Genomic DNA, 246,757 nt, shown 5'->3' with positions numbered 1-246,757 from the left:
GGGTGTATGTCCGACTACAGAGGTAGATATATTTGGCTGGTCTGTAAACTTTCTGAGGCCAAAGTGGCCTTGTAAACTTGGCAGTGGCCTGGAGAGGCAGGTGGGAACTGTTGTGAGAAACACCAGCCCTGAGTCAGCGTTAACCTGGCCTTCTGCTGCGTGTCCACCCTGATCTGGCACACATGCATGAGATCCAGCTCTCTGTTTTCTTCTGTGGGTGGCCAAAGAGATGATCTGAGTGACTTAGTTTGAGGAAGAACGAGTGTGGCAAGGGTAGCAGGGACCAGCCATCTGAGTTTCAGAGAAGAGCGTTTTCTGAAGTTAGTGACTACCAGGTAGTAGTCATCTGAAGACAGAAATTAGCAAGATCATTGGGGGGGCAGGGAGGGGGGAGACTACTGGTGCAAATTTGGGGGGCGGGAGTAAGCTGTTTAAACAATGAACGTCTCCCAGGCTTTGCAAACTCCTCCCAAGGTCCTTAGTTTCCCAAGAGTCCCCTGAACCACCCTGCCTGTGAGCTGGGCACCAAATGCTGTGAACATGACAGCCATGGGTGCATGTCATACATAGTCTGCAGTTTTAGGAGCTGACTGCATAGACCCTCCTTGTCTGAGGATTCCAGTTTCCTTGCATGTCACCTGAGAGACTCTGAAACAACCAGGGAGTCCTCCGGTTCTCCTCTGGGTGGCCTGGAATTCACTGTGTAGGTAGGCTAGACTGGCCTTAGACCTCTGACTCTTCTGGCCTTCCAGTGTAGTGTTGGGATTATGTATGTGTGCCATCACACCGGTAGTTGCCAACAGGTGTCTTCAGAAGGGGCCTCCTAGCATATAGAACGTTTGCTGATGCTCCCATCCACGCGAAGGAAATAAGGGTGTGCAAGGGTGAGTGGGTACCAGGTAGTGCCATGAAATACTCTGCCTGCTACTCAATCCAGATCCTTCAACCTCCTTTGAGCTAGGAGGCATCTAGGGAACACCTTGTCTAAGGTTAGGTTCACATTAAATCCTTCATGAAGTTTCCCAACAAGACTATCAAACTCCACTCCTCCCTACCCAGCCCTGTATTGAGAACTTAGGACCCAGATGGAGATGAGGTCCCTGCCAGCGTGGAGCCAATTTGGTAGGCAAGGAGATGTGGAAACAGTCGTATTCGATGTGATCAGTGTTGTGGCAAAGGATTCTAGAGGGCGGAGTCTTGGGGATAACATTAAACAGTGGTCCCTTGGCCCCAAAAGTGTTGGAGTTGATACTCTCCAGGACAAGGCCAGCTGTGCCCATCAAAAGGATGATGAACATGGGTTGGGAAAGGAGTGGCTGCAGTTGAAGTTGGTAAGATGCAGAAGTCTTTTAAAGCTGTACTCTGTGGACTCTACTGGAGATCGGGAGGGTCCCTGAAGGGTTTTGACTGGCTGTATATTAAGGGCCTGTCCCACCATGTAGACACCCTAATATAACTTTGGCAAACCATTCTCTGTTATCCCCATCCATGTGGAATAGATAGTGCTGGGCTTTATCTCATTGTATACACACTGCACACAAATACATGTGACCTATGGAGGAGTGCTGGAGGTGTTGTGGGAAGGGGAGGATCTCTGAGTTCAAGGTCAGCCTGGTCTACAAAGTGAGTTCCAGCATGGCCATAGGTACACAAAGAAACCCTGTCTTGAAAAAAACAAAAACCATGGGAGGCTTGTGGGTGGAGCACAGTGTAGAAGTGCTTTTGTAGCGTGTCTGAGACGCCTGGGTTTGATCCCCCGAACTGTGAGAAAAAGACAAAACATCTCAGACAGAAGGGGCCCCTGCTCATTGCTAACTCCTCACATGAGAGTATGACTGTCAGAAATCAGTTCTCCAGTTGATTGTCTTGGCATCAGTGAGTCTTACTCTAGTGGCCAGATTAGAATCGTGTCCAGTGATCCTTGGAACAGAATTTTTGTTAGTGGCTAACCCTTGATGGCACCCATGAGTAGGTCTGGGCAATGATTATCCCCTTGAAACCTGGGTGTTGGTGTTCTAAGGAAGGGACTGAACACTGGGTGGCTGCCTGGAGTACAGATCCTTTCCATCCTAAGACAGGGTGGACATGCGTCCTAAATGTCACTTGTGATTTTTTGTTTTCTTGCTCACTTGTTTTAATGGAACTACTGGGAGAGACGTGGAGTTCTCTTTTCATTGGAGATGGGTAGCACAGCTTAAATTGAGCTGTGCAGACCATCCATACCTTCATTCTGGGGCAATGTGCTCGATGCCAAATCACACACACACACACACACACTCCCAACAGGGTTTCTCTGTGTAGCCTTGGAGCCTGTCCTGGAACGCGCTGTGTAGACCAGGCTGGCCTGGAACTCACAAAGATCCACCTGCCTCTGCCTCCTCAGTGCTGGGATCAAAGGTGTGCACCATCACCGCCCAGTATCTTAATCCCAACTTTTGAAATGCCTGGAACCAACTGTGACCAAAGCTAGTTTAGTTTTGGGTTCACTGGTATTATGAGCCCTTTTCCTATGGGGTAAGCTTATTTGATCCTGGCGCTCAAAGCCCTGACTGTCCCCTATTGATGAGATGGGAAGTACTTTTAGAAGATCATTCTTAATGCCGTAGAGAAGTTGAAGTAGAAAGGCCAGTACAGCCGGGGTCAAGCTTAAGATGGGGCCTGCTCTACACAATATTTGTTCCCTTGTGGTCAGCATAACCCTTGGAGCCTTGGGAGATTCAGCCCTCGGATGGGGTCTGTGTTGCTTCTCAGTAGGTATGTTGTCATGTATACCTTCTTGAACAGAGTGGGTGGGGTCCTGAGTTCAGAGAAGGCCACACTGGGGTGCTAACTTACATTAGCCCCTACCTCACTACATGTCTGGACATACACAGGTTGAACTGTGTGAGTATCTGGGTTCGTGAACTCGGCTGCTCCGCTAAGGATCCTGCGTGTATGGCTGCTTTGTGCCACGAAGCTGCCGGTGTGTGCCCTCTTTGGGTAGCCTGTTGCCTGGAGCTGTGCAGAGTGTACTTTCTCTGTGCTAGGATGCCCGTGGTAGTACGAGCCCACACCCTCGTGTGCCGTGTCTGGGTGCGGCAGGTGGGCACCCCTTCCCTCTCGCAGCAGCCTCGGCGGCGTGTGGCAGGGGGTGGGGGGGGTGCCTCTGTTGGCTGCGCGCGCGCGCACGCCAAACTCAGCACGCGCCCGTGCGCGCGCCCCGCGCCTCCAGCCCAGCGCTCGGAGCGGCTTTCGCTGCCACTGTCTGCTCCCCCGGGCGGCCGCCTGCTCCAAGCTGGGGCTTCTGTCCGCTGGGCCGCTCGCCCCGAGGCAGGAAGACGAGTTCGAAGAGGATGCCTGGGCCCGTGAGTACCGCGACGGCTGCGGGCCGGGCGGGAACAGGGCGCGGGCAAAAGATGGTCTTCAAGCTGATGACCCTCCCTGCGGGTGGCTCAGAGCCTTATCCTGGTCTCGCCACCCGGACCCCGACCGAGACGGCGGGCAGCCCCTCCCCCAGCCCACACCGGAGGGAAGGAAGGAGGGGAAGGAGAGCGCCAGTGAGCTAGGGAGCCCGAGCCGGGCGCGAGCCGCCACCAGTTCGCTTGGAAACCGTTGCCACAGCAACGGGGTTGCGCTCCCCAGCAACGCGACTGCGGGGTGGCGACGCCCCCTCCCCCACCACGGCCGGGGGCGCGCGGGGGGGGGGTAGCGAAGGGGGTGCACTGTGGAGAGAGCATCGCTCCTCTGGCCGGTCTGGGTGTGCCTGCCTGAGCACGTCGAGGGTGGGGGTGATGGCGAGCGGTTCTGTGGGCACGAGCCGGCTCCCACGTGGCTGCAGTCGTCGCAACAGGACTCCCAGGGTGGCTGCAAACGTGGAGGCGGCCCAGACCCTGGGCCTGCCCAGGGAGGAGGAGGCCTGGAGGTTGGGTCTGGGGTCTTTGCCGGGTGACTACCATTGTTAGTACTACCTCTAGAGTAGTCTCTTGCGACATGGCCTGGCCCACAATTGCATTCTTTAGAGGTGATTTTTCTTACTAGGGAAGAGAAAATAAGCTAGCCAGCATCTCCCCTCATGGCTAGGGTATGCGCCAAATCATGGGCCTGCAATGGGCCTCCACTTCATGTTCCTGGCCACCATTCTCCAGGGAGGGATAGAAGCAGAGCAAAGGACATTGCTGACCCGGGGAAGCTGAGTCTCAGGCCAGAAGGGAGCGACCCAGCTCATTGTCTGGACCACAGTGCCCCTTTCTTGTCTGTGCACAATGCCTTGACTGTGGTGTGGCATGGAGGCTGGCCTGCAAAGAGGCAGTGCCACATGGAGGTGCCCTGCCCAAGGGAGCCCCTCGAATGGCTGCTGAGTCAGAGGAAATGACCTCTGGCTTCCCTCCCAACCTCCTTTCAGCAGGAGAGAGAAATGGCCCCCTTGCCAGTAGGGCCTGACTCAGCAGATGCCAGCCCTGACCACAGGCTTCAGATACAGCGCCCTTGAGACCACAGCCACCCTACGTTTCTTTTACTATCCAGTGAACTATCTGGTGCCTAGGATCTGGGGCATTTGAGGCCTTGGCATAAGATGCCCTTAAATGGGTGCTACCTGGGAAGTCAGGCTTGAGCCTCCCGAAGGCAGGGACCTGGGGAATTAGTCACAGGTTGCTTTCATTTTTTGCCCACTCTGTGTGCAATCTGAGTGCTCTACATTCATAATCCCTAATCCTTTGGGCACTTGTGCAAGGTAAGTTTATTATCCCTGTTTTAGAGATGAAGTCTCAGGGCTCAGGAGGTGAAGAGACTTGTCCAAGGTCAAACAACCAGTAAGCCCCAGAGCTGGGTTTCTATTGCAGGTTCCTCTGCTGACACAGCCCCTCTTAGCCATGTGATCCAGGCAGGAAAGGATCCTAGAGCTTGCTAGAGGAACATTCTCAGCCTTCCTTTATGTTCCTCCAGCGAGGAAGTTCTGTTTCAAGCCTTGGTGCACCTTTGTGCCGACTGAATCAACCAGCTTCTTTCCCCTCCATTCAGTATAGAGTGTGCTATTGATAGGCTGCCTTCCTCTCTTCCTCCTCCATTTTCTCTCTAGCTGAGCCCAAGCTCAGTCTGGCTGCCGTAGCCCCCTGGGAAACCCCAGCCCCTAGTCTCTAAGTGCATAAGCTCTCTGGCTTTCACAGCTTGTAGTTCTGATTAGGAGAAAATCTGGCAAACACAGGCCTCAGTGCTGGGTCCTGTGTAAGCCAGTCAAGCTCAGAGGCAGGAAACCCAAATGCCTCCAGGGGTCACCGGGACAATGGGATGAGTGATGTAGCCAGGTACCTGCTCATCAATTAATGCCACCATACAATATGTGGACTTTGTGTATCTAGATCATCCAGTTTTTTTGGACCAAGCATAAAAACTGGCCTTAATGCAAATGTTGGGAACGAAATGAATACTGAAAAAAAAAAAATGTTCGTCATTGGCCAACAAAACACATCCATGAGTTGTGTTAAAGTTGAAAGTCTTAACTCTAGACTACACGCAGTCCATGGTAAAATGGGAGTGATTTCTGCTGGACCACCTCCACGATGCCGGGTGCTGGCCTCCAGTTGACCACATGCCCATGTGTACATTGGGCTTAAAGTGATTTTACATCAAGTTGTGCCCCCCCACCCCCGCCCACCTTAGGCCTTATTAGACAAGTCTTTTTTTTTTTATTTATTCACTTTATGTGTGAGTTTTGCCTATATGTATTTCTGTGTACCATGTGTGTGCTTGGTGCCTGTGGAGGTCAGAAGAGGGTGTTGTATCTCCTGGAACTGGAGTTTTAGATCATTGTGAACCACTGTGTGGGTGCTGGGAACTTAACCCAGGTCCTCTGCCAGAGCAAGTGCTCTTAACTGCTGAGCCATCTCTCCAGCCCTGAAGGCAGGTCTTATCATCCCTGTTGTACATGTAAAGAAGCCACCTTAGTTATGGGGCTAGGATGTGATCACATGGTTCAGCTAGGGCAGAAACAGGATTTGAATTCATGCCTCCTTTTAGTGCTTGATCTGTGACAACAGGCTGCTCCTTATGAGACATGAGCATTAGCTTTCCATGTCATGTGGCTTCCTCCCTTGCAAGAACAAATTATGTCCATGCTGAATGAGGGATAGAAACACAGGGAACCCTAGGAATAAGGTTTTCATGAGTATGGGCTTTTCTGTTTGGTAGGTTGGTTTTGTTTTGATTTTTCTAGACAAGAGTTCTATATAGTTCTGACTGTCCTGGATCTCACTCTGTAGACCCGGCTGGCCTTGAACTCACAGAGATCTGGCTGAGTATGGGCTTTCGGTGTTCTGCCCCATCCTTCTCACACTGCCCTTGACAGGGCCAGACTGGAGAAAGGAGCACATAAAGACATCCTTTGTGTCCGCAAATCCCCTGGGGCTCCATGTCCTGTTGCGGTTTCTTTGTGCCTTAGTCGGGTCACAGACCTAGGTCGGGACCCTAAAGGCTAGGGTCCCAGCCAATTCTGAGCCCTACTGGAAGTGAAGTTATGGCCAGCTCCATGCCAGTCTGACTATGGGAGCTGCTCTCTCTCTGGCCTCAGTACATCCGGGTTGGTGTAAGAAGGAGGTGTAGAAATGTCATCTGTGTCCTCCAATATTCCTTTCCTGCCAGGACTGGCCTTCGTAGTCTTCAAGGCTTTCCAATCAATAAGTCCATGGGCTCCATCTGCCTCTAGAGTATTGCTGAGATCACGGCTATAGAGGCTAGTGACACCAGCAAGGATAGGATGACAGCTGCTGTCCTCCATCCATCCATCCCCTTCAGGACCACGCTACACTGCCACCCTGTCTCCTGTCCTGGTCTCTTCTTCTTGGGCTTATGCCAGGGATTCATCTTGTCACTCAGAGTCCCTATGACTTGGACTTCTCTCCACTCCATGCCTCCATGTCATTCTCTCCTTTTATTCATAGATGACCAGAGTTTTGATTTGGTTGTAACCCCCTCCAAGGGCCAGGTGTAGTGGTGCACACCTTCAATCCCAGTACTAGGGAGGCAGAGGCAGGCAGACTCTTTGAGTTTGAGGCCAGCCTGGTCTACATTGGGAGGTCCAGGATAGCTGGAGCTAAATAGTGAGATCCTATCTTGAAAAAAAAAACAAAAACAAAAAAACACGAGGGCTAAGAGCTGGGCAATGGCTTCTCCAGTAATATTTCCCAGGAATGAACCATAAGCTGACCCAGCTCCTGAAGTGTTCCCCTCTCCTACAGCTAAAATATCAAACAGGTACCTAGACACCTCAGTCACTTCAACAAGTGGCTCTTAGCTCCTGTGTGCCAGTTGATCAAGCCTTCAGTAATACTCTGTAGCATTCCAGAGTCCTCATCCTGGGCTTCATCCTCATCCAGGGAGGTGAAGTGGCTCAGGGTAGACTTGTCCGGGAAATGGTGGAGGAGGCCAAGGGGCCCTGGCAGGAACTCATTCTGGAGGCCATGATCTAGGTCACAGAGTCTCTCTGGCTTCCCATCTGGGAAATTGTTAGAAATTTGAACTCTGAAGCCAGGTGTGGTGGCTTTTGCCTGTAATCCCACTTTTAGGAAGTGGAAGCAAATGGATTGTCATGAGTTTCAGGCCGCCCTGGGCTACTTAGTGAGACAGACTAGGAAACGTGGACCCACCCAGACCTCCTGAATCAAGTGATGGTGGGACTAGCCTTCTGGGTCTGGACAAGCCCCCGTCCGTGTATTCCAGACATTGTACACGTTTCAGAGGTACCAGTCCAAAACATTCACCCTCCGCCCAGAAAAAAACAATTCTGCCCTTTGCAGAGGCTAACTCAATCCTTCCCATGGTGATCCATGTGGAAGCAGGCAGCAAGGTGGGTAGGAAACACCTGGGGGTCTTGCTTTCGTCCCTGGGTGTAATCCCAGGATGGTCTAAGAAAACCCAGCAAAGCCATATGCCCAGAATGCTATACAAACCAAGATGGAGTCCTGAGCAATGTTTAGTAATCTGCAAGAATAGAGAGAAAGAGGAATACAGAAAATGAGTCCATCTGGAGGGCATGGTTCCCAACAGGGGAGGTGGGCAAGTGGCAGATGTGTGCTAATCAACAGTGTTTGCTATCAACAGTAAGACTCTGAGTCTGCAGGTTCCCTCAGCAAGGGCCAAAGCATGCCCAGAGGCAGGGAAGAGCCTTGGGGCAGGGGGCTTTGGAAAGTTTGGCCTGTTCAATAGAACAGTTCAAAAGATCTGAATGACCCTCTTGATGCTGAACAACTGTTGTGGATTAGATAATATGCAGGAGGGAGACTTCAGTGTGACTGGCCCTCTGTAGCCCCAGCAAGAGTGTGTTTAGCATTAGTTGGACACTAGAGCCAGACTATTATCAGAGGCTGGCTCAGTGGTGTGTTCTCAAGGAAGAGATTTCTCTGACCCCTAGCTGGCACACAGTGCAGTGAATGATGGTTCTTGGTCCTTGCAGATGACTTGGTGACAGCAGCATACAGATGTCTTTTGAGTCTGGCCTAATGCCCAGGCTGCTAGATACCCTCAGGGCATAGTTTCTGTGCTTTGTTTCCTGTTGAGCTGTGAGCTGCCAATCTCTCTCCATCTTGTAGTACTTCCCCTGAGCTACACCATAACAGGTGGTCCAAGGCCTTGACAGGAAGGAACAGGAACACACATTCTGGCTACTAGTTAACCTAACTACCAAGTTCTCATGCAGTGAGCGCTAACCAACACTGGAGTTTTCTTTCACAGCTCACCACATGGAAAGTGGACAGCGACTGTCTCAGACACAGACTAAACACCTCCTACTTATTAGCTGTGTGGGACGAAACAAGTTTCTTCTAAGCTTGTCACTTCATCTATCAAATGCTGGTGTGGCCAGAGGTGACAAGGTGATGTTAATATTCTGCATGGAACCAGATGTGGTGCATGCCTTTAGTCCCAGCAATGGGGAGGCAGAGGCAGGTGGATTGCTCTTGAGCTTGGGGCTAGCTTGTACTGTATAGTGACACCTATCTAAAAACAAAAACAAAAATGTAGATGGAAAGAGAGGACAAGTTCTGACGACCTTGACAGACATTTTAAAGCTTCCTTTTATTTGTATGCTCAGAACCATGATGCCATGTTGTCCATGGTGGCCAGTCTTTTGGGCTCAAGCTGTCTTCGTAGTTGCAGTCCCCTCCCCCCCCACCCCACCCCCCAGGCTCTTGACAAAGACTTCTAATTTAGCAACCACCATTACCTCCAACCACGGAAATACCTTTTCTGACCCGGGACTGTTTTTGCCCTTTTGGCTGAAACCTCCAGCTAGTGTCTGTTTCCTCAGAACATTCCTGTTCCTGAGGGCTCAAGGAAAGGAGAACAACGGATTTAATTAACTGCCGGTGACTGGCAGCATCGTGTTTTTATCTGGGCTGCGTCACCATGGCAGCCTCATGGTGGGGTTGTCGAGGGGGCGGGCAGAGCTATTGTTCGTACCCTTGTCTGCTCTGGAACGCAGGCCCAGGAGGATAGGACTGGCATGGGCACCGAGTGACACATGGCTGAAGGCAGCCAGAGTCAGACAGAAGCCATCTGGGGAAGATGGGGTGGCCAAGGCCTGGCATCCTTTCAGCCTGGGTCTTAAGCTGATTGTGGGCACCAAAGCTGAGTGAAGGTTGGTGTGCCAAGGGCAAGCAGTTCCTTAGAGCTCCTGGAAAACCATACTTCCCACGAGCTCAGGCCAGGGCTTTGCTGCTAGGCCTAGGTTCAAATTAGCACTGCCATCTGTGCAGTTAACTGCTCTTCCAGTTCTCAGCTGTGAGTTAGAAATAATTCGTTACCCGCTCCTGGTAGAAGGCATTGGAAAAGGGCCCTGGGGATGGTGACCCGTCGGTTGCTTGCTGGCCTTAACTAAGCAGTCGGGGCTCCTGAATTCTCTCCCGATGCAGAGATGTCCTCAGCCCCCTGCTGCAATAGGAGGTGGATCCGAAAGATAAATCTCATCTAATTTTCCACCCCTCTGCAAAGAGGGAAAGGAATTGGTGGAAGGGCTGGAAGTAAGAAAGATGTAGCCACGTGGGGTTTGCGCATGAGTAGGTGGTGAGGGAAGTCAAGTTGGGGCTGGAATCCGGCTGGCAGAGGCGCCTAGAGGAAGGAAAGAGCGCCTGGCCCACGCCCAGCACACCGCATCGGGAGCAGACAAAGCCGGGCCGGTGGCATGCAGTGGCAGCCGCTCGCCAGTCTCTTACAGGCGTGGCTAATATTTGGAAGCAGTGAAGGGCAGAAGCTGGGTGCCAGGCGAGCTGCTAGTGGACCTCCAGTTGGTGGACTGTCCTTTTCTCCACCCCAAATAACCGCGCCGAGACTACCCTAGTGCCCTAGTGTTCACAGCCTCGGAAACCACCTCGAAGCTGGACCCTGGCTGGGGTTGCGGGCGGACTCCGCGCGCCCCCTGCTGGCCGGTCTTGGGTCGTGTCGGCACGCGGTGGCCGGGTCTCGATTCGGGGAAACCCTATCAGGGGAACCTCGGGCGTGACGTCATCCCTCGGTGACGTCACCCGGCCCCCGGGGAGTGCGGGGGTTCCCACCGAGGAGGCATCCCCGGCCCTGCGCGGGACGCGGGTGCAGTCCGGGAGTCACCCAGGATCCCGGCGAGCCTCGCTGAGCCCTGTGTCTGCCCCACAGGTCGCTCGCGGCCCCGGGTGAAGCAGGCCCGCGCCGGCCGGCGCCATGGAAAGGAGCGGGAACCAAAGTTGCCCTCCGCCGGCATGCGCGCCCATTGAGCCCCGCCGCAGGCAGCCCCCGGCCGCAGGTCCCCAAGTGACGCTGGCGGCACCTGGGAGCGTGGCGCGGCCCCGGGGCCACGCCGAGGAACCCAGCGTCCAGTAAAGCTGCCGAGGACCTGCCTCTTGCGCCGCAGCCATGGTGATGTCCCAGGGCACCTACACGTTCCTCACGTGCTTCGCCGGCTTCTGGCTCATCTGGGGTCTCATCGTCCTGCTCTGCTGCTTCTGCAGCTTCCTGCGCCGCCGCCTCAAACGGCGCCAGGAGGAGCGACTGAGGGAGCAGAACCTGCGTGCCCTGGAGCTGGAGCCCCTCGAGCTTGAGGGCAGCCTAGCTGGAAGTCCTCCGGGCCTGGCGCCGCCGCCACCACCACACCGCAGCCGTCTGGAGGCGCCTGTGCACGCGCACTCGCACGTGCACGTGCACCCGCTACTGCACCACGGGCCCGCGCAGCCGCACGCGCACCCGCACCCACACCATCACGCACTGCCGCACCCACCGCCACCGCACCTCTCCGTGCCGCCTCGGCCCTGGAGCTACCCGCGCCAAGGTAAGGCCGCGCTTAGGCAGGCGAGCGCTCCCTGCCGATGCACCGGGAGAAGCGGGCTGGGGTGGTGGTGGCTGGGCGAGGCTTCTGCGGGAGGCTGGGCCGGCGGCTTCATCCTCACAGCCCGCTTCCCGTTCCGCAGCGGAATCGGACATGTCTAAGCCGCCGTGCTACGAGGAGGCGGTGCTGATGGCCGAGCCGCCGCCGCCCTACAGCGAGGTGCTCACGGACACTCGCGGCCTCTACCGCAAGATCGTCACGCCCTTTCTGAGCCGCCGCGACAGCGCGGAGAAGCAGGAGCAGCCGCCTCCGAGTTACAAGCCTCTCTTCCTGGACCGGGGCTATACTTCGGCGCTGCATCTTCCCAGCGCCCCGCGGCCCGCCGCCCCCTGCCCTGCCCTCTGTCTGCAGGCTGATCGCAGCCGCCGGGTCTTCCCCAGCTGGACCGACTCAGAGCTCAGCAGCCGGGAGCCCCTGGAGCACGGAGCTTGGCGCCTGCCCGTCTCCATCCCCTTGTTCGGGAGGACTACAGCCGTATAAAGGGGCGCCCGGCGTCCCGGGCCCCACGGGCGAACTCCTAGCCTGACTGCGGGGCTTTTTAAACGCTTCCCTTGGACTGCAGGGAGGGGTGGGGGGAGGGTGGGATTTCTTACCCCGTTTGTTACATTTTGAGGATAATAAAGGTGTGTGATCTGCTTTGGTACAAGCGGAGGGGAACACTAGCTGCTTTAAGCCCAAGGTGCTAGTGACCAGGCATGTCGGACCTTAGGGAAGGAGCCTGAGTGCTGGCCTAGTGTGTGTACAGATAAATTGGCCTTCGGAAACCAAAGGTTGTTTTTCAGGGGCGGGATGTTCATTTTCCATCTAGCCTGCTTTTGGTATCTCAGGGTAATAGAGAGGTGCGCCCCCTGTAGCCTCGGAGGTGACAGGAGTTGGGAAGCGGGTCATGAGGGCCGGCGCCCACGCCAGATCAACCCCTGGAGGCCCAGAGCAGCAGGCCCGAAGGGATCTGGATTTCTTTATTAACAGACATGAGCACGACCCATTACATAAGTTTGTGCTTTAAAAAAAAGAAGAAAAAGAAAAGGGGGGGGGAAGTTAATGTGAAAAAGAACCCAAGCAGAGAGGAAGGGATTGGGGAGGGGCCACCCAAACCCCTGGGTCCCATCTACAAGCCCTGACTTGAGTCACGCCTAGGACCTCCAGCCTGGGACCTGCCCGGCAGGAGAGGGCGGGAAGCCAAGGGGCCCCAGGTGGGCCTGATAATTCCTTTCGACCAAGCAGCGAGGGTGAAGAGAAGGGGAGGGGTCCCAGGGAGCCAGAGCCCACGAGCCATTTATTGCCATGTTTTAAAATTCGTGCAAAATATCTGAAGCCCTGGATAGAGAATACAAAGTGATATTTTTCCAAGAAACATAAAACTAGGAAAAGTGATGGGGGAACATTTTCCCACCAGAACCCCCAACCCCACCAGGTCCCAAGCAGGGTGAGGCCTCCACCCTGTCGGCCGAGCAGAGAGACTAAGCTACAATCTGGTCTGGGCAGGAAGGGGGTATAATCTGCAACATCATCTCAACTACCAACGGGAGGAAAACCAGTCAACTGTACAAGTCTATCAACTTTAAAAAAAAGAGAAAAGCTGTAAAAGTCGGGCCCTGTGGGTAGGGGAGCAGACAAATCCCCGGCCAGTGCCGGAGTCCAGAGTGGGTGCCAGGCGGGCCGCTGCTAATGCAGGAGCTGCAAGCCGTCTGGCCAGAGGCTACCGCAGATGGGAGCCTCAGCGAAGGCAGCCAGGGGGCAGTCGCCACTACTAATCACCACCCTCGAAGCCCTCTTCCTCTTCAGGTACTGGGTCTGCATCCCAGCAGGTGATGTCGATTTCTAGGATATATTAGGAGAGGAGAGGAAATGACTGGGCAGATCTATCAGTTGTGTCTCCCCAGCTTCTAAGGGCTGTGCCAACTGTGTTTAGTGGCACTGCTGGCCCTCACATCCCATTCTGTGGCCAGAATTCCCATCAGTCACCCAGGGAAGTACTACCTGGAGGCTTGTTGTAGAATACAGGAGGTGGAGCCTTTGCACACAGCTCTTCTGATTGGGCGAACTCTTCCTCTTGTGATTGACTGAAGTATCCTTCGCTGGCCTGTTGGATTAAAAAAAAAAAAAAAGCATAGGTTACTAGGACCCACCTGCCAGGACTACAGCTGATCTATCAGGCATGAGCCTGTTTCCCTGGCAACCAAGGATTCCAAGAGCGGTTGCTGGGGAAACACAGATGCCTGCCAGGGAACAAATGCAGAGATGGAAAGGGGAGTGGAATAGAGCTGCTTCTCAGTTTGGATCTACAAGCCATCAGCCCCCCCCCCTCAGCCCTGACCACTGGTCCCCCACCCCGGTCCCACCTGGGTCCCCTCCTTTTGAGTGGTCTCTCCATTGGTCAGCAGGTGAGGTTCTGGCTCCAGCTCCTGCTCCAGGACCTGGTCTACCTCCTCTAGCGCTGAGGGCATGGTTAGGACCTGGGAGGCAGCCAGCGGCTCCCCTTCTGCTTCCTCCTCTGGGTCACAGAAGGTGGCTGGAGGATCGGGCAGCTCATCAAAATTCAGAAGGTTGGCACAGCCTTCGCCCACTGCTGGCAGCGTCTCCCGAGCTGCCTCATCCAGCAGAGGTACCTCTGCCAGGGAGGCCTCAGCACCTGAGGGTGGTGTGGGCACCCTGGGCTCAGCCTGGGGTGCTGAGGCCTCTTCCCCATTGCCAGGCCATAGATCAACGAGGCCGGCGGCGGCAGGGGTGACATCGTTGGCAATAGTGGTGTCGGTAGTGGCAGTGGTGGTCTCAATGGTGTCAGCTGCATGGGCATCAGCTACTGAGGGGACGGAGGCAGCAGGCTCTGCGGGGGCAGCCAGGACAGCCTGCTCCGGGGCTTCTGTGCACATCAAGTCCTCCAAGGTGCTGCTTTGCACCCGGGGAGGTTCCTGTGCCTGAGGGGGCTCCTCCGCACACCCAGCCCAGGCCCGAGGGGCTGCTGCTGCTTTGGCCTCCTTGCTGGTCTCTTCACCATCCAGTCTGGGGGTAGGCTCCTGGGCCTCTGTCACAGTACACACGAAGGATACAATGCAGTCAGCCCCCTTGGAGAAGGACAGATGCCCTGGGCCAATCTATAGTGCCCTGCCCACCCACTGAAGAGTAAGGGAGTTAGCGACGTCTGAGGAAGAACTACCACGAGGGCATCTTTCAGCATCAGCTGCACCCCACTGTCCCTTCATCAATTCTTTTTAAACCACTGGGTAGCCCAGGGAGGAAGGCCACATGACCAGCGATGAGCCAGTGACGTTTAGAGAAGGCAGGTCGGATGGCAACACCACAGCTCTTCTCTGCTACAGCCACTTCCTTAGCAGTGTGGTGCTGGTGATGAGGAGTCCGGTTCCCCTTGAGTTATGTTACTGTGGCAACCAGAGACTGAGGGAAGGACGGATGCAGGTGGAACCCTTCTCTCACCTTGAGCTGGTGGGGGTGGTGGAGGTGGGGGTGGAGGCTGTGAGGATGTAACCTCATCCAGGGCCCTCTCAATCTGCTCAGTGACAGGGGTGGAGGCTGTGCTGCAGTCAGATGGGCTCCGGGTTGGAATGGGAGTAGGCGCCATCCTCCGGTGGCTGTCCAGGTGGCTGCCTGTGGAACAAATGCCCAGGCTAGTCAGTGAGGGGTGGGGAGCCAGGTGGGATCAGGACTGTCCACCTTGTCTTGAGTATGGGTGGGGGCTGTGAGCTCCCCAGGCCCCCCCAGGGGCCAGATTACTGCTCCAGACCCTGTAAACCAAGGCCCCTGGGGGCCAGTGCCCTGCAGGGCCAGGGACAGGTGGCAGGTAGTACCTGCTCTGGGGACAAACACCAGCAGTCAGCAGTCAGGCTGGGGGAGAGGGGCTGCTGGGAAGCGGGGCCCTCCTTACCCCACCCTGCCGAGGCCTGGGACTGCTACCTACATGGGAGGGAGGAAGAGAGGTTTGGGGTGCGGTGACAGGTGATATAGGGAAAGGGAGTCCGTGGAGGGGAAGAGGAGGAAGAGGAGGAGGAGGAAGGCCCACTGTCCGATGCCTTTATGAAAGGGCAGTACGGACGACCTGCCAAGAGAGACAGACAGAGAAAGAGACAGAGGACAAGAGAGGGTCAGTCTCCCCCACCCCTGCCCCAAGGCCTCACCCACCCCCAGGGCCAGCCCTAGATGTCCAAGCCACCTTCAGCCAGGGTCTACATTCAGCCAAGCTGGGCCACAGCCTCAAGCCATCTGATGCCCACCAGCCAGCACCAGATACGCACATGGGCACACACAGCCAGCCTCCGAGCAGCAGCACAAATGAGTACAGTCTGCCATGCTCCGGGGACCCCAGCACATGACCAAGCACACAGTGGATGCAAACACTCAGACCAGCAGACAAGAAAAAGAAGGGCACACGGGGAGGCAGAAGCTACACAAGGAGAAGCCAAGGGGACCCTAAAGACAGCTGCTCCAGGATGCTCAAACTAAAAGCCAGGGCAAGATCCCACCCTACATGCATCCACAGCCTTTAGGCCAGACGAGGCCAACCCTTCACCGAAGCACCCAACACCAGCAGTGTGTCTGCATCTACACCAAAGCTGCTCAACCGGCCTTGCGAATCAGCCATTGCTCAGCCAATGCCCAACAGTGACATGGCCCCCCAACCCAGCCCCTCTGTGAGTGCTACCACCTGGAGAGCTGTGGGTGGAAGCACATGGAAGGGGTCTTGCCTTCTCCAAGAAGTCCTTGGGCAAGGCTTGTTTTCCAAGAAGTCATCCCAAAGGGACTTAGGGCCATATTCTGAGGAGTATGGGTTGGACAAGGACAGGGCCAAGGACTACCTGGTCGGTGGTTGAAGGGTGAGGGCACATCACAGCTGCCAGCAGAGGCGGACGCAACGCGTTCCTGCTGTCTAAAGAACTCCCGTGGGTTATCAGGTCGCTGGGCGATAATGGCAGCTGCCTCCTGAGGGCACAAGGACAGAGTTAGAGTGCTGGACAGGGCCAGCTGGCGAGGCGGCCCTTGCCCATCTCACTTGTTATTCCCCAGCTCTCACCTCCACCTCAGATTCTGACTTCTTCATCTGGGACTCTTCCTCTTCATCTCGCTGGTCACCCTGGAAACCAAAGGGACAATGTCCTGAGCATCTCTTCTACAACCCAGAAGGATCGTGAAGGTGGCGCTTTGCTCCCTCAGCACCCAGCCTTCTCTTCTTCAGCCACCTCATCCCCAGACTGGCCAGGCCTTGGGAACCCGCTTCGCTTACTTCCACAGCTAACCAGGCACCCGGGACCATCTGGAGCGCCCCTTGTCTTTTAGCCAGCTTAAGCCACAGCAAGCACTGGCTGAATATGGCCTGTGGACTGGATATGGTTCTGATGCCATGTTTTAAATCTGGTTATGTGTGTCTGTTCACCACATGCATGCAGTGTCCTGAGAGGCCAGAAGAGGGCCTCAGGTCCCTAGAACTGGAGCCACAGATGGCTCCCAAAATGTGGGTCCTGGGAATTGAGCCTAGGTCCTCTAGAAGAGAAGCCGGTATTCTTTACTTGCTGAGCCATCTCTTCAGCCCCTGATGGCAAGTTTTTAAACCCACATAAATTAAGTTGCTGCCACTTAAAAGTTCAGTTTTGATCAGGGTGTGGTGGCACACACCTTTGATCCTAGCACTCCAGACACAGAGGTAGGCAGATCTCTGTGAGTTCAAGGCCAGCCTGGTCTACAGATTGAGTTCAGGGCTGTTACACAGAGAAACCCTGTCTTGAAAAACAAACAAAAAAACAAAAAGAAGGCTCAGTTTCATATTGACTGAAAATAAAACCTGGATTAGTCACTTTACCAGTGACTACACCTGTAGCCCTTTACGTTTTTTATTTTGAAATAGGATCTCATTAAACTGTTAGGCTGACTTTGAACTTACGATTCTCCTGCCTCACCTGGCTTTTGTGTCTTGAGATGGGGTCTCTCACAGGCCCCTGAGTATCTAGTCTGTATTCTCCTTATCTCTCTCTGTCTCTGTGTGTCCCCTACCCCGAACCCCGACACACACACACACACACCAAATCCGGGGCCTTGTAAATGCTGGGCATCTGCTCTATCACTGAGCTGCATACTCGGGTCCCTCAACACCGTGGTAGCCAGAGTTAAACAGAAGCTGCCTTGCCCTGAAGTGTGCCACTCTGCTCACTGTAGACCCCACTCTCTAATTCCCATTTGGCTATTTCATGACTTACGTTTTAAGACTGAAACCAGGGGCTGTAGGTGAGCAGGCCCCTGCTTGGCTACATTCCCCTCCCCCAATCTGATGAAGACTACTTCATCCTCCTCCAACCCCACCATCTATCCCAGCTCTAGCTCGCCCACATACTCTGCTGGATGTGGACATAAAGTCCTCTGCATGCTACAGTCACAGCGCCTAGAATAGTCATACCATTCCCAGTTCCATGCTTTGGCACGGGAGATCAGCCCATCCCTCCCAAATACCTGACCTATGATCACCCGAGTTCAGCCTTTCCAGTTTAAGGTTGCTTCTGCTTGGGCACTACTTCCAGAGCAAGAAGTCCCTGGCTCACTCAGGTCATTTCCTTCTCTGGGTCCCCAAGGGAACTCCCAGCAGATACCACAGATTGTACTACACTGTGTTTCCTGTTTCTGGGGTCACTTCCTTCATGCTCTGTGAGCAACACAGGATGAAGACCCAAGTCTATGTGAGTGGCCAGCACAAGCTCAGTATGTGTTTGTTCAATGGAACTCACTATACCAAAAGCCTCTTAATTCCCATCTCCTGCTGTTCATGGGGCAAACTGGGCAGAAGGGGCTGCTGGGGAAGGGAAAAAAGCAAGATGAAGAACAGAACTTTTTTCTGATATTTTGAAATAGCGTCTTACTTTGTAGCACTGGCTGGCCTGGAACTCATAATGTAGACCAGTCAAAGTCACAGAGAGGTATGTCTGCCTCTGCTTTCCTAGTGTGAGGATTACAGGCTCGAGCCACCACTCCAGGCTTTTAAGGATATAACCTAGAACTTAAAACTTGCCTGGTATAGTTTCACCAGGTTCCTTTACTCTTTCAATCAAAGAAAGGAGCAGAGGCAGGCTGGAGAGATGGCCCAGTGGGTAAAGCAGGACCATCTAAGTCCGGATTCTCAGCAGACACATATTAAGTAAGCCTAGTAGAGCAGCACACATCTCTAACACCAGCACTAGAAGGGTAGAGGCACACCTCTGGGGCTCGCTGGCCAGACAGTCTATCCAAAATGTTAAGTACCAGGTTCAACAAACAAGGTGGGCAGCAATAGAGGAATACACCAGAGGTTAACCTCTGGCCTCTCTCTACAAGTGCATGCATGGGTGAATGCACTGTCCATACCAGATACACACACACACACAGATACACACACACACACTCACACACACACACTAAATAAATAAACAAATGAATGAATAATAAAGGAACAGACCAGCTTATTGCAGAGGCTTTCACTATGAACAATGTGAACACCACTGAAACAAGTTAGAACTGTGGGCAGGAGAGAGAGCAAGACTCTAGCACTGTGGTGCCTAAGCGTTTTTGACACTTGAGAACTCCCTAGACCCCAAGGCAAAAGGAGAACCAAGGGGCTGCAGAAGTGGCTCAGAGTATCTGCTGCTCTTGCAGAGGCCCCAAGTTTGGTTCCCAGCTCCCACATGGTAGCTCACAGCCATCTGCAACTCTAGTTCCAGGGGATCCAATGTCTCTGGAACTCACAATGTAGACCAGTCAAAGTCATAGAGGTATGGTACATGGTACACAGGCATCCATGCAGGCTCAAACACTCACACACATAAAGTAAAATAAGTAAATCTAGACAAATAAACTCTTACTAGCAGGAGAGAAGGAAGCACAGCTCCCAAGAATCCCTAGGTTAAAAGAAAACACTACAAGGTGATACATTATTCCAATTTCACGTGGGACCTTCCTTAAAGAAACTAAAATTAAAAGACCACCCTAACAGCTGGTTACAGTGTTGCTACATAGTTACTTTGCCATGAGGTAACAAAGCAGTGGATGGACTAGACTCTGCAGCCACTGCTTAAGATGTTGACAACCCGCAGAGATACTGACTTGTTCAGAAGTCGCTAAAGTAGTCTACCTTTGTGTGTGCATGCACACCTTTGCACTTCTATAACACTAAGCTTTTCCAAAAGACCTTGTTATGAAAGGGTAAACACTATAGATTAGGACAGCATCAATGCAAGGGGGCTGCTCTAGAGACCCTGCGTATGTGAGTAGTCCCCAGAAGCACTGGTCTATATTCATTCAGGACCTCTGAGTTACCTTCATTACAGAACCCAACTGCAGAGCTCTTGACTAGTACATCCCCAGTCCCCCAGACCCCAAGGGGGAAGGGATGGAGGAACCAGGTCAGTGAGGGGCTGGGTCAAGGTGGATTTTCTCTTCCAGTTTGGAGATAAGCATCTAAAAGAAGTCACCAGCCCCTCACACACAAACACCAGGTCCCCTCCATGACAAGTGCTGGGTTTAACACACTCATGACGCTGATGTCCATGCATCCCAAAATATCCAGCACTAGTACTGTCAGAGGGTTGCTGATGTCCCCAGAGGCCCCCGGAACACATGGACCATCCTCACTTCCCTGGCCAGGCCCAGGAGCCCTGGGAAGTAACTTACAAAGATGGACTGTTCCTTCAGCCTCCTCTTGGCCTCCTCAGCCTCGAGCGTCTGCTGTTTCCTCCTGGAATGAGAGGCACAAGCTCACCCTTCGGGGTGGGCCGGGGTGGGGTGGGGGGCAGCCCTCGGCCTGGGCCACACCTCACCTGTGCTCCTCAATCTGCTGCTCCCGCTCCCGGTAGCGCCGCTCACGCTCCTCCTGCTCCTGCCGCTCCTGCTCCATCCGCTCCTGTTCAAACCTGAGCCTGGCGTCCAAGGCCTTCTTCCGTTCCTCCTCCTTCCTCAGCTCTTCCTCCTTCTGCACCCCACCCCCAAGAAGTACAAGCCCTGAGCCCAGGCTAGCCTTGGCCCTTCCACTCGGCCCCCACCCAGGCTGGGGAGATGGCCTTCTGGGAACTGGGGGAATGAGCCCTGTGTGCGGCAGACCAAAAGGGTTTGCACTTTCCGCTGAGAGGTCGGAGCGACCCTGAAGGCTCAGGTAGGGACACGTGGCCTGAAGTCTTGGGGTCAGCACTGCACACCTTGGCCTGCTCCCAAAACTGCTCCCGGTTAATCCGCTTCATTTCCACGGCTGCATCTGTCTTCTGGTAGGTAGTGCCCTGCAGAGTCAAGAGCCGGACATGAGCACCAGGAGCAGACACACTCCAGAGAGACTGGGGAGGCCCAACTCAGGGACCATGTCACACAGGTGACATCTGGGCAAGGCCAGCCTGTCCCAGGAGTACACTGACCACCGGCTCAGCATTCTCGTCCTCTCGAAGCCGGAGTCGATGCAATACTGGGCTGGAGAGCCGCGCCAGTCCATTGGAGAGCCGCTGCCCGATGGCACCAGCATCAATGTCTTCCACACTGCTGGCATTCACAATTACGTCAACCCCCTTCCATAAAAATAAAAAAAAAAAAGTGTTTAGGTGGCATCCAAACTCCCATCACCACCCCCAGCGTACAAACCTGGCCCTGGATGACTGGCCCTGCCCCCTTTGGACCCAGTCCCCACATACCTGGAAGAATTCAGCCACCTTTGCCACATGGCTGGCGCAAGCACACTTGCGGGCATCAGGCACGTCTTCACCAACCTGCAATGTACCCAGTGAAGAGGGGCTCAGTGACGGACAAGAGGAAGCCCAAGAGCCTGCAGGCCCAGGCTGTCTTCCCAGGAACCAGTGTGGGGTTTCCCCGGCGGTGGCTCTGGGTGGAATGTGACCACTCTGGGGCCTGCAGCTCCCAGCCCCATCCCACAGCTGCATACCCAGTTGATGAGCACATATTTTGGCAGGGCCGCCTGGGAGTCCTTGACGCTGCAGAAGCCGTACATCACTTTCTGGTTCTCGAAGTGGCCGGAAAGCTCCTGCAAACCCCCTTCTACGGGGAACCGGGAAGGCGTCAGGGCTCTCCATCTCCTACACCTTGACCCTACGAGGGGCCTAAAACCCCCAGGGGATTTCTGTCTGCAAGCTAGAGGCCCAGATCTCTGTGTAATGAGGTGAAGGGGCAGACAGGATTCTAGCTTTGCCTCTGAACCCTCCTGGGCCAGATTTGAGATGGGACTGAAGAGTTGTCTGTTCATACATCTTCATTTCTCAGTGATCACACCTCTCATGTCTTACCAGGAGCTGATGCGCAGCAAAGCAAAGGAAGCTTTCCTGAGGAAGTCTTCCAGCCTAGAGAAAGCAGCGCTCAGCCAGACCCCCCACTAGGCCCTTCCCTAACTGTGTGACGTTGGGCAAGTTGCTTTTCCTCACTGTGCCTTCCCAGAAGTCAAACAGGAAACAAGGCTCCCTCCCTCTCCTCTCAGAGGAATGCAGGGATGGGAAGAGGAAGGACACCATCAGACAAGTGTGGGTCTGCTGGACGGAGGCAGGAAAGTGGATTGTAGCCAGGGAGGGGAACAAAACAACCAGAGTAGGTGGTGAGAAGGAAGAGGAATGGCTGGAATTCTTACCTCCTGATGCTGCAAGCTTGAGGTCATCTGAGCCATCCTCATATGTGTACAGAGCCCTGGGGAGAGGGAGGAGTGGCTCACAGAATTGTCAGGTCCTAGACAGCCAGTTTTGGGTGGAGAAGGCATGAGGGAGGAAGAGTGATGGGGGGGGGGGGCAGGGCAGAAAGGACAAGGAGGGGGGAGCTTCGGTTGTTGGTTGGCTGAGACAACAGGCCAGGCATCATTTCCGCTGAGCCAGAGACCTGGGTCAGATGAGAATCAGGGAATGGTGGGGGAGAAATCTCTGCCTAGTCAGCTCAGCGTCCGGCCCTAGCCCTGGCAGCCCACAGCCCAGTGGAGCGGGTGTGCGATGGAGATTCCACGGCAACGGTTCCTTGGTTACCGTTCCCTGGCGACCATGATTCTCATCCCTCATTGGCCAGAGCCAGGAATCTACCTGGTGCGTGCCTTGGTATCCGCTGCCCCTCCCCCTATTGGGAGGGAGGAGGAGAAGAATCTGGTGCTCAATGCTGGGCATCCCCTGGTAACCATGGCAACCCAGCAATTGGCACAGAAACCAGCCCACCAGAGCTGTATTCTCCTCTAACACAAAGGACCCCGGGGACATCCTCAGACTCAATCTCTCCCTCTCTGAGATGGGGATGAGGTCACCGTGATCACTCCCAGACTCTAACCCTAAGATCTCCTGGTCTTCTAACCCCGAGTCTGTCTCTGCCCTAGCTGAAGCCTCCCAGAACTGCCATGTAGACTGAGGCTGGTCAGAAAGCTAAACTAACGGCTTCCTTCCCTCCTAGCCTTTTCTGCTCTGTAGTTGCTCTAGGCAGGCATACCACAGCATCCATTTCATGGAAGGTAATGTAGAGATTCTCCCCCCCCCCCCACAACCCATCCTGACACAGGCACAGGCTGGAGACGCGTGGAGAAGCTTGGCCTCTGAGATTGAGAGGGGTTCAGACCCTTCTCAACTCCCATTTTCCCATCTGCTAAGTCAGGAGGCTGGGGTGTGTGAGACAAGGAAAAAAGGGAGATGGAGGAAAGGGAGGAACAGAGGAGGACGAAGAGAAGAGGAGGAAGAGGACAGACAAGAGAAAGAAGGGAAGTAGAGAAGCAAGAAAATAAAAAATGGAGGAAGAGGGAGGGAGGGGAAGGGAGAGAAAAGGGAGGAGGGAGGGTCTGACCCACCCCAGAGGCTGTTAGCCCTAGCTGCTTAGTGGGCCCCCACAGCCCCTCCCTTTCCTGGACCCTCCCTGCGTTCTCCACAAAGAGACACAGGTGGGCTGTCGGTCCTGGGGCCCTTAGTGCAACTGCCGCCCCAGCCGCTGCCCGGCCAGCTGCTCCTCAGCACAGCTGTCCCACCACCTGTCAGGCTGCCCTAACCCACGGCCAGGAACAAAGAGCCCTCAAAGAAATAGGGTGTATCCCTCTCTAGTCACAGATGAAACACGGAGACAGCACCAGGAATCCTGGCTGCTTCCAAGACATGCTCTGGACATCACACCTCTCTGTGACAGGCTGCTTGTCTCAGCCTCAAGACTCTCCGAGGCCCCTTCCATCCTGCCCACCCACCTCCAAATAGCCCCTCTGCCCTGCTAGGGCCACAAGCCTTCCTTCTTCAGACACTAAGTCCCAACCCTTCCATCTCTCAGCTCTGCCCAGCCCACCTTCCCCAAATGACTGTTCTAGTCACCCCACGCTGGGGCCACACTGGCCCCCAAGTTCAGTTCTGAAGAATACTTTCTACCCTAGGGCTGCACTGTGCTTTTCTATACACGAAGACAACCCAGGAGGCCACTGCCAGCTCCAAGGGCAGCTGAGCCTGAGCTTCATGCCTAGAGCATGGAAACAGACATCTGGCCCAGCCCCAGCCCCAGCCCCTGTTGGACAGTGTTTCTCTGGCACACCATAAGACCCCAGTGACTGGCTGATGGGAGCTGGGAAACAAGCAGGGAAGTAGATGGGGACAAGGGGACTGTAGATGTGCTCGCCTCAGAAGCACCAAACCCTGCAGACAGTGACTGCCACAGACTGAGACCAGCCTCTCGACAGACTCAGCTAACACACACTGTTGGGTCCAGCACAAAGTAGCCCCTTAGGGATTTGTAATGTTGACACAAACTCTTATCAACCATCTAAGCCACAGAAACAAGACTTAGGCAAAGTGAGAGTGTGCCTTCAGTGCCTCCAGGCCTGCTAGGGGGGAAGGTTGGGGACCGACATGCTCTCAGGGTGCCAGAACTGGAAAGACCCTGGAAATCCTGGCGGGACTGGGCCCAGCCCCCTCTTTTCTCAGAATACTTAAGAAGAGCAGGAACTTCTTACACAATGAATCATATCATAACCAGGGTACTGCTGGCCTTTCCAACTACACAAGCTGACTTCCCCAGGACTTCCAGTACAAGGGCAGTGGTCCATTTAAGAGACCCTGCCACCTAGGGGTCAGCTACCCCAAGCTCCACCACACCCACATTCAAAGTCAAGGCAGAGGAGGAAGGCACCAAATATTCATGCCCCAACATCTGAGCCCAGGACACCCTCCCACTGGACTATTGAACGCAGGGTCTGCACTGAACCCTGGGATCTCACCCAACTCCTGGTTGTGTGATAAGAGCTGGGAAGAATCATGTCATCTTCTGTAAGATGCGATCCTCACACCCTTTTTACAACATGCTGTTTAGGCCCTTGGGAGTAAGCAAACATATATGCAGGGTGCATGTGTGCATCAGTGTGTGTCCCACACACCACCCAGATGGGGCTGACGCATGCCAGGGATGCATAACTAACTCCCTTTGGCCACATGGATGTTGCTGGTGGTGAAAGCCTAGGCCTGTGCTGAGCAGGAGGTGGAGCAGAGGTAATTGGGTAGTCCCAGCATTGGACCACCAGTGTTCTGCTTTTGAAGGGTTAAGAGCTGTGAGGTGCTGTCTACACCCCCTGGACTAGAGAAGAAGGCATCGTTCTAGCCAGTGTTTCTCAGGCAGGGCCATATCCTCAAACTGGCTCTTCCACCAGGCCAAGCAGGCCATTTGCCCAGATTGCCTCCCATGATCTCAGCCCCCCAGGGACAGGGCTGGGACAACAATGTGGGAATTGCCTGTTTGGCCTGTGCAGCCTCTTCTATAACTGACCTGCAAGACACAAGAACTTGTCTCCCGAGTCCATCCCTCTGGGCCTGGCTGCCAGCCAGTGCTGCAGTACCATGGCATGGAGGCCTGGCTATTTTGTTCCCTCCTCCAGTCCCCCTACCTGGCTGCCCTCCCGGGGTGAGAGTGAGGCCAGCCCAACTGGGGTCGGTCAGACCAGCCTCAACTCTGCCTCAGCATTCTCAAGAAGAGCCTACTTCCTGCCTGACAGGCGAAAAGAGACCTAAATATGAAATGGGGATTTGCCCCCTGAGAAGAACACTTGGGGGCTGTGTTCAGAATGGGGCATCGAACCCCTGGGTCTGCCTGACACCCTGGGGCTTCAGTCCAGAGCAGGTGGTTCACACACCCTCCTCCACCTCAGGGAAGATAACAGCTGGGAGCGGGGAGAGAAGCAGTCTACTCACACCACCCTAATGAGAGGCTGACAGCCCCTTGCTGCTGAGCGAAGAGGCTAGAGTCCCAGAGATCTACTCATCCCGGTATCCCTCAGCGGGGGCTCCCACCATGCTTCCTCCTAGCTGACCATCTAGACAAGCTACTTGAGTCCACCTCCTGGGTCTCTTCCTGCCTAGCTGCCTTGTCCTAGCGATCTCCTCCTTCAGAACGGGAGAGAAGGGCTCAGCCCTACCTCTCTTCCACTGCGACCCGTGAGGGATAAAGGAGTCACTTCGTGGTTGCCATGTGGCAGAGAACCTCCTTCTATCACACCCCAACCTAGATGTAGGGGGAGACAACCCTGAGAAGCCCCCGGTAGGCGGGGCACGCTGGCCCCCAGCCCTCTGCGCTCCTCCCCCGCCCTAGCTTTCCTTTGTGCTGTGGCCGGGCAGGCTGCTCCAGCTCCGCTAGCTCGGTCCCCGCCCCGTCCCTACCCGGTCCTCGCCCGCTCGAAGGTGGCGAAGGTGCCCTTGGCTGGCCCGTGCACACCTGTCCCCCGGGCCCGTAGAGGGAGGCTGGGGGTGGGGGGGTGGGAGGAGGATGGGCTCCGGCAGGACCGTAGGACCCCGGGCCCCACGTCTGAGCTCCACATCCGCGTGGCCGGCGTCCGGTTCCTGCGCCCCCAGTGCGCCTAGGGCGGCCTCAGAGCTCCCCAGCTCGCGCGCCCCGCCTGGCCCGACCGGCCCCTCCCCCGGCTCGCACAAAGGCAGCCCCTCCCCGGCTCTCCCGGGCCGTAGCACCATTTCAGGGTATCCCCCTCCCTTCCCGGTGGCAGAGCCTCCGAGAAACAAAGGCGCGGTGGCGGCCTGGGGACAAAGGGGCCGGGGGCGGGGGCGGGGGGCTCACCAGTCGGCCGCGCTTTCCTCCCGGATCACCTCCTCGTACGCCGCCAGCAGCTCCAGGCGGTGGCCGCTGAAGCTGACTCCGGCCATGCTGCGGGCCGGACCGAGGCCGAACGGACAGACGCACGCACGGACTGACCGACCGACACCGGAGGGAGGGGATGAGGGAGTCGCCGCCACCGCCTCAGAGCCTCTGCAGCGTTGAGAGCGAGCTAGCCAGCGGCCGGGGGAGGGGAGCCGGCCGGCGGGGGGCGGGGGGCGCTGGCTCCGCCCGGCTCACTCCCTGGGCTCGCTCGGTCCTAGCGCCGCCCCGGCCGGGCCCAGGGGGAGGTCCGCCCCCCCATCTCAGCTTGCCCCGGGGCGCCCCCATGCCCCTCGCCCTGCTAGTCTATACCCAGACTCTAAGCTTCCACTCTGCTCCCAGGGCCAGTCCCATGCACATGTCTTATCCAGGTCCCCAACCTGGTAGCACACCCTCTAACCCCAGCCCTAAACCCACCAAGATCTCAGGCCCTCCCCAGGCCCAGGTTCATCCCTCTGCCTCCCCAGAATAATTGGTCCATTGGACCCCTTGATTCATTTAACTCCATCTTAGCCTCACCCCATTCCCAGCTCCATCCCACCCTACATGAAGTCCATTTTGGTCCTTACCCTATCCCTGTCCCAATTCAGCTCCCTATGAAGCCAGGCCTGGGTTGTCAATAGCCCATTTCTTCTGCAAGGACCCTTCCTGGTCTACCACCATCACTTCCAGGGCCATCCAGGGCCAACTGCACATCCTGTCCCAGCTACAGACCCATGCTCAGCAGGGCACACCTCCACTTTCCTATTCACCACCTCCTCTAGCTTTACCAGCCTGCCTGAGTCCCACTGGAGTCCCTCTCCCTAACCATACCCCTCCCTCATCCCTGCCATTATGACCTTGTCTCGGCCATTCCCACCCCACCGCAGCTCATCACCTTGCCATTCCAATCATTTTCTTCCTGGATGGGGTATCCAGGAAATCATGTCTGCTTTTCCAAACACCATACCTCCTAAGGAACACCAAGTAGGGTCTCCAAAGCCACTCCAGGGTGAACCTTCTGGCACCTTTTATTTCCCAAAGCTCTGAGCACAGAAGTGCCTGGGCCTCAGAAAGGTTCCTAAGGGGAAGTGCCTCCAGGCATTCTTTCCTGTGGAATGGGGGACACTCCAGAAAACCTTTCCTTCACCATCAAGACTCCCAACCCACTTCCTAGGGAGATGACAGAACCCAGAGCCTCACCAAGCTTTACCGGGGCTAATCTGTGAAGAGGTGGTGGTTTTCAGTGGGTCTCCTGGTTCTGATTTGGTCAGTCATCTATGCCAAGAAGCCAGTATGTACATTCACTGCAATGCTTTGGAATGGGATGAAGGTGAGGGGAGGTTTTAAAAACTCTGTGTTTCACAGGCCCCTGCCTCAAGAGCTCTGGGTGCCCACTGTAGCCATGGACCCCTATCCCTGGCAGTTTCTCCACCACGCATACCTAGAGTGGGCCCCAGGCATGGTCAGTCCTAGAGCCTGGGCCCTGGATGCAGGTGGAATGCAAGGGTGATGGCAGAGGAAAATAGTGATGTCTCAAGAGGGGAAGGGAGGATGAGAAGGCAGGGTGAGGACAGAGCAGTTTGCTGTATCACTAGCCACGGGAAGAGTGCCCTCCTGGGGAGGGAGGAGGCTTGGAGGTTCAGGCACAGGACTAGGCATGGGCATCTCTGGCCCCAGCTCCTTCCTGTCTCCCCATCCTTCTGCTTAGCCCATTTCAGATCCCAAGAGCAGACCCACAGGCACTATGGAAGGCCCCTCCTCAGATCCCCACCTCCCCACCAGACTACCAACTGTCTCTAGCCACACCCACTTTGCCTCCCATCTGTATCCTTTTTTGTTCTGTTTAGTTTTTAAAAATATTTTATTTGGCTGGGTATGATGACACATGTCTTTAATGCCAGCACTGGGGAGGCAGAGGCAGGCAGATCTCTGCAAGTTCAGGGCAGCCAGGCCTATGTTATGAGACTCTGATTCAAAATAAATAACAAAACTCCAAGTTCTTTCTCCTTTTTGTCTTTAATTTTTAGGTTAGCATACAGAGTAACGAGCCCCATTACAATATGGGCCATTGTTTTCCTTGTCACTTGTTCCCCTCCCCCACCCCCTCTTTCCTTCTGGCTGGCTCCCCGCAACTTTTTGTTGTTGTTTTTTGTTTGTTTTGGTTTTTGGTTTTTAAGACAGGGTTTCTCTGTGTAGCTCTGGCTGTTCTGGAACTCACTAGCAGATTGGGCCGGCCTCGAATTCACAGAGATCCACCTGCCTCTGCCTCCCAAGTGCTGGGATCAAAGGCATGCACCAGCACCAGCCAGCTGCTTTCCCCAGTGTTTTAAAAAAATTTATCATTGCTGGGGTGGAGGTGGCACATGCCTTTAGTCCCATGCCTCCCTCTTGGGAGGCAGAGGCAGGCTGATCTCTGTGAGTCCGAGGCCAGCCTGGTCTACAGAGTGAGTTCCAGGACAGCCAGGGCTACACAGAGAAACCCTGTCTCGAAAAACAAGCAAAATTAACTTTGTGTATGTGTGTGAGTACAGGCACACACATGTGCCAAAGCCTTCCTGTGGAGGTCCAAAGATATCTTTCAGGAGTCCGTTCCAAGGATGTAACTCAGGTCATCTGGCTGGTGGCACTTGTACCTGCTGGGCCATCATCCCCCTGGGTTTGTTTAGTTTTTATTGTTATTTGAGACAGAGCTTACACTAACCCAAGCTAGCCTTGAACTCCGTGTAAGAATGCTGGGAGCACAGCATGAACCACATACTGGGCTTGTCATCTCGGGCCTGGTGGGCATGAGGTGACTGTAATCCCAGCATGGGTTGGCGAGGGGCAAGAAGAGCATTCTCCACTGCACAGGGAGCCCAAGGGCTACAAGAGCCCCTGTTTCAAAAACAAAAACAAAAAAACAAACAGCTGGCAGTGGTGGCGCAGGCCTCTAATCCCCGCACTTGGGAGGCAGAGGCAAGCAGATCTCTGTGCGTTCGGTTCGAGGCCAGCCTGGTGTATATCTCAAGCTCCAGGATTGCCAGACTACATAGAGAGACCTTGTCTCAAAAACAAACAAACAAACAAAAACCCAGAAATGAAACAGTTTTAGGACTGGAAAAACAGCTGAGCAAGCTGAAGAGTTCATTTCTAGCCAGTGTTAGATCCTTAGTATTGAAGGGGAAAAAGAAAAAAAAAAAACTATGCATAAATAGTGCATAAATCCCACAGCCCTACATGGGGTTTCTCTTACTTTCAAATGATGGAGCATTCCACTGCTTATAAGTCATGGAGTTTACTCCTTACCCCCAGCTACCAAGTTTCTTGGCGTTTTTCTAGCCAAGGTCATCATCTTTAAATTACCAAATTCAGTTGCTCTATTGCAGCTATTTCCTTGACTGTCTCTGAGGAGAGGGTGGCCACTGCTCACCCCTCAGAGACCCTGCCTCCTTGCAGCCCCTTAGTTGCCCCTGAAAACCACACCCAGTTTTGGTGGGTGGCTCCTTGGAGGTCCTCCCACTATGTTTCTCGTCTGCCACCCCTGGCATTGATCACCCTTCACATCACTGACATGTCGACTTCTCCCACCCCCAGAGCTCCCCACACACACTGGGGGGGCTGGTCTCATGGCTTTTGGGTCCCTAGAATAGAAAAGATGAAAAGAGACAGGGTTCTGGTTCAGAAACCAGCTCCTTGCTGTGTGCCTTTGGCTAATACACTTCTCCCTTCTGAGTTTCCTTTTGAGAACCTGTTAGAAGGATAAGATGAGCCTGGATGGCAACTTAGAACATGGGAACCCCCTTGCCCTCCTCTGGCAGCCCTACCCTCCTCCCCCACCTCCTAGCTCCCCCACACCTTGTGCTCCCCCACACCTTTCAAGGTTTCAACACCAACACGGAGGGGAGCATGTGGGCCGCAGGACTTCTCAGCATCAGCTGGCAGAGCCTTCCCTGGCCTCATCCTGCCCCTTCAGATCCTACCTAGCACACCTTCAAAAGTGGCCCCTCATCATTACCAAGCTCAGTGCTTCCCAGGCATCCGCCTTGGCACTGGGTCAAGCGTATTAGCTCTACTTCTCACAACACCAGTGTCCTCACCAACTGTGCCCTGCCATTGGTGTGACTGCAGGCAGATGTGAAGTACCTGTGTGTGGTTGGTTTTGCTTTGTTTTGAGGCAGGGTCTGTATCTCAAATTCCCATCTAGCAGGGATTACCATGGTACCTGGCTTCAGTGTGATGACCCCCAAACCCCCGTTCCCCACCTCCGCCCCCAAGCACTGGAGATGTCACAGTTTGCTTCCTGTTTCTGTGCTAAACCACCATGACCCAAAGCAACCTGGGGAGGAAAGGGTTGATTTCATCTCACAGGTTATATAGTCCATCATGGAGGGAAGTCAGAGCAGAAACCTAGAGGCTGGAACTGAAGGAGAGGCCATGGAGGAGTGCTGCTTACCAGCTTTCTCTCCCTGACTCTCTCTCTGCTTGCTTTCTTACTCAACCCAGGACTACCTACCAAGGGGTAGCACCTCATTAGTGGGCAGGGTCCTCCCACATCAATTATTAATCAAGAAAATGCCCTGCAGATTTGCCTGTTGATAATCTGATGCATCTGAGCTATATTTTTAGGACCCTTTTTATTTCAAGACAAGGTCTCCCTATGTTGTCCGAACTGGCTTGAAACTCACTCTGTAGCTCAGGTAAGCTTTGAATTTGTGATCGTCCTGCCTCAGTCTCTCATGCAGCTAGGATTAGAGGGCCTGGGACATCTGGTGTAGCTAGTTGATTTTTTCTTTTTTTTTTTTTAAGTATCTAGGAAGTGCTTGAAGTGCAAAAACACACAAGTAGGTGCTCTGGGCGTGTGCAGGTGCTCTGGGCGTGTGCAGGTGCTCTGGGCGTGTTGGCTGCTGGAGCAATGACTTGCCTAGAGGCACACAGCTGAGTGGCTAAGTCCACATCACTTCAGCAAAGCATATCACACACACACACACACACACACTCCCCAGCACAGGAATTTCCTTGATCATGGACTAAGCATCCTAAAATTTGCTTAGTCAGCAGTTCCAGAAGCTAGACCGAGGGGTCTGGGGATGGAGTCAAGGAGCAGAGGGTCCTGCTATGGAGGGGCTGCAGTGCCCTGGACATCTGTGCTCCAATCTCCTCACCTGCTTTTATCTTTTGATTCTTCCTGTACCCAGTAATCCAGGCCTTGTTGACCAGACCTGTGACCCAAGTCAGTCCAATGGAGCTTCTAAGTGCCATAACAGGGTGTGTTCCAGTGATGGACCCCATGAAGAAGCAGAGCCAAGGGAAAGAGGGTAAGCTACCATCAGCTGTATCCAGCACGTGATGGCTGAAGCCATCAACTAGTTCTGGAAAATTATCTTCATTTTTTTTTTCTTAAATGAGTTTGAAAAATTCTTCCTCATCTACATGGTCCCTAAGTTCTGGTCATTTTTTTCAGTGGCCAGGGATATGGCTGAAACCTGAGTTGACCTAATGGCCCCAGGACAGAGCAAAAGGTCCTGGACCTCCTCTTCAATCTCCCCAGCACTGGGTCTCCCGAGTTCTCTCCTGGCTCTGCGTTGGTAAGCATTTCTTCCTACTATGATGGCCCTGGAATCTGGCTTAAGCGTCTCTCCTCCCATTGGAAAGGGGCCCCTTCCAATATTCTCAAGGATGGCTGTGGATCTCTGTGTACCTGCTGCTCCCTGGGTGGGCAGCCACCAGGTCCTTTTAGCCTACCGCCTCCATTCTTTCCTGTAGCAAGGCTTGGAGAGGCGGATGTGTGCCTTCTGTGTGTACCCAGGCCATGTGGGGCTGAGCCCAGAAGAGGCAGCACAGAAGCGTCAGTCCTGGAGAAACAGTCCTCACCCTCCACCACCCCTCCCTGCTGACTGCAAATGAGTTCAAGTTGCTCAAAGCAGGAAAAAGCCCCTCTCTCACTGGCTGCCCACGCAGACCCCTACTATGGACTCTGCCCTGTTGGCTGGGGACACTGTACTCTCTCCAAGGGAGCTAATGGGCTCTCCTGCCAGGCATAAAGACATCCATTTCCAAGGGTAGGGCTCTAGCTGCACAGCCTCACACTCCAGCTTGGGAACAGGGTGATCTTAGCAGCCCTGGGGGGCGGGGGGGGGGGGGCCCCGCGGTGCTTGTTAGACTGAAAGGGTGGGGAGGGACAGGTCAGTAGGAAGTCCCTACACCTCTCCTCCATGAGATGGTAATTTCTGGTCATTCTGGCTGGGTGGCTCGGGTCATGTCACCTTTGCCTCTCTGAGCCTAGATTCCTGTGTCTTAGTTTTTAAAGATGGTCTTAATGTGCAGCTCTGGCCTGCCTAGCTCCCTCTGTGTAGCAGTCTGCCATTGAATTCCCACTCTCCCCCTGCCTCGGCCTCCCAGAGTGCTGGGATTACAGGCCTATGCCACCATGCCTGGCTTGAACCATCACTCTTAACAGGTGATGGAGTAGCCAGGTCCTAAGCACTTGCCTTATAGTCCCTAGGATCCAGACAGGTATGTGGTATTTCTCTCCCCTCCTCTAGCTTCCCTCCCATGCTGCCATGTGGCTCCCAGTGCTTCTCCTCACGCCCCTCTTGGGCCCTCTAGCTCCCTATCTTCAATCACACTCCCGCGGCCACTACCGGCTCCCTACCGGTATCTTGTTCTTAGCTGACTGTGGGCCTCTGTCTCCGCACCCCCGCCACAGGCAAGCCTCTTAAGAGCTGTCTGCAAGCACTCCACACATACACCTGTTCCTCTTCAATCCTGGCAGTGGCCCAGCTCTTTGCTAAACTGATCTGGCAAATGTCACCTTGTTTTGAAATACCATGGGGACTCCTTGGCCTTATCTGCCTGGTTGACATTGTTGGCAACTTCTGGAAATGCTCTTGGCCTGTGTGGAGGTCCTGCTGGAGTGCCTGCAGGCCGTCATGCTGTCCGTGGCGGCTCCCTCCGCTCGCTGTGCCCAGCTCTTTCTGTTCTGCGTCCCTTGTCAGTTTTCTGTACTGAGTCCCTAGCTATCCTCACACTGGATTTGGCCTGCATTTATTATTTTTTAAAACAGGATTAAAACAATAAAATGCAGCTGCCAATACTAAAAATCCAGCTCTCACACAAAGCACGTGAACCTGCACACATGGTTGCTGATCTGGCAAATCTGGCTTCACTGCCTGGAGGACACGGCAGCCCTGTGTTCAGGACAAGGGGTGGCTACCCCCAGAAGGGTGCCTGGCAGCAATTTCCACCCACCCTGTGCTCTTGCTCTTTGGTATCCATGGAAACTGAGGATGGACGGAGAGGGCTTCACAGTTCAAGAGAAGCAGGAGAATACTTTTCCCTGTGAACTAAAAGATGCTGCGTTTAATATGCTCAGCATGTCTATGTTGAAAGACAGACACATCCTACCTGATCCACTCCCGGTGCTACCTGCTGGGGCCTGTGCCTCGGCTCTCCCCAGGCGCTAATTACAAGCATTTATGTTGAGTGCCCTGCCCCTGGCCCAAGTTCACTCCTGAATTGAAGCTAAGGTGAAGAAGCTAGACTTGAATCTTCAGCTACTTCCTAGAACTGTCTCCTAAACATCCGTAACACTTCATTCATTAAACAAACATTTACTCTTTCTATGTACCAGATGTTCTAGGCTCTGCAGGATACCAAAGACTAGCCCTCTGAGACCCTTTTTTTTTTTTTTTTTTTTTTTTTTCATAAAAGGGATCAGCCTGACGGTACTTAAGACAGGGTCACCCAAAGAACACGTGGCCGTGAACACACCAGGCTGTTCTGACCCGAGTCCCCTCTTCAGTTCCTCCCCTGTTCAGGCTTGAGACAGATGGCAGTCCCTCTAGGATGGTAGAGGGGATCAGTGGGAAGTAGGAACCCTGGGAAATGAAGTGCCTCTACTAAATCCACCAAAACCTATCAAATACAGCAGGAAGGATGGCTCAGTGGTTAAGAGCACTTGCTACTCTTCCAGAGGACTGGCGTTCGATTCCCAGCACTCCAAGTGCTCACAACCATCTATAACCCCAGTTCCAGGGGACCCAATGCTCTCTTCTGGTCTCCATAGACACCAGGCATGAAAGTGATGTACACACATCTATGTAAGTAAAGTCCCCATACACACAAATTAAAAACCATGAATGGCACAAGGCAGAAGCAGGCTTCTTGGAGGGGTACTGGCTTACAAACACAACACAGTACCAGCCAGTCTTAGGGCAATACACGCAGCTTCACACCTGGCTCGGAGGCTATACTGGTTACCTTGGTTACATGTCTTGACATTTCTGAGCCTCATCTAGAAAATGAATAACCAAGGTTGGGAGTATAGCTCAGTTGGCAGAGTCCTTGCCTACAATGTACAAAGCCCTGGGTTCGATTCCCAGCATTGCATAAAGCCAGGTGTCATCCTAGCACTCAAGAGGTAGAGACAGGAATTTGAAGTTCAAGATCTTCCCTGGGCTACATAGTGAGTTCAAGGCCTGCCCTGGGATACATATAAACTTTGTTTCAAAAACAAAAACCAAACAAACAAAAGCAAGAGTCCCAAGATGTGACAGGCACCTCATGCTGCAGCCTCTGCAGTGGAGAGGCCAAGACAGGAGAGGCAACTGGCACTGGAGTCGGCCGGGTGACAGCGAGTTCCAGGCCAGCCTGGGGTGCAGAGTGAGTTCCAGGCCAGCCTGGGGTGCAGCGTAACAGCCTGCTTCCAAAAAACTAACAAGGCCTGGCGGTGGTGGCAAACGCCTTTAATCCCAGCACTGGGCAGGAGGCAGAGGCAGGCAGAGCTCAGTGAGTTCAAGGCCAGCCTGGTCTACAGAGCGAGTACTGGGCTGGGCCAGTCAGGGATACACAGAGAAACCCTGCCTCAAAAAAAAAAAAAAAAAAAAAAAAAGAATTGCAGTCTAGAGAGATGGCTCAGTGGTGAAGAACACTGGCTGTTCTCCAGAGCACCCAGGTTCAATTCCCAGCACACACATGGCAGCTCACACCAGGCTGTAACTCCAGTTCTAGGGGACCTGACACCCTCACACAGACATACATGCAGGCAAAACATCAATGCACATAAAATAAAAATAAATTACAAAAAAAAAAATTGCAGGCACCTGGCAAGGTGGGTGGGGAGATCACATGACGAGTAGGCAGGCTCTGGTACATATTAGATACTTAGCAACATCGTCCATGGATTCCTGGGGCTTGTCACTGGGTCTCCAACACTGCCTTTCCCTGGAACCTGTGTCTCCTCTGCCCTCAGACATTTCATATCCCCATCTAGGGCTTGAGCCTGGCACTCGGCTCCTGGCTCCAGCAGATGACAGGTGGGCTCACATGGAGGTCACTGTCCATGTCTCACATCTGCATAACCACCCCCAACTCCTACCTACTCTAACCTCCAAGGCAGGCCTGACCAGTGGCTTCCTTCACAACTGTGAGCACTGGGCCCAGCACATGGGGTCCGCACTGTACTTCTTCCCAGTGATCATGAAGCTTCCACATCCCCATGAGGACCTCTCTCCGCTCCAAGAACTGTCTTAACCCCCCCTCCTTCTGCCTCAAGTCCCACCATTCCAGATGCAAAGTGGGAGACACAGCACACAGCTAGTACAGGTTTATTGTGGCACTGGAACGAACGGGCCTAGTATGGCCAGCACCAGTGAGTGACGGTGGCGGAGGAAGTGCAGCTAAGGGGATGGTGAAGAAGGTGAAACAGGATTCAGGGAACCCCAGGATCCGGCCAGGAGTTGGGGGTGGGGACAACCACTGCCAGCCCTACCCAGAAATGTTGAGGGTGATCACTCTAGACTTTTCACCCTTCAGGCGGGGTGGGGCGGCCATGGTGTGTGGAAGGTGCTCACACGTGGGAGAAGGCGTGGCTCTTGCAGAGGGGCTTGTCCTTCTTGGAGTAGAAGGTCTTTCCTTCCAGGTTGATTTGACAAATCTGAGGACAAGGAGGGTCCAGTCCCATGAGGCTGGGGGAGTGGGAGAAGCCCGTTCCCAACCTCTCCTACATCCCTCAGGCAGGAGATGGGCGTGGGGCGGTGGGGAACAGAAGACAGACAGACGACACACGCACACACACATACGCGCACACACAGACACAGACACACAGACACACACACGGTGGGGGTGTGCTTACTGCGCAAACAAAGCATGTGTCATGCCAGCTGAAGCCCAGTGCTTCCAGGAAGCGGTCTCCAGCGTCAATCTTGAAGTCACAGCCTCGACATTTTGTGCCAAACATCTTCTCGTAGTCTGGTAATGGGGCCAGAAAAGTGGGTCTGTATTCACCCCGTCCCTTACCCAGCCCCGCCTTGCCTTCTCCAGGCCACCAGATACCTCGCTCGCAGTAGGGCGCCCCTTCTTCCATATAGAAGGCTCTGTTGCGGATCGGCGTTTTGCAGGCAGCACAGGTGAAGCATTGCACATGCCAGGTCATCTTCAGGGCATGCATGATCTCCTGGAAGAGGCCACGGGCACGGTCAGGTCCAGCCCATCCCCAGAACACAGGAAGGCTGGCACGAGCCCTCCCACTGCTATAAAATATTACATTTACATGTGTTCAGCGCCCAGAGCACCACTGCCAGCTCTCCAAGTCCCCATGTATTAGGTCTCAGTTGCATGTCTCCCACAGCTCCCAGACTCTCTATCCCAAACCTGCTCCTCCCACAGTAAATCCCTCCATCTGTTCAGGCCAAATTCCACCTCCTCTTTTTTTTTTTTTTTTTTTTTTAAAGTAGTCTCATATAACCCTGGCTGGCTTTGAACTCCTGATCCTCTGTCTCCACCTTCTGAGGGCTGGGTTTTCAGGTGTGTGCCACCATGTCTGACTCAAAATTCCCCTTTCTCACGCCCCCCCCCCCCCATCAGTGAGTATTGATGGGTCCACCTCCAAGACACACCCAGCCTGGTGAAAGTTAAAAGGCCTGCTGGATACAGAATTCAAATGCCCTGCACAACTTATTAAGATCCTGTCTTTAAAAAAAGCCAAGTCCTGTGCAGAATCCAGCAGTCAGGCCTGTCCTGTTCCCTCCCCTCACTCACACGTTGATCCTGCCACACCAGCCTTTGACCGCCACTAAAATGCCAAGCACACCAGGCTGGGGCTACATCCCAGCTACCTTCTGCCCAGACAGGTCCTCTCAAGTCTCCCCACCTCTGACTTTCACTTTCTGTACAACTGTCACTCACTCCACAGGGCCCACTCTGACGCCAGTGAGCACTCCAAGCCCCCTCTGCTACACCACGCTGGCAGGGCTTCTCACTCTACTATCCTGTACCACTGACCTCACTACCATCCTCCCAGACAGCGGGCTTGCTGCTTATGTCTCTTCTCCCGTCCTTAGATGTGGGAGACACGAAGCATCAACTGCACTAGGAACGGATCTGTTCCGACAGAGCCTAACCCACTGTGGGTCCTCAGTGTCCCCAGGGATAGCCTGGCCATCCTGAACTGTTAAGCCCACCACGGCCAGAGGCTGTGTAGGGGTGCCTGGCCGCTTTATCCTCTTGTAAAGCATGGCTACCTATCTTGGGAACTGAGTACCTGAACCCAGTCTTGTTGGACTGTTTAGAAAACAGTCCCAGTTTTGCAGCCAGTGACTCCAGGTCCTTGTAAGGGCCAGATGGGGTATTCAGTGGGCCCAAGTGGAGCCTGAATCACTTGGGGATTTTACTTGGACTGAAGCAAACAGTGGTTCTGACACGGTCACTCAGAATGACTTGAAACCTTGTTTTTCTTGGTGCCGCAGACAAAATCGAGGACCTCATGTACTAGGCAAATACTCTACCAGTGCACTATACCTAGCCCAGATTTGTAAAATGCTTCCTGACTCAGAAATACAAGTGTGCCAGATGTAACTTTGGGGGACATCTTAGCTCTGGGATGACTCTACATCTGTACTGTACCAAAACTACACTGACTAGGAATCTCTTTGTCTGGCACCCTACTACCCTGGTACAGACCCAGGTCCACTTCCTCCTCACCATCTGACCTGCCCTCAGTTCCAAACTCCTCCCGTTATCCCTCACCTTTTTCAAGTGCTGCCTGTGACACAAACTACTCTTCTGCTTGTGGCCTTCTCTGGGAATTCCGACTTGTGCTCCCTTCCTCTTTTTTTTTTTTTTTTTTCCGAGACAGGGTTTCTCTGTGTAGCTTTTGGTGCTTTTTCCTGGAACTCGCTTTATAGACCAGGCTGGCCTCGAACTCACGGAGATCCGCCTGTCTCTGCCTCTCGAGTGCTGGGATTAAAGGCATGCGCCATCACCCCCCCCCCACCCCCCCCCCCCGGCTTGTTCAAGTGTTTACTGACCATCTTCTACAATGGGGCCCAGTGCTTAAGTCAAATGGCTCTGCTCTTGGCTCCCAGAGTGCACAGCCAGGACACCAAGATGGGACAAAGGACACGTACAGTGAGGCAACTGTGGGGAGGGAGGCCTCGTGGGAAAAGTGGGCATTAAGTAGGGGAAGGGGCAGTGGTGGCACACACCTTTTAATCCCAGCACTGGGGAAGCAGAAACAGGTGGATCTCTGAGTTCGAGGCCAACCTGGTCCACAGTGGGGTAGAGTATGCTGCTTAGGGCCTTGCATGTAAGGTTTTGCATTTGAATCCAGAAGATACAAACTGGCTTCCATTATTGACTGGAAATGCTCTACCCCACTGAAAGAGTGCTATTTGCCTAGTCTCTCTCCTGCCTGGGCCTTAGCAGCCATCTAACAGGCACTCTATGCTATCAGGCCCCCGGAGCACCATTCTAGCCCAGGAATTCTTTTGACTGAAATAAATAACCCCATTTCTGGCAGTGCAATGGTCTTTTCTGTTACTGCAGCCAAATGCAGTCCCAGTTGGTACAACAGCTGTCTCACCATTTCCCTTCTTAGGGCACATGAGCCTGACTTTATTTCAGGGTACCACCCATCCCTTAGTCACCATGGTTCAGATGGAGCGCCAAGCTACCTGTCGACATTGACAGGATGGAGATTCACCTGACAGCTCCAGGGGTGGGTATATTCCAGTCCCTTCCAATCAGACACGTGGAACTTGACAAAAATGACTCCGTGACTCAAGCTGAGCCAAGGAGCGTCAGCATGGGAAGCTCCAGGCACCAGTGGGACTGAGGTTTTTTCTCTACGGGAGCTAATCTGGGGAAATGGAACCGTGGAGGCACTATCACACTGTTCTTGTCTTTCTCCAGAGAAAAGCATGCTGGGAATGAATGAAGCCAACAAAAGTAGAAACAGAGGCAAACTCAAGAGACCATGGTGCTTGGCTATGCCTGAAGTCAGCGCCTCCAGCTACTGGAGCAGACTCAATTCATTTTTTCTCTTTTTCTTTTGGTTCTTTGAGACAAGGTTTCTCTGTGTTACAGCTCTGGCTGTCCTGGAACTCACTCTGTAGACCAGGATGACCTGAACTCACAGCGATCTGCCTGCCTCTGCCTCCTGAGTGCTGGGATTAAAGGCATGCACCACCACCCGGCTCTTCTGCTTTTTTTTGAATGGAGTTTGGTCTTTTAGGTTGGAGAGGTTGCTTAGTGGTTATGAGTACTTATTGCTGCTCTTGTAGAGGACCCTGGTTTCTTTTCCAGCACTTACATGGTAGGTCACAACCATTTGTAACTCCAACTCCAGAGGACACTGTCTTTCTGATCTCTGAGAGCACCAGGTGTAAATGTGGTGCACATACATTCATGCAGGCAAAATACTCAATACATATAAAATAAATACACCAGCCGGGGGGTGGTGGCAGTGGCGGCGGCGGCGGCGGCGGCGGCGGCGGCGGCGGCGGCGGCGGCGGCGGCACACGCCTTTAATCCCAGCACTCGGGAGACAGAGCCAGGAGGATCTCTGTGAGTTCAAGGCCAGCCTGGTCTACAGAGTGAGATCCAGGTCAGGCACCAAAACTACACAGAGAAACCCAGTCTCGAAAAACAAAAACAACAACAACAACAAAAAATACACCAAAAAAAATTTTTTTTTAAAGGCTGATCTTTTAAGAGTATCTTGGCTAGCTGAGTGGTGGTGGCGCACACCTTTAATCCCAGCACTCAGGAGGCAGAGGTGGGTGAATCTATGAGTCTGAGGTCAGCCTAGTCTACGGAGCAAGTTCCAGGACAGCCAGGGGTGTTACACAGAGGAACCCCCATTTCAAACAAACAGAGTATCCTGGCTGTTATAAACTGAAGCCATTACTAGAATGTTTTTATTTTCTTCAGGGAGCGTCTCACTGTGTAACCCAGGCTGGCCTGTCACTCACAATCCTCTTGCCTCTGTTTCCCCAGTGCTGAGATTAGAAGCAAATGCCACCATGCCTGATGAGGCTTGTTTGTACATGGAATGGAACCAGGGCCTTGTACATGCTATGTATTCTCTACCACTAACAATTCATGCTGAGAGCTCCACATCTGGCAGTTTCTAAACACTACTGAACACTGCCGACAGGCTCAACATTTACTTCCTTGCCTGCCCGCCAGCCCGCCAGCCCGCAGGACCGCCAGCCCGCCTGCCCACCCTACTCACTCCAGTGATCTTCTTCTTGCACTTGGCACAGCTGGGTGCATAGCGCACATCATAGCAAGAAGGGCAAAAGATAGCCCCCTTCTCCTCGAAGAAGCCGCCCTCATCCAGGACCTTTCCACACTGGCTGCACACAAACTCTTCAGGGTGGTATGCGTGGCCCAGTGCTACCAGGTAGCGGCCCCTGCAGGGAGAGGGAATGCATGCAAATGAGGTAGACACTCTAGGAGGAAGACAGGAGTGGTTTCTCCAAGATCATACAGGCAGAGGGACCGAATGTCAAGGGAACCCCTATATACTCTCTTGATGATGGAGCAGTTTTGGTGCCCTGGTTTGGGAGGGAGTTGACGGCTTGAGACAACCAAGGCACTCCTGGGGGACTACTGCCCAGTGTGAGGATGAAACCTCAACAGACCCCAGTGAACACCCTGTCCTGCTTGCCTGTTCCATTTGGCCTGAGCAGGGGCCTGCAGGCCCTGGATAAACAGGGGTGTCAGGAGGGGATGTTTTACAAATCCTCTACCTAAGAGCTGATGGGAAACAGGAGCAGTCCACCAGGGCCAACTAGGAAGGTTCTAGAATCTGGCTCTGAGGGACTATGTGACTTGACTGGTTCCAGGGAGCAGCGTACAGAGGGAGGTACCTGTGGCCTATCGGCTCTGAGAGCAGACGCTTAGCAGAGACCAAGCATGAGGGGAAGCAGCAGACAGGGAGGCCTTCTTTATCCAGAGAGTGGCAAAGTGAGAGGCACAGCTTCAGGGTGCTGCTGGCACCTGCCAGCTCTCACTGCTACAGATTAGTGTGCGTATGGTAGGAAGTGTAGGATTAAGAACCTGAGGATCGGGGGCTGCAGAGATGGCTCAGCAGTTAAGAGCACTTGCTGCTCTTCCACAGGACCCAGGTTTGAGTCCCAGCACCCACAGGAAGGCTCACAGGCATCTACAACTCCATCCAGTTCCAGGGAAACACAACACCCTTTCCTAAAGGTTTCTGTGGGCACCAGGCATGCCAGGGGTGCCCAGACACACACACAAGCTAACTACCCATATACAAAAGGTAAAATAGATTTAAAAACATCTGAGGTTCCAGGCTAGATCCCTCTCTGCTTCAACCAAATCCTTAATTCTCTCTGAGTAGCAGCTGAGGCAGGACAAGCAGATGAAACAGGCCAGGGCCAGGCGGCAGGACAGAAAGAACAGGGTTGGAAGGGACACTCACCGGATGATCTTGTGGCACTGGTGGCATATGGGGGTCTTGCCATTACTGCCGCCCACTCCCGTGCCTCCTCCAGCTGCGGCCTGCACTATGGAGGTGCGGTTCTGTAGAGGTGTGGGTGTGGCTGGCTGGCTATGACGGGTCAACACCGTGCTGGTTTTGTCTGGGGCATAGCGCTCAGCAAACGCAGGGTCCACGGCCCAGGGTGGGCGGCTGGTGGGGCTGGGGGTGGTGGGGCCTGACAGCCAAGGAAAGGAGATCCAGAGGGGTATTCAGGGAGCCCAACGTGCACAGGGTAGAGCCCAGGGTAGCCTACAAAAGCCCACCACCCCTATGGCCATGGAGGCCACCCACCCTTCTTCAGACCCAAGCCCACTCTCTTACCGGGCCAGGGTTCCTGGGGTATAGTTGAGGCTGGGGCTTCTGTCCTGGGCACCTGGCTGCAAGATCTGCCATTCAAGGCCCTGCCTGGCTGAGGCTCTGGGCATGGTCCCACCCCCTAACTTCAGCTGTGCTGGCCCCATGGGGAAGCTCAAGGGTATGAGAGCTGCTGGGATGGGTTCCAGGTCCCTCTGGGGTACAGGTAGGAAGGGGTGCTTCCCCTGAGTCGGTTAGAGCTACCTGGTCTGCTGTGGAGTGTGGAAGCAGGGCGGGGCTCCTGCTCCTATGGCAGCCTTTGGGTCTCCTCTGATACGGGAGAACCACAGTAAGGCACATCCATCTTTGTTAGGTCCGTCCTCCCACTGAGAAGCAGACTGCAGGACCCACACCAAGTCTAAAGCATTTAACACCCCGTACCGTACCCCAAACATAACCAGACCCAAGAAGACAGAAGACAGAGGCGAAGGAAGCAGGGCTGAGAACGTTTATTTTCATGCTCAAGGCAGTGCAGACCTGGCAGACAGCAGTACCACAGGGCCAAGAGGGAAGGCAGTGTCAGGCGGGCTGCCAGGACCAGGCCAGGAGGAGGTTCAGGCCAGGGACGTGAGAGCAGTAGGCAGAAGCTGGGGGCACCGACGGGGTGCCCGGGAGGGAGTAACAGAGAAAGGAAAGCAGAGGGCAGCAGGCTGGAAAGGGCCAGGCTATGACTGCACGTTGAGCACGTGGGCAGAGCGCTGGTGGTGCCAGTCCCGGAGGCGTGTATAGCGTGGGCTCTGTAGCTCCAGGACATACTTTTCCCTGAGGGGCAGAGAGAGAGGAGGAGGACGTGAAAGGAAGGAGAGATGGAAGGGAGGCAGGGAGGACGGAGGGAAGGAGAAGAGGAAGGGAGAGAAGAGAGCCCCGGCAGGGGAGGGCCAGGAGCAGATGCGGGGCGGTGGCTGGAAAGGAAGAGCGGGAGGTTAGGAAGAGGGGCCAGTGCCCAGGCCTTTACCTTGACTTCTTCATGTACTCCTCATCCGGGTCTTGCACTGAGAGGACAGAGGCAGGCATTGACCAAGAGAAACAAGGGTCACCCCAGCCTTGAGTCCTGGCAAAGTCAGGCCTAGGCTAAGGCCCAGAGTCCGCCCTGGCCGGGGCCAGCACTTACTGAACTCTGTGCCCGTGAGGTGGGCAAGGATGCGGAAGGAGCGGGACTGGCCCGTGCCCGGCCGTGGCCGCCAGTCTTCGGTATTCTCCATCAGCCGCTGCTTGCTGGCATCGGGGACCAGCTGTCTGAGCAACTGTCTGTGGGGAGGGTGTGGCTCAGAACCTCTGTTCTGGGGAGCACCAGGGGCTGCCCCTCCCAGGACCTGATGTGCACGGGTGACAGGTGAGCGGGGAGGGGCAGGGGTGAGCAAAGGGCCCCGCTGGGTAAGTGGGCCGGTGGGTGAGAGAGAGATGGGAGGGGGCAGCCAGGGTCGGGAGGGACTACCACCCAGAGTGTCAAAAGGGAGGAAGAAAGTGACAGGAAGAGGGGGCTCACTGACTTGTCAGGGGTCTGCACCTGCGAAGGAAATGAGACAGAAGGACAAATAAAGGGACAGACTCGGGAGAAGGAAGATGGGGAAATCAGAGCAGTGGAGAGGGGGGCAGGGAGGCGATGAGGGTCTGAGACTCAGCTGGCCCAATACCACACCCCAACCCCAGGCTGCCAGGAGGGCAGAGCCCGTGCAGGAGCAACAGCCTTAGGTGGGGCCCTATGCCCAGGGCCCTATGCCCACAGCCCTACCCAGCCGCCAGGGATTGCTGCCACACGGTTAAGGGGCTGGGGTACAGCACAGACTGAGCAGCAGCGGGCAGCTTGTGTGTGCTTGTGAACAGACTAGACAGTGTGGACAACAGACAGGAGAGGGTGGGCAGGGCTGACATACCCATTCTGCTGCGGGGTGCTGTCAGCAGGTGGGGGTGCCCCAAAGGGCCGGGCCGTCTTGTTGAGGGAGGCGCTTGGTGCAAAAGTATACCTCGGGGGGTCGGCAGGAGGGGTCAGGGCCTGGGCAGAGACAGAGCCGGGCAGGGTGGGTGGGAGTGGGGGCTGAGGTAGGAGCAGAGTCACCACCACCAAGGACAGTGACGAGTCCAGCTCCACTTACACATCTGGCCAGAGGCTAAGGGTGAAGGGGTAACTATGATTTCAAGGGGCCAATTTGGAAGTGATGAACTTAACCCACTCTGGGCCAAGGGAGACCAAGGATGGGCAAGGCACACACAGCACAGGCTCGTGGGAAGAAGCAGACGGACAGACAGACAGGCAGGCACGTATGGCGCCCAGACCGTGCGGCAGCCCCTAGCTCCACTCTCAGTTCCCCAGAGACTGCCCATTCTGGCATCTGCCCTCTGCTCTTAGCCAGGAAGAGGGGTACCAGGCTGGGCCAGGGAGGGCAGGGCAGCCCAGAAGCCCCAGGCCCTCCCTTTCTCAGCCTAGATATCTCCTGGACTACCTACCTTCTGTGGTTTGCTCTGAACAGGCTGGGCTCTGGAGAGACAGAGAAAGCAGTGACGGCAGGTGGGTCAGACCAGAGACTGTCTTCACCCCCTCATCCTGTCGGCCCCTATACCTGCTAAGACCCAGGCTGAGGCGCTCCCCACAGGCACGGATCTTGTTCTGGGCCTCGATGTGTGTGAGGTTTCCTGCGTTCTCGCCATCGATGCTCAGTACCCAGTCTCCGACGGCCACACCAGCCTGTGCGGCTTTGCCTCCAGGAGTGAGCTGTGGAGAGGAATGGTCAGAGGCCCACGGGTGCACACCCAAGCTGCACAATTTACCACCCCACCGCTGAGGTGTCCATTCTTCTCTATGGCCCTCCCTCACAGTCCAGACACTACGGGCCAACAGCCACCTTCAGGCTAATGCCCACACTTGCAAGTCAGGACCACAGGCCTTGAGGTCGCTGCTGGTCTGCTCTAAAGGCTATTTCCACCCACCAGATTGCCCTCCACCGATGTCATCTACCTGTGTTGCTAAGACTGGGCTACAAAGGCCTAATAGGGTTGATCAGCGTTACCCACCTCAGGGTCCTGACAAGTGTCCCATCTGATATCTAAGAACAGCCACTTGCACCCCCATCCCCCGGTCCCTTCCCCAGGCACTGAATGCCTTCACAAATGTACTCTTGGTGCACTGTTGCATATTCTTTTGTTTGTTTGTTTATTGGTGACCAAAGCCCACCACTTCCCAGGAATCAGCCAGTGCTGGTGACCACCATTCTACCAGACCTACTATATTCCCTTATTTGCCAAACAAACTAGAAATTCCCAACTCAAAGTCAAAAGGATTGGAGACATGGTGGTCATCCACAGGTCTGAAATCACAGGGCCACTCACTCAACCATTGGACAAAGGGCCTGGCCCACACAAAGCAGGCTTAATTTATACTTTACAGGTAGTAAGGAAAGTGGAGTGCAGGCCGCCAAAGGCCCCAGCAGGCTCCTCAGGTGAGCTGATGCAGTGTGTACTGAAGCAGAGGGAAGGCTGAGATTCTGGAGATGCTAGGGACAGAGGAGCCTGACTCAGAGACTCCCAACAGTAGGACAGAAGGGGGAGCTGGACTTGACAGCTCTATTTTGTGTCTCAAGGGGAGGTTAGCAGAGGAGAGCACAGCTGAGTCAGAGCCCTTTCTTTACCTGCTAACGAACAGAACTCACAGAACACCTAGTACCGACACCGCATCTCCCAACATGCTTACAGGAGTCTGGGCTGCACCTTGCTCACACTCAGAAAACACTGCCAACACCTGAGCTCATATCATCCAGTCAGCAAGAGGTGCAGCCAGGGTCTGGTCCTGGCTGGAAGGCTCCACCACAACAGGGCACCTATGCTGCACAGGAGGTCCCAAGTGAGGGGTCAATAAAGACTACCTCACACATGTGAGAGCTCCCCATAGACTCTGGGGAGCTGGGCGGTGGTGGTGCACGCCTTTAATCCCAGCAGCGGCAAGTGGATTTTTGTGAGTTGGGGGCTAGCTTGGTCTACATAGTGATTCCAGAACAGTTATGATTATAGAGAGACTATCTCAAAATAAATTAAATTTTTAAGAAATTTAAAAAAGAGCCAGGCAGTGGGGACACACGCCTTTAATCCCATCATTCAGGAGGCAGAGGCAGGAGCAGGTGGATCTCTGTGAGTTCGAGGCTACAGAGTGAGATCCAGGACAGCACCAAAGCTACACAAGAGAAACCCTGTCTTGAAAAACAAACAAACAAAAAGACTGGGTACGAGGGATGGTACAGCAGACCTGCAATGCCAACACTCGGGCATGCTGAGCAGGAGGGCTAACAGTTCAATTCCAGACCTTATCTGAAAAGAGACTCCTCCTCCTCTGTGCCTTGGCTAAGTCTGGGGTCTCCATGCCCCTCTCACCCTTATTTCACTCCAATCAGCCCCTTATCATGGGGACGGGGAAGTGACACCCTAAAGGGGAAGTGACTTACTCTTGGTCATGATGAGTCAATAGAGGGAAACCTGGTTTAGCCACTCCTTCCTATACAGGCTGCTTCCTGAGAGGTGTGGGGTGAGGGGGGGTCTTGTGAGGGGCAGCAACTGGCTTCTAGAAAGGAGTGGAGAAGTGAGGAACTACTTCTTTATGGAGTGAGGAGGGCAGGAAGCATGTGAGGGGTAAGACAGGGCCGGAGTGGGAGAAGCGGCATCAGGGGGCCCTTTGGGAAAGGTGGCTAGCGAGATGAAGGAGGGAAGGGCCAGGGGGCTGGACAGTGTTATGGATGTGGGTGAGTCAGCCTGGGAGCTCCACTGAGCAGCCCAACCCCCAAATCCCAGACATTACCTCATTTTCCAGGCCTGGGCCCACAGCCAGCCTAGCCCCTCCTTCCTCCCTCCACTCTGGGGTCAGGGGAGGGATAGTGAGCGGGCAGAGCGGGCTGGCCTAACTTAAAAAAGACCACCCCACCCATCAGGGCCCCATTCCAGGGCAGGGCTCAGCTGGTGGCCCCACCCACATGTTAGGGCTGCTGACAAAGGAGCCCAGGGGCCAGAGTGCCCCCAACAGGCAACATCTGAGAGGCCACCATTACCAATGAAGAAACCAGGACCTACACCACACTGGCCAGCACTTTCCCAGAGGGGAGGAGGAAGATGAGATGTATGTGTGGGGGAAGGGTCCACAGCTCTTAGTCACCCTGCTGGTTGGGGCAGATTCCAAGACAGCCCCAGGGAAGGATCCTGGGAAGAGTGCAGTCTGTATGCCTGCCTGCTCTGGCCACCATGTCCAGCTCCCACAGAGATGCAGCCTTGACACCCCCTCTCTAGCTGAGCAGTGCTGGGAAATTCTCAGCCTCCTTTGGGCTAGGCTTGCCCTGGGCTTCCTGCCAGCAGCTGCCTGCCTACACCATTGGCTGGGTGGGCCTCTCTAGGCAGGCGGCTATCAGGGCAGGAAGTCCCTGCCCCTTTTTGACCCCCTAGGCCAGTCGGAGATACCAAGCTGGTGTGCTGGCCTCACCCACGCTGGCATCAAGTCTGCTCTGAGTCCTACTGACACCAATGACTGACGGCCAGGTGAGGGGTCCACCAATGCGGCGGAGGGGCCCAGGCCAACCCTTCTGGGTTCTGTTGACTGGCCACTGTTGGCCATCCCAGCTGGGCTGCATTCTTGGGCTTATAAGGCAATCCCCCTGCCACAGGGAGGAGTCAGCTTCCAGCCCCACCCCCCCATGGGGCAGACTGAGGAATGGGAACAAGAATCCTAGAGGCTAGCCTCACTCCACCTCTGCTTAGGGTCAAAGGCCACTCCAGCCGGACTAGAACCAGCAGACTGAGACTCGGGTCCTCACTCAGCTTGGGAAGATACTCCCCTTCCTTAAACTTACAGACAGAACAAGCCATTTTGTGCCTCAGTTTGTATCCTTGCTCTGGCAGGGGCTTGCTGAATGAGCTCCTCCATCCCTCCAAGTTCTGTCACTTGGCAAAGCAGGACGACAATTGCTATTCCTTGGATAGCAGTGAAATTAAAGTTAGGTCCTGCCTGGCACCTGGCTCCACACACTGCTCTTCAAGCTAAGACACTTCCTGGAGCCGTCACCATCCCAGACTGCAGAATAGGCTTCCCCTTGGCACTCACAGATGGCCAAGGGGGCTTGGTGGGAGAGCATCAAGTCCCATGTCGAAGTCGGGAAGCTGGGGTGGGGGGTTCGCCCCCTTTATCCATCTAGTTGGGAGTCCTTGCAATATGTGTCCGTTTGGACCTGGATACTCCTGTCCTGTTGGCTCCCATCATTTGCTGGAAACATGAGCACCCAAGGAGGCTTGGGGAGTGCATTCCCCAATCTAGGCTCACCCGAGAGATGGAGAGGGGCACGTTGAAGTCCTTGCCCCCTTGCAGCCGGAAGCCCCAAGGTGCTGGCCCCTCCAGCACTACCTTGAAGGAATCCATGGTGCCTACTCCTGTGAGGAAAGAGGAGAAAGAGAGTGGCCGCACTGCAAACTGGCAGGCAGGTCCTGATCTGGTCACTAGCGCTGGCCAGGTACCAGGAAGCACAGCAGACGCTCAGCACACACTGGGAGGCAGGTATCTTGTCGGGTTTGGGGGGCTCCTGGCAGGCAGACCTCACAGGCAACACACAAGTCAGTTCCCCACCCTGCCCCCTGCCACTGGGAGGGTGAGGAAAGTCCTCATCAGGCTGAACTGCTTTTCCCTTCCAGGGGTGGGCTGTGGGGCCAACTGGCACTGCTTCGCCCATGCTAACCTGGAATCTCAGGAGGGCGGCAGGGTGAGTCAGGGGCCAGCTCCCCCTCCTTCCCCGCGTCCCAGCAGGCCGCTGGAGCCTGCTCGGACTATATAAGGCGTGTAAGCTGACACTGTGGACGGCCCGTGGAGGGAGCACTTTAGGGGCTCGGGATGTGAGGGGGAGGGGTGGGAAGGAGGCCGCTGGAGCGGGTCCTAGCCATTTTGGGACAGGTCGAGGCAGCTGGCAGCCAGGGCGGGACCCCTGGGCACTACAAGGGAGGAAGAAACGGGGTACTGGCCCTGTGGAGAGTGACGGGGGCCATGTCCCTAACGCGTGGCCAGGGAAGGGATCTTTTCTGGAAGCCAGAGAAAGTGGTGCCACCCACGTACGAAGCTCCCTTTCCAACGTGACTCTGTTTCCCCTCGTCTCCCGCCCCAGCCGGCCCGGCGCTTGGCCGCGTCCTCACCGCACACGGCGGCGCAGGCGCCAATCAGCCCCACTTGGCCGCAGGAAGGCGGGGGCGGAGGCTGCGGCCGAAGCCAACCGAGGGAATCTGGCACAGGCCACGACCACCCACGCCCTCACCAGCGCCTCAGCAGGCCACAGGACCCCACGGGTTGCAGCCCATGAACCCCCTCGCGGTCGCCCGTACCTGTGTGCCCGGCTGGGCCGCTTCTCGGCCGCCTCCCGGAGCCGCGCTGGGATCCGCCGCTGCGCTCTGACCCCGCCTCCGCGGACGCCACGCAATTTGAGCCCGCGGAAGGGGGCGGAGTCCTAGGCCACGCCCTCCCCAGGCCACGCGAGTGGACATCCCGGGGTCGGTGGGAGGCCCCACCCAGCCCAGAAGCCCTGAGTCTGCGGGAGAGGGAAGGAGAAGTCGGGTATTTACCCGGGCACTTGCTCTCCCGAGCCTGATCGCTGCCCAGCCTGCGCCCTGCTCCAGGCTCTCACCCGAGTCCCTTGCGCCTCCCACTGGCGAAGTGGAAGAAAAAGCAGCCTTTTAAAACACCCAGGATTTAGTGGTCTTCTCTCACCTTATTCTCCCCTTGTGGGGGTAAATGTCATCATAACAGCCTTCTGTCAGGGACACTGAAGAGGTCAATATGGTCGGCACCATCAGAGATTTCAGATTTTCTGAATTCCAGGAGATGGAGAAGCGAGACAGGGTACTTTCAAGTGTGCTTTCCGGGGGTTAGGGATGTAGCTCAGTGGTAGAGCACGGGCTTAATTCGTTGGAGGCCCTTGGTTCAGTCCCCCAAACCAAAACTAACCAACCAAAGTTAGGCTTGGAGGACAATCTGGAAGCCAATAAATAAGTAAATAAATAATAGATAAACAAATAAATACTAAGAGCCAACAGAGTTGGAGGGGGCCGTTAGCGCCACTTGGGGCCTGACAGTGTGAGTGCCGTCTAGACACATCCAGCAGTCCACAGCTCTGAGACTTCTACCCAAGCTCCCAGCACCACTACTGGGATGGATTGTACCCCCTTTACACCCCCACCAGAGTACACAGTCCCTCCTATGGAGGTGGGGTGGAAGGGGCTGCCATGGCCTGTTCTCAGAGTCCCCACTTTACCCTCAGCTCTAGACACGGTGGCTATGACAGGCAGAAGGGCAAGCTGACTGCGTTCTCCCCACTTCCCCATCACTGTCCTGACTGGTCAGACTCCTTTGAAGGAATCCTCCTCAGGAGTCTGCGATCCTTCTGTCTCCATTGCTTTCCTCTGGTTACCCCTTGTCTCCTACAGTACTCTAGCAGCTTTCTCCAGGTCTCTGTGACCTCCATCGAGTCAGCTGTAGCCTTCAGGATTCATCCTGTCCTGCTGGAGGAATGCTGGTCAAGGCCAGGTTGGCCACTTCTTTTTACTTCTTCTCTTTCTTTCTTTTCTGTTCTGTTAAGATCCAGTGCCCTCTTCTGATCTCTTCAGTCACTGGGCACACATGTAGTGCACATAGTTACATGTTGGCAAAACACTCATACACATAAAGTAAAAGTAAAATAAAATAAGGTCTCCCGATGTAGACTGGCTGGCCCTGAACGTGCATGGATTCCAGATTCTTCTAGCCTCTACCTCCTGAGTGCTGAGATCACATCACCAAGCCCAGCTGCTTCTTCATCTAAAATCACCTTTCTCCCAGGCTTCTAAGGCTTTCTTCCCTCAATAGCTCCTCATCTGCCTCCTGTCTGGGCCATCTGATCCCTATACTCACATCTTAAGAGCCCATATTGCCTTTGGCTTTCAGGAACACCGAAAATGGCCAACCGGTACTTCTCCCTCAGGAACTGCAGACGTCAATAATTGATACCTTGTCTGGATGTCTGCTAGGCAACTATCCCAAACCCTATGTCCCAATCCAAATCCGTGCTTTCTTCTGGCTCCTTCCTGGTCCCAGTCGATGATGTCATTCACCCAATTGGCTCAGCAGAGCCTATGAAGTTATGTCTTTTCTCATCTCTATCCTCTCCCCAATTCTGCAGATTCCACCTTTAAGATGTTTTCACAGTTAATCATCGCTGCTGTTCCACTACCATCCAATGCTTCAACACCTAGCAGTCTCCTACTGGCCGCCCCGATTTCACCCTTGCCTCTTCCCGTCTTCAGGCAGTCGCCTATGTGATATTCTTAAAGCAGAGATCACACCTCATCTTTTAGCATTCCAGTGGGCTCACACTACATTTAAAATAAAACTAAAATCCTTAAGACCTACGCAAGACTAAAAAACTGGGTCAAGTGTTAAGCCTGGCGGCATAGGCCTGTGTAATTCCAGCTACTGGGGAAGCTGAGGGGGCGGGAGGGTTACATGTTCAAGGCCAGCCTGAACAATTTAGGGAGACCCTGTCTCTAAATAAATAAATAAAATATAAACGAAGGAGGAAGGACGTTGTGCTTGGCTTCCGCGGCAAGGGGCTAGGTCTAAATCTCTAGTACCGGAAAAGGAAGAGAAATGAACGGGGTCAACCTCCTTCCGTTCCTTCACACGGCACTTACACCTCCCTGGCCTTTTCTCTACACCTCCAAGCACATTCTTGCCTTAGGCCCCTTTGCATTTCGCAACTCCTTTTGCTTAAAACACTTTTTTTTTTTTCTGGAGACTTAAAAAGATTTTTTTTTCCTGTGTTTGAACACTGCCTTCTCCAGGGGGTCTTCTCTGACCATCCCATCTAAAACACTGGTCCCAGCTGGAGAGATGGCTCAGTGGTTAGCAGCACTGACTGCTTTTTCAAAGAACCCAGGTTTGCTTCCCAGCACCCACACGGTAGTTCATAAACATCTATAACTCCAGTTCTAGGGGATTTGGGCACCCTGTTCAGTCCTTCATGTGTACCAGGCATGTACATGGTGTGCAGATATACAAGCAGACACTTATACACACAAAAAATAATAAAAATAAATTTTAAAAAATTTATCCAGGTGGTAGTGGTGAATGCCTTTAGTCCCAGCACTTGGGAGGCAGAGGCAGGAGGATAGCTGAGTTCTAGACCAGCCTGGTTCAGGCCATCCAGGGCTACAAAGAGAAAACCTGTGAGGTTGGGGGGGGGGGGGAACGACACATGACATCAAAAAATTAAAACAGCAGTCTCAATACCCCACCTGTATCACAGCCTAGTCCCTTAACCTACTTTATTTCCCCCACAGCACTTTCCACCCTCTGACGTACTGTGTCTTTATTGTCCCATGAGATCTGGGACTTCTCTGTCCTGTCCACAGTGCCTGCACGGAGTTGATGTGAATGAACAGAAAGAAGGAAGGTTTGCAAAAGTGAAATAAGAAATGAGCAAAAAAGGGTCTGGCAGTCTGGTGGTTCCTGGCTATGTTCCAGCAACAGGGAAGACCTCCAGGCCCCTTTCTTGCTCCACACAAAGGCATGGGACTGGGTGCTATGTCCGGATCTGCCCAAGAACATACAGCCTTAGGATTGGAACAGGCACTGGACTAGAAAGGATACAGCGCCCCCTGGTGACTGGTGACCTGAATCCCTGCAGCTCTGTGGCCAGGGCCCCTCCCCGCCCCCAACCTCCTTATTTATTTATTTTCCTGACAGGGTTTCTCTATGTAGTCGACTGTCCTGGAATTCCCTCTGTAGACCAGGCTTGGCCTAGAACTCACAAAGATCCGCCTGCCTCTGCCTCCCCAGTGCTGGGATTAAAGGCCTAGGCCACCACTGTCCAGCATGGCCAGGTCTCTTAGTCCTAAAAGACCCAAAGACTATCTCTTCTAACCTGGTTGGAACATGATGGAAATATCCATAAAACAGAGGCCTTAATCTAACCTTTACTATCTGAACTACTACTTTGTAGCCCCGGCTGGCCCAGAACTCTTTAACATGTCTCAGCCTTTAGAGCTGAATTTACAATGGGCCATGACCCCCAGCTAAGGCTTAGATTTTTGACTCTTGTAGTGTTGGGGATCAATGCAGGGTCTTGTCCATTCTGGAACAATTCTCTACCACTGAGCCATATCCCCTGCCCTGAGGCTTAGATTTTCAATTAAGGAAAAGGTTACCAGACTGAGGATTCAAGAGTTCTGGATTCTAGTTTTGGTCATGACCATGGCTCCAGTGTGTCCCAGTATTTAATGAACTAACAAGTGCTCTAGCCACTGTGGGAGATGGTGTCCCTGCCACAGCAGTTCACACAGCAGCTTCCTGGACTCGTCTGCTCTGCGACATTGTGATCAGTTGTGGAAGACGTTACTTGTCAGTGCTTGGTGAGTGATGTGCAAACTTGCCTCTCACAGTTCTAACATCCTTCTAGATTTTCCTCTCTGTTCTCAAACATACCTGGAAACAGTACTGCACAGAGCCCCAATTTTCCAACTTCTCTTCACACATTGAGCTTGGAGATACTCTTTCTTTTGGCAGTGTTAGGGATCAAGGGCTTCAAGAATATTAGATAAGTGTTGTACCCCTGAGCTACAGCCCTAGACCTAGAAATGCCTTTTAGATATCCAGATGTGCATTGTGCAGTTGGATTCTTAAATCTGGAGTGTTGCGGCATAGACTACTTGTTTAACTAGGTAAAGATGTGTTGTTGTCTCACCTGGCCTGCCTAGGGCACCTAAATGGCCAATAGCTAGGCAGAGGAGGGATAGGCGGGGCTGGCAGGCAGAGGGAAAAGGGGAGCCAGCCTGTGGCCAGACAGACAGATGCAGAGGAAGCAGGAAAGCAGGAAGGACATTATATAGATGAGGTAAACAAGCCTCGGGGAAGCACGTAAATTAATAGAAATGTGTTGTGGGATATTTGTGCACTGTGTGAAGATATACTGCTGTGATTGGTTTAATAAAAAGCTGAATGGGGCCGGGCGGTGGTGGCGCACGCCTTTAATCCCAGCACTCGGGAGGCAGAGGCAGGAGGATCTCTGTGAGTTCGAGGCCAGCCTGGGCTACCAAGTGAGTCCCAGGAAAGGTGCAAAGCTACACAGAGAAACCCTGTCTCGAAAAACCAAAAAAAACAAACCAAAAAAACCAAAAAAAAAAGCTGAATGGCCAATAGCTAGGCAGGAGAGATAAGCAGGACTTGTGGGCAGAGAGGAAGCAGAAGACACCACCGAGCAGCAGAACAAGTTGGGCCCACAAAACGGGAGAGAGGTAAAAGCCACCTAGAACAAAGATTAATAAAAATATGGATTAATTTAAGTTATAAGTGGGACAAGCCTAAGCTAAGGCCAAACTTTCATAATTAATAAGTCTCCATGTTGTTATTTGGGGCTGGCAGACCAAAGGTAAGTCCAATTATAGAAATGAGTTATTTTAAGTTAAAAAAAAGGCTAGCTAGAAACAAGCCTAAGCTAAGGCCACCGAGTCTCTATGTCATGATTTGGGGGCTGGCAGCCCAAGAAAGCCTGCTGTACTGGAGTGAGTGGAAAGCATGTGTGTGTGTGTGTGTGTGTGTGTGTGTGTGTGTGTGGTGTGTGTGGTGTGTGTATGGGATGATGATGATGATGTGTGTGTGTGTGTGTGGTGTGTGTATGGGATGATGTGTGTGTGTGTGTGTGTGCGCGCGCGCGCGCGTGTGTGTGTGTGTGTGTGTGTGTGTGTGTGTGTGTGTGTGTGTGGTGTGTGTATGGGATGATGTGTGTGTGTGTGTGGTATGTGTGTGGGTGGATAGGGGTGATGTGTGTGGTGTGGGGGTGGGGGTGGGTAATGTGTGGTGTGTGTGTGTGTGTGTGTATGGGATGATGTGTGTGTGTGTGTGTGTGTGGTGTGTATGTGTGTGTGTGTGTGTGGTGTGTATGGGATGATGTGTGTGTGTGTGTGTGTGGTGTGTATGTGTGTGTATGTGTGTGTGTGTGTGTGTGTGGTGTGTGTATGGGATGCTGTGTGTGTGTGTGTGGTATGTGTGTGGGTGGATAGGGGTGATGTGTGTGGTGTGGGGGTGGGGGTGGGTAATGTGTGGTGTGTGTGTGTGTGTGTGTGTGTGTATGGGATGATGTGTGTGTGGTGTGTGTGTGTGTGTGTGTGTATGGGATGATGTGTGTGTGGTGTGTGTGTGTGTGTGTGTGTATGGGATGATGTGTGTGTGTGTGTGTGTGTGGTGTGTATGTGTGTGTATGTGTGTGTGTGTGTGTGGTGTGTGTATGGGATGCTGTGTGTGTGTGTGTGTGGTATGTGTGTGGGTGGATAGGGGTGATGTGTGTGGTGTGGGGGTGGGGGTGGGTAATGTGTGGTGTGTGTGTGTGTGTGTGTGTATGGGATGATGTGTGTGTGGTGTGTGTGTGTGTGTGTGTGTATGGGATGATGTGTGTGTGTGTGTGTGTGTGTGTATGGGATGATGTGTGTGTGTGTGTGGTGTGTGTATGGGATGATGTGTGTGTGTATGTGGTATGTGTGTGGGTGGATAGGGGTGATGTGTGTGGTGTGGGGGTGGGTGTGGGTAATGTGTGGTGTGTGTGTACGTGTGTGTGTGTGTGTGTGTGTGTGGTGTGTGTGTGTATGTGGGTAGATAGGGGTGATGTGTGTGGTGTGGGGGTAGGAGGTAATGTGTGGTGTGTGTAGAGATTCGTTAGAGATAGAGACCAGAGGAGAGTTGTATTATTCCATGGTGTTGCAGGCATCTGTGAGACACCTCATGTGGGTGCTGACATACAGACACTGGTCCTCTGCTAGAGCAGTAAGCACTCTTAACCATTAAACCATCTCTCCAACCCCGGAAAGTCTACGTTGAAGGTGGACATGCCTTTGGAAGTTATCAGCATTTACATGGCCTTTAAATTTTAGTGATGTGTGGGGTTGGAATGATGACTCAGCAGTTAAGAACACTTTTCGGTCTTGTGGAGGACAGGTTTGGTTCCTAGCACCCACAGGGTGACTAACATAACTGGAGTCTGTAACACCAGTTCCAGAGTGTCCATGCCCCTCACCCTCTTCCAGCTGTCATGGGCACTGCATATCTTTGGTGCACACATACACAAAGGCAAAACACACATGCACATAAAGGAAATATAAATCTTAAGAAAACTAACCTAGTGATTAACTCGCTTATACCAGTGGTTCAGCTCAGGATGCATGTTAGAATCATCCCAGAATTTGAGAGACCAAACACTGATGCCAAACTTCCATGTATCCAATCGATAAAAATCAGAGCTCTGTGTGTGAGCCTAGGCATGGGTATCCTTCAAAGGTCTCCAAGTGATTCCGCACAGAGCCAGACTGAACTACACTTTTAGCTGAAGAACTCTAAGAAGAACGGTAACAGAGAAGAGAGGAAAAGAGCTGTTTCTGCAGCTCAGTGGAACAACATGGGCAGCGTGGACAAAAGGCATTGGCTTCAATCCTGAGCACTGAAAAGTGACTCACTATGAAGGAGACACAGACACGGTACGGGAGCAGGAAAGCTCCGCGAAGCATCGGGAAGGGGCAAGGAATGCCAAGAAGCAGAGGGGTCCAGGGTCTCAATGTGCAGCCTGGTCTGGTAGGTAGCTGTTGACTTTGAAAGGTTATGTAATGGAACAGTAGACAAAGAGGAAACAAGTCAGGGAGAGAGTGGGGGGGTGGGAAACTGGAAATGAGAGTAATTCAACTCTTGAGGAGTTTCGCTGTGGAGCAGAACAGAGAAATGGGGGAAGTTGCAGATGGAGAGTGTGGGGTAAAGGCAGTTTCTTTTCAGATGTGGAATCAGAGAGCATCCTTCAGTTTCTGTACGGCCAGAGATGGTGATGGCGGGATGCTGATGCTGGGGACTGAATGAATGCATGAGGAAAGTCCAAGAGAAACTCACCTTCTTTGCATATGGATGTGTGTAATATGTGTACATGTGTGCTTTGCATATGCATGTGTGTAGTATGTGTACATGCGTGGGTTTCACATACATAGGTCTCTCTGTGTGTATGTTGTGTGTAAGCCAGAAGGTGACACGGAGTGTCTTTCTCTACTGCCTCCCACTTTGTTGAGAGCCTCTCACTGAAGCTGGAGCTCACTGACTGTCCAGTCTACCTAGCCCGTTTACCATGGTGATCTTGTCTCTGCCTCCCAGGAGCTGGGATGACAGGTAGCAACACACCTCAGCTTTTATGTGGATTCTGGGAATCCCAACTCCAGGGACACATTCTTTAGCCACTGAGCTATCTCCCCGCCCACATTCTCAATAAAACGCTTTTAAAAAATATTTGTGTGTACTGGATGTTTTAACTGCATGTATGTCTGAGCACTGCATGTGTGCATTGTCCGGGGAAGCCAGAAGAGGGCATTCATTGGGTTCCCTACAACTGGAGTTACAGATGGTTATGAGCTCAGATCCTCTGGAAGAGCAAGCAGCCAGTGCTCTTAACTGCTGAGTCACCTCTCTAGCGCCCCGCCCACCCCAAGTAAAAATTTAATGATTAAGTCTAATTTATACTTTAATCTTTGATGTTGTTGGTGGGTTTTTTGTTTGGTGTGTGTGTGTGTGTGTGTGTGTGTGTGTGTGTGTGTGTGTGTTTGGTTTGTTTTTTGTTTCGTTTTGAGGTATGCTCTCATTTGGCTGTCTTGGAACTCACTATGGAGATGAGGCTGGCCTCAAGCTCACAGAGATCCACCTGTCTCTGCCTCCTGGATATTGTAGTCTTTTTGTTTTACGTGTGTGTGTGTGTGTGTGTGTGTGTGTGTGTGTGTGTGTGTGTGTGTAAGATTGAACCCAGGGTCTACCTCATACTAGGTAGGTCTTGTACCACTGAGCTCCGCCTCTGGTCCCACAGGACTTTATTTTTTAATTTTTATTGCTTCTTTATAGTTGATAAAGCAGGCCAGAGGTTCTGCAGGTGTGTCTGCAGACTGGTTGAGCTCCATTAGGCCCGAGTGTTTTGAATGTGTGCCCTCTAGAGCCCTTCTTCCGGTCCTTCCCCACCACACCGCTCCCACCTCCGCCTGTCACCTCCTCCACAGCTTCACTGCCTTGCTTTCCTCTATCCCCCCAGATCCAGCCTTCTTTTCGTTCCCTGACAAGTCTGTTATCTCTTCAAGGACGACACCCAGTTTACTGCAGGGCAACAGGCAAGCACCTACTCTACCCCATGAATGGCCCTCCGGAGCCTGGAAATGCCAGGCTCACAGCCTCGTTGTGCTTGCCCTTCTAACGCAGTGCAGGGGCACTTCTGTCAGCAGATCTTGTGTCTCCATTTGGCTGCCACTCCTGCTGCACAGAACCGCACAGAGCCCAAACTACCTGTCTCCTGTCTGTCGGCTCAAGTGGATTTTAGCCCAGTGGTGACTGAAGTCAGGCTCAGAACACTCAGTCTCCGGGGGCCAGCATAAAGGCCTGGAGTTTGCTACAATGAACACAAGGGTCCTGTGTGCCAGTGGAGACCCAGGAGAAAGAGAGGCAGTGTGGACTGTGGGCCATAGGCAGAACCAAAGGGGGCTGGTAGGCAAGCTTTATTTTTTATTTTATTTTTTATTTTTTTTTGGTTTTTCGAGACAGGGTTCTCTGTGTAGCTTTGCGCCTCTCCTGGAACTCACTTGGTAGCCCAGGCTGGCCTTGAACTCACAGAGATCCGCCTGGCTCTGCCTCCCGAGTGCTGGGATTAAAGGCGTGCGCCACCACCGCCTGGCTAGGCAAGCTTTATTATTGGTCAATCTGTACACTGTCCGCTGGGAGGGGGTAGGGCAGCGTGCGGCTTCTTCCCAGGCTGCCTGTCTTGTCCCTGTAGGTCACAGTAGACAGGGGATATGTCTGAAGTTGCTCCCTCCAGTTCCCGAGAGATCACCTCTGTCCTGCTGCCACTGCACAGGCCTTCAGGGCCGGTCACAGGGAGGAGGACCCTTCTTCCGTTCCCGAGTCAGCAGAGTCACCAGCTTGGCCTTAATGCCTGTCTGTGCACCAGAGCGGACAGTTCCTCCAGCCTCATCTAGCTCCAGCTCTAGCAGCCTCCGGTACTGGGCTTCCAGGTTGCTGTCCTGGGCCGAGCCAGGCCAACTCAGGTCATCGCTGTTATGATAGATGGGGCTGGCCACGGGGCTGTGGCCACCAGGAGGGCCCTCTTGGGACTCAGGACCCCCATTGGACAGCCCAGGACTGGCCTCCAGCATGCACAGGTTCTCATAGAGGTGCTCCACAGTGGCTGTGGGCCTGCTGGTCTGCTTGCACACGGACGCATAGAGACTGGATACTGTTCCTTCTTGTGTGGGACTGAGCAGCAGCGGCAGGCTTTGGGGTCCAGGGTCAGTCACAGGCAGCTTTCTGGAAGTGGCCAGCTCAAATCCTGGGGCCACCTCCCGAAGCTCTCCAGGGGGCTCTAGGGAGGGCAGGGAGAGGGCCCGAGGCAATGGGCAGGGTGGGGATGTGGCCAGTTCTGGAAGCCGTTCCCGCTGGCGGGCAATGGCAGCAGCCACAGCTCCACATATGTCTGGGGCACGTGGACTACTGAAGGCAAAAAGGCCCTCACCCGAGTCACAACGGCGGCCGGCCTCAAAAGAGAACACTCCCTGCACACAAGTGGCACAGGCAGGGGTCAGTGGCTGGGGAGCCAGGACACTGACCACCTACCACCTTTCCCGACAGGCACCCGTCCCGTGGGTCAGCACCTCACCTTGTCAGAGCCGAACTTGCGCAGGAAACGGTAGGGCCAGCTGTAGCAGGCCTGGGGGCTGGAAGTCTCCAGAAGCTGAATGTCATCTTGGCCCAGCACCAGGAGGTAGGGTCCTTTCAGCTGGCAGCGGGTGGTGGCCTCTGTCCGCTGCACTACCACTGGGAACTCACTGACTGCACTCAGGAAGCAAGGACATTGCATCAGTTCTCAGAGACCACTGCTGGGTGGGTGGGAGGCTGCCCGAGGGTGTCCCCTGAGTCACCTTCCTGCCAGGAGGAGTAGATAGAGTTTTCCTCCATGGGAACAAAGCCCCTTTTTGGAGTCTCAGTCTGTCCTGATCCGGAACATTCTCCGGTGCCCTGAGGAGTAGATTTTAATCAGCAGTTAGAGCCCTGCCCGGGTCCTTCTCCCCGGTCCTCCTATGGGGTCAGCGGGCAATAGCTTCCATGCACCGGTCCCACTCTGCCTCCCACTCTGCAGGGGCAGCGATCCCCACTGGGTTCCCCGAGTGCTGGTCTTGGAGCAAAGCCATCTCTGTAGTGCTGGCTACTCCTAGTGCACCAAAGCACCAAGGAGTGCTTCTAAAGCTCATGTGTGCGGCCAGAGGCTGGGCTGGCTTCCATAGGGCTCTGACAGCGTGGAGCAATGAAGACGCATCTGCAGGTCACCCCTGACCTTCCCTGACTCCCATCCCACAGCCAGTCCCGAGGTTCTTTCCGTTTCTGATTGCCCACCATAACTACCTTGACCCGTGAGCACGGCCAAAGCCAAACCCCACTTCCTTTCAACCTGTGCATTTCTTTTTTTTTTTTTTTTTTTTTTTTGGTTTTTCGAGACAAGGTTTCTCTGTGTAGCTTTGCGCCTTCCCTGGGACTCACTTGGTAGCCCAGGCTGGCCTCGAACTCACAGAGATCCGCCTGGCTCTGCCTCCCGAGTGCTGGGATTAAAGGCGTGCGCCACCACCGCCCGGCCTGTGCATTTCTTAATTTAAAAACAAGTGGTACAAATCAACTTTACTGTTTTTTAAGTGGTTTATTTATTTTATTTTATATGTATTGGTGTTTTGCCTGTGTGAGGGTGTCAGATCCCCTGGAACTGGAGTTACAGACAGTTGTGAGCTGCCATGTGGGTGCTGGGAATTGAATTCAGGTCCTCTGGAAGAACAGCCAGTGCTCTTAACTGCTGAACCCATCTCTCCAGCCCCAACTTTACTATTTTAAGGTACCCAATTCACTGGTTTTTAGTATATTCACAAGGTTGTGTAGTCATAGCAGCACCTAATTCCAGAACTTGTCATCACCACAAACGGCAGTCCAGCACCCATCAGCCGTCGCGGCCCACTCCCCTCCCACGGCCCCGGCAACCATGCACCTGCATTCTGTCCATACGGATTTGTTTGTTCTGGATAGATCACACAAATTTAAAAGACCACATGTGCTACCTTTTGTGTTTAGCTTCTTTCACATTGTATTTCTTCAAGGCTCCTTGTTTTTTTATTGTTTGTTTTTTGAGACAGGGTCTCAAGTAGCCCAGGCTGGCCTGGAACTGGCCATGTAGCTAAGGATGACCTTGAATTGCTGAACCTTCTTCCTCCACCTTCCAAATGCTGGGGTTACAGGCCTGGGCCACTCTGTCCAACTTAAGGTTTTACTTACGTCTTCATCAGGGGATAGTCCTATGTTGTTTCATCTCTTGGCAATGGTGGCTGCCATGAGCACTGGTCTTTTCATTCTCTTGGTTATACATGAATCAGGAGAATTACAGCCATATTGTAACTCCATGATTGGTTTTAAAAAATGTTTATTACCTATTGCTATGTGTATGGGGGTTTTGCCTGTATGTGTTTGTGTACTATATGTGTATAGTTCTCAGGGAGGCCAGAAGAGGGTGTCTGATCCCGTGGGACTTACAATTGTGAGCTGCCAAGTGGGAATTGAACCTGGGTCCTCTGCAAGAGGAACCAGTGCTCTAACCACTGAGCCATCTCGCCAGCTGCTCCATGATTAACTTTGTGAGGATCTACCAGGCTTGTTTGTTTTTCTATCATGAACTCTGTGTCTTCACAATCATTATCCTCTGGCTTTACTACTCCAGGACCATCCTTTCTGATCAGTCTAAAACCTCCAACCCACACATGGCCCAAGGTGGTTTCAATAGGCTCTCACTGAACTTCCCAAATGTACTGACTTGTATGCCTCGGTGGCTGGCTGGCCCACTTTCTGCTCTTTAAACCACCGTGTTTCCCTGCCCCAGGACCTTTGCCCGTGATACCAGTGTTATCAATATTTGTCAGTGTGTCTTAGACACCTTTCTCAAACCTCTGCCTGATGAGTCCTCACTTGTCATTTCAGGGCTCAGGTCCACTGTCTCCTTAGAGAGATCTCCTGATCTACCGTTTGATTTTCTAGCATGCATGGGGATCTGGAATTCATGCTGTGGGTTCTGAGCTGTTGCCCCGATTTGCCAGGTTTTGGCATGCTTACCAAGTGGCAGGGTCTAACTAAGCAAGGACATGAGGAAGAGGGTTGAGGTGGTCCCCCAGGCCAGTTCACTTTACACTCACCGGGAAGGCCAGCTGGCAGATAGGGCCCATCCATGCCTGGCGGTGCTGGGCGGCCAGCAGGTGGCTTCGGTCAGTGGTGGTAATCAGGAAGGCACCAGTGTCCCTGGGACAACTCTCAGAGTCCACAGGCAGAACAGACACACAGTCAGCCAAGCGTATGACCCGACGTTCGCCTCGCCGGCCAGGCCCTGTGGCTCTGTCGCTTGCTGGCCCCAGGCCACCATCACGAACATCCCAGCTTTCCAGCCGAGCTACGCCTGATGGGCCTCCTGCATACAGCAGAGCCCACACTTTGCGCCAGTATTTCTGTAAAGAAGAAGACCCTTGGGAAGAAGGCTCCCCCTGCCACTTGGCTCTGTACAAGCTGCTGAGCAACTGGCCACCTGGCTTCTGCCTGCCTAAGACTGTGGAAGGAGGAGGCCTTGCTAGGGAAAAGGTAAGCAGGAAGAAGTCTGTATTTAGGGTTGGTCAGCCTTGAGTTCAAATCCCACCCTGCCCTTTTCTGAATGACCTCCATAGCAATAGTATGCTTCTCTCTCAAGGCCATGAGAGTATGAGCCTGGGACTTCTTCTGGGTTGTCTGTAAATCTAGTGGTTGGGGCAGGCCGACTGACACGGCTGTTATGCTATCTATCTACTGCCATCCCCCAACCAAAAAGGGCACTTAGGCCAGGGCTGGGTGGGGTGGGAAGGAGGCCTCAGCTTCATGCTGGTAAGGAAGGAAACATGCAAATGATATCTAGCAAAGGAAACAGTTTTTCTACCCAGGGAGCAGCTGCGGCTGAACTGTGGGTGTACAGTCTGATGCTCAAGAAGGAAAATGGACTCCAGCCCCTTTCCTCCCCAGCATCTGGATGGAGACCCAGTCTTTGCCTGCAGGTTGCTGCTCCATCCTTGGAAGGCTCCTGCCACTCAGGCCTCGACCTTCCCCAGGAGCGTTGGAACCACCACACACGTAGGTTTTGATTCTTAAGACCCTTCCATGGTCTTGGCATCTCTACCGCTCTATGGGGCAGTCTTAAGGGATGCTTCAGCCCTAATCTCAGGCCAAGAACCTCCACTCCCAAATCCCCAGGTCTCAGCCCACCCAGACTCCTTTCCCAGTTCTCTCAGATCTAGACAGGCTATCTAGCTGAGCAGAGGTTTCTCTCTGCCCATGGCTGGCAGCCTGAGGTCCCCACCTTGCCAAACTTCACGTGCTGCTGGTACAGGATGCCGTCCTTGACAGGGGTCTCCAGAGACTCCATGGCCACGGCTGTTGAGGAGACTGGTGACAGGCTGGACAGGAACTCCTCTCACTTCCCCTTCTGGCCACTTCCCCCTCCCTCTGTCCAGAGACAGCTGCAGGGCCAGGGGGAGGGGAGCCTGGTCTTCAGTGAAGGGACAGTAGTCAGGACCAATCTCTCCCTTAGGGTTCTGGCTGTTCCAGGACCACACCTGCCTACTGGGAGCTTGAGGCCACTGGGGGGCCACTGCCTCTTGCGCATGCACCTGGATCAGCTGGTCGTGAGTGTCTGACCACAGGATGGATGCCCTGAGTCACGAGCTCTGAACCCTCCCCCATCCCCAGGCGGCTGTGCACCCCAAGGATCGGAACTGTACAGCCCGGGCCCTATCCTTGGACCCTCCCCTCCTCTCTCCAGACTGCTAAACTCCTGGCTGCCATTCTGAGGCCTACACGCCTCTCTAGCAAAGTACTGGATCAATCCAGGGCCTTGGGTATGCTAAGGCAATTGCTCTGCCACTGAGCTACACTCCCAGCCCAACCAGAATTTCTAAAGTTCACATTCTCCTCTCCATCCTTACCCAACCTGGGCCCACCCTGACCGTCCACCAACCCCATTATTCCCTTTCAGTCTAGTCTGGGCCATTCCACCGTGTGTTCTTGCCTTTACCTCCCGAGTTGTGTTTCTTCAGATCAGTCCCTTCTGGGTACCCTTACCACTGCTCTTCCTGCCACAGGTGGCTGCTTCTTCCTGGAGGCCTTCCCTGACCACTCTTCAAGGTTAGAGACTGAAGCAGCCCCACAGCACGTCCATCAGGCAGCAGTCCACAAGGGCTCCAGCCAGGTTTACTGCTTGTCACATTGAGTGTGGGTGGCAGGCCCCCAGTGTGCTCCCCAGGGAGGTCACATGCTCCTTAAAGCTTTGCTTCCTGCCCGGTGTCTTCCCCCCACCCCACCTGCCTTGCTGGAGCCCTCTATTGGGGCTGTGCATGAGTATGAATTATGGGAAGTATCTTGTCACTCATGTAATGTCACGTTGGGAAAGAATGCTGTAACCAGGCTGAGAAATGCTCTCTAGGGGTCACACCATAGACATGGAAATACATTCAAGGGGCCTTTTGGCTCCTGGCTCCTTGCCCACTCTGGTCCAGGCGGCTCCAAGCTTACACAGCCTGATCCTATCCTTTGCATTCTCACTGACATTTCAACAATGAGGAAATTAAGGCTCAGATGTGTTAAGTAACTTGCTGGAGGCCACACACTAAGTGACAAACGGGTTGAGCAACTGCTATCTGCTGAATCAGCATATGTCTTACAATGTCCTGGCGCAGAGAAGCCGAGATGCCTGGCGACTGCTGTGCACACTTCTTTGCCCCCTCTTGCTGCAGGGTCAAGTTCTGGTTGGTGGGCTAGGCTACAACAGGCATCTGCATGTAAGACTCTTACCTGTGGCTCCCAGTCAGGGCAGCATCTGCCTGGCTCATTTCTCTCCTTACAGCCCAGAAGAGAGTGGGGCGGAGCAAGGCAGAGGTAGAGGGTGTCTGTGGCCGGAATGGCAGTTCTGTGGCATCTACCACTTCCTCAGCAGATGGAGCCAAGGATTTCTGACTGGGCGCCTGCACAGGCAGGGAGGGGTAGCCAAAGAGGCTTCAGAGGCCCTGGCGCAATCACGGGAAGAGGGAGACGAGCAGCAGGGTCAGACGGCAGGGAGACCAAGGACCCAGCCATTTCCCCGTGACCCCAACTGTGGCTCCTCTGAGCTATTGGGCATTCCTGACCAGATGCCCCGAGCCCCAGATGGGCACACCAGTCAGTCAGTCAGTCCCTTCTATAGCAGGCTGGCAACTCTGGGAGACGTTGATGTCTTGCCTCAGGGTGGTACTGGAGCAGAGGGTGAGGCTTGTCCAGGAACCAGGGGACAGGTGGGTTAGAAAGAGGAAGAGCTGGTCTGAGATAGAGGGGATTGTGCTTTAATGGCAGCTGGGGAAGGAGAACAAAAATAGTAATTCTGGGGGGCACTGGGATGGCCCAGGCCAGCTGGGCCAAGGGGGCTGGCTTCTTGTCTTGAGGGCTGGTGTATGCATGGCTGGAGTCTTGCGACTGATGCCTCTTGAGGAGAAGAGGGAAGACAGACGGCTCAGAAGTCCATGGAGCTGTGGGCCAGGTAGTCCTTGCGGCCAATATTGCTGACCTGCTTGGTCTGCATAGCTTCGAGTTTGGGGCAGTCAGTGATCCGATGGCCAAGGCCTCCACAGAAGGCACAGCCACGTTCTCCTGGGAGTGGAGAGAAGGGTCAGCAAGGTCATAGGACCAAGTTTCAGGCCTTAGATCTTGACCCCAGGCTGGCCCTACCAGCCTGGGCTGATTTCCTGGTATTTCAGTCTACTTGCCTTACCAGCCCCAAGCCACCCAGCTGTACACTGGAGGCCGGGGCTCCTGCTCCACACTCACCTCCGATGTCCAGCATGGACTCATCCCCACAGTGCAGCACTTGTAGAACAGGTGGGACCTTCTGCTTGGCCTCCAGCAGCAAGGCTTTGAGGTCCATGAGCACTGACTCATCTAAGGAAGAGGGATAGCGGGGACCATCAGGCTCCCTCCTGGAGCTACAACCTGGATAGCGACACGTGGGGGACCCAGGGGAGAGCCAAGGTAGCTATGGTGAAAGACTCACCACAGGCCTTGTTGATGAAGGTGGTAGCAATGCCCGTGTTTCCTGAACGCCCAGTGCGGCCAATTCGGTGCACTGCAATGAAAGGAACCCCTTCTAGCCCACTACCTGGACGCCTGGTCCCCCTCCTGTCCAGCCCATCAATCTCACAAGCTCCCTACCATAGTTCTCGATTTCTTCAGGCATGTCATAATTGATGACGTGCTGGATGGCAGGGAAGTCCAGGCCTTTGGAGGCCACATCTGTGGCCACTAAGACATCCTTTTTGCCTTCCCGGAATGCCTCAATGGCCTTGGTCCGCTCTTCCTGGTCTAGGGTAGATGACGTATGTGTCAGAACTATAGTAGGAATGTTGGGAGTAGCACAGGCTGGCCAGGCAATGGGAAGGCAGGGAGCTGTCACAGCAGCAGGTCTATGCCAACGTAGTAACTATCCTGACCTTTGCCCCCATGAATGGCCACAGCCTCGACCCCCTTGAGCAAGAGGTATTCATGAATGGCATCCACATCTGCTTTCTTCTCGGCAAAGATGAGCACCTGCCCGAAAAGGTCACCTCTAGTTAGAGGGCATCATACCATCACCTCATCCTGAGAACCCTGGGACCAGCTAGTCCAGCTGTACTCACAGGTGGGGGTGTCTTCTGCAAGCACTCGAGCAGGTACACCATCTTGGCTTCCTCCTTCACATATTCCACCTCCTGCCAACATAGGGGTCAAGTCAGGTGATCTCAAGGTTAGGCTGACCAGTCATAGCCCTGACACTGCAGCTGGGCCCCCAGTGTGGGGTAGCTGACCTGGAAGCCTCTTGCCACTGAGGGCTGGGCAGCCTAAGAATGGCCTTGGCTAAAGGTCACAAGGTGGACTCTTCAGTTAGCATCAGGGGAGCATGGCTAGCTTCAGCCTGTACTGGTAAGACTGCCCATTAGGAGTACCCACCTACCTGGATGACATCCAGGCTGGCTGCTCCAGCACGTCCCACATTGATGGTGACAGGCTTTACCAGGGCACTCTTAGCAAAGTTCTGAATCTTCTTCGGCATGGTGGCACTGAAGAGCAGAGTCTGTCGCTGGCCCTGAGAAAGGGTGAGGACTGGGGCTAAGGCAGGTGGTTCTCAACCTGTGGGTCGTGATCCCTTTGTGGGTCCCCTATCAGATATCCTACATATCAGATATTTACATTATAATTTGTAACAGTAGCAAACTTAGAGTTATGAAGTAGCAACAAAAATAACTTTTTGGTTGGGGGTCACCACAACACGAGGAACTGTATTAAGGGGTTGCAGAATTAGGAAGGTTGAGAACCACTGAGCTAAGGGCATGCAGGGCTAGATGGAGGATAAAGGGGGATGGGGTCTGAGGATGTTGAGTAGCTGAGACACAGACCCTGAAAAGCAGAGGACATGACAGTGCAGAGACCCTCTGCAGGTCAAGATGGAGTATGCGAGTATGTACACATCTGTGCAGGAGTGCCTGAGGGAGGCAGGGTCGGGCACCTTGAAGTAGGAGAAGATGGTACGGATGTCACCCTCAAAGCCCATGTCGATCATGCGGTCAGCCTCATCCAGGGCCAGGTAGCGACAGATGTCCAAACTGACCATTTTCTTCTGCAGCAAATCCATGAGGCGTCCAGGTGTGGCCACCATCATGTGCACACCACTGAGAACAAAGAGAAATCCTGAGGTCTGGGCTACCTGGCTCTCCCTATCACCTCCAAGAGGCTACCCCTCGCCTTCTGCTTTTGCCATTTCCTTCCCTGCCTCTCAGCACTTCCCTGTGCTACCCTATATACAGCACATGCTGCTTGTTTGGGAGGGACTGCACCTTTCTGGCCTGCACTTATCCTGACACACCTTCCTCAAGAGGGCTGTCCTGAGCCTCTCAAGAGAGCCCTGGTTCCTGTATCCCTTTGTTGGTCTTGCTGGGCTCCCTTTCCTGATAAGGTGACTTTATCTTCCCTGTGCCTGTGGACACCCCAGACACAAGGATGGGTTCTAGTATGACTATGATCTCAGGGCCTGGTCCAGAATGCTGAGGATTGCACTGGTCCAGAGATGTCGGCTGGGGACTGCACTACTACTACAGAGGTGCTGCTGGGGTCTGGCCCCACATCAGTACCTCAGTCTCCTGGTTAATCAGAGTGAATAGCTCTGATTTTTCTGGACACCCTAGGTTTCAATCTGTGCGCTTTCTGCCTGAACTGCCCCGCTGCAAAATTCAAATGGCACCTCCCCTGCAAAGTCTTGACTTCTTACATCCCAGAGAATGGGACATCCCATCTACCACATTCCCACAACACCCAGCCACATCCTTCCATCCCACCCCAACCTGTCTTCCCTCAAGGGCTGGATTCAAAGAGCTCTGTGAGGATTATGCAGAAGGTAAACTAAGAGTTCTTTTACTTCTCGGAGAACTTTGGGAATGCCTGTGGGACGGGGTGTTTGTACATACTGTCGGATGGTCTCCATCTGTTCTTTCACTGACATTCCCCCAATGCAGAGAGCACAGCGCAGTAGGGGTGAGCTGTCCTCCTGTAGCAGACGGCAGTAATACTCCAGGATGCCATGGGTCTGCCGGGCCAGCTCTCGCTACAGGCACAGAGACAAGGCTGGTACCAGAAGTTAGCCCCAGTCCTTATCCCGACCCCCAGGCTAGCCTATCTTACTGAGGGGCAGATGATGAGTCCATAAGGCCCTTCACGCTTGGAGAAAGGCAACCGCTTCTCTTGTTCCAGGCAGAACATGATGACGGGCAGTGTGAACACCAGTGTCTTGCCTGACCCCGTGAAGGCAATGCCAATCATGTCCCGACCGGATAGACTGTTGGGAGAGAAGAGCTTCAGGACTGGGCCCAGCAGAAGACAGTTGGACAAATGGGCACTGCTTCTCTGCTCTTCCCTTCCCTCAAGGACCCCATGCCCACAGCCCATACTCACATGGTAGGGATGCCCTGGATCTGAATAGGTGTTGGGTGGAGGATGCCCTTTTTTTTTAGGCCTCGAAGGATGGCTGTAAAAAATAATGGGTGTTTTATTAGAGTCCTGGATCCTGTAAAATTAGCTCTTCCCTGTAAGTTGCAAGTCATGAAACAGGCTTGAAGACATCAACAGTGGCTCCACTGTCCACTGGCTCACTGGGGCCACATCTATCCAAGCCTAACATAACGTTCTCACTGAAGCTCTACCTGAGCAGAAGACTGAACGTGTACAGCTGAGGCATCTGAAAACAGGCCAAAAGAAACCCTTTCTCTAGCCAGGACTGGTATACACATCTGTAACCCTGAAGCTAGGAGGCACAGCTAGGTAAATCTGAGTCTGAGGAAAGCCTGCCCGTATCAAGTTCTGGGACAATTACAACTCCATAATGACGCCTGGTTTCACACCTACCCACCTTCTCACCTCCACACAGGGCATGGGAGGTCATGCCTACAATGTTAGCACTAGCATTCAGTAGGGATAAAGTAGGACTGCTTTGAATCTGAGGTCAGCCTGGGCTGCAGAGTGAGATCCTGTCTCAAAAGAACTTCCCCCCCAAAACTAACCACCACCACCACCACCACCACCACCACCACCACCACCACCACCACCAGAGGGAAATCCCATCTCAAACCTTCCATCCCCACTGCTGAGCTCAGCTGGGGCTGAGACACAATCTCACAGAGGCATGATTATAAAAGCATGGCATCTCCCCTCTCCTCACATGCGTACCGGCAGGAAACTTCATTTCCTTGAAACTCTTGATGGGTGGTGGGATACCATCTCCTTCTACCAGGATGTGGTACTTCTTTCGAACTCGGTCATGACGCTCTTCAGACATGCTCAGGACATAACGTGGGGGTGTCCAACTATGGGTAGGCATCGTACAGGAGAGGTCAGCACAGGCTCTTAGTATGGCTGGGCATCAGGGTATCACTGCCAGTCTTCAGCCACATACGCTGACTGGCAAGACATACCTGGTTTTGATTGGATCATCATATGTGATGCCTTTGGCCATTTCCTTCACGGACATCAAGGCTGAGGAGACAGACATAGCTCAATGGGGTTCCTGCTTCCCAAAAGCCAGACCCCTTGGGACACAATCTGCTTGAGGTTGGGAGGAGGTGGCTCAGTCCACATCCTCTTTGCACCAGATATAATCATACCTCGGCCTTCAGCCACACTCTCCAGAATCTTTTCTTCTTCCTTCAGTTGCTTTTCCTTGGCCGACTCCTTGCGCGCTGACAAAAGAAGCCAAAGATGTCAGAGAGAGAGGAGCACTGTGCCCCAGGCTCAGCCTCTCTCCTCTCTGCTCAGCCCACCTTCAGCCTTCTCTTTGAGGTGCTGGTGCTGATCCAGGAGGCTGACATTGGACTGAGGGCCCAGGGGGATGTCGTCCTCATCTCCTCGGGGCTCACTACCACTGTCCTGCTGCTCTTCCTCCGCAGCTCCCTTGCGTCTTCGCTGCAGCAGCTTCTGGAGCTGAGGTCCCACCAGTGTCCCTCAGAGTCAAGCCCAAGACTCGGTAGGTAGGGGGCATAGCACCGGGATGGTCGGCGCCAGGACCCTGGCTTTTTCCGGGAAGGGGGTCGTGTGCACTGAAGCGCACGTCTGTCCGGACCTCAGCTAGGTCATCAGTCCCTCATCTGCCTCCGAACCACGCCCCAAGGTACTACTCCGGCTCCCCAGATCGCCCCTCCCGCTGGCGGCCGGGGACACGCCCCCGTTGCCTCCTGGAATGCCGCTCCTCACCAGTAGCTGCCGGCGCTGCCGCAACGGCACATAGGGTACGTAGTCCTCGTCGTCTTCATCCTCGTCCTCGGAGCGGCTCCCTCCCGCGGCCGCCTCGTCCGCGCGAGCCCGCTGCAGAGACCCAAGTCAGCCCGCGGCCCCTCCCCCTTCGCGCTCCCCCTCGCGTGGACCCAGCCTCACTCCCACCTTTCGCTCGGGTTCCGACTCCTCCATCTTTGGTCGCGCACATGCGCAATGCCAGGGCAAAAAAACCCCACGCCTCATCTGAGCTCCAATCAGACGGGGAAAAACTGTAGTCGTCGCCTAGCAACGCTTGAGCGCTGGATCGCGTATTGGGACAAACTTTCTTCAGCGCTTTTGTGGGCGGGCACCAGAGCTTATTGACTGTGTCTGGCAAAGCTTTGTGGGTAACGGAGGACTTGAGGCATGCGCAGAAGACTCAACTCGTGTGGTGAAAGGATGAACTCGTTGAGCAACGCCAACAGCAAGACGTTCTTCCCCGCACCCTGGGGGAGGGGGGGGGGGAGGGAATGCTGCGCCCTCTGGTGGCCAAAAGCCCCAGCCTTGCAAGAGGGTTTCCCGGGGCTGCCTAGGCCAGGAGTCGCCGGGAGTAGGAGACCCCTCATCTGCATGAGGTAACGCCTCTGCCCCAAGGGTTAGAAGTAAAGTAATGGTCACGGTGGGTTTTTGGGTTTTTTGTTTGTTTGTTTCTCTGTGTAGCTTTGGCGCCTGTCCTGGAACTCACTTTGTAGACCAGGCTGGCCTCGAACTCACAGAGATCTGCCCGACTCTGCGTCCTGAGCGCAGGGATTAAAGGTGTGTGCTACCACCGCCATGCAGTGTTTTTAACCGAGGCCCTCCCTGTATGTGTAAATGACATAAATCTGAGTGACCGCCTGGGAAACTAGAGATAGCTGAGAGGAGACGCCGCTCTGGGCTTCTGCGGAAGTGAAGGAATCACCACCAGGAGAACAGGAAGGAGGCTGAGAGTGTACAGCAAGTACAAATTCTTCAGGGCACAGAGATCTCCGTGGCTGGAGGGAGGGAGGGAGGGTGAAGAGAAGACTGGGCTTAGGTTGTCAGAGTCCAGATTCACTTTACGGAGGAATGATGGCAGTGGTATTGGCTGCCCCTTTGTAAGTCTGTATCTGTAACAGCAGCATTGGTCACCATGCAGTAGTGCCAAAGAGGGAGCGGAGGACAGGACACAGTGAAGACAGAACCTATTTACTTGTTTTGAGTAACTTGTGAACTTCCTGCCTCAACTCCAGGAGTGCTGGGATAGTGTGTGCCACAATACCTAGCATGGAATCATCACAAGGGCAATGCAAATCGATTTTCATGATATTCATAGCAAAAGGCTTCTCTTGTAAGATGCAAAGGATGAGCAGGAATTGAAAGAAAAAACCAAAGCCAAGTATGGCGGCACACACCTTTTTTTTTTCCTTTTCTTTTTTGGCTTTTTCGAGACAGGGTTTCTCTGTGTAGCTTTGGTGCCTGTCCTGGATCTCGCTTTGTTGACCAGGCTGGCTGGCCTCGAACTCACAGAGATCCGCCTGCCTCTGCCTCCTAAGTGCTGGGATTAAAGGCATGTGCCACCACCACCCGGCAAAATATGTAGCCCAGGCTGGCCTCAAACTCGTGATCCTCCTGCCTCCGCCTACCAGCGTGGGCCACCACAACTGGCATGCAGTGGCACACACCTTTAATCTCGACACTTAGCAAGGCAGAGCAGGAAGACCTCTAAGTTTGACTACATAGTGAGAACTTATCTTAGGGAAAACAAAACAAAACAACCTCCCCCACCCCAGAATTCATAAAGGAAGAGTAATTGTGGAAGAGGGGAATGTGAGCGAAAGCTAGAACTAAGGCCACAAACTTCACTGGTGACTGCATGTGCTTGGAGCTAGTGCCGAATGCCAAAGACAGACATCTTTGTAGGTACTTGACCAGACCTTCACTTACGGCACAACTGGAATTTTAGATAGCTGTTCAAAGTGTGAGAAACACAGCTAACAAATACAGAGAAAGGCTTCACTGTATCTTGCTGTGTCTGTATCTTGTTCCCTTTCTTTAGAAGGAAACCGACGACGACGACACCGACGACACCGAGTCCTCTGGTGGGGAGAGAGCAAGGGTCCGTCTGTGGAGGGCTCCTTGCCTACACAGTACACCTGTGCTACCCACAGAAGCTCACCTAAGAACAGCATTCAGGGAGCAATGGCTCAGGAGTTAAGAGCATTTGTTCTTGCAGAGGACCTAGGTTTGATTCCCAGCACCCACATGGTATCTCACAAACATTTGTAACTCTAGTTCCACAGAATCCAATGCCCTCTTCTGACCTTGGACACCAGGCTCATGGTGTAAGCAAAACACTCTACACATAAATCTTAAAAAAAAAAAAAAAAAAAAATTAGGCATGGTGTGGTGGTATACACCTTAATTACAGCTCTCCAGAGGCAGAGGCAGGAGGATCTCTCTATGAGTTTGAGGCCAGCTCTGTCCACATAGCAACTTCTAGGACAGCTGGAGCTACATAGACCCTGTCTCAAAAAACAAAAAAACAAAACAAAAATTGCATTTAATAGAAAATAACTACTCTAGGGCAGTTTGGACATAGTATATGTGAGGTATTTTTAGCAAACCTATTAAATTACTAATTGGGAAGATAGATGGAAGTGGATTCCTTGACTTTATAAATGTTCATTACTTGTTTTATTCTCAGGTCTATGGGTTCATGTTTCATTCTCACTAGGCAATCAGACCTAATTCATAAAAATTCAGTTTGCCCTTAACTGCTCCAATTGTGCTGGGTGTGGTGTGAGTGGTTCTCAATTGGCCATGGCTATAGGTGCGAGGTATGCAAAGGCCTCAGGGCCTTTCGTAGACCTGGTCTCATACAGATGTAGGAACACCATATTCAGCCTGCATCCACATGGCCATCTTGAAAGGGGAAAACTAAGTGTAAAGGTTAATATTGCAATCAACTAACAGACATACCTCTGGGTGGGTCTGTAAAGGCATTTCCAGGAAGGATTTACTGAGGGGTGAAGACCCTCCTCCAGAATGGGCAGCATTTTCCTAGGTGATAGCCTGGACAGAAGGAGATCCACGGGAAAAGCTTTTTGCCTGCCTGTTTTCACCTTACTGGTGAATGCATCTACTTTGTTACTGCTACCACCGCTGACATCAGAGCCTAGCTTCTTCTGCCTTCCAATATGGGCTAAAGACCAGGAACTCTCTTGGGGGCTGGAGAGATGGCTTAGCAGTTAAAAGCACTGTCTACTCTTTAGTGGACCCTGGTTCAATTCCCAGCACCCGCATGGCAGCTCACAACCATCTGTAACTCCAGTCCCAGGGAATTCGATGTCTTCCTCTGGTCTCCATGGCAGTGCATGCATGTGGCATACATGTGGACAAAACACCCATACACATAAATAAAAATGAGTAAAAAGAAATAAAGATCAGTGGCTCTCCAGGAATGCTCCAGGCCTTCAGCACTAGATTGGAATTGCTTCATGGACTGAGCAGTACTGGGTTCTCAGCTTCTCCAATGTCCAGAGAGGCAGCCACTGTTGAACTACTCAGCCCATATAATGTTCCAGGCTCATGTACCTGGGTCCTCCCAATGGAAGGAAGGGCTGGGACAGTGGAGTCCAGACTGTTCAGTAGTCACTTTACTGTCTTGCCTTAGGTTCCTCTTCTTTAAATTGGGCTATCAGTCCCATTTAGGATTGCTTGGAGGACTCTAAGGATTAAGTGAAACTATGACCAATTGTTTATACTTCTCCATAATGGTGACCAGGACAGATCCTCTGTTTGAGTACATATATGCCACCCACTCCCCATTCAGACCAGCAAATCACCATCACACTAACTCTGTGTCCAAATGTTTGCTTTATCTTTCTGCATGAAAGATATTCACAGTATCAAAAGTAAAGAATTAAAAAAACAAAACAAACAAAACAAAACACAAAGAGAGCAGTGTTGGGCCAGCAGTACCATCAGCCCTTGGCTCACAGGCCAGCCCATTCCCTGGGCTCTGAGTGTGGAGGCTGCGTAGCACCAGGAAGCGGCTCTGCTGAGGTCCTGTAAGGCCCCAGCACAGCATGGCATCCATTCAGCTTTTGGTTGGTCAGGGTGGTGGGAACAGGGAGGGTCAAGACAGGTAGAAGGGCACACGGAGAAGAAACTACATCTGCAGCTTGGGTTGGGGCCTTGAGATGACCTGGAGAAGTTGACCTGGGCAGGGCTGAGGGGGAAAAAAATGGCAGAATTATAGTAAGCATCAGCTCTGTCCCCACCCCCTCCTCACCCTGGCCCCAGCTGGCCCTGCTGGCTCTGGGTTAGGGATGGGTCACAGCACCAGTCTCTCCCCAGCACCCTGCTGGCTCTGGGTCCCTGTGGAGGTGGTAATAAGTTTTGTTTTTGTTTCTTGGCCTGAAGACAAGCAACAGACTTCCCGAATGAGAATTTGAAAATTTCCAGTGGAAAATGAAGCTTAAAACTGTTGAGGGACAGAGTTCCAGTCCTGAGGTTCTGTCAACATATGGGACAACATTCCTGTAGCACATCTGTCCAGGTCAGGGCTGAGTGAGAGCTTGGTTGCTGGTTCTCTCACTGACAGACACTGTTAGAGGCCAGTCCTGTATTCAGACTCCTATTCAGGTTCCAAGGAAACCACCTGGACTAGGTCCTGAGTCTGCCAGCACTGTAGCTTCTGATCCTGTCAGAAGAGACTCAAGGACACTCACTCATGAGGGTGGGGAGGAGGGTAGTAGCCTTCCTATTTTGGAAGAGATCAGCCAAGGCAGAAGATGGCTGGATTAGGTTTTCCAGAAAACCAGTGAAATTGGGCTTATATGAGGAGGTGTGACCCTTTTTCTTTCCACAGGGGCAACAGATAAATGCCTGGGGTCTTTGTTATTCCTTGCTCTTGTGGTGGTGAAGAAAGGTAAGAGGATGCCTTAGCCTTAGAAGATGCTTTTGGGGTGTGGTTATCTTGGTGTGGCAGAGGATCAGACTCCTCAAAGCACAGGAAGCCTGAGGGATTGTGAAGAAAACGGCCTTCACTGGAGGCATCATGTGCATAGCATGGGGGCCTCAGGCCTCTGTCCTGCCCCGGGGAGTTGTGCAGGGTTCAGGAAGCTCACTGCTTCACCCCAGAGGGGAATTTTTTTAAAGAGCAGAGGAGCAGAGAGACAGATGAGGACATCAAGAGTATGCATATAGAGATGAGGCCGCCTGTCCAAGCCTCCCACTGTTAATAAGGGCAGCTAAGTAGCTGTCAGACAGAAAGACCTGATCTGGGTACACAGCACAAGATTAATACACGCAACTGTGGGGATGGAAAGATGGTTCAGAGGTAAAGAGCATTGGCTGCTCTTCCAAAGGAACTGTGTTTAATTCCCAACATCCACACGGCAGCTTATAACTATCTGTAACTGGGACCCAACACCCTCTCATTGACATACACAAAGGCAAAACACCAATGCACATAAAAATAAATCACTAAAAAAAGAAGACATGGACCTGAATAGCCTTGGGCCCCAATAACTATGTACAAGCTGCCTATCTCTTCTTCAGTAAAGCTCCTAGCCTGGAGGCTTTCTCCAATTTTGGGCACCCAGCCCCAGAACATTATCTAATATGTCAACAGTTCAGATAAAAGGATTTGTGCAGGTGGCTGAAGGGAGGCCAGAGCTGCTTGTGGGCCAGTTTCTTCCTAAAAGGCAGCTTACCTACTAGTTCCTCAGGGAACTTGCCCTACTGGGGAAGAACCCTCACTAACACCTCCATGATTATCAATGACCTAGCTCACTTGCTCTAGCTCACTTGCCCTCCCTGTTCCTAGGGGCTGCTCTCTTATACTGCTTAAGGTGGATGGCATTCAGACAGTCTGCACTGAGGAAGCAAACGGGACTTAAGCCTGATGCCCAAGCATGGTGCAGCTCCATGAAGTCTACTGCTGTCTGGAGGCTTCGGGAGGGAGGTTGAAGGAGGCCCAGTGATGACACCCTAAGAGGCAGACCTTCAGGAGAAGCAGCAGCAAGATTCAGGGAGGGCCTAACCAGGGAGATGTGATGGAAGACCAGAGGCCTTGCGTGAGTAGACATACAGAAAAGGACAGGGTGCAGATCATCAGCAACTGTGCCTGGACAGATGTTTGCTACAGAGATGAAGAAGCAGGGACAGCAAGCCCTGAGCCCTACTCTCCAGACCCAGAATACAGAATGGTTTAGAGGGGCACAGAAGGTGGCAGGGCATGGGAAGAATGGGGTGCAAGTACCAGTTGAGGTCTCCACCTCACTGAGCTGTGCTAGGAGTGGTTTTCTTGAGGCTGAAGTTGGTCCAGTTGACAGCAACTTTCTGACGAGTTTGCTTTGCAGAATCCAAACAGAACCTATTGGGTTTAGGAAATATGGGTAAAACACAGTGATAGGTTCTCTCCTGTCCTCACTGGACCCCACCTCTAGATAAAACATGTCTCATTCACAGAAACCAACTGGAACCCAGAGTGGTGGTGTACACTGTAATCCCAGCACTCAGGACTGCTGTGAGTTTGAGGCCTGGGCTACAGCAAGACTCTTTAAAAAAACAAAAAGAAAGAAACAAGTTGGCTCTAAGTAGACACTGTGGCTTCCAAGTGTTTAACAGGCTGAGAACTGCCCATGAGGCCAGGGGACAATGCGAGACAACTGCTGTGAGACACAAACTGTCATCATCTCTGCCTTACCCTTGCTCTACTGACCTGGTTTTTACCCTCAGACTTCTGTAAACACTGACCCACCCACTGTTACCACTTGACCTGGTGAGCTCAGCTCAGTCTTATCCACCTTTCCCAGAAAGGACTCCTCCACTAACCTCCAGGTTGGTGTGATGGCCACCAGCATGCCTTTATGTCTCTACAAGCATGGATCAGTGGGCTGTGTATTTCTGAACCTCTCCCTGTCTAGACTGTTCCTAGATCTTGACTCACTAGAAACGAAGTACAAATAAAACCTAAGCACTTGGGAATCAGAAAAGGGGATCTCTGTGAGTTTGAGGCCAGTCTAGTTTACATAATGAGTTAGTTCTAGGGCAGCCAGGGCTACACTGAAACCCTGTCTAAAATGAGTAAGAAATACAAATGTATAAAGCTGGGAGAAGCCCTAGTTTTTCTGTCCTAACATGGCTCCTTCTCCTTATGCCTTGCACCTCAGATGCTCTGTCTTGCCAAGCGGCTCCATGGGTTCAGGCTACATAGGGGGCCTGGAAGGGTGGTGAGGAACCCCCAAGGACTTTTTCAGGCCTGAAACACAACATGGGGCTTGGGCATGGACATAATCTCCCCTCAGTCAGGGGGAAAGCAGGCAGTACACACCTACCTCTTGAAGTACTCCACTTCTCGGTCTGTCTCATCCATCTCCACCCCATCCATGTCCTTGGGCAGGAACACATCGTCTAGGAAGACACAGCCAGGAGGGCTCAGTGCCCATGGCCAGGCCTCTGGGGTCATGCTGGGAGCAGTGCTGCCCATACACGGGGACTGCCCTCCACCCCGTGGCTTGGTTGGGGTGGGGGTTCTGCCACTTGGTTCCTGGTGCACTCACCCAAGGAGGAGGCTGACTTCTCTTGTTTGCGGCTCCGGCGGCTGCGGCCCTTGCCCTGGGACAAGCTCTGTGGCCTTGCTAGGCCTGGGGTCTGCACAGATTCCTGCTCCAGAGTTCGAGCCTTGGCCTCACCCGGCCAATTCTGCCAGGAACTACCCTTCTTCTCAATTTTGGGGTTGTCAGCCCAACTTGGTCCTGGCCGGCTCCCCCGGCTGTCCTCTCCAGGTTCTGCACAGTTACCCACTTTGGCAGGATCTGGGCCCTTGCCTGGCTGCTTGGGGCTAGATATCTGGCTCTTGGCACTGGGAGCCTCTAGGTTGGCTGGAGGCCAGGGGCCTGGACCCGCCTCACTCTTCTTTGCTTGACTTCCCTGTCTCTTGCTCTTTCTTAGCTTCCCACCTGTGGCCACAGGCTCAGACAGCTCCTGTTTCTTACTGGGGACCTCCTTTGAACTTTCCTCAGAGCTAGGGTTGCCTGGCTTGGGCGTCTTGACCCAGATCACCCGGGACAGGTTGGGCACAGTGTTGAGTCTTCTCACGAGCCCATTCTCAGGGATACCAGGAGGGGGGCCCCTCACCTCTGTCCATGGTGGGTGAGGGTCTCTTCCTTCTGCCCATGGTACAACTGACTCACTTGGAGCTTGTAATGTGTGGCTGTGAAGGGAGCCCAAAGTCAAAGGGGACAGGTCAAGATTGATATCAGGCTGTTGCTCTGAGGAGCCGTTGAGGTCTGAAGGGGTTAGAGTCTGGGGCTGAGGTTCCACAGCCCCCTCCTTAAAGCCACTGCTATCCATGCTGAGCTCACACATGCTGAAACTGGCACAGAGGGAGTCTTTGACAGTACTCTTGATCTCTTGCAAGCGGCTGCTCAAGAAGCTGTTGACTCGGTCCAGCTCCTGGTCAGGCCAATCTAGGAGCTTCTCCCTGGCAGGCCTCAGCTCCTGGCTTCCAGAAACACGATTCACCTGCTTCAGAGCTTCCGTTGCCAACCGGGCCTTCTCTTTCTCCTGCCAATAGAAGAGGCAGTTTCAGCAGAGGTCTGCCAGTGACCAGGTACAATATGACACCTGACACATCAGCCTGGGACCTAGCTTTGCCACTCACTTGCTGAAGGCAGAGACTCGTGATCTCCACATGGCCCTCAACCCTGCGGGAATGAGGGGACAATGAAACCAGACAATATCAAGTCTTGGGGTACAAGTATAAATAAGCTCCCGAGGGTAGGGTTTTGACAGTTTACCCATCATGAGCCTGTGTCAGTTCTGGGTCTAAGAATGCTAGGATCTGCTTCCTAGGCATGAGTTAGCATGGGGAGCTTGAGTAATTCACCCACTCCCCAGTTAGGCACCAGTGGACTCATCTGCAAAGTAGACAATAACTCTGGAAAAAAGAACAAAGTGGGAGCCAGGCCGTGGTGGCACACACCTTTAATCCCAGCACTCAGGAGGCAGAGGCAGGTGGATCTCTGTGAGTTCAAGGCTAGCCTGGGATACAGAGTGAGTTCCAGGACAGGCACCAAAGCTACACAGAGAAACCCTGTCTCGAAAAACCAAAAAAAGAAGAAGAAGAAGGAAAAAAAAAAAAAAGAACAAAGTGGGAATGCATGGCTATGGAGAGGCAGTCTCTTCAATTCTGTGTGTAGCAGGGAAAATGTGTTATTATTATGCAGTCTTGTGTAAGAGCTGAGATGCTGAGTGGCTAACATGCAGGTGCCTTCCTAATGCTGAATTATTGAAGAGGGCTATCTCTTAAGGTCTCTCACTGCTCAGCAGCTCCATATATCCAAGCCCACGTCTAAAGTGTCCTATAGCATATCATGATCAGTGACAGAGCCCTCACAACAAGATGCAAAAGCAGCCTGAGCCCAGGTGAAGACTAGGAGGTCCCAAGAAGTTGGGTCCTGTAAATCACCTTTGGCAGACTTGAGTCAGGACAATGGAAATCAGTCTGTGGCTGAGCTATCCCTATTTGTCTGCCTAGATACAAGGTACTAGAGGCTAATGAGGCCTTTACAGGGACCTAGGAGTCAGATGGGAAGGATATGGCAGAGCACCACCTTACGTATTTCCAGCTGACTTGCAAACTGAGGAGGAGACAGGAAAATGAACCTGGGGAGAGAAGACTTGCCGTCACCTCAGAATTAGCATGAACACGGTGGGCAGGCTGTATTCTCGTCTCTTCTGAACAGTGACTACATACCTAAATGCAGCCTTCCTTAGAGTTCCTGGACAAATCACCTCCTCTCTTTGAACCCTAACTTCCAAGTTTGTAATTCAGGGAGAAAAAGTTGCTCTGAGGACAGCTATAAGGGTTGGTGCCAAGTCTCCTTCCCCACGTGCCAGGACTCTGCCTTCTCAGGTGAGCAGCAATGTGGCCTGGAGCAGTGTTTGCAGGTGAACTGGAGACCGTAGGTGGTCTCTCCCTGTATGCCTGAGTCAGCACAGCCTGGCTTCTGGATGTTATGGATAAGGAAGTTTTACTCACTTATAGAATGTTTGCTATGTGTCCAGAAACCCTGAAAAGCACTGGTATGGACAGCACCTCCTCATTACAAACACTGGCATCAAAAGGAGAAAGCACAAAAATGCACAGCGGCTCCTCACAAACCTGGCTCCGTGCAGCAGGTCACGTCTTAACCCTCACCACTGCCCTTGTTGCAGTATAACGCCTAGGTTCACAGGTGATGAACTTCAACTTCGGCAAGAATGTGAAACTGGCTCAACGTTAGGTGGCTAGTAAGTGGCCAAATCAGGACAAGGCACAGGGATGATTCAGAAGTTCCAGACTTCTCAGTTCCATTTGCTCACTGACTGTGAGGCAGTGGCTAAGCTTTGGGAGTGAAGCTGGACACAAGACAGTCTCTGTTTCCCAGCTTTAGTCAGCCAAGGAGGAGAGATATATATACATGGACTGCTTAATTCAGTGATAGTGTCAAATGCTACAGGGCAGAGAGTACAAGGTGCTTTTAACCCAGCCTGGGTTGTCTGAGGGCATTCCCAGAGGGGCACTGAAGGGTGAGTGGAATTATCCTGGAAAAAATGAGATAAGCACATTCTAGGTTGAAGGAACAAGTGTAAAATAACGGGAAAATGAAAAATCACATCAATAGGAAGCAAAAATTATGCAGAGGTACAGCTAGAGCCTCAAGTTTTGTTTTGCTTTTGCCAGGGGAGGTGTGGTGTCTAGAGGTCTTAGGAGGCCGGAAGATAGGCTAAAAAGTAAGAGGCTGAAAGATGGAGCTAGTATGCTAAGCAGCAGCTGGATCCTAAGGAGCTCTGCAGGCTGTGCAGACGTCTGGGTTTGAGCCTGAGGCAATCAGTGCTTACCAACTGAAGGCTTGAAAAACAGATGTTGTGGGTGGAGAAAAGTGGACTGGTTTGAGTTGGGGGTATGGGGTTATCATGGATAGGGATTTTTGGGGTTAGGCAAGAAGGTAAAATGACACATGTCCAGAAAACATTACCAACTACTACAGCTGCCACAGTGGCCCCCATGAACCGAGCACTCAGGTGCCAGGCATTCTGCCCAACGCTCCATACATCATTTCATTTCATCCTCACAACCATCTATGGCTTAGGTTCCTGTTATTCTCATTTTATAGATAGAAAAATTGAGGCTGAGAGATTAAGTGATTTGCCCAAGGTCATACAGCGAAGTGTGATCAAGCTGAGCTTCAAACTGAAGTCAATTCCAAGGCTCACTGCTTTCAGTCACAGTGCACTTTCCCATGACAGTGCCTAGGGCTAGGGTCAAGCAACAGAGTGAAGTGGTCCCTTTTACTAAACAGATAATATAGACGAGAAGGTAGGCCTCTTTCATGATATACTGAGTGTGAGGTACCTGCAGGATGTCCCCAAAGAGGACCAATAGTTAGCAGAGATACCAATGTCAAGTACAGGGTAAAATACTACCTAGATGGCTTTTCTTTCCAGAGATGTGCTCTACAAAGTCTAGGTGAGGGACAAGAACTCAAAAAGGAGAAAGAGGTCAGAGAGGCAGGTGAGAAATATGGAGAAGACGGTGACCCCACTGCCCCTTCCTAGGCCCTGCTTGCCTGAAAGCCAAGGAGCCAAGGACAAGGTTTAAAGGGGCGCACAAATAAAATGTCAAAGGTTGCTTAGTGGACAACTCTGACAGGCACATAACCAAGACATAACTTGGATTTGGCAATAAACTGGTGCCTGAAGGGTGTGGACAGCAGTCTTTGGTGAGGTGATGAGTGGGAAGTGAGAACAATGGACATGGATGTAAGGCTGGCAAAAATTACAGCTATGATGAAGGAAGCAAATAGGGAGAGCAGGAAAGGCTCCAGCTTCCAGAAACTGTCTGCCTTTGAAATTCAACAGTGGGCACAAAGACATGTGATGGGACCTAGGCCAGAGGAAAGACTGCAGATCTCTTTGCTAGAGTATGGGTTTGAGCCTCAGACCATGTTTACCAATCAAAGGCTTTGAAAATAGAGCAAGCAGCCTAAGCTGGGGAAGCAAAAAGGGGCTATAGGGGCTGGGGTGGGAGAAGGACAGCCCTTCCTTTAGATGAGGAGGTATGTCCAATGGCTTTTTCCTTGATGAAAACAGAAGTGAAGTTATTTGCTAAAACACAAGGGAGGGTCTGACGAAAGGGCCATGTGAATGGGCATGACAAGGAATGAAGGATAGGGAACAGGCCAGCCAGGCAACATGAGAGCTAAGCAAGTGGGAAAGCACCTAGCTGAGTGTCACATAAACAGTCACAAGCTATCCTCTGGGTGTAGAAGGGGAGAAGGATAGGATGGGAGGCGATTTTCTGAGCAGGTGTGACAGAAGGGAACGGCAAGGAGTGAAGAGAGCCAGTAAGGAGTGAGGATGATGTCGGTTCACTTGCTCTTTACCACTGCTTCTCACCTCAAGTGAGCGAGTGCTAGACTGGCCTGGGAAGAAGACAAAGAGAGGGTCAGATGGCAACACGAAGAGGACAGAGAAGACTGGCTGTGAGGTTGCAGACGGCAAAGGAAAGGGTGCAGCTTCAAAGGATCAGGGACTCGTGCCTAAAGGCAAGAAAAAGGAAGTGGGGTGAGGGAACGGGAAGACCCTGCTTTACCCATCTCCTAAGGTGGTAGAGAGTAAGCAGTCATCACTACATGCCTACCAGGGAAGCTGGACCTCAGAGGGGAGGCTGATCTAATACCGAGACCACCTATGTATGTTTGTCCTAGCCTACAAGGCTGGGTCTAGTAGATAGTGAGCTAGAGAGCAGAAGGGTGTGATGAACGGCAGCCTAGAGATATGCAAGGTGAAGGAGAAGTACAGCAGGAGACTTCCCTGAGGGTGTCTGCAAAGGAGGAAACACCTGAAGTGTTTCACCTGGAGTGACAGTCATTCAGGAAAGGTCCATGGGTTTATAAAAAGCACACCAGACCTGGGAACTACTGAGCAAGCCCTCTGGGGACTGCTCAAAGAGGCCAGAGACCACTGTAACCTACTGAACACCTCAGGAGAGCAACTTTGGGCGGAAGCAAAAGAAGGTTGACCATTCTCTGAAGGTAACAAACAGCAGGACCTTTCGGCTCACTACTTCAGGCTGCAGAAGGATCTTGGTTGTCCTTGGGCTGGGAAGATGGAGAATCACTTCTGCCTTCTAGAGCTTTAAGGTTGTTTGACCACCCAAGAAATGGAACTGGCTGGCTACCAAACCAAATCTCTTCAGATGGTGGCTCCTGTGTATGGCACCGTGCAAGACACAGCTGGGGGTAGGCAGGCGAAGTAAGGAAGCCGCAGGTGGCAAGCCATCAAGCTCAGGGCTCATCTAGCAGCAGGGCTGTCCAGGAACAGCACCGAGGACTGGTTCGTTCCCATGGCTTCAGTTACATCTCTGCTCTGACAACTCTAGTCTCATACCTGCACTTGCACTTGACTGTCTCACGGGAACCTGAGTCAATGAACCCAACTGCATCCAGTCTTCCTTCTCAAACTGCCATGTTGGCTCCGGCACAAGCACCATCAGCATACTGGGAGACACCCAACTGTGTCGTCATACTGTCATCAGAATACCCAAGCCTGTCACTTCTGCTGCCCTCAAATCTCTCCAGTCCCACTCTCAGTCACCTCCCCCTTGGTCTCGTACTTCCCTGCCTGGGGTATCAAACTCAAAGTTTTCTTGCCCTCATCTTCCCACATGCCTTCTGTACCACCCCACTGCAATCAAAATACAGCCTTGACAAGTGCACTATCTGATGTCACCCATCCGCTGACACGCTCTCATCTGCAGGCTAAAGTCAAAGCTGATCTTCAGCAGGGCCTCTGAGACTGTCTTCTACCTCCACTACCTGCCCCACTTCTCTGCCACTTTCAGCTTTGGCTTTACCACACTGCCTGTGAGATGTGCTGTGCCTGCTGCCAGGAGAAGGGACCTCCTGATGAATCTGTCCTTACTCCCCAGGACTCAGACGGTGAGTCAACCTCTAGTAAAGCCACTTCTGGGCAACAATGGGCACTTCCCTCCCTCTGGTACTTGTCACACCCTAATGTGCTTGTCCAGTTTTGTGTCAGTCTCCTCACTAGACTAAGCTTCTTTCTGGTGGGAACTTAACTGTTACATTTTGGCTCTCAGTATTTGTGGAAGTACTTGCTGAATGAATAAATGACCAACTGTAGCAAGTCCTCAGCTTGGAGGACTTGAGCAAGCAGCTTGCACCTAAGACATTTCCTTCTCCAAAACTTGCCCCCAGGTTTTCCCTGACCTTGATGCCTCCCAGATTCATCCAGACTTTCCCATAGCAGTTGAGCCATACCAACATTTTTTTGGGCAGCCAGCACCAATCACGCCCCAGAGGTGTTAGGGCTTGGGGTGAGGGATTCCTCGGGGAGGAGAGGCAGTAGAGTTGAGCTCCCCCCACACCCACCTTCTTTTTCAGCTTGTGCCGGGCCCGCTTGGCGGCCCTGGCGCTGTTGGGGACTTTGGGCTCCGTGCTGTTGATGAATTGCAGCAGCTCATCCACATCTCGGTGGTCCACCGCTGGCTCCCCAGGGATCCCGCCCAGGGTGCCCCCCTTCATGGGCAGCTCCTCTTTCCGCCTGGTCAGCCTCGAGCGGAGCTTCTCCCGGATCTCAGTATAATTCCGACTCGTCGGGGCAGCGGGTGGCTGGGGGAGGGGAGGTGCTGACATTACACCCTAGGCCTGGGAGGCCCATAGCACTCCCACCCGCTGGCACCATGTATGTGGTGAGAAGCCAGATGATTATTCTCTCTAGCATCAGCAACCAAGGCCAAATGACTTCATCCTCAGTAGGCTCTGAGCTGAAGCAGTGGTAGGTGTGAAGACGGCTCGGTGACCAAGGACTGGGGAGCCAGGAAAGCAGATTTGAGCCCGGGCTTCATCACTTGGAAGCTGTATGACCTTGGGTGAGCCACTGAGTCTTTGTGAACCTCAATTTTGTCACCTCTAAAATGAAGATAACAATTCCTAGCTCAAAGGTGACTAGTAATTTTGAATTATTTCCACGTTTCCTATCCTCACCTGCTCTGCCCTGGCCAGCAGCCTTTCCCTTCTCTCCTTCCGAGACTTCTGAACTGCTCCTCTGTCTAGAGACAGCATGTACCCTGATCTGAGCCTCCTTCTTGGTGCCATTTGTGCTCAGGGCCTGTACCTCAGCTGGCTGCCACACTTGGGGAACTTTTTGCTCCCACCCTGCCTTCATCATGCACAAGCATTCACTTCTCTGGGATTACACACGTATATATACTCATCAGAATCATACATAGCTTTTTCTCTGCTACTTCCTTTTCTTTTGCCTAAAGAAAAAAAGTCAATCTTAAGAGAAACCACAGAACACAGCCAACAAAATGTTAAGAAAACCCAATCTCACAAATGTGCCTTGAGGTTGAAGCAAGCAGATGTAGGTACAAGGACTCTCAGTCCCAGTGTGGCAATCACTGCCATGAGCAAGGGGTCTCTCCTCTGCCCTCTGGCTGCCCAGCCCTCTCTGCCCAGGCAGGCTCACTCACCGCATTGTGGCCGAAGAACTCACAGTAGCAGCAGTCACAGAACTTCCCATCGCGTGGGTGGGTGGAGGACGAGGTGCAAGAGCTGCGCTCAGAGCTGCTATCCTCTTCCTCGCCCAGACCCTCATCTGCCTCACAGGCCAGGCCACTGTGTGCAAATTTGTGCCCTTTGCACCCAGGGTCCCTGCTGCAATGGAGAAGGGCCCAGAGGTGAGAGTAAGTGGTGCAGGCACAGAATATAGCAGGAGCCAGAAAAGTGTCCCAATCCCCAGTCACCATTCCAACTGCCTTTCACCTGCCACACCAGTGCCTCTGGTAAAGAGCAGAGCCTGATAAGCGTCTCCACTGCCTCATAGGCCATCACAAATGCAAAGTTTGACTGTGGAAGTTTCCTGCATATACCTCTTTGAGGGCACTGTGTGGGTACCTCTCTAGCTTGCTGTTTTATCAAGCCTTGTGATAATGGGCTGTTCATCATTTCCTTTAAACTAGGTAAATAGACAGTATGTACTTAAATTCTGGAGGAGTCCCATTACACAGCACGGCAACCTTGCACAGCAAGTGCTTGGCAAGCAGGAATCTGAACTGACTTGTGGGTTGATGGGTCCTCTGATACAGCCCCAAATGATCAATGAAAACTTTCTACTTTCCCAGGGTCCTCACAACACATCTGTCTGGCATCTGTATCAGCAGGTAGAGCTTCCTTAATCAAGAGCTCTGTGATGAGAAAAAGCAGATTTGTCTCCTGGGAGCTATAAACTACAAGAGCTACTGCTTGGACCCAGAAACGTCCTCAGTATGTTATCTAGCCATCCTTGAAGTCCTAAAAAAATCAGCACCACTATCCCCTTTTAACAGTTGCAGAGACTGAGGCTCAGGGCACAGTCCAACAGATAGTAAAACATAAACCTGTGTTTCCCTGTGTACAGAGTTCATGCTTTCTCCACTTACATTCTGCCTCCAGACTCTGGCAATAAGTTGGGGCAACTTATATTATATATAATTTCTTCCTAAGGTAAAGATGAAACAGGCTGAGAGGTCCCAGAATCAGAGCTGGGAAGAACCAGAGCCCTATGATGGGTCAGCAACAGCTGGAATACTGCAGAAGCTGGACCCGTGTTTCAGAGGAAATAAGAGTAAGGTGACAGTCTAGGACAGGCCTGTGTAGCCCATGTCTGCTGTTGGAAAGGTCGGCAAACACATGCTAGGGTTTAGAAAAGGCAGCAGAAGTTGGTATCAATGGTGCCTATAGTTTATTCCAAGCTCACATTTCTTCTATTACATTAAGCAAAATTCCTTTTAGGAAAATTAAAATATTCAGTTTCTGAAGATACATACAGACCACTACTCTTTATTGGTGGATACATGGATTCAGAGAACCCTATAAAAAGCAGTTTCCCCACCTATTCTCAGGGCCTTCTGCATCTACCACAGAGGGAACCCCCAGCACTCATATGCACTTGGGTGCTCTCTCCTCTTGTTGCCTTCACTCACACTTCACAGTATATCTTTCTACAAAATTGAGGCTGGCCTTGAACTCTAGATCCTCCTGCCTCCGCTTCCCAATTGCTACGATTATAGATGTGCAGCACTGTGCATGGGAGAAAGCATTTTGCCAATGTGTGTTAAGAACTCTCCCAAGAAACAGTGATGAAAAAGTCTAAAAGAGGAAAAAGCTTTAAGCCAAGACATCTTTAGATGTTGGTTATGTTAAAATGATGATAATGTTCTGCAACTGGAGACCAGCAAAATGAATTATAGTTAATATTCTCCAGCCCCAAATACTGAACATTAAGAACAGAACACAGGAACACACTACTACTACGTGAAAACTGCAAGATCCAAGTCTGTACTGACATCATTAGCACCACGTGAAAGACATGTGAGTTGACAAGTCAAGAGTAGTGGCTGTAGGGCAGTGAGATCTCAGACTGTGGAAGACAGATAAATAGCCAGGGTCAACCTAGAAAACATCTGCCTTCAATACATTCACATTCAAATAAAGCCAACAGAACCACAGAGCTTCCTTTGGGGCTATAAAGGGCCCAGATCTATTCAAACAGACTTAGGACGCTTATCACAACAGTATTTTTCTTGGTTAAAATCTGGAAATGAAAGCCAGGCTGTAGTGGTGCATACCTTTAATCCCTGCACTCAGGAGCAGAGGCAGGAGGATCTCTGTGAGTTTGAGGCCAGCCTGGTCTACAGAGTGAATTCCAGGACAGCCAGGGCTACACAGAGAAACCCTGTTTCGGGAGGAAAAGTTTGGAAATAAGCCAGGCATGGTGGCGCACACCTTTAACCCCAGCATTCAGGAGGCAGAGACAGGTGGATCTCTGAGTTTGAGTCCAGCCTGGTCTACAGAACAATTTTGGGACAGCTAGGAGTAGAGAGACTCTGTCTTGAAAAACTAAAACAATAACATGGCTACTTAAGTTTTAAAAGGAGTTTTAATTAGGGAAATGATCATGATATTTAAAAAGTGTTGCTATGCAGGCCAGAGATGGTAAGAAACACCTGTAATCCCAGTAGTAGAAGGCTAAAGCAGGAGAATCACAAGTTACAGGCTAGCTTGGGCTACATAGCAAGAACCTGTCTCAAAATGAAGAAAATAAAAAAATGCTACATAAAATATTTATCAAATATAGACCAAATTGTATCATTTATATACAGAAGTATCTTCAAGAAAATAGGCCACAGTTCTAGAAGTTTCTCTTTAGGTTGTAAAGACCCTTTTCTTTTTTACATATGAATTGTTCTAAGCTTAAAAAAATTATAATGAAAAAACTCTTAATTTAGAATGTATTTATTTTGGTGCTGAGTGTGAACACAGGACCTCATGCATGCTAAGACTGTGCTCTAGCACTGAGCTACTACTTCCAGCCCAATCTACACTTTGATTTCCATCCTAAAAGTGTTCTTGGCAAGTTTTCCATAACTCTTAGGCTCCAGTGAGCAGGGAGTGGTGCCTTTCACGCCACTCACTTACCTGTGAGTGCTAGGGAGTGGCTGAGAGTTCGGTGGTGGGAGGAGAGGCCCACCGCAGTGCCCACCGCAGTGCCCGCTGCAGGGGTGGCTGCACCCAGAGAATGGTGGAGGCATCTTCAGGAGTGGCATGCTGGTGGAGGGCAGATGGGGGCTCTGACAAGGCCCTGGGGGGTGGGTGGCAGTGGCAGCAGCCACAGGGCACTCTGAAGCCTGGGCAGGGAAAGGTGCTGCCGGGGTGGTGGGCAGCAGGTGTGGGTGGGACGGTGAGCTGAAGGAGCCAGGGTGAGAAGGAATCAGAGATGCTGGATGTGGGGGGTGGCCGGTGGGGCTGTTAGGGGGAGCAGTGAGGTCTGAGTGCTGGTGGTGCTCCGAGACAGGGAAAGCCTCACCTGTAGGTGGAGGGGAGAAAAAGGGGTCAGACCTGGGAAGGAAAGCCCACAGGCTCACTGCCACATCATCCTGTTTAATGGGGCCAGAGGGCATAGCCTCTCAGCACAAGGCCCCTGAAGAGGATATGGATAGCAGGTCTGCTGGACAGATTTGAGTATCCCAAGCCCGAGGAGGCTGTGGCTCTGCTGCGGTGTGAACAGAAGGTATTTCTGCTGTTTCTCTGGGTCTCTCTAGGAGCTACTTATTCTTGGGCATTCCTTAGGCCTGAGAAAGGAAGCTATAGCAACCTTGGGATCTGCCTCTGGGCCACATGGACCAAGCAGCCAAGGTATGCCTGACTCCTGGGAGGTGACAGATCTCTGACTAAAGTAGGAAAAAGCTCTGATGACTCTCTTCAGCATGGACCAAGATAACTGGAGTTATGCATTCAATTCACATAATTTTAGACAGTACCATTCCAAAGGCTTTCCCCTCTGGGTCTCTGAGCATTAGTATTGAGTTTAAGGAAGAGTCCTGTGGCCTGCCTGCCACCTGCTAGTCTCCTGTGGTTAAGTACAGTGCTGTACAGCTATCCCTAAGGTAGACAAACAAAGTCCAGTGAGGCCAAGGAAGCAGAGGTGGCTCAGGTTGTCAATGGTATAGATAGCAGGTGTACATGATCTAAGTCTCGCTTCCCTATGGGCTTTCCCAGGCCACTCGTTCCTCAGACAGTATGAGGATCTCTCATGGACCCAATGTTAAGCCAATGACAGCTATGAGGGCATTCTTTTTTTTTCTCTCTAGGCAGTATTTTATAACTTCAGAGTCTTGCAGAAGGTCTTCCAGAGAAAGACAAAGTCTAGGTTGTCTCCGCTGCCATCAGAACAGGTCTACATTTACTTATTTTAATAACCAAGTTTCTCATTGACTGGGCCAAAATAGAAAGGCAAACAGCTATCTACCTAGAAGGGGCCCAGTACTTTCCGGAAGCTTAAAGACTCACCAGGGATGGCAGGAGGACTCCCAAGCGAGCCGCCTGGCACAGCCCCGCTGGAGTGTGGGGAATTCCAGAGGCCTGAGAGCTTATGTGCTGACAGGAACGAGCTGGGATCCCAGTCCCCTGAGTTCCCATGGCAGGAAGAGGAGGAGGAAGATGAGGATGATGAAGAAGAGGACGAGGATGAATGAGAGTCACCCCCACAAGACTGGGATTTGCAGGATGTGTGTGACAAGGAGATCTGGAAAGGAGAAAGAAAAAGGCTCATGGTCAAACAGTGGGGCTGTCCTGTCCTTCAGGCCCTTAGTAACGTTATGACTGAAGCCAATAAGCACAAGTCATGGTGAACTATAATCAAGGGCCAATGAAGTACTTGGAAGGGACTATGGTGTTCCCAGTTCCGTGGCTGTGTGGATAGCGGGCAGAGCCTGTCTATGAACATGGGCCATTTGTGTGTATGAAGAGCCGCCAACAAGATGAAGTCTTTGAATCAGAAGTGCAGTTTAGCACTCATGCTCCCCCTTCCCCTTTCTCCTTCCTTCCATTTATTTTTAAAATCTTTGAGACTTTATGTGTATGAGTGTTTGCCTGAATATGTATCTGTGCACCGTGTGCACACAGAGGCCGGAAGAAGGCAACTGATCCCTAGGACTAGAATTACAGCAGGTCATGAGCTACCATGTAGGTGCTGAGAATCAACCCCAGTGCTCTGAAAGGGCAGCTAGTGCTCTTAACCAGTGAGCCATCTCTTTAGCCCCAGCCTTTCATTTATTTCTTACTTTTATTTTTTTGGCTTTTTGAGACAAAGTCTAATTCTCTATGTATCCCTGGCTGTCTTGGAATTCACTCTGTAGGAAAGACTAGCTTCAAACTTAAAGAGATCTGCCTGCCTCTGCATTCCGAGCACTGGGACTAAAGGTGAGTGCCACCACACCCAGCCCTTCCTTCTGTTTATTAGGAATATCTGTGTATGTGTATGATATGTATACATGCATGTGTAAGTGCAGGTGCACATGTGCCACAGTGTACAAGTGGAGACAACCTTGGATGTAGGTCCTCACCTTCCACCTGGTTTCCTACAGGGTCTCCTTGTTGGCTTGCCATTATGTAAGCAATGCTAGCTGGCCCACCAACTTCCAGGGGCTGTCCTGTCTCCACCTCCCACTTTACTGCAGGAGTATAGGGATTACAGATATGTACTATCACATATGGCTTTCTGTGGGTTCTGAGGACTATAAGCAGGTCCTCAAGCTTGTGCGGCAGGTGCTTTGGAGCTTTTACCCACCAAGTCATCTCCCTGGCTCTCCTTTCTTTTTATTTTTCTTCCCAGCACACACAAGACAAACATTCTACCACCGAGCTACATTTCGAGCCCCAAGTGAGAAGTCTTGAAACTGAACTGATTCTGGGTAAATGCAAGTCTCCAGGGGAAAGAGAAGTGAAGTCTGGCTGACATGCCTCACAGACAGCAGTCTTCCACGGCTCCCAGCTATTACTGTTGTCTTCTGACTGAAGTACATCTCAGCCCCTCTGACTCATCTGTGTCATAGTGGTGGCCTTTCGAACAGCCGTAGGCTGAAGGCATCAGGGTCAGGTGACAGGACAGGATCAAGATCTACCTCCGTCCACTAGCAGGCCCATGTCTTCTTCCTTCAGATCTAAACCAAACTTGCAGACACTAAGTGCAGCCGGATGGTTTCTAGAGCAGCCTGGGCAGAGCTTCCTGAGGCCAGGGGAAACAGCCTGACTCCCTTAGGGAGGAAGCAGTCCTGCTTTCAGAGGTCACCTGTCAGCTGTTACCTACCGCCACTGCATGTTCTCGACCTGTCTGCCTCTCATCTTCCTCCATGCTCTTTCGGCAACTCTGGCAGACCCATAGAGGCATCTCGCCTAGGAGATTCTTGACGAGCTTTGGCATGAAGTCAGGGGGCAGCTTCTCACCCTGCAACACCAGTCCATTTTGTGAAGGGCCTTCTTCCCAGCCTTTGCGCTCGCGGTGACACAGCAGGCAACAAGTCTGCACAGACTGGCTGGAGGTGGGGGGAACCTGTCCAACACACAGACACAGGGGTTCCCAGGAGGGGGAAAGGCTGTCCTTAGAAAAGATGCTAACAGTATTCATAACACCATTCATTACGTGCCAGGCACTGGGATAGGCACTTTATCAACATAATTTAGCTGTAGTCCTTGTGACAGCTCTGCAAACAAGGTGTTCTTATTCCCATTTTTTAAGATGAAGAAACAGATTTCAAGAAGTTAAATGAGTTGCCCAAGGTTACAGAGCTAGTGAATGGTTGAATCCCAGTAAATCTGACTCCAAAACTCATGCTCAGCTGTCCTCAACATCAAAGAACAGAGAAGAGGTTTCTCCCTCTCTGGAATGCCTAGGAAGGGCCACAGTTCTATGCAGGCTACAGATCAGTCCTCACCTGAAAGGAAAATGGATGTGCGTTTTCTGGAGAGACGAGCAATTCCTTTAGTACTGCAGCAGGAGTTTAGAACGACAGACCCTGGTGCCCTTTTGAGTAAGAATGGTGGAAAAAAACCTAGACTCTGGGGCCAGACAGACAAGCACTCTCACCTCAGCCTCAGCATGAATCAGCCGACGATGACCTTGAGCAAGTTATTTAACTCCTCTGAGCTCTGCTTCCTACCCACCTTGCAGAGCTGTGCAGAATGCTGCATGCCATCGCTCAGGCCCAGATCATGACTTGGCCTGTTTCTTCCCCTTACAACAGATCGGATCCACTCATTTAAGTTTCAAAGTTTCCTTTCACATTGGGGTTCTAACTGGGAACCTAATTATATTTATAGCCCAGTTAATGGTTTTCCTCGATTTTCCAACTCTAGTCTCCTTCCACTGACACTGCACATGGCCCCGTCACTTCCTTTGGGCCAACAGGATGGTGTTAGCAGATGTGCTGGTAGCACCAATCTAAACAGTGTGTATACACTTCTCCTGGTATCCTTGCATGGATAGCCTGCCAAGACCTTGTGCCTCTGCCACTCCTGCCCATCTGTGGGACTTGAAGAAAGTGAGTGTTCTTAACTAGTCAGTCAGCTGACAGATCTATGAGTAAGCCCAGGTGAAATCCCACCAAGCAGTAGATTCAGTAGGAATAGGAAGTGGTAGTGTTTCAAGGCACTGGGTTGCAGGGTGGTTTGTTCCACAACTCTGCATAACTTTCAGATTCACCCTCCACTAGGTAATGTGTTTGTAAGGGGTGCCATTGTTGTTTCATGTGACATCACAATGAGTTGGGTATCCTTAAGTCTGCCATGTTGCCATCATACTAACCTGGGTCCCTGGTTTCTCAAAAAAGAAAGGAACCAGAAGTGACACTAGGAGCATAATGAAACACTTGGGGAAGGACAATGAATGTGGAAAAGAGTACCACAGGTGGAATGGATAAAAGACACAGCCAAAACACTCTGCCAAGGGGCTGTCTCAATGCGCAAGGTAGCTGCTTAATGTTAAGTGTAGACAGAACTCATCTGTCATCTCACAGGCATGGAAGATTGATGGAGGAGAATGGTTTGAGAAATTAAGGCAAAGGATTAGCTTTTCTTTTCTTTTCTTTCTTTCTTTTTTTTTTTTTTTTTGGTTTTCTTGAGACAGGGTTTCTCTATGTAGCTTTGCACCTTTCCTGGATCTCACTCTGTAGACCAGGCTGGCCTCGAACTCACAAAGATCCGCCTGCCTCTACCTCCCGAGTGCTGGGATTAAAGGCGTGTGCCACCACCGCCCGGCTTTTTTTTTTTTTTTTTTTTTTAAACACAAGTATTTATTTGTTGTGTGTTTGTGTATGCACATTTGGGCACCCATGCAGAGGTCAGAGAACAAGTTGCTGGAGTTGCCCTCTCCTTCCACCATGTGGGTTCTGGAGGCTGAACTCAGGTTGTCAAGCTTGGCAGCAAGCTCTCGTACTTGTTAAGCCATCTCACAGGCCCCAGAGGGGACTTTCTGAGAACAGCACTTAGTTCGTTTCTCAAAGCTGTAAGGTGAGTTGTAGTAACTGCAGATGTGTGTGTGTCGGGGAACCAGTACACAGGACTTTGTTCCTAGTGGTATAGTGAAGAGTACCACAGGCAACACCAGGATGAGGATCTTCATAACAGCTCCTGCTTCACTTGGACATGAGGGTCCTAAAATCATTACATGGGGTTGTTGTTGCTGGGTTTTTTCTTTGTTTTGGTTTTTGAGACAGGGTCTCATGAAGGTCAGGTGGGCTTTGAACTCATTATGTAGCAAAGAATGGTTTTGAATTCCTCATCTTCCTGCATCTATTCCTAAGTGCTGGGATTATGGGCATGTGCCAGCATGTCTAGCCATGAGAAATATTTTGAAAAGAGTATAAATCTTCTTTAAATCAATCTTTTCTGTCTCAGTGCTAAAGATCAAAATCAGGACCTGTGTATTTACATTTTTTGGGGGATGGGGTTTTGAGACAGGGTTTCTCTGTGTAACCTTGGCTGTCCAGGAACTCACTCTGTAGACCAGGCTGGCCTCAAACCCAGAGATCCACCTGCCTCTGCCTCTCAAATGCTGAGACTAAATGCATGTGCTATCAATGCCTAGTTAATTAATGCTTTTAAACAATAATTCAAGTGTATAATGTATGCTCCTTAGTACAAAAAAAAAAATGCCTTCTCAGAGATCTCTCAGGGCTAGAGAGATGGCACAAAGGCTGCTCTTCCAGGGGACTTGGGATTGATTCCCAGCACCCACATGGAAGCTCACAACCGTCTCTTAACTCCATTTCCAGGGTGCCCAATGCCCTCTTCTGCCCTCTGCTCTCCATAGGCATGTACATGGTACAGTCATACATGCAGGTAAAACATCCATACACATACATTTTAAACAATGTTTTCTGGGGCTAGAAAGTGGCTCAGAGGTTAAGAACACTGGCTGGTCTTCCACAGATCCTGAGTTCAATTCCCAACAACCACATGGTGGCTCATATCCATCTATAATGGGATCTGGTGCCTTCTTCTGGCATGTGTATACATAATGAACAAACAAATCTTTTTTTTTTTTTTTTTTTTTTTAAAAAGGACTGGATTTGAACACGTTAGAGGGAGACTTCTTATTTAATAAAAATGTTTTCTATCTTCTCTTTCAAAAGCAAACAGAATTCTTATCATTTGAGTATGTAACAAATGTGAGCAAAAGTGATTGTGGGTAGTGCTGTGGTGCAGTGAAAACACTGGCTTTGGTATTAATCCTGAGCTACCGTCACTTAAAGCTGTATGATGCCAGGCAGTGATGGCACATGCCTTTAATTCTAGCAGTCGGGAGGCAGAGGCAGGGGGATCTCTGTGGGTTTGAGGCCAGCCTGGTCTACAGAACTAGTGCCAGGACAGCCAGGGCTACACAGAGAAACCCTGTCGAAAAAAGCAAAAAAAAAAAAAAAAAAAGGCTATAGGATACTAGCAGGTCCTACTTACCCCTCTGTTCATCTAAAATGGGATGAAGGGCTGGAGAGATGGCTTAGAGGTTAAGAGCCCTGGCTGCTCTTCCAGGGGTCCTGAGTTCAATTCCCAGCAACCACATGGTGGCTCACAACCATCTGTAATGAGATCTGGTGCCCTCTTCTGGCCTGCAGGGGTATGTGCAGATAGAACACTTTATGAATAATAAATAAATATTTAATAAATAAATAAATAAATAAAGCGGGATGAAGTCCTAACTTGTAGGATAGTTTTGAGAAGGAAATGTGATGGAGAGCCTGCACCAGTGTTAAACAGGCGGCACTAAGGAAACAATGTACGGTCACTGAACTGTAGACGAAGAAGAACTTGTCAGACACAATGAATGCAAGATGACTTATTAGACACCTTTTTTGTGTGTGGGGGAGGCGGGGGAGATTGGGTTGGGGGCTGACAAGGTCTCACACTGTAGCCAAGGCTGCCCTTGTAGCAATCCTCCTGCTTCGGCCTTCTAAGTCCTGGGATTACAGTCATAAACCTCCAGCCTGGTTTCTGTAAAACATCTTAACTTCTGCCTTTAACCCCAAAACATCAAACGCTTAAGTCCCCCAAATACTCTGCACTTCCCTACCTCTCCCTTTGCTAAAGGGAGTCTTTACTTAAGACCCTTTATCCCCATTTCCCGACAAATAGTTGAGTAGGCCTTCCTTAAAGGCCCCCACGTCAAGTCCACACCCCTCTAGACAATCAGAGAGAGGTCCTCTTAAAATTACCTCTCTTCCCTATGCCCATCTAGTACATTGTGGTATCTATCCCATTTACGTTCTTGTTTTGTCTATCCTCACAGTATTATAGCTGGCCGGCAGCTTCCTACAGAGTAGGTCCTCATCTCTCCATCCTGTCCCTCTACCTGTATAGTTCCAATTTCAAACATGGAAAAATGGGGGGCTGCAGTCTTCAAGGATTACAGTATGCTCCCAGCTAAGGAAATAATGTGACTCTTTTTAGAGGTCAATTAAGCCACAAAACAAATGAACCAGCCATTAATGAAAGTTATCCTATAGGGCAGGCTGTCTTTCTTGGTAAAGCTAGTTAAGCTTTAACTGAAGCAGGGACATCATCTGCACTGCAGTTGCCAAAGGTCTAGGTGACAGAACATTCAGCTAAAGGGATCCAGACCGTAGGCACTCAATTTATAAACCAGGCCCTTGGCTGTTTGGTTCCTAACAAGTCTACTCTAGGGACCAGCTATCCACAGTTCTCTCTTAAGTTAGTACACTCAAGTCACGCTTTTTGGGACCATGCAATGTGGAGGGCCACCCTCAAAGCCTCAGGCCCCGATGTCTTTCTATGGATACAATGTGCTGTGGGGCCAGTGAGGAGATGTTCTGTTTCTTTTCTTGTTTTAAGAAAGGGTCTCGGGCCAGGCGGTGGTGGCGCATGCCTTTTTAATCCCAGCACTCGGAAGGCAGAGCCAGGCGGATCTTTGTGAATTCGAGGTCAGCCTGGTCTACAGAGCGAGATCCAGGAAAGGTGCAAAGCTACATAGAGAAACCCTGTCTCGAAAAACTAAAAAAAAAAAAAAAAAAAGAAGAAGAAGAAAAGGGTAAAGGGTCTCGGGCTGGAGAGATGGCTCAGTGGTGAAGAGCACTGGCTCCTCTTCCAAAAATTCTGAGTTCAATTCCCAGCATCCACAGGGTGGCTTACAACCATCCATAATGAGATCTGGTGCCCTCTCTTGGCCTGCAGGCATATATGCAGGCAAAACACTATACATAATTATATAAATCTTTAAAAAAAAAAAAAAAGAAAAAGGAGGAGGAGGAGGAGGAGAAGGAGGAGGAGGAGGAGAAAAAGAAAAGTCTAAGCCGAGTGTGGTGGCACACCTTCTTTTAATGATTTATTTATTCTTATTTTACATGCATTGGTATTTTGCCTGCATGTATGTCTGTATGAAGGTGTTTGATCCTCTGGAGGCAGTTACAGGCAGTTGTAAATGGCCATATGGGTACTGCAAATTGAACTCAGGTCCTCTAGAAGAGCAGCCAGTGCTCTTAACTGCTGAGCCATCTCTCCAGCCCCATGGCACATACCTTTAATCCCAGCACTTGTGAGGCCGAGGTAGATATCTCTGAGTTGAAGGCCAGCCTGGTCTACAGAGCAAGCTCCAAGAAAGCCAGAGCTACACAGAGAAACCCTGTCTAGAAAATCCCAAGGGATGAAAAAGGGTGGGGTGGGGGTGTCTCATTATATAGTCCAGGCTGCCATTGAATTCACAATCTTCTTGCCTCAGCCTCCTGAGTGCTAGAACTATACGTGTGCCACCACACCTGACTGTCTGATATTTTCATCTCTGCTTTAATTTTTATTTATTGTTTTAAATATTTATTTTTATTATTTTTAATTATGTGTATGTGTTTACAAGTGCTTTTAAAAGCCAGAGGTATTGGAGATAAATTATAGGCAGTTGTGAGCCACCCCAACATGGGTGCTGGGAATCAAACTCAGGTCCTCTGCAAGAACAGTACATATTCTTAACCACTAAGCCATCTCTTCAACTTTAAATTTTAAATTACATTCACTGCATGTGTGCTTGTGTGCATGCATGTGCATGTACATGCACAAAATGGTACATGGCTGAAGGTTGGAGAACAATTTTCAGGAACAAACTCTTTTTCTACTATGTGGGTCCAGGAATCTGACTAAGGTTATTAACCTTGGCAGTACAAAACTTTTCTGATGAGCCCTCTTGCGGGGCCCCACAACTCTGCTTTAATTGCTAAGGGTGGTAAGACTCCCAAGACAGAGAAATACTACAGGTCCTTCTAATTAATGCTACCACAGAGAGAAGCTCTTGGCTCGCTCGGGGTTCCTTCTCACTGCAATCTCCTGTTAGTCTGCCAATTCTGGCAAACATGGCACCGTATGCCTTGAATCAGTGAACCTAGGCTTTCAACTTGCTGTTCTCAAAGCTTTTATTGTTATCCCTGAACAAAAACATTGTCATCAAGTGAATGAAAACACACAGTATTTTCTTTGTCATAAAGGCTCATGGAATTAATTCTTAAACCCAGAATCCCTGGGCAGCAACTAATTGTCTTCACTCACCTTAGATTAAATTTCAGAGCCTCTGGGGTATAGGTTTAGTCTTTAGCAAAACACCAAGAAGGAAAGTCCTAGTGGTTCTTCTGATTTTCCATCTTGTCACAAAGACTTTAAGATGGTTGTTTTACCCTTCACGTGAAAGCAGAATCTTTGTACAGTGGACCTGCTCACAGGGCACCCATGCTCTAGTTCGGACACCTCCAGAACAGAGGAGCAGCAGAGCTGAGGAAGCCGGGAGCTGTACCACTGAAACCACTGTCTCTGCCCCCTTACCAGCCAACGTCCTCTGCTTGTCAAAGAAGCATTAAGACAACCAGTGTTTCCTGGATAAGCACATCAAAGGGAAAGTTTTTTTGTTTTTGTTTTCTGTCATGTAATACCAGTTTTACCTTGAAAGAATGTCTGTTATCCAGACATGAGTATTAGCAGACATTGTCTCAAAAAGTAAATATATAAACAAAACAAGCCCATTACTTCAAGAAAAATAGCCAAGTATTTGTGGCCAGTGATAAAAATTCAAGCTTTTGAGCAAAAATTCAAATTTGAAAGTTAGGCATGGTGGCTCACACCTCTAATCCCAGTACTTCAGGAAGCTGAGGCAGGAGGATCACCATGAGTTTGTGGCTAGCATGAGCTACAGAGTGAGAATCTATCTCAAGAACAAAAGAACAAACAAAAATTTAGAATTTGGGAAAGCTTGTATCACTTACCATGAGCATTAGAGTATTTCAATACCTGTCTGAGGAAATCAGTGTCATTAAAAATGTTATTTTTTTGGCATGATAAATGAAATTCATTTTCCAAATGACTAAAGCATGATTTCACAGAATTATACATTGGTAAAGATCTATCTGAAATGCAAATGCACAACAGATTTTATTCATTTCTTTTTTTTCTTTTCGGTTTTTTGAGACAGGGTTTCTCTGTGTAACAGCCCTAGCTGTCCTGGAACTCACTCTGTAGACCAGGCTGGCCTTGAACTCACAGAGATCCACCTGCCTCTGCCTCCTGAATGCTGGGATTAAAGGTATGCACCACCACCACCAGGCTCAGATTATTATTATTATTATTATTATTATTATTATTATTTTTACTTTTGTTTGGAGACAGGGTCTTACTATGTAGCTTTGGTTGCCCTAGGACTCACTATGTAGACCAGGCTGGCCTCGAAATCAGAGATCCACCTGCCTCTTCAATTAAAGGTATGTACAACCATGCTGGGTTCAGACAATAGGTTTTTAATAAAAAATGAATACAAAGTCTTCAACACTGAACTCATGGCTTTGTGCAGGCTGAGCAAGCCCTCTACCACCTGAACTACATCTCCAACCTGAGAGTCCAGCTTTATTTCATACGTGCGTGTGTGTGTGTGTGCGTGCGTGTGTGCCTGTGTGTGTGAAACCACGACCACTCTCTGCCTTATTTCCTTGAGCTCAGGTCTCTCACTGAACCTGGAGCTTGTCATTTCTGACTAGGCTGGCTGGTGGGCCAGGAAGCTTCAGCAATCCTTGTCTTCACAAATACCCACCTCCAGCTCTGTGTTGGGGTTACAGGTATATATGACCACAGTAGCTTTTTATTTGAGTGCTGAAGATACAAACTCTGATTCTCACATTTACATAGCAAGCCTCCTTCCCCAGCTTTTCTTTATTAAAAAATTTGCAAAAATGAAAACAGGAACACTTTTCTATTCAATGTATAAAATTAAATATATATAACTATTATTTTTAAATGGCACATACACTGTATTATGTGTGTGAGCATCAGAGGACAACTTCCATGAGGCTTCCTTTCCTTCCACCCTGTAGATCCCAGGGATTGAACTCAGGTCCTCAGGCTTAGCTGTAAATGCCTTTACCTGCTGGGCCATCTCACTAGCCCCCAAATAATTATTTTTAATAAAAATTGCAATTTATGTTAATGTGGTAACTTATTAAATATTATTAGTCTTTTTTTCCAATCCTGGAGATCAAACCTAGGACCTACTATGTTCTAGTCAATAATCCTTATTACTAATTATATGTCTTGTGGTGTATCTGGACAGCTTTTGGGGCACAACTCAATTTTTCACACTGGCCTTCTGTCCACAGTTTGGCAAGTGTCAGAGAATAACCCTGACCACCACGCCAGACAAGTGCCAAGATCTGTTCTGAATTAGACTGACTTTCAGCATTTAGCCTAGTCTCATTCTCCTAAGGGTTCCTCCCAGTCCCAAGAGTTCATGTGTGTTTGCACCAGATTTCCCAAGACACATGCTGTATCTAGCCAGCTGCCCTGCAACAGGTTCCAAATCCTATTCTGAAATAGCCCATGAGAGTACTCTCCTCTCAAGATACCAAACTCCAAAAGCTTCCCTGACACCAAGGCAAAGTAGGTGACAACAGCAGCTAAAATTTCTTATGTCAACTACCATGCTACATGCTGGGAAATCCCTTAGTAAAATCCTAGCATCCCATAAGACCCTAGTCAAAGGTCAAGGAAACTCTGTGTACTAAGCTAAGGTAATTCTAGTATAGCACCTGTCACACCGTGCCATATCCCTGGTAGAATGGAGCTCTCTGGAGCATATGTTCAGAAATCACATATGGCTTGTTGCCTGTCACATAGCAGGCGTTAAATAAATGGAATTTTAATGCCCTTTTGGCTCACTGGCTCAGCTACATCAAGAATAGAATTTAAAACAGCAAAACTAGTCCCTTTCCTGAAATGTTATGCTGAAGGCATGGCTCTGATAAGAAGGCAACCAGAGCTAAGACTCTGAGAATTCTAGAAATCAGAGCTGCAGTTAATGCTCTGGAAGCTGACCAAACCCCACCTCAGTGGTTTGGAACTTTTACTGCAATTCTTCCTCAGATGTGGCCCTTCCAGGAGGCAGCAACGGTTTTACTTTATAAGGCCAAATGGTAGAGAGCCTTCTTTGGGTTACAAGCTGAGTAAGGACAAAGCAGTGAGGCTGCTGATCCTAATGACCCCAAAAGCCTATCCAATCCACTCAATTTGCTTCAAAACAAGTAGCCAAGAGAAGGCCCGAGCTGCTCACTTAACCGAATCCTTGGGCCAACCTCTGTTTTACTACCCTTAACTCCAAGACAGGTTTCTCACAGGGAAAAGAGCATGAACTTTGGAGACATGGTTCTAAGTTCAAATCGTTGTTCGGCCATTTTCCGTATTTTGGAGCATTACTCAAATTCTCTGAGTCTCAGGTTTCTTGATTTATGAAATGGGAATAACACCATACTTCACAGAGTTGTGAGGACAGAAGGAAATAAATTATGTAAAGTACCTGGCCTGGGTCTGGCACACAGTAGGTGCTCAATACCCGTTAGTTTCTTTCCTCTTCTGCCCTGGAAGAAATGATAGGGAAACTTACTAAGTGAGACTTGCCCAAACCAAATTTATTACTTGAAGCACAGGACAGAGGACTAAACAGTGACCTTCAAGGCATCTCTGAACCCCCATGTCATACAACATGGCCTCATTTCCTGATAAAGATCTTCAGTGTTTACAGTGCCTTTGGCCCGTTTTCCTGCCTTAGTTTCCCCACACCCCTTTTCAGAATAGAAATACCTACTTCTTTGATTCTAAGGGGGAGAGGGGTCAAAAAGGGAGCCAAGAGCTTTGGCTAGAGGATAAGGGAAACGGACAGTATATGAAACTGCAGCATGTCCCTCCTGCTACTCAGCTAATGGTTATCTAATGTGATCGATGAGGATATATAAAGGCGCAAACTCAGACCCTTCCACGTATACAAGCTTGCCTTTCCTTAGTTCTTACCTGACCTTGAAGGACCATTAAATACTCCCTTCCCCAATTACATATGCACTGCCTCTTCTCGTTTTTTTCTAAAGACTCAACCAGGTGTCAAATTCTCTAAGTGCATTGTCAGAATGAACAGGGCTTCATTTTAGACTGCCCTATGCTCTTTCACATTTCTCTAAAATAGAGGTGATCTCTTATCTTAAACAAACAAACAAACCAAAAAGCAGGATCTTATTATATCGCCCTGGCTGGTCTCAAACTCACAGAAATCCACCTGCCTCTGCCTCAAATACTGGAATTACAGGCATGCATCACCATGCATGGACCTATCTCATATATCTTAATTGTTTAAACCTGTTATCTCTACAATACCATGGGATTTCCAAGGACAGACACAGTGTTCCAAGAATCACTGTATTCCAATCATTCAGCAGAGGCACAACAGAAGACTAGCAGATGAATATTATTAACAAGTCAACAACTGAAGAAATGGAGGAAGGCAGGGTTTGTTTTGTGTGTGTATAAATGTTTTGCCTGCATGTGTGTCTGTGCACCACATTCACATCTAGTGCCCATGCAAGACAAAAAAAGGTGTTGGATTCCCTGGAACTGGTGTTAACGAACAGTTGTGAGCCACCATGTGGGTGCTGGGAACTGAACCCAGGTCCTCCAGAAGAGCAGCAAGTGTTCTTAACCCCTGAGCCAACTCTCCAGCTCCTGTTCTAGTTTTTTAAAGTGATGTGAGGAATCAAACCCAAAGCCTTAAACCTTAGGCAAGTTTTCTATCATTGAGCTATATTCTCAAGCCTCCAGCCCCTTAAAAAACAAAACAAAAACCCCCACAATGTTAGGCTTCCTCAATTTAGCAGCTCCCAGATCCAGCCACACTCAGAATCTCCTACAACATCCAAAAATGGATCCTGGGTGGGCTCTAGCCCTAGTTGGGTAGATCTGGGATGGAGTTGAACAAAGAACAAAGGATCTGGCCATTAGTTAGGCTAGAGTGAGGGAGACAGGGACTAGAGAGAGCAATCCCGGCTGCCTCTCCCACAGAGAATTACTTCCTCACACAGCATCGCAGAGGGTTTACCACATCTAGTTTGCCTTCCTACTTAACTTCATTGACTCCTCACTGTCCAAACAACTTGAAGCGGAACATCAGCTGACTTTTCCCTGCTCTCCAAACGAGTCCAGGCAGTGCTCACCTCCCTTGCAGACCAGTGGTTCTCAACTCATGGGTTGTAACCCCTTTGGTGGGGGAGAATCCCTTTCTAGGGTTCGAATATCAGATATCTGACATATCAGATATTTACATTATGATTCATAACTAGCAAAATTAGTTATGAAGTAGCAACAAAAATAATTTTATGGTTGGGGATCACTTCAACATGAGGAACTGTACCAAAGGGTTGTAGCATTAGAAAAGTTGAGAACCACTGCTCTAACTCCTTCCTTTCTCCACCTTACTTTCTGGAAATATTCAACCATAAAGACGAGGCTCTGAAGACCATCTCTGTCTCAACTTTCCCTGGATTACCATCCCAAGCAGCAAGCACCTACAATTATAGCTCCAACTGTGCTAAGTGCTTGCCGGGGAGGAACTGTTGGTCCCTAACATTAACCCAGTAAGCCTGGGTTTACTGTCATTTCATAAAGCAGTAAACAAACCAAGAGGCCAAAACACTTCCAAAGGCCACTTAAAAGGATGCAGGATTTGAACTTTTGTTCAAAGGCAGCCAACACTGTGCCTTCTTCTGGTACTACTGCAGTTACTATACATATATGCTGTACAGTACTACAGTACAAGCTCCTTGAAGACAGAAGCCAGGGTTCATTCACTTCTGATTTCGCAACTAGTCCAGAGCCTGGCACTGTGGGGTCACTTAGTGTTGGCAGAATAAATGAATGCTAGGCAAGAGGACTACTGGGTATGACAGTGTGTGTGCCATAGCTGGCCTAAAAAAGTACCAGTGAGTCTGGCATTGTGAGGTATGCGACAGTCATGTATTGAGCAATAAAGATCATGCATAATACATACCCTAATGTGACTTAATTAAAATGGTCCCTGCTCTAAAAAACTCTAGATACAGTAAGTGAAGGTGTTATGACTTTAATCATCCATCTATTATCAGACATTAAGCTAATAACTCTGAGACAGTTTAAGGAAATTATTTTTTTTTTAAAAACTGGGTGGGCAAGTCTTTATCTTCAAAGGTCATTGGCAGTTTTGCACTGAGAGTCTTTTCTGGTTTACAAAGAACTATGTGGCAGGGTTGTCCCTTCATATCATTTCCTTCCACTGGCCATGGAAGTGGTGCAGGCCTGAATCAGCAGGGTTGTCTCTGAAGATAGGAACCACCTTGGCCTTCTGTGTACCTCAAACAAAGGCCCTAGTTACAGAGATCATTTTGAAGCTTTTTGAGTGAGTTAAACATAACAAAATGCTTTCAATAAAGATACTGACTGATCACCTTGGCCAGTTCCTCAAGAGAACAGATTTACTCTGAGCAGTGGAAGAACCGGGTCTCTGGAGGCCCTTTACACTAAACTGGACTGTCCCAGGGGGTGCTGTAGAGAGACAAGAGGGAAAGGAAAGGATGAGCTCATTGCCACCCACCCCAGCTTCCTTAGCAAGCCTCCTGGGTGCTAAGTGCACACACAGGTTACCAGCTGAATGGTGTGAGACTACAATCAGCTGGCAGAGTAGTGGTAAGGCTGGCTGTGGCCACTTAACACTGCTCCTGCCACCCAGAAGAGACTCTGAATACTACGCTGCTTCACAGTCTCCTATGATGGGGCTCAAACAGGGAAAGAAACCAGCTCTGAGACACAGAGCAGGAGGAAAAGTGGGGAGCTCAACCCAAGTCAGTGAACTGGTTTTCACGGTCTCCTTTGCACTGCTTTTAGGTTTTCTGAGTTGACCTGCCTCTACCTTACTACCATCCTTTGCTAATAAGGCAGCACCTGTTTAAGCTTTATCTTGAAGTAAAAGAGGGTTGGAGAGTTTGGGTGACTAGGCCAGATTTAGGGGTTAGAACAACTGAAAGGACTTTTGGGATCCCCAATAACCTTAAGGGCTTGTATCTAAAAGTGTAGGCTATGGAAATGAATAAAGAGGCATGGAAAGAACCAAGAGGCTGGAGCACAGGCTGCCTAAGGGAAGCACATTGCTTAGACACCATAGATGACTGCTTGGAGACATGGGTTCAGCATCACCAAGACTTTAGGGTTTTAAGAAGAACAAATGCAAGTATGAAAAATCTTTTCCCTATTGCTACTGAAACAGGAGATGTAGCCTAGGCTGGCCTGCAACTTGCTGTGTAGCTCAAACTGGCTTTGATTCAAAGCTATCCTATCTCAACCTCCCAAGTGCTAGGATCACAGGCACAAATCACCACACCATGCCACATATTTGCTTCAGAATATCAGCTTACATTAAGATTAAAAACAAAAATAAAACAGTGTATGAGTTTGGGACCTTAGAATAAGTCTATGGACTGGAAGTGGTCTCATTTGTCACCCATGGATTTGGTTCAACAGGTAACATTAACATTGAATTTCATCTTCCTTATCCACTCTACACCCAGACAGAACTGAGTGAGTGGGGTTAGGAACCAAGACCCTTAAGAAAGGCATAACAGTGAACAAAGAAGCAATGGTCAACCTCTACTCGGACATCAGGTACTTTTGACCAGGGCACAAAAGGCTGTTTCTTGAATCTCACCTCTACCCATAGCAAAAAGTGGGACAAAATCAGAGTTTGCTGGTGTTTCAGTTCCCTTGAGTATGTAAGAGTGAATTTTTATCTGATTGGATTTTTGCTTTATATCTCTAAGTGGGAATCATTTATGTAAATATTTAAATGCTGTGGGTTTCTGTTTCTCTATCTGAAAAACACGGTAACTGTAGTTATACCTCTAGTTTGTTTACTGATATTTGTTAATCACTAGGAACAGGGATCTGACAAGGCTCTTGCATCCTAGAACCTATATAAAAAAGCAGACAAAGGGGCTGGAGAGATGGCTCAGAGGTTAAGAGCACTGACTGCTCTTCCAGAGGTCCTGAGTTCAATTCCCAGCAACCACATGGTGGCTCACAACCATCTGTAATGAGATCTGGTGCCCTCTTCTGGCCTGCAGACATACAGAACATTGTATATATAATAAATAAATAAATCTAAAAAAAAAAGCAGACAAAGAACTGTATCAGTGGTTATGCACAGTACTAGTGCTAGATGCTGAGGAGAAATACATGAAAGGTGGAAAGGTTAGAAATAAGGCATGTCAGTCACCTGGCAGGAATAAAGGAATGAATTCTTAGGTCAAGCAATAGAGTAGGTAAGAATCTATAAAAACTTGGATCAGAAGAATTAATGAAAGCTATAATTTTGGGGAGAGTTGTATTTCAATAACACTGGATGTTAAGACACCACCCAACTTTCTGGCCTCTCTGTGGCAGGCAGCCTAAAGTACTGTATGTCTGATGGGAGACAAAGAGGACAACAGACAGCTCCATGGCTCTCTCTTCTAGATAACAACACTCATGGTGGGGGGTGGTCAAAATAGGTTAGAAGGGGAGGTGGCCTTTGGCTGAAAGCTAGACCCAGCAGAAGTAGAAGACTCTTTGTAAGTCTTATTTGAAACTTCTCACAGCCTAGGCTACAAGGCAGGATGATGGAGAGGCTTCTAACATTCAAGAATTTGTGACAATTTCACTAATTAAAAATCTTCTCACCATGACTAGAGAAACAAAGGAGACCAGCATCAAAACTGGGTTACAATAAGCACAGGTTCTCAGCAACTCGTTCTCTTTCTCATTTACCTACTTAGTTCTTTCTATTCTGGAAAGGCAAAGCCTGGAATAGGTCTGGAGGATCACCAAAATGGCTCCTCTGAGTCCCTTGTGTTTACAGTTCAGTGCTTGGGTCAGACACATCAACAAGTTTCATCACAGAAGGAGTGGTGCCACCAGAGGGAAGCAAAGAGGGCTGTGGGCACAGAGGGGGCACTTGGTGTAACTGGGGAGGTCAGGGAAAGCTTTCCAGGAATGGTACCCCAAATGGCATCCCCACTCACATGCACAATTCCAGAGATTCTACTAGAAGGCTGTCAAGAGCCATGCCTTCAGGCTGCACCAGCCTCCCAGAGTCCCCTGCTGCCCGATGCAGTCAGTGTCTGCAGAGCCAAACGCATCTTCCGCCACGCCTCATCCTCATCCGGGCGCTGCATCCGACCCTCCAAGACTCCTGCAGGGGCCTGCCTTCCTCGGCAGGCTCAGCCAAAAAACCAACTCAAAACTCTTTTGTCAGAGCAAGCTTAGGGCAAGCCACCCAGCCCCTGGTGCCACAACCCTCCCTGAGCAACTGTGGCCCACGCCACCCCCACCTCTCCTGTTCTCTCCTGCTCAAAAGAAAGTGACCTTCCAGGTGGCAAGCTGGACGCTTTCAGGAATCCTCCCGTATACTCTTACTCTCACAGAATTCAGCAAACTAGGGGGAGAGCGGGGGTCGGGGGCGGAGAGTCGGGGACGCCTTATGGGACAGGAGGTAGGGAGGAGAACAAGGGTTTCCTCCTCAGCGGAGTTGTTCCAACAGTCTTTGGGGCAGCCTGCCTGTTTGCTCCAACTGTTCTGCTGGGTGGGGAAGGGAGGGAGGTCCCAGAAGGCAGATGCAGAGGTACAGCTGGTGAGGGTAGCGGCTGCAGACAGTGCTGGGAAAGGAATGAAACTGCTGGGGGCCGGGGGGAGGGGGCGCACAGAGGCTGCAGCCTTGCAGGTTCCAATGCCCAGAGATGATCTTTTAGGGGCCGGGGGAACCAGGTGGGTCCAAAGGGAAGTGGAGGGCAGAGAACCAAGCTGTGGTCTCAGGACCTAAGCCAGCCCCAGTGACCCGAATGGCCAGAACATTTAGCTCCGGAGTAGGGGTTGAACGGATAGCTTCAGAAGGGTCGCAAGAGGGTTGGCTGAGCTTTGGCTTTGGAGAGGGGTCCAGCCTCCATTCCCCGCAAGGGGGTAGAAAGCTGCTCCGGACTTGGGATCTGGCCCCAGCCGGATAGCATGTCCATGCCCAATCCCGCCCCACTCCCGCTCCCGCTCCGGGGAGGTGAAAGCAGTCGAGCAGTCGGAGTCGCCTTGCTCGTTCCTACCTGAGGGCCTGGAGCCAGTTTGGGCTCGTCCTCCTCCCTGGGGCTGTCGCGATCCGGCTCCGCAGGCGCCTCCGGGGGCCCCGCACCCGCTCCCGCTTCCAGGCTTGGCGGCGGCTGCGGCTCGGGCGCCTGGGGCTTCTGCAGCCCCGCGGCCCGCGCCCGCTCCCGCCGGCCCGCGCCGCCGCTCGGCCTGCTCCGCCTCCGCGTCATGCTGCCTCTCGCGCCGCTCCCCTGCTCGCTGGTTCCCCTCGCGCCGCCGCCGCCGCCGCCGCCGCCGCTGCCACCGCCGCTCCCCTCACAGGACAACAGCCAATATGGCGGCACCCGGCACCCCTCCCCGCCCGCTGCCAACAGGTCAGAGGGCACGCTGAGTCCGCGCCGCCGCACTCGCCTCCGAAGCCTCCCGCGCCATTTTTAATAAGGCCACCACCCTGCGTTCCGCGGGAGACCAGCCCAGAGGCGAGGTCCTGTCCTAAGCACACGTCGGAAAGGCTACGACCTGCCGGAGAAACACGTGTGGCACTGTAATAGCGGGCCTAGTAGCTTAATTGTCCGTTAAATGATGAGTGAATTAACTAATCTCTGCTGCGATACTTTCACACTCATCGCCTGGCTCCTCCCTACAGCACTTGGAGACAGGTACGAATTATTCCCATTTTGCAACGGAGAAATATGGAGGCTGCAAAATGACTACGTAAGGTTGCTAGATATCATCCAGGCACAGCCGATGGGCTCGTGGTCAGCCTGAGGCGAAAGACACCAAAGGAACGTGCCTCTTCACTTGTAATGTGTCATCCACTGGGAGTCCCGCGTTCTGCAGGACCCAGACCCAGATCCTTCTTGAGTCTAGTGGGAAAGGTGGTCACTTAAATACGTAATTACGACCAGTGTGACAAGGATGAAATGATTAGGGCACTTACTAAGGCAGTATTTTTTTAAGGGGTATGTGCAGGAGAGGACTTTAAGGACACACAAAGGAGAATTTGAAATATTTAACAGTTAAGCATTTAATTGTTAAAATGTCATCTCCACCCGTTTTTGTGGGGGAGAAAAATACAGGCACATGGAACAAACTTTTTTTTTAAAGTTTCAAATGTTATCTGTCTTATGCCTTGGCCAGTGGAACTTTGAAACTTTCTGGTAGTTAGAAATGGAATTTATATTGGTATCATCCAGAACTGAATCTGGAACTTTAACTACCAAGAAGTAAGTCAAATTTTAAAAATTATTATATTTTATTTATCTTATTTTATTGTTTCAGTAGTGTGTGTGTGTGTGTGTGTGTGTGTGTGTGTGTGTGTGGTGTCTCTGCATCGCTGAGTGTATGTGGAAGTCAGAGGACAACTTTTGGGAATCAGTCCTTCCCTTGCGATGTGGACCTTAGGACTATCAGGCTTGATGACGAGGGCTTTTATCCACTGCGCATGTCACCTGACCCAGTTCTGGTTATTGAAACAGTGTCTCATTTAGTAGCTGCCTTGGCCAGGAATTCACTTTGTAGACCAGACTGGCCTCCAACTTGCTTTGATTCTCTGGCTTCTGCTTCCCAAAAGTGTAGTTACCATGTGTTTGGAAGGGTCTACTCTTGACTGTGTGGTGTGCTTTGATCTTTCTAGGGGGAGGTCTTTTGCCCCGCCCTTTGGCATTGTTATAAAAAGCCCTTTTGAAGAGGGGGGGGGGAGGGGGGGATATTTTGTTCCAGGTCCTCCCAAAGCTATCCTGTCTTTCTGTCCGTCTCCTCTCCATTTTCTTTCTTTCTTTCTTTCTTTCTTTCTTTCTTTCTTTCTTTCTTTCTTTCTTTCTTTCTTTCTTTTTTTTGGAGCTGAGGATCGAACCCAGGGCCTTGCACTTGCTAGGCAAGTGCTCTACCACTGAGCTAAATCCCCAACCCCTCCACTTTCTATCTAATATTTTCTTATTCCTCTATGCTCCTCATAGGAACCCTGGAAAAGGTGCAGCTGGTCTCCCACACAGGCCCCATAAACGAAAAACAAAGGAAAGAAAAAAAGCCACTTCCCAATGGAAATAGAGGAAGAAAAAAGGTTCTTCCCAAAAAAAAAGAAAGAAAGAAATTGAGGATAGCTTAAACTCTGGCTACACTCTGCCTGGCAGTTCTTTCAGGGACAGGTTGGTTAAATTCTATAAAAATATAGCACCTGAAACAGTGGGTTACTAACTTATTAAATAATGTGGCTGCTAAGGCGAAAGCTCATAAAAAATAATCTCTTACTGATAAAGAGCCTACAAAAATTATTTTTCCATGAACTAAAATACAGGTAAATTTTTTGATCTACACTGTTAATAATTGGCAAGTTGCATTAACATGTTACTTGGGATCTATAAAAAGGATGCTCCTTTTAAGTTTTTATAAACATACTCCACAAGTATTGCCTAAAGTTCCCTCTTAAAATCCTATACAGGTTGTTTTTAATACTTTTATAGATGGCTTATGTAAAAAAGACTACACAGATAAAAGCTGGTAATAGAATTGCTCAATTGTCATTGCTCCTATGTAGTGGGTAGCCATTCCAGCTTTGATCTGGAAGTTCCAACCCCCATTGAGGCTTCGGTAACTGTCACGCCTACAAGGCGGGGCCAGGAGAGGGCCCTGAAGACCCGAAATCTGCACTCTCTTGTTTCCTGGACCGTGGACGCTGGAGGTAGACCGAGCAGAGTTCTCCAGAGAACACCTCAGACTGCGCTACGTCTTTCCCAGACCCTGTTACCTATCCTTTCATTTGTAAGTTACCCCACAAAATAAACCTCCCTTTTAACTATGTGGAGTGGCCTTAATAATTTCACCAATACTCCCATATTTTAAAGGTAAAGCAGCTCCAATATGTAGGACAAGAGGTTTTGAAAGTACTGGAAAGAAAGTATTTTGACAAACTCTTACAATGATGAAAGGCCAAAGCTGAAATTACAAGTAAGTGGAATTGAGATTTCAGGCCTACTTAGACACTAAAGCTGATGATGTATCTATAATTTCTCAAAAATCTTAAAATCCTAACTGACCTTTACAAGAAATCTCCACTCAATTTTTAGGCATTTGAACATTATCTCAAGTAAAACAAAGTATAGAGTGAATTAAATGTATAGGGTCTGAAGTGCAAATAGGGATATTAAAGCCTTATGTGCCTGATATAGTCATTAATTTATGGGTGAGAGCTTTGTTACAATGGGAAGCTCAAATTAATATTCCTACAATTTCAGAAACAGCTTATGAAATGATGTTAGAAATGAGAACCCCGGTCAGAGAAACGTGAGAGGTAGGAAGTGACTGTGGCTGCTCCCCTGCTTCTCGGATCTTTCAGGTTTTTACCACAGTATCTGACTCCTGGTTTTTATTGATAAGGTGAATTAGGTTTACTCTTCATTTGGCGTCCAACTTTTGGGGCATGAATTCACAATATACCTGCTTGCCAGTGACTTTTGCAGCCACCTGCACATGCCAGAGCTGCACTCAGGAACTGCACCCGGCAAAGTCACCACACCAATGGCAGGCTTTCCCTTTCTTCCCCAAGCCCTATGAGCAAGTCTGGGCTTTTCCTGCCGCAGTCTGTCTACAGTAATCTCCACAAGCTCCCAGCTCCACAGGTGCCTGGGCTTTGAACACCACTGGACTTAGCCCCTCACCACCCGCCAGGTCTGCCTTCAGGCAGTTCTCACCACATGTGTTTCTTACTCTCCCTGTGGGTTGTGGGCTGCTGCCACACTAGGTAGCTGCCTTGACACCCACTGGAGCTTCCTTGATATGTGCTATTGTTGCAACTGCCACACACACTCAGCTTACAGCTACACGCTAGCAGCCGCAGCTGTCCTCAGAAAGGCTGTATACTGCGTTCGTTCTCTGCTCAGATGTGCTATACAGAGGCAGCCTGCCTCACACTTCACCATCAGCAGCAGCAGATTTGGTGAGACAATTGGGAATTCTTAAGAGGGGGAATTAGTTAAAAAAGAGAGAGAGAGAGAGGTTTTTTCCCCATGTCAAAAAATGGGAAACACTATTATGATGGAGGGAGTTAGGTCTCTGTATGATTACACAATGGATGGCTTAAAAATGGAATGAGGGGATAATTAATTTAGATGGGACTTACATAATGTCAATTAAAAATATCGGTTAGATAATTCTTGTTTTATCCCTAAAAGACTTGATTGATATGAGTGCCAAGATACAGGCCTTAGAAAAGGTTATTACTGATAATATGCAAGCCCTAAAACTAAGTACTAAAGAAAATAATGCAATTTGACTGATCAGTTACAAGTCTTAGAAAGACGTATTAAAACAGATAATAGAGATATTCAGACACAGAGAGAGAAATATAAGAGAACCAATCTCACCATTACATTATAAAATTAGAGAGGAAATTATTGGTGAAATTATTAAGGCCACTCCACGTAGTTAAAAGGAGATTTATTTAATGGCGTAACTTACAAGTTAAGGGATAGGTAGGTCGCGGGGTCTGGGGAAGGTGTATCACAGTCCAGCGGTGTTCTCTGGAGCTCTGCTTGGCCCACCTTCACCGTCCAAGGTCCCGGAACCGAGAGCGTGTCCACCAATCCAGATCTCGGGTCTCCAGGCGCCTCCCTTGGCCCCGCCTTGTAGGCGTGACAGTTGCCGAAGTCTCAATGGGGGTTGGAACTTCCAGATCAGAGCTGGAATGGCTACCCACTACAGGAAATGCCTAAGGTTATCAAACAACCAACCTTAATTTATCCAGTCACCTTACAGAAACAACTGCCAAATGACAGGTATCCCCAAGGCTGTGTAAGAGCTGACTGGATTCCTGTGAAAATGTTAGATTTGAGGAGATTTAAGGAAGCCATAGTCTCATGTAGTCTGCATTCACCTTTTGTGAAGCAGATGTTAAATTCATGGTCAACTAGTAACAGAATTGTCCCACAAGACTAGAGAGAGTTGGTTACAGAAATACTGGAACCTGGTCCTCAATTACAGTGCAGGACCTGGTAGAAAGAATAGGCTAGGACCATTGAACAATGAAGTAGGGCTCGAGGTATTGAAATCTCCCAAGACCAACTTCTCAGAGAGGACAAGTATGCTGATGCACAAAGACAGTCTCTATATGATGACCACACCATCTATGCTATGCAGCAGCTTTGAATGCTTGGGACAGAATTAAAGGAGTCAGAAAGAGAACTGAGTCATTTACTAAAGTTATACAGGCCTGGCATAGCCGTATCTGAATGGAATGGCAGAAGTCATAAAGCCAGCACAGCTGCTTGACAAAGACCCAGCAGAGCTGAGCCACATGATGGCCGCCATGTCACCTTTGGTTTTCATCTCCACCTGTTGCATACTTGGGGCACTTTTAATATTTGTACAATTTCGGGATATTGGATTGATGAAAATTTTCTAATGAATCATTAATGACTTCTCCCAGGAATGCTGCTTTTAAGCTTCCCCAGGACACTCCTGAACATACTATTCTCCCTGCTTTTAGGGAGATATCCTTATCTACTTGAAGGTCTTCTTTATACCTTGGAGGTTGTGACCCATAAAGAGGCGACAGGCTCTTCATGAGACTATCAGACATTCTTGAAACATCTGTCCCTGTACTTACACAGGAACAAGATATTCAAAACAAAGTAAACTCAAAAAGGTCATCAAGATTTGGTGGGCTAGAGGAGTTGGCCACAGTTCAGATTATAAACCTCTTCCCACTGTACACTCAGACAATTACGTGACATATAACTCTGCCCTACACAGAGGCATATTGACGAGCAAAGTATGGAGAGGAAAGGTAATAAAAAAATGAGATGTCAGGACCTCCCTCTCTTAGAAAAGTTAACTCATACAGAGCCACTATAATGTCATATGACCAAGGAACAACAGAATGCCAGAATTAGACATATAGACAAGTTCGATAAAGATATAAATGTAAACATTGATTGTATGATGCCAGAATTTGAATAATAACTGCAGCATCTTTGGCCTGAGGATCTTTCCTGGGCACACTGACTACTAAGAGTTAATAATACACTGCTTGGGACATGGCAAAATGCCCAGGGTGGCTTGAAGATTTTGTTTTGGTCTGCTGTTCTTGAAGCAACCAAAGCTACTAGCCTGAGAACAGTCTGTCATATGCCTCTAGATTCTTAAAAATTGGACTATGGGGTTAATGAGTAAGAACGATAACTGTTATCATTGATAATGTTGATAATGATGTCAAAACTTGAGGGAAAATGATTGGAATGATAACTCTCTTCTGTCATAGTTTATTAATGGTAACTAAAACATGAACAAGAAGAAGTGAAACAGATGTCCTAAACCAAAAATGAAATGATCTATGTTTTGGGACATCATGGATGTATCCCTGCTTACTAAATTCTGTATAAATAAAGAAGCACTCTGGCTGCTAGTCAGTCAGGTGGCAAGATTCCCTCACCGACTCCTTACATCCTCTGCTGGGACCTATCCCACTGGGGATGACTTCCGTATGCTTTCTCTCTGTCCATCTCTCCTAAAATGAATCTAAGAAGTATCTATCCTATGTCTGATTCTTCTGCTGGCATCCACCCATCTTCAGACCCTGCACTCATCCAGACTGGACTCCAGCACAGGCCCAAAAGAAACCTTCACTGATTTTTTACAAAGATTGACTTCAGCTGTAAATAGAATGATACCAAATTCAGAAGATAGACAAATAATAGTTGAATCTTTGACTTTTGAAGATGCTAGTGCACAATGCAAAAGGGTAATTAGGTCTTTAAAGGCAAGATCGGCACCCATAGAGGAATGAATCCGAGATATAATCAATATTGAATCTCATGACCATGACGATGCTTGGATAGGAGAGGTAATTTCCAAAGGCTTGAAAAAAATCAAAATGTCAGGTGTTTTAATTGTGGCAAACAAGGTTACCTAAAAAGGGATTGTAGGCAGTGCATTCCTAGAAACAATGTGTTTTCTAATCCAAAGAGAAGGCCCTTGCCTTCTGGAGTATTGAGAATGTGTGGCAAAGGCCAACATTGGACCAATGAATGCAGATCAACAAGGGACAGACAAGGTAACCCTTTGCCATTGGTAAACATCTTGGGGGCACCTCTCACAGTTCCCCATGTCAAATTTGGTTCAGTCATTCCCTGTCAGCAAGGGGGAAACTCCTCCTCAGAGCAATTAAAGGACTTAAATTAAAGGACTTTACAGTGAAAAACCATAATGCTCTGGTTGACAGAACAGCTTTAGAAGATAAAACAAAAATTTCAAGAGTAACCATAGAGCAAATGTTTTGGCAAACTTCTATACATGATCAAAGACCAAAGCTAAATATATGAATAAATGACATTATAATTGAAGGTCTTGTAGACATAGGAGCAGATGTAACACTAATTGCACCAGAATCTTGGCATTCAAATTGGTCTCTTCAGGAGGTAAATGTTCAGGGTTTATGGATCAGAACTTTATCTCAGGTAAAACAAACCATGAGATAGATCAAATATATAGGACCAGAAGGACAGAGAAGAAAATTAAAGCAATATGTGTCTAACATAGCAGTGAGTTTATGGAGATGTGATTTATTGCAGCAATGGAATACACAGATTAACATTCCTCCAATCTCAGAAACAAACCTAAAGCATGTTTCTGGGAAAAAATATTAAAAGGCATTGTTGATGTTTTTGTTCTTTTGCTCTTTTGGGGGGCCCATCACCCAGCTCTTAAGTAAATCACACACATAGGCTTATTTTTAATTATAAATGCCAGCCTTACCTTACCTTGTTTCTTGCCAGCTCTTCTTTTTTTTTTTTTTTTCTCTTCTTAATTTAAATTATCCCATCTATCTTTGGCCTCAGGGCTTTTACCTTTCTCTATTTCTGTATATCTTTTCTTTCTTCTTTTTTTTCTTCGAGACAGAGTTACAACATGTAGTTTTGGTGCCTATCCTAGAGCTCTCTCTGTAGACCAGGCTGGCCTCGAACTCACAGAAATCAGCCTGGCTCTGCTTTCCGAGTGCTGGGATTAAAGGTGTGTGCCACTGCCACCTGGCTTTTTCTTTCCTTCTTACTTCAGGTCTGGCTGTATAGCTGGGTGGCTGGGTGGCTCAGTGGCTGGCCCCTGAAGTCCTCCTCCTTCCTCTCTCATTCCTTGATCTTTCCTCTCCCAGATTTCTCCTTCTATTTATTCTCTCTGCCTGTCATCCCTGCCTATCCTTTCTTCTGCCTTACTATTGGCCATTCAGCTCTTTATTGGAACATTAGGTGTTTTACACAGGCAAAGTAACACAGCTTCACAGAGTTAAACAAATGCAACACATCTTTCCATCATTAAACAAATGTTCCACAGCATTAAAAAATGTAGCACATCTTAAAATAATATTCTACATTTCCTCCTTTTTGTCTAAATAAAAAGAAAAGATTTAACTTTAACATAGTAAACTATAAACAACAAAAACAAGTAAGAATTATATTTACAATATTCAGACCATTTGTATTTAGCATATTCAGAGAAAATAATCCTATCTTAGTGAATTAAAAGTTTTACACATAATTTACTTTCTATCATAACTAAGGAAAACTGCAACTATAACTCCATCAAAGACCCCCAGAAGTATATAATGTTACCTAACAACAGAGACATCTTGCTGTCTGGACAGTCACCCAGAGTTCCTCTGAAAGGTTGGAGCATCCATCTTCAGCCTACAGGTCTAAAATATCTGGCAGACTTTTCAGTGAAGCAGTAAATTTCAAGGACTGTCCTGCCTTGTATTAGCAAAGTTCATCAGTCACTTTCCTCTAAGTCCTGCAGAATATCTGGCAGACTCTTCTTTGAAGCAGGAATTTTTTTGGGAGAGTCGGGGATTGAGACAGGGTTTTTCTGTGTAACTTTGGAGCCTTTCCTGGAACTCATTCTGTAGCCCAGGCTGGCCTCGAACTCACAGAGATCTGCCTGCCTCTGCCTCCTGAGTGCTGGGATTAAAGGCATGTGCCACCACCACCTGGCTGAAGCAGGAATTTTGAAGGATTGTCCTGACTTGTTTGGCAAAGTTCAACAGTCTTTTTTTCCTGTGTGTCCTGCATGTCCAGTCTGCACAGCACATTGTCAGCAGTCAATGGCAAGAGCAGTTTCTTGCCCAGTGGCTAACCTTGCCACAATGAAAGCAAACTCCCTAAGGAGCTTCTTCAATGCCCACCATTCTTTTTTTTTTTTTTTTTTTTAAGATTTATTTATTTATTATGTATACAGAAGAGGGTGCCAGCTCTCATTACAGATGGTTGTGAGCCACCATGTGGTTGCTGGGAATTGAACTCAGGATCTCTGGAAGAACAGCCAGTGCTTTTAACCTCTGAGCCATCTCTCCAGCCCAATGCCCACCATTCTTTTAGGAAGTAAAATTTTGCTGCCAGGAGCAGATGTGTCTCATTGTCATGAAAAACTTTATATTAACAAAACACATTAAATCCCATATTCTATAGCTCTTTGAAGTGTTTGAAGACCATTTATCTATCTAAAATATATCCCTATATGATCTAAAAACATGCCTAACATATCTACAAATTTGGTTGTTGTAGATAACTACTAACCTATGTTTCTTGAATTTCCTTAATAGTTTATAGTAATAGCTTTCAAAAACTAGAACTTTACCTCATATTGTATTTATTTATTTATTTATTTATTCAAAGTTATTTTATTGCTGTGTACACAAAAGTTTATGCCACTAGAGCAGAGGCTGTGGATGATTCATATTTCCAATTGGGTGGGAGGACCCGCTTAGTCTTATAGTAACGAGCCAGCCGGTGAATTCTGCTCTCTGTAGCTGGAGTTTTCCTGCCTTGCCCACAGTCAGGACAAATCTCTGTCACCCACCAGTCCCACAGCTGCTCAGACCCAACCAAGTAAACACAGAGACTTATATTGGTTACAAACTGTATGGCCATGGCAGGCTTCTTGCTAACTGTTCTTACTGCTTAAATTAATCCATTTCCATTAATCTATACTTTGCCACATGGCTCGTGGCTTACCGTCATCTTCACAAGCTGTTTCTCATCGTGGCGGCTGGCAGTGTCTCTCTGACTCAGCCTTCCACTTCCCAGCTTTATTGTCCTCCTTGCCCCGCCTACACTTCCTGCCTAGCCAATGGCCAATCAGTGTTTTATTTATTGACTAATTAGCAACACATGTGACATACAGAAAATCCCACAGCAGCTCTCTATCAGAATCAGGCGGAATTTAGCATCCTTGTCCTTTCTGTTCCTCTCAAGATGCTTTCAGACAGCCACCGCTTTCTTAATCAAATGGTACAGATCCTCAGGGAGGTCAGGGACAAGGCCTTTCGACTTACGGATTCTCAGGATTTTATTACCAGTCACAAAACGGACCTGCGCCACACCATCCGAGTCCCTCAGGATCACACCGATTTGGGAGGGAGTCAGGCCTTTCTTGGCTAGTTTGTAAATTTGTTCCTTCATGTTGTCAGATGTCAGTCAGCTTCAGCCACGTGGGGATGCTACGGCGGTAGGGCAGCACCGACTGGGACAGGCCCTTTCTGGGAGCATGCATGCGACCCATGATGGCGGAGGTCTGGCAGCAAAGAGAGAATGAGTTACCTCATATTTTAAATGAACTGCATAGGTACAATACCTTAAACAAGAGTAGAATCATATATACAATATGTTGTAACAAAAATAATCTTAAATTTGTATCAATAGGCCAAGGCGGTGGCGGCACATGCCTTTAATCCCAGCACTTGGGAGGCAGAGGCAGGTGAATCTCTGTGAATTTGAAGCCAGCCTGGTCTACACAGTGAGTTCCAGGACAGGCTCCAAAAGCTACACAGAGAAACTTTTTGTCTCAAAAAAAAAAAAAAATTGTATCAATATACAAAAGCTCTTTAAACAAGAGTAGGAACATATAAACAGTATGTTATAACAAAAATTACATTAAATGTATATTAATATACAAAATCCTTTAAACAAGAGTAAAAACATATATACATTGGGTTATAACAAAAATTTCCTTAAATTTGAATCAATATACAAAATCCTTTAAACTGGGCAGTGGTGGTGCACGTCTTTAATCCCAGCACTCGGGAGGCAGAGGCCAGCCTGGTCTACAGAGTGAGTTCAAGGAAAGCCAGGACTGTTTCACAGAGAAACCTTGTCTCGAAAAAACCAAACCAAACCACCACCACCACCAACAACAAAAATTCAACCCCAAAAGGTACAAATCAGGAGAGATCGATTATGGAATCTTAATGACTTTCAAAAATTGATGGGAGACATTAGCTGGCTACGGCCCACAATTGGATTAACAACTCAAGAACTGAATAATTTGTTTCAAACCTTACAAGGTGGCAAGGACTTAAGTAGCTGAAGCTGAGAGAAGCTTTGGTAGAAAAGAAATTATAGGATGCACATATGGGTCATTTGGATCCAGAGTTTGATTACATTCTGGTTATTTTTACCTTCTACACATTCCTCTACAGGAATTTTAATGCAGAGAGAAGTTAATATCTTAAAATGATTTTTTTTTTCTGGAGCTGAGGACCAAACCCAGGGCCTTGTGCTTGCTAGGCAAGCGTTCTACCACTGAGCTAAATCCCCAACCCCTAAAATGAATATTTTTACCACATGAACAGAGTAAAAAAATTAAAGACCTATGTAGAAAAGGTTTCTTAGTTCATTCCAAAAGGAAAATTGAGAGTTTGTCAATTAGCAGGAATAGACCCAGCAGAAATTGTAGTACCTTTTACTGATGCTGAAATTTTCTCTTTATGGGCATAAAGTGAACATTACCAAAGTGCTGTATGTCAAATGTGTTGCTCTGATTGGTTAATAAATAAAACATTGATTGGTCAGTAGCCAGGCAGGAGGAAGTATAGGCAGGACAAGGAGAGAGGAGAATTTGGGAAAGTGAAAGGCTGTGGCAGAGAGACTGGCAGTCGCCGATGTGACAAGCAACATGTGAAGATGCCAGTAAGCCATGAGCCACATGGTAAGGTATAGATTTATAGAAATGGGTTAATTTAAGATAAAAGAACTAGATAACAAGAAGCCTGCCACAGCCATAAAGTTTGTAAATAATATAAGCGTCTGTGTGTTTATTTTACAAGTGGGCTGTCAAACTGCCGGGGCCTGGCAGGACCTGGAGAGTAAACTCCAGCTACCCAAAGAGCTTGCAATAATTTTTTTGTGAGAGATTAAACACAAATATTTCAAAAGCAAGAGAATTCAGTTTATACAGAGAACTAACTTGATCCGTCCTCACATTGTATGGGAAACACCAATTTTGGGAGCCCCTACATTCTATACTGATACAAACAAATCAGGAAAGGTAGGTTATAAATCAGGAAATCTGAATAAAGTGGCTCATAGCCATTATGATTCCATTCAAAGGTCAGAATAATATGCTATTCTCATGTTATTAGAGTGACTGCTAAACCTTGCTAAACAGGGTGGGACAGTCTTTAAAAACCTTGCTTCATAGAAAAGTCTGTCAGATGTTAGAGGCATGCAGGGTGAAGATGGATGCCCAAACATTACAGAGGAACCTTGAGTGACTGACTGTTCAGGCAGCTAGCTGTTTCTGTCATTTCTTAGTTTTGAGAGTTGTTTGCTTTGCACTTCCTGTTTACTTGGGTAATAGATCCTTTTCCGGTCTCTGATGGAGTTGAAAACTATATAGTTAGAGTTATAATTTTCCTTGTTAACAAATTCAGAAAAGCAACTCACAAAGGAGGTTTAAAGTGTATAAGGTTGAGAGACATAAAAAGATAATTTTGGGCTTTTTCCGGTGGCGGCTCCATGCGGTGAGGGGCTCGTGTTCATACTCAACAGCTATGCCGTCCAAGCATCCGCTGCAGTCCATGCAGGTCTTCGGACGCAAAAAGTCGGCCACAGCCGTGGCGCACTGCAAACGGGGAAACGGGCTCATCAAGGTGAACGGACGTCCCCTGGAGATGATCGAGCCTTGCACGCTGCTGGGCAAGGAACAATTCGCTGGTGTGGATATCCGGGTCCGTGTGAAGGGTGGTGGTCATGTGGCCCAAATTTATGCTATCTGACAGTCCATCTCCAAAGCCCTGGTAACTTATTACCAAAAGTATGTAGATGAGGCCTCTAAGAAGGAGATCAAAGATATCCTCATCCAGTATGACCGGACCCTTCTTGTAGCTGATCCACATCGCTGTGAATCCAAAAAGTTTGGAGGTCCTGGTGCCCGTGCTGGATACCAGAAATCCTACCGATAAGCCCATCTCAAGGATCAGGGTTTACCTTTGTAATAAACATCCCAGGGTTTAAAAAAAAAAAAAAAAAAAAGACAGTTTTGGGTTGGTAATGCAAGTTAGGATAGAAAGTGAATTAGGTACAATACTTTGGACTCACCAAGATAGCATAGACAATAGAGTATTTTCTCTGAATTTGTCAAATGCTATGGACTAGACATTGTTAATGTAACTATTGCCTGTATATATTTGCATGTAGTTATTGTACTTATTGTATATAGTTTTTCTATGTTAGTTAAAACCTCGCTTTTTATTTGACCAAAAGTGGGAAATGCTGTGGAACAATCCTTTTTCTGCAGTATGAATATGTATTACTCTCATTTGCTAATAAAAGTCTGATTCGGCAGGAAGAGATTGAGTGCAAGAGCCAGACAAGGAAAATTCTTGGAAGAGGAAGGGCAGAATCAGTAAGTCGCTGGCAAAGGCAGAGAATAAAAATGAGAATGTCATACTGAGAAAAGATACCAAGTCACATGGCTAAACATAAATAAGAATTATGGCCGGGCGGTGGTGGCGCACGCCTTTAATCCCAGAACTCGGGAGGCAGAGCCAGGCGGATCTCTGTGAGTTCGAGGCCAGCCTGGGCTACCAAGTGAGTTCCAGGAAAGGTGCAAAGCTACACAGAGAAACCTTGTCTCGAAAAACCAAAAAAAAAAAAAAAAAAGAATTATGGGTTAATTTAAGTGTAAGAGCTAGTTAGTAATAAGCCTGAGCTATCGCCCGAGCATTTATAATATAATGCCTCGGTGTGGTAATTTGGGAAGTGGCTGCTGGATATTTGGGAACAGGCAGTCAGGACAGGAAATGGCTAATAAAAAGCCAGCTCCCAAAAAACCGACATGGAAACATTAATTATAAATGTTCAGCTGATAGTTTAGGCTTGTTACTAACTAGCTCTTAAAACTTAATTTAACCTATATTTCTTATCTATCTTCTACTATGTTGCTTGGTACTTCCTTTCAGCATGGCATGTTCACCCTCCTTCTCTTGGTGTCTCTTGGTGTTTCTGTCCTCCTACTTCTCAGCATTTTCTCAGTCTGTCTGGCTCTCCCACATAACCTCTTCCTGCTTCACTATTAGCCAGTTAGCTTTTTATTAAACCAATGAGAGCAATACATTTTCACAGCATACAAAAGGATTATTCCACGGCAGGCATTATGTTGGCATTTGAGTCTGTATTGTGAATTCAAGTTTATACTGTGAGATTGAGTCTTTTGCTCTTCCTAGAGTACTGTGTGCTTCAAGATTTTGAGGGTTTTTTTCCCCAAGTGCCTATCCTGTTGTATCACCCAGCCTTCCTTCCTTTCTTTGTTCCTTCCTTCGTTCCTTCCTTCCTTCCTTCCTTCCTTGCCTTTCTTTTTTCCTTCCTTTCTCTTAATATTTAAAAATGACTAGTAAAGGGCTGGAGAGATGGTTCACAGGTTAAGAACACTGGCTGTTCTTCCAGAGGTCCTGAGTTCAATTCCCAGCAACCACATGGTGACTCAGAACCATTTGTAATTTGATCTAGTGCCGTCTTCTGGCATGTAGGCAGAACACTGTATACATAATAAATAAATAGACTTTTTTTTTTAAAAAAAAAGACTAGTAAAATAGATGTAGAATTCACTATATCAACCTTATAGTGTATAGTGTATATTTCAGTGGTGTTAAATACATCCACATTTGTACAACACATTTCCAAAACTCTTGCCATTTCACTCTTAAACCTGGGAACATCTCCCCTCTTCCTTGAGCCCTGGCTCTAGATATTTTGCATATAGTATATGTATATGCAAATAGTATAGGAATATGAGTATGCAAATAGTATATGTATATGAATATGCATATAGCATATGTCTTTTTGTGATTGCTTTTTTTTTTGGTTTTTCAAGACAGTATTTCTCTGTGTGTATTCCTGGCTGTCCTGGAACTTGCTCTGTAGACAAGGCTAGCCTTGAACTCACAGAGATCCACCTGCCTCTGTCTCTCAAGTGCTGGGATTAAAGTCATACTCCACCATAGCCCAGCATAATTGCTTTCTTTTACTCAGCACTGTGTTCTCAAGGTTCATTCATACTGCAACATGTGCCAAAAAACTTCCTTTAATATTCTTTTTAATATTTCAGCATACATAGAAATCTCCTTATGTTTAGATGTTTCAGGGTTCTGTTCTGTTGTTCCCTTTGGGGGAGAGGGGCAAGTAGGCACAGAGTCAAACCACGCAGACTCTGGGAGAAAGTAGAAACAAGCTCAGTTTATCCTGGAAGATGCAAACCTTATATACCCTCCACCCCACCCAGTTGGGGAGGGGCACTGATGAATATGCATCTGCGGGTGTGACATGGCTGCCTCTCATTGGTCCAGGTCATCTCCAGATCATGTCTCAGCTGCTGTTGCTAAGGCCCTTAGGCAGACCCAGGTTGGCTCTCAGAAAGTATCTTTTTTACTGGTTTGGGTCGGGTGGCCCTCAAGCAATGAATCATCCTACATTTAGACATTTATTTTATTTAAAAATTGTGGTTTATCTGGGTGGTGGTGGTGGTGGCGGCGGCGGCGGCGGCGGCGGCGGCGGCGGCGGCAGTGGCAGCGGCACACGCCTTTAATCCCAGCACTTAGGAGGCAGAGGCAAGTAGATCTCTGTGAGTTCAAGACCAGACTGGTCTATAGAGATAGTTCTAGAACATCCAGGGCAACACAAATAAACTGTTTTGGAAAAAATTGTCCTTTGGACATATTTTCTGTGTTGGATGTCTTGCTTATATGCGTGTATGTGAACCATGTGCATGCCTAGTGGTCAGAAGGCACCAGATTCCCTGGAACTGGAGTTACAGTTGGTTGAGAATCATGTAGGTGCTGGAAATTGATTGTTGGGTCCTCTATCAGAGCAACAAGTTCCCTTAACACCGAGCCATCTCTCCAGCCCCTTTAGCCTTTCGTTTTATTGGCACTGTCTTAGTTGTTCAGTAGCCTGTGTTTTGTCAGTCAGTCGAAGAAAGAGGTCACTCCAAGATGAAAATTTTTTTTTTTTTTAAGATTTATTTATTTACTTATACAGCATGTATGACTGCAGGCCAGAAGAGGGCACCAGATCTCATTACAGATGGCTGTGAGCCACCATGTGGTTGCTGGGAATTGAACTCAGGACCTCTGGAAGAGAAGTCAGTGCTCTTAAACTCTGAGCCGTCTCTCCAGCCCCCAAGATGAATTTTTTAGGCCTGTGTGGCAGCAGAAAGGTCCAACCTCTGATGGACTGAACCTCGAATAACCATACAAAGGCTTATTTATTTGCTGAAGGTCCAGCCTTCTGTAGGTCAGAGAGACTGGGAACAAGATGCTTAGCTGGGGAGAAAAACAAACTTCTTTTCTGAGGGATAAAAACTTCTCTTTTATTTTTCAGACACCCTTTTTATATTCCCCATACCAACTCCATTACAAGAGAAGGATTTTTCCCATAACTGAAAGTTACACAGTTACTACATAATCACCGTAAAAACATATTTTTCTGGAACAGGTCAGCCCTATTATATTTCTTATCCACGTCCTTATACATTTTCTTAGAAACCCACATTCAGTTAAACATTCTTCTTTTACAGTTCTCACAGATCAGGGCCCTTCAGTCATAACTGTTTACATAGGCAGTATTTTTATAATGGCCAGAAAAACAGGTTACTTGTTTCACTTTCTATGTTTTAGAGTCCTGTCAAATTATCTTAACTAACCATCCAATTCTGTGTTTTCTAGTTACATGAAGTCAATTGCTTAAAGCTTTGTTTTAGCTATGATGCACACTGAAACCTGTGAATATATTTCCCAACATTAAGATTAAAAGAATTTAGCTGGGTGGTGGTGGTGCACACCTTTGATCCCAGCACTCGGGAGGCAGAGCTAGGCGAATCTCTGTGAGTTCGAGGCCAGCCTGGTCTACAGAGCGAGATCCAGGACAGGCACCAAAGCTACACAGAGAAACCCTGCCTCGGGGGGAAAAATATTAAAAGACCTTGCTGGGCAGTGATGGTGCACATCTTTAATCCCAGCACTCAGGAGGCAGAGGCAGGTAGATCTCTGTGAGTTTGTGGCTAGCCTGGTCTACTGAGCAAGCAAGTTCCAGGATAGGCTCCAAAGCTACACAGAGAAACCCTGTCTCGAACAACAAACAAACAAATAAACAAACAACAACAACAAAAGCGTAAAAGAACTTGAGATAGCCTGACTCCTGGGACTCAATTGTTTTTATTAATCATTAACTGAAGCCACAGTCTATTCAGCTCCTCAATAGAAACTCATGTGTTCTAGCTGTGTGAGACTTCCTTGTTCCTATTTTATACTCTATGCAGCCCCTGCTTTATCAGTGGTGGGGGCAACACTATATATTTATTTTTAATACATATATTTTACCTATATTAATTTTTCTACTAAACTAACCTCTATCATAATCCCTTACTACATTTGTTACAAATCCTTAATCATCAAAATTCTATCATTGTATGAAATCATTCTTTCAGTTAAACAGTATTGCTTAAGAGGAAATCATCTTCATAATAATCCACAGGTTAAAAATGCCCAGTAGAATGGGACATTTCCATGAGATAATCACACTACATCAAAGGCAGTGGGGACCCCCACACACATATTCACACCATGCCAGATATCAGGGAAAAATGGCAGCAGCAAACATGTAAAGGCACAGCAGTAGCAAGAGGTATTCTGGAGCCCAAGCCCTTTGGGACCTTCTCTATTGGAGATTCACCCACCAGTGCCTTGCGTTCTGTTGGGCTGATCTCCTGAAGCTCAATTGCCACCTGCTGCTCCTCTGACAGGGCCACTGACAATGGTTGTTGCACGAAGTTGTTTTTTGAGTAAATAAGTTCCTCATATATCTCTGATCTAGTCTATATGTTTTCTTAAGGAAAGCATCACATCCCTGCCACTTTAATCTTTATTGTGTATTGTTTGCAGTACCCAAGAACCCAAGAACTTCAGGTGTGCCAGAAGTGTCTCGTGACCAAAGTCATGCAAAGGCTGTCAAGCTCCCTTAGAAAAACAACTCTATAAATCACGGAAAACAATCTCGATTTCCACCCAAGATTTCTTCAAGGTTCCAGTACTTCTAGAAAACTACTATTCTCATGTTTACCCTTGATACTGTGACGCTGCTAGATTACTGCAACACTGAGTTACTTTTACATCTCTGTGACAAAGCAACTTAATGGGAGAGAGGCTTATTTGGGGTCACAGTTCCATAGAATATGGTCCATCGAGACAAGGAAGGCATGGCAACTTGGGCATTTCCAATCAAAGAGGCAGGAGTGTCAGCAGATCAGGAAGTACAAAACTTGGGCTGTCACAAAAGCAAAGACCACAAACATTGCTTTCAAGACCTGCTCTTGAGCTCCACTTCTGCTAAGCCATCGTCCCCAAGATGCCACAACTTTTACAGATTGTGCCACCAGGTACAGGCCAAGTGTTCAAACAAATGAGCTTGTGAGAGCACTTCAGATGCAAACATTTAGAGCACGGGTGTGCCCCTACAATGATGGGCACATTTACATTTCAAAGCCTACTTCCAATTCTTTTATTTATTTATTTTTGAGACAGAGCCTCACTGGATAGCCTTGGATGGCCTAGAACTTAACTGCATAGACCTGGCTGGCCTCAGACTCTCTAGTGGTTGTCTTAAAGGTGGGTGCCACCATGCTACAGTCTTATACAATACAAATTTCGTTGTCTATTCCAACTACATTCCCATCACCTTCTTACACCCTCTAGGATCACCCATAACAGCTGCTTTTGGATCTCTAGATGAAGGGATTTCTTCCTCTATGCAAGAGGACCTGGCTCTTGGTGACTGCTTGGTGACTCAGCCCAGCTTACCTCCCCCATGTTTCCATGGTCCTTCCCCAGCTTCCTTGACCTCCCAAATCTCATTGTCTAAATAGAACTTGCCCTCCCTTAATTTCGGGGATTTAACCATGCTTCAGTGCTTGGCTGAACCCCACCCCTCTTACAATGTCATGACTCCTTTTCTATTTCTGCAGTTCTTTAGCACATTCTCCCCCCACCCCAAAAGCTAGGACCGTCCATGTTCAGGTTCAGGTCATAAGCTTGCTCTCCATCCCTACCATCTCAGCTCCTGTCTGGGACAGTTGCCAAACAAACCGTATAGGACAGCCCTTTCCCTGCTGACGCTCTCACTACATTAGCAAGAAGCCCAAACAACTTTTGCCTCACTGGATTTTTTGGTTACCTAAGGTGGGGCTGAGAAGGCATTTCTGAAGTACAATGAGCAGCTGTACTCACACAGCTGCCCCTGAGGAGGCAGCTGCTACTGATGGGGCCACAGGACAGGAAGCATGGGGCATGAGGGTGGCAGATTGGGTGACGGTAAGACTGAGCTCTGAGGCCGACTAGCCCTGCCCTGCTGCTAGTGCAGCTGCTGCTTCTCGTGGATTATAGAGGGAGTTGTTTGAGGCCCACAGTTTGTGCAAATGCTTCATCTGGGAGATCTCCAATGGCATTGTGGACCTAGGTCTTTTGCCCTCCTGTACCCAAGACTTGAAGGGGGATCAGATCTAGCTTTTCTGCTGTTTTTCTCCAACAGCCTTCCTATGGTGCCCTCTGGATCTCCTGCTCCATGGAATCTCTCTGCACTATCAATCAGCTTGTTTAGTAAATTTTCCATTTACTCTTGTCTGAGCTACAATGGGGGACCTCTCTTTTTGCCTTGTGGGCTTCCCTGCTTTCCTTTTCTCCATCAATCTCAGGCCTACAGAGGGATTTATATCCTTTATGAGCCCTACAATCATGAAGAGGTTAATTCAGTCCCAGCACTAGGGAGAGGTAGACCGATCTCCATGAGTTCAAGGCCAGCCTGGTCTACATATCAAGTTCCAGGCCAGCCAGGGTTACATAGTCAGACTTTGTCTCAAAAAGAAAAGGAAAGAAAATATGCTACAAAGTATGGAAGTATTGCATTGGTGAGCAATAAACACAAGACATACAGAAACAAATAACAAAATGCTAGCTATAAATTAATTTAACCTGTCAATGGTTAAATTAAATAAGTGGTATAAACTACAATTAAAAGGTAGAAATCGGCAGAATGGCTTTTTAGAGGCATGATTTAATTATATGTTGTCCATAAGAGGTTCATTTTCAAAAAACATTTATTTATTATGTATACAGTATTCTGTCTGCATGTATATCTGCAGGCCAGAAGAGGGTGCCAGATCTCATTACAGATGGTTGTGAGCCACCATGTGGTTGCTGGGATTGAACTCAGGATCTCTGGAAGAGCATTAAGTGTTCTTAGCTGCTGAGTAATCTCTCCAGCCCCAAGAGGTTCGTTTTTGATACAAGGATATAAATAAATTAAAAAGATACTAATGGAAAAGTGTAGACCCTGCAGATAATAACCAAAGGAGAGTAGGATGGCTGAACACAGTGTTGCATGCTTAAATCCCAGCACTTGGGAGGCAGAGACAGGAAGAACACCTCAAATTTAAGGCCAGAGGGGTTTGCATCGTAAGTTCCAGGTTAGGCAGAGCTACACAGCAAGACCCTGTCTCAAAACAAACAAAAGTAATGAGGGATGGGAAGAGGGAGAGAGGGTGGGGAAGAGGGAGAGTTGTATTACTACTGGACGAAACAGGTTCGAATCTTGCCTCTGCTTATATTCGTTCTGCAACCTCAAAACCCTGCCTCAGTTTCATAGTATATCAAAGTGTGACAACCATTATCAATCATTTCGCTATTTAGCAAAATCAAAGGAAAATCTTCCTTTTTGTATACGCCAATAGGAATCCTGTAGAAACTGGCCCCAATCAGGTACTGCCGCGCGGAGGCGTGGGGTATCTAGGGACTTGTAGTCCAGGCGGTGGAACTCGCAGTCCCGGCAGGCACCGCGGTGGCCTTCGCTGGGCTACGTGGCTTGGCCGCCTGCGCCTGCGCAGGCAGGTGGGGCAAGATGGCTGCCGAGCAAGGCGTGCGGGTTGTTGGGACCCCACCCGGAGTCTTGCTAGGAAGAGGGATGCGGGCCTTCCTGCTGCTGTTGTGGTTTGCAGCCCGCGGAGGCGCGCTCTATTTCCACATTGGGGAGACCGAGAAGAAGTGCTTTATTGAGGAAATTCCGGACGAGACCATGGTCATCGGTGCGGGGGCGAAAGGGAGCGTTTGGGACAAGTCAGTGGTCTTGGGGCTGGGGGAAGCAAACCGTCCTGGGTAGCTGGCCAGGCCCTGTCCTGTCGGCCGCCGACCCGGCGCCGCATCGAGCTCTTCTCATCTTCCCTTTTTCGTGTCTCCAGGAAATTACCGGACACAGCTGTATGACAAACAGCGGGAGGAGTACCAGCCGGCCACCCCTGGGCTTGGCATGTTTGTGGAGGTGAAAGACCCCGAGGACAAGGTGAGCTGGCCCTGCGTCGAGCAAGCTCCGGTACTTTGTTAGTTTCCGTATCTGGTTGAGTGAGAAAGACGGTGATGTGGGAAGATGCCAGGTTTTCATTACGAGCTTGGGCCGCGTTTGCTGGACAGGTGGCTGTTCTCAACTTCTCAGTGACTGCTGAGTGATTCCAAGTCAGTTACTGGCCTTGAACCAGCTTGTGAAATGGAAGTTCACTTATTTTGTACTAGTGATATGTGGATTAATGGTAGTGATGGATATCAAAAAGTTGCTAATACTGAAGCTGTTATTAAAGCCAGAATTTCATAAAACAGAGCACCTTCCAAAAAGGAGTACCTTTTAATTTTGACAAATAATGTTTTAAAAATGAAAAACAAAATAGTTTGGTTTCATCAAGGGCCTGGAGAGATGTCTCAGCGTCAGTTAAAAGCATTTGCTGTGGCCAGGCAGTGGTGGCACACACCTATAATCCCAGCACTCGGGAGGCAGAGAGAGGCAGGTGGATCTCCGTGACTGTGAGTTCCAGGCTAGTCTGGTCTACACAGTGAGTTCCACGACAGCCAGGGATACACAGAGAAACCCTGTCTTGAAAGATCAAAAAAAAAAAAAAAAAAAGAGCATTTGCTGTTCTTGCACAGAACCTGAGTTCAGTTCAGTTCCTGGAACTCACGTGATGGCTCATGACCACTCATAGGCATGCACATGGAGCACATACATATGTGCAGGCAAGACACTCATACACATAAGGGAAAAAAAACCTTGCAACAAGGTGGGCGTGGTGCAGCATGTATTTAATCCCAGTCCCTGGGAGGCAGAGGCAGGCCGGCCATCTACTTCTAGGCCAGCCAGGGATACATAATGAGATTCTGTCTCCAAAACAGCAACATGAGCATCCAGCTGACACTGCTAAGAGTGAATAAGGGAAGTCCTTCCTGGGAGTAGTCACTTGCTGGCCTGATGTTGGATGCTTTAACCCTGCTGGCGACCGCTGCTGAGGAACTTGGGATCTTTTAGTGTTGTGATGTGGCCAAGGCTCTTCTTACTATCTTTTGTGGTACTTAGTGCCTTTATTGCCGTTTTTTTTTCCAGCCTCCCTACAGCATCACTGACTGAAACTTCTCCCCTGTCTCCAGGTCATCTTAGCCCGGCAGTATGGCTCTGAGGGAAGATTCACATTCACCTCCCATACCCCTGGTGAGCACCAGATCTGTCTTCACTCAAATTCTACCAAGTTCTCTCTCTTTGCTGGAGGCATGCTGGTAAGTGAATCCATGTGGGACTAAAGGCTTTCAGCCGGGATACCTTGATCAAAGGACTGTTGGTACTGTGAGTTTGAGGGGTCTTGGATTCTGTGTCTTTTAAAACCATTGGATTTCCAGTAGACATACAGGACATAGTGGCTGATCAATTTGTATAACCACTCCTTAGGACCCTAATAGTGTATTTTAATACAATGCGTACGTATACGGCCATATACTTTATCATCTCTAGATCACTTATAATTCCTAATGCAATGTTAGTGATATATATCTATATCTCATACTGAACTGATTTAGAGAACAACCAAAAAAGTCTCCATACTTGGTACAATACATGTATTTTTTAAATCTGTGTTTTTGCTTTTTGAAGTACTTCTGATCTGCAGAAGCCACAGTTACAGAGAACAAATGGTATGAGCATTAGTCAGCTCATGAGCCCAAATGGAGCACTGAATGGGGTCTCGGTATGTGAGCTGAATGAAGACATGAAGGAAAGTAGAGGGATCAGCTGCCAGTCAGACATTCAAAGGCAGCAGGACTGCCTGACTCTCCTGTCTCGATCTTTCATCCGCAGAGAGTTCACCTTGACATCCAAGTAGGTGAACATGCGAACGACTATGCAGAAATTGCCGCCAAAGACAAGCTGAGCGAGCTGCAGCTGAGAGTGCGGCAGCTGGTGGAGCAAGTGGAGCAGATCCAAAAGGAGCAGAACTACCAGCGGGTGAGTGAGTGGGCAGGATGGCAGGCTTCCCAGGAGCTGCCTGCCAGCTCAGCCAAGGGACCCCAGGGCACTTACTCTGGCCAGAGTGCAGGCCTAGAACGTGAGTGGGTCTTACAGAGGCCATGTAAGTGAGCTACAGACTCTTAGGAGCCTGACATCTGGCCAGGTAGTGGTGGTGCACACCTTTAATCCCAGCACTCGGGAGGCAGAGGCAGACAGATCTCTGAATTTGAGGCCAGCCTGGTCTACAGAGTGAGTTCCAGAACAGGTACCAAAACTACACAGAGAAACCTTGTCTGGAAAAACAAAAAAGCAACAACAACAAAAAAAGAGCCTGATGTCACACTAAGTCACATTCACAGAAGAACAGCATGGCAATTGTTTTAAAGGTTCTAGGTGCTGCCAGAACCCAGAGCCTCTAAATTTGTCACTAGGGACCAGACAGGTACCATGAATGAATGTTTCCTTAAGGAGTTGTAGAACAGTGACCCATCTAAACAGGGAAAATTGTAGAGTGTCTTCCAGGACCTTCTTGCAGAAAATGCAAACCTGAGTTTTTAGCATCCCCACCCCACACCAATAAGAGCTAAAGGTCCAGGGATTTTTGTTTGTTTTCATTGTTGATTTTTCCAGACAAAGTTTCTCTGTGTAGCTCTGGCTGTCCTGGAACTCGATCTATAGATCAGGCTGGCCTCGAACTCAGAGATCCTCCTGCCTCTGCCTCCAAAGTACTGGGACTAAAGGCGAAGATCCAGGTTTTTATGTGAAGTTTTTTAAGTGGTGACAGGCATGGTGGCACATACCTTTAATCTAAGCATTCCAGAGGCAGAGGCTGGGGGGTCAATGGGATTTCGAGGCCAGCCTGATCTATATAGCAAGTTCCAGGCCAGCCAGGGATGCATAGTGAGACCACATCTTAAGAAGGAAAACAAATAAATAAAAGCAAAAAACCTACTGTGGGGCTTGGGGGTTTAGCTCAGTGGTAGAACGCCTGCCTAGCAAGCACAAGGCCCTGGGTTCAGTCCTAACCTCCGAGGGGAAAAAAAAACCTACTGTGTGAACCAAACAAAACGTATCCAGCCCACCACTTTGCAGTCTGAATATATGACACAGATGATCTTCAAGGGGCAGCTTAAGAGACCTGGATGGGCCGGGCGGTGGTGGCGCACGCCTTTAATCCCAGCACTCGGGAGGCAGAGCCAGGCGAATCTCTGTGAGTTCGAGGCCAGCCTGGGCTACCAAGTGAGTTCCAGGAAAAGGCGCAAAGCTACACAGAGAAACCCTGTCTCGAAAAACCAAAAAAAAAAAAAAAAAAAAAAAAAGAGACCTGGATGGAAGTCCACACTAAGTACCCCAGGACACCTCTGTCCCTTGGGGTTGTCACCATCCCCTTACTTCTCTAGGTATCAGGAAGGGTCAAGTGAGGACCTGACAGATGCACAGACAGACTAGGAGAAATGCTTTAGTCTGCTGGCAGTCACCTGACTGTTGATGATGAAGGCAGTTCCCAGGCATCTGGCTGGAATGTAGGCAGAGAGGGTGGCCCTGGGTCATCCTTGCAAGCTGGGAACTCAGTGATTCTAGCAATCCTGGACTGAGACTTGCCATTCATTTCCCCACAGTGGCGGGAGGAGCGCTTCCGACAAACCAGTGAAAGCACCAACCAGCGAGTGTTGTGGTGGTCCATCCTGCAAACGCTCATCCTTGTGGCCATTGGTGTCTGGCAGATGCGACACCTCAAGAGTTTTTTTGAAGCCAAGAAGTTGGTGTAGCTGTCCCAAGCCTCACAGGCAATTTTCTTCCAGGCTGTGGGAAAAGGACCTCCTGGAGCTGGTTCCTCTCTGGGAGGAGGACTAGTTTTCAGCCATAGATGTTCTGAAGGGGAAAGGGACTGCAAGCATGCCCTCACTCCTCAGGCTCAAGCTGAGGGCAGCAACTTGGCTAACTAATGCTGAGCGGGTGGTGGGACAAGCCCTTCCCACCTCCACCTCTGGACCTTTTGCAGTAATCACTCAGGAGCTGGTGATGCCCTTGGTGTCTTAGATTCTCAGTGTTACTGATCAGGGATGTGGGCTGCTGTCTGGGGTAGGTTTTGGGAGGGAAGTGGGTGGGCCAGCAAGCTGGTTTTCTTTCTGTCTTCCTTTGTTAACACGGGATTTTGAGCAGGTCAGGGTATATCAGTGACTCCTTGTTATTCCAGGAACCTTGCTTTTCTTGCCTTTGGCTTAGAACCAGCCTACTGATCTAGGTGTATGTGTGTCAATTTAAGGGTGGGGTGGAGGGGATGCAGTGCAGGAAAGGGGCCCAGAGGTTGGCTTGGGTTTCTTATAGTTGTCCTTTCTGGGGCTTGAGCAACTGGTAATAGGCAAAGCAGAGACTTTGGTGCTGGTTGGAGACAGAGCCTGCAGTCTTAGTTACTGAGTTTATTTTCAATGAGTTTGGGTTTGTTACATTGGTTTCCCAATTAAAAAAAAGAAAGACTTGTCCTGTGTACAGTTAACTCTCAGCAGGTATGACAATACATGGACTTGCCGGGTGGTGGTGGTGCATGCCTTTTGAATTCAAGGCCCGCCTTGTCTACAGAGTGAGTTCCAGGACAGCCAGGACTACACAGAGAAATCCTGTCTTGAAAAACCAGAAATTTAAAAAATTTAAATAAATACATAGAGATAAGAGAAAGAACAACCTCTTCCAGTGGGCACAGGGCTTCACATTCCAGGATCAGTCTCCATCATGTGAACATCATGCTCTCCATCCTTTGCATGTTTTCTTGTAGCAGGCATATGGTAATGGGTTTGTCAAAACCAGTAACAAATTGTAGGGTTGCTGGTGTTTTTATGAATTTTTGAAAGGAACACCTGGATGTAAAGCGCATTCTTACCATAATATCAAGGACACTCAATATCAACATGACGTATAATTGAATGCTGTAATATAAAATGAGTTAACTTTGGCTGGGCGGCGGTGGCTCATGCCTTTAATCCCAGCACTTGGGAGGCAGAGCCTAGCGGATCTCTGTGAGTTCGAGGCCAGCCTGGGCCACCAAGTGAGTTCCAGGAAAGGCGAAAAGCTACACAGAGAAACCCTGTCTCGAAAAACTAAAAAAAAAAAAAAAAAAAAAAAGTTGGGTTTTTATGTGAAATTTAGTTGAGATACTGAGATCTAACACTAGAGGGACAGGTCACATGGTCCCCCATCACTGTCTGTCATCAGGTCCTACCTAACTGGTCTCCGCAGAAAGTCAGCCCTACCTTTAGTCTGCCACATCAAGAGCTGACTTGCTAACAGGGTGGGTGAGGGTTGTGTTGTGTCAGGGTGTAAGAGGGGAAAGAAAGTTAAAGACAATTAACTTCTCACCAGTAGTGGAGCTCTATCTTGAAGCAATGTTGAGATTGCAAGTTGTGGGTGAAAAGGGATTATGCAGACAAAGCACCTGATTGACCTGTACCTCAGTTCTCTCATCTTCACAAGGGAAAGAATGCCTGTTCATAGGGCTGAATAAAAGAGAACAGTAGGACAAATCTGCTGTGGTGGGTGGAAAGCGGGTGTCGATCTTCAGGTCTCAGGATCTAGCGGGCAGAGGAGACTGGACCAAGCACATGGCGTCTCAGTGGCAGGACATGACGGCCTCCATGCGCAGAGGATCACTCCTAAAGGAGGAGCATCTAGAGAAGGCGGTGACCCGTCTGCTGAGGGCCATCTGGAGACGGGTCCCCTGGGCTCCCTGTGCAGACAGTTCCAAAGGAGGCTGCCGCTGAGAGCCCTCAGCCTCAACCTCGGGACTGGCCCCTCCTGGAAACCCCTGGAAACCCCAGAGCCAGAGCAGCAGCATCTTCAGGCTTCAGCTCGCTCAGCCAAAAGCACCTTGGGTGCTATGTCCCAGAGAATCCAGGAGTCCTGCCAAAGTGGCACCAGGTGGCTGATGGAAACACAGGTGAAAGTGAGGAAAAAATGAGTCCAGAAGGACAGAGGATCCTCACCACCCAGTCTGAGCCAGAACACTCAGCTATACAGGGCCAACTGGGATGCCAGAGTCGGGGGACATCCTCGCCTCTCTGGCCAGATGAGTCTACATGCCCATTGATGTCAGTGGCTAAGGAGGGAGGCTGCCCTCTGGAGCCCCTGTTCCTCCACAGAACTTCTCTGCTCTCCCAGTGAGTCTGACATTGACCTAGAGCCTGTGGGGGCTGGAATCCATCATCTCCAGAAGCTGTCACAAAAACTGGACAAAGCCATCAAGGCTGAAGAGGGTGGTGACATGACTGTCTCCCTTATTCATGAATGAAGACAGCAAGCATCCTACAGGAAACAGGCCCTGTGTAGCCACCCACTCCATGAACTTCCAGGAAGAGGCACTGGGCTCATCAGCATCCCCACACCACTGCTAACCAAGACTTGACTAACGGGATCCAGAACCCTTCTATTTCAATTATATCTGGGTCCATTGATAACCACTGGCCACAGCCCAGGAGTAATTTAGGAAGACCTTGAAGAGGTGATGGGAACTGCCCATGTTCTCCAGGAGGACTCATACAGCACCCTGTTCTCCAGCCTCACAGAGGCTCATCCATATTAGGAATGTAATTGAGATACTAGACAGTTCTGAACCTTGTAACTAGGACCAAGACCCTGCAGGAGTCATCCCATGAAACCACCCCCTTTATTCCCAGTGCAGAGATTCTTGGGGGCCACTTTTACCCCTGATCCCACAGGGCCCCATAGGAAGAAAGGAGATATTTGTATATTGTGCAAGCCTGAGCTCTTGGGGCCTACTTATCAGCTCAGTGTGGGGAACTGGGATGTGCAGGGAGGGGAACACTGTTCAAGACCACTTTCTTTCTGTCTTTCTTTTTTTAAAAAAGATTTATTTATTATGTACACAGTGTTCTGCCTACATGCATGCTTGCAGGTCAGAAGAGGGCACCAGATCTCCTTACTATGGATGGTTGTGAACCTCCATGTGGTTGCTGGGAATTGAACTCAGGACCTCTGGAAGAACAGCCAGTGCTCTTAACCGCTGAGCCATCTCTCTAGCCCCTCAAGACAAGTTTCTGCTCTTTGTAAATTATTTAGGAAATCTACTATGTCATTTTATTAGATACCAGTGTGTCAGTTTCTAGATCACATTTCTTTTTCATAATTAAAAACTCGCTTTTGACAAAAAAGAAAAGAGTACAGTAGTAAAGAATTTAGAATAATGATTGCCACAGAGTAGGACTTAATAGATATTAGGTATTTATTAGAATATTAAATTTTTCCTGAAAGAAGAGCAGAGGTCAAGTCCAGTAACTGCCTCTTTCTTTCGTGGGGAGGAGGGGGAGCTGGCAATGGATAAGGGAGTGGATAAATGCACACAAAGACTGAGCAGATAGGGAGCTTGGTCTCTTCGTTAGTGTTTCAGTTCTCTTTAAATACTGGACGACAGCATTTATATAGTGGTGACTGTGCCAAGCATTGCACCAAGTCAGTTTACAGTTTCTACAATGACCATACCGAATAGAAACAATTTATATACCCAAGTGGTGAAACAGTCACAGAAAAGTTGACTTGCCTCAGAACATGCTTGAATTGTCGGAGCAGGGTTTGAATCGCAATCAGTGTTCAGAGCTCAGCTCCTATTATTTGGTGAGTCTACCGAACCCAGCCCTGAATCCTGAACTGGCTATTGTGCTCCAAGTTTACATGCTTATTCTGCTGGGCTGACCATGCTGTGATGCTGCCAGCCTTCACTGGGGAAAATGAAGAAGATGCACCTTATCCCAGAAGTGCTGTTCTGGAGTGCACGTCTAGTCCCAGCTATGCTCAGCTGGTTTGGAGGCCTTTGACCTGGGTGAGGGGAAGGAGCTGCCTTTTTTTGTGTGACATCCAGCGGGTCCCTGCTAACAGTGTGAAGCGGGTTCCCGCCGCCGGGTTTCTCCGGGCAGCAGAACCTTCCAGCGGCGGCGCTGGGGTGCAGCCGGCCCGGCCGGAGGGACGGACCCGGCGGACCGGGGGGCGGGGCGGAGGCGGAGACGCCGCGTAGGCCGGGCAGGCCTGGCGGCCGGGCTAGGTGCAGAGCTCCATGTCCAGCTGTGTCTCCCCACGATGTTGCCATCCCGGAGGAAAGCGGCGCAGCTGCCCTGGGAGGAAGGCAGGTGAGCGGCGGCGACCAGCCGGAGCCGCGTCCTCTCGGGTGCCATTATTTTCCTTAACGCCGGCAGAATCTAGGGGCCTGACGCCGTCGCATCTGCATTTCTGGGGGTCACCCTAAGGGTCTTTGGTTTTGGGGGAGGGAGTCATTGGCATTGGCTGCATGGCTCTCTTTTTCTACCAGCTTCCATTCCGCATATGTCTCTCTCGGGCTCTGTGTCGCGGTCACGGTCTCTGTGTCTTCTCTGCATTAATCTCTCTTTGTGTTTGTTCCTCTATTTAGTCCCTTTCTCCCATGTGTCTTTTGTGTGTGTCTTTTTCCCTCACTGGTTCATCTGTTTTCCTGCGGGACACTGATTCCGTTCACTTCTTACAGAGGATCCTCGCTATGCTGTGGCACTGAGGGTCTGTATTTCTTTTCTGTCTGCCTCATCACATCCATGTGACTTCAGATCCTACCCCTTTCTTTCATACTTCTTCATACTTTGCAGTTGGCCCGGAAGATGACACCAGACAGAAGCTTCCTATGTTCTCTGCCTGGTTGGTTAGCCATTGCCTGGCTTACACTAGACACACCCATGAGTTCATTTCCTGTGCTGTTGTACATGCATGGGTCTAGCCTCGAGTGTTAGGTGTGAGTCTGGCCCGATCTGAGTTTAAGATATTTCTCACTGAAGCAGAATTGGGGAGGTGATTTCTCTGCCTACACTTATAGGGACAATATACTTCAGACTTTAAATATGCTCCCCTCTCCCATCCTTCTTCCCCCAAACACACCTTAGTGGATATTCACTTAATGAGTGACATGTTTAGTAAGAATCGAGTTTAGTGGGCACAATTTTTTTTTTTTAAGATTTGGTGTTAAAATGTAACAGTAATATAATAGAAACATGGTGAATGGTGGCCAGAAACAGACCAGTTAATTTTTCTGACCTCAGTTTTCCATCTCTGAAATGAGCAGTCATATTATCTACTTTGAATGGTTCTTTGAGGATTAATGAAGATGATATCTGAAGGAAGTAGAGGAGAATTTCCATATTCTGATCTGTTTCTTTTATTGTGTTCTCAGAAAAATAGATGGATGTCCATTCTGTGCTTTTGATACAGTGGCAAAGACCCACGTAGCAAATATAAAGCACTGCAGTAACTGTGTGCTAGCTATAGAACAAGCGTGCTTGGAGTCGAAGCACCTCTAACTAGCCCTAGGTGTTGACTGATACAGGAAACCAACCCTTTTTTAAAATGCCCCTCAGAACATGGGTGTGGGAACACCTGGAACTGCAGTTCTGGAGACTGCCACCAGGTGGCACCAACAATATCTGTTCTCAATGTCCACTATCATCAGCTTTATTGATAGAATTGGGATCCTCAGTGGTTTTGGCCTTTAGAGCAAAGAATGAGAGTGCCCTTGGGCACTACAATCCTCGAAGAAAGGGCAAGTTGAATTGAAGAAATATCATAAGAAAGTGCATGGACTCTTCAATCCATGCCATACTCTTGGATAATGGTCATTGCTTATTCCCCCCAAAGGAGGTCTATTACCCATTGTTCATCGTCTAAGTCTCCACCCCGCTCCCAGAAAGAGCCCAGAGTGCAAGAAAGAATCTGTAAAGGTTCCAGGCTTGTCAGACCACTTGCAGGTCTGGGCTCTACTGCTCCACAGTGGAAACCATCACCACAAGATGATGGGGGGTAAGTCAGAAAGCCGGGGAGGGCGGTCCTGCTGGGCAACCTAGCAGCTGCATGTGCGACCTGGGCCTGGCTTCAGGGCTGCTGGCTTCCAGATTTGCAGTCGTGTCTTTTGAAAGGTAGGCTTGGATGTGGCTCCAGCGTACGACTTAAAGCATGCTTGGACTGCTTTCACCCTTCCTGTACTCAGTTGGCAAGCTCTCTGCTGTCTGACTGGGCCTGAGGCGATAGAAAAGAATATGACATGTTCTGAAAGTAGGATAATGCAGCTCATCACACATAGGTGATGTAAAGAGGGAAGTGCCAGGTACCCTGGGAACACAAAGCAGGGAACTTGGTGGGGGCAGTGATGGCCATGACATGGATCTTGGGCCTTGAAAGATTGGTAGGAAACTGCTAAACAGTTAAAATAAGGAGGTGTCAAGTAGGAGAAACGTGGGGTGAGGGCTGGAGCAGGAAGGAATGTGGCAAGTGGAAAGGTCTCCTGTTATTCAGGATGAGAGTGAATGCGTGTTAGAAAGTGGAGATTTGACAAAACCACAGCACCTTGTCAGAGGATTCTTACTGCCAGACCAAGGGCTTTGGCTTTGATCTTGTAAGCCGAGGCAGAGCAGCTGTAAAATTGAAAGTGAAGAGCAGGGTGAGGACCATTAGTCAAGACTATCGCAGGAGAACTTAGGAGGTAGTGTCTACAAGACCTGATAACCGGCCAGGAGGTGGTGGCACACACCTTTAATACCAGCACTCGGGAGGCAGAAGCAGGAGGATCTCTTGAGAGTTTGAGGCCAGCCTGGTCTGCAGAGCGAGTTCTAGGACAGCCAGGGCTACACAGAGAAACTGTGTCTCATACAAACCAATTCCTGACTCTTAGAGGCTAACGTGGATTTCTTTACTGATCGCTTGGGCAGGGAGGCAGGAGCGACTGTAGAGGAAGCTTCCTTCTTAGGTTTCTCAGATCCTTTCCTGATATCAGGAACTTTGAGAGGAGGGCAAAGGTGAAGTTCACTGTTGCTTTTTTGCCTCTTCGTTTTGTCTGTTTTTGAGACAGTGTCACCATGTAACCTAGTTTGACCTTGGGTGGAAATCCATCCACCGTGGCCAGTGGCCACCGTGCAAGCTTTCCGCACGTTCTTTTGTCATTGTTAACTGAAGGGCGGTTTCCCCGAGTCCCCCGGCGTCTGAGAGAGCCAGCTGTTTGTCCAGTTTCTCCCATTTGGATGCAGATGCTGAGCCCAGCCCTATGCCTTCACCTTCCTTTAGCTCCTGTCCTATGGCTACCCAGTGATCTGCACTCTCCCTCTGGACCTCACATTGGGCAGTTTTGAGCTTCTTTGAGCTTCCTAGACTAGATACTGGCCATTTTGCCTGGGTTTATGTCAGTACACACCCCTTCTTGGGGAGCGTTCTGGGCACCCTAACAGCATGACAAAATAACATTTCTGCTGGGTGAATTTTCTGGGGAGTGAGTTTGGAGTTTGGAAATCAGTGGGTTGTAGCTTTCTAAACTGGAACCCCTGCCATCGGCTAAGGACTTCAAGACACTGTCCTAGGGAGAAATAAATACGACACAATGAGCCTCTCCCTTTTCCCTGAGCACTCTTACCAGGAGCCCCTCAGAATGTGAGAAGTCACTGAAGAACTGGGGCAGCCCTGTCAGCTGTGAGCGGTCCAAGAGTGTCCCGGGGGTAGCACAGGCTGGGCCTACAGAGGTGAATGGGCTGAGAGTGTCCCGGGGGTAGCACAGGCTGGGCCTACAGAGGTGAATGGGCTGAGAGTGTCCGGGGGTAGCACAGGCTGGGCCTACAGAGGTGAATGGGCTGAGAGTGTCCCGGGGGTAGCACAGGCTGGTCCTACAGAGGTGAATGGTCCGAGAGTGTCCCGGGGGTAGCACAGGCTGGCCTACAGAGGTGAATGGTCCAAGAGTGTCCCAGGGGTAGCACAGGCTGGGCCTACAGAGGTGAATGGGCTGATCATATATGGTAGTAGCATGAGCAACATTAAACATTGCTTCTGCACTAATCCCTAGGTATTTAGAGGTGGCAAGTAGTCATCTGAGCCTGGAGGACGAGGCCAGAGAAAGGGTCCTTGAAAGGATCTCAGCTGGCCCTGCTCTCCTGACCTCCCTGCTCTTATCCCAGGGCCAGGTTGCTTCCTGGAGGCCTCCGCCGGAAGTGCTCCGTCTTCCACCTCTTCATCGCCTTCCTCCTGCTGGTCGTCTTCTCCCTGCTCTGGCTGCAGCTCAGCTGCTCTGGAGACATGGCCCAGGTGACCAGGGGACAAGGGCAGGAGACCGCGGGCCCACCTCGGGCTTGCCCTCCAGAGCCGCCCCCTGAGCACTGGGAAGAAGATGCATCATGGGGACCTCACCGCTTGGCAGTGCTGGTGCCCTTCCGGGAACGCTTGAGGAGCTCCTGGTCTTTGTGCCCCACATGCACCGCTTCCTCAGCAGGAAGAAGATCCCGCACCACATCTATGTGCTCAACCAGGTGGATCATTTCAGGTGAGGACCAGCTCCTAGCCAGCAGCACCGTTCCAGTGCCTCTCCTTGCCCCTGGCTCTTAGCGCTTGTTCCTGTTGCTCAGTGGGCTTGGGCCTGAGCGGGGCTACTGGAGGAAGGGCCAGATGGTGGGAGGGATAGGCCCCTCCACTGGATATAGTGGGAGCCTTTGGAGTGGGCCCGGATCTAATGTCTACTCTAGAAAGATCACTGTATGTGGAATAAATTGTATACTGATGTGAGAAGAAGCAGTGATACAAGGTCACTGGAGGGGCACTTTCCTCCTCCCTGCCATCTCCACTCACCTCCCGGCAGTGATTGTCCCCAGCCCTCCCTGGAACTGTCTCCCACTGTGGCCTTGGATTCCTCTTCCTCTCTGCTACTCAAGGTCAGTGCTGTGGCCCTGGGGCCTCTCCTGGGGATTCCCGTCAGCACGCACATAGATGCACAGAGACAACGCTCCCCAGGAAGAAAGGAGTGGGGAGGTGAGGAGCTTGCCGCCAGGGCCTGGTGAATCCACATGGTGGAAGGAGAAGTCTGACTCTCACAAGCTGTCCTTTGACCTCACCATTCTGTGACTTCCATACACACTCAGTGTTTTAAAAGGAGGGAGGCCAGGAAAGGCAGTACACTCCTTTAATCCCGGCATTGGGGAGTCAGAGGCTGGTGGGTCTCTGGGAGTTTAAAGCCAGCTATGTATCAAGTTCCAGGACAGCCAGGGCTGCATAGTGAGACCCTGTCTTAAAAAAAAAAAGTGTGAGAGAGAAACAGAAGATAAGAAAAAGAAGGGAAAAAGACTTCTCTGTCTGATACCCCACTGCTATCACCCTACTTCTTTATTCCTTCCTTCAAGGCGCTCTCTCTCTCTCTCTCTCTCTCTCTCTCTCTCTCTCTCTCTATCTCTCTCTCTCTGTCTCTCTCTCTCTCTCTCTCTCTCTCTCTCTCTCTCTCTCTATCTCTCTCTCTCTCCTCTCTCTTTCCTCCCTCCTCTCCCTCTCAAGACAGGGTTTCTCTATAGCCCTGGCTGTCCCGAAAAATTCGCTCTGTAGACCAGGCTGGCCTCAAACTCAGAGATCCACCTTCTGAGTGCTGGGATTATCTTCGAGACTCTTTCAACAGACATCTCTTATGATCTGCAACAGTCCTCACTGAGGTCACGGGTGACCATAATCCCGGGCTCTCATCCTCCCGCATCAGTGGCTTCTCTAAAGCAGATCTTTTTCCTTCTGATGCCTCTGCTTAACTTCTGGTTTTCTCCATCTCAGTGGCCAGCCCCGCTCATCTCATTTCCCGTCACCCTGTTTCTGATCTCTCATTGTTGTTCTCAGCACTCCCTCTCCTCAGTTGCAGACTCCCTGTGGACAGTCCCGTCCCTTCTCATCTCCTGGTATTATATGACGGGGAACTCCCTAGTCTGAGCTCCAGGTCTGCATATGCAGCCTCCCTCGTGATGCCTCCATCTGGTGGTCCCAATGGGATCGTAACTGAGTTTATGACTGCTACTCCCTCAGACCTGCTTTCTTTCCCTCTTCCTCATTTCAGGAAGAGGAAGCTACATAGTTCTAGTTATGCAAGCCAAAAAAGCTCTTTGTTTGTCACAGCGTCCAGACCATCAGCAAATGACATCTGGAGTCTGCCCAGTTCTCACAGTTCCTTCTGCTGCCCACCATCACCTCTTGCCTCTCAGTGTCTACCCCTCCCCTAGTCTCTTCTCAGTGTCCTCCTGGTGTCTGCTCTTGGTGGCCTTGGCAGTTACTCTTCTCTGTTTGGGGCCCTGGCTCCAGCTTCCATATGATCAGGCCTTCGAGGACTTGAAGTGCCGTCCTGGCTGTCCCGACAGCCGTGTAGGCGAACAGCTGCCCACCTCCCCCGCCAGTGTCCTTCTTCCCTGTCTGACTCTGACTTGCTCCTTCCTATTGGAAGGTCCTGGAGAACAGGATTTGGTTTTCGATGCTCTTTCTTCCAGAGTGGTTTTGAACAGTTTGGCATGTAGTAAGTGCTCCATAAACACTTGTGCAGCAAGCAGAGGGGACAGTGATGACAGGGTTGGGTGGTGACACGGAAGAAGTTCTCCTGCACAGCTAGGCTAGAGCGAGGTTGGTGAACAAGCTCGCCTCCTCTCCCTAGCATCATTTTTCTCGCGCAGGTTCAATCGGGCAGCACTCATCAATGTGGGCTTCCTGGAGAGCAGCAACAGCACAGACTACATTGCCATGACGTGGACCTGCTCCCTCTAAATGAGGAGCTGGACTATGGCTTCCCAGAGGCTGGGCCCTTCCATGTGGCCTCCCCAGAGCTCCACCCTCTCTACCACTACAAGACCTATGTAGGCGGCATTCTGCTGCTCTCCAAGCAGCACTACCAGCTGGTGAGGTCCAGCCCTACCTGCTCTACTCACTGAAATGCTGGGGATCTTTCCCACCATGGGCCTAGGCAGTTGTTGGGGGGGAGTGCAGCCTTCCTGGGGCCCAGCAGATGGAGTCTTGCCTGAGCTTGACAGGGGACTCAGCAGCAGCCGGAGACATAAGACAGGACCAGGAATGAGCACATTAGCCAGGGAGAGCTCTGCTGTGACCACAGAAGCCCCCGTGCCAGCTGGCCACAGAGAGCTAGAGGTGTGATGGCTGCAGACTCCCCCCTCAGCGTTGTCTCCAGGCCCTCCCTCCTTATGTGAGAAGGCTGCACAGCCGGCCCTTAAAACACGGCCGGGCTGGTGGGAGATGGAGCCCTTCCCCCTCCCCAGAATCTAGACAGGAGTCCCAAACTACAGCACACCAGCTCTTGATGGGACCCAGGGACACAGAGGGGTGGGAAGATCCGAGTGACTGTTCTCTGTCCTCCGTGACTATAGCCCCTGAGCCAATGCTCATCAGGGTTGTCCCTCAAACCCAGGGAAAGACCTGGGCACAGCCGTCTCAGGAGAACGGGTACGAGAGGAAGGCAAAAGCTATTGAGGTCGGCAGTTTTGCCCCCTGAAGGGAGCTGACACTCGAGACACTTATCACATACAAGTTCAAGGCCCTGTTAGAAGTGAGGAGGGCCTAAGGTGTGCTGACCCTTTCCTTCCACCCCCACATCCCCACTGCAGAGTGAAGGGACCTGCCAGCACCCTGTGTCACTCAGAGCAGTCAGGGCAGGAAGAAGACAGGGGAGCCTGGCTGGCTGGGCTCAGACTCGGCTCTCCCGAGCAGTAAGAGACTAAAGTGCACCCTGGGAGGAGGGCATGTGACAGACACTGCCTGTCTTTGTGTCAGTGCAACGGGATGTCCAACCGCTTCTGGGGCTGGGGCCGCGAGGACGATGAGTTCTACCGGCGCATCAAGGGAGCTGGCCTCCAGGTAAGGCTCCTCCCACGCCTCTGCCTGGCCCTGGGCTGCGTGGCTGTCCTGGGGGGCTGTCCGGAGGGTCCCTTCACTTGCTGCATCTTAGGGTCTGCAGCTGCTCTCCCTGGTTCTGACCCCTGCGTTCACCCTGACTTGCAGGGCTCTCTGTAGAGTCTCCTGTCCTGCGGGATGGCAGAGCCCCCGCCATGGCAGCCAGTGGGATCCCAGAGGAATTAGTGGTAAGGGCCAGGATGACCAGAGAGGCAGCCTGACCCCTACTTCCTTTGTTTTCCTTAGCTTTTCCGCCCCTCAGGAATCACAACTGGGTACCAGACATTTCGCCACTTGCATGACCCAGCCTGGCGGAAGAGGGACCAGAAACGCATTGCAGCTCAAAAACAGGTGCTGGCTAGTTTCCGCAGTGGTGAGGGATAGGTCGGAACCAACAGGCCTTACCATTTCACCAAGTTCTCCTTTTGCCCAGATGGTGCCATCCTCTCATTGTTGGGTCAGGTCAGTTGATGGGCATTCTCCATGGGCACCTTGCCCTGCTTGGTGGCTGCTGTGTGCGTCTGGGCACTGTGGATCAGCCCAGACCTGACTCATGGAGGCTGGGGTGGGAAGGCCTAACTGAAGGTGCCGGAATCCCTTTCTTGGAGGTGTATTTGCCCCACAGAAGAGTGGATTTTCCTTACTGACGGGGTGCAGGCTTGGCAAGAGGGCAGCTTTGGGTGCTCCTCTTTCAGTGGAGATGGGCGAGCAGCTGGCACCATGAAGTGTGAGTTCATGTTCTTTCCTCCTCTTCTTCCCAGGAACAATTCAAGGTGGACCGGGAGGGAGGCCTGAGCACTGTGAAGTACCGGGTGGACTCCCGCACAGCGCTGTCTGTAGGAGGGGCCCCCTGCACTGTTCTCAATATCGTGCTGGACTGTGACACGGCAGCCACCCCGTGGTGCATATTTGGCTGAGTTGGCGGAACAGTATGGAAGCCTGTTACTCCAGACCTCAGTGCTGCTCAAGCTCAGGAAACCTCAGGCCTGAGGCCCAGCTCAGGCCGCTGAGTGGCCTGAAGGAAGAGCCAGCCAGCTCTGCGGCAACCTGGCCCCAGCCAGGCTCAAGACAGGACACAGGCAGTTCCTGGGATGCTGCTGGAAAATTGCCAGAGAGAGGCTGGAGGTGGGCTCTTGACTGGGATTCTCCACCCTGCCTTCCCGCTTACCCTGCTCGGCCTGCCCGCCCACGCCGAGGCCCGAGGCAAAGGAAAGATGGGCTCGGACACCCTCGGCTCCTTCTGCTCCTTTGGAAGAAGAGCCTCATGCAAAGATGTAGTCAGAAGCCGCCATGGCCAGTGTGTGTGGCAGTCGCTATTAGGAGGCTTAGAACTTCAGAAGGCTGAACATGAGCCCCAAGGGAGCGAAGGACCGGCTAATACTAGCTGTAGCTGGTTGTTACCATGGAGGATTGGTGTGGGGGTGGGGTGCTTGGGTCACCAGGTCTCACTTTTCAAAAGAAACTAGAATGCTGGATCCTTATGCAGAATTTTCTGATTTTTTTGTTTGTTTTGTTTTTGTTTTTGTTTTTTTTTGTTTTCCGAGACAGGGTTTCTCTGTGTAGCTTTGCGCCTTTTCCTGGAACTCACTTGGTAGCCCAGGCTGGCCTCGAACTCACAGAGATCCGCCTGGCTCTGCCTCCCGAGTGCTGGGATTAAAGGCGTGCGCCACCACCGCCCGGCAATTTTCTGATTTTTAAATGGTAACAGCTGACTAAAACTTTAATAAGCGATGGAGGCCAAACGAAGTGTTGTGGACCACTGGTTTGCCACCTTTGGTTGACAAGGGGGTGGGTGCCGAAGACCATGATTCTCAGGTATACACTGGCAGGGAGTTGGATGAGGTAGGGCTGAGGGTGGCAGGTGCAGGTGGGAGGAAAAGCAGAAGGTCCCTACACTTCTGGCCTCCCGGACTCGAGCTCCCTTGGTCCCCTGGGAGGCTTGAGCCACTTCTGGCTTTGTCCGGTTATGCTCTGTCTCTGGGGTGCCACTCCATCCTGCTGTACTGGGAAGTAAGGTAACTGGAGAAGCAGAAGCACAGGACCCGACGAGGCGGGGTGGGGTGTGTGTGTGTGTGTGTGTGTGTGTGTGTGTGTGTGTACAGGACAGCTGAGGTGGGAAGAACCTGAGGAGAAACTGTGGAGTCCCCAGAGTCTTCTCATGGCTGGAGGGGAGGTTTCCGGCTGGAATGAAGGTTGTCTGCTTAAGTAGAGTGTGGGATTGGGGAGTGATGGTGGAGGAAGCCTCGTGTTAACCCCACTGGGAGAGAATGAGACCACTACCATAAGTTTTGAGCCAAATTTAAGGCAAGCTTTACTAAATATTGGCCAGGACAATGGACACTGGCCAGGTCCACACCCAGGATGCACAGAGTATGGCACAGAATTACATTTTTTGTTTGTAAAGACAAACCCCCCGAGGCTGTGCACCCCCACCTTAGTCCAGTCAGGGGCAAGCACACATGTGCCTCCTGCCTGCATGTGATCAAGTACATCCTGTGCATTTGGGGCAACCAGCCTTGTTTACTGAAGTGATAATGTGTGACTTGCTATCTTACATGAACAACATTCCAGGAAGTTATCTGTCCTTGGGCAAGTGGGCTTACAGGTTAGAGGCATTTCTGTTTTATAGATCTCTTAAGCACAGTAATTTAGACTTAAAACATAATGTTAGCTCTCACACCTCGCACCAATAAGAGCAGGAAATGAGTGGTTCACAATGCAGTCCTCTGGCAAGGTTTGCCTAGCACTAGGAGCAGGAGCTAGAAGGGTAGGGTTAGGTGTAGTTGGTGTAGTTAGGGTGCTTGGTTTAGCACTGGGACACCCAAGTGCGGTGGAAGGAAGGGGCTGAATTCCAGAGTTGAGAGGGTAGAGTCCAGAGCTTTGGTTCCAAAGACTCAGGATGATTTCAGGCCCGCTGTGTGCAGCTGGGAGGACTGTGTCCTCTACAGCCTGAGTTTAAGTTGAGAGGTGTGGCCTGAGACGGGGTGAAGCTTCAGGTTCCAAAGTCTAACTTAGGGTCCTTGTGACTCTAAATTGAGGCTGCCCAGGAACGGAGCCTCACCGAGCAGTGAGAGACAAGCCTGCCTGGCTTACAGTATCTGTGGAGACAGAGGAGGTGCTGCCCATGAGCTCCTATCTTCTCATCTTGGGTTTACATGTAACGTGGGCAATTACTCATGCCTCTTGGGGATGTGACAGCAAAGCCCCCAGCTCTGCATTTACCTGGCGTGTAGAAGAACTTGAAAAGGTGAGGGTCCTGTGCACCTGTACTGGGGATGTGGAACCAGCGGAAGAAAGGCCAAGAAGAAGCTCTCTGCTCCCTACTCCCCTGTGGCTGCTGTATGACATCACCATTGTGTGATGTCATCACCATTGTGTGATGTCATCACCATTGTGTGATGTCATCACCATTGTGTGATGTCATCACCGTTGTGTGATGTCATCATCGTTGTGCTGGTGGGCACCCCTGGCAGGAGCTGGTGCACTCCACATCTGCAGCCTCCCTTCCTTGTTCCCGAGTCTTTCCCATTCCTGGGGAGTGGAAGAGCATTGAATCCTGGTGGGCCAGGGGTGAAGCAGATGACAGTTTGCTTCTATGTTTTCTTTGCCTGCTCTATACACTGGCTCCAGCTAACATTCCTACCTTGCTACTGAGAATGTGGATAAAATGTGCCAGGACATAAGCATACCTCGCCAGTGTGGGTGTGGGAGTAATGCCCATCATTCAGAGAACAATAACTACTTCTCTACCTGTGTTAGGGTTCTCTAGAGGAACAGAACTGATAGGATGAATCTATTAAACAGGGATTTATTAGAGTGGCTTACAGGCTGTGGTCCAGCTAGTCCAACAATGGCTGTCTCCTAAGAATCTAATAGTTGTTCAATACACAAAGCTGGATATCTTAGCTGGCCTTCAGTCTATGTTGGAATTCCAAAGAAGTAGGTTCTAATATCAGTGAAAGAATGCACGCCTCCATAGCAGGATAGATGAACTTTCCAGCAAGAGTGAGGGCAAGCAGGCAAAAGCAAAGCGTCCTTCTTCCATGTCCTTTTATGTAGGCTGCCAACAGGTGTGGCCCAGATTTAGGGTGGGTCCTCCTGCTTCAAATAATCCAATTAAGACAAACCTTCACAGGAGTTCCAACTAGCTTGGATTTTAGTTAATTCCAGATGTGGTCAAGTTGGCAACCAAGAATGGCCATCATACTACCTAAGAGCTAGGTGCTACTTATTTCTGTACAGATGACAAGGCCGGGCATACAAAGGCAAGGAGCTTGCCTGACGCAGATGTCAAAGGCTGGGGCTTGGGATGGGCCTCTCCACCTCCAGAGCTCACGTGACTGCCCCAGCCTCCTCCCTAGAGGACCCACAGGGAGGTGTCATGGTGGGATACTGCCCTACCTCCTGGAAAAAAGCTGGCCACAGGAGATGCAAAGTATTGGGCCCTCTGGCTCTTCTGCCTCAAGGAAGACATTGGTTTGACGCCAGGGAGGTCCCTTGACCTGAGGAACTCTGAAGTGACATCAGTGTGACCCTGAGTACTGCACAGGGACAGGCTACACAAGCCTGGGGAAGGCTTGCTGGTGGAGTAGGAGTTTGTCAGAATGAGGGAAGCTTCCAGAGGAATCTACATGCATAAAGTGACTGGAGAGAGCACTGGGCTCAGGAGCCTGGGAGAGGTTCTCCAGAGTCAGGGGGATGGGCAGAGGGAAGGTTAGAGTGAGGTTACAGTGAGTCATAATCTGGGAATGCCACACTAAGCAATTTGGGTTTTTTTCCCCCCTAGGGATGCACAGTCTTCACACAGAATCTAGGCAGATTTTGATCTGTGTTCTAGGAAGATCATTTCAGGTTTAATAATCCAGAGTAAGGGCTGGGCATGATGGCACACACCTTTAATTCCAGCACTCAGGAGGCAGAGGCAGGCAGATCTCTGAGTTTGAGGCCAGCCTGGTCTACAGAGTGAGTTCCAGGACAGCCATGGCTGTTACACAGAGAAACCCTGCCTTGGGAAAAAAAATCCGTTTTTCTCAGTCACATAGTGGCACATGCCTTTAGTCTCAGCATTAGGGAAGCAGAGGCAGGTGGATCTCTGTGAGTTCAAGGCCAGCCTGGTCTACCTACTAAGTTCCAGGACAGCCAGGACTACATAGTGAGACCTTGTTTTGAAATGTCCCCCCAATTAAAAAAAATCTAATTTTCTCTATTATGTGTTGATTTTTTTTAGACTTACTCATTTATTATGTATACAGTGTTCTGCCTGCATGTATCCCTGCAGGCCAGAAGAAGGCACCAGAGCATATTACAGGTGGTTGTGAGCCACCATGTGGTTGCTGGGAATTGAACTCAGGACCTCTGGAAGGGCAGTCAGTGCTCTTAATCGCTGAGCCATCTCTCCAGCCTCATGTGTTGATTTTTTTTTATTCTTTGAAGATTTCATGCGTACATACAATGAAATATAATCATTTTTATTCCCACTTCACCCTCCAACCCTCTATCCCCAAACACTTGACTAACTCCTAACTTCATGACTTCTTTTTCTTTTTGGTTTTTGTTTGTTTTTTTTAACTTGATAACTCATTAAATCCAATTAGTACTGCTCATATGTGCATGTAGGGTGGCAGGGGGCAGGAGGCATCCACTGAAGCATGGGAACTCACTGTTGTCCACACCCTTGAATGAGTCTCTCTTCCCCAGCAGCTGTCAACTACCAAAAGCTCCTTGGTGTAAGGTGAGACTTGGAGATCATCTACCCTGTCTGAGGGGTTTTAGTCACCTTGATCTCCTGTAGGTCTTGGTCAGCGAACTACAGCTGCTGTGAGTTCATGGTGAGCACAGTGGCCATGCCATGTCCAGAGAGAGCACTTCACGCCACTCCTTCCCATTCTCCAGCTCTCACCATCTCTCTGCTGCCTGCTCCTCAAAATTCCCTGAGCCTTAGCGGGGATGGGGAAGGTTAGTGGTTATAAAGATGTCCCATTTAAAGCCGAGCCCTCAATCTGTTCTTCACAGCACTTTGACCAGTTCTATGTCTCTGCATTGACGGCTGCATGCTGCAGAAAGGAGTTTCTCTGACCCGGCTTGAGAGAAGCCCAGATCTGTAGGTGTAAGCATAAACATTTCACAGTGTGGCCACTCAGAAAAATAACAACAGCAGGCCCTACCGTAGGGCTTAGGACTTCTCCAGGTATGGGTTCTGACTAGAGTTAAGAGTACCAGGCATGAAATCCCCTGCTGCGAAAGAGGTTAGTTACCCCCATCACAGCCATGCCAGTACTGCACCAGTGGGCACATCATACCTGGCAGGTCAGTATTGTGGCACGTAGGGTCCAGCACTCATCCAGCAACCTGCACAGTACCTCTGGCACTATGGAAGCTAGCCAGTGGTGAGCAAGTTTCCCAGTAACCTTGAGATTATGTTTATGTTCTGCAGCCAAAGTGTGTGGTGTCTTCAGCAATAAGAGCTTACCGTGTAGGTATGGTGGGTAACCAGGAGCAATGGCAATAACCATGTAGATATGGTGGGTAACCAGGAGCAATGGCAATAACCATGTAGATATGGTGGGTAACCAGGAGCAATGGCAATAACCATGTAGATATGGTGGGTAACCAGGAGCAATGGCAATAGCCATGTAGATATGGTGGGTAACCAGGAGCAATGGCAATAACCATGTAGATATGGTGGGTAACCAGGAGCAATGGCAATAACTATGGTTGTTTCAGGGACCTCTGGAGCCTCCCTGACCAATAACTTGTAAGGAGGTATTCCATGCCTTGCACTCCAGTTTTTCTTTAATAACCCAGCCTGGTCTGCAGAGTGAGTTCCAGGAGAGCCAGGGCTACCCAGAGAAACCCTGTCTCAAACCTCCCCCAACCCACCCCCCCAAAAAAAAATAAAGAGAAAATGAACTATGTCCAACAAGAACAAATCTAAATACAGCTTAAGATCTACTGGTGTGCCTCAGTGGTTCTTAGCAATTGCTTGATGTAAGGTTTAAAAGGAACTCAGGACAAATGGTTACCTTTGGTGCCTGTTAGCATACTAAAGCGCTGGCCTCCAGCCTTCCTCAGTATCACAGCTACCCTGGGTCTTTTCACCACGCCCCACACGCATAACTTATGCTCATAGGCTTCCCTCCCTCCCCTTCTCATTCCCTGTAACACTGCTGTGCTCTCTCTCTTTGTCTTCCTCTCATGGCCCCCCACTCCACCCCTGACTCTTTGTCTTCCTCTCATGGCCCCCCACTCCACCCCTGACTCTTTGTCTTCCTCTCATGGCCCCCACTCCACCCCTGACTCTCTTTGTCTTCCTCTCATGGCCCCCACTCCACCCCTGACTCTTTGTCTTCCTCTCATGGCCCCCCACTCCACCCCTGACTCTCTTTGTCTTCCTTTCATGGCCCCCACTCCACCCCTGACTCTTTGTCTTCCTCTCATGGCCCCCACTCCACCCCTGACTCTGTCTTCCTCTCATGGCCCCCCACTCCACCCCTGACTCTCTTTGTCTTCCTCTCATGGCCCCCCACTCCACCCCTGACTCTTTGTCTTCCTCTCATGGCCCCCCACTCCACCCCTGACTCTCTTTGTCTTCCTCTCATGGCCCCCCACTCCACCCCTGACTCTCTTTGTCTTCCTCTCATGGCCCCCACTCCACCCCTGACTCTTTGTCTTCCTCTTATGGCCCCCACTCCACCCCTGACTCTCTTTGTCTTCCTCTCATGGCCCCCCACTGCACCCCTGACTCTTTGTCTTCCTCTCATGGCCCCCACTCCACCCCTGACTCTGTCTTCCTCTCATGGCCCCCACTCCACCCCTGACTCTTTGTCTTCCTCTCATGGCCCCCACTCCACCCCTGACTCTGTCTTCCTCTCATGGCCCCCACTCCACCCCTGACTCTTTGTCTTCCTCTCATGGCCCCCACTCCACCCCTGACTCTTTGTCTTCCTCTCATGGCCCCCACTCCACCCCTGACTCTTTGTCTTCCTCTCATGGCCCCCACTCCACCCCTGACTCTTTGTCTTCCTCTCATGGCCCCCACTCCACCCCTGACTCTTTGTCTTCCTCTCATGGCCCCCACTCCACCCCTGACTCTTTGTCTTCCTCTCATGGCCCCCACTCCACCCCTGACTCTTTGTCTTCCTCTCATGGCCCCCCACTGCACCCCTGACTCTCTTTGTCTTCCTCTCATGGCCCCCACTCCACCCCTGACTCTTTGTCTTCCTCTCATGGCCCCCACTCCACCCCTGACTCTTTGTCTTCCTCTCATGGCCCCCACTCCACCCCTGACTCTTTGTCTTCCTCTCATGGCCCCCCACTCCACCCCTGACTCTTTGTCTTCCTCTCATGGCCCCCCACTGCACCCCTGACTCTCTTTGTCTTCCTCTCATGGCCCCCACTCCACCCCTGACTCTTTGTCTTCCTCTCATGGCCCCCACTCCACCCCTGACTCTTTGTCTTCCTCTCATGGCCCCCACTCCACCCCTGACTCTTTGTCTTCCTCTCATGGCCCCCCACTGCACCCCTGACTCTCTTTGTCTTCCTCTCATGGCCCCCACTCCACCCCTGACTCTTTGTCTTCCTCTCATGGCCCCCACTCCACCCCTGACTCTTTGTCTTCCTCTCATGGCCCCCCACTCCACCCCTGACTCTTTGTCTTCCTCTCATGGCCCCCCACTGCACCCCTGACTCTCTTTGTCTTCCTCTCATGGCCCCCACTCCACCCCTGACTCTTTGTCTTCCTCTCATGGCCCCCACTCCACCCCTGACTCTTTGTCTTCCTCTCATGGCCCCCACTCCACCCCTGACTCTTTGTCTTCCTCTCATGGCCCCCCACTGCACCCCTGACTCTCTTTGTCTTCCTCTCATGGCCCCCACTCCACCCCTGACTCTTTGTCTTCCTCTCATGGCCCCCACTCCACCCCTGACTCTTTGTCTTCCTCTCATGGCCCCCCACTCCACCCCTGACTCTTTGTCTTCCTCTCATGGCCCCCCACTGCACCCCTGACTCTCTTTGTCTTCCTCTCATGGCCCCCACTCCACCCCTGACTCTTTGTCTTCCTCTCATGGCCCCCACTCCACCCCTGACTCTGTCTTCCTCTCACCTCCCTCCTCTCACCTGGCTCCTCTCAGGCCTGGTCCAGTCTGCTGGCCATGTTCAATTTACTACTCTCTCTCTCTGTTCTGGACTATTCTAGATGCCTCTGGCTCTATTCTCCCTCATATCTACAATAAAAACCTTCCCCTCAACCATACCTTTGGTAGAAGAAAATGGGTGCCAGAATTTGGGGGAGTAGAGTTTCTTTCAGACCCAACACAGGTAAAGGCTTCCACATGCAAGTAGCTAGCTGTAGGGACCTTCGCATCACTTAGCTGCTTGTGAGTCCTGGAGCACATTCTGGACAGGGAGGGCTCTAGGGAGAAAGGGATAGGGGCTGTGTTTTGACTTGGCTTCTTCATGCCGTGTAGCCATTTCTTTCCAATTGAAACTTCCCCTCCTTGAAGAGGACAGAAGCTCATGCAACTCACAGGCTCAGGGAGCTCAAGAGAGTTACAGGACTACAAGTTCCTTTCCAAGGTTGTAGAAGCAGTAACAGTTATTGGGGACAGGAAGCACCCTTTTGTAGAGCACACTGCATCCAAAAGGAGAGATTTTATGAATTGACACCATGCTGGAGGACCAAGGTTGATTGATGATGTCATCCATGCTCTGTAAGTAACACCAGTAAACTCACTGATTCACTAGGTTAGACGTGGGTACCGTCATTTCTTTGGTCAGTTATTGGTGCCTTATCTGGGGTAAATAGATGTCTGTTTGCCAGGCATGGTGGCACACTTGGGAGGCAAAGGCAGGTGGATCTCTGTGAGTTCAAGACAGCCTGATCTACATAGTGAGTTCTAGGGCAGCCGGAACTACAAAGTGAGACCCTATCTCGATGATAATGATGATGATGATGATGATGATAATAATAATAATAGATGTCTGTTGATATCTTCCCAGGAAAATTCATACAACATTCATTTTCCTTTGATTTCATCTGTTGGCATTCTGGCCCGCCCCCTGGGGACCTGCCCTGTGTTCTGACATAAAGTAAAGCCTCTTTTAAGGAAAACCCCCTCCCTTCTTCTCCTTCCTCCCTTTCTCACCATGAGGTATGCACACCTCCACTTTCCCTCTTTCCCTCCCTTTCTCTCTCCCCGCCCCGACCCCATCTTATGATAAGCTCTCCACGTGGATGTGGATGCTGTGTCTGCATGGTATTAGTGACTTCCCACTGTGCCACGCTGCTGCCCACCGGGTCTGCATGGTGTATCTCCCTCACCCACCGGGCACTTTGGCCCAACCCAGCAAGGCACAAGCTGACTTTGAACTCTCCTGTTTCAGCCTCTGAGTGCTGGGATTAAAGATGTCCACCATCATGCCAGGCTATCTGTTGACTTATTTTTTCTAGCTTATTGACGGTGATTAGGAGTAAGGCCACTTCTTTTTTAGGGTTAGATAAGGAAGAGACCAAGAGAAAAACCGTTACAGCTGGCAAGGCCAGCTTCTCTATGAACTCAGGACAGGCAGAGGGCTAACTTTATCTCCTAAGAAGGAGATATCTGCAGCGCTAGCTTCCTGACAAGCCTTATCAGAAGGTCAGTACAGGAGCTACTCAAATGCCGGAAACTCAGCTCAGAAGCTGGAAGGTTAACCCAGAGAGTATGAGTTTTAAAGGCTCTGTCTTGCAAAGATAATGTCCAGATCGACAGCCAGCCCTTGCTGTCCTCACTTGGTTTTTTCCCTCTCTGACCTGGAAACTTGGAGCAGTGCTCTCCTCCCTTGTCTCTTACCCAGAGTTCCCCACACCCACTCAGTTCAGAGCCTCTTTACTCAATCCCTACTTTACAAACAGGTCCAGCCCATCAGACTCATATACTGGGGACAGTTGGACTCAGCCAAGGAACTAGGGGGCAGCTCACTTTCAAGTCCCCTCACTTGAGCAGGAGAGAACTCTGTCCTCTTCCTGTCCTTGCTCATCATTCTTCACAACTCTGAGACAATGGACCTGGGAACCCCTGGCTCAGAATGACTTGGATGGCAGTTGAGTTTCCTGACCTCTAGTTCTCTCGGCTAAGAACATCTGAAGGAAGAAACAGACTCAGTTTCCCTCAGAGAATCCTCAAACCCTGTGCCAGATTGAAGAACAACTCTATGAAGGTATAATTTATACCATATATTTTACGGCTCAGTGGTTTTTAGTAAGGACAGAATTGGGGGCTGGAGATGGCTCAGTGGTTAAGAGCACTTGCTGTTCTTACAGAGGACCCAGGTTCTACTCCTAGCATCCACATGGTGGCTCACAACTGTCTGTAACTCCAGTTCCAGGGATCTGACACCTCTCTGGCCTCCATACATACTAGGCACTCAGAGGCAGGGGCAGACGCAGGCAAGTCTCTGTGAGTTTGAAGCTAGTCTGGTACACAGTGAGTTCCAGGCCAGCCAGAGCTACTGAGTGAGACCCTGTCTCAACCTCCCACAAAAGACACCCCCCCACCCCCCCTCAACTCCAAAAAGACAAAATACAATTCTCTGATTAAACAAGGTATACAAGGAGGGTTTGTTGTTGGTGGTCTTGTTTGTTTGTTTGTTTTTTGAGACAGGGTTTCTCCGTGTAGCCCTAGCTGTCCTGGAACTCACTCTGTAGACCAGGCTGGCCTCAAACTCAGAGATTCGCCTGCCTTTGCCTCCCGAGTGCTGGGATTAAAGATGTGCGCCACCACCGCCCAGCTTGGTATATAAGGAGTTTTATGTTGTTGGAGTTTTGTTGTTGTTTTTTTTTTTTTTTTTTTCTTTTTGGTTTTTCGAGACAGGGTTTCTCTGTGTAGCTTTGCGCCTTTTCCTGGAACTCACTTGGTAGCCCAGGCTGGCCTCGAACTCACAGAGATTCGCCTGGCTCTGCCTCCCGAGTGCTGGGATTAAAGGCGTGCGCCACCACCGCCCGGCTGAGTTTTGTTGTTGTTAAGAAAATCATTTACCGGGCTGGAGAGATGGCTCAGAGGTTAAGAGCACTGACTGCTCTTCCAGAGGTCCTGAGTTCAATTCCCAGCAACCACATGGTGGCTCACAACCATCTGTAACGAGATCTGGCGCCCTCTTCTGACCTGCAGTCATACATGCTGTAAACCTAATAAATAAATAAAATCTTTAAAAAAAAAAAAAAAAAAAAAAAAAAAAAAAAAAAAAAAAGAAAATCATTTACCACCAAATGGTGCTGGCATATCTTTATACAGAGAAACCCTGTTTCGAAACAACAACAATAAACAAATGAACAAACAACAACAACAATAACAAATTGAAAATAATTTACCACTCGGGTGGCAGAGGCAGACAAATCTCTGAGTTTGAGGCCAGCCTGGTCTACAGAGCGAGTTCTAGGACAGCCGGGGCTCAGGAGAGAGAACCTGTCTCATCAACAACAACAAAAAGAGCTGAATGAGGGGACTGGAGAGATGGCTCAATGGTAAGGAGTATTTGTTACTTTTTCAGGGGGACATCATAGTAGCTCAAAACCATTTATAAACTTGTAACTCCAGTTCCAGAGGCTCCGACGTCCTCTTCTGGCCTCTGCAGAAACTGCATGCACATGATGGATAAATACATGCAGGTAAAACACTCAACACATTAAAAAAAAAAAAAAAAAGCTGAATGAGCATGCCACTAAAGGAGAAGGGGGGTATTTTCAAGGAACTTTCCCAATACCATCTCCATTGGACATTAACCAAAATGTAAGAAAGGCTCCCACAGGCTCATATAGTGAAAGAGTTAGTCACCAAGGAGTGCACTATTTGAAAAGGATTAGGAGGTGTTGAAGGGACTCTGGCCAGCCCCAGCACGGCAACCATGGCTCTGGCAGACCTTATCCTTCTCCTCCGTTCACTCTGCTGTATTTGGAATTTTCTCTGGGCTGCCAACTAGCTCCCAAATAAAGACAAAAAAACTTATTATTAATTATGAATGCTCAGCCTTAACTTAGGCTTGTCCCACTAGCTCTTTTAATTTAATTTGATCTGTTTCTGTTCATCTGTGTTTTGCCTCAGGACTTTTTACCTTTCTTTCATTCTATATGTCCTACTTTCCTGCTTCCTCTATGTCTGTCTGTCTGGCCCTTGGTGTCTCCTTGGCATCTCTTTTTCTTTCTCCCTTCTTTCTTCCCCAAACTTAAATTCCTCCTCCTACTTATTATCTCTGCCCAGAAGTCCCACCTATACCTCCTGCCTAGCTATTGGCCATTTAGCTTTTTATTAGACCAATCAGGTGCCTTAGCAGACAAGGTAAACAAATGCAACACATATCTTTACATAGTTAAACTAATATCCCACAACACTCTGCCTTGCTAAAAACTGTTACAGTCCTAAAGCCAGCCACCAAGTTCTAGTCCCTTCTTTGGCCACTTCCTCCTCCTGAGGCTGACTACCCAGGTCCTGCTATCAAAGTATTGAAGTTCAGCAATCAAAAGCTGCCTTTGGCTCACCTAATTACCATGCCCAATTAAAAATGAACAATTCATCCTAACAGGGGGTTTCCCCTTTTATCTTTATAAACTGCCATTTTCCTGTGGGCCATGTCTGTTTCCTCTCTATCCAGTAGTCCGTTGTCATCCCCCGCTAGACAAATCCCCCTGCTCCCTCTCCCTTGTTCCCTTCCCCATTCTCCCTTGTCCTCTGTCTCCTGTCTGTGTCTCTTATTCCCTGACCTTTCTCCCTCTCGCACAAATATCCTTTGTGCTGAGTACTTGGTCTTGGGAGTCTGATCCATACCATCCTTTCAGGTGTGGCCTAGTTGGAGTAGATATGGTCTTGGAAAGACATGTGTCACGAAGGGGTGGGCTTCAAAAGCCCATCCAGGCCCAGTCTCTCTTTCTCTTGGCTTTCAGATCAGGATGGAGCTCTCAGCTACTGCTCCCCTCCATGCTTCCCACCCTGATGATAATGGACTAACCCTCTGAAACTGTAAGCAAGCCACAATTAAGCGCTTTTTGTTTTGTTTTGTTTTTGGAGACAGGGTTTCTCTGTGTAGTTTTGGAACCTGTCCTGGACTTGCTCTATAGACCAGGCTGGCCTCAAACTCACAGAGATCTGCCTGCCTCTGCCCCTGAGTGCTGGGATTAAAGGTGAGCGCCACCACCACTCAGCTGAATGCTTTAAGTAAGAGTTGTCCTGGCCATGACGTCTCTTTACAGCACAACAGTGACTAAGACAACAACATTGAACGTTTAATGTTTAGTTTTTTGTTTGCTTGTTTGTTTTGTTTTTGTCTTTTTTTTTTTTTTTTTTTTTTTTTGAGACAGGGTTTCTCTATGTAGCTTTACACCTTTCCTGGATCTTGCTCTTTAGCCCAGGCTGGCCTAGAACTCACCAAGATTCGCCTGGCTCTGCCTCCTGAGCGCTGGGATTTTAAAGGCGTGTGCCACCACGGCCAGCTTTGGTTTTTTTTTTTAGCATAATATACTTCTACACACACACACCAGTTACTCTCTCCATTACAGGAAAAGGAAAGTGCAGGAGTCTATAAAACTGTGTAGTAGTCCGGATGGAATGGGCCGAACAGCAGCTTTCTGTTTTGTTTCTGTTTTTGTGGGACAGGTCTCACTACGTAGCCCTGGCTGTCAACAACTCACTGTGTAGACCAGACCGACCTCAAACCCACAGAGATCCACATGCCTTTTCCTCCCCCATGCTGAAATTAAAGGCATGCATTACCATGCCAGGCAAATCACAGATTTCTACCTGATCATCTATTGGTATAGAACAAAATTCTGAGCAAAGTAGCAAGTTTCATTTTAGCATGCACCTCCAGTCTGCTGACGGAACAAGTCCATTGTATCTTGGGCCTCCACTTCCAACTGTGTGGGTGAGTGCTTTTCAAATGGGAATCTGACCTGCCTCACTGACAGACATTGTTGTTCCTAATGGGCTTTCATTAGTTTACTAAATGCCTCTACTCTTAAACTGTATGACAGAGCCATACTGCCCCACTACCTTCAAATTAATACGATCACTGTGGTCAGGCTTGACTCCTTCCTTGGGTTTTTCATTGGGCTTGGTGAGCATGGGGGAGTCTCCTCAGCGGCTGCTTCACAAAGGAGGTACCAGGTCTGCACCGAAGAAGCACAAAAGCAGCCGAACAATCCAACTTTAAAACTCTTCCATTGCCTCCCAGAGATCTGCTGTGCCCATGTACAGTCGGCCCCTGTTCATCAGGGCTGTAGATGACACTCAGCTCAGGTAAAACCAATTAATATTACATGCTTGCATTTTCTGGATGTCTGACTCTTAGCTTGCTGTAGTTTATTCATGAATGTTTGTGCCAACTTGGTTCCAAGTAAATGATACAATGATACAAGTAAAACTCACAATGATACACACAGTTATAGTTTAAAAATAGTCAAGGTGTTATAACTTTCAGATTTATCATCTATCAGACTCTTTTGTTTCTTTTGCTGTTGCTGATTTTTAAAAAATTACTTATTATTTTTGTGTATGGGTGTTTGGCCTGCATGTCTCTGCACTATGTACATGCATCGCCCACAGTGGCCAGAAGAGGGCATTAGGTCCTGTGGAAATGGAGTTACAGTTAGCCGACATGTGGATTCTGGGAGTAGAACTTGGGGACTCAGGAAGAGCAGTCTGTACTCAACAGCTAGGTCACCTTTCCAGACCCACTGTTGCTGGTTTTTGAAACAGGGTCTCAGTATAGAGCCCCGGCTGGCCTAGAACCCACTAACTGGACCACACTGGCAGCAACTCAAAGAGATATGCTTGCTTCTTTTTCCTGTTTCTGGGTTTAAAAGGCTTCTGACACCACAACAATCTCTCCAGCCCAGCCACCTGTGTTTGGCCAAGGTCGTAATCCCAGACACGAATTCTCCCAGTCTATTTGAGTATTCATTTTTCTCTTTCTTTTTCCTCTTCTCTCTCTCTCTCTCTCTCTCTCTCTCTCTCTCTCTCTCTCTCTCTCCTCCTCCTCCTCCTCTTTTGCCCCTCCCCTCCCCTCTCCTCCCTCTCTCATTCCTCCTCTTCCTTCTTGGTTTTTTGAGACAGGGTTTCTCTGAGTAACAGTTGCCTTGGCTGTCCTGGAACTCACTCTGTAGATCAGGGTGGCCTTAAACTCAGAGATCCACCTGCCTCTGCCTCCCAAGTGCTGGGATTAAAGCCCTGTGCCACCACTGCCCAGCAATTATTTGTTTTTCTGTTTAAATTGTTCCATCTTTGGGTAGTAGGAGCCAGTTAGGTTCATTGGTCGTTCTGACATTTGACAACTTCCTTGCATGTCGATATGACAAGATGTTCCACCTAATAAAAGGTCTTTTAGATAGCGAGAAAATTTAGGTAAACAGTATGCTCTGTTTTGACCTTTGGAGTGTGTATGTTTTTTTTTTTAATTTCTATCTTATCATATTGATACAGTATATCTCAATATACAGTATAATCTGCCACGGGGGAGGGAGGGAGGGAGAGGTCGCTGGGAGATGTTGGCACACGCCTCTAATTCCAGCACTCAGGAGGCAGAGGTAGGTGGATCTCTGAGTTCGAGGCCAGCCTGGTCTAGAGAGCAAGTTCTAGGATATCCAGGGCTGTTACCCAGAGAAACACTATATCGAATCCCCTCCCCCTGAAAAAGGGGCAAGTTTCTGGCAACAAGCGCCTGTCACTGCAACTTCCATTTTGCTTCCTGGCATTAGTATAAAAAGAACCTGCTCCTTACTGGCATTTCACCCACCAGGCAGGGGTTTGGCTTTCTTCACCTATGAGAGAACAGAAGGCACTTGGTGGCGAGGTGCGCTTTATTCAAAGGGCCAGAGATCTGAGAACACTGAGGGTTATAATCCTTAAAAAACCGACTTAACACTTCATGTCAAACTGGCACGAAGTTTTACAGGGAATGAAACAGTTAATTTTCAGTGCTCAAGCTTTGCCCTTCCCGAAATACTAAATCTGGTTAATGTTGAACGGTTTTAACTCTTTGCGCTCCTTCAGTACTCCACCACCACCAAACAGCTATTAAAAATATATGCATGCAGAGCAACTCAGAACAAACTACTAGTGCATGCGGCAGGTTCCTTTCTATGATATAACACAAAGTCCTCCTCTACAAGGACATTTAAGCATGCAATATGGTTGCAAGTGAGAGGACTAAGGACACGGAAGTGCCTGGGAAAACCTGGCAGATGTACTGTGAAAAATGATAATCACAAACACCCACCACCAAATCCCAGGGCTACACTCGCGGAAAGCGTCGCACCCGCAATTACGTATCCTAGGAGCAAAGTCGCTTAAGACTGGTAACAAGCGCCTGCCGCTGCAACCTCCATTTTGCTTCCTGGCAGAGAATAAAATGGACCTGTGCCCCCCTGGCATTTCACCCTTCAGGAGGGCGGCAGTCTCTTCACCTTCGAGAGCACCTGAGTGGTAACCTGGCGGTAGGGAACCAGAGCAGTGCCAAGGCAGGTCAAGAAAAACCTTGAACCCGGAATGCCCTCACTCAACATGGCGGCTGAGAGGACATCTGCGCATGCTTACCCCTCAGTCCCCGCCCCCTAGGGGCGGGACTACAGTGGGAGTGGGACCGAAGTCAGCGGCCCTTCCCTAAGTCAGAGGCGCCTTTGGCGTCACCCGGCTCCAGCCTGTGGATAGAGCATGGAGCCAGTGCCGGTGTCCACCGACGGCGGGGACAGGCCCGCGGCTCCCTCGGGCCTGTCGGCTTCTCAGCGTCGAGCGGAGCTGCGGAGGAGAAAGCTGCTCATGAACTCCGAGCAGCGCATCAACCGCATCATGGGCTTTCACAGGCCCGGGAGCGGCGCCGGTGAGAGCCTCGGTTTCCCGTCTCCCGCTCACCCTTTTGAATCTTCAAGATCCCTCTGCCCCCCAGCCCGCAAAGCTTTTGACCCAAAAATGCACTCTGATAGTACTCTGTCCCCGCCCCCTAGGTGACGAAACCATATTATATTGTCGCTTAACCCCAGGAGGTTCCTTATTGCTTCCTATTTTCTTGGATCCTCGCCCAGAGATTGTCTCCTCCCTGGCCACAAAGCCTTCGTTCCTGATTCTCCGTGTCCAGTTATCCGTGGACAGCCCTTTTATTCCTCATTCCTTGCCTTTCTTGAAGGCTACATATTTTATCCCCATACTTCTCATCCCACTGCGCCCCATATGCTCGAAATGCTTTTCTTTCCAGTTCCTCCCCTCACGCCTACCTTTTGCCTTTTGCTTTGTAACGCTTGTTACACATCAGTTTGTCATTACTTAACTATTGGCTAGTACATCCTTTGTGATCAGGGCCCCTATGGTCATATCTTGGTGGTTGTGCTCAGGGCCTTCAACACTGTCACCTATGGATCTTCTAGGAGAGGTGAATATATATGAGTGGACGTTCTTTATAGGCCTTCCTTAAAGAGGTAATGTACCTCCTGAGATTTCCTTTCATTAGCTGAGATTACACCACTCATTTCAATAACTGTATTTACCCTAAAGGAAACTCCTCATCTTTCACGCAAAGTTTGTGTCTAGTATATTGTTTTCTTATTGAATATGACTATGCTTGGCTTCTCTAAGTTCCTACTTGAACATTTCCTTTAGTAATTGGCTTTTTAGTCGTTGGTTGCAAATTTGGTAGAACTCTTGAGATTTCTGTGAGGCGTTAGTGATGTAGTTCTAAACTTCTAGACAATACATATGGATACCATTTCCAGATCGTCTAAAACAATGCAAGATACATTTTCTGTAGTGATTAATCTGAAGATATTCTTAAAGTATTGGTGTTTGTCTTTCTCAAGGTACTTTTTTATTCTATTCTTTTACTTTGCAAATTTTATCATTTTAAGAGTTCTCTCTGTAAAAACCAGAAAGTGCCTGCTCACAGCCGCCCAAGGGTGGCAGCAGTGATTGTGGGTATACCACACCCTGTGCTCACAGCACTCTAGACTCAGAAATGGAACTGGAAAATAGAAACCTTACGAGACTTGAATGATTTTGTATTTTTATCCGTATCAGCTAGTGCAAGAAATTGAGCCATATCTCTAGAATATGTGGTCTTTTTTATTTTATCTGTGGAAGAGTTGGTCTTTAGAATATGTGGTCTTTTTTTATTTTATCTGTGGAAGAGTTGGTCTTTAGAATATGTGGTCTTTTTTTTTATTTTATCTGTGGAAGAGTTGGTCTTTAGAATGTGTGGTCTTTTTGGTTTTATCTGTGGAAGAGTTGGTCTTTATTCCTTGCCCCATCCCTTACTGTCTTTGCTTGTTTGTTTAGCAGTTGCATTTCCTATCCACAGAGTTTGGATGCCTTCTTCAGCCAGAATGCCCTTTAAGGGTGGCCTGTTCTAAAGGTGAAGAAGAAAGAACCAATCTTGTTTTCTGCAGAGTCAGGATTTATTTTGATTCAAAGACCAAGTGCTAGCAGCATATTTTTGAGTATTTATGTTTAAGATGTGTGTGAGTATTGTAATACACAGGCTTTAATTTTTTTTTTTTTCCTCAGAAGAAGAAAATCAAACAAAATCAAAGCCCCAGGACAGTGACAAACTGAACTCCCTCAGCGTTCCTTCAGTTTCAAAGAGGGTAGTGCTCGGCGATTCAGTCAGTGGTGGAACAACTGACCAGCCCAGTGGTGTGGCAGAAGTTAAGGGTGCTCAGCTGGGAGACAAACTGGACTCCTTCATCCAGCCACCAGAGTGTGGTAGTAGCGATGGTGTCGAGCTCCGACATCGGAGCAGAGGTGACCCTGCAGCAGGTGCGTCCCAGAGGGCGTCTCACCACGGCCTCGAACAGTACCTCTCCAGGTTTGAGGAAGCCATGAGACTGCGCAAACAGCTCATCAGCGAGAAGCCCAGCCCGGAAGATGGAAGCTCAACAGAGGAATTTGACTCTTTCCGAATATTTAGATTGGTGGGGTGTGCTCTGCTTGCGCTCGGCGTCAGAGCTTTCGTTTGCAAATATTTGGTAAGATACGAGCTGCGAGTTATTCCCTAGGAAAATGCAAGTTGAGTTATAAAAGTGCGGATTTCTTGTCGGCATTAACAGACCTATGGGGCTATTTGAAAGTGTATTATAAATCCTGTTCTTTTGTTTTTTTGTTTTGTTTTGTTTTGTTTTTTCGAGACAGGGTTTCTCTATGTAGCTTTGCGCCTTTCCTGGATCTCGCTCTGTACACCAGGCTGGCCTCGAACTCACAAAGATCTGCCTGCCTCTGCCTCCCGAGTGCTGGGATTAAAGACATGCGCCACCACTGCCTGGCATAAATCCTGTTCTTTAACCTAGTTACAGAATGAGAGCCCATTAGTAGTAATTACTAAAATCTGTCTACATACCAGGTACCATTTTTAAATGCTTTCCTAATATTAATTCATTTAAGTTTCATCTTTATGCATTATATGTTGTTTGAACCCATGAAGGAGTGAAGACTCAGACTAAACCAGGGTCACACAGCAACTGACAGGTGGGGTGAAACCCAGGCAGTGTCATCCCAGAACCGAAAGTCCAGATGCCTGTGTGTACTATATATTAGGAATTTTCCAAGTAGTTTGAGACATTAAAATATACTTCTTGTGGGCCTGTGTATAGGTAGTTGTCTACAATCCAGAAGGTGTTTCAGCATTGTGTAATGTAGAAACATTATAGTAACAGTCTATTATGGGCTGTAGAAGAGTGCAGAAGACATAGGCCAGAGTTCAGTGTCATGATTTAAATTTTTTTTCAAAAGATTTATTATTAATTAATTAATTTTTTTTTTTTTTTGTTTTTTTGTTTTTTTTTGTTTTTTGTTTTTCGAGACAGGGTTTCTCTGTGTAGCTTTGCGCCTTTCCTGGAACTCACTTGGTAGTCCAGGCTGGCCTCGAACTCACAGAGATCCACCTGGCTCTGCCTCCCGAGTGCTGGGATTAAAGGCGTGCGCCACCACCGCCCGGCTAATTAATTTTTTTTAAAAGATTTATTTATTTATTATGTATACAGAAGAGGGCACCAGATCTCATTACAGATGGTTGTGAGCCGCCATGTGGTTGCTGGGAACTGAACTCAGGACCTTTGGAAGAGCAGTCGGTGCTCTTAACCTCTGAGCCATCTCTCCAGCCCCCTAGTAATTTATTTTTGTGTTTTACCTCCTTGTATGTATGTGCACCATATGCATGCCTAGTGCCTACTCAAGTCAGAAAAGGGAGTCAGATTCTCTGGAACTGGAACCACAGGCAGTTGTGAGCCACCATGTGGGTGCTGGGAACTGAACCCAAGTGCTCTTATCCACCCAGCCACTGCTCCAGCCTCTGAATGTGTTTGATTTGAAGTAGGTCCATTTAGAAGACATTCAAGGAATACTTACTATGTACCAGATACACACATAAAATTTTCAGACAACTAAGATCTACATCATTAGGTGAAACAGATATTAAAATCTGCTTTTATTGCAGCTAGGTGTAGTGGTGCACGCCTTTAATCCTGGTACTAGGGAGGCAGAGGCAGGTGGATCTCTTTAGTTTGAGGCCAGCCTGGTCTACAAAGTGATTTCTGGGATAGCCAGGGCTACACAATGAAACCCTGTCTTGAAAAAACAGGAAAAAAAAAAGACAAACCAACAAAAGACTGCTTTTATGAGGTATTTTCTTAAATATAATCTGTGCAACAGATTTGATTGTCTCATGTGCTATCCGCATAGGAGCCAAGAGCTGCTCTTTTATCTAAGGGCTCTGTGTTGTAGTACTATAAAAGCTACGCCTCTTTCTTTAAAGATAGATTTGTTTATTTTATGTGTATGAGTGTTGTGCCTGCATGTGTGTATGTGCACTTTGTGTACACTGGGTTCCTGCAGAGTCAGAAGAGGGAGACAGAGCTCCTTGGAACCAGTTACAGGTGTTTGTAAGCCACCACGTGGGCCCTGGGAATTGAACCCGGGTCCTCTACAAGAGCAATAAGTGCTCTTTCTAGCCCCTATGCCTCATTTGTTTTTGTTTTGTTTAAGATTTATTTATTTATTATGTATACAGTACTCTGCCTGCATGTATATCTGCAGGCCAGGAGAGGGCACCAGATCTCATTATAGATGGTTGTGAACCACCACGTGGTTGCTGGGAATTGAACTCAGGACCTCTGAAAGAACAGCCAGTGCTCTTGACCTCTGAGCCATCTCTCCAGCCCCCTGTGCTTCATTGAGGGTTTTTGTTGCTTTGGTTTTATGGTTATCTTCACCATCAGATATTCAGTTGTTAGCTTCTTGCCACACAACACTGTTTGTTCTTTGGCCCCCATCATAAGCTGTTACATCTTAGAAATAATTATGTAAATTAAGTGCCATTTTGGTCTTTTTCATTTTGTTGAAGATGTCATACTGCCAAACTGTTAAGAATAGTCTGTCAGCCAGGCGATGGTGGTGGGGATGTTATTGCACCTCTAATTCTCTACGTTTGGGCTGGGTACGGTAGTACAGCCTTTAATGCTAGCACTCTGAAGTCTGAGACAGTAGGATCATGAGTTCAAGGCTAGCCTCTACATAGCGAGTCTGTACATAGTGAAACCGTCTCATAAAAGGAAAATAAACGTCTGTACGAGAGAACACATTGGGGAGGAGAAGCACCGAAAGAATCACATGACTCGAGGAACGTGTTTTCTAGAGAACAAGTCTACTTCTCTTAGTCTTCTACAGAAACAAGAATACTTTCAGCTGCTGCATTAAATATTTTCCTGTAATGTTTTGCTTGGAATGTGTAGCTTTTGTTAAGTTGACTTACGATATCAGTGATCTATTGGAAATACTCACTTTTATTTTCTGTCTTCACAGTCTATATTTGCTCCATTTCTTACTTTACAACTTGCGTACATGGGACTATACAAGTATTTTCCAAAGGTAAATTTAATCTTTTCTTAATTAATATTTGAGTTGACTCATGACTAAGTAATTGTTAACAATCTGATTTATTTGTGTGTGCATATTCTTGTATGTCTATGTATGACACGAGAGTGTGGATGTGCCTTTGTGGAAGTCAGAGGACAACTTTCAGGAATTGGTTCCCTCCCAGGGAACAAACTCAGTTTCCAAGCTTTCAAGCAATCGATTTACCTGCTGAGCTATTTTGATGGCTCATGACTAACTCATTTTAAGAACCTAAGGGCTGCTGGGCAGTGGTGGTGCACACCTTTAATCCAGGCAGGTGGATCTCTGTGAGTTTGAGGCCAGCCTGGTCTACTGGTCTACAAAGCGAGTTCCAGGACAGCCAAGGCTACACAAGGAAACCCTGTCTCAGAAAAAGAAAAAAAAAAAAATGAACTTAAGGGCTGGGAAGATGGCTCAGTGGTAAAGAACACATACTGGTTCAGAGGACTCAGGTTTGATTCCCAGCACCCACATCAGGTGGTTCCCAATTGCCTGTAATTCCAGCTACAGTGGGATCCAACTCCTCTGGCCACTGTGGGTACCTGCACTCATATGCACAAACCTATACACAGACACATATACATAATTAAAAAATAAAAATTATTATTATTTTTTTTTTTTTGGTTTTTCGAGACAGGGTTTCTCTGTGTAGTTTTGGAGCCTGTCCTGGAACTCACTCTGTAGCCCAAGCTGGCCTCCAACTCACAGAGATCCACCTGCCTCTGCCTCCCAAGTGCTGGAATTAAAGGTGTGTGCCACCACCTCTCAGCAAAAATTAATTTTTTTTTATTGAAGAACTTAAGGGAAACACAGGTAACAATGATCTGAGTCAGAGCTCCAGGGTTAGGGCCACAGATGGCTCCGCGGGTGAAGATGGTTCTCACCAAGCTGCCTTGAGTCTGATTGCTAGGACTCACATGGAGGAGCAGAGAGTGGCCTACAATGCAGATGCCCTCTGACCTCCACATCTGTACACAAATCAATCAATGGAATGAAAACATTCAAAGTGGCCTACCTGCCAGGGCTGATCTTCAGATTCATTAGCAAATTTAGTAATTCCTTCTGTTGGTAAGAAAGTAAATGAATTTGATTGTTTTACTGTGCCCCTTTTTGGACACATGATAGCAATTCACTTTAATGTTGAGAATGAGAATTATTTGGCGACAATTATGGAGCAGAATGATGTTGAGCTGATTGATGTTTTCCTAGTCTGCTTGACCACATGTATACATCATTTCCCTGAGCTTGGCTTGCCTGACGTCAAAGGTAAACTTCCTTGTAAGTCAGGCTGATGCTTGCAGCTAACCCTACCATTCAGAAGGTAAAGTCAGGAGCGTGAGTCTGAGACTAGCCTGGACTACACAGTGAGGCCATGGCTGAAATACTTAAGCAAAAATAATGTTATTTGTGATTGAATGTATCAGATTGTTGATATGTGGCTCAGACCACCCTAGAACGCTTCCTGGGATTACAGGCAGATGCTACCACACCCAGCAATTGATCAAAGTTTGTGTCAAGTTTTTGTGCAAAAAATGGCTGTTTTGCTTAGTCATATCTAGATCTATGACTTTCTGTGGGTGGGGGAGGGGAGCAATTTTGCATCAAACCTAGGGCCTAACACAGGCCAGGCGAATGCTTTGCACATGGAGCTATGTCACAGGAGGAGGGTTTGGAAAAGAAGACAGATCTGGGTTAGAGAGATGGCTCGGTGGTTAAGAGCATTGGCTGCTCTTCCAGAGGTCCTGAGTTCAATTCCCAGCACCCACATGGCAGCTCACAACTGTCTATGGGATCTGATGTACAGGTGTACATGCAGACAAGTATACATAAAATAAATAAATCTTTATTTGCTATCAGGCAAAAAAAAAAAAAAAAGCTGGGTGGTCTTGGCACACACCTTTAATTCCAGTACTTGGGAGGCAGAGGCTGGCAAATGCCTGAGTTCAAGGCCAGCCTGGTCTACAGAGCAAGTTCTAGGACAGCCAGGGCTGCACAGAAAAATCTTGTCTCAAAAAATAAAAACAAGAGGGGGGAGGACAGATCTATTGCAGTTTGGGGATAGCAGGGTAAGAGCTGAGGAAACCCTGTGTAGATGTTTCTTCAAGGGGAATAAGAGACTGCCTATAAAAGCTCACTTTTGATCAAGTATTCCTTGCTCAGGGCTTTTAGGTGAAAAAATATGGTTCACAGATTGATAAAATTTTGATTTTATATGTATGTGTGTGTGTGTGTTGAGGGTTGGACACAGCACCTTGCTAAGCATGTTTTTTTTTTTTTTTCTTTGAGACAGGGTTTCTCTATGTAGCTTTGCGCCTTTCCTGGATCTTGCTCTGTAGCCCAGGCTGGCCTCAAACTCACAAAGATCTGCCTGCCTCTGCCTCCCGAGTGCTGGGATTAAAGGCGTGCGCCACCACCGCCCGGCACTAAGCATGTTTTACACTTCAGAGCTACACCTTCAGCCCTGTATATTTTGTAAGTCATCATTCTGCATGGTGTTGTGAAATTCTTTCATATTTTAGGATGTATCTGTAGCTCATTCTCCTTTATCTTTCAAAGATTTATTTTTATTACTTTTGTGTGTATGTTGTATGTGTGCTCAAACACACAGGCAATTGAGTGATTGTATTAGAAGAAGGCTTCATGTTTTCTCAAGCTAGATTATAGGTGCACATGAGCCACTCAGCATATATGCTGCTAACTGAACTCAGGTCCTCTGCAAGAGCAGTACAGCTCCTAACCACTGGACCATTTCTGCACAGTATTTTATTGTATGACTTTCTTTCTTTCTTTCTTTCTTTTTTATAATCTCTTGTTGCTAGGTAATCTTTGCTATCACTGTACTTGGTATATTATGACTAAAGCTGCTAAGAATATTCTTTTTTTTCTTTTTTTTTTTTTTTTAAAGATTTATTTATTTATTATGTATACAGTACTCTGCTTGCATGTCTGCCTGCATGCCAGAAGAGGGCACCAGATCTCACTACAGATGGTTGTGAGCCACCATGTGGTTGCTGGGAATTGAACTCAGGACCTCTGGAAGAGCAGTCGGTGCGCTTAACCGCTGAGCCATCTCTCCAGCCCTGCTAAGAATATTCTTATATGCATCTTTTTGTGGTCATAACCTTTCAGTTCTATTAGTTAACCTTATAGCTTTTTATGTCTTTAAAATTGGCATATCGTGAGTGGATATCTAGTGATACTAAATGCCCCCTCTGGCCTCTGTGGGCACTGGCCACCAGGTACCAGGCATTCATGGAGCCTGGGTTTGAGCCTCACCACCATATGATCTGGGCATGATGGTGCATGCCTCTGCTTCCCGCCACTGGGGAGTGGAGGTAGAGGATCAGTAGAGTCTTAGATATGTAGCCAGATTGAGGCCTGTCTGCCTCAAGAAACTATTTTAAAATGAGACCAGAAAGTTAAGAAACAAATGTTCTCTCTCCCCCAGAAGTGTTCTGAAGTGTACAGTGACATCCCATCCCACGAATGACCAGTGTCTGCTCCTTCCTACAGCAGTCAGGGTCCTGTAGGGTGTCCCTGTGGTTTTATTTGCAGTGACACACCTAACATTCTTCTGCTTCTGACTTTTGTTGTGAGACTCAGCTTACAATAGATTTCTCCTCTGCCTCTGACAAGAACCTACCCCTCTGAGGGCTGGTTTTCTCCCCACTCGGAAAACCTTCCTTAGACCTTATTGTATGTGGTGGTGTGCTGGGCATCAGAACTTCCAGAACACTTCCTTGTGCTTTGTTTACATAAGAGCAGTGTATGCCATTTGAATCCCTATGTCACATGTTATCAGTTCGTTCATGTGGTAGATATTTATATCCTGACTAGTAACATTTTTCTTGTTTCTTACTTTGTGTTAAATGTCTGTAAAATTGTTACTTATGTCTTGCTTCCAAAATAACACAGTTATTTATTTATCTCTTTATTTGGGGGGCAGAGTCTCTCTACAGAGCCCTGGCTGTCCTGGAACTGTGATACTAAACTGGCCTCAAACTCAGAGATCTACTTGCCTCTGCCTCCCAAGTGTTGGGATTGAAGGTTGTACCACCAGCCTGGCCAAAATGATGCAGCTATAAACTTGCTGGAGGTTATGTTATCTGCTGTTGCCTAGGAATTTGCTGATTTCCCTGTTCTATGCTCAGTAAATGTTGATGTGTTGTTTTGACTTCATTAGCAGTTTTGAAAGCAATGAGGAGAGATAGCAGCATCCATCATGTCTGTATAGAGCACATGTAGTCTGCTGAGGGCATATGGTTAACTTGTCTCTTCTTGGTACAGGGTGAGAAGAAGATAAAGACCACAGTGCTCACAGCTGCGCTGCTGCTGTCCGGAATTCCTGCTGAAGTGATAAATCGGTCCATGGATACCTATAGCAAAATGGGCGAAGTCTTCACAGATCTCTGTGTCTACTTTTTCACTTTCATTTTTTGTCATGAACTGCTTGATTATTGGGGTTCTGAAGTACCCTGAAATCCGAAGAACTCAGAAGAAGTTTACAAAGTGAAAACGATTTCTCTTCTACATTACAGTGTCTCTAAAGGGGACAAATTGGTTTATATCTTTATGAAATTCTTTTACTTTACAGAAAACCAACTTATTAGTTTCCCTGATTTAAAAGGGTTGACTTTGTATCAGTACTGGTATGAGTAACCAAATAGAGTAACAATATCATTAACGATTTTTCTTGTTTAATTAGAAATCCAGTCTTATACCTTTCCCCTAACTTCTGACATTTATAATCCCTCTTGTGGGACTGGGCTAGTACTTTGAGGGGAGTAGATAAAGTGATCTCAGCCTGCCTAAAGGACTGTGACTTGTATTTGTGTCATTCTATCCTGAGAAATGAAAACATCCTAAAAATAAAGTGAATGAAATTGAATTGTCTAATGTTAAGACTGCATATTTTATTTTTGTATTTTTTTGATACAAGGTTTCTCTGCGTAGCTTTGATACCTGTCCTGAATCTCATTCTGTAAACCAAGCTGGACTTGAACTCACAGAGATCTGTCTGCCTCTGCCTCCCGAGTGCTGGGATCAAAGGTGTGCGCCACCATTGCCTGTCTTATTTTTAAAAGTTTTAACCCAAGGCCTGCAAGTGGTAGCCATCCTTATCCGTTCTTGAGTTAATGTACAAATAGTAAGGGAAGAAACAGTTCAAGTTCATACATGTGGGGCACAGTAGTGTAGGTCAATGACAGAATGCTTGCCTAGCAGCGGATCTCTGACACTGAGTGGGGACGAGGAGTTACACAAATGAATGGTTTTTTAAAAAGTTTATAGTCTATGCATCTTCTACTCATCTCTTTTTTGTTTAGATTAATTTGTTTTTATTGTATGTGTATGCACGTCCTACCTGCGTATCTGTCTGTGTACCATGTGCATATCTGGTGCCTGCAGAGGCCAGAAAAGGGAATCTGATCCCCTGGAGATCCAGGCAGTTGTGAGCTGCCCCGTGAGTGTTGGGAACTGTCTGCAAGAGCAGACAGCAGTTGCCCTGAGCTGTTGAGCTATCCCTCCAGCCCTAGTCACAGACGTTGTAATTGTATGTTTTTGTCGTTGTTGGCCCCGCCTTGCTGTGCTGATGTCAGACTCGGGCCTGTGCTCCGACACTGAGCTGCATTCCAAAGGGTTTTAAAGGTTGTGTTCATTAGATTGATTAAATTTATGTTGCGTGTTTTGTGCATGTATGTGTGTACACTGTATACGTACTTGGTGCTTATAGAGGTAAGAGGGCATTGGATCCCCTGGAACTAGAGTTATGGATCGTTGTGAACCACCATGTGAGTGATGGGGATTGAACCCAGGTTCTTTGCAAGAGCAGCAAGTGCTCTTAACCCCTAACCTCTTCAGCTCCTCAGAAGTACCTTTTAAAAGCAAGCTAGAACAGAAATATTAAAAGTGGGATCTGAGGGGATTTAGCTCAGTGGTAGAGTGCTTGCCTAGCAAGCTCAAGGCCCTGGGTTCGGTCCTCAGCTCCGACAAAAAAAAACCAAAAACAAAAACAAGTGGGATCTGAGTAATTTAGGCAAGCAGTGCAATAGCATAAATACTCTTAACTACAGTAGTGATCATATTAGTTGCTTTTCTATTGATGTAATAAAACACCATGACCAAGGCAATTTATAAAGAAAGAGTTTATTTGGGTTTATGCTTCCAGAGAGTTAGAGTCCAGGTGGCAGACATGGTGGCTGGAGCCGAAGCTGATGGCTCACATCATTTTTTAAAATTATTTTTTATAGCCAGGTGGTGGTGGCACATGCCTTTAATCCCAGCACTCGGGAGGCAGAGCCAGGCGGATCTCTGTGAGTTTGAGGCCAGCCTGGTCTACAGAGCGAGATCCAGGATAGGCTCTAAAGCTACACAGAGAAACCCTGTCTCAAAAAACAAAAAAACAAACGAACAAGAAATTTTTTAAAAAATTTTATTTTATATATATGAGTGTTTTGCCTGCATTTATGCATGTACACCACATGCTGCCTGGTGCCCTTTGAAATCAGAAGGTGGTGTTGGATTCCCTGGGATGGTAGTTATGGATGTTTGTAAACCATCATGTGGATGTTGGGAATTGAACTAAGTCTTCTCTAAGAGCAACAAGTGCTCTTAACTACTGAACCATCTCTATAGCCCCAGGGCACACATCTTGAACTATAAACACAAAGCAGAGCAAACTGGGAATTGTTTTAAGTGTTTCTATTGCTGCAAGGAAACACCATGACCAAAAAGCAAGTTGGGGGGAAAACGGATTATTCAGCTTATACTTCCACATTAATGTTCATCACCAAAGAAAATCAGGACAGGAGCTCAAGCAGGGCAGGAATCTAGAGGCAGGAGCTGATGCAGAGGCCATGGAGGAGTGCTGCTTACTGACTTGCTTCACATGGCTTGCTCCAGCCTGCTTTCTTACAGAACCCAGGACCACCAGCCCAGGGGTGACACCATCCACAATGGGCTGAGCCCTCCCCCATTTGTTGTAGAATAATCTTTTTGTACACTGTGAAAATATGTCTTTGCCAAGGTGCCTTCTGATGGTTTAATAAAGAGCCAAATGGCCAATAGCAGGACTTCCAGGCACAGAGAGGACTCTGGGAAGAAGAGAATCAGAGAAGCCACCTGAACACAAAATGAGTCAGACACACAGAATGGGACAGAGGTAAAAGCCACATGGTATAACATAGATTAATAAAAACATGGGCTAATGTAAGTTATAAGAGCTAGTTAGGCCGGGCGGTGGTGGCGCACGCCTTTAATCCCAGCACTCGGGAGGCAGAGCCAGGCGGATCTCTGTGAGTTCGAGGCCAGCCTGGGCTACCAAGTGAGTTCCAGGAAAAGGCGCAAAGCTGCACAGAGAAACCCTGTCTCGAAAAACCAAAAAAAAAAAAAAAAAAAAAAAAAAAAAAGAGCTAGTTAGGAACAAGCCTAAGCTATAGGCTGAGCTTTCATAATAAGTCTCTATCATTATTTGGCAGCTGGCTGGCGGGACAGAGAAAGACTCATTATACCCATTGATCACTAAGAAAATGCCTTACAGCTGGATCTTATGGAGCGATTTTTCAGTTGAGGCTCCTTCGTCTCTCATGACTCTAGTTTATGTCACATTGATATAAAACCAGCCAGTACAGGAATGATGTAAATCTTTGGTCCCATGACATACTTTCTGTAGCAAGTCTACAACTCCTAAGCTGCCCAAATACCACCTGGGGATCAAGTATTCACTGCCTGAGACTGGAGGGACATTTCATCAAATCACCACAGCAAGCTGGGACTAGATGGCTTTCCTGACCCTCAGTTTCCTTTCATCAAAAACTCTTCCTCCCAGCTCTACTGCTCCCATATCCTCCTTGTTGGGAGAAATTTCATCACACTGTGAACCCCGAGTGTGTATTTGCGTTGATTAAATAAAATTAACCTTGGGTTGTAGCTGAAGTTTACCTGGTTCTGCCTGGCCCATGGTCAGGACAAATCTCTCCCACTCCCGTCCCCCAAGTAAACACACAGAGACTTATACTACTTATAAACTGTATGGCCATGGCAGGCTGCTTACTATCTGTTCTTATATCTTAAATTAACCCATTTCTATAAATCTATACCTTGCCACGTGGCTTACCAGTATCTTACATCATGCTTCTCCTCATGGCGGCTGGCAGCATCTCCCTGTATCAGCCTTCCACCTCCCAGCATTCTCCTCCTCCTTGTCCCACCTACACTATCCTTCCTGCCTGGCTACTGGGCAATCAGCGTTTTATTTATCAATTAATCATAGCAACATACATTTACAGCATACAGGACATCCCACAACATTGGGTTAGGAGGTTGAGTTAGCAACTAGTTGACAGATAGTAATCAGAGCATCAGAGGGCATCTGAGAGAGATAGAGAAACACAGGAAATAATAGGGAGAAATTGGTAGTGGCAAAGCTTTTTCTGGGTTGGCAGAGTGGAAGCATGGTCTTTGGGAGCAGCAAGGAGAGAGGGTCAGCTAGTCGCTGCTCAGCCTCTCTGAGTTGGTAGGTTTTTACCCCAGCCTTTGGATCTCAAGTCCTATTTATAAATAGAATGATAGAGATTTAGTTAAGGCTACCTTTAGCAGCATCCACAGGGCCAGTGCCTGTGGGAACGGAATTCCTGACAGACCGGTAACTATGGAGTCGCAATTGCCACTGTGCCGAAGTTAAAATAACCTCCTCACCTCTTACCAGAATCCACAAGCACTCTTCCAAATTAGGAGTGGTCTTCTGTCCTCTCCCGCAGCTTATATGCAGTTGATCAGTTCATGTTTTGCATAAATATCCTGATTCTGATCACTTTTCTGCCTCTAGTGTTTAAGACACTAGTCATAGGTTCCACTTTCTGCCCTCCTCTTTTTTTTTTTTTTTTTAAAAAGATTTATTTATTATGTATACAGAAGAGGGTGCCAGATCTCATTACAGATGGTTGTGAGCCACCATGTGGTTGCTGGGAATTGAACTCAGGACCGCTGGAAGAGCAGTCAATGCTCTTAACCTCTGAGCCATCTCTCCAGCCCTCTGCCCTCCTATTTTTTTGAGACACATTTAAATTCTGTTTTCCAAGCTGCCCTCTAACCTCTGGGCTCAAGTGATCCTTTTGCCTCAACCTCCCAAGTTGTTCAAACTGCGAGATGATACATATGGTCCGTTTTCCTATTCACACTATTTCCAAGCAACCCGTGTGACCACCTGTCACATCAGTGTAGAGGGTTCTCAAGGCTAAAGATCTGGCAGAGGGTTACTCAGTGGTTTCTGGCAGGGTTGACCTGGCTGAGGTCCCACTCCAGTGCACCAACCAACCCTGTGGATTCCGCGGGAAAACTGGCCAGGGCCACTCCAGGTGAAATCCGCGTTGCTCGGCCTCCAGCCGCTGGGAGGCGCTGTGGGGAATCAGCCACTTCCTTCCGCCTGCTCCTTCCTTCCGCGCCCGGCGCCAGCACATCCTGTTTTCGTTGGCCGCGCTCTGATGGTGGTCACTGCCGGACCTCTGGCCACTTCGTAGGGCCGGTCCTCACTCGGCACCGTGAGGGCTTGGTGCCCCCCTCCTTTGTCCTCTTGACAAGCCTGCGCATCGTTCCTCAGGGCGCAGAACTTCTGGCGGCCGGCAGCATGGGCCGGGAGTCTCGGTGAGTCCGCGGGCGACCGGCTTCTTGGGCTCCGAGGGGAGCGGGTGGCGGTGGCGGCGCGGCGGGTGTGGGGGCCCCACGTGTGGTCGCTGAGGAGCCGGTCCCCTCGGCTGCGAGGTTGCTGGCGCGCAGGGCCGCAGAGACTCCCCTGTACTTGCAACAGCCGGGTCGAGCCCCGAACTGGGGTAGCCTTCCGCAACTCAGCCCGTCCTCTCCCCCCAACCCCCACACCGATCCTGCAGCTTCGTCACCTCCGTCAGCCCTGACCTCGGCTCACTCCCTATCGCTTCGCCTTTGCGACGTTGCTTATGGCCACTCTAGTTTACTTTTGTGCGCGCGTGGTCTTTCTAAGTCACTTAAAAGCGTGTGGGTAGACGTTTTTACGGCACCTGCAGTATGTGTGCGGCTGACTTACTGGGTTGTAGTAAACACTTGTTTCGCGCACTTTGCAGATAGATTCCGTATTACTTTGTTACCTGCTGCTTGTCTTTTTGAAACCGTTCACATGCGCGCCTTATTATAACTATATTTATAATTATACGTTGTCTTCAAAACTTTAGGATGTTGATAACAGGTTGAAGACCTTGAGTTATTATTATTATTATCTTGCGACTATGTAGCCGGTGTGAAAGTTACTATGGTTCAGTGTCTAGGAGAATGAGAATTTGCATTGCTTTTAATGCTAATAGCACTCACTTTACTGGGTTATAACTTAGCTTCAGGAACATGAGCAAAGTGTGAGTGGAGCATCTTGAAAGTTTGTAGATAGAAAAGCCTGTAGTGTCATCCGGATAAAAGGAAAGGGTATACCCCCTTGACTACAGTCAGTTCTTGTCACTGCCTATCTTTTAAGTTTCCCGAAGGCATTGCTCTTCATCTGGCTACTTAGACCAGAGATCTGGAAGCAATATTTGACTCTTCCTCTCCCAACTGCTCACTTTTTTTTTTTTTTTTTTTCGAGACAAGGTTTCTCTGTGTAGCTTTGCGCCTTTCCTGGATCTCGCTCTGTAGACCAGGCTGGCCTCGAATTCACAGAGATCCGCCTGCCTCTGCCTCCTGAGTGCTGGGATTAAAGGTGAGCGCCACCACTGCCCGACCCAACTGCTCACTTCTAGTTAGATTCTGCACTATTTCCCCATTCCTGATCTCTGACTTAATTAAGGCCCTTAATGTTCATTGCCCAGACTGTTTCAAATTGTTTCATCTCTGAATTGTCTTTCTTGATCTTGCCGTTACAATTATTATATTTGTATTGCTGGAACCAATAGTTTGAAGAGTGACACTTCAAAAATAACAGTAAGAACCTGCCATTTTTTGCCTTAGTTTCCATTGGATCCTATTATTTTAAAGATGAAATTCAAACTCCTTAGACCTTTCTCAGGAAGATCCACTTCACCCATTTTACCATCACACTATTCTCTTTATGCTGTGCTTGGCTGATGTTCTTGGTTTGTTCAGGGAACAGTGAAAGATTCAGAGGTGAGAAAGAGCAGGATATTTGAGAAACAGCTTCAAAGCTCAGTTTTTTTTTTCTTTTCTTTTGTTTCTTTGTTTGTTTTTTCGAGACAGGGTTTCTCTGTGTAGCTTTGTGCCTTTCCTGGAACTCACTCTGTAGCCCAGGCTGGCCTCGAACTCACAGAGATCCGCCTGGCTCTGCCCCCCGAGTGCTGGGATTAAAGGCGTGCGCCACCACCGCTCGGCTAAAGCTCAGTTTTTGTCCTTATGGAGCATTCATGAAAGATTGAAGAGAGGAAGGAGGAGGTACAGAAAGTGAATGGATTGTTGATTCCTATAAACAGCAACTCTGTGGTGGTGGTGGTGAGGAAGGCTGCTGTGAATTGATCTCAGGGCCTCACACATGCTAAGCGTGGACCACTCAGCCTGCGTCCCCAGCACAGCCTCAGTGTTCTGCTTAATCTAGTCAGATGTGAAGACATCCAGTGCTTCTCTTGTGCCCTCACACTTGACATTTAATTCATTATTAAATCGAGTCAGTGCTAGGCTAGTGTCTTGTTTTTTGTTTTCCTTGCAGATCTTGATATTTCTCAACACTTATACTTGCTCTTCTGACCTAACCTGTCACTGTCTCTTAACCTGGATGGTTGCTTTAGTTTCTTAATTTTTTTTTTTTTTTTTTCTAGACACAGTTTCTCCGTGTAATCTTGGCTGTCCTGGAGCTCGATCTGTAGACCAACCTGGTCTCAAATTTACCAACACCTGCCTGCCTCTGCCTTCCAAGTAGCACTGGGTTTAAAGGTGTGCATTACCACCACCTGGCTTAAATTTTTTTTTTTTTTAAACATTTTTTAGTTACTTACGTGCATTGGTGTTCTGCCTGGATGTATGTCTGTATGAATATGTCAGATCCCCTAGGACTGGAGACAGTTGTAAGCTTACCATGTAGGAACTGGGAATTGAATCCCGGGTCCTTTGTAAGAGCGGCCAGTGTTCTTAACTGCCGAGCCATCTCTCCAGCCCCGGTTGCTTTAGTTTCATATTTTTCCTCCTACTGTTGCCTCCTTTGTTTAATTTGTTCTTTGCTTAGCAACAAAATAATGCTTTCATTTTTTTTTTTTTTTTTTTTTTTTGGTTTTTCGAGACAGGGTTTCTCTGTGTAGCTTTGCGCCTTTCCTGGGACTCACTTGGTAGCCCAGGCTGGCCTCAAACTCACAGAGATCCGCCTGGCTCTGCCTCCCGAGTGCTGGGATTAAAGGCGTGCGCCACCACTGCTTTCATTTTTTAACACACACACACACACACACACACACACACACACACACACAGGATCTCTTAGTCAAGGCTGGCTTTGAACTGCTGGTCTAACTGCCTTCACCTCTTGAGTGCTGGCATTACATGCCTGGCTCTGAGTGATACTTTAAAACAGTCATGAGGTTGTGTCACTCGTTGTTTAAGAATCTTTCAGTAGCCTTTACTTTTTTTTATTATTTATTTTTATGTGTATTGGTGTTTTGCCTGCATGTGTGTCTGTGTGAGTACCAGATCCCCTGGAATTGGAGATGTGAGCTGCCATGTGGGTGTTGGAAATTGAACCCGGGTCTGGAAGAGCAGGCAGTGAGTACTCTTAACCATTTTCCTGGAACTCACTTGGTAGCCCAGGCTGGCCTCGAACTCACAGAGATCCGCCTGGCTCTGCCTCCCGAGTGGTGGGATTTAAAGGCGTGCGCCACCACCACCCGGCCTTTTTCTATTTTTATTTTCTGTTTTCTTGTAAGAAAGTGTATTTATGGAGCTGGAGAGATGCTCAGTGGTGGAAAGCACCTGCTGTTCTTTCAGAGGACCTGGATTCAATTTCTAGCATCCACGTGGCTCACAGCTGCCTGTAACTCCAGTTCTAGGGGATCTGATACCCGTTTCTGGTTGCATAGGTGCCTGCACACATGAGATGCACATACATATACTCAGGCATATGCATATGTACATAAATAAAGTAATTAAAAGTATGCAGTTAGCGGTGGGAGTCTGCTGGAAGTGAGGGATCTTTCCTTAGCCTTAGTAGCCGGCACTGCAGGGGTCTGCCACCATGTGTGGCCTAGTAGCTTTTCCTCTTCCTCAGAGTAAAAGGTAGTCAGTGTAAGAGCCCCTGAAGTTCTCCATGTCTGACTGCTTTGTTATGTCTCTGATCTTGTCCCATGGCACTCTCTTGAGTCTTGTCTTTTCTTTCCTCTTCTCTTTGGGACAAAGTCTCACTGTGTAGTCCTGGCTGGCCTGGAACTAACTCTGCTAGCTTCTGCCTCCTGAGTGCTGGGATTAAGTTGTGTGCTACTACACCTGGTGTGCTCTCTTTAACTTGTTTAACTATTCCTTGCTGCTATCCCTCCATGTGCCAGTTCAGATTCCTTCCCATGAGTTTACTCTTGTGCCGTTTGCCTGGAAGGTCTCCCCTGTATGTCCACATGGTTCCTGATTTTATTTTCTTCATGGGTCTCTAAAACTGTTACTTTATTAATGAGCTTTGCTAGTTGTCTGATATAAAATGTCAAACTTCTCATTTGCTCTTTTTTTTCTGAGCTGGTTGTCTCCTGTCCAGTACTTGACCCATTGTGCATTTCTTCATTTGCCTATGAGCTCTTCCTTGACCAGATATAAGCTGTCCTCTGGGAGCATAGCCTCTGCTTTTGACTGCTGAGCCGTCACGCCAGTCCTTTTTTTTGGTTTTTTGAGACGGTTTCTCTGTGTAGTTTTGGTGCCTGTCCTGGAACTCACTCTGTAGCCCAGGCTGGCCTTGAACTCACAGAGATCCGCCTGGCTCTGCCTCCCGAGTGCTGGCATTAAAGGCATGCGCCACCACCACCACCCGGCAACGCTAGTCCTTTTGACAGGGTTTTTTTCTTTGTAGCCCAGGCCTCAAACCCATGGGGATCCTCATGCCTCAGCCTCCCAAGTACTGTGCACGAATCACCATGTGTGGCATCCTTTCCAGTCTTCCCCTGTACATGTACTGTAGCGATATAGTTCATTTTCTCCTTCTAATTAAATATGTGTTTAAATTGCTGAGTCCCCCCCCCCCACCCCCCACACACATAGAAATAAAATACAAGCTGCTTACTAAGCTTAATTTTTGATTTGGTACTATTCTAGCCACTACCGCAAACGATCGGCATCGCGAGGACGTTCTGGAAGTCGGTCTAGGAGTCGCTCACCCTCTGACAAAAGAAGTAAACGTGGAGATGACAGACGTTCTAGGAGTAGAGAGAGAGATAGAAGGAGAGAGAGGTCTCGGAGTAGGGACAAAAGAAGATCACGGTCAAGGGACAGGAAGCGCCTGAGGTAAGACATTCATCTCTGAAGAACCAATCATCTTGGGGCCTTACTAGATAAGTTGGGCCTCTCCAAAGGTGTTCTGGTTTGGAATTTAGTGGCCCATTTGTAGGCCTCCTGCTTCCCCATTGTTTGATTAGACAGAGGCTTTGTCTTAAGCAATATTTTTAAGCTTAGAAATTTAGATTGTATTTTCTGAAATCCAGAGAGAACCCTTGAAGTCCCGAGAAAGACGGAAATGAGATAGTGTTTTGTTTATGGAGGTTTTATTTGATTCTGCTGGAGAGGCTGACCATCGCGTTGAGAGTACAGTGGAAAGAAACAGGAAGAGCCCTCTTTGCAGTTTGTTTTAAGCTACTTTAACGGCTGTTCTTAGATTTAAACTGGAAAAGCATTCATGACTTTTCATTTTACATTTACTTACGTATTTATTGACACTACTGTCAATAGTTACAACCCTCCTCTGAGTGAAATGCCTTTAAAACAGTTTTCCTTCCCCATTCATTTTTTTTTTCTTACTAAACCAGGAAAGCAAGACATAGTTAGACTGTAACTAGCTCTGTAGCCCAGGCTGGCCTGGAACTCACAGAGATCCGTCTGCCTCTGCCTCCCCAGTGCTGGGGTAAAGGGTGCATGCCACCATGACCCACAATTATTCATTTTTCTGTTTAAAGTGTTCTATCTTTGGGTAGTAGAAGCCAGTTAGGTTCCTTGGTTGTTCTGACATTTGATAACTTCCTTGCATGTTGATGTGACAAGATAGGTTGGAAGGTGAGAATACTTTGGTATTAATACCTGGTATTCTAGACAGATGGAGCATTTTGCCTAGTTCAGTTTCATATTCAGTGTCCACGGACAGTTTCCCACAGTTCAGTCAAGTATGTGTTAAGTGAATTGATTGTTTAACATTTTGATCTTTGAGTTTTGTTTTGTTTTGTTTTTGAGACAGGGTTTCTCTGTGTAGCTTTGGAACCTGTCCTAGAACTCGCTCTGTAGACCAGGCTGGCCTCAAACTCACAGAGATCCGCCTGCCTCTGCCCTTGAGTGCTGGGATCAAAGGTGTGTCCCATCACCACCCGGCGATCTTTGAGTTTTTATATGAAAATAAAATTGTAAGATTTTTAGATCAAGGATTTTGAGGCTGAGCATGGTTGTATGCACCTTTAATCTGAGCACTAGGGAGTCAGAGGCAGGTGGATCTCTTGTGTTCCAAGCCAGTGAGACTCAAAAAAAATTAAGAGTATATAGTGAATTTTCCGTGTTTTGTAGAGGATGGAAGTGGGATGTGTGGAGTTGGGGGTGTCTGCCCTTTGTCATGTAACTAGTGGCTCACAGGAAGAATATTGCCTCCTAATCTTCAGATTATGGTCTTGTAGCTCAGGTTCTTCGAATCTCCTTACTTGGGTTCCCCCACGTCTGGGATTAGGGTCTTGCACAGCTCAGGGAGTGCTCCAGTGCTGCTCTGCAGCCCCAGGCGAGGGCTGTCTGTGAGAATTGGCTTTGGTGCTATAGGTGGTAGATTTAAAGTATTTATTGTTACAACTTGTTATGTTTGTTAGCAGACATCGTTATGGAACGTGTATAGTCACGCTTCCATTCATCTTCATAAGAACTGGCTTTACTTGTGTCCAGTTTAGCTGAATTGGTAGCTAATTAAAAATGTTATCTACTGGTGAAATTATTAAGGCCACTCCACACTCCACATAGTTAAAAGGGAGGTTTATTTTGTGGGGTAACTTGCAAGTGAAGGGATAGGTAACAGGGTCTGGGAAAGGTGTAGTGCAGTCTGGCGGTGTTCTCTGGAGAACTCTGCTCGGTCTACCTCCAGCGTCCAGGGTCCAGGAACCAAGAGAGCCGGCACATCCGGATCTCGGGTCTTCAGGGTCCTCAGGATCCTCTCTTGGCGCCACCTTGTTGGCGTGACAGTTACCGAAGCCTCAGTGGGGGTTGGAACTTCCAGATCAAAGCTGAAATGGCTACCCACTACAGCTACCTCTAATAATGATCCTAATTTTAAGAAACTTTTTTTTTTTTTTTTTTGGTTTTTGGAGACAGGGTTTCTCTGTGTAGCTTTGCGCCTTTCCTGGAACTCACTTGGTAGCCCAGGCTGGCCTCGAACTCACAGAGATCCGCCTGGCTCTGCCTCCCGAGTGCTGGGATTAAAGGCGTGCGCCACCACCGCCCGGCAAGAAACTTTTTATTGCAGGACAGTCATAATCTGAAATAATAACTCCCTTTGGCCACAAAATAAATGAACTCTCCCTTTTAGGCGTTCCAGAAGTAGAGAACGAGACAGAAGCCGAGAGAGAAGAAGATCTCGGAGCCGAGATAGGAGGCGCTCAAGGAGTAGAAGCCGGGGTCGGCGATCCCGGTCCTCCAGTCCTGGCAGCAAAAGCAAGAAGGCTGAGAACAGGTAACCCTGTCATTGACCACATCTGCTGTCCAGTTCATACTCATCAGGAATTAGAGTTTGACTCTCGCTGTGAACTGTTGCCAGAACGTTTATTTATTGGATTATGGGGCTTATAATTCAGTTGGAGAATAGCAAATTGTACTGGTTTTAAACTCTACACTGTACTCTTATTTCGTATATATTATTAATGGTCAGAACTTTTGTAACCATCTTTGTGGGAATTCAGTGTCTTTTGTGGAGGCAGTGATGAATATTGAAGTGGGCATGCTGGTTGCCACGCTAGGCAAGCCCTCGCTATTCAGTTATGTCAGTTTCTGTTCCTTTGCAATTGTTTTCTTAGATGGTTAAGATATTTCTTAATAATGTATATGTACCTGTGTAGGTATGTGTTCATGAGTGTAGGTGCCAAAGGAGGCAGGAAGGCCTCAGATCCTCAGAGCTGGAGTTACAAGTGGTTGTGAGCCACCTGCTGGGGGTGCTGGGAATGGAACTCCTTTGCAAGAGCAGTGAGTGGACTTAACCACTGTGTCAACTCATTGCTGTTTGGAAAGTGTGGCCTTTGCTTGTGTAAGTTAAATGTGTATATTTCTTGTGATGCTGGTAACACTCAGGTGAAATGCCTCCTGTCAGACCGTGTGCTTGCTCTTCTCAGTCTCCTGTCACCGTCACTGCTTCTTCCCAGCAGCCAAGAACGTGGATGTGTTGACTTTTACTTGTTTACCCTTCCTGTTTTATTCTGTTGTTGTTGCCTCTCCCAGATTGTTTGTTTTACTTTTTAAGTTGTACTTTTATTTTACCAAGGCCAGTGTAATACTGTTGGGATTTCATGAAATAAAAAATAAACCTTAGTCCTAGTACTTGGGAGGCAGAGGCAGGGGGTTCTCTCTGTTTGAGATCAGTCTGGTCTGCATAAAGTTCCAGGACAATCAGGGCTCTGTAGAGAGAGCCTGTCTCAACAAAAAACAAAACAAAACAAAAAAAGGAAAAGGAAAGAAAGTGAAATGGAGGACTTATAGAATACTGAATTTTGTCTCTGTGGATGTTTTTGCCTGCATGTATCTGTCTGTACAGTGTGTGCATATCTGGTGCCCATGGATATCAGAAGAGGGTGCAGGATCCCTTAAAAAGAAAACCACGGGTGATTGTGAACTGACATATGGGTATTGGGATTCAAACCAGAGTCCTAGAAGAGCAGTTGGCGCTTTCAGCCACTCAGCCATCTCTCTAACCCCTGTTTTATCTCTTGACCTTGGTTATGGGAGTGTGGATATCTATTTTATGATGATTTCAAATTAATATTCCATTCTCTTGTCCTAACTTTTTTGTTGTTGTTGTTGTTTTTGTTTTTTGAGACAGGGTTTCTCTGTGTATTTTCGGTACCTGTCCTGTATCTCACTCTGTAGACCAGGCTGGCCTCGAACTCACAGATACTCACCTGGCTTTGCTTCCTGAGTGTTGGGATTAAAGGCATTCGCCACCACTGCCCAGCCTAACTTATTTATTTATTGAGGTAGGATCTTGCTATGCAGTCCTGGTTGGCCTGGTTGAAAAGTATTATTTCACTTTCTTAGCATTTTGTCTTGCTGGGTGAAGCCACTACTGACTTTTCTTTATTGTTTTACCACCTATGTGTACATCTTAGCTTACTTGGTTTTTAACTTCATGTGAATGGAGTTCTATGTTCTTTGTTCAGCATTGTTTGAGATGCGTCTGTGTTGCTTCTGTTTGTAGTCAAATGTTTCTCTCCCATCCGCCAGTTTCCAAATAACCACTCAGAGGCTTAATATTTATAAATGCTTGGCCGATAGCTTAGGCTTGTTACTAGCTAACTCTTACACTTAAATTAAGCCATAATTCTTATCTATGTTTAGCCACATGGTCTTGGTACCTTTTCTCAGTACGGCATTCTCATCTTGCTTCTCTGTGTTTGCCTGAAACTCTCTGACTCTGCCCTTCCTTTTCCCAGAATTCTCCTAGTCTGGCTCTCACACTCAATCTCTTCCTGCCCAGCTATTGGCCAATCACCTTTTTATTAGCCAGTGAGGGTAATACATATTCATAGTGTACAAAAAGATTGTTTCACAGCATCTGTCAGTAATTGTTTTGTTCCCGAATAGTGTTCTGTGGGATCACTATATCAGAACTTCCTGTTCTACTGAAGTAGATGTGTGGCTAGGCTTTGAGGGCCTTGAGCTCTTTTTTCTCATTTCCTTTTTCCTAGGATGTTGGCATCAAACCCCAAACCTTGTGCTTTATAGGCAGGTGTTTTGGGCCTGAGCTAAAGCTATGGCCTATGGCTTTTTAGACAGGGTCTTGGTATGTGTACCTCAGACTGGCCCTGAATTCCTGACCTCCTCCTGCAGCCTCCTGAATGCTGGTGAGTATCCATCCCTGTGTACTACTGCCCTAGCATACCTGCATGTGAGCTTTCGTAGGAAATAGATCTGGAAGTGAAACTGCTTGGCCATCGACACAGCTCTGCTTTTAACTAGGTGATGGCAAGTTGCTTTACAGAGAGTTTGTATTTCTACCCCACCACCAGTGTGAGAAATCTCTTGCTTCACACTTTTCCCATTGTCTAAAATTGCCAGTCTTTTATGTTTCTGTAAGTTGATCAGATAGATATTTAATAATATTCTGGTTTTTTTGTTACATTTTTTTTTTTCTTTTAAGAATTGGAAAGAAACCGGGCGGTGGTGGTACACGCCTTTAATCCCAGCACTTGGAAGGCAGAGGCAGGAGGATCTCTGTGAGTTTGAGGCCCTCCTGGGCTACAGAATGAGTTCCAGGAAAGGTGCAAAGCTACACAGAAACCCTGTCTTGGGGGGAAAAAAAAAAAAAAAAAAGAGTTGGAAAGAAGTTCATTACAGAGAGAAACTAAATACTCTTGTTGATTGTGGATTAGATGGCATATGCTTTTAATCCCCATGCTCAGGAGGCAGAGGCAGGTGGATCTTTGAGTTCAAGGCCAGCCTGGTCTACAGAGTTAGTTCCAAGACAGCCAGGGCTATACAGAGAAATCTGTCTCAAAAAGCCAAAAAACAAACCACTCACCCCACAAAAAAAAGTTGATTGTGGGCTTCTCAAGAGAGAGATGCCTTATTGTGGCTTTAATGTGCAACTTTCTGATTGCTATTGAGATTGGATATTTTTTGCATCTTTATCGGCCATTTGGTTTCTTTTCTGAAGTTCATGTTTATATCTTTTTTTTAAAACATTTATTTATGTGATTATACAGTATCCCGTCTGCATATGTCCCTGCATGTCATAAGAGGACACCAGATCTCATTATAGATTGTTGTGAGCCACCATGTGGTTGCTGGGAATTGAACTCATGACCTCTGGAAGAGCAGCCAGTACTCTTAACCTCTGAGCCATCTCTCCAGCCCTCATGTTCATATCTTATACAAATTTTTTATTACTATTTAATTTTTATATATACAAGTGTTTGCCTGCATGTGTGTATATGCCCCACTTGTGTGCCTTGTGCTGAGGTCAGAAGAGAGCATCAGATCCTCTGGAACTGGAGTTATACATTGTTTGGGTGCTGGGAACCAAACCCAGGATCTCTGTAAGAGCAACAGGTGCTCTTGATGATACCTCAACCTTCTCTCCATCTTTTTTTTTTTCCCCTCATTTTCTTTTTGGATGATTTCTCTTCTAAAATTTCATTTATAGGGATTCTTTTTATTTTTTTACTCCATAATGGTACTGGTTGATATTTTTTTGTCCAAAAGGCTTGGGACCAGAAGTGTTTTCGGGTTGAGACTTCCTTATTTTGTTATTTACTTATGTGTAATGAAAGCTGTCTTAGGAATGATGTCCACGTCTAGCCAAAGAATTGATTTTATGTTTTACGAGCATCTTGCACAGCCTGGAAGTAGGGTTTGTTGTTTGATTTTGTGCTGCTGCTGGAGCTTGGTCCAGTGCCATGCACAGGCTAAGCAGGTGCCCTCCTACTAAGCTACACCCCATCCCTCTGAAGGTAGTTTTATGCTGTATTTTTAGTGTGTATGCACAGTTACAACCTGGTGTGTGTAGTTAGATATAAAACTTCCTACTTGAGAGGTTATGTACACAAATTTCAGATTTTGGATTTCTGATTATGGCTTTTCAATTTGTGCTTGTGATAGACAGTGATTTTCGGAATTATAAGTCTGATTCAGGGTGTAGTGGCACACACACCTTTTTTAAAAAATTTTTTTTTAAATTTTTTTATGTTTTTTTGAGACAGGGTTTCTTTGGAGCCTGTCCTAGAACTTGCTCTATAGACCAGGCTGGCCTCGAACTCAGGGAGATCTGCCTGCCTCTGCTTCCCGAGTGCTGGGATTAAACGTGGCATTAAAGAGTGAGATCCAGGACAGGCACCAAAAAACTACCAAAACTACACAGAGGAAACCCTGTCTTGAAAAACAAAAATCCAAATGAAAATCTGACAACGGTAGCATAGGAAAAGAACATTATATTTCACCTAAACAAAGATTAACATACTAAATACAATTGTATATATATCTAAGTAGCATAATGAACAAATTGAGTTTATTTCAAGAAAGGAAAATTAGTTTAACATTAGAAAATCAGTGTGATACTCTGATTTAAGGAGAAAAGTCATTATTTAATCCAGAATAAAGTCTTTCTTTCTTTCTTTCTTTCTTTCTTTCTTTCTTTCTTTCTTTCCTTCCTTCCTTCCTTCCTTCCTTCCTTCCTTCCTTCCTTCCTTTCTTCCTTTCTATTTTTTTTTTTTTTTTTTTCTGAGATAGGGCTTCTCTGTGTAGCCCTGGCTATCCTGGAACTTGCTATGTAGACCAGGCTGGCCTCAAACTCAGAGAGATCTGCCTGCCTCTGTCTCTTGAGTGCTGGGATTAAAGGAGAGAGCCACCACTGCCCAGCCTTTTCTTTTTTTAAGTAAGTGTGTGTGTGTGTGTGTGTGTGTGTGTGTGTGTGTGTTGTATATGTGCATGTGTATCTACTTGCCTATGTGTGCACATGTAAAGACCAGTACTTTGATGTCTCCCTTAATGTTCCCCATCTTACTTATTTACTTTTTAAAATTTATTTATTATGTGTACAGTGTTCTGCCTGCATGTATGCCTGCACACCAGAAGAGGGCACCAGATCTCATTACAGGTGATTGTGAGCCACTATGTGGTTTCTGGGAATTGAACTCAGGACTTCTGGAAGAGCAGCCAGTACTCTTAATCACAGCCATCTCTCCAGTCTTCCATCTTATTTTTTAAGAGAGTGTCTTCCTGAATGTGGCCTGGAAGTTTCCAGTAAATTCCCAGAAACTTATGTCATGCCTAGCTTTCACCTGGGGGCTGTGGCTCCATACTCAGGTTCTCAGGCCTGTGCAGCAATCAGTTTACCTACTAAGCTGTCTTTCCAACCCATTTTATCAAATTTAATGTATCGATGCTTTTGAACTTCTTAGCAGACATGAATAGAAGGATATTTTACAAACTGATTGTAAGGTTAGCGATAGGGCTGAGTAGTGATGGCCCAGGTTAGCCCAGCCCCAAGCACCCAGGTTAATAAAGGTAGGCCAAGGTGTGTACTTGTAATCCCAGAGCTATGGAGGAGGCAGGCTTAGCAGAGGGTCTTGCTGGCCAGCCAGCCTAGTCTTGTCTCAACAAATAAGGTCAACGGCTCCCAAGGAATGCTACCCCCATTGTCCTTGGGACTCTACTACACATATGCTTGCACACACATGGACACATGGGTACACACACCCTACACTCATGAACACACATTAGAAATACAAAGGACGTAATCTGAAAAACAAGATTGGAAGACTCCTTGTGCCATGTCCATAAAGACATGTCATAAAGTCGCAGTCTCAGAAAGTTGCTTACAAAGTCTCGGTCAGTGTTATGTGTCTGCTTAGAGATGGGTAAATAGACCCGTGAAAGAACATAAGAGAGCCTGTGGGCAGCTGTGTACAGAGAACCATTTGGTAAGTGACAGGTGACACTGCAGTGTGTGGAGAAGTTCTTAAGATAAAGGCCCGAGGGACATTTGTTACTCTAATAAGATAGGAACACCTTCACTGTGTTCACAGAAAGCAGTCCTGGGCAGAATAAAGAGCAAATGACATGGCAGAAAAAAGTTAGCTGGTAATTCTTACAGTTTGTGTTTGGAGACCATCTTTTTCATCTCTGAGTATCTTTGTCAGATCTGAAAGGATGTCTAGAAATCACTCAGAAACACCAATCATGAACGGAATAGGAGAGAGTGGATATTTTTATTTTAGGTATTGAGTGTTTTGCCTGCATATATACGTGTCTGGATTTCACATACATATGGGACCTTGAGAGGCCAGAAGAGATCCCTTGCAACTGGTGTTAGCAGTGGTTGTATGCTCCATGTGGGTGCTGGGAACTGAACTTGGGTCTCTTCAAGAGCAGCAGTGCGCCTAACAGCTGAGCCAACTCTCTAGTCTGACGTTGACTAATTTTATATCATTAAAATTAAACCATTTTGTTATTAGAGGCATAAGTCAAATTGTAAGCCCATTGTAATTTTAGTATTATACAGACATGAATTATTGAAATTTTACAGTCCTGTCTAGATTTTGTAATTGTTTTTCTTAGACAAATTTCCAAATGTTTAATAATGTTTTCTATTAGTGCTAAAAGATTTACTTTTCTCATAGTCCAGGTATTTATTATTGGAATATGACATGTGCTGATTATTGAAGAAATAAGAAAATGAGATCCAGTCTGTTAATCTAAAATGAATATCATAGGACCTTGAGATGGCTCAGTGGTAAAGGTGCTTGCTGTTGAGGCTCGAGCTGACTGATCCCTGGTTCCCAGTGTAGGAGAGACATGACTCCTGCAAGTTGTTCCCTGACCTCCACAGGGGTTGTCACACGCACATACGTTACTAAGTAAATGTCATAAAGTGAGGAAGAAATGATTCTTGGATTTCCAATGATAGTGTCTTACTCTCTTTTGTTCTCTGGCAGGTCTAGGTCCAAAGAGAAGGCAGAAGGTGGGGACAGTTCCAAAGAGAAGAAGAAAGACAAAGATGACAAGGAGGATGAGAAGGAAAAGGACGCTGGGGTAGGTTCGAATCCAGACAGTTCTGTAATGGCAGGCTTGTTTTCACAACAGAATTCTTTCTTTTCTCTTTTTTCTCTTTTGGTTTTTTGAGACCGTGCAGCCCTGGCTGTCCTGGACAGCTTGTAGACCAGGCTGGCTTTGAAGTCACAGAGATTTGCCTGCCTCTGCCTCCTGAGTCCTTGGATTAAAGGCGTGCACCACCACCCCCTGGCAATAATTATTTCTTAATGATACTCTTTATCTTTATTTTTACTTTTAAGTAATTTATAACTAATATAAAATAAACAGGAAGATAAAAGTCTTGAATCCTGAAAAACATTTCGTATTTATGTTAATCTGTTTTTAATTAGGAAGTATGACCAATCCATGTAAATAGTACCGAATTGGCCTAAAAAGTATATACAAATTTAGACTGAAGAATTTAGGCATCATCGGCAGCAGTGGCGCCCACCTTTAATCCCAGCACTCGGGAGGCAGAGCCAGGCAGATCTCTGTGAGTTCGAGGCCAGCCTAATCTACAGAGTGAGATCCAGGACAGGCACCAAAAGTACGCAGAGAAACCCTGTCTTGAAAAACAAAAACAAAAACTAAAAAAAAGAGTTTAGGCATCTAGGACCAACACAGTGGTTTAGCTGGAAAAGCAGTTATCAGAGAAGCCCGGGGCCTGAGTCTGAACAAAGAACCCATGAGAAGGTGGGAAGAAGAGGGCAGATAGCGTGTTTTCTTTTGACTGTACACTCATACTGTGGCCTATTACAGACTTGAATGTGTAAATAAATGAAAAGGGTTAAGGCATACAATGGTGCACTTTTTCTTCCTTCCTTCTTTGCCAATGTGGGGATGTCAAAATTTATTTTCATCAATCTAATAGGACATAATTGATAATGGTATGGGTGTAGTTGGACTTTCTTTGGGCCACCAGCTCACAACAACATTGAGACTTTTTAATTATGAAAGCTTAGCCTTAGCTTAGGCTTTTTCCCAGCCAGCTCTTATAACTCAAATTTGTGTTCTGTCACTTGGCTTGGTTACCTCTCCTCTGTATAGTAAGCCTGACTTCTTCAGTGTCTTCACTGGTGTCCTGCCTCCCTTCTTCCCAGAGTCCTCTCTCTCCCGGAAGTCCCACCTATTCTTTTCCTGCCTATCTATTGGTTTTTTAGTTTTTTATTAAACTAATCAGAAGGCCTCTTAGGCAGAGATACATCTTTTTTTTTTCTTCGAGACAGGGTTTCTCTGTGTAGTTTTGGTGCCTGTCCTGAATCTCGCTCTGTAGACCAGGCTGGCCTCGAACTCACAGAGATCCATCCACCTTGCTCTGCCTCCCGAGTGCTGGGATTAAAGGCTTGCGCCACCACCTCCCGGCAACACACATCTTTACAGAATACAAAAAGATTATCCCACAACATACGTTTTTTGTTTTTGTTTTTTTTTTAAATTTTGGATTATTTTATGTGTATGTCTGTGTACCTCTAGTGTACCTGGTGCCTGCAGAGGCCAGAATAGAGTGCCAGATCTTCAGGGACTGGAGTTAACATGGTTATGAGTCACCATGTCGATGCTGGGAATCAAACAAGTTCTCTGGAAGAGTAGCCAGTGCTCTTAACCGCTGAGCCAACTCCCCAGCCCCATCTTCCGGGTTTCTTTACTAAAAGTGCTTTGTGTTCTGACTCTTCCTTCCTCTCTTTCCATCCCTCCTCTCCTCACTCTGTTTCTTTCTCAGAGTCTTGCTGTATATAGCTCAGGCTGGCCTGGAGCTAGCCCTAGCCTCCTGGGGCTACAGGTGCTAATGACCAAGTCTGGCTTTGTGATTCCCAAATATGTTTTAAATTATATTACGTTTTGTGGGACTTACACACATGGCATGCCATGACACAAGTCTCGCTAACTTCAAGAGTTAGTTCTCCACTTCACCATGTGAGTTATGGGGATTGAACAGATGATCGCTTTTGGCAGCAAGTGCCTTTGTCCCCTGAGCCATCCTGCGGGCCTTGCCCTAATAGAACAGGAGCATGGTATAAAGATGGGTGACGACTAAACCTGATTTGCATTTTGGAAAGTGTGCACACATCCATTTTTCTTTTTGAATATTTTGGAGAACTTACTTAGAAGCGCATGTGGAGTATACTTGCTAATTCTGATTTTGATTTTCCCTCCTTTTTCTTTTTTTCTTTCCCTCCCCAAAGAACTTTGACCAGAATAAACTGGAGGAAGAAATGAGAAAACGAAAAGAAAGAGTTGAAAAATGGCGAGAAGAACAGCGTAAAAAGGCCATGGAAAACATAGGGGAACTGAAGAAGGAAATTGAAGAAATGAAACAAGGGAAAAAGTGGAGTTTAGAAGATGACGATGGTATATTTGGGGTGTGGGGGCACTTTTTTAAAACATTGTGGCGAATAAGCAGAATGTTGTATTTACATTTTAGCATTTTCGCCCGTCCCCCGTCGAACTGAGGGTCAAAGCTTTGGGCGTGTGTATCAGATGCTCCAGCACTGAGCTGCTTTGGGTGTGTGTATCAGATGCTCCAGCACTGAGCTGCTTCCCTAGTTGCACTTGAATCAGTTCAGGCCTAGAATGTGAAGTGTGGTTCTTCACCGTACGTTCAGTGCTGATAGCCCTCACCACTGTCCTTTCCAGAGCTTTCTTCATCCCAGGTGGAAACTTCACCCACTGACGAGCTCACCGTCCGCCTCCACCAGCCCTTGTACCTTACTCTGCTTTCTGTCCTGGAGGAGAATCTGCCCATGTTCCTCACATTGCAGCCATACTGTTGGTGCCTTCTTGTGTCTGGCTGTTTAGTTTAGCATGCTGTCTTGAAGGTTCATTCATATTGTAGCATGCTCTACTTTCTTCTACATGGCTGAGTAATAACCCAGTATATGTACATGACTGAACTCTGCCTCCCAAGCACTGGAATTAAAGGCGTGGGCCATTATGCCTGGAAATGCTTTGTTTTCCTGTTTAAGACAGGGTTCCTTTTTCTAACCTAGGCAGGCCTTGAGTTTGTGATTTTTCCTCCTTCAGTCTCCCAAACATCGGGATTATGGCTTGTGCTACTGTGCCCAGTTTATGCCATGTTTTATCATCTACTCACTTGCTATTAGCTATTTGAGTTGTTTCTGCCATCTGTTTTTTATTGTGACTAATGTTCCTGTGAGCATTAGTATGCACAGAAATATTTGAGTTTCTGTTTACAACTTGTTCTTTTTTTTTTTTTTTTTGTAAATCTATTTACTTAGAAGTAGATTTGCTGGATTCATGGTAAGATTCTTGAAGTTTTAGATACAGGGTCTCACTGTGCTGTCTAAGCTTGCCAGGAGTTTCTGCACTCAAGTGACTCTTCCCTTAACCCTCTGAGTAGTTGGGACTGTAGGGGTAAGCCACTGTGCCTGGCCATATGGAGATTGTCCAAGGCCTCCTTCAATGGATGCTGTCTCCTACGAATCACTGATCTGACTTGAGAGCACACAGTTGTGCACTTAAGGAGTTCGCAGATGGAGCTAGTGCATTTGCTGCCCCTGTAACCGTTCATGAGAGTCAGCGCCCCCTGGTGGTTCCCCATCATCCAGAATTCCAGCTCCAGGGATTCAGCCCCTCCTCTGATCTTCACGAGCACCAAGGCACACGTGTGCACATACACGTTTGTCTTTAAAGAGATAAACACATCTCTAACTGTGTATGATTTAGGAGAGAAATACTTTCCTCCTGTTGCATGTTGTGCTTCTGAGCCTTGAACCTAGGGCTGAGCACGTACCATCAGAGCACTACCTTATACTCCAGCCCATCCCATTTCTGATTTTAGTGAGTGAAGATTGTGATATCTTACAGAAAATAGAGTTTTGATCCATTTTCGGTGACAGTTCCTTTCTCAGTTAGGATTTCTATTGCTGTGAAGAGACACCATGACCACGGCAACTCTTTTTTTTTTTTGGGGGGGGGGTGTTTCGAGAGGGTTTCTCTGTGTATTTTTGGTGCCTGTCCTGGATCTTGCTCTGTAGACCAGGCTGGCCTCGAACTCACAGAGATCTACCTGCCTCTGCTTCCTGAGTGCTGAGATTAAAAGCATGCACCACCTCCTGGCTTATTTATTTACTTATTTTTTGGTTTTCTTTTACCCCTCTTAAGTGATTTATTAGTATTTTTTTGCTCACTGCTACTTAACAGTAATTCATGCATTATTAGAAATGTAAGACCTTCCACGTGTGAGCACTTGGGCTGTGCCTAGGAGCGAATTATAACCCAGAAGAGGGACATTTGCACAGTGGGAAAAAAAAATTGATGGAAGTCATAGAATGGATATGGCATGTCTTCTCTTTAAAAAAATAATTGTAAAATTATTTGATGTGCTTGTGTGTGACTGCATTCACATGCTTACATACACACATGCAGAGGTCCGAGAACGGGTTCCAGGAGTCATTTCTCCTTCTACTGTGTGGGGTGTGGGTTGACCTGGTTGACAGGCTTGTGCAGCAAGAGCCTTCACCCACTGAGCCATCTCACTGGCTTCTATTTCCTGTGGTCAAAGAAAATACATTGTGCTCTTTTAGACGATGAAGATGACCCTGCAGAAGCCGAAAAGGAAGGGAATGAAATGGAGGGTGAGGAGTTGGACCCATTAGATGCCTACATGGAAGAAGTGAAAGAAGAAGTGAAGAAGTTTAACATGCGGAGCGTGAAAGGCGGCGCAGGAAATGAAAAGGTGTGTGGCTAGCTGCCTGGAGAGCCGGCCTTTGCCACTCTTGTCGCTCTGTTGACCTCAGCTCTAAGAAGTTAGTGGGGTCCCAGCGCTCACTCTGGAGGCATACGTAGAGGCAGGTGGATCTCTGCAAGTTCGAGGTCAGCCTGGTCTATATAATGAGTTCCAGGACAGCCAAGACTACACAGAAAAACCCTGTCTTGAAAAACAAACAACAACAAAAAACAAGTTTGTGGGGTTTTTTATGTTAAGTAATCATGAAGTGAAAAAGTAGGCTGTATTGCTGGGGTGGCGTCACACTTCTTTAATCGCAGCACTTGGAAGTTAGAGACAGGCAGATCTGTGTGAGTTTGAGGCCAGCCTGGTCTACAAAGGGCCAAGACAACCAGGGCTACACAGAGAAACCCTGTCTCAAAAAACCAAAAACCGAAAACAAACAAATTGTATAAACTTACATGTTATGCAGTCAGTTCTGTGTATGTGAGTGTATCTGTGAACTGTCGTGCAGACACATTGAAAAGTTCACACAAAACAAAAGCGAACCTTTCTTGGTCTTCCTAAAACTTAAACCAGTTTGTTAGTTTCAATTACATTTTGTGGTGTTTAACGTTGTCTTGTATCTGGTGTCCACATATTTTAAACTTTGTTTTTTATTTTACTTTTGCAAAATATTTTAATACTTTTTTTATTTTAGAAGTCTGGACCAACAGTCACAAAAGTTGTTACTGTGGTAACAACCAAAAAAGCAGTGGTAGATGCTGATAAGAAGAAGGGAGAGCTGATGGAGAATGACCAGGATGCCATGGAGGTGATTCCTCGTTTGGACTTGGTTTATGATCGTGTCCTAGGAGCATTTATTGCAAAGCATTGATGTTGGCATGCTTTGTAGTTAGCCACACAAACCATTATTGGGGCAAATTCTTGCTTCTCTCAGTAGTATAGTAGTAGTATGGCTGTGTTGTGTCCTGCTTTTCTATTCTGCTTTATCGGCTCATCTCAGGCATACAACACCAAGAAAAGGGAAGCAATAAAATGAATGATATTTCTTCCCATTATATAGTGTAAAGGTCTAGATAATGAAAACAATAAGAAAACTTTCATGATATTTCTCAGAGTCATATGAGGTTTGTGTTACTATTAAAACTTTGAATAAAGAAAAAGAGAAATTAAGTTGAGAAATTTTTAAGGCGTTGATTTATCTATGTTCAAAATTATGGACATTCTTACCTGAGATTTTTAGGTTATGCAATCTTAATTTTCCTGGAGTGGCAGGGAAACCTCGTGGATCAGTGTGTCGTAGATTGCATGCGAAGTGCCGCAGAGTGGTTCCTAAGTGGGGGGCTCTAAGAGAAGGGGGCTCTAAGAGAGGGGGCTCTAAGAGAGGGGCCTTTGACAGCCGGGATTCTTGTCCTCTGGCAGGGGAAATGAATAATGACTTTGCTTTTCTTCCTGGAAATTTAAGTATTCTTCAGAGGAGGAGGAAGTTGATCTTCAGACGGCCCTCACAGGCTACCAGACAAAACAGAGAAAACTTCTAGAACCAGTTGATCATGGAAAAATTGAATATGAACCATTCAGAAAAAATTTTTATGTTGAAGTTCCAGAACTAGCAAAAATGTCTCAGGAGGGTAAGCTGCTTCTGTTTGCTTGGTTATTTTGTGGTAGACTTAGGGGTGCCCTCCACTCCTCAGGGGCAGTGTACATAGGCCTGGGAGTTGGGAGATGTTTTAGGAAGTATTTTTAAAAAGAACAAAATGGATTTATTCACATAGTTGATGTTCTTACAGCTGAAAGTACTGTTCATGTCAGATTCAAACGAAATGTTTCTGTTGGCCTTGTTGGTGTTTGAGACAGTTGATGACTAACAGCCATCAGTCACTGTTGGTTAACTAAAGGCATCTGTGACACTCAGGCAGCAGGTGGTTGTGTGGCCAGGCAGTCCTTATTTTGTTGCAGTTGAAGAAAATATGAAAGCCAAAGTGTTGTACTTGGAGTATTTCCCATTATTCTTGATTTACTGCAGCAGTAATTCCTCTGTCTCTCTGAAGTCTAGTGTTTCTCTTGTAGTTCAGCGATGGGGTTTTATTAGATAGCTCTTAAAGAGAGGTGAGGATGTTTGACCTTTGACTGCCGAGTGAATGGAGGTAGATGGTACCAGCAGAAGAGTTTCTAACGGGGCTTTGTTTTCCAGAGGTGAATGTGTTTCGATTGGAGATGGAGGGCATTACAGTTAAAGGAAAAGGTTGTCCCAAACCAATTAAATCATGGGTCCAGTGTGGAATTTCCATGAAGATATTAAATTCCCTGAAAAAGTAAGTGGTTGATGGTTATGTACATTTTTCAGTGTCCTGCTAGCCCTTTCACACAAAAATCTCTGGATTTCAATTATATGCATAACTGAAAATTGTTTTCTTAGGTGAAGGGACCCATCCTAGGTAGTTGAGCATGCTAGGGAAGTATCCCACCACTGAGCTGCATCTTAGTCCCAGTCCTTTTTTAAGGAATTTGTAAATGTTTTTAATGAACTATAATGTAAATGTGGAGTTGACCATTTGGAGTATACAATCCAGTGGTATGTTTATGGATTTGTGCAACTATCTATTGTAGAACATTTTCATCACTCTGTAGACTCCCCTGTCCTTTATCAGTCTTCTCCCATCTCCTCCACCCTGGGCAACCAGAAGTGCACTTTCCACGTCTGTAGTTCGGCCCCACTGGACAGTATCCAGGTAGAATTATATAGTGTGTCCTCTTCTCTGACTACTTTTTATCTCTTGGTAAAAATCACTGTTTTCAGAGTTCCACGTTGTGGAATTTCTTAGTGCTTCATTCTTTTCATTGTCAATTTTTTAAAAACCATTTATTTATTTTAAAAATGTTTGTTTATGCTTTTTTTCCCCCAAGATAGTCTATGTAGCCCTGGCTGCTCTTGAACTCACTGTGTAGACCAGGCTGTCCTGGAACTCACAGATGTTCTGCCTCTGCCGCCTCAGTGCTGCGATTAAAGGTGTGTACCACCATGCTGGGCTTTTAAATATTATTTTTCATTTGTTTATTCCATGTATTTTATTTTGTGTCTGCATGCATGCTTGCTTGAGCACATGCACCATGGCATGTGCGTGGATGGAGGTTAGAGGCTAACTCTGGGGAGTCTAATTCATCTTACCACCTTGTGGGTTCCAGGTGTCTACTCAGGTTATCTGGCCTGTATGCAAGTACTCACTAAGCCATCTGCTAGCCCAGCCCTTGGCTTTTTCTGCTCTCCACCCAATAATATTTTATCAGGTGGATATATCACATTTAGAAGAGGTGATGTTAATGCTCAGGGGACTTAATGCTCATGATTCTTATATTGTGTTCTTTTTGTTTCTTTTTAAGGCATGGCTATGAGAAGCCCACACCAATCCAGACTCAAGCAATTCCTGCTATAATGTCTGGACGAGATTTGATTGGCATTGCCAAGACAGGAAGTGGAAAAACCATTGCCTTTCTTTTGCCCATGTTTAGACACATCATGGATCAGAGATCATTAGAAGAAGGAGAGGGGCCAATAGGTACATGTCTTCTCACCATGTGATTCTTAGATGTGCTTGTTGTAACATGAGAAAGACCTGATTCTTTAAGTTATTAATTATGATGATAAAGATGTCTTCATCTGCATTTCCTTTATCAATATGGCAGTTTGGGGCTGATTTCCCCTTATCAGCAGGTGGAATGAGAATCTTCAGAGCTCTGGAGTGACATCTAAGAAGTACAAAAATAAGGCTGGCACAGCTCAGTTTTAAAGCTCTGACCTGGCAGGTAGACCCCTCATGCATCTCTATTTATGTTGAGGTGTGTTCTCAGCCCAGTATCAGTGCATTATAAACTCAGTATAGGAGAAAGAGAAATGTAATTTCTAGGAGTCTTTTTTTTTTTTTTTTTTTTTTTGGTTTTTCAAGACAGGGTTTCTCTGTGTAGCTTTGTGCCTTTCCTGGAACTCACTTGGTAGCCCAGGCTGGCCTCGAACTCACAGAGATCCGCCTGGCTCTGCCTCCCGAGTGCTGGGATTAAAGGCGTGCGCCACCACCTTCTAGGAGTCTTTTAAGGTGATAGTGCCAGTGTTTCATATATGAGTAAGTCTTCAAATCCAGACTTCTCATTTTCACAGTTAGTGTTTGAATATTTGACTGGGGAAACTATTCAGTTCTTTTTGTGCAGATGCAGGCACGGTGTACTGTCTGTGGCTCTCAGAGTGAAGTGCTCCTGGGAAGCAGCTGTGTGGCCTCTGCAGCACAGGGGTCACTTGATTCCCTTTATCCTGGGATTTGCTGTTGGAAACTGTTCTGTTCCAGGGTTTTTCTGAGGCTTAAGTATGGTGTTGAACTCTGATTTTCTTTCTTTCTTTCTTTTTCTTTTTTTTTTTTTTAAAGATTTATTTATTTATTATGTATACAGAAGAGGGTGCCAGATGTCATTACAGATGGTTGTGAGCCACCATGTGGGTGCTGGGAATTGAACTCAGGACCTCTGGAAGAGCAGTCGGTGCTCTTAACCTCTGAGCCATCTCTCCAGCCCGAACTCTGATTTTCTTGTAACACATTCTTAAGAGTCTATTTGCCCTTTACCTTGGTTTCTGCCATTACTAAGTTTTTGAAATACAATTTTCAGACTTCCATAAAGACAAACAAATTTGACTGAGACAAGCCGTCCTGCAGAGGTCAACTTTAGCGTTTTAAAGTGTCTTCTAAAGGGTTTTCGGGTTAGGCTTTGACATATTTATCTTTTCAGCTGTCATCATGACTCCAACTCGAGAACTGGCTTTACAAATCACTAAGGAATGTAAGAAGTTTTCGAAGACCTTGGGACTCAGAGTGGTCTGTGTGTATGGAGGGACAGGAATCAGCGAGCAGGTAGTTAGAATAAAGTACTCAGCCTTTCTGTGTCTTTCAGATTGAATGTTCCAGTGAGTTAAGTAATTCTTTCATTTTAGTGTTTGGATGTAGGTGATCGCCTTTAAAATCTTCAAGGGTATTTGGTGTGAAATAATTATAAGAATGAATTAGGTGCTTGTGGTGTGCCTGTATTCTTAGCATTAAGAAAACTGAGGAAGAAAGATTGCTGGCTTGAGGCCTTAGAACTACACAGAAAGACCCTGTCTTTAGAAGAAGGGTGGTGTGTTTGTGTGTGTGTGTGTGTGTGTGTGTGTGTGAGAGAGAGAGAGAGAGAGAGAGAGAGAAAGAGAGAGAGCGAGAGAGCGAGAGAGCGAGAGAGAGAGAGAGCTGTAATCCCAGAACTCAGCAGAGGCAGGAGGATCACTGCAAGTTTGAAACTGGCTTTGTATACATAGCAAGTTCCAGGCCAGCCAGATATATGTGGCAAGACCCTTTCTTTATATCTCTGGCTCCTAAGAATGAATGATGCAGGAAGCATATGTTCTGTAGAGACTAGGCATAACATGGCTGTAGTTAATGTCGTTATATGTTTAAATCTTGTTAACAGAGTAGATCTTGAACATTCTTTCCACAAAAGACAAAAATGGAGTACTCTGTGATAAAACACGTAAATACGTAACTTGTGTTAATCATTTTGCCGACTGTGTATATCAGAATACATCATTTGTGTTTCTAAAACCTATTCTTTTTGGTATGTGCTGAGGATTATTGAACCAAGGGCCCCATGAATGCTAGATGGGGAATTCTGTTACCACTGAGCTACAGTCCTCTGGCTCCTAATACATACATTTCATTGTTGTTAATTATTTCTCAGAAAACCTGGGTGAATATCAGAAAACAAAAAAAAAGTGTCTGATACAGAATTTTGAAGTCTGTGTGTGTGTGTGTGTGTGTGTGTGTGTGTGTGTGTGTGTGTGTGTGTGTGGCGGGGTGTGTGTGGCGAGGGGGGGGAGTTAAGACAGGGTTTCTTTGTGTAGCCTTGGCTATTAGCTCTGTAGACCAGGCTAGCTTTGAACTCACGTAGATCTATCTGCCTCTGCCTCTGAAGTGCTGGGTTAAAGGTGTGCACCACCACCACCAGGCTTGAAGTGGTTCTTAGCATTGGCATGCCCTCCTGCTTTTTCATTTTATAAGTGAAGAGTTACGCAGAATGATTAAATAAATTGACCACTTAGACTAATTAGAGCTGGAGTTTGACTTGGGACGTGGTCCTGTGATTCCCAGACCAGCAGTTACTGCCTCTGACCCATGCTAGATTCTTTAGAAGGTGCTAACTAATGTTATGTGTTAGTGCAAGACTTTCATCTTCATTCATAAGATTTAAGCAAACTTTTACTGTCTTTGATTTAGCATTTTCTCAAGAGAGGGTGTCTCTATTATGTAGCCCTGGCTGTCCTAGAAGTCGATCTATAGCCCAGGCTGGTCTTGAATTCAGAGATCTCTCTGACTGCCTCCTGAGTGCTGGGGTTAAAGGTGTGCATCACCAAGCTTAGCAAGAAAACTTATTTCAGAAATAGTGTTGTAAGAACATGCCTTGGGAGTGTTTCACTTTTTTGCTATTTTAAATACTTGAACTGTTCATTTTTGCCATTTTATTTGACTATACAGCCTATAATAAGAAATACATTTATAAAAAATTTTTTTTTCTTTTGATTTTTTTTTTTGAGACAGGTTTTCTCTGTGTAGCTCTGGCTGTCTTGGAACTCACTCTGTAGACCAGGCTGGCATCGAACTCACAGAGATCTGCCTGCCTCTGCCTCCCAAGTGCTGGGACTAAAGGTGTGTGCCACCACTGCCTAGCTATAAAACAAATTGTGTGTATTTGTTTGTGACAGGATCTCAGGTTGCCCAGGATGACCTTGATTTCCTGACCTTTCTCTTCCTGTCTTCCAAGTGTTGCTCTTGTATGCCTGTGCCAGCACATCTGGCAGGAAACAGTTTTGAAAGCATTGATAACAGGAACATCCTAGAGCCTTTGCAGTGAGAGTGAGGTGGGCCTCTGCCACATGCACTTCAAGTTCCCACCAGACGGGCAGGTGGGTGATGCTGCCAGGCTCACCTGAGCTTTGAGATCAGACACGCATCTCAGCTCTCTCATAGAAGACACAGGGAACACAATACCACCACAGTCAACAGAGGAGTCTGTGGGTGACTGTGTGCTCTCTGTCAGTTCAGCCTTGCTTCTACAGGAAAGCAACTAGTATACCTTTTTTTTTTTCTTGTTTTTTTTTTCAGTTTATTTTTTTAAAATCACATTGTGTGTGTGTGTGTTTGAGCTTGCTTGTGTATGTTAGTCCATGTGCACATACCACAGCACATGTGATATAGTCAGAAGACAATGTGTAGAAGTCAGTTTTCTCCTTTTACCATGTGGGATCTAGGCATTGACTTAAGTTGTCAGACTGGCAGCAAGCACCTTTACCACAGCGCATAGTGCTAGCCCTATACTATACTTTCTTCAATACTTAAAACACATAGGAAACAGTATGTCATGTGGAATATTTGCCACAGAAGAACTCACTCTTGCTGGTACCTTTAAATATAGGAGATGACTTTCAGGCCAGCATTGCAGAGGCGTAGTTGCTTTAGGGTTGGAGAGATGGCTCAGTGGTTAAGAGCACTGTCTGCTCTTCTAGAGGACTTGGATTTGATCCCAGTGACTCCAGAGTGACTCACAACCATCTATAACTCCAGTTCCAGGAAGAGCCAGTGCCCTCTCTGGCCTCTGCAGGCATTGTGTGTATGTGGTGCATAGACGTGTGTGCAGGTAAAACACCCAGATACATAAAACAGAGGGTGAAAGGGAAGAGAATGACCTAGTGCATGCGTACAGTATAACCTGGTGCACACACATGTTTGTTTAGAGCTTAGGCAAAGGTTACCATGTCCAGTGTGCTTTCATTGTGTGTTCTGTTTGTAAAGCTGCTGGCTGTAGCTTAGAACACTGATGTCATGGTTTCCTAAATTTGGAAAGCATTGATGTTTGTGTTAGAATATGTATTTTATTGCTTATTCTGACCTTCCTTTCTTGGTTTTTGAGCAATAGTTGCAAACTAAAATTTGTGAAATTCTTTGGTTTCATTAACTTTCTGACCCTGGTTGTCATCCTGCTGCTCCCTGCCCTTCAGTGCTTAGCAGCCCAAGGGTTACATGCCAGCCTCCAGTCTTCTATTCAGACTGTCTTACCTGCTAGAGCCACGAGTGGGCCAGATGCTGTTTTCACATCTGTTCAGGAGCTAGTGATGATATACTATAAAATCTCACCCTGTTTCATTAGATTGCTGAGCTGAAAAGAGGTGCTGAAATTATTGTCTGCACACCTGGTCGGATGATTGACATGTTAGCCGCTAACAGTGGTAAGTCACAGGCGTATTTATTGTTTTCTTTCCTTTTTGAACTTGACATGTTGTTATTAAAGCAGACATGAGAAACCAACAAAGGGTTTCTATGTTTCTTCTTAAAGCTGTAATATCTTAAAATGTGAATTGTAACAGTTGTAATTGTTGAAAGTATTAATACGTTTTTTGGCAGTTCAATTTCTTTTCACAACTAACTCCATAGGACCTTATTAGCATTTAACTTGACTTTTTTTTTTTGGGGGGGGGGGAGGCTTATCTTTGCTTTTAAAAAGGTGGCATCATAGTCTTTTTATTATAAAATTCTCAACGGGAGCTAGTATTTTATAATAGACAAATTAAGTTATTGCAGCTTCAAGAAATGTGTCTTTTGTAAATACTGCATGCTTTTAGCTCAGATGTTATGCTTTGTTAAAATATTCCCTATCAAAACTGATACTAAACTGTTGACATTATTTAACTTCTGTGGAGAAAGGCCCTTGAGGATTTATAGACCTGGCCTTCCGAGACGTTAACCGTCAAAGGTAGGTGACTTAATGCTGTTTCCAACCTTGCGAGACTTGGCAGCTGGAGATGTTAGCGTGAACACTCTGTTTAGTTTTTGAAGAAAGGGCTTTTTAGAGATTTCCATCACAGCAGTCAGACTGTATGTAACTGAGTGTTAGAATCCAAGAAGTGCATGTTTGTCCTAGGGTTCCGCCTGAAACTTGGGGAAACCTGATTCTCCGCGAGGTTGTTTGAGACCTTGCGCTTGGGTAGCCGGTGAAGGTTTGGGGATGAATGCTGACTCTATAATTCCTTATTTTTTCTCACTGTTGTATAAATTAAACCTCCTGAAAACCATCTCGATTAATTTTACCTTTTTCCTTTATTTGTCTTTTTCATTATCTTTTAATAACTATTTTATACATATTTTTGCCAGGTGGTTGGTTCTGCAGTTGATAGCAATGCTTACTGATCTTTGAGAAAGGATTTTCTGTATTTTTAGTTTCTAACTGGTTAAGAAGCCAGGGCTATTTCTTTAAATCAGTGGCAGCAATTAATAATTTAGTGTGTATCTTTGTGCAGAAAAGTATATTTATATGTAATGCATTTATTATTTAAAGTTTGTGTAATATACTGTTACCCAGTGATTTTGAGCAGTTTATTAGCGGTTTACCATGCCCGTCTAAGGCGTTTGCTTCTAACTCTATGGTAGTAGCTGTAAAGTGAGAGGGGTTTTCTGCCTCTGAGGTAGTTAGCACTGGAACTGCTTTCCACACATACGCTGTAATCTCTAATATGTTTTTTTCTAGGTGATGCTGTCAGATAATGGCTGATGTGGCTCGATGCTTCATCTCAGTCTTAGTTTTATGATGTGTTTTGGAGAGGGCTGTTTTCTGAATTTTACAGGTTCTTCAGGCCCTATGATGGTATGCAAGAGACGAGTTTGACAAAATAAAGGGCCTCATATACCCACTGTCAGAAAGTACTTGCCACTAGATTAAGACTTTTTGACCAAAGTTTCTTTTCACTGTTTAAAGAAACCTAACCTACCCCTCTGCTTAAGTCAGGCATTTTAGTTCCCTTTATGGTTTTTTAAAAGTTCTTGGTTGTCATCATGAATTGTGACTGGTAGTTAGTTTTCTTTTTGTCTTTCTTTTCCTCTCTCTTTAGGTCGGGTCACAAACCTTCGAAGAGTGACTTATGTAGTTTTAGATGAAGCGGACAGAATGTTTGACATGGGTTTCGAACCACAGGTAATAACTGAATTTCTTTGTAATTTTAAAGGTTTATTCTACTTTTAATTGTGTGTATGGTGTGTGTCCATGTGGTTTGTGCACATGAATGCAGGTACCTGCAGAAGCTAGAAGTATCAGATCGTCCTGGAGCTGGAAATAAGTGATTGTGAGCTGTTCCGTGTGGGTGCTGAGTAGGTACCTGGAACTGGACTTGGGTCCTCTCTAAGAGCCATCTCTCCAGCCCCTTATTAAGGTTCTTAAGTTTTTGGAATATAAAGAGGATTTTGTAATTGTTGTGAGAATGAAATGTTTGTATGGTCTTGAAATTCATACTCTGTATTGCCTGGTATTAACAGTGTGTTGGCAACATGGGGAACTGAAGTAAATATTTATGTTTCAGATTAAATTCTTAAAACTTGCGAGGTTTTTGTTTTGATATTCCTCAACAATCTCAAAGTGCCATTGGGCAGGCTGGATGTAGAGTACTGATGATAAGAGTACTAAAATCTTCTGGTATTTTGGCTGAACACGGTGGTGCATGCCTATAATCCCAGCACTTGGGAGGCAGACGCAGGAGGATTTCTGAGTTTGAGGCCAGTTGGATCTGCATAGTGAATTCCAGGTCAGCCAGGGCTGTGTAGAGACCCTGTCTCAAAAGCAGAGCCAGGCAAAGCAGTGTAAGTTGTGAGTGGTGCTCTCAGGATGCATATGCTTCTAGGGTGCATAGTGAAATCCTGTCTCAGCAAAGAGATGGAGTGGCTATGGGAAGGTATAGCAGAAGCATAGTGGTTAGCTTTTTCCTCTAGTTCCATATCCTCCAAAGAGACATTGCCTGCCATATAGTACCATTGTATTTAGATTTAGAAACTGAATTATTATTATTATTATTATTATTATTATTTTAAGATTCACTTATTATGTATACAGTGTTCTGCCTGCGTGTATGACTGTAGGCCAGGAGAGGGCACCAGATCTCATTATAGATGGTCGTGAGTTGGTTGCTGGGAATTGAACTCAGGACCTCTGAAAGAATAGTCAGTGCTCTTAACCACTGAGCCGTCTCTCCAGCCCTATTTTTTTGTTTTTTTTGAGACAGGGATTCACTGTGTAGCCTTGATTATCCTGAAACGTGCTCTATAGACAAGGCTGGCCTCGAACTCACAGAGATTTGCCTGCCTCTACCTCCCCCCCCCCCCCCCATTAAAGGTGTGTGCCATCAACATCTGGCTAGAAACTGAATTCTAAATGAGATATGAGTAGGTGGTCCTAAAAAAACAGGACTGTGGAATACTTAAACCATCTGACAAAACAGTTAAAGAAATGCAGACTAGTTAACTTGGAGCAGAGCACTTACTGTCATAGTCTTATGGTCTTGTTGACTAGAACTGGAACCAAATGGGAAGCCAAAGGGAAATTGAACTGAATTTAACACGAGGAAGGGCTGAATAAGCTTTGTTTCAAGGTAAAACTGGTTGCTTTGTCAGTGAGGGGCAGAATTGAGTAGTGTTTTTTTCTCCCCAATATTTATATATTTATTTTGTAAATGGGTATATGTGTGTATGGAGAGGGGATGTCCCACAGCACAGTTGTGAAAGTCAGGTGACAACTTTGGGGTCAGTTCTTTACTTCCATGATGTGGAACCCAGGAATTGAACTCAGGCAGTCAGGATTGTTGACAAGTTCCTTAATCTACTGAGCCAATGTTATTTTTTTCTTTTCCTGTTTTAAAAATTATTACTAAAACCCGTTTGGGAGGAAAATTAGAGGGAGTGATGCTTTTTGTGAACTTTATTGGTTAAAAATACACACAGTAAATAGGTCTTCGGTGCCATGGGTACTATTTGGATATTGATCAGTCACTGTGACTAATACAACTTGAGGAAGGGAGAGTTTATATTTTGGCCTCTATGATGGCTCTGTTTGGATAGGAGTCAGAAGGCAATAGTGTGCTTCTAGGCAGAAGTCTATACTAAGAAGATCATGAAAATTGAGAATTAAAGCACATCACTGAATGTACGTCTTTCACTTAACTAAGTTGTTTAATGACATAGATGTTAGGTGTGGACTCTCCTTTTCCATGTATTTACACAAATTGCCTTAAACTTAAAACTTCTAGGGTAAAGAATGAGCTTTTAGGGATGGGGATATAGTGTGGTCAGTAAAATGCTTGCAAGAACCTGAGCTTAGTTCCCAGAATGCACACGTAACACGAAGTCAGGTCGGGTGACGCACTTTGAACCCCGATTCTCGGCAGTGGAGACAGAATAGATCCCTGGGGCTCACTGGCAAGCCACAGTGCCTACTTGGTGAGTTCTAAACTAGTGAGAGACCCTGTCTCAAGGGGAAGGAGAAAGGCAAGCCGTGCTGGGTGTGACAGTCGAGATTGTCCTCTGACTTCCACGCATGTATTCTCTCGGACGTGAACACTTGTACATTCTCTCTCTCTCTCTTACACACATACATACATTCACACAGACACACTTTCTCTCTTTCACTCACATACACATAAAATGAGTTTTTGCTGTGGAGGATAAAATGAAGCTTTAAGCTCATAGATTGCCGATTGCTTAGTTTGCGTCTTTCATAAAACTTACTGCTTTTAGTTTTATTGAAGAAAAATGTATTTATTAACAGACATATTTCTCAGTGCTGGAAGAGATTTGAGCATTTAGAATGAATCAGCAGACTTGAGGGCAGCAGGCATTATCAAACCTGAGGAGTGGAAGGCAAAGGGGCAAAGACTTGAGGGAAGAGAGGAGAGTGTCAGGAAAGGGATGGTCCGAGGATTCAGCCTCCTTAAAGGACGTGCTTGTCCTCTCTAGCCCTGTCTGGCTGGGCTTTGATCATGTGAAATTAGATGAAGGTTCTGAAGTTCACTGTTTTTCTTTTTCTTTTTTATGTTTTCAAGACAGGGTTTCTCTGTGTGGCCATGGCTGTCATTTTACTTTCTTTTTAAATTACATTGATTTTTACTTATTTACTGTATAGTGTGTGTACATGGGAGCATGCGAGTGTCGTGGTTCGTGGATGTGGATGTTAGAGGACAACTTGTGGAGATGGTTCTTCCCTCCTACCATGTGGGTCCTGGGAATCGGGTTCAGATTGTCTGACTTGGTGCCTTTATTGGCTAAGTCATCTTGCCAGCCCCATTTTTCCTTTCTTTTCTTTTTTCCACTAGGTAGACCAGGCTGGCTTCAAGCTCACAAGAGATCTGCCTGCCTCTGCCTCCAGAGTGCTGGGATTAAGGGTGTGCTAGGATGAGACCATAAATATACTTGTCAGTTATACAGTCATTTTTAAGTATCCTGCTGTCTTACTGAGAGATTGTTGTAATTTGAGTGACATATCCTTGCTTCCTCCCTCTCTCCTCATTTCCTTCCTGCCTTCCCTCCCGTGTAGTTGTAGTACACATGTATGTGTGTGCAGACATGTCTGGAAATTAGAGGATGCTATTGGCTATTCTTCAGGAGCGGTACATCTTGTTTGATGCAAGGCCTGTTGTGGGGACCCAGGGTTGCTGATTAGGCTGTACTGGCTGCTGGCCAGTAAGCTTTAGAGACCTGCCTTTCTCTTCCTGCCCCGGGCTGGGTTTACAAGTGCATGCTTTCTATCTGGGTGCTAGGCTCGGGAATCAGGTCTTCATGTTTATCTCAGCATGTACTTTACACTTGCCGCCCCAGCTCAGCCCACCTGCCTTTTTTTTTTTTTTTCCGAGACAGGGTTTCTCCGTGTAGCTTTGGAGCCTGTCCTGGATCTCACTCTGTAGACCAGGTTGGCCTCAAACTCACAGAGATCCGCCTGGCTCTGCCTCCCGGGTGCTGGGATTAAAGGCGCGTGCCACCACCGCCCAGCTCGGCCTGCCCTTTCTTGACAAAGTGAAACTGAGAGCTGCAAATTCAGGTATACAATAAGTTCAGATTTTTTAAGATAATGAATTAAAGTAACTGAAATAGCTCTCCAGAGTTCCTTCTGCCTGATTTAAATACTGTAAGTTTTTGGAGACTCACTGTATTTATGTATGTGCATATATTGTTTTCTCAGGTTATGCGCATTGTGGATAATGTTCGTCCTGACCGACAGACAGTTATGTTTTCAGCTACTTTCCCTAGAGCTATGGAGGCTTTGGCCCGAAGGATCCTGAGCAAGCCCATTGAAGTTCAGGTTGGAGGCAGGAGTGTGGTTTGCTCAGATGTGGAACAACAAGTGGTAGGTACCGTTTTCAGGAAATGGTCAGTTTTCCTGGTGTTTAGGCAGTGTGTGTGCAATCCTTTCTGTATCATAGTTGTGAGATAGGTAGATAACTTCTGAAGTTAAATATTAGGCATCAGTTATAACCTTCGGTCTGTTGCCAGGTCCACGGAACTGACTTAACAAATCTCTTTTTGGTTCTTCTACCAGAATTGAGGGCTCACAGAAATGTTGTACATCTTTGTCTTTGGTTAATAGGATTTGAGGTTGAGGGCAGAAAGAGCTGACCAGTCACCATGGTTACAGGTCCATCAGTTAAAAATCCACATTTGCCTAGCCATTTTATTATTTTCTATTCATTCACTACAGATTAAACAAACATTTTTGTTTTAGGACACATATGTGTTTTTTACATTAACTTGCTACAATGTGTTTTCAGATTGTGATTGAAGAAGAAAAGAAATTCTTGAAATTACTTGAGCTTTTAGGCCATTATCAGGAGTCAGGATCTGTCATTATATTTGTGGATAAGCAGGAACATGCTGATGGTCTTCTGAAGGACTTGATGAGAGCATCTTACCCTTGCATGTCTCTTCACGGAGGTAATGTGCTTAATTTACCCACGGGTATGTCTTTAAGTATTTAGCTTGCCAAGAACTGTCTTGTGCTCTGAGTAATATTTGCTTTGTTGTCTGTAATGTAGATAGAAGAAATCTTACAGGTGTTTGACAAAACTTCACCTTTATGTAGTGCAGGCTGCTATCTATGGCTCTTCACGTGATTGCCTTGAGATAGTGCCTCTCACTGTACCAGCTAGGTTTTCTGGCCGTTGGGCTGTCTGAATCCACCTGTCTCCATGATCCAGTACCAGGGTTATAGGTATACTCTTTACATGGGCATTAGAGTCTTGAACTTGGGCAAGCACTGTTTCCCACTGAAGCGTCTCCCTGCCTCCTTGTACCTAGAACTTTTTCATGATCCCAAATGGAAACTGTACCTGTTAAGCAATTATTCTCTATATCTCCCTTCCATCTGTCCATTATAACTAATATACTTCCATACTATCTTACGTCTTTATGAATTTCTTATTCTTTGTACTATATATTGTGAAATAATACATTTTATATCCCTTTGTGTTTGGTCTGGTTCACTCAGTCATGATGATTTTATGATTCATATTTTAACATGTATTAGATTTTCTTCTAAACGCTGGATAATATACCCTTTTGTGTATATTTACTCTCTCCCCTTGATTGACTTGTTGGTAGAGACCTGGGGTGATTCTGTAATTGACTGTTGTGTGTGCTGTGAATACGACATGTGGATATCTTAACAGCTTTCAGTTCCTTGGAGTAACGGAGTTGGTAGAGTCCTAGAACTCGTTCGTACCTTAAGGTTTTTGAAAAATCATCAAATAGATCTCTTTCTTTTTTTAAGATTTATTTATTTATTATGTATACAGTGTTCTGTCTGCATGTATGCACAGATCTCATTACAGATGGTTGTGAGCTACCATGTGGTTGCTGGGAATTGAACTCAGGACCTCTGAGCCATCTCTCCAGCACCAAATCTGTTTTTTATTTCTGCATTTAGAATTTTCTTAGTGGAAATGTTTTTCTGTTTATCTCTTAATTTATCTGTTTATCTCTTTAATTGCAGGTATTGATCAATATGACAGGGACAGCATCATAAATGACTTTAAAAATGGAACCTGCAAACTCCTCGTGGCCACATCTGTTGCTGCTCGAGGTCTAGATGTGAAACATCTAATTCTTGTAGTAAATTACAGCTGCCCCAACCATTATGAGGATTATGTGCACAGAGCTGGACGGACTGGAAGGGCAGGTAACAAAGTAAGTCTTCACAGTCATGTCTTTATTAAAGCACAGGTGTTTGGTTTCCGGAGTCAATAGCAGAGGTTATGACGATATTTTGAAAATCTTTAGGTAACAGAACATAATTGGATGTTGTTAATCACATATGTGTATGTCTCTATATTGAGGTTTTTTTGTTTGTTTGTTTGTTTGTTTTTTTTCCCCCGAGACAGGGTTTCTCTGTGTAGTTTTGGTGCCTGTCCTGGATCTCGCTCTGTAGACCAAGCTGGCCTCAAACTCACAGAGATCTGCCTGGCTCTGCCTTCCAAGTGCTGGGATTAAAGGTGTGCGCCACCACTGCCTGGCAATGTCTATATATTGTTAAAATTACTGGTTATGGGGCAGGAGAGATGGTGCTTTGGTTAAAAACACTGGCTCTTTTTTGCAGAGAATCTGTATGTATTTTGTTGTTAGAAATATTAATAGTTACATATTTGTTTTTTGTCAGCCTTAGATGTTGTATCATGGTATAACAGTACCAACAATTGCTTATGTTCCTGCTAAACTGACCGTATACTGGGCAGTGTTCTAAGTTCTTTACATCTGTCATTTCGTCCTCAGGATCCCAGTGAAATAGATAGGAGTTCATTTTATAGTGGAGAACCATTGAGGAACATACAACCTGTATCTTAGGCCTTGTAGCAGTAGTGCCTCCTTAACTGAGGCATTCTGAGGCATCTGGACACTTGTCCTATAAAAGATTAAAGAGTGGGACTGGAGAGATGGCTCAGTGGTTAAGAACACTTGCTCCTTTTTTCTTTTTTTTTTTTTTTTTTAATTTCCTTTTTTTTATTTTTAAGACAGGGTTTCTCTGTGTAGTTTTGGTGCCTGTCCTGAATCTCGCTCTGTACACCAGGCTGGCCTCAAACTCACGGAGATCCTCCTGGCTCTGCCTCCCGAGTGCTGGGATTAAAGGTGTGCGCCACTACTGCCCGGCTCACTTGCTCCTCTTATGGAAAGCCCAGATTGGGTTTCCAGCACCTACATGGTGGCTCACAACTACCTGTATAATCAACTTCCAGGGGACCTTGGGCCCTCTGTCCTCCATGGGTTCCTGCATGCATGTGGTACACAGGCATACCTCAAATACACATACACATGAAATAAATAAATTAATAATTTTTTTAAAGGTTAAGGAGTAGCAAATATGTTTAGTCGCCACAAATACTCTCTCATCACCCCCTGTTTCTCTTTGCGCATGTGTGTTTATAACTGTATAAAACAGGAATTTTAGCTCATGGGAAGCATAGCAGCAGAGCCTGGACAGCAGGTGTGACTTTAGATATTCCTGAAATTAGGTCAGAATGTCTGTGAAAATGATAACCTGATGGTTTGTTCTCTTCCCTGCCCGTCTTCCTCTTGCCTGGACTGAAGAGTTGCTGGGGCATCTGAGCGCTCCACTTTCCAGACTTCCAGGAAGATGATACAACTGATTTCATTTTTGCAAAATAGTTTCAGAAGTACATAATTATGTAAAGGACATTTGTATACACAATCAAATACAAACACACACTTTGGATCTTAAAAACATGAGTAGAGCGTGAAGGTGCATTTCTCTGATACCAGCACTTGGGAAGCAGAGGCAGCATCAAGGCCACCTTGATCTATAGAACTAGACTCTGACTCAGAAAACAAACCCAAAATGGAAAGCTTTGTATATAAACATCCTAAAACTAAGATGTTAAAGCTGAGCATTGTAATTCATGCATGCAATCCCAGCAGTTGGAAAGCTGAGGCAGGAGGCTTGCCATTAGTTGAAGGCCAATATTGGATATAGAGTGAGATTGTCTTTAAAAAACAAAAAATAAAAGGGGCTGGAGAGATGGTGCAGTGATGGTTCAGTGGTTAAAAGCACTGACTGCTTACGGAGGACCCTTGGTGCTCACAACTGTCTTGTTAACTCCAGTTCCAAGGGATTTATGCCCTCTTCTGGCCTCCACAGGCAGGGCATATATGTATGTGGTACACACACATAGATGCAGGCAAACACTCATATCCAAACATTTTTTAAGTTTATTTTTTATGTTTATGAATGTTTTTCTTTCATGTATGTGTAGACATAGTTTCTCGTCAGCTGCCAGCCTGCAAATAATGACACAAAGACTTATTATTAATTATGAAAGCTTGGCCTGCAGCTTAGGCTTCTTTCTTTTCTTTCTTTCTTTCTTTCTTTCTTTCTTTCTTTCTTTCTTTCTTTCTTTCTTTCTTTCTTTCTTTTTCTTTCTTTCTTTCTTTTTTTTTTTTTGCTTAGGCTTCTTTCTAACTAGTTTTTAAAACTTAAATTAACTCCTTTCTATTCATCTCCGTCCTGTCATGTAGTGTTAGCTCTCTTCCATCTGTACCTTCTGTTTCCGCTCCATGTCTCCTGGCTTCTTCCATGCATAGGAGTAGCCTAGATTCCTCCTCCTACTTCCTCTCTCTGCCCGGAAGTTCCGCCTATACCTCCTGCCTACCTATCTGCCATTTAGTTTTTTACACCAATCATAGCAATATACCTTTAAACAGAGTACAAATATCCCACTGTGTGTGTGTGCTTGTGTGTGTGTGTGCTTTTGTGTGTGTGTGTGTGTACATACGTGTGTAAGCCCGCACGCGCACTTGGTGCCTGCAGAAATCAGAAGAGGGCTTTGGATTCTCTAGAACTGGAGTTAAGGATGTGAGCCACCATGTGGGTGATTGGAATCAAACCTGCAAGAGCAACAAACTCTTAACTATTATCTTTTTAAAGCAGTCTTTTTAAAAAAATTAGCATACAGAATAATGGGATTCTTGATAATGGTTTAATATTTGTGTTTATTGTTCGTTCTCTCCCAGTGCTTGTTCCCACCCTGTGGTCTTCCTTCCGTAGCCCCTTCTGCTCTGCTCTCACCTATACTCTGGTAACGCTTTGTTCTTCCCCTTCTTTTCTTTCTGATTTTACGACCTATGTGCTCCTACATGTGTGCATTCATGTCTAAAAATTAAAATCTAGGATCCACATGTAGCAAATGATCTTTCCTTCCTTCCTTCCTCCCTTCCTTCCTTCCTTCCTTCCTTCCATCCATCCGTTTATTTGTTTATTTGTTTTTTTGGTGTTTGTTTTTTGAGACAGGTCGTTCTTATTTCATTTAACCTAATGATTTCTTGTACCATTTTCTACAAATGTCATGATTTAATTTTTCTTTAGGCCTGTGTAAAATTCTGCTGTGTGCTTGTACCCCATTTTCTTTATCTACTCACCTGTTGCTGCATATGCTGGTTCTATTACTTAGCAATTGTGAACAGTGTAGTATTTTCTGTCATTTGTTTTCTTAGTGTTAGCTGTCTTAACTGGGTGAAATGGAACATCAAAGTAGTTTTAACTCATCCTTCCCTGCTGAGGAGGTTGAGCTGGAGAGATGACTCAGTCAGTGTGGACCTGAGTTCAGTTACCAGAACCCATGTAAAAAGCTGATGTGTGCAAGCATGCACTTACAATCCCAATACTGAGGAGGCTGAGACACACACACAGGTAGATTCCTGTGATTTGATGGCCAGCCAGCCAGCCAAGCTTACCTGACAAAATCCAGGCCAGTTGGCAACCTTGTCTTTTTTTTTTAGATTTATGTATACAGTGTTCTGCCTGCATGCATTCCTGCAGGCCAGAAGAGGGCACCAGATCTCATTACAGGTGGTTGTGAGCCACCATGTGGTTGCTGGGAATTGAACTCAGGACCCTGGAAGAGCTGCCAGTTCCCGTAACCTCTGAGCCATCTGTCCAGCCTGGGAAGCTGTCTTAAATAGGGTGGGCAGCACCTGAGGGTATCCTCTTGATTCACATATGTGCATGTCCTCTCTCAACATGCATATACACATAAAAAGTAAAGAATAAAATGACATTAGATTGCTAACTTGTTATGTGTGGTGCTCTCCAGAAGCTATCTCCAGAAACAGAGTTATGTCCTACCTCCCATACCAGGTTTATTTGTCTCAAAGTGCCCCCCAAAGCCTCCTGTCCAGGAGTGAACTGGCCTATAACTGACATGAGGGATGAGAACAGTGAGACAGCGGGAGAGTAGAACAATGTCTAAAGGGTATCTCCTCCAACAGGTTACTGTTGCTTAGTCCCTAAAGAAAAGAGCCTGTAGTGGAGGGAATGCAGACACACGTTCATCCGTGGAGTGGCCAGAGGACTGAGTTGGGAGCTGCAGACAACTGCCTCAGCCTCCCCCCGTGTCTGCTGGCTGTTAGCAAGGGCTCCGTTTCATGGTGTCGTCTGCCTGCTGCTTTTTGTTCTTTGTTTTATTATTATTAAAAAAAAATTTTATTCCTTTTACATACCAACCACAGATCCCCTCTCATCCCTCCTCCCCCTGTGCCAGCCCCCTCCACTCGTCCCCCATCCCCTCCTCCAAAAGGGTAAGTCCTCCTACTCAAGGCAGTCTCCCCAGCCCACGTCTTGTTTGATAGTGTTATCTTTTATTTTCTCTCTCCCTTCAGCTTCTCCATAATTCCTGACCTCAGATTATGCCAGAGAGCCATAGTGATGAGTTCATCATAGTGATGAACAGCAGCATAGTACTGACACAGGACAGACATGTGGACAAGACAGAATAGAAGGTCCAGAAATAAACCACACCCTTAACCGGCTCATGTTTCAAAGAGTTGTAAAAAATCTACATGGAACTAAAGACAGAATTATGAAATATGAATAATTGTTCTTTCTTCTTAGCATTGCTTCAGCTACTTGCTATCTTCTGTGCTTCCATGTGAATTTTAGGATTGTTTTTCCTAGTTCAAAAATGAATGTCTTTGGAATTTCCTGCATATTACGTTGAATCTGTGGATCACTTCTCAGTAATACAGCAATGTCATACTATTAATCCTTCCTGTCAGTAACTCCAGGTCTTTCCATCTTGTAGTGTCTTCTTCGTTTTTTTTTTTTTTTTTTTTTTAAGATTTATTTATTCTGTATACAATGTTCTGTCTGTATGTATCCCTGAAGGCCAGAAGAGGGTGCCAGATCTCACTACAGATGGTTGTGAGCCACCATGTGGTTGCTGGGAATTGAACTCAGGACCCTTGAAAGAGCAAGCAGTGCTCTTAACCTCTGAGCCATCTCTCCAGCCCGTTTTTCGGTTTCTTTAGAGACAGGAACTCATGCGCCTTAGGTGGGCCCAGAACTCATTGTGCAGCTGCCTCCACTTGTGTGGTGTGCTGGGCAAGCACCCTGCTGACAGAACACTTCTTCAGTGTCTGAACGTTCTCACTCTAGAAGTCTGGGCCTCCTTGTCAGATTTATTTCTAGACTTTTTTTTTTGTTTTTTGTTTTTGTTGTTGTTTTGAAGCTTCTATGAAGGAGGTATTCCTCATTTTCTTGTCTGTAAGTTTGTTATTGGTTTATTCCAAAGGTACTGGGTTTTGTATGTTGATTTTGAGTCATCTTGTCTAATTTTGCTTCCTCATTTTCATTAGGGTTATGCCTACACTTTCATCACAGAGGATCAAGCTCGCTATGCTGGTGACATAATTAAAGCTCTTGAATTGTCAGGGACGGCGGTGCCTCCTGACCTGGAAAAACTCTGGAGTGACTTCAAAGACCAGCAGAAAGCAGTGAGTCTTTAAACTTCCTTATGTGAGTCATTAACAAGACTGGAGAACACTGGATATTTTGGTAACTGTGTTCACTTACATCTTTTTTGTTTTATGTTTTTTTGGGCAGGGTCTGGCTGTCTTCGAACTTGGTATATAGACCAAGCTGGCCTCAAATTTTCAGATTTATCTGTTTCTGCCTCCTGAGTGCTCATATTAAGGGTGCATATCCAACCACTTACATATTTAGAAGGAAAAATAGTGAAGATAGAATCTTTTGTTTAAACTTTGTCATGTTTTTGTTAAGTTGGTATATTCTACTTTGAAAATATTTAGCAGTGTTTACTCTAAAAATTAACTTTGTTAACTTTTTTCTTAAAAGGAAGGAAAAATTATCAAAAAGAGTAGTGGTTTCTCTGGGAAGGGATTCAAGTTTGATGAAACAGAGCAGGCTTTAGCCAACGAGAGGAAGAAGTTACAGAAAGCTGCTCTTGGCCTGCAGGACTCAGATGATGAGGATGCGGCAGTCGATGTAAGTATTGGAGGTCTCTCTGCGCGGGTGCCATGGGTCCTGTATGAAACCTGTTTAACTTCGTTTAATCCGCGAGTTTTCCAGCATACTTGTTCATAGAACATACTTTACACATCATAGTAAACTATCCCAAGCTAGATGTGGTCATGCATGACTTTACTCCAGCTACTCAGAGGGCTGTGGTTGGAGTGACCCCAGAGTATAAGGTCAGCCTGGGCAACACAGCAAACTTTCTCATACAGCCACAGACGACCTCTGTTGAGAACATAGTCTTGTGAGTGTGTTGAGCCTGACCATGCTGTTGAGAACACTGAAATCAGAAAGTATTGGTCCAGGACCACACTGAACACAGACAGGGCAGGTCTCCTGTCAGTTGTAGGCCATTTCTTTCTGGTGCACCACACTAGCTTAGAATGAAGTAAAGTTGCTGTTTGATTATGTGTTTACCTTGTAGTGAGTGAACTCAAAAGTTAGTAGGTTAGAGCTGGGCCTGGTAGCATGCTTAGCATTTAGGAGTTTCATGGTACTGTGGTCTATATAGTAAGCTGCAGGCTAGCCAGGGCTACATAGTGAGACCCTGTCTCAAAAAGAACAAAAACAAAAAGTGATGATGATCAAGTCATTAAATCTACCCTACTTTCAAGGGGAAAGTCACTCAGTTTTAAAAGTGTTTTAAACACAAGCTGTCACACATGACACACATGCACACTAAACAAATACAAATGTGATTTTTGTTTGTTTTTTTTTGAGGCAAGGTTTCTCTGTGTAGCCCTGGCAGACATGTGCCACCGCCGCCTGGCCTATTTACTAAGATTTTTAAAAAACATGTGTACTGTTTAATTTAAAACAACCTCATTCAGTTAAATGTATAGTTCAAAAAACCCTCACCATAAAAACTATTTGGTAGCTATAACCCCGTAAGGGAAAATGTGTGTTTTTTAAAAAGAAGCTAAATTAAGACCATTTCATTAGACATGCTTTCTAAATTAATCTAATTTAAGTCCAACAAGCTTTCCCTACCTCTGAGACCGAGAAGATAAAAACCCACGACATCTGATCTGGTCTTCTGAAGGAAGTTGTGTGACTCTCATCATGATGCCACAAGTCATTTTGGGCAAAGCAATCCTTTTTGTTTTGTCCTTTTTTCTGTTTCTATTCTGTTCTGTTAACTAATTCTGTGTGTGTCTATGTGTGTGGTGCACGTACCATGGCATGTATACGGAGGTCCGAGGAACTTGAACTCAGGTTAGCAGGCTTGCATGGCAAGTGCCTTTACCCCAGAGCCGTCTCACCAGCCATTGTTCTGTTTCTGTTGGGTTTTTGAGCTCTCTTCAAAGACAAGGGAGCTGGTGAGATGACTTGGATAAGGTGCTTGCCATATGCCTGGCCACGTGTTGTCCTTGGAGACCCACACACAGTTAATGTCTTCTTTTTTAATGATAGTGTAGCTAACGGCACTAGGGTTCACGTGACTGTGGAGAACTGAAAGCTTCATTGTTGCTCTTCCTCATAGGGAAGTTAGCCTTCATGTCCTTCCTCATCCCTTCTCCTTCTTGTTGGTTTGTTTGGCAGGTTGTTGTTCTGTAGCCTACCCTGATTCCAGCTGTTGATCCTCCTATCCCGTCTCTGGAGTGCTGGGGTTAGAAGTCTATGTTGCCGGGCGGTGGTGGCGCACACCTTTAATCCCAGCACTCGGGAGGCAGAGACGGGCGGATCTCTGTGAGTTCGAGGCCAGCCTGGGCTACAGAGTGAGTTCCAGGAAAGGCGCAAAGCTACACAGAGAAACCCTGACTCGAAAAACCAAAAAAAAAAAAGAAAAAGAAGAAGTAGTCTATGTCACCATGCTAACCCGTTTTCCTTCCTTCAGAAGAAGGGGCTGGGGTGTGGCGCAGTCAGTAGAGTGCTTGCTGTCCTCTCCAGCAGTGCATGAACTGAGTGTGGTGCTGCAAGCCTGTGGTCCCAGCCCTTGGAAGAGGGGGCCTGAGAATCAAGGGGTGGAGATCAGGGCTGAAGAGATGACTCAGTAGTTTAAAGCACTTGTTGCTCTTCTGGAGGACCCAGGTTCAGTTCCTCCAGCACCTACACGATGGCTCACAACCAGGGGAACCAAAGTCCCCTTCTGTATGTACATGGTACATATACATGCAAGCAGGCAAAACATACATAAAGTAAAATGAATAAATGAAAGAAAACCAGTTATGCAATGAGTTTGAGGTCAGACTGAGCTATATGACGACTTGTCTCACAAGAAGAAGAATCCTCATTTTAGGAGTTGGGGGTGGGAGTCCTGCCTCAGGAACATACTGATCATTCCTCATGAGAATTACTGGCCTTGAGTTATAGCCCCAACTTCCTTCATTATAAAATAATTTGGGCTTGGTGCCTGCGTCCTGGAATAGTTCAGTGCGTCATTTGTACTGCTCTGGCTTGGTGCCTGAGTCCTGGAGTAGTTCAGTGCGTCATTTGTACTGCTCTGGCTTGAGAGCCTGTGTTTCCTCCTTGCCAAGATTGGGATGAATTTTCTGTGCCTCTCAGAAGTCTGATTAGACAAATCTTGTAGCATGGTGTATTTCTTTCTTTCTTTCTTCTTTGTAATTTTTTTCCATTACAGACAATAGATTTTTGAAAGAAAAGTCAGTGAAGAGCTGTTTCTTTTTCTGTTGATCCATGTATTTGAATTTATGTAAATTTAATTCTAGCCTTTTATGGAAACATTTCTTTTTCGTGTAGATGCAACTAAGTTAATTTTTCTAACCCAGTACTAACTAATCCTTGATTTTCCCCTGGTCTAGATTGATGAACAGATTGAAAGCATGTTTAATTCAAAGAAGAGAGTAAAGGACATGGCTGCACCCGGCACATCTAGTGTGCCTGCCCCAACTGCAGGCAACGCTGAGAAGCTAGAGATCGCCAAGAGGCTGGCTCTTCGGATCAACGCTCAGAAGAACCTGGGCATCGAGTCTCAGGTATTAAGTAATTTGTTCCGAGTCTTAGTCATTGTTCTTGTTGCAGTGACATGAGACTCTGGAGAGTGACAATTCAAAATGGCAGGGTTTCTTGTAGTCTAGGCTGGCCTTGAACCCTCTGTGTAGCCAAGGATGACCCTCTCCTGGTCCTTCTGAATCTACTTCCCATGTGCCAAGATGACAAGGGTGCTCCCCATCCCTGTGCTCCAGCAAGGGTGCTCCTGGACACTGTGCCTCAGCACCACTTTCAATGTAGGTCCTTTCCAGGAGCACAGTGAACAAGTTTTGTTAGAAAACAAGTTTCCAAGAGTACAATCGTGCTCAATACAGGACTCTCTTTGATGTCTGCCTTCAGAAGTTCTCTCTGTAGACCTTCCGTAGAAAGCCTGTTAGGCGTGAGTCATGGATAGCTCATATAGAGCAGATGAGCATCTTGATTGAGAACACTCCACAGTCTGAAACTTTTTTCTTTGGTGACCTGATGTTGAACTTTTTTTTTTGTTTGTTTGTTTTTCAAGACGGGGGTTTTGCTGTATATGTAGCCCTGGCTGTCCAGGAGCTGTCTCTGTGGGCTAGACCTCGAACTCAGAGATCCATCTGCCTCTGCCTCCTGAGTTCTGGGATTAAAGACATGTGCCACCACTGCTCAATATGTTTTGGATTTTTTTCTGTTCAGCTGTATATATTCAGATGGTAATGTCTGTGCAAATATCCTAAAATTTAAAAATTTAAACCCTGAAGTGCTTCTGTCCCAAAGCATTCTGGGTAAGAGATCTCCAGCTTGTATTTTCTTCTTAGCAAAATTGAAAAAATGTGATTCTTTTCTTTACTAATCTGTTTCATTGGGTGGGTTTATTGGCTACAGAAGCAGTGCTGGGATTAAAGGCGTGCACCACCACTACCCAGCTGAGGTTTTGGTTTTTAAACATGGGGTCTCGTGTTCTTTGGCCGACCTAGAGCTGGCAATTACTTCCTTTCCTGTTCCTCCTGAGGGTTGGGATTACAGGAGTTTGCCATCATGCCTGACACTGTTGACTTTTAAGTAAAACAGAATTCTCATGACATGCCCAAAGGCTGAGTTAACTAATTTTAACAGTATTTTGAATGAATCATTTACCATAATTTATTGAGTATTTGGATGGTTCACTGTGGGTGGGGGAGGGCTCAGTGATGCAGCACAGGCATTTTAATGAAGTAGAAATGCACAGTAGTCACCAGTATTTGCTTTTAGAAGAACTGTGTTATGTACTTTGTACTGCGAGTTAGCTAATGATCCGTGTCTGTGGTGCAGTAATACATGGTAGGCCACTGACTGTCCCTCAGTTTCCTTGTCAGGATGAGAAGAAAGTGACAGTATCAGTTACAGACTTACACTGGTAGTCACATGTGTGAGGAACTGCGTTAGAAAGATACTTTCTGTTTATTAAGCTGATTTAGTGGCTTTGGGGAGAATCATTATGGGAAGGTCCTGGGCCCTATCTCCGTCTGCAGCTGAGGTTTAACTGGAGGTCTTCTTAAACCGCAGGATGTGATGCAGCAAGCCACCAATGCCATCCTCAGAGGGGGCACCATTCTGGCTCCCACGGTGTCTGCAAAAACCATCGCTGAACAACTTGCTGAAAAGATCAATGCCAAGCTCAATTACGTGCCTTTGGAGAAACAGGAAGAGGAGAGACAGGAGGGTGGCCAGAGCGAATCTTTCAAGAGATATGAGGAAGAGTTAGAAATTAATGACTTCCCACAGGCAAGTAACAGAAAAGTTTTTATATTGTGAGGTAAAAGTGCTTCTTCCGGAACAGAATCCCTTCCTTAAAACACACAAACTGTTAGGTCTTTGTTGTTCTGTCTGGGTTTATTTTATTTTATTTTATTTTATTTTGAGATAGGGCATCATAGTACAGCCTGGCCTCAAATTCTATGTGTAACTAGGGATGAACTTAATGCCAGACCCTCTTACCTCTCGGGTGCTGGGAAGACAGGTATGCACCACCACACCTGTGTCTGTTGGTTTATTTTTTCAGTACTAGAGAGAGAACCTAGGACTTGATCCATGCCAGGCAAGTACTTTAGTGCTGCTCTGTACCTCCAGCCCCTGAAATAGGATTATTTGTAAGTGAACATTAATGGCTTGGCTTTTACCTATATAAGGGAGATAGTAATAGACGTTGAATCTATAATCTATTCTTTTTTGTTTGTTTGGTTTTGTTTTGTTTTTTGTTTTTTTGAGACGGGGTTTCTCTGTGTAGTCCTGGCTGTCCTGGAACTCTGTAGACCAGGCTGACATTGAACTCAGGAGATCAGCCTGCCTCTGCCTCCTTAGTGCTGGGATTAAAGGTGTGCACCACCATTGCCCAGTGAAAAATCTTCTTTTTAACCCAGAATTTTAGACCAATTGTGTGATGTTATATGCTGGGATGGGGTGGGGCACAGGTGTCAGGGCGGGCGTGTCGGTCAGAGGACAGCGTGCAGGAGTTGGTTTTCTCCTTCTACCAGGCAGGTTCCAGGTTTTGAACTCAGTTCATTAGCCTGGGCGTTGGGAGCCTTTATCTACCAAGCCATCTCACCTGCCCTCAACTCAGATTTCTGTGTTGTGATTTGATTCTGCAAACCTTTGTTTTAGACGGCGCGGTGGAAGGTCACCTCCAAGGAGGCCCTGCAGAGAATCAGTGAGTACTCTGAAGCCGCCATCACAATCAGAGGAACCTACTTCCCTCCTGGCAAAGAGCCCAAAGAAGGAGAGCGCAAGATTTACTTGGCGATTGAGAGTACGTACTGTTGCTTTTGTGTGAAGCTTGAGTTAGATCATTGATGTAGATGTAACACGGGTCAGTGTGAAGTTGATAGTAAGAAAGACTGAAATTAGGGACATCTCTAAGAAATTTTACTATGTGTCGCTTGAGGTCTTTGAAGTTCAATAACCATATAGATAGAACTGAATATAGATCTATTTGTGGGATTTAAGTTTGAAAATTTTCTACAGAAAGAATGAATTTTAAGGACATACATTTTTCTTTTCTTTTTTTTTTTTAACTGGACACTTGATGGTTTTGTGTGTCATCCTTGTGCAGGGGCCATGCTCATCTTCTCTGCATCCTTTGTATTTTAGTGCATGTGCTGTCCAAGTGAGCACAGGACTGATACCACCATAAGTCAAGTTAGGAAGTAGACCGCTGTACTAGTTCACTAGCCTGGCAGGCAGCGCACTCCCTAACGTCACTTGAGGCGTTGTCCCCTGGGCCCCCTTAGAGTGCAGAAACACCCGGTGTAGTTCAGTGGTGTGAACCGCATGTTTTCTCCTCAACCTTCAGGTGCCAACGAACTGGCTGTGCAGAAAGCGAAGGCAGAAATCACCAGGCTCATAAAAGAAGAACTGATCCGACTGGTGAGTGAAGCAGACCCTCAGGCCTTGTTTGTTGTAGTGACTGTTCATTGCGTTTAATACAGGCAGGCTTAGAAATCATCAACACCTGTCTTGCTAGCTGATCACTGTTAGCCCAGCAGTTTGGGACTTGGAAGCAGTTGAATTTCAGCGACAGCCTGGTGTGACTTGAGACCCTGTCCCAACACAGAAATATATCTTTTTTTCTTTTTTAAAGATTGTTTATTATGTATACACTATTCTGTCTGCATGTATGCCTGCACGCCAGAAGAAAGCATCAGATCTCATTATAGATGCTTTTGAGTCACCATGTGGTTGCTGGGAATTGAACTCAGGCTCTCTGGAAGAGCAGCCAGTGCTCTTAACCTCTGAAACATTTCTCCAGCCCCACATAAGTGTATTGTGATGGATTTTTAGAGTAGGCACTTCATTGTAGTCACTATCTAAATGAAGAAATGCAGACCATTTCTCCATCTAGAAGCCTGGCCTCTGGCTTCCATGTCACTGTTCATCGCCCTCAGATAGAGACATATTGTGACCATAAATTTGGAGATTAGTTTTATGTGTTTTCACCTCTGTGTGGTAGACTATATGCTGTCTATTCTGTATATCTCAGCATTATATTGAGGAGGCTATCTATATATTGCAGGTAGCAACAATGGATGCCTTTTTATGCCTGTATGCTATTTAATTGCTTAAGTTAAATATGTATTATTAAATTAAATAAGTTAACTTACATATTGAACTTGAGGATATTCTGCTTTTGGCTTTTATAAATAACATTTCTATGAAACTTCTTCTTTGACTTTTTGCTATACATTAATACATTTCTTTATTGAATATACACTTTGGAATAGAAATTCTGTTTATAAATTCTATACAGTTTATCTTTTTGGTAGGTGTTACCACATTGTTTTGCAAAAGCATTTACCAGTTTTCACTCATTGGAGCATCTGGAAATGCCACACCTGTAGTGTAGTCAGTATTTCACAGTTTAGGCAGTGAGTTAATTTTGGAAAAAGAACAGCCTGCTAAAGATAATCTTTGTAAAGGAGGCCACAGATACATCACTGACCTTAAGTACCAGGTATGGGCTATAAACCCTCCATATAGCCGCTGCTTTGAAAGGAAGTCAGGAAGTCTGGTAGTTATCTAAGGGTAGATGAGGGGAGGGGTTCTGAAATTCCACTTATAATGCATAGAATTTGGGGACAAGGGGAGTTTTTATTTTTTATTTATTTATTAATTTTTGGAAGCAGGATTTCTCTATGTAATCCTGGCTGTCCTGAACTCACTCTGTAGACCAGGCTGGCCTCAAACTCACAGAGATCCACCTGCCTCTCCCTCTTGAGTGCTGGGATTAAGGGCTTGTGCCCAACTTAAGAGGGGAGAATATGCTTTTTTTTAAAAACACTTTTTGTTAACAATTTATTTTTATTTTATATGCATTGGTGTTTTGCCTCCATGTATGCCTGTGTAAGGGTGTTAGATACCCTAGAACTGGAGGTACAGACAGTTGTGAGTTGCCATGTGGATGCTGGAATCCTCTGGGAGAGCAGCCAGTGCTCTGAACTGCTGAGCCATCTTTCTAGCCCAGGGAAATAGTTTTTTAAAAAGAGGGTATACAAAACAGGAGAGAAAATATAAACAAGGTTTAAGTCAAGGACTTCAGGCCAAGTATGGTGACTCATTCCTGTAATCCCAGCACTTGGAAGGCTGGGGAAGAGGATTTCTAAATTCAGGGCTTGCCTTGGCTATTGAATGTGACCTTGTCTCAAAAACTACTAATAATATAGTAGTGTATGAAGGTCTCGAGATAGTTTCACTGAAGAGTAATAGAAAAAGAACTTCATGCTTTGAGACTGCAGAGGTATCAGGGAAGGGGTACGGATGAACAGAGAGAATGAATTCATTATTGAGCCGTTCCTCTGCCTCCACCTCTGCCTTTTTATTTTGGTTCTCTGATGGTTTTACAAATTGCTAACAGAAGATGATCTCAAACATTCACTTTTTTGTGTGTATGCGCTTTTTCTAACCTTTTGTCTTTTATTTTTTATCATAGCAAAATTCGTATCAACCAACAAATAAAGGACGATACAAAGTATTATAAACATCTTGGAGCCACTTTGTACCTGTGCTGGTCTGTGAAGTTTACAATGTATTGTAAAGTAAGACTTTGAAAATTCTGTCTTGCTTATTTTTTAAATACAAGAAACAAGTGTTTGTTACAGAAATTGTCTGTCAGTAAGTACTGCCCCACACTGATCCAAACTCCATTTTAATCAGACTTGTTTTCAGAGTGTGATGTTCTTAATGTAAACCTTAGATACCAATAGTTTAAGTGTCTGGAAACATTGGGGTTTTGTGTTGAATGTAGTAATAAAGTATGTCAGTCACTAAGGGGCCACTGACCTCTCCTCTTTTACTGAAATTGTGATGTGATCAGCTCCTAAGAAAAGAGAGAAGTCCTTGTCATATTTTATTGCCACCTTTTAAGCTTAAATCTTATTTGACTGAATGGAACATGTGAACTGGATCTAAGAATGTTATAGTAGATGTTTACAAAATAGGTTCAGAGTTTTCTAATTTTATCTTCAGAAATAAGTAGTAGTTGGTTTGCCTTTGGTTTTGTAAAATTAAACATAAGCAGCACTATGGGATTTTTGCATTTCTTTCCCTTTTCTTCCTCATTTGAGAGAGTCCCTGTATAGCTTAGGCTGGCCTTGAACTTGTGACCCTCCTGCATCTGCCTTTGTAGTGCTTGGGATCACCACACTCAGCTTCCCACTTCTTTCCACTGCAATAGTGCTCCTATTCAGGTTTGTTCTTAACCACTAATTGCCTAAGTGCTAATTCGTTTCTTGCTTACTTTTAGAAAGTGATTGTGGCCAATACATACTAAATATTTTTCCTTTTCCTCTAAAGTGTTTCTTTAGACATTTATATTATGGTACATACAAACACCTTATTACTTTTAGTCTAATTTCCCTTCAGGATGGTTGAGTAGGTTGTGAATTTTTCCCTCTTAAAACAAGGCAGGTATGAATGCCTGTCATTCTAGTACCCAAGAGGCAGGGGCAGAAAGATCATGAATTTGAGGCCATCCAGGGCTTACATAATGAAGCCTTACAGAAGGCAGAGGCAGGCAGATTTCTGGGAGTTCAAGGTCAGCGGTCAGCCTCGTTTACGGAACTAATTCTAGAACAGCCAAGGCTACACAATAAACCCTGTCTTGAAAAACCAAAAAAAAAAAAAAAACCCAACAACAAACAAGGCTGAGGATATGGGTCAGTGAGGATATAGGTCAGTGGTAATGCACTTTCCTAAGCAAGGTCTCACTCAAGAAAAAAACAAAACATTTTTGTTAAGTGCTGGTACTTAGGCAGATAAAATGACTCAGTGGGTAAGGTTCTTTCTACCAAGTTTGGTCACCTGAATTCAATCAATCCTGTGATCCACTTAGCAGGAAGTGTAAGTTGTTCTTTGTTATACATCATGTATGCGTATGTACATATGCACATGCTCACACACACACAAGTGTAGTAAAAGAAACAAATTACATTAAATACTGGTATTTAAGTTTCAGACTACAGACTCTCTTAGTAAAATTTAGTGCACAAAAACTCAAGAATTATACTTTAGAGACTTTAGGATCTGATTCTGAATGGTATGATTCGATTACCTAAAACTATTTTCAAGACTCCCAATACATGAAAACTTCATATTGTCATCAGAAAAAAAAGCTTTATCAACTATTAAATATTTATTTAAGAGAGAGAAAAGTTCTTTAAGCATTCTTGATTTATACCAGGTGTGGTGGTCCACACTTGTAATCCCAGCCTTCAGGAGGCAGGGGCAGGATGATCCCTAGGTTCAAGACCAACCTGTTCTACATCGTGAGTTTCAGGCCAGCCAGTACTACACAGTGAGACCCTGTCTTATAAAAACAGAACAAACAAATATATATGTATATATTCTTGATTTAGAAGTTTTAAAGTCAGAGTATACTAGAGTTGTTAAAAGAAATAATTTTAAAGCTAGAGAGGTGATCCACTGATTAAGAGTGCCTGGTGCTCTTGTAGAGGACCCAGGTTCAGATCCTGACCCACATGGCAGCTCATAGTTATCTGTCATCCTAGTGAATAAATCTAAAGAACAATCAAAATTTTTAACATAGTTAGTAGCCATGTTGACAGATGAGTACTCTGTTTGTTAAGTGTATTTGTACTGGAAAGGTAAAATGGAATTGGGAAATGTTTTTAGACCTTCACATATCCAGTTACTTCTCTTGAAGGATGTAGAGGAAAGTACCTGTAACCATATAATGAAACAAAACTTTGGACTAGAATTCTGGTCATCAGTACTACTTCCCGCCTTAGTTGTTATCACCCAGGTGTAGTTTGTTACTTTACAAAATATATGGCAGTCACACTAGTTCAATGGTGCTCCCTGAAACTCACTGGATCCCTTTGAGACTCAGAAGTTACATTATTTCAAATTTTCTGTTCGTGGCTCTAGTTGTGAAGAAACACTGATAGTATTTTATTCTAAAATGAAATATTGCTCAGTACATTTTTTTAGTGTCAACACTGACTGATTTTTAAAGTTTGAATGATGTACAGATTTTGTTTTTTAATGCAATATCAATATTTGCTGAAGCTCTCTAAATTCCTTACAGAATAAAGTTAATTCAGTCTGCATTGGTCTCAGGTTATCTTTCCTTGAATACTTTGTGTTTTGCTTTTTCTCTAGTCTTTTTTAAATTGTAGACATCTAAGAGAAGTATTATTGTTAATGTATCTTTTTGCATTTTTTGAGACAGAGTTTAACCGTGTAACCCAGGTTGTCCTGGAACTCGCTTTGTAGACCAGGTTGGCCTTGAACTCACTGAGAGATCTTCCTGCCTCTGCCTCCCAAGTGCTGGGGGGTATACAGAGTGTGCATCTTTAAAAAAACAAAACAAAAACCTTTTCTTCTACTTTATCAAGTATACATTCTTTTTAAAAAATTTTATATATTTTATTTTACATGTGTTTTTCAGTCTCCATGTATATCTGTGCATCATATATGTGCCTGGTGCTTGCAGAGGCCAGAAGAGGGCATTGGTTTCCCTGATATATGAAAACTTAATATTGTCACCAGAAAAAATACTTTATCATGAATTAAATAAGTGTTTTTTAAATTAAGAGACAGAAAAGTTCTTTAAGAATTCTTGACTTAAACCAGATATGGTTGCGTACACATGTCACCCAGCCCTCGGGAGGCAGAGGCAGGATGGCCGCCGCCGAGTTTGCCATTTTGCCAGACCTATACATTCTTTTTAGAAAATATTCTTTTTGTTTGTTAGACCAGGCTGGCATCAAACTCAAAGATTCACCTGCCTCTGCCTCCTGAGTGCTGGGATTAATAGAGTTCACTACCACTGCTGAGCTACACATTCCTTTTTTGTTTGTTTGTTTTTTTGAGACAGGGTTTCTCTGTGTAGCTTTGGAGCCTATCCTAAAACTCACTCTGTAGACCAGGCTGGCCTCAAACTCACAGAGATCCTCATGCCTCTGCCTCCAAGCACTTAGATTAAAGGCATGTGCCACCGCTGCCCATTGAGCTACACATTCTTTTTTCCTTTCTTTTTTCTTTTTTTTTTTTTTGGAGCTGAGGATTGAACCCGGGCCTTGCGCTTGCTAGGCAAGCACTCTACCACTGAGCTAAACCCCCAACCCGAGCTACACATTCTTAAAAAGTGTGTGTGTGTGTGTGTTGTGCTTGGTTGCTTTTCAAGAGGTCTGGGTTTGGTCTTCAGCATTGCAGAAGAGGAAAAGGAGAAAGAGGAGGCATGGACATGAAATACAGAGCGACTAGGGTCCCTGCTGTTCATTTCACACACTTGATTATTCCCTGTGTAACTGGCCATGCTGGGCAGTCTGTGATTGGTCACCACAATGCTTCTCTGACTTCTGAGTCGTCTTCTAGAGCAGCAATCTCTAGAAACCAATGGAATTAATTAACTAGAGTTGACTTCTGTTTTAAAAGGGAAACTCACCCTTGAATTGTGGTGTTTATAAGTGCATACAGCAATCGCCATTTATAGTGTGTGCTGCTTTTTTTGTTTTTAAACAATCTATCTTTTTTTTTAAAAAAAATTACAAAATACTATTTTGTGTTTTTACTTTAATTTTTTGAGGCAGTGCCATATGTAGTCTAATGTTGTGGGATATTTGATGATACTGTGAAAGCCTGAGATTGTGTTAAAGTCTGCCTTGAGTGAGGGGGCGTGGCCAGTGACCAGTTGGCAGGAAGGAGGGGGGAGGACTGACTTGGAGATTGGTGGTCATTTTTTGGTTTGTGATGAATGGAGAGACGCTCTCTTGCTGATTTGCCACAGACAAACTGAGAAGTCAGCAGATTTGATGAGATACCTGGGAAGTCCTTTATTTTTTATTTATTTATTTATTTTTTTTTGGTTTTTCGAGACAGGGTTTCTCTGTGTAGCTTTGCGCCTTTCCTGGGACTCACTTGGTAGCCCAGGCTGGCCTCAAACTCACAGAGATCCGCTTGTCTCTGCCTCCCGAGTGCTGGGATTAAAGGCGTGCGCCACCACCGCCCGGCCTGGGAAGTCCTTTAGGAGAGAGTTAAAAGATACTAAAAAGAAAAATCTTTCCCACATTAAGAATGAGAACTGTCATGTAGCTAGAGTTTTCCTGCCTGGCCCACGGTCAGGACAGATCTCTCTCACCCGCCAGTCCCACAGCCACTCAGACCCAACCAAGTAAACCCAGAGACTTATATTGGTTACAAACTGTATGGCCGTGGCAGGCTTCTTGCTAACTGTTCTTACAGCTTAAATTAATCCATTTCTATTAATCTATACCTTGCCACATGGCTTGTGGCTTACCGGCATCTTCACATGTGGCTTGGAATGGTGGCTGCTGGCAGTGTCTCTCTCACCCAGCTTCCTGTTTTCTCAATTCTCCTCTCTGTTAGTCCTGCCTATACTTCCTGCCTGGCCACTGGCCAATCAGTGATTTATTTATTGACCAATCAGCAACACATTTGACATACAGACCATCCCACAGCACTGTCACAATGCAGGGAATTAGGACTCTGTTTAGCGATACTATGGATGGCTTGAAAATGGAAAGAATAAATGAGGGGATGAACAACCTAGTTGGGATTGACATAATATCAGCAGTAATTATTGTCGGTTTGGTAATTCATATTTTATTATCCTTAAAAAAGTGTGTAACACGAATTCTAAATGATCTTTTAATAAAAATTCCCAATGCAAGATTGTGCTGAAAGATCAGAGAAGCAGAGCAAGCCACAGCCACCACCTCTACCTCACCAATTCCTCAGCCTGAAAGAGCCTCACCTGATAGACCTCTAGCTGAAAGGGGCACTTCTGCCGAAAAGCCTAGCGAAAAGGCCTTTAACCAAAAGGGCTTCCTCAGTCGAAAAGGCTTCTAGTTCCTGTCTCCTCTAACCTTATATACCTTTCTCTACCCACCATATCACTTCCTATCTCAACTTCTCCAGTGCTGAGATTAAAGACGTCTGACTCCCAAGTATTAGGATTAAAACCATGCGTGCTTCCCAGTACTGGGATTAAAGGTGTGTGCCACCACTGCCTCGCTCTGTTTCTCTCCTAGACTGAGTCAATCTCATGTAGTCCAGGGTGGCTTTGAACTCACAGAGATCCAGACGGACCTCTGCCTCCTGACCTCTGCCTCCTGAGTGCTAGGATTAAAGGTGTGTACCACCACTCCCTGACCTCTGTGTTTAATCTAGTGGCTTGTTCTGTCCTCTGATCTTCAGGCATGTTATGTTAGGGTGCCCAATATATCACCACAGAAGTGGGTTCATAACTGTGCCAGATATGAAACTTTGATAAGATACAACAAGCCTTACTATTGATAAGACACAAGCCTTAAAAAGACTATTGATAAGATACAAGCTTTAGAAAGACTACTGATAAGATACATAAAGACAGAGAGACTTACTAATGAAAATGAGAAAATTTGATTGATACAAGCCTTAGAAGGACCTACTAATGAAAAAAAAATTGAGACACAGACAGGAATTTAGAGAAGAACCAACTGCACCACTGCATGATGAAACTGAAAAGAGGTGGCCCAAGGTTATTAGAAAACCACCTTGGTGTATCCAGTTACTATACAAGAACAACTAGCAGACAATAGGCACCTGCAAGGTTATGAAGAAAGTAAATGTAGTCCTCTAGAAATATTAGATTTCAGAAGATTTAAGGAAGCATTCATTTCATTTGGTATTTATTCACCCTGTGTGAAGCAGATGTTAAATTTATGGGCAACTCAGAATTTAATTATCCCCCAAGACTGGAAAGATGTAGCTACAGCAATATTGGAAGCTGGTCCTCAGTTCTCAATGGAGAACATGGTGGAAAGAGGAAGCTAGGGTCATAGAACAATGAAATAGGGCTGGAAGTATTGATATTTCCCAAGATAAGTTTCTAGGTGAGGACCAATAAGCTGAGTTGCAAAGACAGTTTGAATTTGATGATCACACCTTGGCCTTATGCCATTTAGCAGCTGTAAATGCTTGGGACAAGGTTGAAGAATCAGGAAAGAGGTCTGAATCACTTATTAAAATTATACAAGTCCCAGCTGGGTGGTTGTGGCGTATGCCTTTGATCCCAGCACTCAGGAGGCAGAGCCAGGCGGATCTCTGTGAGTTCGAGGCCAGCCTGGTCTTCAGAGCAAGATCCAGGACAGGCACCAAAACTACATAGGGAAACCCTGTCTTGAAACCCCCCCCCCCAAAAAAAATCACAAGTCCTAAGAGAAGCACTCACTGATTTTTCACAAAGATTGAACTCAGCTGTAAATACCATGATATCAGATCCACAAGTCAGATGAATATTAATTGAATCTTTGCTATTTGAAAATGCTAATTCAGAATGTAAAAGGGTGATTTGGCCCTTAAAGGCAAGATCTGCACCAATAGAAGGATGGATTAAAAATACAGCTGATATTGGATCTCATCCAGTATCTTGATTGAAGTAATTTCTAGAAATTTTCAAAAAAATCAAGATGAAAGATGTTTTATTGTGGTAACCAAGGTCATTTGAAAAGGGATTGTAGGCAAGGTGTTTTTAGAAACAATGTTTTTTTTCTAGAGATAATCCAAACAGAAGGTGCCAATGTTCTGTAGTATGCAGAAGGTGTGGCAAAGGTTTGGACTAATAAATACAGATCAACAAACGACAGACAAGGTAACCCTTTACCATCAGAAAACACCCTGAGGGGACTCCCAAGAGCCCCAATATCAAACTTGGTTCATTCATTTGCCGACGGCATCAGAAAACTCATTCACAGAGTAGAACCATACTGTTCTGGATGTAATCAGGGATGGAAGAGCTTCAGTAGATATAACAAAAAATTTAGGAGAGACAAGAAAACAAGTAATTTTGCAACCCAAAGCTGAAAATACAAATAAATGGTATTGAAAATGAAGGTTTAGTAGACATAGGAGCAGATGTAACAATATTATCACCAAAATCTTGTTCAGCTTCTAGAGATTGGAACTTTATCTCAGGTAAAACAAAGTACAAGATGAATTGAGTGTGTAGGGCCAGAAGGACAAAGAGGAAAATTAAAGCCGTATGTGGCTAACATAGCAAGAAATTTATGGGGACATGGTTTGTTATAGCAATGGAAAACACCTTAACATTCCTCCAATCTCAGAAAAAACCATACTTCTCAATAAAGAATACTACTGAATAAATATTAAAAGGTATTATCAAGCCGGGCGGTGGTGGCGCACGCCTTTAATCCCAGCACTCGGGAGGCAGAGCCAGGCGGATCTCTGTGAGTTCAAGGCCAGCCTGGGCTACCAAGTGAGTTCCAGGAAAGGCGCAAAGCTACACAGAGAAACCCTGTCTCGAAAAAACAAAACAAAAACAAAAAAAAAAAAAAAAGGTATTATCAAGAATAGTCTCTGACTGTTCAGGTTGTCCATAAAAAGTACGCAACAGCTGTTGTTCTTCCAACAGTACCAACAGCCCTACTTTTAAAATGATTAACTGACAGACCTGTTTGCGTGGAAAAATGGCCTTTGACATAAAAAAAAAAAAATTACAGGCACTAGAACAGCTGGTACAGGAGCAGCTGAATGTTCATATTGAAGAATCAACCGGTCCTTGGAATTCTCCTATATTTGTCATTAAAAAGACATCTGAAAAATGGAGAATGGTAACAAATATGACAGCTATAAATAAAATGATTCAGTCAGTGGGCTTTTGCACCCTGGAATTCCCTTGCCTTCTTTATTACCTAAAGGATGGTCTATTACAATGATTGATTTAAAAGACTGCTTCTTTACTATACCTTTATAAGAATGGAATAGAGAAAAATCTGCCTTCATGGAGTCTACTTTTAATAATTCCCAGCTTGTTAAAAGGTACTATTGAAAAGTTATTCCACAAGGAATGTAATAGCCCTACCATGTGTCAATATTTTACAAAACAGCCATTAGAAATAATTTATAAACAGTTTCTTCAATCTATAATTTACTGTTATATGGATGATATCTTACTGGCTGATTCAGACACAGATACCTTGGTGGGGGGGGGATGTTTGACAAAGTAAAGAGAATTTTTCCTTGTTGGGGATTACAAATTGCTCCTGAAGAGTACAAAGAGGAGATTCTATTAATTATTTAGGATATAAGATAGTATTACAGAAAATTCAACCACAAAAAGTACAAATGAGGGACCAATTACAAACTTTTTTTTTTATTTATTGATTATGTATACAGTATTCTGCCTGTATGTATCGCTGCCAGCCAGAAGAGCACACCAGATCTCATTACAGGTGGTTGTGAGCCACCATGCTGTTGCTGGGAACTGAACTCAATACCTCTGGAAGAACAGTCAGTGCTCTTAACCACTGAGCCATCTCTCCAGCTCCTCAATTACAAACTCTTAATGATTTTGAAAAATTGCTGGGAGATACTGCCTGTGGCCCAAAATTGGATTAACTACTTAAGAGCTAAGTAATTTGTTTCAAACCTTACAAGGTGACTAGGATTTAAATAGTTGAAGAAAATTATCAGCTGAGGCTCAGAGAGAATTGGCTCTGGTAGAAGAGAAGTTACAGAATGGGTATGTGAGTCTCTTGGCTCCAGAGCTTGATTGTATACTAGTCATTCTACCTTCTACTCATTTTCCTATGGGAATTCTTATGGAGAGAGGAGATAATAGCTTAGAATGGATATTTTTAGCAGACAGACAGTAAAAAATTAAAGACCCATGTAGAAAAGGTTTCTGAGTTGATTCTGAAAGGAAAATCGAGACTTTGCAAATTAGCAGGAATAGTCCCAGCAAAAATTGTGGTACCTTTTACTAACGCTGAAATTGCCTCATTAAGGGCAGAAAATGAACATTGACAAAGAGTTTACAGTAAGTTTTGGCGAGAGATAAGCAACAAATGTTCCCAAAGCAAGAGACTTAAGTTTAGAAAAAGGTCTAATTGGATTCTCCCTCTTATAATAAAAGGAACACCAATTTCTGGAACCTGTACATTCCATACTAATGCAAATAAATCAGAAAAGGTAGGTTATAAATCAGGAAAAATAAAGTGGCTTGAAACCTTTACAATTCAGTTAAAAAATCAGAGTTATATGCTATTCTCATGTATTATTAGATTTTCCAGAACCTCTTAACGTTGGGCACCACCTATTGGAGACTGCTGACAAGTCACCTGGTTATCTGGGTCAAGGCATTAGGATTATAGACATAACAAAGAAGACAACAGAGTTGAGAGGACTGCCAGCCAGTGCCGGACAGTCCTGAGTTTATTTCACAGCCAACTTAAACACAGTCTTGAAGGACAAAAATAGAACAATGCACAGCACAGGCATTCAACCACAGTCTGTCCTGTCCTTGAGTCAAGGAGCAGGCAGTTTCATTTTCTATCTCTGTGTACCTCCAGCTGGCATCAGCAGCCTACATATAGCTAGATAGTGTGTTTCTTCCCATGGGCTACTCAGGACTTTCTCACAGTCCTTCAGGGAGACTCTATAGGCTAATCGGGACTTTCTCATAGCCCTGGAGCAAGCAAGCCCCAACTCTAATGACTCAGAATAGACTTCAGATTCAAACTGGGAAACTGAGTCACTTATGGGCTCCCACAAGTTACTGACTCTCAATATGCAGAGTGAATTGTTTTACATATTGAAACTGCTGAACTTATTACAGATAATTCAGAATTAACTTTGTTATTTATTCAACTGCATCAAGTAATCAGAAATAGAAATCATGCCTTGTATATAACAAGAACCAGATCCCATATGGGTCTACCAGGCCCTTTGGCACATGTTAATAGCAAAGGTTTGAAGGAAGTTTTTTTTTTTTTCCCATCACTTTTCAAGAAGACAAGGAAATGTCCGTCTTGTTCCTTATATAACCAAACTATATTACATGCAGAAGAAATGAAATCTGGCAAATGGATGTGTTTCATTTTGCAGTGTGTGAAATTAAAGTATGTGCATCATGCCATAGATACATATTCAGGATTTCAGTGGACAACCTTTAGGTTCTGAAAAGGCTGATTCTGTAATTACACATGTATTGTAAGTCATGTCCATTATATGGATACCTGTACAAATTAAGACTTGACAAGGTGCCAGCATATATTTCTAGTAAAATGAAACAGGGTTTTTTTTTTTTTGCATATTACAATATAAAGAGTATTACAGGTATAACACACAATCCTACAGGACAAGCAGTTACAGAAAGATCTAATCGCACTTTAAAAGATATGCTTAATAAACAGGGGTAATAAAGACCCCTGAGATAGATTACACAGTGCTTTATTAACTTTAAATATTTAAAATGCTAATGACAAAGGATTGACAGCTGCAGGGAGACACTGGATAGTAGAGAAATCTGTGAATTAAGTCAGCCTATATATATTAAAGATGTGTTGACCTCAGAACGGAAATCAGGGTATGTGTTACATTGGGAAAGAGGTTGTTTTTTTTTTTTTTTTTTTTTTTTTTTTTTTTTTTTCTGCAGGAGACGAAAAGCTGTGGATATCATCAAGATTGATAAAGATTAGATTCGAACAGGAGATACCTCTCAATTAGGAGAGGCCATATTTCATCAAACAGCTTGGTCATTCAATCCAAACTAACTGAACAGACTACAAAATGCAGCAGCTGGTGAGATGGCTCAGTGGTTAAGAGCACTGGGTGCTCTTCCAGAGTTCCTGAGTTCAATTCCCAGAGCCCACATGGCAGCTCACAACTCTCTGTAACCTTAGTTCCAGGTTACCTGGAACCCTCACAAAGACATAAAATGCAGGCAAAACACCAATGCACACAAAAATAAATATTTTTTAAAAAACATGACTAACAAATGCCTTTCATTTGATCAGGTATTAAAAAATAATACTTTTTCTCTTGCCAAAAACCATTTTGCCTTAACAAAGATATAACCTACCAATAAAGGAATTCCCCAAAGTTAGGATTGGGGCAGGGTTTTATTTTGTCTTTCCAGGAGAATAAAAGCGTATGACTAAGGAATCTGAAGACAATCAAGTACTTTTACTTGAAATAAGACGCTGGTTAGCCTATCTTACCTTTATGTGGTTTTGGGGGGTGTAGTAGCACTTTTCAGCCAGCAGGTGGGGTTGGTATAGTTCCAAAGCAGGTCCTGTTGAATGTCTTGGCTGGCGGCAGAGTGAGCACAAGCAGTAGGCAGTTCTTTTAGTGACTTCCTGGAGCTTTAGGGCGTGGAGAGTTCTAGGCCGCTCTAAGCCCCTCTTTGCCTCTACAGACAATAGGTCTGTCAGGAGGCACAGCTCTAAGCCTCTGTGTCTCTGTAGGATGTCCCCGCCACCGGGGACAGTGCCATGTCTATTTTAACTAGGTGAAACTGTGGAAGCTTCAGGCTAGGGCGGGGAGGGAGCTGGTGCTCAGGGAGGAGGGGGAATGCCTCACTCACAGCTGTTTCGCTGGTCTGGGGGCTAAACTGGATGCGGAACTGAGACCAGATTAGCTCCTTTTCAGGAATGAACCTGCCAGTCTGTCCTGACACCCATTGGGAGTTCAGGGTTCCCCAAGGCAAACCCTCAGTCCTATCAGAGTGGTGCTCTCCAGAAATCACTGAGAGCTGCTGCTTGCATGTGCCTTCTCACAGAGAACCCATAGTAAGCCAAGCACAGCTGGCCCCTGGGACCGAGTCACTTGTGGGCCTGAGTCTGAGGAGTAGATCTTCCAGCACTGCTGTCCTGTTAGACAGTCCCTCCTTTTCCAGCCTTTGTTGTTTTGTTTTTTCTTTGAGACAGGGTCTCTCTCTGTCTCTCTCTCTCTGTGGGTCACGACCCCCTTGACAAACTTCTGTCTCCAGAGAGATTTACATTATGATTCATAACAGTAGTAAAGTTGCAGTTATGAAGTAGCAATGAAAATAATTTTATGGTGAGGGTTCACCACAACATGAGGAACTATTAAAGAGTTGTAGCATTAGGAAGGTTGAGAACCACTGCTCTGTGTAGTTCTGGCTGTCCTGGAGCTTGCTATGTGGACCAGGCTGGCTTTGAACTCACAGAGATCCTCTGTTCTCTACCTTTGCAGTGCTGAGATTACAGGAATGTTCTGCCATGCTGGGCTTTTGTTCAGAATTTTTACCAGACGTCATGTAGACGGGTCACTGTCCATGTGGCTAATCTGTCTCCAGTTCCTTTGGACGTGGTACTGATACCATGCAATTCAGCAGTCCTGTGCTGAACCACTGTGATAGACAGACATGACTCAAAGTCCCAGGCCAATAAAAACACCATGAAGCATGGCATAGAAATCACCTCCAAGCTTCATTGTAGTATGTAATCTAGTAGAGTCACTGTATCTAGGGTAAACATCAGAATAAGGTAGTTGTTTTCTGGAAGTACTTAGACCTTAAAGAAATCATTATAGAAAACAGTGTGAAGTTTCCTGTGATTTATAGAGTCCTTTTTTGAAGGAGCTTTACAGCCCGGCTTTATTAGCGGACAGCCCTGGCACACCTGGACTGTCTTGCATTATTGAGTACTGCAAACACTGCACTATAAGGACTAAAACTGCAAGGACGAGCTGCTCCTTCAAGGAACGTGTACATCAGGTCTGGGGTTCGGTGTGAGCAACTTATTTTACTCTAAAATCTTTTCTGTGACAATCTATAAATACGCTTCTGCATGGGTTTTGGGGGTTCAGTCCAACAGAAATTGTTCCTCTCTGCTGTCCCAGAGCCTGATTACATTCTGGAGTGACCCTGTTTCTTAGAATACTGACACTTCATCAGGACTTTTGCTCTATTCACATGGAAACTCACTTAGAGTCAGCAACTCCAAATGCAGCGCCAGGCCACTCCTTTCAAGTGTGGCCTTCAAGTGAAATGGCCTAGTTCCCACCTCTAAGTACAGCTCCTCAGTAACCAGAGCTAGCAACTGAGTGCCTCCCTCTTCCATGCTCCAGGGCTGATGGCTCCTCACAGTCTCACTTCTCAGCCCTCTGATTCCCTGATCTCTGCCGTCTAGCCACCTTCTAGTTGTTTCTGGGCTGCCTGGGGCTGCTAGCTCCAAGTCACCTGCTTTTCCTGCAGCCTCCTTGGCCCACTCTGCCAGCAGTCAGGAGTCACCAGTGGGCAATGTGACTACAGAGACTAGTCTTCTCTGAGGCCTGCGTTGCAGTGGAGAAGCCTTGCCAGGAAGGAAGTTTCCTCAGCTGCTGTTTATGAAGCCAAGTCATTGTGTGCACTGGCTGTCATGGGTTAGGGAGATGTTCCTGTCTGACCAGATTGAAGGCTGCTGTAGTAAGACCCAGTGTATCTGTGAGCGGGGTCATCTGGGGAGGCTGTAGGCTGGCTCGTCCAAGGGACATCTTGAGTCGTGGCCAAAGCAAGGCCCATCAGCAGCTGTGAGGACCGTTGCTGTAGTTCTTCCTGCCGCACAGGATTCTCCTTGGGCAGCTCTGGGATTTGTGGCTGTTTTGCTTTTTTAATTTTAAACAGAACAAACATACCAAAACTATGTTGTTGCTGACAGCTCAGGGATCTTTGAAGGGAGGGCTGTTTGAGTAACAGCTCCTCAAGTTCCTGAGAGGAAGATGGAATTGTTGCCTCCAAGACAGGCTTTTTGTCACATTCCTGCTGGACAGGTTTTGTTTCTTCCTTAGAAGTGTATGTGGGTTTGGAGCATGGGAAGACTGTTTATTTCATGTTGTGTATTTGTAGTAAGAACTCTACCAAAATCCAAGATAATACACAACCAAGTGACTCAGAAGGAATCTGTAGTCGGACCCCTTTGTAGGCTGCCAGCTCACAAATAATGGAGACTTATTAATTATGAACGCTTGGCCTCGGCTTAGGCTTTTCTTCAACTAGCTCTTATTACTTAACCTGATCTTATTAACCTGCATTCACATGGCTCGGTTACCTCTCCTCCATGTATGTCCTACTTGCCACACTTAGATTCATCTCCCCACCCCAGTCCCGCCTCTCCTCTCCTGCCTAGCTATTGGCCATTCAGCTCTTTGTTAAACCAATCAACCGATCAGAAGGCACCTTAGGCAAATACACATCTTACAGTGGACAAAAAGTTTATCTCACAACAGAAACAGTTATGGCCAAAATGGAATTAGGCTAGTGGCCCAGCCTCTTTTAGCATGAAGGCTATAGCACATTTCTAAAGATGTCAGGGATTAAAAAAAAACAAAAACAACCAAACTAAATACTACAGGGTGTCCCACAAAATACTTTTATTACATGTCAGAAGGCTCTAACGCCACTATCATCTGAATATTCCCATGTTGTTTCGAGGTCTGGAATCTCACCCTAACCACCAGTAAGAAACTGAAGGGCAAACAATGTCTTTTTTTTTGTTTGTTGGTTTTTCGAGACAGGGTTTCTCTGTGTAGCCTTGGCTGTCCTGGATCTCGCTCTGTAGCCCAGGCTGGCCTCGAACTCACAGAGATCCTCCTGCCTCTGCCTCCCGAGTGCTGGGATTAAAGGCGTGCGCCGCCACCGCCGACAATGACTCAAATGTTGACAATGGTCAAACCTCTTTCACAAACAGCGGTGAAGAGCGGCTTCTGGAACACAACAGCGGGCTTCAACCCTGACTGCATCGTTGAGAAATCCTGTGTTCTGAGAAATGTAGTGAGTGGACGTTCTGACGGGATAGGGTTGGATTGAGAGATGCACCCCGGCAAACCGAACTCCCCTGTGGGGCGTCTACATCAGCCCAGGCCGCGGCCACTCCGCGCAAGCGCACTCTGGCCACTGGCCAGTCGACCGGTCTCGCGATACCTAAGCGTGCGTGCGTGCGTGCGTGCGCGCGCGCGGCGCTCACGTTCCGGGGCTGTGGCGGCCTCTTCTTCCAGCGTCCCGGGCCCGCTGTGAGGGCTCCTGGGAGTCGGGCGCTGGCGTGGGCCTCCCCGCCGCCGCCGGCCCTCTGCCGGGGACTGGACTGGGCCGGCCGGAGTGAGGGAACCGGCGGGAGCTTTCCTGCCTATGGTCAGCCCCTGGGCACGCTGAGGGCCGGGCTCCGAGCGGCCGAGGTAGGGCGCGGGGCGGCGGCGGGCCAGGGGCCCGGCGGACGAGGCGCGGGATGCGGCGGCGGGCGCGGGCACCTCCTTCCTCCCGAGCGTCAGGGGCCCCGCGGTACTTCCGCCCGGGTGCCCGCCGGCCTCGGGGGAGGCGGAAGTCACGGCGCGGGCCGCACAGCCAGGGCTGCAGGGAGGGCGCGGGGCTGCAAACTTGTCTGGCGCTGCGGTAATCGCGGCTTCCCGGCACATCCCGGCCACACGGCGGTGAACGCCTCGGGACCAGAGCGGATGCTGGCGTGGGGAACTGCCGTGGCGCACAGTTGGGTAGTGCAGAAAAGACAAAGGGGACCGTTATTTATGTTGTGCCCTAGTATCCAAACTTCCCCTGGCGAGGCCTGGAGCGGAGCAGCACCCCCAGTTATTGCCACGGCCTCCCACACACTTGTTTAAAATTATAAATCCATGTTATTATATATAGTAGATAGCAAGATTGTAACAAAAATCCGAGAATTTTGTGATACTTGATTTTTGGAGGAGAACAGACTGGGCTTTTGAAGCTTTGCTGTATTTACAAAGCTTCATAGGTGCCTTGTGAAGTTACTAAAAATAGTCTTGTTGGTCGTAATGTCTGCCATATTCAAGATGCGATTGTTTCATTGGAGGAGAGCAGGATTAAAACTCCACAGTAAACTCCAGGGAGAACAAATCTGAGCACACCTTCAGAACTAATAATTTGGGCACAGTCCAACTCTTCATTGGCTCCCTTAAACTTTCAGTGAATCATTTAAAAAGATGTTTGGTATGTGCAAGGCTCTGGGTTCCACCCCAGTACCACAAACAAAAACACAACTATAATCTTTGCTAGACAACACAATTTGTTTTATAACTCCTAGCTTGCATTCCACCCATATCTTAGAGAAATTCTTTTGACTTTCTTAGATGTAACCTACATCATTTTAGTGAATTTTGTATGGAAGGAGTTCAAGTTAGCTGGAAAAAAGCAGTTAAGCATGTGTACCAGTCTTGAGAACTAGAGATTGGTTCCCTGCACCTAGTCACTGCACAGCTGGAAACCAACGGTAACTCCATCTGCTGCAGTTCCAAGGTTGCCTGCACCCACGTGTTCTCGTGCACACAAACATAATTTTATTTTTTTATTTTTTTTTTTTAAAGATTTATTTATTTATTATGTATACAGCATGTATGACTGCAGGCCAGAAGAGGGCACCAGATCTCATTACAGATGGTTGTGAGCCACCATGTGGTTGCTGGGAACTGAACTCAGGACCTCTGAAAGAGCAGTCAGTGCTCTTAACCTCTGAGCCATCTCTCCAGCCCACAAACATAATTTTAAAAAAGTAGCTGACCAAGCATGTTGGTTAACACCTTTACACGTATCACGTGCTTGGTGAGGCAGGAGGATTGAGGTGAGTTTGAGGTTAGCCTAGACAAAGAATGAGACCAGTTCTCAAAAAACAGAACAATCATTAGCAGGTAAGTTTTGGAGTTGAAAGAGGGAGGCATTTTGAAGAACAGGGTTAATGCTGATGTGTTACCAAATGCTGAAATTTATTGTGCATGTAAATATATACATATATATAAACACAAAGGATTTCATAGTGCTGAAGTGGGTTGTAAGAATATTTTTTCCTTTGTCTGGCAGTCCCATGTGTGGGAGGAAGAACTCCCACCTACTACCATCATCTCTTGCTGTCTGTGAAGCTTGGGGCTGGCCTTGAATCTGGGGTTCTCTGACTTCAGCCTTCCCAGTGATAGGACTTAAAGGCATGTGTGTGCATCTGCATGTTTGCATATGTGTGTGCACTAGTATGGCTAGAAGTCAATGCCACGTGTCTTCCTTGAGGGATGCGCTCTTACTTTTGAGACAAGGTCTCCCACGAAACTTGAGCCCGGAGCTTTCAGATTTGGCTAGATTGGCCGACCACTGGGTTGTAGGGATCTGCTGGCAGTCTCTACTACCTCCCCCATGGGGTTACATGTACAGGGTGCTGTGCTTACCTTTTTTATGTATGCTGGGATCCAACCCCAGGCCCTTATGTCTGTACAGCAGGAGGCACTTCACCAACAACCGAGCCAGTACTGAGGTTCTTTTTTTTAAAGGAAGGGGCTTTTCTTATGTAGCCTTCACTGTCCTGGAGTTTGCCGTGTAGATCAGGCTGACCTTGAAC

At 47.6% G+C, this 246,757-nt stretch overlaps 11 protein-coding genes, 1 long non-coding RNA gene, 1 other non-coding gene and 4 pseudogenes across 28 annotated transcripts in view; 9 read left to right on the top strand and 8 right to left on the bottom strand.

Moving 5' to 3' along the window:
• Positions 1 to 9,189: 9,189 nt before the first annotated feature.
• Positions 9,190 to 11,908, top strand: Prr7 (proline rich 7, synaptic). The gene is made up of 2 exons (XM_059262259.1): positions 9,190 to 11,266; positions 11,406 to 11,908. Exons 1-2 carry the CDS (start codon positions 10,855 to 10,857, stop codon positions 11,801 to 11,803), a joined length of 810 nt encoding a protein of 269 aa, XP_059118242.1. The 5' UTR covers positions 9,190 to 10,854; the 3' UTR covers positions 11,804 to 11,908.
• Positions 11,909 to 12,571: 663 nt separating this feature from the next.
• Positions 12,572 to 26,512, bottom strand: Dbn1 (drebrin 1). Of its 3 annotated transcripts, XM_059262862.1 has the most exons (15): positions 26,330 to 26,512; positions 21,906 to 21,961; positions 21,213 to 21,325; positions 20,965 to 21,039; positions 20,695 to 20,841; positions 20,485 to 20,562; positions 20,110 to 20,261; positions 19,964 to 20,027; positions 16,350 to 16,409; positions 16,135 to 16,258; positions 15,240 to 15,377; positions 14,759 to 14,929; positions 13,666 to 14,348; positions 13,304 to 13,406; positions 12,572 to 13,144 (listed from the first exon to the last, which is right to left on the bottom strand). In XM_059262862.1, exons 1-15 carry the CDS (start codon positions 26,413 to 26,415, stop codon positions 13,074 to 13,076), a joined length of 2,121 nt encoding a protein of 706 aa, XP_059118845.1. In that variant the 5' UTR covers positions 26,416 to 26,512; the 3' UTR covers positions 12,572 to 13,073. The 3 variants fall into 3 exon arrangements, with proteins under 3 accessions (XP_059118845.1, XP_059118843.1, XP_059118844.1); XM_059262860.1 differs by lacking the exon at positions 15,240 to 15,377; XM_059262861.1 differs by lacking the exons at positions 15,240 to 15,377; positions 26,330 to 26,512 and adding an exon at positions 22,148 to 22,270.
• A 9,445-nt stretch (positions 26,513 to 35,957) lies between these two features.
• On the bottom strand, positions 35,958 to 49,916 carry Pdlim7 (PDZ and LIM domain 7). 8 transcript variants are annotated; one of them, XM_059262852.1, is made up of 14 exons: positions 49,839 to 49,916; positions 48,796 to 48,902; positions 45,068 to 45,219; positions 44,955 to 44,985; positions 44,384 to 44,502; positions 43,621 to 43,757; positions 43,465 to 43,501; positions 42,714 to 42,779; positions 42,477 to 42,532; positions 42,096 to 42,330; positions 40,881 to 41,061; positions 36,701 to 36,821; positions 36,501 to 36,616; positions 35,958 to 36,302 (listed from the first exon to the last, which is right to left on the bottom strand). In XM_059262852.1, exons 2-14 carry the CDS (start codon positions 48,889 to 48,891, stop codon positions 36,216 to 36,218), a joined length of 1,434 nt encoding a protein of 477 aa, XP_059118835.1. In that variant the 5' UTR covers positions 48,892 to 48,902; positions 49,839 to 49,916; the 3' UTR covers positions 35,958 to 36,215. The 8 variants fall into 8 exon arrangements, with proteins under 8 accessions (XP_059118835.1, XP_059118837.1, XP_059118836.1 ...); XM_059262854.1 differs by lacking the exon at positions 44,384 to 44,502 and adding an exon at positions 44,000 to 44,016; XM_059262853.1 differs by lacking the exon at positions 42,714 to 42,779.
• Positions 49,917 to 59,147: 9,231 nt separating this feature from the next.
• Dok3 (docking protein 3) lies at positions 59,148 to 64,527 on the bottom strand. Its single transcript, XM_059262851.1, has 5 exons — positions 63,938 to 64,527; positions 62,757 to 63,062; positions 60,456 to 60,552; positions 60,194 to 60,366; positions 59,148 to 60,089 (listed from the first exon to the last, which is right to left on the bottom strand). Exons 1-5 carry the CDS (start codon positions 64,001 to 64,003, stop codon positions 59,400 to 59,402), a joined length of 1,332 nt encoding a protein of 443 aa, XP_059118834.1. The 5' UTR covers positions 64,004 to 64,527; the 3' UTR covers positions 59,148 to 59,399.
• A 1,403-nt stretch (positions 64,528 to 65,930) lies between these two features.
• Ddx41 (DEAD-box helicase 41) lies at positions 65,931 to 71,694 on the bottom strand. Its single transcript, XM_059262848.1, has 17 exons — positions 71,560 to 71,694; positions 71,374 to 71,484; positions 70,944 to 71,103; positions 70,788 to 70,862; positions 70,599 to 70,659; positions 70,354 to 70,490; positions 69,583 to 69,655; positions 69,313 to 69,466; positions 69,099 to 69,235; positions 68,144 to 68,306; positions 67,592 to 67,723; positions 67,278 to 67,349; positions 67,092 to 67,188; positions 66,814 to 66,963; positions 66,656 to 66,727; positions 66,433 to 66,543; positions 65,931 to 66,255 (listed from the first exon to the last, which is right to left on the bottom strand). Exons 1-17 carry the CDS (start codon positions 71,635 to 71,637, stop codon positions 66,119 to 66,121), a joined length of 1,920 nt encoding a protein of 639 aa, XP_059118831.1. The 5' UTR covers positions 71,638 to 71,694; the 3' UTR covers positions 65,931 to 66,118.
• Positions 71,695 to 71,896: 202 nt separating this feature from the next.
• LOC131910916 (uncharacterized) lies at positions 71,897 to 87,858 on the top strand. Of its 2 annotated transcripts, XR_009379244.1 has the most exons (4): positions 71,897 to 72,008; positions 76,268 to 76,327; positions 77,228 to 77,477; positions 87,599 to 87,858. It is a non-coding gene; the product is annotated as an uncharacterized LOC131910916 (long non-coding RNA). The 2 variants fall into 2 exon arrangements; XR_009379243.1 differs by lacking the exon at positions 87,599 to 87,858 and having other exon boundaries at positions 77,228 to 78,398.
• Positions 75,252 to 109,945, bottom strand: Fam193b (family with sequence similarity 193 member B). 6 transcript variants are annotated; one of them, XM_059262843.1, is made up of 12 exons: positions 108,668 to 109,518; positions 106,064 to 106,160; positions 103,117 to 103,177; positions 93,103 to 93,345; positions 91,305 to 91,539; positions 89,934 to 90,321; positions 86,948 to 87,131; positions 85,845 to 86,084; positions 78,966 to 79,971; positions 78,741 to 78,816; positions 77,663 to 77,776; positions 75,252 to 75,625 (listed from the first exon to the last, which is right to left on the bottom strand). In XM_059262843.1, exons 4-11 carry the CDS (start codon positions 93,214 to 93,216, stop codon positions 77,680 to 77,682), a joined length of 2,340 nt encoding a protein of 779 aa, XP_059118826.1. In that variant the 5' UTR covers positions 93,217 to 93,345; positions 103,117 to 103,177; positions 106,064 to 106,160; positions 108,668 to 109,518; the 3' UTR covers positions 75,252 to 75,625; positions 77,663 to 77,679. The 6 variants fall into 6 exon arrangements, with proteins under 6 accessions (XP_059118826.1, XP_059118825.1, XP_059118830.1 ...); XM_059262842.1 differs by lacking the exon at positions 106,064 to 106,160; XM_059262847.1 differs by lacking the exons at positions 103,117 to 103,177; positions 106,064 to 106,160; positions 108,668 to 109,518 and adding an exon at positions 109,736 to 109,945.
• Positions 109,946 to 119,390: 9,445 nt separating this feature from the next.
• LOC131910284 (small ribosomal subunit protein uS15-like) lies at positions 119,391 to 120,288 on the bottom strand (annotated as a pseudogene).
• A 2,204-nt stretch (positions 120,289 to 122,492) lies between these two features.
• On the top strand, positions 122,493 to 122,993 carry LOC131910283 (small ribosomal subunit protein uS9-like; annotated as a pseudogene).
• A 7,894-nt stretch (positions 122,994 to 130,887) lies between these two features.
• On the top strand, positions 130,888 to 135,819 carry Tmed9 (transmembrane p24 trafficking protein 9). The gene is made up of 5 exons (XM_059262257.1): positions 130,888 to 131,105; positions 131,259 to 131,359; positions 132,490 to 132,615; positions 133,190 to 133,336; positions 134,959 to 135,819. The coding sequence occupies exons 1-5, from the start codon at positions 130,922 to 130,924 to the stop codon at positions 135,106 to 135,108; spliced, it is 708 nt and encodes a 235-aa protein (XP_059118240.1). The 5' UTR covers positions 130,888 to 130,921; the 3' UTR covers positions 135,109 to 135,819.
• A 651-nt stretch (positions 135,820 to 136,470) lies between these two features.
• Positions 136,471 to 138,317, top strand: LOC131910281 (protein PIMREG-like; annotated as a pseudogene).
• Positions 138,318 to 139,323: 1,006 nt separating this feature from the next.
• Positions 139,324 to 148,238, top strand: B4galt7 (beta-1,4-galactosyltransferase 7). The gene is given in 8 exon segments (XM_059262841.1): positions 139,324 to 139,470; positions 143,293 to 143,552; positions 143,555 to 143,654; positions 145,798 to 145,859; positions 145,862 to 146,019; positions 146,906 to 146,989; positions 147,272 to 147,376; positions 147,787 to 148,238. Coding segments are annotated over 8 exon segments (975 nt in total). The 5' UTR covers positions 139,324 to 139,420; the 3' UTR covers positions 147,943 to 148,238.
• Positions 148,239 to 152,831: 4,593 nt separating this feature from the next.
• On the bottom strand, positions 152,832 to 162,115 carry LOC131910490 (small ubiquitin-related modifier 2-like; annotated as a pseudogene).
• A 2,277-nt stretch (positions 162,116 to 164,392) lies between these two features.
• Positions 164,393 to 174,809, top strand: Camlg (calcium modulating ligand). Its single transcript, XM_059262840.1, has 4 exons — positions 164,393 to 164,867; positions 166,541 to 167,001; positions 169,829 to 169,894; positions 174,209 to 174,809. Exons 1-4 carry the CDS (start codon positions 164,702 to 164,704, stop codon positions 174,398 to 174,400), a joined length of 885 nt encoding a protein of 294 aa, XP_059118823.1. The 5' UTR covers positions 164,393 to 164,701; the 3' UTR covers positions 174,401 to 174,809.
• Positions 174,810 to 179,368: 4,559 nt separating this feature from the next.
• On the top strand, positions 179,369 to 229,664 carry Ddx46 (DEAD-box helicase 46). The gene is made up of 23 exons (XM_059262839.1): positions 179,369 to 179,560; positions 184,160 to 184,348; positions 186,609 to 186,752; positions 193,720 to 193,816; positions 196,000 to 196,165; positions 198,361 to 198,512; positions 199,204 to 199,317; positions 199,972 to 200,137; positions 200,701 to 200,821; positions 201,888 to 202,063; positions 203,280 to 203,401; positions 206,721 to 206,799; positions 208,456 to 208,538; positions 212,562 to 212,726; positions 213,148 to 213,310; positions 214,368 to 214,561; positions 220,016 to 220,153; positions 220,515 to 220,664; positions 223,457 to 223,630; positions 225,156 to 225,374; positions 226,251 to 226,395; positions 226,939 to 227,012; positions 229,072 to 229,664. Exons 1-23 carry the CDS (start codon positions 179,544 to 179,546, stop codon positions 229,117 to 229,119), a joined length of 3,096 nt encoding a protein of 1,031 aa, XP_059118822.1. The 5' UTR covers positions 179,369 to 179,543; the 3' UTR covers positions 229,120 to 229,664.
• LOC131912100 (U6 spliceosomal RNA) lies at positions 226,654 to 226,760 on the bottom strand. Its single transcript, XR_009379518.1, has one exon. It is a non-coding gene; the product is annotated as a U6 spliceosomal RNA (small nuclear RNA).
• A 14,691-nt stretch (positions 229,665 to 244,355) lies between the features above and the next one.
• Positions 244,356 to 246,757, top strand: part of C5H5orf24 (chromosome 5 C5orf24 homolog) — a 10,527-nt gene continuing 8,125 nt past the window's right edge. Inside the window, exon 1 of the mRNA XM_059262838.1 lies at positions 244,356 to 244,580. The gene's annotated coding sequence lies outside the window, so the exon portion shown is untranslated. The remainder of the gene's footprint in view (positions 244,581 to 246,757) is intronic.

The sequence above is a fragment of the Peromyscus eremicus genome, chromosome 5 (genome assembly GCF_949786415.1).
Source record: "Peromyscus eremicus chromosome 5, PerEre_H2_v1, whole genome shotgun sequence".
Classification (NCBI taxonomy): Eukaryota; Metazoa; Chordata; class Mammalia; order Rodentia; family Cricetidae; genus Peromyscus; species Peromyscus eremicus.
Note: the sequence above shows the minus strand (reverse complement) of the source record. Positions and strands in the feature narration are given on the sequence as shown.

Coding starts and splice junctions, on each gene's coding strand:
- Ddx41 (XM_059262848.1), bottom strand. CDS start 71,637: ATGAGGCGTGGGGTTTTTTTGCCCTGGCATTGCGCATGTGCGCGACCA. Junction 69,467..69,582: donor ATCCAGGGCATCCCTACCAT/GTGAGTATGGGC, acceptor CTCTCCCAACAG/TCTATCCGGTCGGGACATGA. Junction 66,256..66,432: donor GTCCATGCTGGACATCGGAG/GTGAGTGTGGAG, acceptor CTCCACTCCCAG/GAGAACGTGGCTGTGCCTTC.
- Fam193b (XM_059262847.1), bottom strand. CDS start 109,945: ATGACGCGGAGGCGGAGCAGGCCGAGCGGCGGCGCGGGCCGGCGGGAG. Junction 78,817..78,965: donor GAAGTCAGCCTCCTCCTTGG/GTGAGTGCACCA, acceptor GTGTCTTCCTAG/ACGATGTGTTCCTGCCCAAG. Junction 77,777..78,740: donor GAAGTGGAGTACTTCAAGAG/GTAGGTGTGTAC, acceptor TAAACCCAATAG/GTTCTGTTTGGATTCTGCAA.
- Pdlim7 (XM_059262852.1), bottom strand. CDS start 48,891: ATGGATTCCTTCAAGGTAGTGCTGGAGGGGCCAGCACCTTGGGGCTTC. Junction 44,503..44,954: donor TTCAGAGCAAACCACAGAAG/GTAGGTAGTCCA, acceptor GTCTCTGCCCAG/GCCCTGACCCCTCCTGCCGA. Junction 36,822..40,880: donor GCAAGAAGAAGATCACTGGA/GTGAGTAGGGTG, acceptor GGCCTCTTCCAG/GAGATCATGCATGCCCTGAA.
- Prr7 (XM_059262259.1), top strand. CDS start 10,855: ATGGTGATGTCCCAGGGCACCTACACGTTCCTCACGTGCTTCGCCGGC. Junction 11,267..11,405: donor CTGGAGCTACCCGCGCCAAG/GTAAGGCCGCGC, acceptor CCCGTTCCGCAG/CGGAATCGGACATGTCTAAG.
- Camlg (XM_059262840.1), top strand. CDS start 164,702: ATGGAGCCAGTGCCGGTGTCCACCGACGGCGGGGACAGGCCCGCGGCT. Junction 164,868..166,540: donor CAGGCCCGGGAGCGGCGCCG/GTGAGAGCCTCG, acceptor TTTTTTCCTCAG/AAGAAGAAAATCAAACAAAA. Junction 167,002..169,828: donor CTTTCGTTTGCAAATATTTG/GTAAGATACGAG, acceptor CTGTCTTCACAG/TCTATATTTGCTCCATTTCT.
- Ddx46 (XM_059262839.1), top strand. Junction 208,539..212,561: donor ACATGGGTTTCGAACCACAG/GTAATAACTGAA, acceptor TTGTTTTCTCAG/GTTATGCGCATTGTGGATAA. Junction 214,562..220,015: donor CTGGAAGGGCAGGTAACAAA/GTAAGTCTTCAC, acceptor CATTTTCATTAG/GGTTATGCCTACACTTTCAT.
- Dok3 (XM_059262851.1), bottom strand. CDS start 64,003: ATGGAGTCTCTGGAGACCCCTGTCAAGGACGGCATCCTGTACCAGCAG. Junction 60,367..60,455: donor CTACTCCTCCTGGCAGGAAG/GTGACTCAGGGG, acceptor TCCTGAGTGCAG/TCAGTGAGTTCCCAGTGGTA. Junction 60,090..60,193: donor GCAAGTTCGGCTCTGACAAG/GTGAGGTGCTGA, acceptor ACTTGTGTGCAG/GGAGTGTTCTCTTTTGAGGC.
- Dbn1 (XM_059262862.1), bottom strand. CDS start 26,415: ATGGCCGGAGTCAGCTTCAGCGGCCACCGCCTGGAGCTGCTGGCGGCG. Junction 21,040..21,212: donor AATATGTGCTCATCAACTGG/GTATGCAGCTGT, acceptor GGTACATTGCAG/GTTGGTGAAGACGTGCCTGA. Junction 20,028..20,109: donor CAGCAGATTGAGGAGCACAG/GTGAGGTGTGGC, acceptor CTCTCATTCCAG/GAGGAAACAGCAGACGCTCG.
- Tmed9 (XM_059262257.1), top strand. CDS start 130,922: ATGGCTGCCGAGCAAGGCGTGCGGGTTGTTGGGACCCCACCCGGAGTC. Junction 131,360..132,489: donor TGAAAGACCCCGAGGACAAG/GTGAGCTGGCCC, acceptor CCCTGTCTCCAG/GTCATCTTAGCCCGGCAGTA. Junction 132,616..133,189: donor TCTTTGCTGGAGGCATGCTG/GTAAGTGAATCC, acceptor TTTCATCCGCAG/AGAGTTCACCTTGACATCCA.